Source organism: Myotis myotis, unplaced genomic scaffold, assembly GCF_014108235.1.
Source record: "Myotis myotis isolate mMyoMyo1 unplaced genomic scaffold, mMyoMyo1.p scaffold_m19_p_13, whole genome shotgun sequence".
In the NCBI taxonomy this organism is placed as follows: domain Eukaryota; kingdom Metazoa; phylum Chordata; class Mammalia; order Chiroptera; family Vespertilionidae; genus Myotis; species Myotis myotis.
The window spans coordinates 48725727-49010245 of record NW_023416317.1 but is presented as its reverse complement, the minus strand read 5'-3'; the positions used below and the strand labels follow the sequence as shown (position 1 = coordinate 49010245).

Here is a 284519-nt window from a genome sequence, read left to right as displayed (position 1 = left end):
CAGTTATGTATTAGATTGAACCATAAGAAATTGCCAGTAATTGACCAGTTTTGACCAATAAAAATGATAATTTCATTTAGTTCAACCTAAATCAATGTTTTAGTTGATTTATTAAGATTTATTAAGATTTCATACTCTAATCTAGTACAATTTATGTAGGTTTGGCTATAAATTCAGATGTAAGCTAAGCAATCAAGAAATTTGGCTTTTAACTACAAAGAAACTTGCTTTTTAAAGCAGTTACTACATTCTGAATCTGCATTTGTCAAATGTCTCTCAGATGCCTGTTGTGGACCAGGCATTGTATTAGCCACTTAGGGACACAGAATGAACTGACAAGGCCCTGCATTGTGGGAGCCTGCAGTCTCCTGGGGAAGCGAAGTCCAGGCAATCACAAAACAAGGAGCACTTGCTGCCGTGGCAATTTGTGCCAAGTGTAGCGGGGTCCTGAGGAAGGTGGGTCTCGTTCTGTCTGCGGGAGTCAGGGATGGCTTTACAAAGATAACTTTTGAGTTGAGATTGAATGATGAATAGACCTTAGTGGTCAGGTGACAATGGGAGAGGGGGGTTCTGGGCAGAGATGGTGACAGTATTAGGCTAAACTGAAAAAGAAGCTGTCACATCTGGGGATGCGGAAGGAATATTTTGTCAGCTAATCAAGAGTCATTCAGGCTAACATAGGGAATCACAAAAGTGATAATGGCATCACCTGTGCTTTAAATGTTTTAGCTTCACGTGAAATTTTACATTGACTGGTCAGTTTTTTTATGTAGGACCATAGGCTTTTCTTTGTTTTTGGTTCCTTGGTTCCTAATTGTCTTCTCTGGACAAATTACATCCATTACACTTCCCAGTTTGAATCTCTAAAGATTCTGACACAGAGCAATCTGTTTGCAGAATCCTATAGGTTTTCGCTGTGCCACTCCCACTTCTAATTCAGCAGCAACTTTGTTTCAGCAGTTTGCCTTTTATCAAGTTAAATTCCAAACCATTCAGCTCTATAGAAACAGCAGCTTGTTTTTAAATCACATTTCATTGATTTACAAAATATTTCGTTAAACTGTGTAATGATGAATAACAAGTACAACTGGCCCAGACCAAAGTGAAACACACACCTGAATCTCGGGAAGTGTACCATCCACCTGGTTATAACTAAGCACAAGAGCCACTCCCTGCAACTCTCAGCTGGTGGTCGTGGGTGGGGTGGGAGTGGCGTGTCAGTTGGTGTGTTTTATAAAGAGAATGGAGAGAATTGATTAATCTACTGAGTTGTTGAAGGAGCTTCTTATGTATTTATAATTTGAACATCAGAATGGCCAGAGATGAGATCAGAGAGTTAAGTAGGGGCTGCCAGATCCCAGGCCTGGTGAGGCCACGCGAAACTTTGGCTTTTTAGATGACAGAGAGCCAGCGAAGACTTCCCAGCAGACAGGAGACCTGACCTACCTGTCCTGTTAGAGAATTGCTGGCAGCGTGTGGAGGGACCAGTGGGAGGGGCAAGGCCACGACTTGACTTGATTAGTTAGGCTGGAGTCAAGTGCTGCTGAGGTGGTGGGAGTAGGGATGTAGAAGAGGGCAGATTTGGAAGAAGACTGGACTAAATTGACGAAATACATGAGCAAGAAAGATCCTGAGAGGACTCCCAGGTTTCTGGGCCAGCAGCACTGGCTTGAGGCAGTGAGGCAGGAAACCCAGAAGAGGAGGGCCCTATTTGAGGGGAAGGGTTTTGTTTGGAGCCTGTCAAAGCCACTGGGTGGAAACATTGGTTGTCATATTTTTCTTTCTGTAGAAACTCACCTTGCCAAGAGATGCTTTATTAATTGTAAAACTTCTCTCTTAGGCAGATCAGCGGTTTGTATGGAATTGTCACCTTCTGAGAGAACTTTCTGCGCAGCCAGAGGTAATGTACACTAAATAAAACCTGCTTATTTGTTACAGTCCAAGTTTTAATTGCATACATAGTAAAATGGCTCCCTGATCACCAAAGATTTGGGTAAATAATTCTGATTTAACTCTGTTTATGACTATTAAACTTGGGTCAGGTCTGCCATCTCAGGTTGTATCTCCTGTAGGAGCCTTAAGTAAAAATACACTGTTTTTATAAGTAAGAGAGAGATAATGGGTTTTAGTGGACGAATAATGGAGAAATGAGGGGCCAGAGCCAAGACCCAGGCAAGTGGAGAGCTCTGCATTTGTCTTCCTGTGGGGATGTGATTCCATAGGCGTCACCTTCCTCTGTCCTTAGTTTATACAAATGAAGTACAAACAATGAGGACCAACCAGTAGGCATAATATAGTGAATCTGGTTAAACAGATTTGCCTAATGGCTTTTTTTTTTGTCATGTGCTTTTCTTTTTGGGGACAAAGTAGTTTGAGCTGCAGACAGCCAGTGTGGGCACATCTTTTCCCTAGAGGAGTGGAGTCGTTGGAGACAAAGACTGAAAAGGAGGGAGGAAAATGTTCTGCAACTGCAGTGGTTTCATTAGTGTTCTAAAATCTGAGTAGTCAAGCCCAAACAATTATAGCACATTCTTGAATTTTCTAATTGAAAAGATAATGTTACATGAGAGAAGTTTCTTTATTAAGTTACCCATAAGATTACTACCTTGTTATACTTGTATGTTACCTCCTCATGTGTGAATACATTTTATATAGTGCTGTTTGTTTACTTTTAAACTATATTTAGTCCTAAATGTAATGTATGTCTTCATTTCAGGTCCATCGGTTTGCTCTTCCAGTAATACACGGCTGTATCCTTACATGATACTCTAGTTTTCTAGCAGTCTTTGTTTGAATACTGTTACAAGGCAGATTTAGTGACAGCCTCAAATATTGCATGAGGAGAGTCTCAAATATTGCAGAATCAAAAGCAATTTATCATTCTATAATTATCTAATTGTAAGTTTACTTTAACTAATCTTTATCATGGAGATTATAATAAAAATAGGGAAGGAACATGAGCTGGCTGTTGAAGGACAAGCACTGTATGCTGATGAGTGCCTAGAATCAGGACGGTGCCCTGCAGAGATGGAGGTGATCTTCCTGTCTAGGCGATTTTAGAATAGTTTATTCATGAGGAAATAATGTTGTCACAGGCTTAATGTGAAGCTTTAAATTAATGTAGTTTCTTGATTAGAGGTATAGTCACATGTTTTGCATACATACAGAGAGATCAACAAGATCCAAGGTCCCAAGGCAGGTGCATGCCTGGAGCAGAGAGAGTGGTGGAGTGATTAGAGAAGTAGCTGTGCCGAGATTATGCAGGGCCAAATAGGCCATGCCTTTTAGTTCAGCCGTGATGAGAAACTGTTGGGATCTAAATAGAGGGTGGGCATGAGAAGATAAAGGAGAGCAAGGGAGGATGCAAGGAATGATTAGGAGGCAGCCTCAGTAATTCAGGTGAGGGGCACCGTTGCCTAAGACTTAGAGGATAGCAGTTATGGTGGTGAAAATGGGCAGGTTCTAGATATATTTTGCAGGTAGAGCTAACGGGATTTTCTGACAATTTGTACATGGGATATGGAAGAGAGGTGGTTTCTGAAAATTTACTCTTTTGACCAGAGTACAAGCCATCCACTGAGGTGGGGAAGAGCCTAGAGGTGGGAGGGGGGCTGAAGAGTATTCAGGGTTCCATTCGGACATGTGAAGCTTGAGATTTCTATAGACATCCAGGTAGATTTAGTCATACCAAACTCCTCTCTTTCATACACGTGATTTCTCTGTATGTTATATTTACTTAATGTAGTTAAGTTATTACTATGCACTCGTGTTCTATTAATGGAAAGTACTTTGATTGGATTCTCATCTCGAGGAGGAGTTGCTTCAGAGCTGGCGTGCGCTATTACGTGAGAGGTAGGAATAATTTTGTCCAGTATGCTGCAGTTCTGGGTTATATCTGTCACTACTGAATGTGACATTACTGTAATCTTTTGTATTTTATTTGTTTTCATTATCATTTGAAAGCCTCAATAGATACTTATCTGCTGCTTCATTATACGAATTAGTTAGGTCTTCTGTGCCTTACTCCAGCCACTGTATTATGTTGCAAACGTTAAGAGACCCTATACACTGCTTCTTCCTGCTCTAAGAGGCACCGATCATGTTATTTGCTGGATGTGTGACAGCAAGCTGAACTCTGTAGTTTCAGTAACCTGAAATCATAGCAGAAAGTATTTTCTCTTATTATTCTTGGTTTCTTTGCATGCATAAAGCTAGACATGTGACTTTATGCCTTCAACTTTAAAGATCTACATTTGTTTTCTAGGCTTTGTACTAGCAAATGCTAGTTTCCTTAAACCAAGCATTTAAAATCTGTATTAAAAGGTACTGTCATTATGAAAAGGAGTTTCTCTCTCTCTCTCTTTTTTTTTTTTTTTTGCCAGACTATCAGAGTAAAATCCTGTGGACCTTTAGATAAATCGTAGAAGTTTGGGGCCAGGGAGTTATTTGGTTACTCGCCCTTATTGTAGATCAGGGGTCCTCAAACTTTTTAAACAGGGGGTCAAGTTCACTGTCCCTCAGACCGTTGGAGGGCCGGACTATAGTTTAAAAAAAAAAAACTATGAACAAATTCCTATGCACACTGCACATATCTTATTTTGAAGTAAAAAAACAAAACGGGAACAAATACAATATTTGTATTTGCATGTGGCCCGCGGGCCGTAGTTTGAGGACCCCTGTTGTAGATAATACAGCAGAGGAAGAGAGACACTGAGTGAGGTGGTTAAGATCACAGAACCTTCCACCCTCTCAAAATCAATGGAAAAAACATCCTCGGGTGAGGATTAACCAAAAAAACAAACAACAAAACACCCTGGGATTTATGGACAAACGTTCAGGAGTCCTTGAGAATTTGTAATTTTTTTCCTTTACAATATATCTCAAGTTTGAGAAACACTGTTTTTGAGGAATCATAGGATTGTATATGTATAAACAGTTGATATATTAATATTAAATAACAACCAACTTTATTTGTTAACAGGTCCTTAATACTCCCCTTTAAGCCTGTTTAAAATGAGCATCTATTAGCTTTCTGGTCATGTGTTAATGCGTTTGTTTTTATAAGTACTTTTCCACTAATTTGAACTGATTTAATTCTCTCTAAGTTAAACTGAACTAGTGAGTTTCTGGTGTGTTTCTTATGTGATAAACATAGTTAATTTAATTTTTTTCAATTTAGGGATTGATTCTGAAGGCCACGCAGCTAACTTTGTAGAAACAGAACAAATTGTTCACTACAATGGAAGCAAAGCTTCATTTGTCCAGGCAAGTTAACATGTCTTTGGGCAGCCAGCCAGGTGAGCTGGCCTTTCTGCTTGGGTCATAATTCTGTCACGTTATTGAAATTTCTCTCTGCTCTCCTCCTTTTAAAAGTAATATCTTTGTCTACAATGTGGAATAAGTTCACCCAAAACAAGGGTATTCCATTAACCTGACACTCAGCTTTCTGGCATTTCCTCCCTTGAATTAGGTCCCTAAAGGAGAGGGGTAGGAATAGGAGGTGCCGGGGTTATGGAAAGGAGCCACCTTTCAGCCTAATTCTTCAGACTTATTCAGGGCAGGGATGATGGGACAGCGGACTCTACCTGCGCTGACTTCATTGTGAGATAATCTCCGTTTCTCGTTGCCTCCCTAAGGAGTTGTGGAGCACTTGCTGCTCCAGAGCATTAGTAGCTAAACATATACGTTCATAGACATACTCATTTCCAGTTTTATTATAATGCCAGATTATATAACAGACATAACATTAATTTCTACTCAGATAAATTGATTTATTTTAGAATTTAGGGAAACACTAAACTGTACTACACTAGCAACGTGCATATAAAATCAGAAGCAGAAAAGGGCCTTTCAAATGTATTCCCACAATACATGAACTTTAGATTAGGAGCAGGCATACATGGACTTCTTTCATAGTTGGTAGGTTGTATATATATTTTTCCTTTGTGGTCATTGATATGTATATACCCCTGACAATATGTAAGGTGAGAAAAACAAGTTTACGTGTATGTTTGATATTGTTTGTTTTTTTCACATTTCTCTTTTTTTTTTTTAGACTCGAGGATCAATACCAGTTTTCTGGTCTCAAAGACCAAACCTCAAGTACAAACCACGACCGCAGATCAACAAAGTAGCAAATCATGTGTGTATCTTCCATGGTTTCCTTTCTGGCTAAAAATAGCCTATTGGCATTGTAATTTACATATAGAGCATGTATTTTTTCCTCGTAAGGCAGAATAGAGTATTTAGTGTGTTCTATTTGATACTGTGCTCCGAGTTAAAGTAGCAATATTTCATCTTGGAGTAGAATGGCTTATAATTGCTATTTACTAGTTGGTATTTAGAATATCTAAAAGACATTTTTCTATAGAGGATATTTAAGGAGATACTTTACATCATCTTATAAGTATTCTTACAGTGTCCTCTGGTAAAGTGAATAACTCTTCTTTTCTTCTCTAGATGGATGGTTTCCAAAGGCATTTTGATTCACAATTAATTATTTATGGAAAACAAGTCATAATCAATCTGGTATGTTTCTTACTTGTTTCTAGGGGAGCAGAACAAACTTTTTTTTTTAACCTGACATAAAATTCATCATTATCATTTTTAATTGTGCAGTTTAGTGACATTAAGAATGTTGTGCAGCCATCACTACTGACCATTTCCAACTTTTCTTCATACCAAACAGAAACTCAGTATCCATTAAACTTAGCTTCCTATTATCTGTCTCCCCTCAGCCCCAAGTAACTCTGATCTGCTTTCCGTATCTATAAATTTACCTGTTCAAATACTTGCTCCTTTGTGTCTTGCTTATTTCACCTTGCATAAATTTGTTAAGGTCCATTCATGTCACAGCATGTATCAATATTTCATTCCTTTTTAAGACTGAATAATATTCCATTATATGTGTGTACCACAGTTTGTTTATCCATTTATTCATTGATGGACATTGGATTGTTTTGAACAGAGGTGTAAGAATCCCTGCTCTCCATTCCTTTAGCTATATACGTAGGAGTGGCTTTTTGGTGATTGGACTTTTTCTTGGTTGCTATAAACCTTTGTTTTTCAGAGCTCCTAAGAAGCTGGTTGACAGCTTCTGGTTTTCTCTGTTTTTGTAAGGGAACAAGAGCTTGGAGCTTCCTGGTCCTGCATTTTGCTGATGTCACTCTCTCCTTTTATTTTTTTAAAATTTATATTTTTATTTATTGATTTGAGAGAGAGGGAAGAAAGGAGAGAGAAAAAAACATTGATTTGTTGTCCCACTTATTTATGCATTCATTGGTTGGTTCTTGTATGTGTCCTGACCGGGATCAAACCTGCAACTTTGGGACAATGCTCTAGCCAACTAAGCTAGCTGGCCAGGTCATCACTCTCTCCTTTCAAATAAACTTAAAGCAACTTAAAGCTATAGTGTTTTTAAATTTTTTACAGGTTAACCAGAAGGGCTCCGAGAAGCCACTTGAACAGGCATTTGCAACAATGGTGTCCTCCTTGGGAAATGGAATGATCAGGTACCTCAATATAAATTTGTTACAGGTCTTTTCGGATTAGATGTATACTTGCACACATACACAAGTATATAGATCCCACATCCTATGCTATATAATAAAAGCCTAATATGCTAAGTGTCTGACCATTCAACCAGTCACTATGACGTGCACTGACCACCAGGGGGCAGATGATCCGACCAGTAGGTTAGCTTGCTGCTGGGGTCCGGCTGATTGGGACTGGGCAAGACGGGCTGGACACGTCCTGGAGCCCTCCCACAGTCCCTCCCCGGCCCCAGTCGTGCACTGGTGGGGTCCCTTGGCCTGGCCTGCACCTTCTCGCAATCCGGGACCCCTCAGGGGATGTCGAAAGCCAGTTCTGGCCTGATCCCCTCAGGCCAGGCTGAGGGACCCTACCAGTGCACAAATCTGTGCACCGGGCCTCTAGTATTATATATTTCATAGACATATGTTTTAACTTGTTGGTTTTTTAATACTAGATCAAAGCATGATTTTGTTGGCTTGAAATTTTCTGGCATAATTTCTATTGCAGAATAACTTCTTAGCAGTTGAGTTTAATTTGAACTTTGCAAAAATTTAGTCCCTGATTAAAATCCCCTTCTAGAGGCTTTGCATCACTGTGGTCACTGGGCCACGAATTACATTTCCTTGTGATAGCTTCGTGTGGTCTCTGTGGTCGCAGCCCCCTCATGAGCTGGAGCACTTTACTCTGGCATGGTGGCCTTGTCTAGAGCAGCAGCTTGGCCTCTCCTGTAAGTCACCAGGCAGCAGTTGCAAACCCTGTGTAGCCTTGTCAACAGAGGGCAATTCTAAGATCAGCAGTTATCTGTGGAGAGGTGCGAGGTAATGAGTCAGCCCATTTGGAGCTTTCTGTGGCAGGAACTGGGGTGGAGGAGGGGCTGTGCTTTGGTAGGAAGGAGTCACAGACACGGGGAAAACTTTCCAAAGAAATAGTACTGGGTTATTTGGGGTTCAGCAGTAGACTAATATACTTAAAATTATCATATTTTCTATTTTATGTAATATTTTATATTATCAAAATAAAACTATGTAACTCCTTCTTAGAAGATATAAATGTACCAGTGAACTACTTAAATTCTTTGAACAAGTCTAGAGCTATTCCTTCTGGTCAGAGCACTCCAAAAATAACTGTCACAGTGTCACTTTTATTGGAGCTGTCACTGAAAATGCTTCCCTTACTCCCGTCTTCCCAGTGCCAAACCTCTCAGTTGGTTAACCTCTATTTTCATACTTATTTCTAGTTTTGTTTCTAACTTCTCACCTGCAATAATGGAAGTGATAGGAGACCCTTTTTTGACCTTCTTAGAACAAGCCCACAGTCTGGTGATGCCCCGTCAGTTTCTAGGAGCCAAAGGTGTCACCCGAGAGCAGACACCTCCTCTGAACTGAACTCTGTAGACGAGTGCAGTGTCCTTCTAGTCCTACCCTGTGACTCGGCTTGAGCCTGAGAGGGAAGTTAGGCAGAAATGGGACACGTGAGGATCTTCATGTGTCTGTAGTGCTCAGGTCCTCTGTCCACTCTTCCCCCCTTAACCTTCAGGAATTGGTTCATAATTTTCCCCTCTCAAGGGGCATTTTTCAGCTCATAGTAGGCTGCCTTCACTGATAAATGTGTTTTAACATTGAAAAGATGTGTGTCTCTTAAGTATCTGATAACTGAACACAGCCCATCATAGATTGACAAACAGGAAAATTCTACCGTGTGTGTGATGCATAGATATTGGCAAAAGGAAATTTCTTGTTAGTATGGTCAGCAACTAACCAGAGTGGGGGCCATTCTGCCTCTGTTCTTCCCTAGTACACACCATCTAACCATTTTGAACATTTTAATCACTTTGAAAAACAATACAGTGGGACCCTGTCCTTTGCACACGGGGGTAAAGTATAAACATGTGACAGACACTCAGTTGGAGAGGGCTCCTTTATACTGCACGCCTGGTTGCTGCACCTGAGCTCACTCCTGCACTGAGCTAGGCTGCTCTGTTCTCAGTCTGAGGGCCTCTAGGAGAGCATGTGAAGGCAGGAGTGGGTGCATTTTCCCTCTAGGTTACGAACGAGAGGAGGTGGGTGTGTGCACAGTGTAAACCTGGAGGGAAGGGGGCCTGCTGTCCCAGGATAGCTGTGTGCTGTAATATAGAGAGGATAGTCAGCTAGGACGGTATTGTTGTTAGAGGGAAAGTGAGTAACCTTTGGTCAGTTTTGAATATCTTTTGTTTTGGTAGATATATTGCCTTTGACTTCCATAAGGAATGTAAAAATATGAGATGGGATCGACTAAGTATTTTATTGGATCGGGTAGCAGAAATGCAGGATGAATTAAGGTAAGCTATTTATTTCCCTATGGTGGTCGTGGAAAGAGGTCTGTGTATATATTAACCATATTTATTCATTGTCTAGCAGACTTACAAATACATTTCCCTGGGTTGACAGCACTTGTCCATACTATTATTTTTAGAGTTTTCTTTTGTTTCTGTTTTTGTTTTTTAACATATTTTTTATTGATTTAAGAGAAGAAGGGAAGGGGAGAGATAGAAATATCAATGATAAGAGAGAATCATTGATAGGCTGCCTTCTGCACTCCCCACACTTGAGGATCGAGCCTGCAACCTGGGCATGTGCCATGACCAGGAATCGAACCGTGACCTCCTGGTTCATAGGTTGACATTCAACCACTGAGCCATGCCGGCTGGACTAGATTTTTTTATATTGAAAAGATGAGACATTATAATTTAGAAATATTTTTAAATTCTTAAAAATGACCCATAACAGGGTATTTTTGTGTTTTTATGAATTATCTTTCACACATTAATAATTTTTTGCATAATTGAAGTTAACTTACACTGTTTAATATTCAGTTGTTTTCACTAAACATTGTCACAGATTTGTGTCATTAGCTTTTCTAGTCCTTGTGAGGCTTGTGTTTAACGGCATTCTGTGTTCCCTTGTGTCATGATACAGTTTCAGTTAAATGCTTTCCTTGGTTAAGTATTTGTTTTCTTTTCTCTTCCTGCCATGAAAGGTTGTGTTGCAGTGAATCACTCTGGGTACATACGTTACTTCTGTTAAATTATTTCCTAAAATAAATTCTTGAGAGTAGAAATTAGTGGATCAAAGGGTCTGAATGTCCTCATAGCATTTTTGTGTGCGTTTACCACGTTATTTACTGTGTTGTTCACAGGTTTACTGTACTTTGTGCATACGTCAGTCTTATTTTAAAGCTAGAAGAAGGAATGGAAACCATCCTGTCAATTGTCTGCCTTAATTAGTATTATCTAGTATTCATCACATGCTGTTCATGCAGTCTGCCAGGCACTTTGACTTCTGTGTGCATTGTGCATTATCATTCACACCTTCAAGCAGCCCAGCGTGGTGCTGTCACTTCCATTTTGTAGATGTAAAAATGTAGGCTTGGAGAGATTAGGTTAATCATGTAAAGTCACACAGCTAGTTAAGTTGCCTAAGGAGTAAGGCTAGCAAATCAGTTGCTTGCTGTCAGAGTTCATGCTCTTTGCCTCCATGTGTGTTTGTCGAATTTTCGAGTGCAGAGCATTCTCTGAGGAGATTGTTAACACTGCAGGAGACTCAGGAACTGGAGACCAGGTTGGCTCCAGTGCAGACATCTGGTGGGTAAGGGGAGAAAAGGAGACTGATTCTTCAAATACATGTTATAAAATTTTTATTATTTGTTTTAAGAAAGGATTTAAAAATGTTTTTAATGCGTAACATCCAACCCTTGCTTCAGAAATTCTTAATTTACCTCAAGGCCAGCCACCTTCACTTTGAACAAACAGGGAATTCTGACATGGATAGTACAGGGACCGTGTTTCAAGACATCCTGACACATGGGACGGAGGTGGGATGATTATGTCAGGTGAAGCCTCCTCTGGCCTTAGGGAAGCATGGTTGATGCCATGGCAACCTTTACAATCTCAAGCTGAGCTTCTTCACATCTCTTAGGTCAGTGGTTGACTCTGTGGCCCCTTGAGTGTGGCTCTTCCACAAAATACCATGTGCGGGCACGCATGTACAGTGTGATCGAAACTTCGTGGCCCATGCGCAGAAGTCTGTATTTTGTGGAAGAGCCACACTCAAGGGGCCAAAGAGCCGCATGTGGCTCACGAGCCGCAGTTTGCCGACCACTATTTAGGTGAAATGACCTGTGATGTTACAGTTGTTGTTTGGGTGGGGAGTTCACTTGCCTCAGCACTTCAAACGTCTTTTTGGTCTGTGGTAACCAAGTATCCCTGGATCGTGCATTTCCTGTCTGACATTTCAATTTACTGGTTTTAATAATGTTACTGATCGGAGTCCTGTGTTATAAGAGGTATGTCCTTGGTAGATTTAACTGACTTTTATGAGAGTGTTTATACAAATATGTTTTAGTTATTTTCTAGTGGACTCTACTGGCAAGGTGGTGACGAATCAGGAGGGCGTGTTCCGCAGCAACTGCATGGACTGTCTGGATAGAACCAACGTGATCCAGAGTCTGTTAGCTCGGCGCTCGCTTCAGGCCCAGCTGCAGGTGCAGTCCCTCCCTCCCTCCCTCCCTGTCTTACTTCCTTCCTTTTCTTTCTTTCCTTCCTTTCCTTTCCTTTCTTTTCTTTCTTTGTCTATTGACTTCAGAGATGAAGGGAGAAGGAGAAACGTCAATGATGAGAGAATCATTGATCGGCTGCCTCCTGCACGCCCCCTACTTATGATGAAGCCTGAAACTTGGGCATGTGCCTTTGACCGGAGTTGAACCTGGGACCCTTCAGTCCACAGGCCAAGGCTCTATCCACTGAGCCAAACCAGCTAGGGCAGTGGTCGGCAAACTCATTAGTCAACAGAGCCAAATATTAACAGTACAACGATTGAAATTTCTTTTGAGAGCCAAATTTTTTAAACTTAAACTATATAGGTAGGTACATTGTTATTAACTTAATTAGGGTACTCCTAAGGCTTAGGTAGAGCCACACTCAAGGGGCCAAAGAGCTGCATGTGGCTCGTGAGCCGCAGTTTGCCGACCACGGAGCTAGGGCATTCTCTTCTTTTATTAAACAGTATAGCAAAAAATTAAAGAAACTTCATCTTTAAAAATCAGTAACAAAAAACATTCATGTTGCCCTCACCTTAACCCAGCTTATGTTGTTTTTGTGTCTTGCCATCTGTGGCTGTGCATTTTCCGTGGTCGGTATGTGCATGTGCAAGTTTCAGTCTTGCACTTTCCTGTAGCATCATATATGTCATAATTTTTATGGGTTGCATTCAGTTATACCAAGTCATTTAGGTTGCTACATTGTTGGCTTATAAATAACACTGTAGAGAGGATATATGCATGTATCATTGTTACTTTATTTCCTTTGGGTTAATTCCTGGAAGTTCAATTATTGGGTTAAAGGGAATTATATATATATATATATATATATATATATATATATATATATATATATACACACACACACACACACACACACACACACACACATATACACACACACACACACATATATACACACACACACACACACACACACACACATTTTTTCACAAGGGTCATGCCATTTTGGATCACTTACACGGACATCAGTAAGTGATCCATTTCATGGAACTCTTGCCAGCATTAGATATTTTCACTTAAAACTTTTTTTCTATTTTAATAGTGCACAGTAGTACCTCCAGGTTGTTTTCATTTGCATCTCTTACTACTGGCCAAGGATATTGACTCCCAGGTAAAAAGCTCTGACACAGCTTTGCTTCATCATTGAGATCATGCTGTTTTGGAAAATAGATGTGAATATTTTCTTCTATTTATGTTTGGACTTAAAAATATGTACATCTGCCCTAACCGGTTTTGCTCAGTGGATAGATAGAGCGTCGGCCTGCGGACTCAAGGGTCCCAGGTTCGATTCCGGTCAAGGGCATGTACCTTGGTTGCGGGCACATCCCCAGTAGGGAGTGTGCAGGAGGCAGCTGATCGATGTTTCTCTATCCCTCTCCCTTCCTCTCTGTAAAAAATCAATAAAATATATTTTTAAAAAATATGTAGCATCCAACTTTCTAGATCACATTGGCATTTGTTATGAGAGGCAAACAAAAATGCATCCCAAATGGTTTCCTGCTGAAATAATTGGGAAGCATTCAACTTTGTTCACAGAGGTTTTGTGGCACCCAGGGAGGAACTGTAGCAGTAGAGTACCTCCCCCGGGATGAATTGTCCCCGAACCCTAAAGTAGCGTGTGCCCAGGGCGTGGACTCCCTATTGGAGGTTCTCCAGTTTCCTGTTGAATTGGGTGCTTGTCAGTCTGTTGGGTTGACTTCAGAGTGTGTTTTTCAATAGCGGCAACATTAGGAATGGTGTTTTCCAAGGCTGATGAACAAAACTCTACTTTAACCAGGTTCTGTAAGCTACAGTGAACTGTTCTAGTGCTGAATATGGTGGTATAAACCTGACCGATTTTAGACACTCGGGGCAGGAACCTCTCTGGCGTCATCAGTGCCGGCTGGGGTGGGGACGCCAGGGGTGCCTCTGTCCATTTCCAGTGAGGGCAGAGCTGCTACCCCGCTGAGGTCACTGAGGTCACCACACCTGTGCTGTGTCTGGGGTAGACACAGAGAAGACGGTGGTTCCGAGAGGGTTGAGGGTCCACGACCAAGCCCAACGCAGGGCTTTCTAACCAGTGGCCAGTGAACCCAAAGGGGAGCCACGGGTGCCCAGGAATCCTGAAATGATATGTGAAGGGCTGCACGGGTATGCAGTTTGTGGGCAGGTAGAATTCATCCATTTCTTGCTGGTTAGGGGGTAAGTTTGGGGTGAGGAAGCCTGGGGATGGTGAATTGTGGGGAAGGCAGAGGGGTAAAGGCAGTGGAAGGAGGAAGCGATGGCAGGAATCTCACAGGAGCTTTCACTTTCTCCTTTTCCTTTCCCTCCACTCCTCCCCCAAGTACTGACAGCCCTGCCTGTTCCCTTGGTGCTGGGGCGGCGGGGGAGCCCTCAGAGAGGCTTTGCCCCTGGCTGGGCAGAGGGCCTGGGTCCACTGGGACCTCAACAAGGAAAGCACCTCCTGCCTGCAGCCGGAACCAGGAACCACGAACCACGTGAAGCGATTTGAGGATGGTCTGCTTTTTCTTGTCCTTTTTTTTAAATTAATCCTCACCTGAAGATATTTTTCCATTGATTTTAAGAGATAGTGGAAGGGAGAGGGAGAGACAGAAACATGATTGGTTGCCTCCTGTATGCACCCCGACAAGGGCCAGGGAACCTGCAACCAAGGTACGTGCCCTTGACCGGAATTGAACCTGGGACCCCTCAGTCTGCAGGCCGACACTCTTACCTACTGAGCCAAACCAGCTAGGGCAGCACGGTCTGCTTTTTCTTTTAAATCCTGGGTGCTGAAATCTAGTAGATGTAAACATGGGGGTCCTTCTCATTTCAGAGACTAGGTGTTTTGCATGTGGGACAAAAGCTTGAAGAACAAGATGAATTTGAGAAGATTTACAAAAATGGTAGGTGTTTAATAGAGGCAAAGTTACTCAAATTTTGAAATAAATTAATATTTTAGATTTAGAACTCTGGTTGTCATTTTCATCATCAGCTGCTTTTTACTTTTTTCACAGCCTGGGCTGACAACGCAAATGCTTGTGCCAAACAGTATGCGGGAACTGGTGCCTTGAAGACCGACTTTACCAGGCAAGCCATGCTTTTTAAATAACATTCGATACGGCGTTCACAGGTCTGGGCCCCCTGGACACTGGCCAGCTTTCCGACAGCAGCAGTAAGAGCAAACAGCAGCGCCCGGGCCCCATTAGCCCAGTCAGGTCGGGGGAGGCCCAGGCTTGCTCGTGGGCTCTTCGCCTCCCTGGGTGATTCACATGCACAGCGAGGACTGAGAACAGCAGCTCTTCAGTTCTCAGATGTACTGGGCCCCCGAGTCCCTGGTTAGTTAGGGCCTGAGATTCTGCACCTCTAGGCAAGCACCTGGTTTCTGACGCTGCTCCTGGGACCACACGGATAGCGAGAGGTGGGACCACTGAATTTGTTACTGATGTGGGTGGGCCTTTTCCGCTGTGTGGATTCCCTGGGAGCAAAATAGGATTTCTTAGCCTTTCTGCTGTTTCGTACCCCTTAACCTGGACTTTGTGTTTCTCCTCTTATTTCTGGTCTTTGCAAAGGGAACTGAATGCTTTTTCTCTTTGTGCTACTTTGGTGGTGTTTTAGAAAGAGAATACATATTTCTTGGACCCCACTACTGGTCATTTATGAGGTAGCTCCTTTATAGGTTCAAGGTTGATTTTAAAAATTGTTGTAACTCCCTTATCTCCGTAACACACACTTACTGGTCACTTTTTCTCACACTGTAAAACTGGGGGGATTTAATATGCAAATACAGTGGGGCCTTGACTTACAAGTTTAATTCGTTCCGAGTCCGAGCTCGTTAAGGAGCTTGTTAACTCAAATTACTCTATCAACTCAATGCAAAAAATCGGCCGAGAGACAGCTGGTATCTCAAAACTCGTTAGTCGGGACACTCATAAGTCAAGGTCCCACTGTATGTAACTCAAAATTGACCTCTTTCAACCAGAACTGGGAAGAGAACTCAGCTGGGACTTGTAAAGGACGGCTGGAACTCACTGATTCGGTATTACAAGAACAACTTTTCTGATGGATTCAGACAAGTGAGTTTGTATTTGATGCTCATTATTGGTCATTGGTGGCTGCACCTTTGCACTGTTCCTCAGTAATGTGTGCACACCTGACTTGGGAGTTAATGGTTTTCTTCTGTCTGTTCTAGGACGCCATAGACTTGTTTCTGGGGAACTACTCGGTGGACGAATTAGAATCTCATAGTCCTCTAAGTGTTGCACGGGATTTGAAATTTCTGGCGGTAAGAAACCTTTATTTTTTCAAGTTGTTAAAAGCATTGTATCTGAGGGTATAGATGGTGCCAACTCCCCTTGATTTAAAACATTTATGATTTCTACATGGAATACAAATGCTCCGGTTTCCCCTAGGAGTGTACTGGGAGAGGAGTAAAGAAACTTCGGAGCATTTTTCTTTCAGATGTCACTCCGTCTTGCACATCCTTTTAATGCAAGAACCATAGCAAGGGGAACGTAAAAGGCTTTTCATTTCAGGAAGACTCCACGCCCCTTACGTGCAGGGATTGTTGGAGGCAACCTTGTGTCTCAGAAGGCAAAGTACAGGCATATACCTCAGAGATACTGCGGTATCAGTTCCAGATACCGCAATGCAGCGGGTATCGCCACGCAGTGAGTCACGGGAACTATTGGTTTCCCAGTGCATGTAAAAGCTTGCACTGTGCTGTAGTCTGAAGTGGGCAATAGCATTATTTCTTAAAAAAAGCAATGTACATATCTTAATTAAAAAAAAAACAGTTATTGCTAAAAAATGCTAACCATCACCTGAGCCTGTAAGAAAATGGCCTTGGCGGGCTCGCTTGACACAGGGTTGCCACAAACCTTCAATTTGTTAAAAAAAAAAGACAAAGCGCAGTAAGAAGTACAATAAAACAAGGTGTGCTTATACGGTTCCGGTACTTCTCTCCTTTTTGACTTGTTTTACCAGACTTGCAGGAGCCACTCTGGGGTCCCATTCCAGTGGGCAGAGTCCTGGAAGGAAGGGGGCCTGGTGTCCTTGGCTCGCATCTGGGCAGCTGCCCTCCATGTGGTACTTGATTCGGAGCAAAGTCATGCTTCTCACGTTTGATTACTTAACCATCTAAAGGTCTAGGCAGCTGTGACTAACCCCTAAGTGGTGATGTTTTTTGAAAAAAGATACTTGTATATTAGATAGCGGATGAGGTTTATTCTCTTTCAGGGAAAGCAAACTGATTATGCAACTACTAGGGAGCATTCTTACTGATGTTTTCTCTCTGTTCTCTCTCCCAGTTGCCTATTATCATGGTCGTGGCCTTTTCAATGTGCATTATCTGCCTCCTTATGGCTGGTAAGTCTGCTCCTATTTCACCATCTTACACTCGTTTAGAATGTTGAACTTTCCTTGTATAGCATCTTGAGTTTTAGAATCTACTCAACACTTGATGTTCCCCAAAGAAATTCAGTGAGTAGAATGAACAGATAAGATTAGTCCTTAGATGTGACCAGAGGAAAAAATATACTCGGTGGCTTCATAAATGTTTTTTTCCTGTTATCATCTGCTTTCTAGAGATAAGCTAACTACTCTTAATATTTTGATGTTTTAATCTTTATAAGTGTGATTTTTTTTTTCTAAAAGTGAAATACATTTTTTAAAAACCTGTTTTTTCCACTGTTTTTTCCATGTTATTTTTAAAGACTCCAAAGTATTCCATTTATGGATTTATAGTTTATTTAACCAATCACCTATTGGACAAATGTTGTTAGTAGGTTAATATAGTACTTATTAAATTTTAATAGATTGAGAGCAAAATTGCCTATGGACTGAGCTGCAAGGTCTTCACTGGTTTTCTTTTTTTCTCTCAATATTTTCTTGTTACTAAGTTACTAAGCACCTAAGACTCACGTGCCTCCATTAAGTACTCTGCAGTCTCTGGCGCCTGCCTGGGCTGTATTGTGCTCTTGTACTGAGGTCAGCCTCCAGTCTCCACCCCCTCCCTGCATTCCTTGGGCTAACATTTCTCAGCCTGGACCCTATTCAGATGCCGCCCCCATGTGCCCTCCAAAAACACACACAGTGTTCCCTGGTTCTCCCACCAGACGCCCTTTCCTCCTCTGATTTCCATAGCACTCGTAAGCCGCCCCCCTTTTAACTTCCTAAGCACCTAGGATTTCTTTTTTGCGTGTGCCTCTCAGTGGTAAGGATCTGCACACCCCTCTCTCACTGGATCAGCACCTTCCTGAGTGCATAGATGGTCTCTCTCCTTGGTTACTGCCTGCACCCGGGGTGTAGGAAGTCCCGCTCAGTTTGCTGAACGAAGGACTCCTGTTTCACCCCCACCACACAGATTCTGCCCGCTCCTGGAAGGGAGCCAGTCCCTCTCATCTGCATCCCCTCGGTGGTCAGCATTGCAGCAGCCACTGTGGGGAAGGAGGCGGCCTGTGGTTGCTCTAACACAGGGCTGGCTTAGCAAATTTTTTCTGTCAAGAGTCAGATAATCAATAGTTTACACTTTGCAAACTACCTGTGATCTCTGTTGTGCACTGTTTTTTACCACTCTAATAAGGTAAAAAGCCTTCTTAGCTCATAGTGTAATAACAGGCCAGGGCTGGAGGGCATAGGGATCGCCGTGTGGCACAAATGGTCCTATGTCAGGTGTGGGCAGAAGGAAGGGGACAGAGCCAGCCAGCATGTGCTTCCTGGTCCCTCAGGCCTGCAGGCTGTTTACTCCCAAATCCTCTGACTGCTTTCTTCACAACACCGCCCAATGCCATTTCCTGGGAGTCCCCCCACTGTTGAGTTAGTTGTGCTATTTTTATTTTTTTTATTGTGGACTTACATTTCCCTGTAGAGCCCCCTCTGGAGAGGCAGGAGAGCCAGGGGTGGGCATGGCCTGAGTACCTGGACAGCTGTCTGGGGAACGGTGGGGGCAGGCAGGCAGGGGGCTTGTGAGGAGCCCCCTTTCTCCTTTGTCCAGGAAGAATTTTGAGACTCAAGAGCTGGGAAGATAAGCAATCACACAGACTTTGTTATGTTTTTAAGTAGAAAGAGACTGAATGCTGTGGATGGTAACATCTCATGTCAGTTGCTTGCTATGAAATAATGAGCCTTGTGGTGTTTATATACAGTAGTGTCTGATTTCCAGGACCCCCATGCAGCATGCTTTCCCACAGCCCTCAGGAGTGGGTCCCCACCTTGCTTTCCTCTCCACCAAGGCCAGTGTGATCACACGGACAGGGTACACAAGGTCCACTCCTCAGGGACTGCAGCAAAGTCCAGCTCGCCTGGCCTGCTGCTGACCTTCGTGAGCTGCAGAGCTGAGAAGTGCCCTCAGCAGTGGTTACATGTATGTTATTCAAATAGGCTACCAAGCCCGGCCAGAGCTTGAGAACTGCTGGCCTAAAGCTCAAGCGAGAGGTTCTGTATTTTGTAAACTTTTAATGTCCAAGATGTGCTGAACGACTGAATATTGGCTCTGGTCTCAGTAAATGACTTTTACTTATCAACTCTTTGTTTTTTTTTGTATCAACAGGTGACACTTGGACAGAAACACTGGCCTATGTGCTCTTCTGGGGAGTCGCAAGCGTTGGAACATTTTTTATTATCCTTTACAACGGCAAAGATTTTGTCGATGCTCCCAGATTGGTCCAGAAAGAAAAGATAGACTGAGTGTGTGTCTGTGGAAAGCGGCTTGGCCTGCAAGACTCCATCCTGCAGAACTGGAGTCTTTACTGACCCGCTTTCCACAGGAGCCGAGGTCTTAGGAAGCCTTTACCCCGAGCACATCTGTCTGTGCGGGGCGCTGACTGACCATTGGTGATCTGCCTGGTGATCTCTACTGTCGGACGCTGTGTTTATAATCTGAAGCTGTTCTGTAATTCAAACATAACCTGAATTCAGCTCACAGAGGGAAGGAATCTGTCCATTGTCAGTTTAATCAACTATTGGAGAATAAGTAATATATATCAAAAATCTAGCTTTCATTGTGTAAAACAGTCCATTGTTCATCTAGCTCAGTTTCATTATCGTCACTATGGAAGCATTACTGTTGGCAAGCATACTTTCCTACACACCTTCGGACTCTTCTTAAAAGTTTAATGGACGCTAACTGCTCTGCTTATAAAGTGTAAGTCTTCTCCATTCATCAAGGAGCTTGACAACACAGCCATGACTTCGCGGTGGGAAGAGAAGGGGCCGTGTTCCTGGGAGTCTCTGTGGGGCTGCCTTAGCTCAGCTTCTTCAAGTGTGATGGAAAGTTCAGGTATGCTATACTTTTTTTAAAGGGTATAAATGAAATCAAAGATTGTAAAGTCTCTCTCTTATGCTAATGGTCCAAAGTCACCTGTTTTTAGGACTGCCCTTGGCTGCTCAGCTGCTTCCTCTGGACCCGTTAAGGCAGCGTGGGCCTCTGAGAGGCTCTTGTCCGGGGTCGGTGGTGTGGGAGGTACCGCTGGGATGCTCCCCCTGTAAAGCTGCTGTTAGCCATCAATAGTGTGTGTAAGATGTAGTGCTTCCAGGTAGCACAGTTCTTCAAATCAAGGACCAACTTCAGCTCTGAATTTATGTATAAAAACAAACCTGAAAACCATGCTTTAGAGGCTGTGCAGAGGTCTAAGTCAGACTGTATATTCAAACTGTAATTATGAGGTTTAAATGGTAGGAAAGTATGTGAGGTAGTACAATTGCCACTGTCTTAAAACAGCTCAGTTAAATATGCAGCCATGTGTGTGATGCTGAAAACATGTGTTCTTTCAGTAGTAATCTTGTTCTCCTCAAATATCTCTAAAAGCGCCTTTTCAACATCACCTTTTATAAACAATAAGTTACTGCTTTTAGAAACTAAAGAAACAGCTGGCAAACCTTCTGTAGTGTAAAATCAGTCATTAAAACTCACAATAGGGAAAGTAATTAGAATACCTATTCTTAACATGTAAATAAGCAGAATTTGTTCCAAAGATGAAATGTTGAAACTTAGTTCATGTCTGCTTTAACCTATTACTCAAATGCTACTGGGTGTTTCACGTTGAGAGCTCATTTCAACTACAGCACAAATGGAGCTGACGCTGGTGCGGCTGCTTTGCGATGAATGGACTAATTAATGGTGGGCCGATCGTAAGGTTCTACACTGCAGAACCCTGCAATGATTTCACTTCCAAATTCACGTACTGTACATCCTGAGTGAAAATAAAATGTCATATTTTCTAACTACTGTCGGTGTCGTTCCTGCACTTGTCTTGAAAGGATTGTTCTTTTTTATTACATGTTTAAAATCTTGCAAAGCAATGCAGGTCATTACATAAAAATTAGACAATGTAAGGGAACCAGAAACCCTACTTTCTAGTTATGATCACTTAAACTGTGTTCATCCTTCTAATTATTTCCTAGTTACAGATAAAACCGGGGGAATATTTAGTGAAGTATAATGTCCATACAAAGAAGTCCTCTGTCCCCACTCCAGATTGCAGTTTACTTTAAAAAATAATACAGGTCCCAATTGAGAAGTGGGATACAGTGGGGCCTTGACTTATGAGTTTAATTTGTTCCGAGACTGAGCTCGTTAACTCAAATTACTCTATCAACTCAATGCAAAATATCGGCCGAGACAGCTGGTATCTCAAAAAACTCGTTAGTCGGGACACTAATAAGTCAAGGCCCCACTGTATTGCTTTTTAGAAAATGTTCTCTCAGGCCACAGGGTCAGTGAGAGTCAGGGGATGCTGACTGAACACCTTGGTGCCAAGGAGGCCCTCGAACGCACAAGGGAGTGAGATGGTTCCTGGGCAATGGCCTCTGGGATATACAGCCCCCGTGAACCATGTGAAACTGCCATGGACGCGTCCTGCCCCTCCCTGTGTGGCTCTGCAGTGGCTGTCCCTGCTTCCTTTGCTGTCTTCCTGCAGAGGGGCTTCAGGAATTCTCTGCCACCATGCCCTCCCATGTCCTTCCCTTCCCTGCCTGGTGATCTGTGCCTTTCCAGGGCATTTTATGAGAGATTTAGTGTATTATCTAGGTCCTCTATTTGTGCTCTCTTTCCTTCTAGCTCCAACATGAAAGCTTTGTCCCATTCAGGGTTTAGTGACAGGGTGGGAGTCGTGGGGGCATAATCCCCAGTGTCACTTGATGCAGATTCATCAGTCCTGATGGCACAGGACTTACTTTTTGTGTGGGGGTCAGAGAAGGAGAAATGAAGGGTGTGTATGGCAGGGAGGGGGCTGGGGGAGTGGCTTAAACAGGTGAGGGTTTGGAGTTTCTTCCCGCTTGCCTAACAGCCCTGATGCCAGAAGAAATTGAGTTCTCTCAATACAAATAAATTATGATAAACACTTAAAATACTAGGTTTCTTGCCACGAAGGCCTCTCCAACGTGGCAGCTTGGTTCACCCAAGCCAGCAAGATGGAAGTCACAGTCTTTTATAACCTCATCTCAGAGATGTCCATCATTCTCACCACCTTCTCTGCACGGTGCTCGATCCAGCTCACCCAAGGGGGGAGGGGTCCAGGGGGCATGAATGCCAGCAGGTGGGGGTCTCTGGGCACCATCTTAGATGTCTGCTACCACAACCAGTAAGGGGAGTCTTTAAAACCTCAGCCAGTAAATGACAAAAGACCTATAGACATACCAGTACTTGTTTAGGGCTTTATGATGACAAATGCTAAAAACCAAATACTTCCCACCTGATTCCTTGGGGGAACCAAGATGATGGCGTAGGTAAATGCCAGTACTCGCCATCTCCCACAACCACATCAAAATTACAACTAAAACAGAACAACTGCCATTCAGAACCACCTGAAATCTGGCTGAATGGAAGTCCTACAACTAGAGAAGAAAGTGTATCAAGACTTACAGGAATGGCGGAGGCACAAGACAGGCTCCAAAACCCACGTGCGCTGTGTTTTGTAACCGGGAGGGATATCTCAGCTGCAGAGGCCTTCCCTGAGAAGCAGGGGGTCCCAGTCCCACACCAGACCCCCAGCACAGGGTTCCAGAGCTGAGAATAGCCCCCGTAGCTCCGGAAGGGATTGTGGCTCAGTGACACAGGCTGCTGGAGTTCCCAGGTGTTCCTGTTAAAGGGCCAGCCATGGACTTACATGGTGCCGCTTCCTCTGAGCTCCAGCGCCAGGGACCCAGGGACACACAGGGAGGACCTGGATTGTCTGGCATCAGGGCAGGAATTTGGGGGGGTGGCTTTCTCCCAAATGGGGGTGCTCACAGGGGTCATTTTTCCTGTGCTGGGACCTCCTCCGGCACAGGGTTGACTGGCAGCCATATCTGTTTCCATCAGCATAGCCAACACTGTTCACTCTGCCCCATCCAATTTGCAGCCCCACCCAAGCTGTTTGCAGCAGCTTTTCCATATGAACGGCCTGTCCTGGCTCAGGCTTCAGACTTTTCTAAAATCTCTCAATAAGCAGCAGCAGCCTCAAACCTATCAATAAGCAGCCCAAAACCTGGTACTAGCACCGCCTGTTTTGCTTCACAGCTGGGCCTCGCCTGGGCGCTTCCAAACTCAATACAAATAGAAGGCATGTTTAATATCTCTGTGGTTCCTGCCGCCACCCAGGCAGTGGCGGACTGCGCCTCCCATGAGGCCCCAGAGGCAGTACACCCGGTGGACAGCTTGAGACCACACCAGATTACAACTCTACACATCCACAGTGACACACTCAAAGGCAGACTCAGTGAGCACCGAAGCCCCACCGAAGCAAGTCCTGCTCCATAGGGGTGTCTCCTGCACAGCAGCTCTCCCACTGTAGTCGCAGCTGGTCCTCACAGCCAACTGGCCTGGATGTCAACTCCTCCCAGTGACACCCGCAGCAATCAAGGCTCAACTAGAAGACTGTGCACACAGCCCACACAGGGGCGCACCTAGAGGGCCCAGCTCAGGCGACTGGGGAGGCTGAGCCAGTGGGCCCTGCAGGACACCTGCTATACAAGGCCACTCGACCAATTCCAGGAGACGTGGCTGCTCTATTTAATACACAGAAACAGACACAGGGAAGCAGCCAAAATGCGGCGACAAACAGGTCACAAACGAAAGAAATGCAAGCCAACTACTGGATACACAGTTCAAAACATGAAATGTTGAAGGGTATTCTTTAAGAGAAAGAGGAAGAGAACAGTAAAATGGCAATAAATACATATCTATCAACAACTGAATCTAAAAATAAATGAACAAGAAATCTAATGAACACAATAAACTGATGAATAAAATAAAATCAAAGGCATGGAAACATGGAACAGACTGACGAATCTCACAGGGAAGGGGTGGGGGGGTGGGAAGAGATTAACCAAAGGTCATATATGCATTACCTATGGACACAGACAATAGGGTGGTGAAGGCCTGGGGTGGGGAGGGAACTGGGCGAGGGGAGCAATGGAGGGGCAGAGGGGGGAGAGGGACATCTATGATACTCTCAACAATAAAGTTTTTTTTGTGTGTGTGTTTTTTAAGAACTAAGACAGGGTTCTTATGTTTCTAGTATAAATAGAAAGCTTTGCGGCATTGGTGATCTGGCCATATCACCATGGTTACCATGAAGTATACAGGAACGGAATGTCCCTCTTTCTCTCCAGCTTATTGCAGAGGGGGCGAACAATTGTCAAAATGACCGCTTTTGTAAAGTACCTAGAAAACAGTCAACAAAGAGCTTTTTGAGAGAATCTTATTATTGGCTCAAGAGAATTAATGAGAGAGAGTCTGCTCTTCATGAAGTTTGCAGAAACCAAAGTAAAAAAGTGAACTGAAACTCAAGACAGCTTTGCTGGGAGCCCATTATTCTATAAACAATGGGAGTTCATTGATTTGACTTCCTTGAGCAAAATTATTCCGTGGAAGTGACATTTCCATACAATTGGAAATGCTCAAAAATACTTTCAAACTTTTAAAGGTCATTTTGATGTAAATATTCCTAAATGTAGGATACAGTTTCCTTTTTTTTTTTTTTTTAATTGATTTCAGAGAAAGAGAGAAACATCAGTGGGGCTATCTCTTGCACGTGGTGATGGAGCCCACAACTTGGGCAATATACCCTGACTGGGAATCAAATTGGCGACCTCCTGGTGTGTGTGTGTATGTATATATATATGTATATATATATATACACACACACACACACACGCACGCACACATTTTTTTTTTTTGGCGCCGACCACAACCTACGCAGGTGCCAGGACCATTTTCTGTCTTTCTTTTAATATATTTTTCTAATTGATTTCAAAAAGGAAGAGTGAGATAGAAACATCCATGATGAGAGAGAATCATTGACCGGCTGCCTCCTGCAAGTCCCCCACTGGGGATCGAGCCCACAACCCGGGCACGTGCCCTTGACCGGAATCGAACCTGGGACCTTTCAGTTCCCAGGCTGACGCTCTATCCACTGAGCCATACCGGCTAGGGCTCCTCCTTTCTTAAATGAATGCTGGTTCTCAGGTTTGGCTGGTTCCGGGACGTGGCCTGGGCATCGGGGTTTTAAATGCTCCCAGGTGGTTCGGATAGGCAGCCAGGTGGAGAGCACTGAAATAGTTACTGTGAATGAAGTGATGGTCTAGGTCTCCACGCCCCTGGGGGCCGATGTGGGGCCGAAACCCCCTGGTGGTGCCTGACCCCGGAAGGCGGCCTGTATTCCCTGTAAGACAGGCCTGGGGGCTGCGGGCGGGGCGGGGCGGGGCTGAGGACAGACCTGCGCTGTGTATTCGCCATCATCGGGTGCGCTCACTCTTCACACCTGATATCCGAGGTTTCTCAACACTAAAAACCCCTGATGAGAAATCAGCGGGCTGACTACGCGGGGTAAATAAACGCTGGTGCCTCCATTTTAAAGGCAAGGGGTCTTTTTATAACCGGCCATCGGGTGAGGCCGGAAGTGCCGATAAGCGGGCAGCTCAAGACAGAGGAAGCCGTCCTAAGGCCCCAGGAGAGCGAGCGGCATGAAACGAATTAAGAAACAAACAGCCCTAACCCGTTTGGTGTGGCTCAGTGGATAGAGCCTCGGCCTGCGGACTCAGGGGTCCCAGGTTCGATTCTGGTCCAGGGCATGTGCCTGGGTTGCGAGCACATCCCCAGTGGGGGGTGCGCAGGAGGCAGCTGATCGATGTTTCTAACTCTCTATCCCTCTCCCTTCCTCTCTGTAAAGAATCAATAAAATATATTTAAAAAAACCAAACATCTCCACCTGAGGTCCCAAGCGAGTGCTTAAGTCTTAAAGGCGTCTGCACAAACCGACCCGGGGACCACCCTGAACCCCAGGACTTAGGGACGCACAGGCCCGAGGGCAGGAAGGGACCGCACCCTCGAGGAACCCCCTCCCGCAGTGAAAACACGACAGGAGACCAGGCCGGTGGTGGACGAAAGCTCTATCATAAATACAGTGGTTCCGGTTACAAGACGCTCTGCTGGAGTATGTACACTTTAGAAAACGTATGTACAGATAAATAATTTAAATGGACCGTCAGTACTGCTCCTGGCCTTTCCTACAGAGAGGCGCCCGCCGGGCCCCGATGTAGCAGGAAGTCGATGGGAAAGCTGGCACTCCCTCCCTGGCCGGGGCTCCGCGGACCCCGCACATAACCCCCGAAGGCGGCCAACTGGGGCAGTTTCTGTGGGGGGGCAGGGCTGGACCTACTGTGAGCGACTCCACAGAGAGGACAGCGCCCCCCCCCCCCCTCCGGGTCGCAAAGGCCTTCCCTCCGGCCACTCACCCTGCGGGCGAAGGAGCAGCGGGACGCATCCTCGCTCTGCAGAGAGGACTCGGGCTGCACGGGCCCTCGCCGCCACTTAAAAGAGCCCGCTCTCAAACGATGGCCCCTCTAATATTTTGGAATCTCGTTAGAAAAAAAAAATGGCTTAAATTTTATTCCATAAAAATGGTAGTCAAAAGTCAGCTCACAGTGTGCGCTAATTCTAGGCCTTTCCTAGAATCAAGGAGGCCGCTGGCCTCGCGCCTGGCCCTGAACACCTGCCCCTGTGGCGACAGGGAGACAGCCGCGGCCTCCCTCGGGGCAGAGGGCAGAGGGGCGCTCGGTGCCCGAGGGGCCTTCCTCCTCCACACCTTCTAGGTCTTTCTAGGCGCCGCCGGAAGACGACGCGCTCAGGGCTTCCGGCGTAAATACTTGCAAAGCGGCCGCGGAGGCTCCACCTGGAACTAATAGCGTGAAAGTGGGCGGCGGCCTCGGGAGCCGGTCCTCAGGCCACGGGCGCTGGGTCTCCCCGCCCGAGGCGGCGCAAGACGTAAGTCCCCAGGGCCACCAGGGGGATGCACATGGTGGAGGAGGCCACGAGCAGCCCGATGACGGCCAGCGCGTACGCGGGGTAGTCCTTGGTCACCAGCTGGCCCTGAAGGGAGAAGCGGAGCTCAGCCCAGAGCACCCGCCCACGTGGAACCCGCCCACGTGGAACCCGCCCACGTGGAACCCGCCCACGTGGAACCCGCCCACGTGGAACCCGCCCACGTGGAACCCGCCCACGTGGAACCCTTCCCGAGCACGCGCGAGGCCCTCGGACCCCGCCCTCCCGCTCGCCCCGCCCTCCCGCTCGCCCCGCCCTCCCGCTCTCCCGCTCGCCCCGCCCCGCTCGCCCCGCCGCCCCGCCCCCGCTCGCCCCGCCGCCCCGCCCCCCCCGCCGCCCCGCCGCCCCGCTCGCCCCGCCGCCCCGCTCGCCCCGCCCCCCCGCTCGCCCCGCCTCCCCGCTCGCCCCGCCCTCCGGCTCCCCCGGTGGCTCACTAGCAAGGGTGCTGGGCAGACTAACTCGCCTCGTCCTCTTTCTCTTCCCTGTACTTCATGGCCTGCATAGCCATTGTTTGGAGCTTCCGCTAAGGAGTAACCCCCTCTAGGGCCTAAAGGCTAATCACCGATTGGCTGGTGTGACTCAGTGTTAGCATCCGTGGGTCGCGGGGTTGATCCCAGGTGTGGGGCGTACAGGAGGCAGCCAATCGATGATTCTCTCTGATCATTGATGTTTCTATCTCTCTCTCCCTCTCCCTTCCTCTCTGAAATCAATAAAAATATATATTTAAAATAAAAAGAATAACTGCACGTGATTATGTTTGAGATGCCGGGCAGGGCAGCTGGACGTGGGGGTTGGCCCTTAGCCCAGCACAGTCCAGTAGAACTTTCTGGGCTGATAGAAATGAGCCATGTCCGACACCAGACACAAGGGGTTGCTGAGCACTTGAAGTGGGGCCAGTGAGGCTGTGTGCTGAGCTTTGAGGTACGTTTAGCACTGAAACCACAGCTTTGATGTTGCCCTGTTGTGACCAACGACCTGCCCACGCCATGGCAGGAACTCCTTGGTTTCAGAAAACTAAGGCCTGTGCTCTCCAGGCAGCTTGGGGCCCCGGGAGGGCAGGTACCTGGGAGGCGTCCCACGCTTGGTACTGCAGGGTCCCCGTGAGGATGTAGTCGCTCAGGTAGAAGAGCAGGAGGCTGATGATGAGCAGCGGGCTCACGCCAGCCCACATGATCTTCCAGTACCAGCTCAGAGTGCGGCCAGTCATGGCCTGAAGGTCACTTTCAAATCTGCTTGGAAAACGGGAAAGTCTGGATTAGCCACGATGTTGGAGCGAGGGGGAGCCCAGCTTGCCCATCCCTGTTCGCTTGGGGAGATTCTGTTCTGGGTCCACGGAGATATGAACACAAACATGGGGCCTCCCTCCCTGATTCCTTCTGGGGATGGAATGGGGAGAAGGGCTGAGGCTGACAGAGCGGGGTGCAAAGCGATCACCCCCAGATCAGTGGACGTCAGGAGACATCTTTCTGATGCCAACCTTCAGATGGAGGCTGCTGGCATAGACCAGAGGGCAGCTCCCACCAATGGTGGGATCAGAGAGCCTGGGACAGGGGTCCAACCAGTCTCAATGCCAGGGGACCCCCAGGGCAACTCCTGGCTTGGGGGTCTGCCAGCGACTCTACTCCCCATTACAAACACCCCAGAGGGGACTCTCTTTTGTCCCCTGAAACCACAGCAGGTTTTCTGGGGCAGATGGAGAGCCAGACTTGGGACTCAAGGGTGATGGCCCGGCGGTTGGAGCTGCCCAGGTGTGGTTGCCCGAAGACCACTACTGTGTTCAATCATGTCTGCAGACTGTCTTTCTTTCCTTTTCTTTAAATGGACTCTTTTGCCTAAGTTTAGCAATAGCATAACAGCATCCATTCTTTTGTGGGTTTGATAGGATAATCGTATATTTTTAACATGCACACAAATACGTATGAAAAGGATCTTCGGCACTTTGGGAAATGCTGACCCAGTCCAAGGGCTTTAAAACCGCTCCGCACGACGGGAGAGGCAGCCTTGAAGGAGGGGTGGGGTTGGGGTGGAGTGAAACTGTCACCAGGTGCAACCACAGCCACTGCCTCACTTCCACCCCTGGCCTGTCTTAAGTTCCCCCATGAGCTTCTAGCTGCCTCTGTGTGGCCGCTGACCTAGCCAGACCTTAGGCTCTAGGCCACGAAGACTCATGTGCATAATGTGAACACTGGGATTTTCAAGACCATACAAGGCAGAAAGTGTGGGGTTCTCTTGTTCCCTTACCTCCCCAACCCTCCACTTTCCTGTATAGAGAAACGTGGGAAGAGCTGCAGAAAGGCCGCATGGCACTGTTGCAAAGTGGCCACTAGATGGCGCCGTCCCCCGTCCAAGCAGAAAGACTGCCCTCTGCTGGTCATCCTCATATCTGGCTGCTTACGAAATCCCCAGGGCACCTTTGGTTTCTCCCTCCATCTGGCCATTTACCAACACCCGCTTTGGATGGACTTGTACCCCTCTCCAGCGCCTCCAGTGGGCTCTAGGTTCTGTTCCTCTGGGCATTTCCTAGATGACCAATATGTTCCAGTTTACCCAGGACTTCCCTGGGTTTAGCACTGAAAAAGCCCCAACGTCCCAGGAAACCCTTCTTTCTCGGGAAAACGGGGTGAGTCTAACACTAAAGTCCTCACAGTGTTACTAGCTCTGGGGGAGGAGTATGGGCCGATAAAAAGGCATTCCTTGACCACAAAAGTTTGGAAATACTGCAAATTACAACCCCCTCTTTGAGATTCACAATTATCTTCAAGGGTCTGAGAAATCCTACAGCAAAGAAATCTGGCTCTAATTTATGTCCTGGAGTTATTTGATCGTGGAAATCCCTCAGAATGGCTTCCAAGGGGCACAGTGGGGGACACGGCACCAGGGGCCTGGCTCCTAGACGGTCCCAGCTGGTCCCCTGACCCACCTCCAGATCAGTTTGGAAGATGATAAAAGACTGGGGTGGGGAAGACTTGGTACAGCCCTTCTGAGCAGGCTCTCATTCGAGCAGCAGTTCCCAAACGTAATGGGCCTCTACCCCCTGGATGTGCCACAATGTGGATTTGACTCAGGGGTTTGGGGGCCTGAGACCTGCATTCTTTTAAAAATATATATTTGTATTGCTTTCGGAGAGGAAGGGCGAGGGAGGGAGAGAAACCTTAATGATGAGAGTCGCTGATCGGCACCTCCTGCATGCCCCTAACCGAGCCCGCAACCCAGGCATGTGCCCTTGACCTGAATCGAACCTGGGACCCTTCAGCCCACAAGCTGACGCTCTATCCACTGAGCCAAACCAGCTAGGGCGAGATCCTGCATTCTAACAAGCTCCCTGATGCTGCCGCTCTGGGACCAGACTCACCTGCAGCTAGAGCCCCACCTGGACCCACCTAATCAGCACCCTGGGGATGAAGGGGGAGGGGAGGATGTGAGAACCAGTCCCCAGGGGCTCCAGTGCACGCCCAGGTCTGAAAACTGCTCTAGACCCGTGGCTCTCAGCCCGGTCACACGTCCCAGCATCAGGGCTGCGCTGTGCCAGGGTTGAGAACCATACATCCTGAATCTGCCAGACTTTAAGGTCTGGGTTATCAACTGGACTTTGGTCAGCAAGCTTGAAAAATGCTGGTTTCAGCCTTAGCTGGTTTGGCTCTGTGGATAGAGCGTCAGCCTGCGGACTGAAAGGTCCTGGGTTTGAGTCCAGTCAAGGGCACATGCCCGGGTTGCATGCTCGATCCCCAGTAGGGGGCATACAGGAGGCAGCTGATCAATGATTCTCTCTCATCATTGATGCTTCTATCTCTTCCTCTCCCTTCCTCTCTGAAATCAATAAAAATATATGTATAAAAAAATGCTGGTGTCGGCCAAGGGTCAGAACAGCCAGTGCCTGGAGGCAGGATTGCCTGCTCCTGGAGCCGTTGGGGTTCAGCAGGGTCAATGGGGCCAATATCTATAATAATAAAAGCATAATATGCTAATTAGACCAGACGCCCTTCGGGACAAAGCCGGGGCTGGGAGGGAAGCCCGGGTCCCAGGTGCCAGAGGGAAGCCGGTGCTGGCAGCTGGGGAAAGGAAGGCCTACTCTTGCACGAATTTCATGCATCGGGCCTCTAGTCCTTTAATAAAAAGTAAAAGCACAGGAAATAGGCAAGATAAAGGTTGAAGGCCAGCTGAGGGGGAAGTGAGGCAGAGAATTAGCTGAGATCTGGGGGAAGATTAAAGCCCTGAAAGATGCCAAGCTTAAAGGAGAACGCGCGATGCCCGCCGAGAGAGGGGTGTTCCCGTGGGTGAGCTTGCCCAGCAGTTGGTGGGGCGGGTCTCACCTCCTCAGCCCGTACACGTAGCACACGGCGATCGTCTCCACCAGCACGATGAGCAGCAGGGACAGGGTGGCCGCGTAGTCGTTGAAGATGTCGAACCAGTAGTTGCCGGCCTCCAAGGTGAACACCAAGCCCACAGCGCAGTTGAGGAGGCACACCAGACCTGGGCCAAGACACGGCTCACCTGCCTGCACCCACACCTGCCCCAGCAGGGCCGTGGGCGCCCGGGGGACTCGGCTGATGGGCTCATCCATGTGGGTTGGTCTCTCTGAGTGTGTGTGTGTGTGTGTGTGTGTGTGTGTGTGTGTGTGTGTTTGGGAGTGGAGGAAGGTGTCCCAAGGAGTGTCAGCGGGCAGCATCAATGGTAATTCACAAAGCTGTCCTGCAGGGGGCACCAGCTCAATGGAAAAGAGAAGGTTGTAGCATCCCTAGGGGATCTGGCCCAGGCTGTGAATTGGGGCTGGAGATGTGAGCTGCGGGCGACCCTCTGGGGACTTCCTAGGGAGGAGTCATGTCTGACCAGAGGGGTGCGGGCAGAAGGGAAGAGTCGAATGTTTACACAGCTCCCACCGCGGCCCAGGCACTTGCCACGCATTGAGCACTTAAGCCTCCAAGGCAGGAATCAAGGAGCCCCTTTTACAGATGGGGAAGCCAATGACCCTCTGCCTCCAGAATCTGGGTTCTTGTCCGGGTCTCCTTCGGCTGCCTCTCTTGGGCTCCCCACCAAGTACTGGCCTAAGCTCCCTCCTGCCCTTCCTCTGCTACCCGACATCGTACCAGTCACCGAGCCCTGCCTGAGGGGTCCCGCAGGAGAGGGGGTTTGTATGGCCAGCAGCTAACAGCACGCTGATGCAGCTGCAGGTGTGAGGCGGCTGCTCAATGTGGAGGGCACTGACCAAGGGTGGGCAGTACTTCAAAGACCTGGGCTGGGAGAAGGGACGTTGTGTGCCGGGAGCCGGTCCATCCTTGCTGTTTCAAGGGACCTGGCATATATGGCATACTGTTCTTAATATGTTTGCTCACCTTCTTGGCACTATGTGTTTTAACCAAGGTCATCTCTCTGAGAAAGGTTGTTTCCCCAGGTAGGGATTTTCCCCTGAAGTTAGGGAGGGAATAAAACCCCTTAACTAAGTGCCAGGCAGGTAATTAATCACTTTAACTACGAACAATCATGCTTAAGCTACATAATCTTTACTCCCTGGAATGGAGATAAGAAACGCCCTAACCTTTGGAATAGAGATTGATAGGATTGGAATCAACTGGTATAAATACAGATGTAACAAGACAACAGGAGACAGAACCTACACAGAACCTACACAGAACCTAGAGACAGAAGAACTTTGCTGGAGAGAACATGGCAAAAGATCCTGGGCAGAAACTGGAGACAGAACCTAGACACAGAACCTACACACAGAAGAACTTCGCTGGAGAGAATATGGCAAAAGATCCTGGGCAGAAACTGGCCACAGAACCTAGAGACAGAACCTAGTGAGAGAACCTGGCTACAGAACCTGGATAGAACATGGCAAGAGAACCTGACTAGAACCTGGTGACTGAACCTGGCTGGAGAACCTGGACAGAACCTGGCTGGAGAACCTAGCAAGGGAACATGGCTACAGAACCTGGCTGGAGAACCGAACCAGAACTTCGCTGGAGATCCTGACCAGAACTCGGCTAGAGATCCTGGCTAGGCTGCTGATCAACTGAACGCTGTCTCTGTGTCATTCCTTCTTCGCCAACTCCGTCCACACCTTTGGGGACCCCTGGACCTGCTGGGGTTGGACCCCAGCAGTTGTGGATGGTGTCACCAAGGGAAGGGGTGGGTGCACAGGGCTGGAGTGGAGCAGAGGGGAGGCGGAGTGACTGGGAGGTTAGGTTCTTCCCTAAAACCCTGCTGTCCACTGAGGGCAGAATGGTAGAGAGATGGGTGTCTGCTCTTACAATGGCTTATCACACGGGCAGGAGAGGGACAGCCGATCGCTAATTGTCACCGTGTGGGTGGGCCTCCTAGAGTTTGGGTGTAGACCGCACACAGAGCACATACGTGTGATTTCATGTACACGGAGCCCAACAAAGGGGGAAACAAACATAAAACGGTGGCAGTGAGACCAGAGGGGACTTGACTTGGGTCGGTGGTGGTTACTTGGGCGGATACATACGCCAAGTTCACTGAGTTTGTGCTTAAGGAATGTACACGCCGCAGCGGTTATGCCTCAATTAAACAAGGACAAAAGCGGCGTCTCTCCTGGCCTGGGAGCTCTGGGTGCCAGGCTGGGGAGCTTGGCCTTTTCCCCAAGTCGGGGTGGCCACTTCCCGTCCCCCTGGGGTGGAGAGCCAGACGCATGGGGTGATTGACACGTGCCAGGTCCCGACTGCCCAGGGGGAGGAGAAGGTGAAGGCAGGACTCCTGTGAGGTCGCTGGTCCCCACATCCTCCCTCCCCGAGTCCCGCCTCCTCCCCGCCCACCGCTCACCGGAGATGGCCTCCTTGGGCAGGTGGCGGGAAATGGCCTTGCTGTCGGTCAGGGGCGTGAGGATGGCGGCCGTGTTGCCCAGCATGCTCCCGATCCCCAGCATCAGCAGCATGAAGAAGTACAGCACCGACCACAGCTGGGACACCTCCATGTTCTTTATGGCCTCGGTGTAGACGATGAAAGCCAGGCCGGTGCCCTGGACGGCCTGCCCCCGGGGACAAGACCCCAGTCACACACCGAGGGACGCATGGCTCCCCGGACACCCCCGACGCTAAGCTGTGGGGGACCTCGGAGCTGGCTCTCCCACCTGCAGGCCAGCGCCCCGTCTGAGCCCCTAATGACAAGTGTTTACAACGGTTCTTTCAGGTGGTGGACACGTGGGTGCCGGTTATAGGATTCTTCGTACTTTCTGCCTTTTCAACATTTAAAAGGAAGAGGAAACAAGGGCACGGAGCACCCAAAGGAACCAGTGTCCCCGGGCAGCAGCCGGGGGGAGGGTGGCCCGTCCTCCCTTCTCCCGGAAGAGGCGGAGGGAGAAGAATTCCGTCCCTGAGACCTTGCCAGCGCCTTACCGTGTCCAGCTCCGACTCCAAGCTGCAGTTTTTAATCAGTGGGAACACCTTGCTGTATTGGTCGGGGTAGGTAGACGCCAGGTAGCCCTTCACCTGCTCCAGGTTGCTGGCTGTCAAAAAGCCATCTTCCAGGTCGAAAGAATTGGTCAGCAGCAGAATCACCCTGCGGGCAGAGCATGAGAATGACCCCCGCGAACAGAAAGGCCGCTGTCGCCAGCCTGCTGGGGGCTCGGGCCCACGCTGTCCCCCCGCCCGCCTCCTCTTTTCTGATTATGTAAGGTCCTCGCCAGAGGAATCTACTGATTGCCAACCTTTAATTTATTTAAAAAATATACTTTTATTGATTTCAGAGAGGAAGGGAGAGGGAGCGAGAGAGAAACGTCAACGATGAGAGAAAAATCATTGATCGGCTGCCTCCTGCACGCCCCACACTGGGGATCGAGCCCACAATCCGGGAATCGAACCCTGACCTCCTGGTTCATAGGTGGACGCTCAACCACTAAGCCACGCCGGCCGGGCAATTGCTGACCTTTTAAAGGGCAAGGTATTTAGAGGGGCTCTGAAGAAGCCTCGAGTAGGAACAGTGGTGACAAGAGGGACCAAGCGCACAGCGGGCTCTGTGACCGCTGTCCGGCTCTGTCCGGCCGAGCGTCTGTGATGGGAAATGTCCCAGGTCCGTGCCGTCCACTGTGGCCCCCAGGAGCCACATGTGGCCCCGAGGAATTGATTTAAATCCGTGGTTCTCAACCTTCTGGCCCTTTAAACACAGTTCCTCATGTTGTGACCCAACCATAACATTATTTTCGTTGCTACTTCGTAACTGTAATGTTGCTACTGTTATGAATCGTCATGTAAATCTCTGATATGCTGGATGGTCTTAGGCGACCCCTGTGAAAGGGTCGTTCGACCGCCAAAGGGGTCACGACCCACAGGTTGAGAACCGCTGATTTAAATCAAAATCTACGTTTAAGGAAGCGTTAAATTGACATTTAACCTTGTCAGGAGCCCCTCGCAGCTAGTGACACGCTGTTGGACAGGGTGCCTGCGGGTGTTTCTCGAATTTGGGAAAGATCACAGAGAGCAGCTTCTGGAATCTCCACGGCTCAGCCATGGAGCTCTCGGCTGCTTCTGGGGCCGAAGAAATGAAGGCTGTGGATGCCCTGCGTGCTGAGGGCTCTGAGTACATGGTGCCCCTCCCTTCGGGCACACGCTGAGTCGGCACAGGCCTCCAGCTGCTGCTGCCCGTGGGCAGAGCCTGCATTCGACACTGGATCGAGGACTGCAAGGCGGGTGCCCTGTGCCCCACACCCCTGGGTGCCTGGCATCCGCCTCTCCCCAGTGCCCCTTCCGCTTGAGTTTTGGAGACTCGCCTGCCCCTTGCGACCCTGCTCCCCGACAGCCCGGCTTACTTGTTCAAGCAGCTCTCGTAGTTGAAGGTGGCCTTGAAGCCGTAGATGGAGAAGGTGACGACGCTGGCGAATATGGAGGTGGAGCTGTTGATGAGGGACACGATGATGGCGTGCTTCTGGCAGTTGTTGGAGGGCTCGTTGTAGCTGGCGAAGGCGATCAGGCTGCCGAACCCCAGGCCGAGCGAGAAGAAGATCTGGGTGGCTGCGTTGATCCAGGCCTTGGGGTTGGCCAGCTGCTCCAGCTGGAAGCCAGCAGGGACAGGGTTGTGAGCCCAGGGGGGTGGGGGGACCCCAACCTCTCGGGCAGGGGAGGGAGGGCGGCCCTGGAGGACCCTGCCTGGCACATCCTTAGCAGATGAAACATCCCTCCTGCGTGTCCCCACAGCTCCTTCCCCGGGGGAGGTGTGCAGTGGGAAGTGTGGGGTGAAATCACTTCAAAAGGAACCAGGCCCCCGATGCCTGAGCTGGGCACTGCACGGGCCTGGGTCTCCCGAGATGGAGGTGGCGGGGCCTGGTGGTGAGGCCGAGGTCTGGGTTGAACCCCGGTGATGTGGCGGCAGGGGGGCTCTTGGAGGGGGCTGCCACCACAGCCATTTGTTCCCAGGGGCCATTCTTTGCTAAATGAAGAACCTGTCCTGTCCCCAAGGCAACCGTGACAAAGACTGGCTGTGGGGAGCCTGGGGAGGGACCCCGAAACCCCTGCCGAGAGTGGATTTGCCCCGAAGGGAAACCGAGATGATGCTCAGGGCAGATAACTTAGTCCACAGGCTGGAAGGCGGGGCTGGGGTGAGACTGGGGCCAGGAGGCCAGACATGGGGCAGCCGTAGGTGGGAGGCAGTGAGGACGAGGATGGGAGTGGACAGAAGACGCAATGCCCAGAAGTCACAGGGCTTGGGGACTGCTTGGCTGAGGGTGACTCAGCACCCGCAGGTCATCCATCCCCACCCAAGGCCTGGGGGCTCCCACCAGCCTCCTGGGTTCAGGACAGCTTTCTCCACCCTCCCTCTTGCCCTCTCCGCCCTCTGGAAGGGGCAGGAAGATGGGGCACCTCAGGCTGTCCCTCCGGCTCGTACCTTGGGGGTGAACATGTACAGCAGCCCGTTGGTGGCCCCGTGGAGCGTGAGGCCCCTGATCAGGTAGATGATGAGCACACAGTAGGGCATCGACGCGGTGAAATACACCACCTGCGGGCACCAGAGGGCAGAGTCAGGCTCCGGGAGATGTGGCCAGACCCTCAGCAGGCCCTTTGCCTACAGCAGACCCTCCGTCCCAGGAAACACCATGCTGTCTGGGCTCAGGCTGCGGACAGCAGGGAAGGCATGGGGTCTCGTCAGGTCCTGCGTCTGGGCTGGGAGACGGGTGGTGGGGCGTGGTCGCCAGGCCCGTAAGTGCCAGGAAATCCCTGGTTCCACAGAGAAGAGGAACGCAGAGCAGAGGCCGGCCCTCCACCTCCCTTCAACCTGGCCTCGTTCTGGGAAGGATCGGGGCCGCCCTCAAGCACATCCACCACAGGAACGTGTGTGCATTTTAACACCCCAGCACTCAGGCTGCCCCTCGCTGATCACCAGAACCTTCGGGGTGGACTGAGACAGCGGAGGGGCCAAAGCTCTCAGGCGGTGCCCATGGGAGGCCTGAGAGCAGGGCAGGTGTCTCTGGGAAATCTTCAACCATCTAAGGTTTTAAAGGAGGGAAAACTCCCTGTCTGGTTGCTTGGTGCTACTGGGCAGTGTGGCTGGCCCAGAAATGCCTGTCTTTTTCGGGGCGGGAAAGGCCTGGTTTTGAGATTGAGGGCTGACCTCTGACCACCTTTATATTTACCTGGCAAGTGGCTTGTGCCAGCGCACCGCCCGCCCGCCTCCCCCAGCCAGCTCTGCCCCTCGCTGGCAGGAGGCAGTCTGCCGTCCCCCCCACCCCAGCCCCGCCACCTTGCCCCCACCTTGCCGGTGGACTCGGTGCCCCGCAGGATGCACAGGTAGACTACGAGCCAGGCCAGGAGGAGGCAGAGCGCGGGCTCCCACTGCAGGCTGCCGCTGTCCTGGATGGATGGCGAGATGTTGAGGGTCTTCCGGTACCAGAAGTACTTGGTGGAGGAGGCCTGCTCACACTCCGCGTCGTAGCCTGTGTGGTTGGCGTTCAGTGGGCAGACGGACCACGGCAGGGGGTCCTGGGGTCAACACAGCATCACACAGAGAGGTGAGGGCTGAGGCCGAAGGTCAGGGGGGAGGATGGGAGGTGGCCCTCACACCAGGCTTTTGGAGGAGAAGAAAGCTGGTCCCCAAGGGCAGGTGGTGGGAGCCCTGAAGGCAGCCAGGGAGTCAGAGGGTTTGTCGAGGGCACAGATGAGGTAGGGAGTAGGGGGAGGCAGGGAGGGGGTGCACGCGGGGCTCCACACACTTTACAGTCCTAACTCTACCGTGGGTCAGAGAGACTGAATACACAAGCGGACAAGGGCCAGACTCCCTATGACAACAGAACTCTGCCCCGCAGCCCAGCTGGTGTGGCTCAGTGGTTGAGCATCAACCTATGAACCAGGAGGTCATGGTTCCATTCCCGGTCAGGGCACATGCCCGGGTTTCAAGCTCAATCCCCAGAAGGGGGGCGCGCAGGAGGCAGCTGATCAGTGATTCTCTCTCATCATTGATGTTTCTATCTCTTCCTCTCCCCTTTCCCCTCCTCTCTGAGATCAATAAAAATATATTTAAAAAGAAAAAAAAAGAACTCTGACCCTCAATCTCCGGCCTGTCCCGGTGGCCACCTGCCCTGCGCCCTGGCCCCGCCCCACGCCCCGGCCCCTCTCACCTGGAAGGAGTGGAAGAGGTACCAGAAGGCCCAGGCGTTGATGACATTGTAGTACATGGACAGGAAGAAGGACACCACCACGCTGGCGACGCCTGTGGGAAGCAGAGGGCGCTGAGGGGCCGTCCCCGCCCGCCAGCAGCCCTGGCCCCCCCTCCACGCCCCCTCTACCCCCGTGCGCCCAGGATACCCCTGCAGTTACTGGGCTGGCAGAACGTCCGCAGCAGGTGTGTGGGGCTCCCCGTGACCAGGGTCTGCGGGCACTGCTAAGGGTTAGCCTCGTCCCGCTTCTCTCTCCCGGCTCCTGGGACAGGAGGAGTGGCATTTCTTGGAGCCCTGAGTGCCAGCTGCTGTGCTAAGAACTGTATGTGCCGTGGGCGTCATTATCCCCTCACAGAGGAGAAAACCGGGCACAGAGCTCGCCTGAGACCCGGGCTGGGAAGAGGCAGACATTGTGGTTGCCCCCTCCTGGCTCACCTGAGTCAGGTCACCTGGGCCAATCCCCGCCCTGGGGTGGCAGGGAGCAGGGGTGTGAGGAGGTGTGTGGGGTGCAGGGGTCCCGGGGTGGGAGTGGGAGAGGACAGCAGAGCAGGGGATGGCTGACAACCAGCGGTGTCTGCAGGCGCCGCCCGTGCGCGCCTCTGCCCAGCCCAGCCCCTGGCTCCGGGACATCTCAGGAGTTTGAAACTGGCCGTGGTGTTGTGTTCACACCACACGCAGCAGCCTTCCCGCACCCCACCTGAGAGCCGGTGGTTAAACATTCACCAGCCCCCGTTGGGCACAAACATCTGGCCTCTTTTCTAGAAGCAGCAGATGACGCCTCGGAGAAGCCCTCTGGGATTGCTCGCCTGGGCGGACTGTCAAACCACACACCTCCGTGCTAAACATTAACAGCCACGCACGGTGGGAGGCAGTTCGGGTTTGAAGATGACTCGTGAGGGCACTGGGCACATGTCTCCTGCGCCAGAGAGAGTCACGGACAAGTTTACGCCCTCCTTGCCCCTGGGATGTCACTCTGGCATCCTGTCTGGGGCGGGATCATTGGCAGAACAGAGCGTGGGCATCGCTGGTCAAAGTTCCTCCTGCTGGCAGAGGCAGCCCAGGAGCGGGAGGGTGTGAAGGCAGGTTAACCATCTCCCCAGGGTGCCCAGGACCCGGGCTCAGGGCGGACAGGCAGTCGGGCAGCAGGCGCGCCCAGCTTCCGTCCACCCGAGATGCTGATGACAGCCCTACAGCCTCTCAGTGGTGGGAAGAAGATGCAATGGGCTGATGTGTGCGCATATGCTCTACAGGCCAGCACCTGGCACACGCAGTGCTCGCTGAGAGCAGGTGCCATTCAGGGCCAGCAGGGGGCAGTGCCAGGTGGTTGTTAGTAGGACACTGAGGCACAGCCCCAGCGGGCGGCTGTTTCCTCTTTACAGACTAGCAACCTGCGGTCCAGAGAAGCAATGCGGTCTCAGGTCCCCACCTGTGCCTCCTCCCTTCCTCACTCCTGGGGACGGGGAGCCAGCCCTGCTCAGCCATGTTCTGTGGCAGTCAGTCCCTCCTGGGCCGTCTGTCCATCCCCATCAAGGGCTCTCTCTTGGGCCTTGTGCTTACCCTTTGCTCCCACCCCCACCGGGGCTGCCCAGGACACAGGGAGGGGGTCTCCCGGTGGGGGAGGCTTGAGAGCATCACCTACCAACACCGCTCAGGTAGGGGCTGATGGTCCTCCAGGCGCCGATGCTGCCCTGGCGCATGCGCTGTCCAACCGCCAGTTCCAGGTACAGGAGCGGCATCCCCTCCACAACGAGCATGATGAGGTAGGGCACCAGGAAGCTCCCTGTGGCGTGCAGGGCCAACAGCCAGGTCACCAATGGGCTGTACTCCGCAACCACCCGACCTCCCTGCCAACAACCAACCTCCCTCCCTCCCTCCCTCCTCCCTCCCTCCCTCCTTCCTTCCTCCCTCCCTTCCTTCCCTCCCTCTCTCTCCCCCTCCCTCCCTCCCTCCCTCCCTCCCTCCTTCCTCCTTCCCATTCTCCCTTCCTTCCTTCCTTCCTTCCTCCTTCCCTCCCTCCCTCCCTCCCTCCCTCCCTCCCTCCCTCCCTCCCTCCCTCCTTCCTTCCTCCCTCCCTTCCTTCCCTCCCTCTCTCTCCCCCTCCCTCCCTCCCTCCCTCCCTCCCTCCTTCCTTCCTCCCTCCCTTCCTTCCCTCCCTCTCTCTCCCCCTCCCTCCCTCCCTCTCTCCCTCCCTCCTTCCTCCTTCCCATTCTCCCTCCCATCTCTCCACTTGCCCATTCATCCTTCTGTCTTTCCACTCATCCTCCACCTTCTGCCTTCACACTCTTCCACCTGTCATTCCTCTCATCTATCCATCATCCATCATCCATCATCCATCCATCCATCCATCCATCTCTCTTCAGCCATCTATCCTTGGATGATGACACCCAGCCATGCCCGTGAAAATCTTTGTGGCATATACGGATCCTTCCACATTATTTTACCAAGAATGTTGGAACTCTGGGTCTGTGAGACAGTTCACAGCAGGGAGGGTGCGACACAAACATTGGTTTTCCTACCTGCCTCTCTAATCCATATGGTTTATCTAAAGATTCTTTAAAAATCACAACAAAGGCTCCAACTCATGTGTTTGCTAGTGGGTTTTTTCTCTCGCCTTGGTGGTGAGAGCTCAGTGTAGCGCTCTGGCGCCCTGGGAGATCTGAACTCGTCGTCATTAAAGTAGCTGGGCTGACGTTGTAGCTCATAGTAACACTGATTGGAATTATTTTACTCACTCGTCTTTAAGGTGAAAATGTAGTTTCATCAGTTTGATTATATTTCAAATGAGGAATGCAAGTGGTCTTTAAGAAAAGTGTATGTTTTTTACGGGGGTTGGGTTATTTTGTGTGTTTTTTTTTAGGTTTGTTTTTGTGTGTGTGTGTGTTCTCATCTGAAAGAAGATAAAATGTTTGAAATCCAAGTATGATGTGGGAGGCAGTCAGACCTGAGCAGAACAAGGACGATGGGCCAGGTGCAGAGGCCACAGGGTGGAACGCCCCGGGTGCCTAGCAATGGGTGAAACTGGGAACACAGGAATCTCGCCCACAGGGTGAACTTTCCTTCCCTAGCATATCGCTGGCTGGCACGGTTTCGACCTCCTGACCTTTCCTCCCCAGAGATAACATCTAGGCCTCGGTTGTATTTCAGCTCCAGGCCCGGAGGCCCAGCTGCAATGATGAAGGACTCCCTCCCCCTGAGCTGACCAGTCAGCGGAGACCCGGAGACCCAAGGACACACTTGGAAAGCTGATGAGTATTCTATTGAGGTCCACCTCTGGGACCTCCCCTAAAATCTCCACCCTTAAAGGCGCTTAGGATGGAGGACCGAGCGCTCTCCCACTCCTCACCTCCCTGCCTCCCCACCTCCCCGCCTTTGCCTTCCTCTCTCCTAAGCTCAAGGACCCTTTTGCTTCTGTAATTTGTTTCCTGAGCCCATGTCTTCTACCTTTCACTTCTTCTACCTCTGTGACCTTCTACATAAACTTTCTCTTAGAGTTTGAGTCTTGCCTCTGAATTCTTTCCTAGCCAGAACTCAAGTACTGAGGTTGCTGAGCCCAGGTCCGGTCTGACCCCGAGGGCCTCACACCTGGTGCCATTCTTGCCACCAGCACAGGGACAATAGTTCTTACTGCTACGAGGTGTAATAGGTATTACTCACGAATTTGATAGGTTCCCAATTTTCATGTAGTGCTGGCTCCACTTCCAGTGAGAGTACAAATACGTTGTAGCACCAAGCGGCTAAATCGCCTAATCATGTGTTTGTGTAAAAAGAGACTTGCCAAGATCTGTTTGACTGCTGAATCTCCAACATCCAGACTCTTAAGGAGAACACCTCTTAAGGGGCCTGCAAACTACGCATGATGAACGTTCTTGTGTTGCATTAAGGAATGGCCATTGGCTCACTCACCGTATCTATGGTACGGTGGCTATAAATACAGTCACTTACAAACAATAAAATCCCCATTCCATCCTCCACTGTGGTGACTAATGGTTAGTCAGGGCCGGCCACACAGAGTTGCTAAATATTTTGCACATCATCCCCGAGTCCTCCCACCCAGCTGCCCACCTTCACATATGGCTTTCGGCGTTTTGCAGCCCCGATGTGCCCGCCAGGAAGGATGTGCGGAACAATTGTTTCACTTTCTCCAGGCCAGACCTGGAGCTGGGTGTGGGGTGGATAGGAGATTAGCCGCCCTGCTCCCTGCCCTGGAGGGATCACCTGGACAGAGGAAGGTCAGCTGCCTCTTCTTGGTCCAGCTCACAAGCTAGTCCTCCAGCCTCACATCTTCAGAGATAAGGCAGGGGCTTGTGGTGTCTGTGTGGGGAGGCCTGGGGGTCCCCAATAGACAGAGCCTAGGCTACCACCTCCTTTTAGAGAGCACCTCTATATGTGTGTTTTATACCGTGGCCTTCAGCCTAAAATTTCATCTTTAAAAAATGTTTTATTGATTCTAGAGAGAGAGGAAGGGAGAAGGATAGGTAGAAACATCCATCGGCTGCCTCCTGCACGCCCCACACTGGAGATCGAGCCTGCAACCTGGGCATGTGCCCTGACCAGGAATCGAACTGGTGACCTCTTGGTTCACGGGTCAACGCTCAGCCACTGAGGCATACCAGCTGGGCCTAAAATTTCATTTTAATGAAACTGACTAATACTAAATTTTACACCCACTGATTCCCAAGGAGCCATCTGTAGACAAGCATCCTTGGTGATAGTGGGAGCCAGCGAACGGAGCCACAGATGCCCCCCCTCTGCCCCACACGTGGACAGCGGCAGGCAGCCTGTGTGTGGGGGTCACCACATCAGACACCATCCCCCTTCCAGGCAGATGCCTGACCCACTGCTTCTCCTGTTGGTCCCGCCCCTCCTTCTCCGCAGCCCTTCGGCCATGGCCATTCCTCCCCCAGGTCCATGGCTGTGAACCTGAGAAAAAGGTCCAGTGGGAAAGAGGGCAGGATCTGAATAATAAAAACCCTGACGCTACAGTGCAGGGATTAAGGTCTGGTTACAGAGGAACAGGCTCTGAAAGTTCAAGGTAAACAACGAAATTCACACATGCTTACATAAGCAGCTAACACAAAAACGCCGCCACTGCGGGTGTGTGCTGCCCTATAACCCCCGGGGTCTCCCAGGCCCTCTCCCAACACACCATGCACCTCTGCGTCACCCGTTAGTAGCTGCAACATTCCACTAGGAAAATGGGTCCAGAATTCATTCCATCGGTCCTTGGGCACTTGGTCTGTGGCTAGGTTTCTGCCATCCCAATCCCAGCTGTGGCGCAGAGCCTGGCCCACGTGTGTGGTTATTTCCTTGGGTATAAATCCCAGAGGAGGTGGCAGTGAACGCGACCAGGCAGAGCCCAGTGGCTCTCTCACTGCAGAGAGGAGGAGCGCAGGGCCCGCACCGTGAGGCCTCGGGGTTCTCCTGTTCCTCTGGGGCCTAGAACAAACCCTGCCCTCTCACTTCTGGGCCCTGAAGACACGCCGGCTGCTCCCCTCCTGCCCTGCAGAAAGGCATCTCAGCACCGTCCTAGGCTTCTCTCGCCAGCAAGGAGTCCACCAGGGGCCCACCCAGGGCATCCTGAGAATAAGGTGGTGTTGACACACCTGCCTGGAGCAATATCCAGACTCTCTGTGGTTACAAGTAAAGCTCAGGGTGTTAAACAGTCACAGCAAGGTGCAGGAAAGCTTGTCCCTGCGACAGGGCCAGTCCGATGGCCCTCTGCCCGATAATGGAGCATGGGGCTCCATTATACTGCCCCACAAATATCCAAACACACAACTAGAACAATATGCAGAGAAAACGAACTTCAATATCTCAGACTGTATACCCAAAAACCCACCCCTCAAAATGCATCATCTATATGTATAAAAGCCTGATAGGCAAAGTGTCCCCTCGGGAGTTCAACTGAAAGACCGGAAGTTGGATTGCTCACTATGACATGCACTGACCACCGGGGAAGGCGTGGAACGAAGGAAGGCCCTGGCCAGCAGCTGGAAGGACCGGATCGGCCCTGATTGCTGTCCAGCCCTAGGGACCCTACCTGTGCACGAATTTCATGCACAGGGCCTCTAGTGGGCCTATATGTATAACTCAAGACTTTTAAAAATTTCTAGAAGAAAACACGCGAGAAAATCTTTCTGATCTAGAGATGACACCAAAAGCATTACCTGTGAAAGAAAATATTGACAAACGGGACGTCCTTTTAATTCTCCGTGAAAGACAGCGTTAGGAGAATAAAAAGACAAGCCACAGACTAGGAGAAAATGTTTACAAAACACATATCTGATAAAGACTTTGTATCTAGAACATATAAGGGACTCTCAAAACTCAATAATGAGAGAAAAAAGGAACCCTGTACAAAACAAAATTGAGCAGACATTTTACCAAAGAAAATGTATCAATGGCAAATTAGCACGTGAAAAGATGCTCAACATCAGCGTTCACTAAGACGATGCAAATTCAAACCCCAGTGAGATGCCACTGCACACGCGTTAGAACGGCTCAACTCGAAGATGCTGGGGGCCCCTTCCCGTGCTGGACGGGATGCTGTCGGATTCACGAGCCACTTAGTAAAGCCAATACCAAGTGCCCGGGAGGGTTTGAGAGCTCCCATAGTTGCCGGGGAAATGGAAAAAGCTGCGGCCTCTCTGGGAAGCAGCTTGGCAGTCTCTTGTAACTTAGCATACACTTACTACAGGACCCCACAATGCCAGTCCTGGTGTTAACTCTAGAGAAATGAACACTCACCTTCACACAAACCCCTATACACGATGTTGATAGCAGCTCTAGTCACAGTTGTGGGAAACTGGAAACAACCTAATTACCCTTCTATGGGTGAACGGGTGATACAGGCCGCACATCCACACATGGGAGACTTAACTACTCAGCGACGAAAAGGAACACGCTACTGCCGCTCCCAACAGCCCGGGAGCATCTCAGAGAAGCATTATGCCTTCAGCGGTTCTCAACCTGTGGGTCGCGACCCTTTGGGGAGTCAAACGACCCTTTCACAGGGGTCGCCTGAGACCATCGGAAAACACATATATAATTACATATTGTTTTTGTGATGAATCACTATGCTTTAATTCTGTTCAATTTGTAACCATGAAATTGGAGGTCACCACAACATGAGGAACTGTATTAAAGGGTCGCGGCACGAGGAAGGTTGAGAACCACTGTGCTAAGTGACAGCCGCCAGAATCCAGGCTACGCACCGTGGGATTCCATGTCTATGACAAGCTGGAGAAAGCAACCCTGTGGGGACAGAAAACAGATCTGAGGTTTCGAGGGAGCAGGGAGTGGGGTGGGATTAACTGTAAAGGGCACAACTGTGGCGACGGTAACACAACCACTGCATCTGTCAGCACTCGCAGAGCTGGACACCAGAAAACCCCGACATTTTCTGCATATAAATATATGTCAATAAAAGAGAAATTGGTTTGCAGTCCGTTTGAAAACGAGTCCATTAACCCACCCTTTTCTCATGGGACTGTTCCCCAGGCTCCCGCATGTGAAAGTCCGGACGCGGGCTCTGCTCCAGGGGACTCTGGCGTCAGGGAGAGGCGGACAGAGGCCTGAGAAGGCGCCTTTGCTCCCACGTGTCCTGGGGGCACATGTCGTGGTAGATTCCACGCAGCCACATTCTGTGCAGTTGCTCCCGCGAGGAGTGGAGTCCACATCCCACACGTGAATCTGGCTGGCCTTGGACCTGCCTTATCGAATGGGATGTGGGGAGAAGGAGCCTTCATTCTCTTGGAACTTGGCCTGAGACCACCTTGTTAGGCAACCCGAGGAAGACCGAGGGCCCGCGAACTTGGTACCAACTTCCGACGTGTGAGGGGCCCAACTAGACCAGCAGAGAAACATGCAGCCCACCCAAGAACCATGAGAAATAACTAATTGTGATTTTAGCCACTATTTTTTTAACACGTTGAGCACCCAGTCAGCAGTGACTGACACTATACTTTCCGTCCGGAAGACAAAACAGGCTGGGTGCTTAATGTGTTAAAAAAATATTTTTTTTAAATTGATTTCAGAGAGGAAGGAAGAGAGGGAGAAACATCAATGATGAGAGAGAAGCATTGATTGGTTGCCTCCTGCACACCTCCTACTGGGGATTGAGCTGTCAACCCTGGCATGTGCCCTGACCGGAATCAAACCGTGACCTCCTGATTTATAGGTCGACGCTCAACCACTGGGCCACACAAGCTGGGCTTTTTTCCTTCTTCTTAATACTTCAGCGTGTATTTCCTACAAACAAGGACATTCTCTCACATAATCCCAGGCAATCAGCAAAATAAAAAAATTAACACTGAGCCCTGGCCGGGTAGATCAGTTGTTAGAGCATCGTCCTGATATGTCAAGGTTGCGGGCTCCATCTCTGGTCAGGGCACATACAAGAAGCAATCAATAAATACATAGATAAGTGGAATAACAAATCGATGTCTCTAACTGCCTGTCTCTAAAATCAATAAAAAAAAGTTAACGCTGATAGAGGACTATTATTTTATCTACAAACCTTTGAACTTTGACTTTCCTTTGTGTCCCCACCCTCAGAAAGGGAGAAACAGAAGAATTGTGTAGATAATGTCTAAAACTTGGTCTCTGAGAGCCAAGGAGACACTGTTTATAGAACAGCATCAGGCAATGATGAAGAAAAGACAATTCAAGAAGAAACAAGATTACATGAAGATGAAAAATATGAATACAGCCTTGAGCAATGATCCTGCAGCCCAGAGGAAAAGGGCGGAGAAGTGGAAATGAGAAGAGGAGAGCTGAGGCACGGACAGCAAGCCCAAGGATTTTCCATCGGGAACGAGGGCCGGGGAGACAGAAAGTGCCTACGCAGCAGCTGGAACACATGCACGCCCCACAGGACTTCTCCCCGTGTGTGTCACTGGCGGGCTCACTAGTCCCAGGTAAAGTGATGAAAACATATTTAACACCGAGACATAGAGCTCACACATTTTTGAGGTAAAAATTGCACATAAGGGGGCCTAATAAATGGTGATGGATTTGTATTTTTCTATTTTCTAAATGTTATACCATGGAGATGTATTACATCTGTAACTCCAAAACACAGAAATTTGTTATTCTAGAGCATGTTGCCACTTCTTTTCCTAATTGTCACACACAGTACCTTATCTGTTTGCTAAACCCAAGAATCTCACTAGAAGAGAAATTCCTTCTGTATGAAACTGATCTCCGCAAGCCCTTGTATCTTGCTCTACCTCTTTGAGACCCACGAAGAGACAAATCGGAGTCTACCACTCTCAGGGCAAAGTTTCCGCAGGCTTCCAAACACCTCCTCTACCTGTACTTACACACCTTTGTTCTCTACAAAGCCTACCTGGTGTGGCTCAGTTCCGGGCTGGTGCTGGCTTGTAGGGCTGTGGCTCCAGTGGTGTGCCGGGGCCGGCTCACCCTGGCTCACAAGAGCTGGCCGTGCCCATCTCTTCCCAACCCCGCATCCCAGATGTGACTCTGCTAGTCTGAAACCAGCCATGGTGGGAGCATTTACACCATGGTAATTGGCAAATGCTACAAACTAGGTCCTGCGCTACCAAAGCCAGTTGTCCAACATCTACCAGCCCCCCGACTGCTTGGTTCCCAGCAGCTAGTGCCTGGGAGAGTGGCTTCCTCTAAAGTGTGGTCCGTGGGCCAGCAGCTCTGATGGGCACCGCCTGGGAGCTTGTCGGAAATGCAGAATCCTGCCCGCCTGCGGATACCTGAGACGGAATCTCTGGGCGTGGGGTCCAGCAGTTTACCAAGATCCTACACACTGGAGAGAGCAGCAGGGGCTTTGCGGGGAGGGGACATCCAGGCTTAGAGTGTCGTTGCCCTACTGCACGGTCAGGTAGCCTCTGATTCCCTCTCTTTATGGTTCAAATAGCCCACAGAGAAAATTCAGGAGAAAAAAAAATCCGATTTCCACCAGCCGCACAACCATTCTCATTGCCCCAAGTTTCTCCGCGGCTGGAGCGCGTGGTTCTAGAACCACCAGCCGCCGGCGCACCTTTCTCTGCACCTTGGTGTGCAGCCCATTTGCATCTCGATTGCTTCCTGAACAACTTAGACTTTGACATGATCGCCCAGACCTGCCAGCTTTTTCCAGAAGAGATTGTGTGTGGTTCCTACAGCTGCACGCCCTCCCCCGCCGCCCGGGGCCAGCCTGCTGTACCGAGGTGGTTGGGACCTGGCGTGCAGTCTGCGGAATTAACATTCCTCTGGCTGGGTCCGGCCAGCAGAGCGGGGAGGAAACCAGCCGCCCTGGTCGTGGACAGAGCCCCGTGGAAGGGGCACAAACCCCTAATCGGTTTTATTCTGGGAAGTATGTGGCACAGCGCGGCCCTGCAGCTGATCAACAAGCTCTTTGTTGACCGGGGGTGGGAGGTCACAGCTCTGTTTGGAAGGAAGTTACTTACACTCGGAGCCTTTTATGGGTGATCTGGGTGATTGGTTTACCCTTTAGCTTTAGGTAAAGGATGGATCTGTAAGCTGCCTGGGTTTGGGGGGACATAAATCACTTATTAATTAATAGGCGACACGATTGTCAGCAAAAGGCTCAGAAAACCACCAGCCTCAGACCCTGCGCTTTTCATAATGAACCTGGCTCATTCACCCAACAAGTATTTATTGGCGCCTCCTCTGACACCGCCCCCCCGCCCCCCCCCCCCCCCCCCCCCTCCACCTCACAGAGACGGGCCAGTAGGAGACAGAGAAACTCTAGAACAGTGGTTCTCAACCTTGGCTGCACATTAGAATCACCTGGGAATTTTTTTAAAATCCTGATTTCTGGGCCTCATCCTCCAGAAATTCTGTTTCTTTGTTATGGGGTGAGACCACAACATTAGTAACAAAGAAACAGAATTTCCGGAGGATGAGGCCCAGAAATTAGGATTTTAAAAAGATTCCCAGGTGATTCTAATGTGCAGCCAAGGTTGAGAACCACTGCTATAGACACTTAAGCCTGAGAGGGTGCCATTCACGCAACCAACATCCGTCCATCCCCCAACCCGGCCATCCTTCCATCCTTCCATCCTTTCTCCAGGTCCATCCCTTCGTCAACCATCATCCATCCATCTTTCTAGCTACCTACCAACGTAATATACTCTGTCCCAGCCACAAGTTTCTTTCCTTTTCCCAAGTCCTCAAGGTCTTGTGGTTTTCCCAGCAGCACCTTAGATCTATTCTACTTCAGCGTTATTGTGTCCACCTGTAGACTACCCAGGTGATGGTGTTGTTAGAGACAAGGAATGGAATAGTCATGTGACAGCAAGGCTCACCTGGCCGAAGTTTGGGAAAGGATAAAGGTAGCGGGGGTAGGTGTGCTGACACAGAATGACGGGGAAATCGCATCCTGACAAATAATTATTTCAAAAGGCAGTTATGGCACTATTACGGCATATGGCCACACACACCCTTCACATAATTAGGATGTATTTATGCCCTTAACATTAAAAAAAAAAGAGTCAGAATTAAGAATGCACTATTAAAAAAAAAAAAAAACCCTTGCCGTAACCGGTTTGGCTCAGTGGATAGAGCGTTGGCCTGCGGACTGAAAGGTCCCAGGTTCGATTCCAGTCAAGGGCACGTACCTTGGTTGCGGGCACATCCCCAGTAGGAGGTGTGCAGGAGGCAGCTGATCAATGTTTCTCTCTCATCGATGTTTCTAACTCTCTATCCCTCTCTCTTCCTCTCTGTAAAAAATCAATAAAATATATATTTAAAAAAAAGAACCTTCTGTGGATTAACCTTTTTGTTGAGGTTTTGTTTTTGTGAGTGGTGGGGGCAAGAGAGGGGGAGCACTGTTTTAGGTCTTAGTCTTCTTAAGTGGGTTAAATTTTGTAAATACTTTGGCCTGACATCTTTCATTGTCCTTTATGGTGAAAAAAAAAATCCATGCAGATTATAGAAGACATTACACACACACACACACACACACACACACACACACACCCTATAAGGTAAGCCAACACCACCCACAGGTAACTAACTACTGTGAACATGCTGGTATATTTTTTCATTCTCTTTTCTCTGCATATTTTAAGTTGAGATCATTCATTTTATTCAGCCTTGACTCTGACTTCCCTCCCTCCGTCTAATGCATGAAATGAGAAGATGCATAACAGTTTCTGGAACGCTGGCTTAATGGCTGTGAGCAGCACCCTGCATGGATGGTCCACGTTTCCCGAGCCAGGGGCCCGTTCAGTGCAGGGCTTGGGAGTGTCCAGTGTTTTGCTTTTATTGAGAGATGGAGACGCTCCTGTATCATCCACCTTCTGGCAGGACTCTCATATTTCCTTTAGGTAGAATTTTAGAAATGGAACAACTAAGAGAAACATTTTCAAAAACGCTGAACTTCAATCCCTACCGCCAACGTTGCCTTCCAAAAGGCCCTTGGCCTTCGCGAGGTTCCAGACCATGGCACAGGTGTCCCGGCTCTCTGGACGTTAAGAGAATGCGGTGTATGGTGCTGTCTACCTAGTGAGTATGCTGCGATGCTTCAGAGAAAAAATTGTAGAAAGGAAGGAAGGAAGGAAGGAAGGAAGGAAGGAAGGAAGGAAGGAAGGAAGGGAGGGAGGGAGGGAGGGAGGGAATGATTTGCCTTCCTGGCCTCTGTGATTCCAAACCAAACCAATCCTTTTATAAAAAATCTGAAGAAATAGCTCAAGATCCTCTATCCTGCATTTCTAATCACGCTGCAGGAACATAAGTTTCGGAGCTAGAGTGTAAGAGTTTCTGTTGAACAAGGCAATTTCCTGCTCCCTTTTGACACTCAGAATTCAGACTATTGCCACTTCTCAAAATAGTGTCCCTCATTCTCCTAGCCTGGCCAGCAAGGGTACGGTAGGGGGCTTGGCCGCCCCTGGAATGGGGCTGGGGTTGCAGAGGGCGTGGGGGGCGCCTTGGCTGCCCCTGAGTCCCCTTCCCAGCTCTGCAAATCGGGGCAATCACACCAACACTCTCCGAGCCTCGGATGGAACAGGGGGCCAGTCTCAGCGCGCACCTCCAGGTGTGGGGACTCAGTGCCGCTCTGCGCCGGGAGCGCCGGCGACCGTCCCGCGGGGTCCGGGCGCCCCGAGGCGCACTCACCTCCGCCGTACATCTGGCACAGGTAGGGGAAGCGCCACACGTTGCCCAGGCCCACGGCGTACGAGATGCAGGCGAACACGAACTGCAGCGGGTTGGCCCACAGCGGCCGCGCTTTCTCCATGGTCGCGGGTCTGCGCGCTGGCCTCCCGCTCCGGCGCCTGCTCGGCTGTTTAGGTGTCCGGCCGCCAGGCGCGCGTCCCGCCCCGGCCTGGGGGTGGCCCCGCGGCCCCGTCGCACGCCCGCCCGCCTTTTAATTGCTAATCTCATTAACGGCGCGCCCGTCGGAGGGGCGAGGCTGGTAAATGGATGACGGCCGGCCCCACCCCGCCTGGCCGCCGCGGCCGGGAAGGCGCCGGAGATTGCGCCGCCCCGTCCCTGGGGCTGGACGTGGGGCGGGCGGGGAGCCTTGGAGCTCCTTAGAGTGGTCAACACCTCCCTGGCACTTACTGAGTGCCTACTGTGTGCTTTGTCTGGGCACAGGGCTGTCACCCTTCCTGCAGCTGACATTCTGGTAGAGCAGTGGTTCTCAACCTTCCTAATGCCGCGACCCTTTAATACAGTTGCTCATGTTGTGGTGACCCCAACCATAAAATTATTTTCGTTGCTACTTCATAACTGTAATTTTGCTACTGTTATGAATCATAATGTAAATATCTGATATGCAGGATGTATTTTCATTGTTACAAATTGAACATAAAAGCATAGTGATTAATCACAAAAACAATAGGTAATTATATATGTGTTTTCCGATGGTCTTAGGCGACCCCTGTGAAAGGGTCATTCGACCCCCAAAAGGGTGGCGACCCACAGGTTGAGAACCGCTGTGGTAGAGGGACGCACTTAAGAACTGACCTGAATAAAATGTCCCATTCCTCATTTTTGACACACAGAACGGACAATTTCATTGTAGTCCACATATAACATGGTTAGATGCAAGGAAGACAATTGAGGCAAAGCAAGGGTTACGTTAGCCGTTACCACGCTGGGCTGGTATGGTCAGGGAGGGCTTCCCAGAGGAGGAGACATGAAGGAATTGAGGGACCTCCGCTCCCTTCCAGAGGAAGAGCTGTACAGGCAGCCCCATTTCTGTCTATCCACTCAACAGACCAGCCCTATGTACCTACTGTGTGCAGGGCCTGGGGCAGGGGTGGGCAAACTTTTTGACTCGAGGGCCACAATGGGTTCTTAAACGGGACGGGAGGGCCGGAACAAAAGCATGGATGGAGTGTTTGTGTGAACTAATATAAATTCAAAGTAAACATCATTACATAAAAGGGTACGGTCTTTTTTTTTTTTTTTTTAGTTTTATTCATTTCAAACGGGCAGTAGTTTGCCCACGGCTGGCCTGGGGTGTGGCTCTGTAGTGTCCTGTGCAGCCCCAAACTGGGTTTTGAACGACTGCCATGGGGGACGCTGCTTCTCCGCCAGCCTAAGGGCCAGAGAGTCTGATCACTAGGCTCGGGGTGGGGCCGCAGAAACCTCCCATTTCCACCGGTCTTGCTAGGTGACTGTGTGCAAGGTGGTCACCAGACTGGCTGAGCCCAGTAGCTTGTAGAAATGCAGGGGTTCTCTGGCTTCCAGTCCCAGCTGTGCCACTGACTTCACTGCGTTCTGTTTCCTCGTCTGCGATGGGAACAGACATTTCCCCCACCTCCCAAGGGCTCGTGTGAGAATGAATTGATAACTTAGCTGACTACCTGGTCCATAGTAAGTGCCCAGTAAAGAGGCCACATGATACATCCCCAGCGGGCTGAAGGAACGCATGTGTAACACACGAAATAAGCTAATATGACGACACATGTTGAACAGTGCCTGGTACACAGCAAGAGCTAAGAATATGCTTGATGAGCAAATACATACATGGGTACAATGAAAAAGAAGTGAAAAGCCAAGTTGCTAGTGGAACTCTTACTTGAAGCCAAAATGATATCACCACTTTGGGACAGTCCCCAGTTGGACTTCCCCTGGAGTTCCTGCTTGGCTGGTGGCAGAGGAGAGAGGAGGGTGTGGTGAGGGAGGTAGAGGCTCCTTGGCACATTACCTGTCCTCGAACTTTCTACCTCCAAAATGCAAAGCAGGAAAATCCAGCAAAGCGGAAAAACCAGCAATCCAGCTGGATAATCCAGCAAAGCAAAAAATCCGGCAATCCAGCAGGAAAAATTATTTTTTACTTTAAAATTTGGAATCTAGACAGTTTTTCCTATCACCGGTTTCCTTCCCGAAGGAGCCCGCCATCCTGGCTTTTGCTGCTGCTCTGAGTTGTACATACATGGACTCAGATACGTGCTCTTCCGTGCCTGGCTTCCTGTGGGGGGCCCATTCATGCCTTGGGGTGAGTTGTAGGTTGTTCCTCCTCACGGCTGCATAGTGCTCCGTGTGAATGCACTGGTCGAGGACTCCTGGACCTGTGTGTGGTCTCCAGGCTGGGGCTGTCCTGAATGAAGCGGTAATGGCATTCTAGTACGTGTCGTCGGGTCCACGCAGGCGCTTGCGGCTGGGCACTTCTGGGCCACAGGGTGGGTGGGTGTCAGCTGGAGTGGATATGGCCCAACCGTTTCTAGAGAGGTTGCACCAGTTCGCACTCCCCTGAGTTTCGGTTGCTTTGCATCCTCACTGAAGTTTGTCATTGTGTCTAAAGCTCTACACAGGCTCATGGGTGTGTCACGATCACACCCTGTGGCTTTGAATGTGAACTTCCCTGATGCTAACAAGGCTGCACACCTCTCCGCAGGCTAACTGGGTCATTTGGATGTCGTCTTTCAGGAAGTGTCTGTTCAAGCCTCTTGCCTGTTTTTAATGGGCTTGTCTGTCTTTTTCTTTTTCTTTTTAAATATATTTTATTGATTTTTTACAGAGAGGAAGGACAGAGAGTCAGAAACATCGATGAGAGAGAAACATCGATCAGCTGCCTTCTGCACACTCCCTACTGGGGATGTGCCCGCAACCAAGGTACATGCCCTTGACCGGAATTGAACCTGGGACCCTTGGGTCTGCAGGCCAATGCTCTATCCACTGAGCCAAACCGGCTAGGGCTTGTCTGTCTTTTTCTACCGACAGTTCTTTCCATATTCTGGAAACACGAGCTCTTTGTCAGTTTCATGAATGGCACACTTCTTCTCTCAGCCTGTGAGTTGCCTTTTTATTGTCAGTGGTGTCTTCTGATAAACAGATGTTCTTAATTTGAACGAAGTCCAATTTACCAATCATTTCCTCTAGTGTTCTCCGTTAGTTAAAAAATAGAAAAGTCCTGGTGAAGAAATTTCTCCAAGATCATGAAGATAGTCCTGAGAGTTTAAATTTGTGGCAGTCTGCCTCAGCAGTCTGTAGATAGGACTGCCTGTGTGTGTGTGTGTGTGTGTGTATTTTATTGATTTGAGAGAGAGAGAGAGAGAGAGAGAGAGAGAGAGAGAGAGAGAGAGAGAGAGAGAGAGAAACATCAATGATGAAAGAGAATCATTGATCGGCTGCCTCCTGCATGCCCCCCTACTGGGGATCGACCCAGGAATGTGTCCTTGACTGGAATTGCACCCAGGACCCTTCAGTCTGCAGGCTGACGCTCTATCCACTGAGCCAAACCAGCTAGGGTGATAGGCTGCCCTTGCAGTGTTGCCGCCTTTGTAATGTTGTTGCCTTTACATTACAAAGGCACAAAGGCACTAGACAAGGCATGTTGCTGCCTCCAGCTATCTGCTTGGTGTTCTTATTCTCACAAATGAGTTTTCCCTTGAGAGTACCTGGCTACAAGGTGCCTTTGTGGAACTGGGCACCTTGGAGAGATGCCACCCACAGTTGTCTGTCACCTGGAACAGGAGGCTGCTAGGACTATGTTGGTTTGACACAGGCAAGGCCCCTCTTCAATTCCCTACCCCAGTCAGGATGAGGCCAGCCCCTCCCTCCATCCATATGGCCAGACTCTCTGGAGCCTGTCCAGGGTATGCAGCCCTCAGTGGGGGCAGAGGCAGCACAGAGAGACGTCCCCAGATAGCCCCATAAACAGGGCTAAGTCCTCAGAGGCTCCCCACACCTTCCTGAAACCCACCCGATAGCTCTAATCTGACCAGACCAGCTGTGCTGCTGCGGCTGCTAGAAGTGCAAAGAACAGGCCTGGGAAGGGTGAGTGCACTTTCACCAGGAGCCGGCAGAGCAGGGCGTGGAGATTAGTGGTGGTGGCTGGAAAGTGTTTAAGGACCAGCTCTCTGTAGCCGCAGCTCTGATGTGCAGCATCTGCCAATTTCTGTGGTGTAAATACTCCCCTGGTGGCCAGCTCCAAGCTACCAACGTGGTTCCCCTGAATGTGGAGTTGGGGAGAGGCAGGCAGGGGCACACCACTATATTCAATTCCCACGACACATATACAATGGCCATCCATCACCTCAAGCGCATACATGATCGTGTTGTAAGTAATTAGGAAGTGGTGGGTATGGAGCATTTATAACCTGTTTTTTTTTTTTTTTCATAATGGTCATGTTTAACAACCAGCTCACGAGTCCCTGTTGGGTATAGCTGGGAAGCCGGGGGAGTGGCAGAGCCATCACTCAGGACACAGTTCCCGGAAGGATGCCAAGAGTTATCTGATTTTCAGATAAGGGTGGAGAAAGAGGGGACGGCCATGACTCAGTCCGTGTGGCTCAGCTGCCCAGGTGTGGTCATGGCCTGATGCCAGCTTGCCAAGTTTTCACCTGACTAATCACGGCCACGAAGCTTTCAATAGCAGCCCTGGTGAGCGCTGCGGCTTACCCCCCCTCAGGGGCTCCCAGTTCCCAGCGAGATCAAGTCCAAAGTCCTCAGCCAGGTCTGTAAAGCCGTGAGGAATTTGACCCTTGCTCACCTACCTTCTAGGAGTAGCTAGACTTTTCATCTTCGGGAAAACGTGCATTTCAATACGTGTGGGTCGTTCCCTCAGCCAGAAACGCCTGTTCTTCCTGCCCCCGGTGAAACGCACCCTTTTTAAGGAGCCCACACCCTCCTGGCAGCCGATGCCCCCGAGCCCGGGCGCACGTGTTTCTGTGTCGGTGCTGCCCTGTCACCCACGGTGCACGGCGTGCCCCTCTGGGTTGTGCTGGCAGCGAGCCTTCTGCATCCTCCCCCTCGTGCGGGCTCGTGGTGGAGTCTCACTAGACGGTAGTTGATGAGTGAAGAGCCTGTTGCGGAGACCCGCTCAGCAAAGGGCAACGTGCAGATCTCCGGGAGGAGGATCCGCGGGGGAAACGCTGGGGCTGCTGGGAGGACTGCCCAGCCCAGGACCTTAACAAACAGAACCAGAACCCCCAGCTGAGCGAACACCGTTGTTCTGGAGGAGGCCTGGGCTCGTGCTGGCCCACGTGGTCGCCGCTGGCCACATGGGACTGCTCTGCCTCAGTTAAAATGAAATAAAATGAAAACTCCAGGACCTCAGTCACACCTGCCACTTTTCACCAGCTCGGTGGCCCATGTGTGCATGGCTGCGGAGCTAGACGGCGCGGACCTAGAACATTCCGTCATGCAGGACAATCCGACTCAGTGGGCATTCCTGCACGGGCTTCACCTCTCTGAGCCTGGACTGTGGGCGGCTGCTTGGACGAGGCAGTGAATGCTGTCTCTCCCCCCCGCCCCCCCCATCCTCCCTGTCCCAGGTCCCAGGAAGAGGAAAGATGGGAGCTTCCTTCTCTCTGCTCTTCGCTGCCCATAGCCACTCCTTGAAGCCACTCCAGCTGCACCACGGGAAACCCCAACACCCTCTTCTGCACCCCAGTCCCCACCCTCCTGCAGCCTTTCTCTTCTCCTGGGACCTGTGTCTGGCCCTCCTGTGTCCTCAGTGCCTCCCTCTGGCCTGGACCTCAGGGTTGGTCGTTTCCACATATTTCCCTCCTACCCACCTCTGTCCCCAATGCTTTCACTGTTTCTCAGCCTGCACCACCCAAACTTGAGGATCACCAGGCTCCCACACTGCGGGTAAGGCTTCTGAAGAGCCTCCCAGAGCTGTGGGTGGGTCTGCTGCAAACCCGGGTCATGAGGCCTCAGCAGGGCCCCGGTACTGCTCGTCCTTCGAGACCATGCCTGGTTGAGGCCCCGTGGCCCTGGCCCAGGTTTCTAGCGCTGCTCCGTGTGCCTCAAAGCTCTTTCCATCCCCTCATCCCACTGATGACTTAACAAAGATCCCGAGGCGCCCCTGCCAGCCTTCCTGGGCGAGGGCCTGCTCCCTCCTGGGGCCCTGGCGTCTCTCCCACCTCATCCCCACTCTTCCTGCATGTGTGTGGTCCACATCCCTGCCTCCATCCCTCATCACTCTGTTCGCTCCTTCATCTCTTCTAAGGGAGTCATGTGGTCTCTAGACCTCAGTGAGGACGAATGCAATCTGTCCAGGAACCGCCACACTGACAGTCCATCCTTGCTGTCCAGTGAGGTTTTACCATCTAAGCATGTGTCCCTGAACACTACCCTTTAGTTTTATCTGTGTTTGATCTTTATATTGTGGAACAATGTAGTGGTTATTCTTTGGTGTCTAACATTTCTTGCCTCACATCATGTGGGGTTTTTTTTTGTTTTTTTAAGTTTCATTCAAGTTGGTTTATGTACCTATAGTTGATTTTTTTTCTTCTACTGTATCTCCTATAAGGGTACAACCACAGATCATTTATCAGTTTTTCTAATGATGGACACTGGGATTATTTATGAGTTCAGGCGATTATGAAGAATGCTGCTAGGGACATTCTGGTACATGTGTCCTGGTGCACATATGCAAGCATTTCTATGGTTAGAATTGCTGGAACATAGTGTGTGTGTATTTTCAACTTTGCTAGAGGATCCCTAAAGTGGTTATAACAATGCATGTATATGTATTAATATTCCCACAGCAGCCTGAGAGTTCTAATTACTTAATATTGCATAGCCTGATGAAAGCAAAAAAAAAAAAAAAGCTGTTAAAAATTCAAAACAAAAAGCAAATAGTAAGATAGGGAAAATAAGTTCAATATATCAGTAATTACAGCAAATATAAATGGATTAAATAGACCAGGTGAAAGGCAGAGACTATAAGACTGGAATAAAAAAATTCATCCAGTTACATGTCATTTATTAGAGACATATCAAACATAAGATCACAGAAAAACTTATAGTAAAATGATGAGAAGGATGTACCAGGAAAACGTTATCTAAAAGAAAGCCAAAAGGAGCTGTATAATACCAGACAAAATAGACTTTAAACTAAAAGTGTTATTAGTGATGAAAATGAATATTATCTATCAGTAGAAAGAATATTCTCAAAGTTGAATACAACTAATAAAATAGCTTCAAAAGACAAGGAGCAAATACTGATAGGACTAGACGAAGAAATGGACACATTTGCCATCATGATGATCTCTGTACTCCTATATCCATTATTGATAGACAAAAGCAGAGAATAAAAGAACAAGAAATAAAAATAATATAGATTGTTACAATAAGAACCAAATGGAACTTCTAGAAATGAAAAATTCAATAACTGAAATTAAAAGTTCAGTGGATGGGTTTAAAGCTGGATTAGACACAACTGAGGAGAGATTCAATGAACTCAAAGATATGCCAGAAGAAATGTTTCTGGAACATCGCAGAGAGCAATAAAGAGACAAAAATATGAACAAGCAAAGGTATATACATAAGATACGTAGGGCAATAAGGTCTCCTATATGCTTACCTAGAATTCTAGAAGAGAGGAAGTGGGACAAGTACTAAGAGCTCAGCATTTCCCACCACAGATTCATGCAGCCCAATGAATCCTAAGTAGGATTTAAAGAGAGGAAAGAAATATACCTCGAGATACGTCATCATCATCATCGTGACGCTCCAGAACATCATGGTGAGCCCTCAATCCACGTCCAAGTTCTCACTGCAGAGGAGAGTTTAATTTGTGGGATTTTGAGACAATAAGGTAGAACTCGAATCTTGGACAGGTAGAACAGCAGGTAACTTAGGGAGAAGCGTGTACACACGCAACTGGGATGGACGGCAGATTGAAATAAACTCTCAAAACACAACCACTGAGCCACCTGGCCCAGGAGAGCAGGTAAGGCCAGTTTCCCCTGAATTGGGTGGAGGGCTGGGGGGGAATCTGGGAATATTCCCCAAGGCCCCAGGGCAGGCACACCCAACGGTGGGAGGGGTGACCTCCCTGTGACCTGCCCGGCAGCACCAGATCTCACAGGAGCAGATAAGAGCTGACCAGCTGCTCCAGGCAGGACCGAAACAGCCCAGCCACACCCAGGGAGAGGCCGCCAGGGGAGAGGAGCCGGCTCCGGGTGCGAGTGGTTGGGAGCCTGCAGAGGCTCCTGAGCTGGGGACAGATGGGAGTAAGGGTGCTGCCACCTAGCAGAGGGTGCCCAGAACGGGGGAGGAAGGCCAGCCGAGGGCGAGTGCCCGGCTCTGCAGGGTCCTGGGGACAAGAGGGGCAGAACCATGTTGGGCAGAGGCATCTTAAGAAACACGTCCCACCCAGGCTGGTGCGGCTCAGTGGATAGAGCACTGGCCTGCAGCCCAAAGGGTCCTGAGTTCGATTCTGGTCAAGGGCACATACCTCGGTTGCAGGCTCTTCCCCAGCCTGGGCCCTGGTCGGGGTGCGTGCAGGAGGCAACCCATCGATGGATTTCTCTCACATCGATATTTCTCTCACATTGTCTTTCCCTCTCTCTTCCATTCTAAGAGCAATATGAGTTGAAATGTTCTAAGTTGGTGAGTAACTGCAGACTTTGTGAAAGTATGCCAAGTAAAAATGTCCAGGAACTGTCCCCCGATTTTTGTTGTTGTTTTTTTTAAATCCTCACTGAGGATGTGCTTTTTATTTTAGAGAGAGGGTAAGGACGAGAGAGAGAGAAACACTGACCAGTTGCCTTCCATACTTGCCCCAATGGGAGATTGAACCTTTTGGTGCATGTGTCAACGCGCCAACCATCTGACTCACTTGGCCAGGGCGCCCAATGCTTTTGATAGCTCTCCAGGGTCCAATCAGGGTTCCTGCATTGCATTTGGTTATGAAGAGAGGTGTTTTTAGGATAGTTTCCCCCCTTTTCACTTTTCCACCTTATTAACTTGCTGAAGAGATTAGGCTAATTGTTTAAATCGCAGAATGTCTAACATTTAGAATCTGTCTGATTATTTCATACAGGGTCATTTAACACTGTCTTTCCTCCTCTAACTTGCAGAGAATGTACTCAATTTAGTTTTTATATGGAGTATATACGTATAACATTGTAACATTGCACATTCACTTAGGCAATGAACAGTGTTGCTGATGGACTTGGGGGAAAAAGAATGTATAACCTTTCAGAATTTACATCTTACATTTGCAAAATGGAGACAGTATCCCAAGCGATTCAGACTATGTGGCAAATCGAACAGGAGGCAGAGAGGCCCCCAGGATGGCGTGGAACTACTGGCCAGGCCCACAGGCAAGGTGGCTGCACAGAATGGGGGCTGGTGCCCTGCTGGCTCGGACTGTTTCTGGCTCTGCTGTGAGATTATTAGAAACCAGATGGGACACAGATGACTCTAATGGCAGCTGTAAAAGTGAGAGAAAAGAAAACGAGAAGTCTAAGGCTTGAAAGCAAGATGATTTAACCTAAAATAACGTAGGCAAATGCTTAAATACGTTTGCATTGATGTATTCACCAGTACACATGCGTAACGACTCAGGGCTCCCTGAGACTTGGAGTGGCATTAAAGAAAAGAAAACAGACTGTGTTCTTTTGTTCATACGCCCGCTTCCGAAGGACAACTGTTTCCACAGAGCAAAGTGAAAGGATTTTCTGGAAACTGACACTTGTGTTGTCCAAAGGCACTAACTTGGGTAAACACCACCAGGAGGGCATCGCTCAGAAGGGCCCGAATGGAACACACAGGCATTTTTTTTCCAGGTCAGAGAGAACAGATGCAGAAATGAGCTGACCTGGAAAACACTGTGGCCTCTCCCCACGACCACTCAGCTGATCCCCTGCCTTAGGCAGACGCAGCCGCGTGCTTGAAAACCCTGGGCCGAGAGCAGCCACGAACCCTTCCGCACTTCTTGTTGGTGTTGGCTGAATTTATTTCTTCCCCTCACATGTTTTTGCTGGGAACAAGCAATTGAGACCAACTAGAAGGCGAAACCTGGTGGAGAACAGACGGAGCACTTTGAAAATATTTTCCAGGGTCAGCGTGTCCCTGGGGCCTCGTGGTCTCAATCAGCGACCCCCCAGGACGCTCCCCGTGTCCGGCTGTGCTGTTCTGAGTTGTTCTTTCCTTTCACAATGGGAGAGGAGCCCTAGGAATCCCACTCTGCCAGGAAACACACGGCTTCATTGCACAAGCTCAACACTTCAAATTAGATTGGACTTCTTCCATCTCTCGGTGCTGAACATGAGGTCCATGGACGAGCAGGGACCCACTAGGGAGCTGGCGAGGATGCGGATTCCCAGGCCCTCCCAGGCCCCTAGAGTCAGAACCTGGTTTTAACAAGACCCCCAGGGGTCTGCGGACACGCTGAAGTGTCGGGCTCGCTGGGCTCTCCATCCTGGCTGCACGTCAGGGTCAACCCAGCTGTTAAAACACGGATGCGGGGGCCTGGAGAACCACGTGTCTGCCAGTCTCTTGAAAGTTTGAGACGTTGCATGGCGGCTGGCGAGGCCACCTTTTCCCAGGAGAGGAAGGTCCCTGCCACCAGCACTCTGCATGTGTTTTATTAACGTCCACAGAGTGCCCCCCCCCCCCGCCATCCCATTGTCCCCAAAGCCCCAGTGAACGGTCCACTTCTGCTTTGCCACCTTTTCAATTTCTTCTCTAAAAATACAGTGAGCCCATAGAAAAGAATCTTCAAGGTCGTTTTGATGTATATGCAACACAAACTGCTTCTCATGACCTTGAGGAGCCCAGAGCCTGTCCCCTGCTTGCCCAGGTGCCACGCTGCCCGGGAAGAGCTCGAGAGCTCAGAGCGACTCTGCCAGGCTGATGCCCGCCGGGTCACCTCATGCTGCTGAAAGGGCGCTTCCGACTTCGCGGTGCCCATTTCTACACCTGCAGCCACCTCGAGCTACAGTGTCATGATCTGCCATGCATGTGTTCAGTACTTTCCAGGGCACGGCATACAGCAAATACACGTGTGTGCAGCGTGACAAACGGTTACAATGTTGGTGCCCACGCAGCCACCACCCAAGTGAAGACGCCAAGTATCTTCACCCTGTCCTTTCCGTGTCTTCACACTGCCCCAACCCAGAGCTCACCATGCCCCTAACTTCTATGCTGGCTGTTTCTTTATGGTATTTTTTTTTTAAGTTCAAATGTTGTTGTTGTTTTTGTGGGTGCATAGTTCTCCCCTTTTCTTTATGTTTCAGTTTAGCTTCTACATCCCTCTTCGTAGCCCCACTTTTCCCTCCGAGAGTCCAGAGTTGTGCCCTCCCTCCTCCCCGGAAAAAGGAAGTCTGTTTTCAAACCTTCTCTGTGGCACCCAGGGTCCCTGCTGCTGTCACAGCCACAGCCAGCTCCCTCCCTACCTAACCCCACGGCTACCCCTTTGTTTATGGCTTTACTCTCTGTCCACACACCTTGAAAAACATAGCTTGCTTTTGCACCTTCTACAGGCAGAATCATAATGTCTGTCTTTTTTGCATTTTACTTTTAATGTCCAACTTGTGGAACAGGTCCACAGTGTGTGTAGCTGTAAAAATGTAATGCATTTTGGCTGCTGTGGACAGCCAATTTGATTGGCAGTCAATTTAGACCCTGGAGCAGGTCTAAAGACATATTTTTGAGTCCAAAAATATATGGCAAAAATGTACAGTCTAAGGAAGCAGAAAACATAAAATCAAGGCGACAGACAGCAGAGTCCTGAGAGCCTGACTGAGGATGCGCACCACACAGCACCGTGTACAGCCCACGCTGTAGACAGCGGCCCAGCGTCTCCCTGCCACAGCCAGTCCCCGGGCACCAATGGGCGGCCTCGGTCATGCAAGGAAACCTGGCTGCGTTAACGGCCGCTGTGCTGGGGATGCGGGTAGTTGCTCATTATCCTCACCACTCACCCTCCCGGTCTTTCCTTGAAGACTTGAAGAGGGCTTGACTCTGATAACGCATTGTTTTCACTTACGAAGCCAAGTCAACGCTGGTTAAAGAATGCGAAGGTTGCATTGAATATTAATCAGTTATTGATTCAGAAACACTATTGGTGGTGTTCAGCGGCTTTACAAGGAAGGAAAATTCCAGACCAATCACTCACAGGAATATTGAGGCGAAAATCGTAAATAATGTAACAGCTAATAGAACCCAGCAGGATATAAAAGGACAGTAGGTCATGGGGAGGGAAGGGGGCAGGACTAGGCAGATCCAACGAATGGCTCTCGAACCCGTGGGCAGTTCGGAAGGTAAGACACACTTCAGGACAGCCCCACACTGGGGGAAGGGCCGGGCTTTCCACTCCCCCACGGACTCTGAAGGGGAGTGTAAACTGGGGCCAGCGACCCTTCAGTAGCTGGGGCCACAGTCCTTTATTCCTGAAGTTGGATTACCAAGCACAGAGCAGCAGCCAAGGCTGCTGGGTCCAATGGTAACGATACAAGGGATCACTTCTAAATTCAGGCAGTTGATTACTTAGGCAGACAATCAAAGGCCGAGAGTAAGCCACCGGTGCCAGCTCCCTGGTCCTCCCCTCACACACCAGAAAGGACAGCACAGAAACACCAGGGGCGGGTGACGGCAGCATGAGCGTGGGAGGCCACGCTGCCAAGGGGCCGCGTCTAGACTGCACCCCGCAGCTTTACATCCCGCAGGTCTGTCTGAGCTCACCGGACTTCACCAGAAGCCTCCCGGGAAGACAAGCAGGCGGGTGGGAGATGGCCTCGGAGCAGGTCCCCCCGGGCCTCCCCGCCTCAAAATCACAAGGCATTCTGCCAAGACAGAGGAGCTGTGGGTCCGCTCTTGCCTGCACGTGACAGGGTGACTCCAGCACCCACCAACAATGACCCAGTGGAGTACGTTTCAGCACCTGAGGACAGTTTAACATTAGAAAATTAAGTGTTGTGACTCACAACATTAACAGAAAAAAAGAAAAATGATATCATTATCTCCATAGATACAGAGAAGGCATTTAGCAAAATTCAACACCCATTCGCAATTTTTATAAATGCTCACAGCAAACTGAGAATGGAAAAGCACCTCCTTAATCTAATACAGAAAGTTGCAAACATTATCCTTTATTGGATAATAGTGAGGCAAGGATGCCTTCTCTTACCACTTCTGTTTAGGACTGCACTAGAGGTCATAGCCAGTGCAATAAGGCAAGAGAAATAAATCATTTTCCCGGAAACTGCCTAACATTCTCTTACAAATCAATCTAAAATAGAGCTGCCAAGATGCCACAAAGTCTCTGCACTTCACTCACACAGGAGGAGTTTCTAAGCCTTCACTGAGGATGCACAGAATTCTAATAAGCTACTCTTTCCCAAGCCCATTAGAAATGGCAACAGAGATTGGCACATTGATCAAAACCAGAGTGTTAGCTGCCAGTCCGATAGGAAAGGACACGGGTGGATGTGTGCAAACCATAAAAATCAGACGCAACAGCTCAAAAAACACAGTGCTTGCAAACCACGTATTATAGGGGCAAAAATCTCTCCACACCTCAGTAGCTCTGGGGCCACTGCAATACAGGTCACTGTTACAGGTGTCACTTGTAATAGTGTAGGAGCAACTTGGAGTCATCAGGAAAAGATAAAATCATGCTTATGACTCACCACTTAAGACAGGAAATTATGTCCCATAGTAAAGATTTTTCTAATGGTTGATTTTAAAGTTTTGATCATTTATATGGAGAGACCTTAGTACTAGAAAATCAACTCATAGGTAATATCTAATTTTGGTCAACCTATCAAGGTTTTTCATGGCTTCACCTGTGCTTGCGCAGGGAGCAGACGTTCAGTTTCACACACATTTGGATTGAGCACCCACGACAGGCCTGAGTCACTAAGACGGGGTCTGGTCTGGGTGCTCAGTCCAGGGATACTCGTTTTCAGGGCTGTAACTACGTAAAGGCAGCTGCGGCCTGGCTATCTGAGCACAGGGGGCTGAAAAGGCTCAACAGGGTTTGTGATTTCTTCGAGCGTGAGTTCATCCTTTGGTTAGTATGGCCAGCATGTCAGAATGTCCACTGCATTTACTCTCCTGTCTTCCCAGTTCACCGTGGAACCACATGCTCACCCCAGCCTGCAGGTGGCCAGTAGGAGGCTCTTGGTGTCTCTGCCCCTGGGGGCCTCTCTTGGCCGGAGCTTGCACTTGCGCAGCCAGGCACAGGAAGTGCCGGAGGTAACATCACCCTGATAAATGAGGAGTTGGACCATGCTCTAGCCTCCTCACTCCGGAGAGGGACTAAGGGTGGCGGTCCACAGTGTCATCTACTGTACTGACTTCCTTCCCTGCCTGTCTCCTGCCCCCATACACTCATAGTGCTTCCTGGAACACCCCAAATAATAAACTACTTGAACCAAAATCCTTGTCTCAGAGCCTGCTTTTAGAGGAGCCCAGTTAAAAGAGGTGATGCCAGAAGTGGCCCAAGAAAGCAGGCCCTCAGAATGAGACGCGGGATGCAGCCAGACGACAGCAGGACCTCGCTGCTGGTGGTAAGCCCGATGGTGAGAACTCTCACCTGGGATGGACTGGGATGAAGGAAGAGAGGGGCAGGTTCTGACTAGCCAACTGTCCCCTCAGGAGATGCTGTGACAACTCGAATGCCACATGGCGACATTTAAAGAGACCCCTACCACCTAACTGCAGAGAATAGAACCTGCTGAGAATCAGGCCCAGATGGGATCATTAGGGATCATTACAAAGGGGACAAAATTCACACCCCTAGAAAGTCTCCTTTAAGCGAGGGCTCTGGGAAGGAACGAGACTCAGACATGAGTGAGCCCATTTGGGCAGATACCCTCAAGAACCTTGACACCCCAAGTTCCCCTGAACCCTTGGGTCTAGCAGGTGGCTCTGACCCTGTGCTAGAGAAGGGCAGTCTCCCCCATCTGGCAATCATTCAAAGGCCTCTCTTGGGAGAAAAGACTGAAAGGATAACCTTTGTCTTCCCCAAGATCTGCCCACTTCCACTTGTTCCTCCTAAACCATGACATGGGTGAGCAGCAGCACGGCCTGTATGGAGGAGCGGTGCCCTGCTGGGGAGGCCATGAGTCACTCCCAGGAGAGCTGCAGCCCTGGCTAGCTCACACGGGCTGGCGGGAACGGGCAAGCACGTGTGGGCGTGGATCGTGAGGATGTCGGCCCAGTGGGAGCGAGAACAGGTGGTGGCTGGGTTCACTGATGTGGGGGTTCTCTTCTGCTTTAGGATTTGGCACGTGGCAAGGACACATGAGGCCGGTTCCAAGACACTGCTCAATGATGGCATCCCCCAAATGAGGCGGGTTCCACAACCGCCTTGCAGAGCACTGAGGGTCAGAAGGCCCGAGGGGTGGTGTGCTAGAATGGCTAGGACAGGAGGACCCAGCACGGGCAGGGGATACTCCCTTCACCGAAACACTAAGGGAGGTCACATCAGCTTTGCGGAGCTCAGTGGTGGCCGTCCCGTTGTTCAGAGCAGACAATAGGAGATGCTGGGACATAACTGTGTGTGTAATTTGAAACTTATGAACTGTTTATTTCTGGAATTTTCCATTTAATATTTTCTGACTGAGGTTGACTGCCGGTAACGGAAACCATGGAAAGTGAAACCGTGGATAAGGGGGACTATTGTCCATTTATGTGGAGCCCAGACACTTTCTCAGCTGTGGAAGGACAGGGTGCACCTGGCCTCTCCATCAGTTTTCTTGGTAAGCTGGGCTGCAAAAAAGTCCGAACCTCCGTCGATAAACACAGCATGGAGGTGACCGCAGAAGTTACTAGTAAATTCTCTCGTTCACTGTTAATTTTCCTTATAATCGGTGAAAATGTTGCCTATAATAGGTGGTATTTACATTTCCAATTAATTCATATATTTCTTGATGATCAAATAGAGAAAATGAATTAGGTTTCATTTTAAAAAATAAGGTTTATTTGTAATGTCTTCAATAACTCTGTATCTGTATTTACCCTGGGAATGCACAGGTAGGGAGATTGCTCGCTTTAACATTTGCTAAAAGGGGGTTCTCCTCAGAGGATTGCAAAGGTTGAGACCCTTCTTCCCGCTAAACATCTCTTTACGGCGAGGGACTCAGTGCACGTGAGCCAAGGCCCGGGAGCACTCCGCAGAGACGGGTTTGGGACAACGGCCAGAGCCAGGCTGTCCTTAGGCAACTGAAAACAGGAACTCCAATTTAAACAGCCGGAGCAAAGTCTAAACACTAGAAAGGTAAAGAGGGAATACAACAAACTTCTCCAAAATACATGCCTGAGGTGAGAACAGCTGGTGTTCACGCTCCGGCAGCTTCCGGATGAGACCTTCAGCTTTTAATCTTCGGGTTCATATCTGGAAAGAGATACCTATTAACTTAAGAGCATAACATCATGATGCCCTCTTGTTGTCACTGTTACCAGATGAGCTGACGTGAAACATCTCCAGTGACTACAGCAGTGACACCGCATTTCTCACTTTAAGTCTACCAGCCCTGAGGCCCTGAACCTTACTGTCCCCTATACCTGGGCTCCTGAGCATTAAAGAGAAAAAACCAACATGATATAGAAAAATGTTAGCTACATGCAAACAAGTGGTTAGAATAAGATGGAACTTGCAGACATTGTAGAAAATAGATCTACCTTTCATCTAGCGCCAATATTCCACCTTTGTGTGGAAATTACCTAAAAATCGGTATGGCTGAGGCAGAGTCAGGCATGTGGGGACTGGGAGGGGCTTCCTGCAGCAGGCAGAACGGACCGGCTAACTGCTAAGATGCCTTCAGACTCAAGCCTCTGTATCTGACAGTTAGATCCGTGATGGCAGAGTAGAAATTCAGTCATTATCTACATTCAGATCCACACCACTAGCTGGTATAGCTAAGCGAGTAAAGGGTTAACGAGCCCAGATTCACCTCCTAGCTGTTCCCCTGGAACCCTGATAAGGATAATGTCAGCTGAGTTTGCAGACAAAACTGCTGATGACAAAAGTGGCCCTGATTAGTAGACTCCATCTGGACCAGGACTGTGAGCAAACTCCAAGTATGTGGTGGGCGCGGCCACGACTTGAGACCTCCCTCTGCACGGCGAGTTCCTGTAACTGCACTGTCCCTACTGGGGTCTCTGTGAGCATGGACTTCTCAGCCATGCTGGCCATGGCATCCATCTGCGTGAATCTCATTCTCCTGCACCTAAATTGTCACCTGAGGGCACAGTACGACCAGGTCTTGGATGCTGCAAGGACACCGTGAAGGAGAAATGCCCCATGCTGCCCTGCCAGCTGGCTGTTTCCCACCCGAGATCCTGCTACCTGAATCCACTGCCAAGAGTAGCCTAGAGCAGTCGTGGGCTGGACCTAAAAGCCCGGGTGGGCATTACAGACAAGGCCAGGCCAAAGCTCCTCTGCTGTCTCAGATGCAGGCTTCGGACTAAATGGTAGAGCAGTGCCCACCGGCCTGACCTCTCTGGACACAAGCTTAGGTTTAATGAAGAACAGACATCGACCCAGCAGAGAGAAAAACCCGAGGCAGATGGGCACGACGTACTTTGCCAGTCTTTTCCTCAGGTCTTTGATTTGGTCATTCTTCTTGGTTAGAATCTCTTTCATGTTCCGGTAGGCTGCTGTTTGCTGGAATTTCTTCTCTAATTCCTGCACAGTGAAAAATGCCAGCTCACTACTAAGAAGTAGTTAAGGAAGGAATGAACAAATCTGATGAAAGTGTATATTTTTTGCTCTAATTTTACCAACATTCTGCTTATATTATTTTCGGATTTCTTTAAAAAACATACTCATATAAAATTAAGAGTATCCAAACTTTAAAAATATTCTTTCAAATGACAAGCCAACAAAACAGTAATGTCTCTCCAAACATAATGTTAGCAAATCACTCAAGCATGCTATGCCCTAGACCAGGGGTCCTCAAACTACGGCCCGCAGGCCACATGCAAATACAAATATTGTATTTGTTCCCATTTTGTTTTTTTACTTCAAAATAAGATATGTGCAGTGTGTATAGGAATTTGTTCATAGTTTTTTTTTTAAACTATAGTCCGGCCCTCCAACGGTCTGCGGGACAGTGAACGGGCCCCCTGTTTAAAAAGTTTGAGGACCCCTGCCCTAGACATGGGAAAGGTATTTGAAACAGTAAAGTAATTTCAGGCGAAACAAGCACGATCTTTTTCCAAATCCCAAAGTAGAGTCGTATTTCAGGATTTTTAAATTACTTAAATTTTTGCTCCCAAATTCTTACAAATTAAAGGTATAGAATCCTTAAAAAAAAGTCACCCATCCCTCTGACAGGCTGTAGGAGTGACTGGCAGGAAGGGCAAGTGGAATATTCGACCACATGACAGAAGGAGTGGAGATTTTTATTATCACAGATATTTTAGGGCCAAAGATGGAAGAATTTCAGTGCCCAGAAATGATAATCTTTAGAACACATACTGGTCAGCACCTGGAGGAAAATGTGAATGTGCAGCTAGCTGTCCAGCGCTCGCCCAATACTTTCCCTCTACGGCACCCACCACCCATGGACATTCACAGACAAATCGGACCTTTTCAGCCATGCTCAGCTGCTCCTGAACCCTGAGCAGGTCGTGCTTGGCCGTCGCTAGACTCTTCTCCAGACACTTCTGGTTTTCTGTCTTGTCGCTGAGTGTCTTCTGAAACTCACTCTTTAAAGCGGCAACTGTGTTTTCCAAGTCACTCAAGTCTTGGGCCTTTATAAAATCCTATGAAAATACACATGTGAGCGTAAGTTCATGCTGACGCCCTAAACAGTGATTCACCTTCACAGGAGGTGAAGGCAGGTGGTGTGCAGGTGCAAGCCAGTCTCCCTCCCCAGCCGGTACCCTGGCTCCCAGTGCTGCCAGCCCCCGCTCCCTCGTTCACCCTCAGCCCTCAGTGCACGGTGTCCTGCACATGGCAGAGAGCAGGCTCACTGACTTCCAAACACGTAAAATATGACCTATGAACTGCAGGGATTCCGAAGAGGAGCAGGACAGAGGTGAGATTCTACATGTGACAGGGTTGTGTGCCTCAGTGCTGGGATGGCAAACAGGTTTTATTTTGAAGTTTAAAAAATCCTGGTGAAGAAGTTTAAATGATACACATGGAAAAATAATAAAATTATTTATGACCCGCCTGTGTGGCTCAGTGGATTGAGCATCAACCCATGAATCAAGAGGTCACTAGTTCGATTCCCAGTCAGGGCATATGCCTGGGTTGCAGGCTCAATCCACAGTGTGGGGCATGCAGGAGGTAGCCAGTCAATGATTCATTGATGTTTCTATCTCTCTCTCCCTCTCCCTTCCTCTCTGAAATCAACAAAAATATATATTTAAAGCTATATATATATATATACATATATATATATATCTTGTATGCTAACAAGCTCTCGGGACACGTGAGCTGTGTATGTGTCTTTGGCCCTGGAGGGCAGAGTGATGGGTGCCATTTTCACTGGCTTTTCCTGGACCAGGAGGTCCCCGTGCAGCACAACAGCAGTGGGGGAGTGAGGGTGATGGTGGGGAAGGAACAGTAATGAGGACTTAATGTTCAGTTCATCACTCTGTTCAGCCAACGTAAGAGAGCTGCCTTAGTTCACCTTCTGGTTGCCCTGGTCCAGCCGTAAGTCACGCAGCGCCCTCTCCAGCTCTGACTTCTCACCCAGCGCGTTCATAGCCTGCAGTCAAGTTTGAACACAACACGGTCAGGATGAGCCTGTGAGTAACTCCCAGGGTTCGTTAGCGTGATTCTCAGGTACCTGCATTTCGATGGTCTTCAGCCTGGACTTCAATTTCTCATTCTCTTCTTGAAGCCTTAAAATTTCCTTTGTGAGTAAATTAAAGTTGTGTTATTTCAGCCAAAGAATTTTTAATAGTTGACATTACTTGTTTCATTTTAAAATAGATAATAAAAACCTGCAGGCCCTGGTTATGAGTAACATCCCATTTTCCCCAGCGCATTGGCCGCGGCACCTGGAGTCTCTGTTGATTGACTCTGAGACTCCTAGCTGCTTCTCTCACGTCTCAGACTTTCTCAGCCTCCCACTCAGCCTTTGCCTAGACCCTCCCTGCCATCTCTCACCTACCTGATCCTGCGACTCCCTTCTATTCTCGGCCTACCCTGCACCACTGCGCCAGAGTGCTGCCAGCCCCATTCTGCCAGCCTCCGCCGTGCTTCCCACCACGCCCTTCTCTTCCCTCTGACCATAACCTGTCTTTCCTCTTCAGCCTGCCTGCCCCAAGTCTGTCCTCCTCTGACACTCACCCCTGCGTCTTTGCTGCCGCCCGGTGGCACCTGTGGCAACAACTAGCATTTCCCTCTCTCTGCTTCCAGAATCCCCGTTCCCCCTTCCCACGAGACTGGGAGGTGTATGAGGGTAAAAGGCCAGGTATTGGACTGCTTTTTGTCGAACAAGATCTAGCATAATGTTGACAATACAGGAATCATGAAAAATATTTATTTGTATATTGGTAATTAATTTTTATAAACCTCTCAGTACTAGTAAAATTCCCTTTATTGTTAGCACAGATTATAAATTTCAAATGCCCATCAATAAATGATGTCCAAAATGCCATGCTCTTCACTCCCCCATGAGCAAGTGCAACGAGCGCGGCTCAGTGGGGATGTACAGCACAGCGCAGGAACACGTTCACTGGTACTGGAATAACCGTGAGGCCAGGCGAGCAGTAGAATTGTCGGGGGAATCACTCTGTATAGTACATAAATGTCTAACCACTATGCTGTACCCCTGAAACTAATATAAGATTATATTGAATGTCAACTGTAATTGAAAAACTTTTTTTTTTTAAAGAGCTGCTTCAGACTTGCTAGAGAAAGTAAGTATGTCCGCTTCTGGCCCACTGGTACCATTAAGTAAAACAACAACAGACTAATTCTCTGTGGACCAAACCCTGACCCAGCCTCCTCCTCCTCAGGGTCTCCACTCTAGAGCTGTGCAGGCAAGGAGAGGATGGAGAGGAGGATCTGCGCCCCCCAAATGATGGCAACATTACCTTGTTCAGGAGCTCTGCTGTTCCTCCCTCGTTAAGTGGAGCAAGTTTTGGCTTTATGACGTCTATGATGGGCTGAAATGAAATACAGGAGCCGAACTGAAACCAGCACGGAATGTATCGTGTGATCATGGAGCGCTTGCACTTTCTAAATGGAGATGCTGTGTAGGCACATCCACGGGGAAGTCAGCTCCTTGGGCGAGGGGAATCGCGTGGGTTTGGTTCCCAGGGCCCAATACAAATGGGAGACAAACATGAAACCCATCCTCCCATATCTTTTGTAAAAAATACAGATGGAAGGAAAGGAGGGAAGGTGCTTAAAGCCAGAGCAGGTACAAACCCTGGCATCTCACGATTGGGATTGAAAATGACCCTTTCATTTAACCTGTGGGAGCGGAAACAGATTTCTGCATGAACCCAGATGCTGGGAAAAACTGTAATACTGATGAGGACTTAGGCAACTACACTGCAGATGAAGAATTACTTGGCACTGTAGCAATGTGTACAAAAAACAAAAGAATCCATTCCCTCTGACCCAGAAATGTCTTAGGCAGAAATGTGTTCCACAGGAATACCTGGGAAACTGTTTGTATGTGTATATTCACGGGTTCCTCTCAGCAGCATTTTGGGGGATTTTATGGGGCAACAAGTAGTCATTGCAAATGACGAGGATTAAAAAGAGAAGTATGCCCTAACCGGTTTGGCTCAGTGGATAGAGTGTCAGCCTGCGGACTCGAGGGTCCCAGGTTCGATTCCGGTCAAGGGCATGTACTTTGGCTGCGGGCACATCCCCAGTAGGGAGGGTGCAGGAGGCAGCTGATCAATGTTCTCTCTCATCGACGTTTCTAACTCTCTATCTCTCTCCCTTCCTCTCTGTAAAAAAACCAATTTATGTATGTGTATGTATGTGTGTGTGTGTGTATATATATATATATATATATATATATATATATATATATTTTTTTTTTTTTTTAAAGAGAGAAGTAGCTCCTGTTAGTATGATCTCCACATGACAGACGAGGAAAACGAGGCTCAGCCATTTCAGGTAAATTGCTCAAGGTCACGCAGCTCTAGCGTGACAGAGCCAGGATGTGTGCACAGGTGGGCGGACATGCCTGTGCTCTGCATCATGGGAGCGGAGAGTTTATATGGCAGGAGTCAGGTGGACGGCAGGGAGTGTGTGTGTTGTGTGAGAGATAGTGGACACAAACAGGCTTTCACAGTTATTTACAAAACTTTTCTTCTTTTGCCTGAAAGTCTGAGACAGTTTTTCAATCCTGCTCTTAAATAGAAAGTTTTACCTTGAGGGCTCTCACTTTCACCTCTGAGTTCCCGGAGTAACTTGGGGACTTTAAATACTGGCTATTAAGGCACAGACTTAAAATGACCAAAAATTACCTTTTTAGTGGAAGATGTAAATTCTGCCTTTTCAAATTCTGCAACTTGTTCTAGTAATTCCCTAGATGATAAAAAGAAAATATGAAAAACATTTATTTAAAATGAATTTATAATAAAATCACACACACAAGAATACAATCGCCGGAGCCAATCTCCCACGTGCTGGGAAAAGAGAGCCAGAGGCACGCCTCCCCACGTCAGGGTAACATCTAGTTACCAACGGTCACCGTCCAAGCACAAGGCCTCAGCCCTGAGTCAGCCACAGCACCTAGGACTTGCCACCCACTGAGTGTGCCCTGTTAACCGCTAGAACTACAACGTTAGACAAATACGTCTGAAATTTGCAGGCAACTCTATTTCTGCGGTGCTATCGGGAGCTTATCCTATAATATGCATCATTAGCTCGTAGATGTTCAAGAAAGACAAACTGATTTTCATAGAGGAACCTCACAAAGATGGGGTTACAGTAGTGCGAGCCACCTGGAAAAGTCGATACAGTCCCAGAGAGACAGTGGTTCGGGCGAGCCGCCTGCCTGCTTCCTCTCCTTTGTAAAGGGGAGTGAGCGCCGATGACGCTGCGAACGCCTCGGCCGGAAGCAGTCACTGCCCGTCCAAGCCCCTTCCCAGCCAGCTTCTCGCTTACTCGCCAGTAGCCTACTCATGGTTTCCTCCCCTACCGCAGGCCCTACCGTGTGGTCCACACTCTCCACGTGGCCTACCAGCTGCAGCTGTGCTTAGGTCACAGCCCCAGGGTCAGAGGTCAGTCTTTCCTGATTTCTGCATGACTTCTTAGGATGTTTCAAGCTTGCCGATTTTTAAAAAATTAATGAGCTCTTTGATGATGTTTGGATTATAAACATTTTTTTACATTTCCTATTTAAAAGATAGGTCTAGTTGACCTATCTCTAAAGGTTTATTGTAATGCTGATCAGGCTACCAAATATACTGTAAGGCATAGTTAGCAACAGCCTAAAAGGCAATTTCATACGTTTCTAATGCCCAGGAACAGTAGCAGCAGAGAATTTTGAAGAGGACGTCAAGTGACACCCAAGACCCATGCTTTGCCACTGCCCAGCCTGAATTTTCTTGCGCACCTGCCCCAAGAAGACATTCACTAACTTTTAAGAACATGCTTGGGCTGCTATTGTCATAATTGCAGGTATAAATTTTATTACCTGTTTTCAAGCTCAGAGATATCTGTTTGCAGCTTGAGGTACCACTTCTCAGCTTGCGAGAAAAGCTGCCGCAGGAGTAACACGTTGGTGTAAGCCGTGTTGATGAGCTCCGACTCCACCTCGCTGTGAACCACAGCCTGCAAGCCGCTCAGAACCTCGGAGACTTCATCTATGGTGAAGGTCTCGTCCACCAGCCTGCAATGCAACAACCCAAACTTCCGCATGAACAACAAAAACCATTTACACAATAAAAGAAACCTGCACTGTGACATGGAGGGGATGACAGGTTATTGTGACAATCTCTCTGGGAGCCTTCCCCTTTATTAATAAAGCAGATTAAAAATAACTTAAGCTGCATTAAATTTTGATGTCTATTTAAGCGATTAAATTGTGGCTCATTCTTCAAATATGGCCATCCTTTAATACAAGTACATGCTCGGAGACATTCCCCCAAATTATTTACTTTTTTCTTTAATTTTTCAGTTTAAAAATCTTTTTATTCTTCACTGAAATTCATCTTGTCAGTTAGTAATTTCAAAAGTCACCTGGAAGAAGTAATTTCTTATAAGTATTCTCTCTCTACCACAACCAGCACAGCTACAGAGCGGATGACGAGTCCTGAGTAGGGCCGACAGGGGATTGAGAAAAAGAAAGAGACAGACACAGAGACAGTAGGGAAAGCTGGGACCGGGTGGGACAGCTGCCCTCTGATGGAGAGACAGTGACCCAGAACTGGTGCAGCGTGTTTATTATATACACTGTTTATTATACAGCATGATTCTAGGAAGTTTTACTAGAGTTTAAAGCAAAGGGAATTATGTGAAATCATGGTTAAGGATCAAGCGGCAATTCTTCATTCTTGTGGCTTCTTTGTAATTGTCACTCCTGGCTGAGCCCGGATAATTGCGTTCGTTCCTTGCGCCTAGCTGAACTTAAATAATGAAACCCACCTCCTGGTGCTTGAGTTAAGGGTCAGGCTGACAACACACCTGCATCTGGCACAGTGTGTTTCCAGGACGTGGTTCTGCCAACGTCACTGGACTCAGTCGACAATCAGCTCATGTGCCTTCCCAGGTGCTCTCTACAATTTCTCTTTTCTTTCTATTATTTACCTAGCATTTCAATAATTGTAGGAACTATTCACATGGTAGTAAATGCCTATGAGAAAATCAATGATAATTATATGTTGCTTCTCCTACCATTCTTGAGACTTGAAAATAAAAACAAAAAAAAAATCTAACTTCTCTCAGTTAAAACTCCATGGACCACTGACTACTCCATAAAAGTGAACATCATCATCTTCATCAACAATAGCATTAAAAATCTGCCCTAACCCGTTTGGCTCAGTGGATAGCATATCGGCCTGTGGACTGAAGGGTCCCAGGTTCGATTCCGGTCCAGGGCATGCACCTTGGTTGCGGGCATATCCCCAGTGGGGAGTGTACAGGAGGCAGCTGAATCTATGTTTCTCTCTCATTGATGTTTCTAACTCTCTTTCCCTCTCCCTTCCTCTCTGTTAAAATTCAATAAAATACATTTTAAAAAAATTCATCTCCCACAGACAGTGTCTGAGATAGAAGGGAATTTTGGGGCCAACGTCTTCAATCCCCTCACTCTGCAGATGGAAACACAGACGCAGGAGGCAGAGGTGACATGCCCATGGTCCCACTGCAACCCCTTATGCGTGCAGGTTTGAGAACAGACTGCTCCCACCACGATTTAATTTGAGTCTCACACACCCATGTGGCTATGTAGCTGCTCTCAGTGGTAACGGACCACGATAATCCCGGCAGTGGCTTGCATGGCCTCCGCCACAGCCTCCCCACATGGGCTGCCAGAAGGACCCGTGTTCCCACCGGGATACCTGCTCTCCTTGAGGTCTTGGAAGCAGGAATCTACAGTTTTGAGTCTCAAGCCTCTTTTTGAACGAGCAAAACGCATATAATTAATAACTTCATTTTGATGGTGCTCATTTAGGCCCAACTCTGCCTGCAAGAGAGAGAAGTAATTTGTTAGTCTTGAAACTGTAACAAAGGAACCAACAATGAAAACACAGGCCATCTTGTGGTGGAGACGCCAGATGGCCATTAAATCCTGTTCCCTTTTTCCCAGGTGCATGGCTGTCCAACCAGGGGACACTTCCCAGCCCTCCTTGCAGTCAGGGGTGACCACACGCCTACTTATCAGTAATGGATGTCAGAAGAGAAGAGGGCTACTTCCAAAGCCTGGGCCTGAAGATGGGGGTGTGGGGGGGAGGGCTTTGCCACACCCCATTTCTCTGACCCTTGGAGGAGGCGGTGATGACCCTGAACCTGCAGACAGCAACCATGTCCTGGGGCAGTGATGGCGAACCTATGACACGCGTGTCAGAGGTGACACATAAACTCATTTTTTTGGTTGACTTTTCTTTGTTAAACGGCATTTAAATATATAAAATAAATATCAAAAATATAAATTTTTGTTTTACTATGGTTACAAATATCAAAAAATTTCTCTATGTGACACGGCACCAGAGTTAAGTTAGGGTTTTTCAAAATGCTGGCACGCCGAGCTCAAAAGGTTCGCCATCACTGCCCTAGCGGCTGGGGGAGCAGCAAGATGAAAGGGGCCTGTACCTTTAAATGACTCCATGGAGCAGCACTGACCCACTCACCTGAGATGAGCAGAGATGGCTGTTAAGTGAGAGACGGAACTAGCCTCTGTATTCTCTAAGCCATTGTTTTCTAGATTTCTATTACAGCAACTCAACTTTACTTCCTCTAATACAGCTTTATGCATTAGATTTGGTTTTGACATAGCCATTAGCTGGTCTTGATTTTAAACCAGATGACAGCTTGACAACTATGAGCTTAAGATTACTGAAATGCCTTTTCATTTTACAGCTACACTGTTTTCACATACAGGAAAACGGGGCCTCTTTTCAACAGGTCAAAACGAAAAGAAATGTCACCCAAGTTCCCTCGGCTGTAAAATGGGAGGCTTGGACTCTTAAAGTCATTCTCACATCAGAAAGCTGGATTCAACCGCGTTCTCCCTCCTCGGCTCCTCGACACATAATTGTTTATGCTGTCAAAGGGTGTGTGCGCGCGTAAAAACTTGGAGTTTCTGGAAGCGAGTGAGAATCCTGCCGGCAGCGAGCCCCGGCAGCTCTCCTCGCCGTCCGCCCGCGCGGTGGGACCTGGAGAGGAGCAACGCACGCCACGCGGCAGAGCGAGGCCGCCTGGCGGGGCGTCTTCAGCCAGGACCAGCCCGGACGGGCTACGGCTGAGGCACCTGCGCCCCGCACCCGGCGCGGCCTCCCCTCCTCAAGGAGGCCCAGAAGCGGGCTCAAACCCGCCGCAGGCCACGCCATCACTGCGGGGCCCCGCTCCGCGTCTCCGGCCCCGGCCACTGCCCACTCCCGGCGCGGTGCCGGCGGGCCGCTACTCACCATGGCGGCGGCCGGAGTGAGCGGCCTGGAGGAGCGGGAGAGGCCAGGCGCAGCCCCGCCAAACCGGGACCACCAAGGAGGTTGGACCGCAGCGGCTGCGGAGGGCGGGCGGGCTGTTTAGAAGCCTCTGGTTGCTAATGGCAACGGAGGCACGTGACCCCGGAGTTAGAAACTTTTAGTGGTTTTTTAAGATCACGTGACAGGAAGTGCCCTGTGACTGTCCGGCCTCCGCATGCGCATTGGTTCCCAGAGACGGAAGTCCCACCTTTTCGTGCCACGCTGTTTGCGGGCCGGCCGCTGTTACCAAGGTAACAGGAGGGGCGGGGCTGCTTGGGGCCTCCATGCTCGAGCCTGGAATCTGATGCTGCGCAGGGCTGGTCCCTTACGGCTCTCAGCCTGGCGACCCCGAGGGCCGTGGCCACCCGACGGACTCTCGACCTTTCTACGGTTTCCCGGGGCGTCGTCGGGCGCCCCCTCCCCCCAGACTTTCTCTTCTCTCCAGGAGTTCCTACTTGGCTGAGATGGGCCGACAGCACCAGCGGGTGCCAGGCTCCTGCACCTTAGAGCTTTGAACGACCCTCTCCACCCCGCCCACTTTTTCTTTTATATTCCTGGTTTTAAAAAATATCTCGAATAAAACACGCTTTTTCCTTAAATAAAAACACACACAATGCTAACGAAGCTGTTGAAAGAGCAGCGAATTTCAGACGATTATGCCTAAAATCACCCGGCAAGCTTGTTGAAAGAAGGCTTCCGTGGCCTCACCCCCAGCCAGTCTAAGGCATCGTGTGGCCGGGGTCCTTTCCGACACCCCAGGGGCGACCCGGCCCCCTCTTCAACTAACGCGGTCCTAGGAGAGCAAACATACCGCAGATACCGCGAGGTTGGGGCTGGGCGGGTGAAAGCCATTGAGTGGGCACTGGCCGCTGAGGAGGCATTTCTGTGGGCTCTGAAGGCAGAACTGTGAGCCAGGTGCAGTCTCTGGGGAGGCAATGAGTAAGCTAGGAAGTGAGCTCAACACACGGACAGAATAAGGAGCACAGAGAGGGGAGCTTTCTGAGATCCGGGGGCCTGAAACTGGAGGAGAGGTGCTTGGCATTAGCCCTGACTCGTGAATAGATACAGTAACGTAGGTAATGCTTTTTGGGTTATGTTGATGTTGGCCACTCCACAGTGCAGCTTAAAATGGATCACAACGGGGACCTAAAAGTCTAGAAAGGATTTTAGAGATCTGGTTCCCCCTGTTTACCTCATGGAAGAAGGGACCCAGAGCCAAAGTCACATGTCCAAGACCTCAGAGGGTTGGGTGGGGACATCTGAGGTTTGAGTTTGGGATGAAACTAATATAAATATGTTTTCAAGAGCAAAACCAGAAAGCAGATGTGAACTATTCTGGGACGGTGGGTGTTAATTATATTCTGGTATCAAGAATTTCATTTTTCTTTTCATTTCCTGCCCGACTTCACTTTGGCCTCCCAGTGGCTTCTGGGCAGAATCTCTGGCTCCCTGCAAGGTCCAAAAGGGTAGGTTCTGAAGCCCCCCCACTCCATCAGGACCCCTCCCAGCTCAGAGAAATGTCTGCCCTACCATGCACTTCTCTTCTCACATTTCTGTTCAGTGAGTGAGTGCTGAATTTGGTAATAATAGTTGCCATTATTTAGTGCCTATTATGGGCTAGATATAGTCCATTCCAATAGTTGATCCTCACTGTCTTCTGTTCTTTCTAACTATAATAGATATTCATTGAATTCACATAGAAGGTGACTTGAATAGAAGGTCACAGGTGTGGATCCAAGGCAAAGAAAGAATTTCATAAACACTTTTATGACATTTAAGAAAATAGAGTTGTTTGTCAAAAAAAGAGTAGTTTGTATTCAAAGGAAACTTTTTTTTTTTAAATATATCTTATTGATTTTTTTTACAGAGAGGAAGGGAGAGAGATAGAGAGTTAGAAACATCGATGGGAGAGAAACATCGATCAGCCGCCTCCTGCACATCTCCCACTGGGGATGTGCCCGCAACCCAGGTACATGCCCTTGCCCGGAATCGAACCTGGGACCCCTCAGTCCGCAGGCCGACGCTCTATCCACTGAGCCAAACCGGTTTCGGCCAAAGGAAACTTAAGTGTATTTTCTTAACATGCAAACTCCTGTGCTTGCTAAGTGTTGTTAATGTAGGGGGACTAAAGCAGTGGCCACATATTTTATTTGTGAGTATATTCATGGCTTGGGAATTTTGTAAGTTGTTCTACAAAGCAGCTCATTGTTTTTATTTAAAATCCTATTTTAACCTAAAATCTTCTGTACCAAGGATGTCATATCACTTTTAGCCAATCTATCCAGCTGAGTGGAGGGTTGTTACATAAGCTGTCTAAATAGTGTCAGCAAATATGAACACGTATTTTGGTCTTCAACTGATGAATTTGGCTCATGAAAAGGCTGAACTTGTGCTTTGGGTTGTTTACTAGCTTGGGTTGATCACTAAAGCAAACACTTCGAGCTGTGAGGCAGAACATTCCCACCCTACTTTAAGAGTGAGCTTCTTAGTCTCATTCTGTTTTTTTAAGTTGTTGTGACAATTTTTAAAAGTGTGTGTGTGAGAGAGAGTTCTGAAGGATTGGATGGGAGGCATACAAACCAGACCATAAATACCTCCTAGTATAGTACAACATAAATAAAATGAAGATCAACTCTTTTTAGATTCTTACTAAATGAGGCTCTTGGGAGTTTATAAATGGCCAGAAACTGGTGGTACCATTGGGACCACCAATTTCAAGGTGCTTACAAGCTAGACTAGGCAAAGGAGGAGTGGGAAGGTGACCATGGTCTTCTAGGCTGGGTTGACAATCACCCATTCAGCCACTATTTATAGAGCCCCCTTTGTGTGCAAGGTTCTGTGGCCATGGTAGTGGGAATCTAAGGGGAGCAGTGGAGGGATTCACGAAGCTGTAGGTCCCCCTACTCTATAGATCTTTGGGTGAGATTGGGGGAACTAAGGTGAGGCTTTACCTTAGTAAAAAAGAGGAAATCATTTAAAAATATTTTTATTGATTTCAGAGAGGAAGGGAGAGGGAGAGAGGTAGAAACATTAACAATGAGAGAAAGAATCACTGATCGGCTGCCTACTGCATGCTCTACACCGGGGATCAAGCCTGCAACCTGGGTATGTGTCCTGACTGGGAATCGAACCATGACCTCCTGGTTCATAGGTCGACACTCAACCACTGAGCCATGCTGGCCGGGCCAGAAAATCATTTCCTAAACAAGTAATAGAGGTGGTATGCAGAAAAGGCAAAAATCTTGAAGGTCATATGGGAAAGAGGAAGGTTTGAGAAACACTAAATTGGTAGTAGGTGGGAAATGTTTAGAGGGAAATCGTTTGGGGGATTATCTTGAAGAAGGCAGAGCTTTTGGAATATGGCATCCTGCATGTCATGGATCCTGGCCATCTTCTCCGACCCTGCCCAGCTACATCTGAGAACGTATCCAAGACTTTCAAGAAGGGAAGAGCCCAGGATCGAAAGAGCCTGTACAGGAGCTAGGGCATTTGAGTGGGTCTTTAGTGTAAGAGGTTATTTTCAGTTCTTCCGCCGTTTGCTCCTTCAGTAGTTGGTTTCGAACTGCTCTAGTGGCCGGCAGAGTATTGGAGGGTGCTGACAAATTAGATTAGTAAAATCACTATTACAGGCATTAAAGAAGGTCAGGCAAGGAAGTGGTTCACCATAAAACACTCCAACTCCCTTTAAGAGTGTGTGGATGAAGCTAATGTCTTAGCCAAAATGATAGATTAGTTTCACTGATAACTCTCCACACATTCAAAAACCCCAGAGGAAACAAACAACAAAATCATCAAAAAAGGTAAGCCTACCTAAAAACAAGTCAGGCATTGGTTGTGAGGAATACCTTCTTGTGAAGTACAAGAAAAATTTGCTGTGAATATGGTGACGTGCGCCAAATCCTCATCCGTCACCCTATTGTACACAGATATGTTTGAGTTAGACCAACAAGCTCAGTTCTTGTGTTCAGCGATTTGCTCATGGAACACTGGACACATGAAAGACATTATAGGGAAGGGGACAGTGAGCAAGGTGGAATTTGTCCCCTTCACCCATGGCCTTATAAACAAGTCAAGGGGGAAAGCAGGCTTGCAAAACCCTCTCAAAGCAGCAATAAGTGGCATGCATCAGAGAAGGGCATGGTCACCTCTGTTGAAAGTGAAGGGAGGTTCAGAAGGCAGTGGGATTTGGGCTCGGCTTTAAGAGGGGGTGCGGCATAGTTGTAGGTGGGCGTGAGGATTGTGAGGGAGAGAAGGTTGTCCTGAGTAAGGAGCCAGACTTTGCATCGGGTGAGGCAGCAGAAGCATCCAGAGATGTAGATTTCTATTTGTCATATTTCAAATTGCAGAAAGAGATACATAATATTGGAGAGCCTGTACTAGGTCTTACTTAGGGAGGTCGGCACTCCCAGATGCGACCTTCGCTAAATGTTTACGGGACCACTGTCAGTGTACGGGTGCTCATCAATCGCATTCATCGTAGAAGGTGAAAAACACTTCAGTTTTCTCAGGAAGTGTTGCCTACAAAGGTCGGATGCTTTGGAAGGTCTGAATGGCCCCGTGCAAGCTGTGTTCAAGAATGGACGTTTTCTCAATGAGATGGGTAAATGCAATGAAGGACATGCCATTCTTGGTTTATGCATGGTTGTCCTTCCCATGACTGCATTTCAAGCTCCTTGAAGGAAGGAATCTTTATTATATGATCAACCTGAAGCCTCCTGCAAGGACGGCTCCCAGGCAAGCACTGAGGAAGATAATAAGCTCAAAGATGATAGGAACAAGGTCCCTGCTCCAGGCTCCTGTGTGATAGGAGAGACAGACCTATGAGAAGGTCATGCCCGCATTATGTGGTCATCTTTTGGGAAACCAGGTAAGGGGCACTCAGCTCAATCTAAGGCTCCAAGGCAAGCACTGAGGAAGATCCCTGAGTGGAATCTTTTGGGGCTGGAGACAGTTAGCTTGGGGAAGCAAGGTAGAAAGGGCAGAGAGCATAAACCTGAAACGGCCTGACTTGTGAGTTCCCTAACAAACCCCAAGAGTTTAAATATTAGGGTAGCATCTAGTTTTAGGAGTTAATGTTGCCAACATATCACTGCTTTGCTAAAAATATCGGTGAATAAGTCATGAGTAGAAAAACCTCTGACTCTTCACTCTTTCAGGCACACCCGAGGTTTGCGGCATCGGATTCCACCCCGTCTTGCCATCCCCGTGAGGACCCACCCGGCCCCGCTCTGTCCTGGCTCTGCCTGCGGCTGTCTAGCCACCTTTAGCTCTGTTTCCCTGTAGCACCTGCTCCGCTGCCCACACCTCACCATAGTCCGCAGTGGCCATGGCAGCGCCGACATCTGGAACTCAGGAAAGACCTCTCTGGTCATCACCAGCTACCTGCGCACCCCACCAACTCCTTCACTCTCCTTCAGCCTTGCCCCTGACCTGACTGTCACCGAACTGTGGTCTTTTGGACCTTCTGTGTCCCTCTGCTCGATCAGCCCTTCTCCCCGGCTCACCTCTCATGCTCCCAAGTGCAGACCTCCACATCATCACTCAACCATGAGAAGTGTCTGTTCTCACCAGGTGACTCTGTTACACCATCAACTCGATCCATTCCAGCCATAAATCCATCCAGCTGCCCACTTTTCGGGTCTTGCTGCCAAACCAGAAAAGTCACATAACTGACTGTATTGGCTTTATAAAAATGTTGGGACTACCCCCCCACCCCCCGCCCCAACTTCCTCTGGGCTTTCCAGCTGCTTAGACCTTCTGGGTCAGTTGCTGCTCCACCTCCCCTAAGTGGCTGTCTCCTAAAGTGGTCCTAGTCCTCACAGACCCATCCCCTTCCTCCTCTTCAAACCCAACAGATGACCCCTCTTCTGCTTTTCTAGAAAAGTAAGCTCCCCGATAGCCCTGCATTTCTGCTCAACGTGAGCCACCAACAGGCCAAGAAATACTTAAAGATGATTTCCACTCCGTATTGCCTTGGGCATGAGCAAAAAGACATTCTTCAAAACTTTGGTAGAAGGACAGAGCAGTATGGCTTTTTTTTTTTTTTTTTTTTTGGAGCAAACTAAAAATTAGTATCAAAACTGAAAATGCACACACCCTTTGACCCAGTGATTTGCCTTCACTTCTAAGAATTTATTTAACAAAAAACAAGGGCACCGAGATGTGTGCAGAGATGCTCACTGAGGTTTTGATACGGTAAAAATCTTGAGATCGGTTAAATGTTCCTGCTTTGGGGGAACGCTAACTAAATTATGCTGCCAGGAAGTGGAATTTTCAGCAGCTGTCAGAAAGAACAAGGAAGAATTCATGTGCACGGACATGGAAAGATGTGTAATACAATGAAAAGTCAAGTTGGAGAATAGGAGTCGTAGTAAGATCCCAGCTAGTTAGTTACTAATGCACATACGATAAATTGGGGAAGGCAGAGCAATAAACTCCTTAGCCCCAAATCTGGGCTGGGATAAGAGAAGGTGATAGATGTCGGGGGGGGGGTGGTGGTGGTGGTGGTGGTTGATCTCTACTTTATATATGCTTGTAATTTGAATTTCATTATTGAAGGGACTTTACTTTTATTTAATGATGTAAAGAGAAAATAAAAGCCGATACAAAAGCACCTTTGGTTTCATTTGCCATTGTTTGATGTGCTCACCACAATGAAGGCACCTTCCTCCTAATGGTCAGGCCTCATTTCTGTTTTCTTTAAAGAAGAAATGAGGCAGAAACTGCAGGTCACCAAGAAAGCTGGATGCCCTGTCTTTGTTTTTCTTTCTTTTTAAAATCCTCACCAAGGATATGTTTTCATTTATTTGAGAGAGGAAAGGAGGGAGGGAGGAAGAGAGAGAGAGACATTGATGTGAGAAACATTGACTGGTTGCCTCCCATGCACAAGCCTACAGGGGATTGAACTAGCAATGTAGGTGTATGCCCTGATCGGGAATAGAACCTGCAACCTTTTTCTGTGTGTGTAAGAGGATAATACTCCAACCAACTGAGCCACTGACCAGGGCTCTTTATTTGCTTTAGCTCCTATATCTTCAATCTCTTCCTCTTTCTTTGATCCCTCTTCGGGTTAAAATCATGTCAAGTCTCCCCCAGATTTAAAATGTAACAAAACAATGACAAACATTAACCCCAAACTGACATGTCCTTTGCCCAAACTTTTCCCTTCTCTCTTTTTGCTAAACTCCTTGAGAGAATACTCTCTCTTGACAGTTCACACGTCACCTGTCAGTCACCCTGAAATCTGGCTGTTTTCTTCTCCTCTCTACTGAAACATACTCCTCGAAAGCCACCAGATGGCCTGATGGGTGCCAAATCCAGTGCCTCATCTCAGTCAGCATTGCAGCATTCCGCAGCAAGGACCTCCTCTTTCCTCCTTCCCTTGGTGTTTGCTGCTCTGCCCTGTCCTTTCTGCTCCTCACTCTCCAGGGCTGGCTCTGCTTCTGCTCACCTCTGAAAGTTGATGTCCCTTGAAAGTCCCTGCTCAGCTGCTCTGTCTTGGCACTGTCCCCTCCTTGTCTGTGCGACTCCATTCATTCCCAGGGTTGCATCTGTCATGTCTGAGGATGGCCATCAAATCTGCACCTTCAAGCCATGCTTCTCACTTGCACACCCAACTCCTATGTAGCTTACGGGTTTTCTCCAATGGGGTGTCCCAAAGGCTACCGGAATTCAGTGCACCCGGAGATCCCCCCAGTCTGTCTTGGCCCCATTGCATCACCAATCATTTTCTCACCATCCACCCATGAGACGATTCAGGGGCATCTATGAGTTTTCCTTTCCTTCCTGCTGCTCCCAGCGTATCTGTGATGATATCTCCTGAAATGATTTTCCAAATCGCCAATCCCCTCTTCTTCATTCTGATAGCTACTCCCCTGGTCCCATTCCTCTTAACTGGAATACTAACAAAAAAGCAATACAATAACCAAATATAATTCTGATAGGTCTACAGCACTCATCAATTAAGAACTTCCTCCTACTGGAATTTAGATCAGCTTCATGGAAAACATGCATGAGGTTGGGTGAGTGGGGTACAAAATGATGCATATTCTCCTCCTTCCCCATGAAATGAGAGTTTAAAATAAAAATTTAATCGGATCTTGGAAAGTGAAAGTGATGGTTCTCGCATGCCTGACATGGACTGAGGAATATATTAGTTACACCAACCTAGAAGTTAATCACTTCAACAAAATTGCCCAATGGGCTAAGAATCATACTTAAATATTTAAATTAAAAAATAATTTTAAACCTCCTAGAAATTTTATTGGGCAAATAAAGACCGCTGTGTTTGGTTTTTATTTCTAATGTATAAAAAACAGTGTTTTGTAATTTTTCAAATCAGTTAACCATATGTTCATTTTGTCAAAGAAGTGCTGGTTTTAATGCCTTTTAATTTTGCTTTTTTTCTTGTGAAATGGATTAAATCAATGGGATATATATGTGTATGTGTGTGTGTGTGTGTGTGTATGTATGTGTATATATATATATATATATATATATTTATATATATATTTTAAAGCCTTTCACACACTTGATTTTTAGGAGGAAAAAAAACTGGCTAATTTACATCCATTCCCAAGAACAGTGAATAAAGACATGAATAGTAGATGAAAAATCAATGCTACTGTATTTTTCTCTTTTAACAACTGTCAGAATATGGTGTCAAGAAAGAAACACCAACTGACTCACAACAAAATCATCTTGTGCTGATCTTCTTTACTCGGAAAGATTCCGTGCGTCCTTAGAAGTACAAGGACTTTAGCCCAAATATGATGACCCCTTCGACATTTCCTCCAAGGGCAAGGGAGACGCCGGAGCACAGCACCTCTGGTAAACATGGTGACAGAGAAGCGTTCAAAGTGACGGGTGAACTAACACACTCACCTACGTTTTCACCTAGTGCCACGGAGATGAGCTATTAACGTCCCTAAAATCTTTTCTATTCTTTGTTGAACTTAAAAACCACAAGCTGTATTTTGCAAACTATACTTATATGCTACATATCCTATAAAAACAAAAAGTAGAATAAAAAGACAACCTTAATTTAACAAAAGAGAGAGATCTTGAGAGAATGAGAAGCTGCAGACAGGACTGCTGTGAAAGTGCCTTTGTTTGATCCAAATAAAAAGGGTAGTGAACTTGGCTAAGTCTGGACTACTATTTTATCTCATTGTCTTTCCCCAAAGAGCGAATAGTTTTCCTGTAATGTCATCATTAAAACAATAATTCTACGAATTGTTGATCTGACCCCTGAGGCCGCAAAATTTGTGATGGGATGTTTACTATAGAAATTGGTGTTTGTTCACTCCAAGTTGTAGGCTGTGGTTGTTGGGGGAGGTTTGTTTACTTTCTCATCCTTGCGAGGAATCCACTGACTGAACTCAGAACAAGCATGTCAAACTCATGGCCAGTGGGCCGCATGCTTTGTTTATTTGGCCCTTGTTGGCCTTTGAGTTTGACATGCTTGCTCTAAGATGCTCTCTGAGAAAAAGGCATTTGGGGGTATTGCTCCTTGAAAAAGTTATTTACAGCTGAAAGAAAACGGCTCTAACAGTTGAATTTTAAAACAAAGTGCAGGAAGTCGCTTTCCTGGAGTGAGAGTGGGTGTGTGAGTGGGTAATACAGCTCATGGGGCAGACATGGGAACTGATTTCTTCCCGAATTTTTACTTTATTTAAATTTATTGGGGTGACATTGGTTAATAAAATTAACCTGTATTTTAAAAAAAAATTTGCTATGCTGAGCCCGTCTAGTGTGGCTCAGTTGTTGAGTGTTGACCTATGAACCAGAAGGTCAGGGTTCAATTCCCAGTCGGGGCACATGACTGGGGTTGTGGGCTCAATCCCCAGTAAGGGGTGTGCAGGAGGCAGCCAATCAATGATTCTCTATCATCATTGATTACTTCTCTCTCTCTCTCCATCTCCCTTCCTTTCTGCATTCAATCAAATATATATTTAAACAAAAAAGAAATTATGCCAAGAGAATGTAAGAAGAGTGTGTGTCCATGAGCGTATGTGCGTGTGTGTGCATATACATGTGTGTGTTGTGTATGGCTGTGTCAACGTGTGTATAAACGTATGGGGATGCATGTAGGGTGCACATGTGTGTGCATATATATGCATAGTGCAGGAGTGTGTGTGTGTGTGTGTGTATGTGTGTGTTAGTGGGGAAGAACAGAAATGAACAAGAAAGGGCTTGGGAATCCTAAGCTAATTAAATGCTGGATGGCATTTATCACGAGCTTATCTTAATAAACGCGTTCTGTAGGTGATGAAAAGGAGCAAAAGGGAATAACCGAATTCTCTAACACTAGAATTGTGGGAGATTTTCTTTGCCTGAAATGAATCTTTCCTTATTTTAGATTTTGTTCCAATGCTTAGGCCGGATGCAAATGTTTCAGCAAGAGGCCACCACGGGACTTTCAGAGCAGGTGGAACAGACAAGTCATTTTGAAATTGGATCACAAGGGGCCGGAGGGAGCTCCCTGGGGGCTTGGGAGTGGAGGTGCAGGCTGTGTCCTCTCCTGGTCTCATAGCCCCGGCCCAACCAGGAAACGCGGCTCACGGGGTTTCCGTAATAAACACGGAGTAGTGGAGCCAGTTATGGTCTGTGAGCCAGTTACGTACCCCTCGCCCCGTAATTAAAAGTCGCTCTTTTTTTCCGTGAGGAGGAGAGATGCTCAGCTTCGGTTTCCCAGCTGATTCTGGTCCAGTTCATGGCCCACATTTTCCTGCTTGACTCTCATTTGGGCATATTTCTTTGGGATTATTTTTAGAGAAAAGATAAGAAAACACGCACAAGGTCCAAGCACACCGGCCTTGTAGGAACAAACGAGTTTAGTCCTGAGAGGCATCATTTCTGGGAAACCAGAGACACCGGGAGTGGCACTTATCCAAATCTCAGTCACCCCCTGTGGGCATCCTAGTTCTGTTGAAAGAATGCAAAGAAGCAAAACAACAACAACGAAAAACACCCCTCCGAGGGCAAAAGTTCAAGGGAGGGTTTATTTTTAATGGTAAAAGGAAAGATGGATGGTGAGTCAAATCGAGAACGCTGATTAAAACTCGAAAGCTCAGAATGCCCAGAAGTGCTGTTTGATTGGCTGCATGTGTGTTTTTTCCGAGCCAGAAGCTATCAAACACATCTGCCTTGTTCCTAAAAGGTTTTTCTAACTGGCTGCTCATCTTAGATGAGAACCATTTACTACATACAACTTCAATGTGTGCAGGGGGGAGGGGGGGAGAAGGGAGGGGTGTTTAAAAAAGGTCTCATGAGTAGGTTGTCCCTGCTGATGAATGAATGATATCTGCAAAGGTGTGTGTGTCTGTGTGTGTCTGTGTGTGTGTGTGTGTGTGGTGTATGGTGTGTTGTCATGCTGCTTATTTGCAGATACAAGGGGCAAAATTACAGATGAGACCCTAGGTGAGACCATAGCCTGGCCCTATGGGCATGTTATTACAAACTCAGGCACAATTGACTTGAGGTCTAACCCTTCTCTTAGGGCAGTGATGGCAAACCTTTTGAGCTCGGTGTGTCAGCATTTTGAAATACCCTAACTTAACTCTGGTGCCATGTCACATACAGAAATTTTTTGATATTTGCAACCATAGTAAGACAAAGACTTATATTTTTGATATTTATTTTATATATTTAAATGCCATTTAACAAAGAAAAATCAACCAAAAAAATGAGTTTGCGTGTCACCTCTGACACGCGTGTCATAGGTTCGCCATCACTGTCTTAGGAGGTTTCACCAGTTACATCTCTCCAGGTAACTAATGGGAAGACTTCCCTGAAAGGGAAATCTATTTATTGAAGCTAAAAGCCACGAGGGGCATTCATATCATTTATTACAAACTTGACTTGGAGATAACCGTGGTCCCAAGCAGCCACGTGGCTTGCCTAAGTCACTGTCAAAGCGTTTATTCCCTGCCTGGTGGTTATTATCATTATTATCGATGTGGAGGTCATTTTTCCTGAGCAAATAAAAATTACACAGGGTGGGGCAAAAGGAGATGTACAGTTGTGAGTATGAGAAGCACAGGTTAATCCTTGTATTGTTATTAATTAGTTATTATATTATTTTCCATACGAACAACTGTGAAACTACTTTTGCCCCACCCTGTATATGGCCAGCTATGGACTTTTGCAAATCAAGTTCATTTCCTTGTTCATGAAATGTATTTTGGGTCTGATAGGTCTGTCGGACACCAGCCGAGGCTCTGGGGTCACTGCTCTTGGGAGGTCAAGTGAGCCGTAAAGCTGAGCGATTGGTTGTGAACGTCGCTCTTCCTTGGGAGAAACTTGCAGAGTAATTGTAGCCTCTGCATCCTCCACTGGGAACCGGTACAGATGTGTGGAGCAGCCTGGAAGCAAGTCCCATAGATGTAACTTCAAAGAAATACAGGGGAGCCCTAGCCAGTTTGGTTCAGTGGATAGAGTGTCAGCCTATGGACTGAAGGGTCCTGAGTTTGATTCTGGTCAAGGGCACATGCCCAGGTTGTGGGCTCGATCCCCAATAGGAGGTATGCAGGAGGCGGCCAATCAATGATTCTCTCTCATCGTTGATGTTTCTATCTCTCTCTCCCTTTCCCTTCCTCTCTGCAATCAATAAAAAAAAATACAGGGGAGAGAGCAACAAGTTAAATGACACCACAGGTAAGCAAGGGGGCCCTGTGAGGCCCAGTGGCTGAAATAAGGAGATTTCACGAAGAAAAGACTAGAGGCTACACTAAGACACCAATGGGACGTTAACAACCGGTCGCAATGCATGGTCTGGGTGTGGTTCCTGGTTTGGACAAATCAGCTACAAAACATTTTGAGGGAATTTGAATAGATGCAGATATTAGATTATTAATTTTTGCAGTGGTAGCATTATTGCTTGCTATGTAGGAAAGTATTCTTACTTTTTAGAAATACATCTTGAGGTATGTAGGGGGTTATGTCATGATCTCTAGTTTACTCTTCACGGATGACACACAGTGGGACAGTGCATATGAAATAGACTGAAGTTCAGGTTCCCCTATGGAATGGATGAGCACACACAGACTTTTTAGCAGCCACACATATCAGAGACAACCACACCAGCAAGTATTATGTAACTGTAAGTTGCTATCACATAATGAGTACAAATTTTGTACAACATCATCTAAAGATTGATGTCTTGCTGGTGAGTAAAATGAAAAAGGATAGCATTAAATGTTCAGTTCAAAATAATGAGGAAGGCATTATCCTAAGAAGATAAGTAAAACAATTTATGAAAACCTGGGAATTGACTTAATTTCAGCATGTTCACAATTAAAGATTTTTTTCAACACATTCACATTTTATTTATGTTGAAATAAACTATACAAAATTGGCCTTCTTCACCAAAAATAACAATATTTTTTGTATTACTCCTAATCACAATTAATGATTTTGATAACTTTTCTTCCCTCAGTGCTACTCAAACTCTTCCTCTACTAGTAAAAATCAATCAGCCATGGGAAATGGTTAAATTATGGTATGTCCATATCTGAAATATTGTGAAATCATTAGCCATTAAGATTTGGATTTAACTTTTGGATTAAATATTTAATAACATGAAAACTGGTTTATGACAGAGCATCCAACTATATCACCGTATAGTCCTAATTTTATGTAAGTGAAAATGACTGAGCTCCAGGTACTTGCTGAGGGACCATTTGATGCCGTCTATGTTAAAGAGGAGAGTAGGTTCTCACCACATTGGGAAAATGTGGTAAATTTCTGACACGATAAAGAGAAACCTAATTTTACTCATCTGCAAAACTGAGAGTTGAAGAGGTGAAGCCCTTTTGCCCTTCTCAGGATGACTCATCTCAAGTGAGCCTCCTCACCACCAAGTACAGCACCGGGCGGTTCTACTGGCACAAACACAGAGGAGCCCACACCAAGGGTCCGAGCCTAAACCTTTGGTCCTCCAGCATTTTCATGGAACGTTCTCTCACTCTCAGGGAGGGCGGCCCACCTGTGTGCAACCAGCAGGCCAGGATCAACCTGAGAAACGCAGTCCTTCCTCCCCGGCAGCCTGTCCTCAGTCATGAGGAGGAAAAGGAACTTCACCAAGTGTCACATTGATTTAAAATTTTGAAGAGACCTGCCTCTTTCATGGGATGGGCAAGTAAAATTCTAACCACGGTGAAAAACACATTTCCCCGATGACTGGAGTAGGTACTCAGCAACAGTTCACAAGACTGTGGTAGAGCCTGGAGCATTGGCAAGGAAAGACCCCCAGGCCTCACTGTGCAGAGAGTGAAGCCAGAGCAATGGGTATCCTAGAACCACACTTATATCCATGTACATGTACGCACATGAACACACACACACACACAAGCAAAACACATGCAAACACACAAGACATGCACATGAAAACATGTATACACATGCAAATATGTACATGCACATGCATGCGTGCACATGCAAACGTGCACACACATATACACACACAGCCATGCACATGCAAAGAAAAAGCTCTGGATAAACATGCACCAAACTTTTAATAACAACAACAACAACAACAACAATAATAACATGAACGAGAAAAGAAACAGAATAAAAGGGAACTTAAACTTCTCATACTCTCTATATTTCTGAAATTTTCTTTTTACGGTAGCAGAGCTTCACTTAATTCTTACATAATTTTTAAAAAGAAGGAACGGTGAACTCATCCACTCTTGGTAGAAATATAAAAATGGTACAGTCACTTGAAAACAGTTTGGCAGTTCCTCAAAAATTAAACATAGAGTTCCCAGGTGACCCAGCCATTTCACTCCAAGGTGGAAAAGAAACTTCCAGTTTCTGGCTGTGACAAATGCTGCTGCCATAAACATTCATGCCTTCATGCATACATGCATGTCACAGCCCGAAACTGGAAGCAGTCACAATATCCCTTCCCAGGGAATCGACAACGGACTGTGTGAGAAAGCTGCACAACTGAACACTAGTCAACAGTACTGTTAGCATGGGCAGTTAGTCTTTAATAATAAAAGTGTAATATGCTAATTAGACCAGATGCACAGACGACCTTCCGGACGAAGCCGGGGCTGTGAGGGCCAAAACTCTTGCATGAATTTCGTGTATCGGGACTCTAGTTAGGCCATAATGAAAGAGAAGAGAGCCAGACATCTAATTAAGCCTAATTAACTAGAAGCTACAGGGGACATCCACATCCTGGGCCAAGGGACATTAATCCCAGAGCAGGCAGGAAAGACTGGCTTTCCAATCCCCCCAGAAAACAGATTGGCAGGGGTGGGGGTGGGGGGTGTGGGGGGGGAGAGGGATAAACAACGAGGGGGAAAATCCTCTGCAGGGCCCATGTGCAGTAGAAGCCGAGACGGTGCAGAGGGAGGTCCTTGTGCTAAGCACGTGCCCGTAGATGCCAGAACTTTGAGGCATGCGCAGTAGAAGCCAAAATAGTGCCCAGAAAGGGAGGAGTGTAGCCTGAGAAAACCTGGGAAGTGGATCAGCTAGGAAAAGGGCACAGAACCCCGGAAGACCCAGGAAACGGATGGGTTAGGGGGAGGGCCCAGCACAGGCTGGGAAAAATCAGGAAGGAGGTTGGCTAGTTTAAAAGACAGTCTGCTTGTTCCTGAAACCAAGGAAATATATGGAGGATTGGCAAGGACCTGGGGGCAGCCGCTATGAGAGCCTTCCCGCTCTCTACATCCCCGAGGGCATATTATTTCTTTTCACCCCAACAAATCTTGCACCTATACTTCTCCCAAGCGTGTGCCCCTGACATTCTTTTCTCTTGACACCGCAAGAACCCATTTTCTCCCACAACAATAAGGAACAATTATTGATACACACATTAGCTTGGGTAAATCTCAAAATAATGATGCTAAGTGAAAGAAGCCAGACAAAAAAGAGCACATACTATACATTTCCATTTGGATAAAATTCTAGAAATGCAAACTAAACTACAGTGACCAGAAACAGATGGGTGGTTGAATGGGGAGTAGGGATGGGGAGAGAGGGAGGGATGGCCGAAGGGCACAAGGAAGCCTTTGGGGGTGATGGATGTGCTCACTGCTTCATTGTGGTGGTGTTCTCAGGGGCGGATACTATATCAACATTTCTCCAACTGTACACTGTCAACAGCTTCAGTTTATTGTGTGACAATCATATCTCAATGAATCTTTTAAAATACATGCTTAATATAGACCATTTGGAAATTGGATAAGAATGAAGACGAAAAAATAAATAGCATCCACACTTCCTTGAGAAGACAACTGCTAACATTTTGAGACCTTTTTCTTCTGTTAAATTTTCACACCCATCAGGCTGTAAGTCCTACAAGGGCAAGTCGACCTGATGCATCAGTGTAGTCCTAGCACTAAGCTGGAAAAGCAAGCTTTCGATAACCATTGAGAATAAATAAATGAATGTGGAAATACCCTAATTTCTTCACGTCCTATTATATCAGAACTTTTTCATGTCATTCAAAATTCTTCGAAAATATATATATATGTCTATACACCTTTTCACTGTGTGGATACACAGTATCTGATTTTAGACTTGGGTTAACAGTTTTTCAATATAATCAATAGTGCTGTGATATTCAGCTTTGTGGATACATCCTTGATTATATCATGGGGAATTCCAAAGATCAAATTAAACAGGTTAATAATTTAATTTTACATTGTGCAGATAAGAATAACATAGTTAAATTTTCCATATATAAAAGTCATTTGTTAATTAACTTCTCTCCCCTTGAGTTTCCTCTTTTGTAAAATGAAATAATAGTGTCCACCTCTCAAGGAGGGTGTGATGATAAAAGGAGATGGTGCACATGCAGAGCTTATGACAAGGCTGGGCAGAAAGAAAATTGTGATGATGGGCACTTTGGGGGCCATATTTATGCCAGAAATATCCATGTTTCCAGGTAAATTCCCTCAACTCAAAAAGTTGTTCTTGGGATCTGTCAGTCTGAACACACCTCTCAGCCTGGCTTAAAGAATCTTTGGAATGGGTTGGAATGAAATAATAAGATCTGCAAGTTTCCTCATCACTGTTTAGCACCTCTTTAGAAAACTCATCTCAGCCAGAGATAAATATTGGCCTCAATGGAACAGATTCCAAGTTCTGGCCCTGGATAGCTCCAGGGATCTGAAGAATTCAGGGGATAAATTTTCTTTTGAGTGGACTTGCCCCAGCTCTCTGCTGAATTTCAGGGTTAAGTAACTTGGTTGAAACAACTAGCTTCGTAGAGTTGCGGTAGCAAACCATAAATCATTCTAGGTCCCCGAAGAAGCTCTGTAAACCATAGGAAGCCAGATGACTCTCAACAGAGCTGCTTGTTTGAACTGTTTTGGAGGGGATTTCTAGCCAAATCCTGGTTCTCAAGTCTCAGCATTTAGCAGCAACATTCAGTGAGTCACACACACACACACACACACACACACACACACAACTTTTGTTCATTCAGCTTAACAAAGAAAAGATGAACAGATATATGTATAGAACATACATATATATTCAGAGTGTCTGCAACTATATCTTTATTTAAATAATAACCACCCCCTTCTATACCTAAGGAAACCGAGATTGGTGACTTGCTCAACCCTCCACTTAGTAGGTGGTGAGAGGGACAAATCCAGCTCCCTCTAAATCCAAAGCAAGCATGTGATTTATATACTATAAAGTAATCATATCAGCCAGCATTTTCCCTGCACACGAACGAGCGTTTACAAGGTCCTTCAGGCCCTGACAATCCTTCTCTGTTCAGGTGGCTACTGCAAGGCAGGCCTTCTCCCCACGTCTCCCAACTCTGCTACCTGAGGGGCGATTCTGGCCCAGCTGCATGGGCGTCGCCCAGAAGCTTGTTAGAAATGCAGACTCTCGGGCTCCATCCAGACCTGCCAGAATCTGTATTTCAACACAATTCCCAGGGGATTTGTTGTCTGATTAAAGTTTGAAAGGATTCTGTCAGCCATCAAACGTACACATCATGGCCAGAGCAGAGATACACAGAGTCATTAGGAAGAAACAGAGAGAGTCCCCCGCCCCCAGGCCAGCAGGTCTGCACTGAACAGGCTCAGACAGGGAGGAACAGACAAAGGATCGTCATGGAGGCCTCCACTGACAGGCAATCCCAGCATTGCTCATGGACGGAGGGTTCTGGCTCAAGGCCATTGGCAAGGTCAGTCCTGCTGTGTGAGGGATGCATCAGTCACCCAAGCCTGCTGACCCTGCACGTTTGTCCCAGGAGACCCTTAGGAGGCAGACCGTAACCCGTTTTTATGCTTCAAGACTCATGAGGATATTCCTAGAGGACAGGACAAAGACGGAGCATATCTTCCTAATTTTGAAGGCAATACAGCCAACTCTGAGCCCATAATTGCTTGTATCACTGAGGAACCCTTGTCTGTGGAAGGTGCTGGAAGCGGTGTGGATAATGTCTGCAGATGGCTTGGCATGGCGTTGGCAAAGAATGAAAGTCCAAAGGAAGCTCTGATTTTTGTGTCCTACCACCCCCCGTCTCATTGGAATAAAAATAATTAAGTATGTCTGATCCAGGAAGGGGAAGTCACCCCGGAATCTGGGAGAATCCAAAATGACATTTACATCATCTTCTGACCTCTTGTCTAAAACCATTTACTCTAGGCCAGTGGTTCTCAACCTTCCTAATGCCACGACCCTTTAATACAGTTCCTCATGTTGTGGTGACCCCCAACCATAAAATTACCTTCGTTGCTACTTCATAACTGTAATGTTGCTACTGTTATGAATCATCATGTAAATATCTGATATGCAGGATGTATGTTCATTGTTACAAATTGAACATAATTAAAGCATAGTGATTAATCACAAAAACAATATGTAATTATATATGTGTTTTCCGATGGTCTTAGGCGACCCTTGTGAAAGGGTCGTTTGATCCTCAAAGGGATCGCGACCCACAGGTTGGCGACCCACAGGTTGAGAACCGCTGCTCTAGGCCTGTACTTGGCTTCTTCAGTGAGTCCGCCCATGGAGAGAGTGATTATGCCAACAAAAGTCCTCGAGTCCCCATGACATCTGCTCTTACATTTTCCTTCAAATCTCCATGTCTTTCCATTATACAGCACCGCCTCAGTAAGTGGGGGTATGGATTTGAAAGTTGTAATAAAGACGTTCCTGAGATGACTTCTAGGCCTGTCACCATCTCCCCGGTGCCTGCTCTGAAGCTCAGGCTGGTGGGAGGGACAGGGCAGCATGTTACAAGGCCACATGGGGAGCCGTGTGGTTTGGGGTCAGGAAGCCTGGCGCCTGGCTGCCGGGCTACACCCACAGACCCAGGCACCACCACTAAGCCAGGTGTCTCTTGGTTTTTGGCAGCTCTGAAATTATGAGTTGACAATCAGGTGGCACGGAAGCCTGGAAACAAAGTTATCAGTCAATCAGATGGCCCGCTTGGATGTGGTTTAGACATCCTGAAAGTGAGCACACTGTGGCACAGGCTGGAAATGCTATGCCCGGGATGAGTGATGGTGTGTGTGCGTGCGTGCGTGTGTGTGTGTGTGTGTGTGTGTGTGTGTGTGTTGTTGAACAGAGAACCTATCTTTGTTCTTAACTATCAGATGAACAATGAGCGATTTTGACAAATGGGATGATTTTATAATAACTTTCTAATGAGAAATAATCATATATTTGCCCAAGCACAAAGTCTACTTAACACTGAAGACAAGTTACAGCATTTTTGTACTTTTTAACAGGTAGAAAAAAACACTTAGAACCCTAAAATGTTTAATTATGCAATTTACTCCTGAATACACTCTCATGGTAGAATAGTCAGTGATTACAGACCATGTTAAACTCCCCCTTGTCCACCTCCCACCCACCCCCAAATTCTTCTTGGAGGTAAGCAGTGTGACCACCTGGGTATGATTCCTTCCGAAGTCTTTTCTCTGCAATTATAAATGTGAATAGTTTCCTAGACATATAGAGAATGTCATCTTGGTGTTTCGTTTTGTTTCCACCAGAAATACCACTCTATTGAACATATCTACAATGTGCTTTGTTCATTCAGAAACATACCCAGCAGATCTTTCAATGTTAGTCCATATAGGCCCACCTCGCTCTTTTTAGCTGCTGCACAGTATCCCCTAGAATGGATGTACCATCCTTTATGAAGTCACTGTCTTATGGATGGGCACGTGGGTTGTTTTCCATTTTCACCACAACCATCTTGTGAGCTTGCATGAATTTTCTCCAAAGGGGACACCATTGTGGGATTGCTGAGACACAGGGACACAATCCTGCCATCATCCCCCCCCAATGTGGCTGAACCAACGTGCACACACTCAGGACTGGAGGAGCACCTCGTTCCCACCCCAGTGCTCAGTAGTCAGCTCACAAAGATTTGCCTATTTGCCGGGTGCAAATGTTTTTTAAAACACATTCCATTGATTTCGGAGAGGAAGGGAGAGGGAGAGAGAGAGAGAAACATCAATGATGAGAGAATTATTGATTGGCTGCCTCCTGCATCCCCACCCCCACTGGGGATCGAGCCTGCAACCCAGGCATATGCCCTGACCGGGACGTGAACTGTGACCCCTTGGTTCATAGGTCAACGCTCAACCACTGAGCCATGCCAGTGGTTTCTCTCACCTCTTCTGGGAATGACTGCCTCTTCACCTTTTCATATATTTTAAAGTCGGGGTTATTTGTCTTTTTCTTTTGAGTTTGTAGGAACAGAATTTGTTTTCTAAGAGAAATTGCAAAATAGTAACAGCTTTCTTTATTTCAGAAAGTCACGAAAACATCTGCTTGCATAGAGACCAAAAAAAAAGCCTGCGGTATATGTGTGTGCATCTTTTTTCCATAGCGTGACTTTAACACCCACACACCCTTAGAAAACGGAGTGAAGCCCCTAAGATTGCAACAGCAAAGAAGAAAGACCAAGAACAGGCTAGTAACAAGAGAGGCCCATTCCAGCCAAGCTCGGAATCGCAGCTTCCTGGCCCAGGGAAGGCTGCGTGAGCCACCCAGGGCCAGCTGTTCCTGGTGGGAATCTTCTCTGCAGCGGGAGCTTAGGATTTGGGCCCTGGCTTGTCAGTTGATCATCTAAGGAAGTGATGTAAGTCTGTGGCCCTCGTCTGGGGTTATCTGAGGGGCTCATCGCAGTGACAGACAGAGGAGCAAGCAGGTGGCAGCAAGGAGTGGCAGGCCCAGGCTCACCGACTCACCCTCAACCGCAGGGGAGCTTATCTGCATGGGCATCTTCCTGGCTGACAGCTGAAGTCTGGGGGCTCGAGGGAACGGGCACGAAGTGGGTGCAGCGGGGCTACAGGGGCAGGGGCAGGAGACCCAAGCTCTCTGCAGTTCGTTCTCATGTATGCGGATGAGGCCAGGGAGCAGATACAAGCATAGACTCCAAAGGTGGGGCACGGCGTGGAGTAAGGAGCTGTGACATGATCCTTTTCACCCTGTTTTATTGTCTCATTAAAAAAGATTCCATAGACTCAACATCACTAATTGTCAGAGAAGTGGAAATTAAAACCACAATGAGATATCATCTCACACCTGCCAGATGGCTATCAATAAAGCAATAAACAGCAAGTGCTGGCGAGGATGTGGAGAAAAAGGAACCCTCGTGCACTGCTGGTGGGAATGCAGACTGGTGCAGCCGCTGTGGGAAACAGTGTGGAGTTTTCTCCAAAAATTAAACATGAAACTGCCTCATGACCTAATGATTCCACTTCAGGGAATGTGTAAGAAGAAACCCCAAACATCAATCAGAAAGTATATATGTACCCCTATGTTCATTGAAACATTATTTATAATAGCCAAGATCTGGAAGCAGCCCAAGTGCCCATTGGTAGATGAGTGGTTAAAAGAAGCTGTGGTGGCCCGGGCAGTGTGTGTCAGTGGTTGAATGTCAGCCTATGAACCAGGAAGTCACAGTTCAATTCCCGGTTGTGGGCTCCATCTCCAGTGTAGGGCGTGCAGGAGGCAGCCAATCAATGATTCTCTCATCATTAATGTTTCTATCTCTCTCTCCCTTCATCTCTGAAATCAATACAAATATATGCTTAAAAACTGTGGTACATTTACAAAATGGAATACTGCTCAGCCATTAAAAAGAAGGAGATCTTACCCTTTGAGACAGCACGGATAGACCCGAAGAGTATTATGCTAATTGAAATAAGCCAGTCAGAGAAAGACACGCACCATATGATTTCACTCATATGTGAACAAAATAAACTAACAAAGAAAATAGAAACAGACTCATAAAAATTAAATCAAATTAAATGAAAAGATTCTATAAAGAGAGGCTCCAGCCATTTTTTGAGAACAGGCTCAAAAAATGCTTTTTTTGTGAAAAGCATCTAGGCAACAATAAAAAATAAATTAAAAAGATAAAGTGGCTAGGAAGCTGGAGTTATCACAGAGGAGGTGCTACTGGGAGCCCAGGGGAGGTCTGTGACAAACAGACCCAGGAGGGAACGGCTGGTGTGGCAGCAGCAGGACCTGGGGGCTTGTTCAAGTGCAGACTCCTGGGCAGCCCGGTTCTGATTCTGTGGCCCTGCAGCACCCACACTGTAACCAGCACGCAGGGCTGCTGGTGGCCCAGGAAACACACTTAGAACCTCTGGGCTCAGATAAGTCCCAGTAAAACCTGGGCCCGGGGAGAAAACAAAACAGATGCTGTGAGGTTGTGTAGACGGTTTGTAGCTGTGGTCTCCTCTCAGCTGCTGGGGAGGAGGCGGAAAAAACTCAGACATGCCCTCATGGCAAAGTCTGCAGGTGGCAGATGAGGGGTCACGTCTGCCCGAGGAGCTTCTAGAGGCAGGGGAGGCTGAAGTCCCGGCTGGCACCCGCTGCGGGGCTGCGGTGTCTTTAGAAAGATCGCCCTGGTCAAAGCCAGGGCCAGGGCCAGGATGAGCTTCAACTGATGAAGAATACATATTAGAAAGAAACCACATCCTCCCCAGGTATTTATTTTTTTAACCATTGAAAATTGGTAAAATTAAAGTAATAAATAACATGCACTTGGCTAAATCAAGGTCAAATAATTCTCTGACGGATGAAGACAAAACCCTCCTTATCATTGTTATTTCCCCCCCAGTCCCAGTCCTATTCCCAAAACCAACTTCTCAAACTATACTGAGTACCCAAGTCCCCTGGATCTTGAAAAATGCAGATTTGACTCAGTGAGTCTGGGGCAGGGCCTGACTCTGCAGTTTTTACAAGCTCCCAGGGGATGTGAGGTGGCAGATGAGGGGTCCCGTCTGCCCGTCTGCCCAAGGAGCTTCTAGAGCAGGGGTGGGCAAACTTTTTGACTCGAGGGCCACAATGGGTTCTTAAACTGGACTGGAGGGCTGGAACAAAAGCATGGATGAGTGTTTGTGTGAACTAATATAAATTCAAAGTAAACATCATTACATAAAAGGGTACGGTCTTTTTTTTCAATAGTTTTATTCATTTCAAACGGGCCGGATCCGGCCCACGGGCCGTAGTTTGCCCACGGCTGTTCTAGAGGCAGGGGAGGCTGAAGTCCTGGCTGGTACCTGCTGCAGGGCTGCGGTGTCTTTAAAAAGATCGCAACTTACAGAATCATGAGCTAAATAATAATCATTGTGTTAATCCACTAAACTGTGGACTGGTTTGTTATGCAGCAATAGCCAACTGGTATCCCTCGCTTACTTCCTTTAGAGAACATCTCCAGAAATTCAGTTAGCTGCTCAAAGACTCAGCTGCCTTATCTTTAAAAAGGACACACTCTCTGTCTTACAGAGTCATTATGGGATTTAAATGAGGTGGTGTTTGTAAAGCTCCTGGCACAAACTAGGTGCTCAGGACATTTCTCTCCTTTCCTTTCCTTTCCTTTCCTTTCCTTTCCTTTCCTTTCCTTTCCTTTCCTTTCCTTTCCTTTCCTTTCCTTTCCTTTCCTTTCCTTTTCTTTTCTCTTCCCCTGGAGAAAGCTGGGAATCCAGTCAAGAGGAAGCCTGCACTGTTCTTCCCCAGGAGCAGGAGCGGAAACCCTGGGAAATCTCCGAGTGGCTTTGGAAGCATTAAGAAAAAAGCTTTTTATGCAGCTGAAGAAAGGAAGCATCTCTCACCCTTTGAGACAGCATGGAGGGACCTGGAGAGTATTACGCTAAGCGAAATAAGCCAGTCAGAGAAAGACAAGTATCATGTGATCTCACTTATATGTGGAATCTAATGAACAAAATAAACTGCAGAACAAAACAGATCCAGAGACATTGAAACATGCAACAGACGGACGCATTTCAGAAGGGGAAGAACGGGAAGAGACTAAACAAGGAATTATATGCATCGCCCATGGACAAACATTAGTGGGGGAAGGCCTGGGGAGGGGCCGGGAGTGCGGTAGAAGGGGTCAACAGGGGGAAAGGGGACATTTGTAATACTTGGAACAATAAAGTTTTAAAACAATCAAATTATATTAAATTAAAAAGAAAAAAGGTTGTTAGAAAGGGGAATCCAGGGTGCGACCTTGAGGCAAGCCTGCTAATTGGGTTGAATTTAAGTGCTCTTCCTACCCTGGCCATTTATTGAATTTCTCTGTAGTGCCTAGAAATAAAATCTTTTTAAAAAATATATATTTTATTGATTTTTACAGAGAGGGAGGGAGAGGGATAGAGAGCTAGAAACATTGATGAGAGAGAAACATCGATCAGCTGCCTCCTGCACACCCCCCACTGGGGATGTGCCCGCAACCAAGGTACATGCCCTTGACTGGAATCGAACCCAGGACCCTTCAGTCTGCAAGCCGACACTCCATCCACTGAGCCAAACTGGTCAGGGCTAGAAATAAAATCTTTAAATAACAACAGGATCAGTATGGCTGCTCTGGCACCTCCTGAACATCACCGTCTTAGATAGCAATCCCGATAGCACCCTGGGGCGTAATTACTGACACCCTGCTTTACAGAAGAGGAACGAGGCTCTGGGACAAGGCCATCCTACAAGCACGTGCAGACGGGGCAGGCCCCAGGTGTGACCATGACAGCGCGATGACACCTTCCAGAGAGAGTACCGCTCACTGGGCCTGTGCTGAGGTCCAGGCCTTGACTCAGCTCTTCCCCACTTTAGCCCTGTTGCCCTCACGGCAACCCTTGGAGGGGCACTGACCCCACAGACAGGAAAGGAAGGCTCTTACCTAGGGTCCCACAGTACGTGGCAGTCATCCCAGCACTGTTCGCCCGAGTACGGACCTTTCGACTCTCTTCCTTGGCCATTCCCGGGGGTGGGTGGGATGGGGGGAAGTTCAGGAAATCGGGTAGATAGCAGGGGCCTTAAAACAGAAAGAGAAATGAGCTAAGTCTTTGAGGCCAACAGAAAGCAAGGGCGGGTCATTTCTGGGGTGCTGGCAAGAATGGGGAGAGGAAGGGGAACTGTCCCCCACCCTTGCTCAGAGGCTCCCCTCCCCTCCTCCCCCCAATACAAGACACCGCAGGTGGGAGCCGAGACAGCAGGTGACCCTCCTACATGATCTCGGATGTAGGGGGAGAAGCTTCATCAGGGCTTGTCAGAGCGAGAAACTACCGGGGTCCAACTCCTACAGCTGGAGACGTATTGACTCTGTCTGGGCCGTAGGACTGTCTGGGAAGGCTGCTGCATGACCTTTGTTGGTGTATTTTTTTTAAACGTGGTTAATATTGAAAAATGAGCAGTCGCTTCTCAGGTGGAGCCCTGTGAGGACTCTGAGGCCTGGGCTGGGGTCTGAATTCGGGTTCCCCATCCAGCAGGTAGCAGCTCAGGTGTGTGGCGAGAGGAGGCAGCAGAGCCCCGGGCCAGCTGCTGCCCATCAGGAAGGCTCCTCTGAGCTCCACGTAGGGGCCTGACCTTTGATGTGGTGGTTCTGATGTGGCCATTTTGAAACGGGACGTTTTGACACAGCTATATTAATGCCGTGGAAAATTTCTGACTTTTAAATGCCAGCCATTGAACTTTCAGCGTTTGAAAAAAGTTATCAACTATCAGCGTCACCAGGGGGTCAGAGACAGGGTGAGGGTCAAAATCCCGGGCGCAACTGGGGGCGGGATGAGGCTCTGGGATGGGGGTCCATTTGTAATTTGCGTTTCTTCTAGGAAAAGAAGAGTTAAAAACGGAATGGTCTGATTTTTAGGTTCACAAAACTCCCCCTAGTTAAACACCCTTCTGGCAATCAAGACAGTGTGGTGTTGGTGAAAAACACAGGCAACTAGATCAATGACACAGAATAGAGAGCCCAGAAATAGACCCCCATGAATATAGTCAGCTGATCTCTGACAAAGGAGCAAAGGCAATTCAATGGAGCACCGACAGTCTCTTCAACAAATGGTGCTGGAACCACTGGCCATCCACATGCGGAGAGTGAATCTCCACACAGACCTCACACCTCCTCCGAAAATCAACTCAAGTGGATCACAGATCTCAATGTAAAGTGCAAAACTAGAAAACGTTTAGAAGATAGCATGGGGATAAACCTGAGTAGCCCTGGGTGTGGCGATGGCTTTTAGATACAACTCAAAAGGCACAATCCATCAGAAAGAATTGAGAAGCTGGACTTCATTAAAGTGAAAAACATCTGCTCTGTCAGGAGGACGAGAAAATAAGCCACAGGCTGGGCGAAAATATTTGCAGATGATACATCTGATGAAGGACTCTTCTCCAAGATATACAAAGAACTCTTAAAACTCATCAATAAGAAAATAAACAACCTGAATTTAAAATGGGCCGAAGATCTGAACAGACGCCTCACCAGAAAAGATACACAGATGGCACATAAGTATATGAACGTATGCTCCATGTCATATGTCATCAGGGAAATGCAAGTTAAAATAATGAGATGCCACTACGCACCTATTAGAATGGCCAACATCCAGGACACGACGGCATCAAACACCCCCATTCATTGCTGGTGGGGATTCTAAATGGTACGGCCATCGTGGAAGACAGTTGGGTAGTTTCTTACAAAACAAACTTCCTCTTACCCTATGATCCAGCAAGCATGCTCCTTGGAATTCTCCTGAACGTGTTCAAACTGTATGCCCACACAAAAACCTGCCCATAGATGTTTACAGCAGCTTTATTCACAATTGCCCAAACTTGGACGCAACCAAGATGTCCTTCAGCAGGTGAATGGATACGTAGAAAGTGGTCCATCCAGACAATGGAATATTACTCAGTGATAAAAAGAAACGAGCTATCAAGTCATGAGTAGACGTGGAGGAACCTTAAGTGCATATTACTAAGTGAAAGAGGCCAAGCTGAAAAGGCTACATACTGCATGATTCCAGCTATAAGACATTCTGGAAAAGGCAAAATGATGGAGGCGGTAAAAAGATCAGTGGTTGCGGGGGGCTGGGGGAGAGGAATGAAGAAGCAGAGGATTTCTAAAGCCGTGGGACTACTCCGTGCGATACTCTCAGGGTGGATACGTCATCAGACCTTTGTCCAAACCCCAAGAACCTACAACACCAAGCTGCAGGGGTCCCACCCCAGCAGGTCCAGGGGTCCCCAAAGGTGTGGACGGAGTCGGCGAAGAAGGAATGACACGGAGACAACGTTCAGTTGATCAGCAGCCTAGCCAGGATCTCTAGCCAGGATCTCCAGCCAAGTTCTGGTCTGGATCTCCAGCGAAGTTCTGCTTAGGATCTCCATGTTCTCCAGTCAGGTTCTGTAGCCATGTTCCCTCGCTAGGTTCTCCAGCCAGGTTCTGTGTCCATGTTCTCCAGCCAGGTTCAGTCACCAGGTTCTAGTCAGGTTCTCTTGCCAATTTCTGTAGTCAGGTTCAGTCCAGGATCTTTTGCCATGTTCTCTCGCTAGGTTCTGTCTCTAGGTTCTGAGGCCAGTTTCTGTCCAGGATCTTTTGCCATGTTCTCTCCAGCGAAGTTCTTCTGTCTCTAGAGAATGTTCTGTGTAGGTTCTGTGCCTCCTGGTTCTGTCTTCTTAGTTCTGTGTTCTAAGTTCTGTGTTCTAAGTTCTGTCTCTTGCTGTCTTATTACGTCTGTATTTATACCAGTTGATTCAATCCTATCACTCTCTATTACAAAGGTTAGGGCGTTTCTTATCTCCATTCCAGGGAGTAAAGATTATGTAGCTTAAGCATGATTGTTCATAGTTAAAGTGATTAATTACCCGCCTGGCACTTAGTTAAGAGGTTTTATTCCCTCCCTAACTTCAGGGGAAAATCCATACTTGGGGGAAACAACCTTTCTCAGAGACCTTGGTTAAAACACATAGTACCAAGAAGGTGAGCAAACATTTTAAGGACAGTATGCCATATATACCAGGTCCTTTGAAACAGCAAGGATGGACCGGCTCCCGGCACCAAGCGTGAGCCCTCGGGTGAACTGTGGACGCTGGGTGGTTATGACGACAGTGGAGGTTCATCAGTGGTAACAGATGAATCACTCTGGTGGGGATGCCTGCGTGTGGGAACTCTGTACCTTCTGCTCAAATTTGCTGTGAACCCAAAACTGCTTTTAAAAAAACGCAAAACTTATTTTTTAAAAAGCCATCAGCACATCTCATGGTCTGGTTGTCACCAGCGCTGCAAAAGTTACCTGCCGTCAGCGGGGTGCCCTCCCTCAGCCTGGGTGTCAGAGAGGGAGGGACATGGGTGTTCGGACTCACACCCACGCCTCCCTACAGTCAGAGAGGGAGCAGGGACAGTGGCCGGCAGGCGCGGGGTCTGGCTCCTGCGGGCCGAGCTCAGGGATCCGCCAGCTGCTCTGGCAGGTGGGCCTCACGCCGAGAGCCTGCAGAGAAACCACGCGAGCTCTTGCTGTTTTCCTTGAAGTCTCCCACGCAGCAGCCCGTGAGCTGTGAGACGTGGAGGTCGGGTCATGTCACTGTCTGTGTAAACCTCTTACGTTTATGTAAACCTCACGCCTGGCATCAGATCAAAACGACGACCCTGGCCTCTAGTCCCCGCACGAGGGGGCCCACCGTTTCTCTGGCTGCCCCCCAGCCCTCTCTGTCCCTAGCATATGGTCTTGACATCCCGGGGCACGGCCAACTCTTCCTGCCACTGGCCCCCTCTGCTGGGAATGGTCTCCCCAGTCTTCACCTTTATGGGGACTTCTTCTTCAATGTCATCTCTTTAGCGAGCCCTCCCGAAGCCACACTGTCATCTCTCTGCTCCAATTCTGTCATTTAGTTTAATATGATCTGTCTCGTTTACTGCTTCACCACTGTCTCTTAGATCAGAGCAGGCACAGAGTAGGAATGTGACATGGAGATGCTGAGTGAAGGACTCAGCTGAGCTCTTCCAGTGAGCAAGTGTGTCCAGGCAGAAGGGCTGAGCTTTATCGCTAAGAGTTGGGGCACATGAGATAAATCCTGCAACTGGTCTCACGTTTCACCTGCTGCAGGCACAGACCACGGAGGAAGTGGGGAGGACATTCATCTCCCTTATAAATAGCTCAGGTTCTGCAAGAGCTTGGAGGCTGCAAGATGAACTCTTGACCTCCCTCTGAGCTCCAGATATGTCCACTCCAATCCCTGGACCACATCACATCCAATGCTAAGTGCGTCACTGTCGGCTCAAACCAACTTTTCCTCTCACGACCCCTCTCTGTGAAGGCACCCAAGTCTCTCCGGAGCCGCCAAGTGACCTTGCGCTCCCCTTTCCTGTCGTATGTCAGCTCTTGTGGCCCCCATCCCTTTCATTCCCGCTGCTGCAGGGTGGGGACCGCCACTCATTCATTCATTCTCTCTCTCTCTGCCTCTGACAACTGCCTCCTATCCGGCCTCCTCGCTTTCAATGGCTAGTCATGGCCACTGAATCTGGCAAAAGATAAGGGAGGGGCTCCCCTTCAAGCCCCTCTGCCCCTGGCGAGAGGAGAGTGGCCCCCAAGCCCCAGAGGTCTAGGCTTGTATCACAGACAGAGCCGTCCCAAGGTGCCGGCTTAGGGAGAGATATCAGCTGCTGGAAGGTGGTCCGTCCAGACCTGAACTGTCCACCATGGTGGCCACTAGCCATAGGTAGCTGTTTACATTTAAGTTTAAGCCAATTTTAATTTGTTAAAAATTTAAAAATATTTTTATTGATTTCAGAGGGGAAGGCGGAGAAAGGGAGGGAGAGGGAGAGAGAGAGAGAGAGAGAGAGAGAGAGAGAGAGAGAGAGAGACATCAATCGCTGCTGGGCTGCAACCATGGCCAAGCCCCCAGGGTCCCCAGCCTCATGGGACCAGTGGGCAGAAGGAGAGTCCTTACAGATTTATCCCTCGGACGTTTGCCATTGGGGCCCTGGCCACTGCCCCCCTCAGACTCTCCCCACCGGGCTCCTGTGAACCCCTTGCAGACACTCTGGACTCCCCAGGTTCAGGTAAGGCCTTAGTCCATGAAGAATAGACACCTCACATCATCACTCTCCCAGGATGTGTGGGAGCCTCAGAAGGAGGACAGACCCGAGCCTGGTTTAAACGTGGAGGCCCTGGAAACGGAGGGCGGCAGGCAAACCGTGTTAGGCGCTCAGAACGTGGGAATGCTGGAGCGTGAGCCCCGCACCCGGCCCCGCGACCCCGGCCCTGCCCTCGGGAACTCCCCTTCGCCGGGTGAGAATGCAGAGTAATGCCCATTGCAAAGGGGAACCTGCAACCTCTCAGAACCGCCCAGCCCTGGATTCTACCTGCGAAGAGAGAAACGCAGCCAAGAAAACAAAAGAATGGGGCTTTCCCTCCGGGGAACGAACCTAAACCCACGACAGCTACCACAACCACATCGGTCCCAGGCTCCGAGAAATGAGTGGGTCCTCTCTCCCGCTTCCCGGCAGCCTCGTGCCCCCCACCCCCAACCAGGCTCCTCTCTGCACCCCCCTCCCCGGGGAGGGGACCTGGGAGTTCTAAGGCAGCTCTTCCAGGCCCGGAGGCTACCTAATGGGACCCCAGGGTTCCCTATGGTGCCTTTAATCCTTTTCTCCCCCACTGCCTGCCCCACTTCCCTTCCTCCCACCCTCTCACCCAGGCAGCAGGTGGGCAAGCAGTGGGATGCCCTTACCTGGGGAAGAAACAGCCTGGGCCCCGAGAAGGTGGAAAGCCCAGCATCTTCCTGCACCACAGGGGCAGGGCGTGCCAGCCTAGCCTCCCGAAAGCCTTCCCGCCCCGTCAGACCCAGGGAGAAGCCGGTTCACGGCTCTCCACGCAAAGACAGCGGGAGAGGCAGTTAGCAGCGCATTGTCCTCCCTCTGCTGCCCCTTCCTTCTCTGTCACAGTGGCCAGTGAAGAGGGAGGCGCGAGGGGCTGCTTCCCAGCCATGCACCCTTTCGACAGGACGCTCAGGGAACTCAGGGCTCCATGGAGGCGGCGGCTGCATCAACCACTGCTTTCATTCTTACTGCGCCCGTTGGAGGGCTGAGTGTTGGCCCTTCCTATGTAGGTAATCAATCCAACTGCATCTCACCCTTTGTTTTCTTTTCTGTCCAGATGGATGGTGACTTGAGGGGCCCTGTGTCTGGGAGGCCCACTCTGCTGGAGGGCACCGCCGGGTCCACAGGGTGGGGGGGCACTGACCAGGGGAACTGTCTCCACGGGACTGTGGTTGTGATTGTCCTCAGAGCAAGTCTGAAAGACTCTATCATAATCACAGCAGGGGACCCACTTGGGGCTTTCCTCTGAGCCCAGCGGGGGTGCAATTGTGTCGCGATCCAAGGCCGCCATCGACGTGGCTGGGGAGACTCCCGCTGCGAGCCTCGTTAGAAACATAACATTTTGGCCCGGCTGGCGGCTGGCGTGGCTCAGTGGTTGAGCATCAACTTACGAACCAGGAGGTCACAGTTCGATTCCCGGTCAGGGCACATGCCCGGGTTGCAGGCTCCATCCCAATGTAGGCGGCAGCCGATCAATGATTCTCTCTCATCATGGATGTGTCTATCTCTCTCCCCCTCTCCTTTCCTCTCTGAAATCAATAAAAATATATTTTAAAAAACACATTTTGTAAGTTTAGGCTTTTTCCAAAATTTCATCTAAACACCCATAATGAATAAAATGAAACATATGATCAGTGTTAATGTATCTGATGTATAGTGGCCACGTCCAAATAAAATCTTGCTCTAGGTGACCCCGAGTTTACGGTGCTTGCGGTCCCCCAGCATTCCCTGTGTGCCTAGGTCTGTGCCACATGTTGGCTAACGTAGTGCCATTCGATAGGATGCCAGAGAGGACGGGCACGCTGTCCCTGGCTCCGTGCGGCTATCTCACACCTGCCGTGTGGCTCGTGTGACTAAGGAACTAGTTACATTTGAATTAATTTTATTTTTATTTTTTTTTATTTATTTTTTAATATATTTTATTGATCTTTCACAGAGAGGAAGGGAGAGAGATAGAGAGTTAGAAACATCAATGAGAGACATCGATCAGCTGCCTCCTGCACACCTCCCACTGGGGATGTGCCCGCAACCCAGGTACATGCCCTTGACCGGAATCGAACCTGGGACCTTTCAGTCCGCAGGCCGACGCTCTATCCACTGAGCCAAACCGGTTTCAGCACATTTGAATTAATTTTAAATTAAAGAGGCACATGGGGCTACCAGTCACTGTATCGGATTGCACGGCTCAATGGGTTTAGGTCAAGGCCAAAGGGTCCCAAGGTGATGGACAGCTCTGGGGCGACGATCCCCCAGGCCTGCTCAGACACCAGCACCTGAAGAGACCTGACAGATGCACCTTCACCAGCTGACGGTCCGGCCCTCACTGGGACTCTCCACTTCCCTTTTCCTGTCAGCAGCCGCACCGTCCAGGAAAAAAACTCTATTCTTGCATGATCAGCCTGTACATGTGTGTTCAGAGATGGTTTTAGCTTAGCCCAGCTTCCCCTGGCTTTTCATTTCTGGTTGCAAACCATCAACGCTGCGAATTGCTGAAAGCTGCAGCTGGTGACACCCCACTCCCCACCCTCTGGGCCCACCCCACCAGTGACAGCACCGACAGGGGTGGCCTGGCTTCCTCTGTGCTGTTTTCACCGGGTCGCTGCCTGCTCAGAAGGCTTGCCTCTCGTCCCAGGCAGACAGCAAGCCAGCCCCTCCCAGGCACAGCTGGCGGCCCCTTCTCCCCGAGCTTCTCTCGCGTGCTGCCCTTCAAGGTGAGTACCCCGCTACCTCCTCCTCCACGTCCCTGGGCCACCTGTGCCCTCAGCTGTGTGCAGTCACAATAGCTTCTAAGACCCAGGCTTTTGTGTACGTGTTCAGTGGTCATGAGTACCAGGCTTCCAGGGTGAGCGGTGACATGCCCAGGAGGTGATGGGTCAAATAGATTGTAGCCCATCCAGACAACGAAATACTCAGCAGCCACCCAATCGGATGTTGTGGCTCCATGTTAAATTGGCATTAAAAGTGGCCCATGAGGGACTGTTCACTAGAAAGCAAGACAGAGCATTGTGTGTGCAGTCGGATTTCCTCACCATTAAGAGTGTGTGTGTGTGTGTGTGTGTGTGTGCAGGGAATCATCTAACAGGAGGAGGTGTCTGGGAAAGTTAACAGCGGCTAAACTAGACAAGAGGCGTTTGTGTTTTCATTTCTTTCATGATGCGTGCTTGCGTTGGGGGGATTTTCCTGGTACGGTGTGAAAAGACTCCTTTCTAATCAGAAATCAGCCAAGCTGCTTTCTTTTAAATGACTCATCAATGAATACTGTTTTGCCTTTCAAACATACCCCTCTTGAGTTCTTAATCAGCTGCTGCTCCCGCCACTGGCAGGGCAGGTGAGCTGTGCTGAGTGCCGGCCTGGGGTGGGGTGAGCCAGCAGTCCCCATGCCCATCTCCTGCAGATGGAACAAACCAGAGCTAATGGAAGCCTCTTTCTTCCATGATTTGCCTGTCTACTCAGGAGCCCCGTTCACAGGCTCCCACTGGGAGCCCTTGGGGGCCAGGTCAGTGCCTATGGGGACCTGGGGGGTGGGCCTGACCCTGTAGCAAACTGGACAAAGATCAAAGGAAGGGCCCACATTCCTGACTCATGTAAGTGTCCAATTTGCTGGTTTACTACTGTGAGCCATGAAGTCTATGGATGGGGGGCGTTACTGCGCCCACAGCTGCTCCCTGCTCACTTTAATCTTGGTTACGTGAGGACAGTAGAGAACAGAAAGAAAAACTGATTCCAGGCTAACTTGTCTAAGAGGCATGTTCCACTTTTGGAGACTCAGCAGGTCTCTCGCTTTCCTCTGCCTCCAAGGAAGATGCGAGGGGCACACATCTCATGCTTTCTGGCTTTCATGCCTTTGTTGATATGCTTCTTTGCCCTGGAGCAATGTTCTCTTCCTTCATTGTATGTGTCTCTGTGATCTCCAGGCTCCAAGGGCCAGCAAAAATACCACCTCCTCAGTGAAGCCCTCCTGGATTTCTCCCAGCGTTGGAGAATGTGACTTCTTTCTCCTAATTCCCAAAAGCGTTTCATAGCATTCACCATTGTTGGTATTTGTGGCCATGAGCTGTGAGGACACAGGTCATGTCTGATACACTGTTTAAGCTAAGCAAGTGAATCAGGCATCAAGGCACACTTGGTAAGTGAGCTGTGGGATGAAGACCGTCCCCTTGTTCTCACAGAGCTCTCTGCATTCTGCAAAAAGCATTCATGCACGGCATTGCTCTTGACCCTCCCAACAAGCCCTCGGAGAAGGTTGGCTATCATCTCCCTTTTTATAAATACATGTTTTTATTGATTTCAGAGAGGAAGGGAGAGGGAGAGATAGAGCAAGAAACATCCATCATGAGAGAGAATCATTGATTGACTGCCTCCTGCATGTTCCCTCCTGGGGATCGAGCCTGTAGCCCGGGCATGTGCCCTGACCAGGAATCGAACCCTGAACTCCTGGTTCATAAGTCGATGCTCAACCACTGAGCCACACTGGCCGGGGTCACCTCCCTTTTACAGACGAGGAAACCCAGGCTCAGTGAGGATCTGTCACCCCTTGCCAGGGTCCACAGGCAGAAAGGGATGCCCAGGGCCAGATGGGGTCTTTCACTTCTGGCCCATGGTGCTCCCCCCGCCTCAGCTCACTGTGCTGCAAAACTCAGGCGGGCTTTCCAGTTTAGGTGCAGAGCCCGGGACGGGGCGACTCTGAGCAGCAGGGGCAGAGATGTGGGGCATCACTGAGTCAGGCACCAGGGCACTCCCAACAGTCTCTGTACCTTTTGTCACATGTGGGGTTTCCCCGCTCTGTTTTTCCCTCCTTCTCAGGGGCAAGAAGAAAATGACAGCGCGCCCTGCGGCTTCGCAGTTTACAAATAAAATACTCAAGTATTCTGACTAAGACAGAGGGGAATGGAGAGCAAGGCCGCCGGGGGTGTCTAGGTCTGGGGAGGAAAATGGTTCGTTTTTGCTCTTTGGCTCTCTCCAAATTTTCTATGAGCCAGAAACACCCTTGTCACGGAAGAGAGATAACCCTTATAAAAAGCCAGCGCAGGGTTTCAAAGACGCAGAGCAGTTTGGAGAACTGAATGGGAGACAGACGTGCGCTCCACGAGCGGCCCCGGCCAGCTGGGCGGCTCGAGTTCCTCCTCCGGACGAGCTTTGCAAACAGGTCCAGGAAGCAGAAGAGCAATGGGGCCTTTTTTTTTTTTTTTTTTTTTTTTTAAGTACAGCTGACAGGTTATTTTTATGCTAGCTCGTCAAACTTCATGCACAAAGTAAAGGAAAAAATGAAAGTCTCACTTTGCACTGGCCCTCATTGTTCAAGCTCCTGCCAGGCAATGTTTCAGTGCGAATCAGCTGTGAGGTGTGTCACCTTTTATGTAGATTTTAAAAGGTCACACAACGCAGCCTTCTACACCAGACATTTTCACCTAATGATCTTGCTGAGCTCTTTGTATGACTGTGAGGTCTATTCTATTCTATTTACTGGCTCCGGGTGGTTTATTGAACAGATGCATTGGAATATGACCAGTTTCTGCATAGTTAGGTTTTTTCTAGCTTTTTGTTTTGTTTTGTTTTTTGTCCTGGGGGGGAATGCTGGCACATGGCCCTGTGCATGGTTCTGTGTTCTTTTGAGATAATACCAGTAGGTGTGTTCCCAGCAGATGAGCTGCTGAGTCAGAGCCGTTGTGCTTTGTAATTTGGACAGATACGGCTTCACCCTCCAAAAAGATCACCTAAACTTACGCTCCCCACAGCCGCTTGGAGGCCCGTCCCCGACCTCTCACCAACACCATTCTCAGCGATCCCTGTGTGCACCCCGAATCCAGCGGTAACCAACCATAACCACGGTCCAACGACAATCAAAGACAGGTAGCTATTCACCCAGCCGGTGTACCAGCCATTCGCCTCCACTCTGTAGCAAGGGTTCATATTTTACTCATCCTTCCACTACGCTTGAAGGGCGTCGGGACTGTTACAAGTAAAGCTGCTGCGAACACTGGTGCTTTAGTGTTTGTGTGGATAGTCTTTCTTGCATTTTTCTTAGGCAAACACTCAGGAGTGGGATGGCGAAGCGCACGGAGAGTGTAGGCATGTTTCATTTTTTAAGAAACTGGCAAATGCTTTTCCAAAGCGGTTGTCTCACACGGTATGCACTGAAAACCACTGGCTTTCAGAAAAGCAGGACGAGTCACGGTGCTGTGTTATGAAAAGGAAACCAGCAGGTTAGGGTGGGATCGATGACGATGACGGAGAAGGGTTCCTTCTAGAGCTTGGGTGTGGCGCTGGACACCACAGAGTGGGAGGACCCGCCCGCTCAGGCCCAGGCCCTGCCCTGAGGGAGTCCAGATGTGGGTCCCTCGGTCCTACAGGCATGTGGCTTTCACAGAGATGCAAATACCTGGAAACAGCAGCGGAGCCGGCCTGCGGTCAGCCAGGGCCTGTACATGAGGTCACTACCTCTTCTTTGGTAAACAAACCTAGGACTTACTTTTCGTGCAGGAGTCAGGATCCAGGGAAAACAGGGCCCTTTACCCTTCTCTGAGCTGGTAAGCCAGCGTGCAGGCAGGTGCTGGGGCGCTGGGCCCTCTGGGAGAGGGACTCCGATGCGGGCAGATGCCACCCACCTTTCATGTTCTTGCCACCTGGTTACCCAGAGGCCTTGCCCCTGCCCCTGCGGAGTTTGGGCCCGAGCATTCCCAAGTCACCCACGGTCCTGGGGTCGTCAGGCTGATAACATGGGGAAGAGGGGATTCAGGTAAACAGACTCTGACAGAGAAGCTGAGCCAAGAGAAGCCAGGCTGACGGACAGGACGCTGGAATGGGAAGGCGCCAGGGCCCTCAGAGGAAGGCTTCGCTCACGTCTACGTGAACAATCAAGATGATTCTGGAATGTAGACTATCTGACTGACATCGGCACGGCGTGCACCCCAACCTTGCTTGCGATCTTTTTCATGAGGAAAACAGATTTAACATTGAACCTCCACCATTAGGTGTGTATCACTGCTCCTTGACAAGCCTCTTCTTTATCTTTGCCCTCTCTTTCTAGAAGCGAGCTTGCTGCTGACGCACCATGACACCCCTAGAATTCACAGTGAGTATAGCTCCTGAAATGCACTCCTGTCTTGCCCTTTCTGGGGGTGTGGGAAAGAATCCAGGGTGGGGGAGGGATTTCTCTGGGAGGGTTCCCTGGGTAAGATCCCCGCTGAGCAGCGCCCCATAGAGGCAGTCGATGCGCAGTGCAGAGGGCTTTACACATGTGGAGAACCAGAAGCCCTTTGGGGTATGCTGTGAAGACAGAGGAAAATGCAATTTTAGATTTTTGCTCCCTCCCACCCTCCATCCCTTTCTCAAGGGCTCATGGCTCAGGGTTCTGATCACCAGCCCAATCTCCACTTCCCTTAGCAGGGGTTCTGGACTGACTCTGGGCCAGGAACCCACCCAAACTATAAGGAGGGGTGTTATGTGGGCATGCATGTGTGTACATGTGTCTGAACAGTGTGTGCAATATGTGTATATGTGCATGTGTGCAAGAGGGCAGGCATGTTTGTGCATATGTGAGTGTGCATGTGCAAATCTATGCATGAATTGCATGTGTTTGCATGTGTATGTGTGCTTGTGAGGGACTGCATCATGGGAGTCTGCCCTGTACACTGCACAGGGCCCTGTACTTAGAGGTGCCACTTGTGTGATTTAATGCTCTACTGTTTTGAAAAATTTTTTTTAAATGTATTTTATTGATTTTTTACAGAGAGCAAGGGAGAGGAAGAGGGATACAGAGTTAGAAACATCGATGAGAGAGAAACATTGATTCAGCTGCCTCTTGCACGCCCCCCACTGGGGATGTGCCTGCAATCCAGGTACATGCCCTTGACCGGAATTGAACCTGGGACCCTTCAGTCCGCAGGCCGACGCTCTATTCGCTGAGCCAAACTGGTTAGGGCCTGAAATTCTTAACAAATTTTGAATAAGGGACCCTAAAAATGGTACAACCTGTCTTGGGGCTTGTGTATGTGCATGTGTGTGAGAGTGTGTGAATGTGTGTGCATGCACGTGTGTACATGTGTGCTCATATGTGTGGGTACGGTTGGTGCTGCTGGAGCAGAGGACCCATAGCTCTCAGAAGTCTCAGAGGGATCTGGACCCAGAAAAGTTGAAGAGCCTCTGAGGACCTTTTTGGGGAGGACAGAACAGAGAGGAGAAGGGGCAGTCAGCATCATTCGCAGAGTGTGATAACAGTTTGTGCCCATCAGTGGTCCCGAGGGGCATTGCCCCATGAGAGACCTGTCACGTGTCCTGCAATTGCTCACCCCTTGTGTGTGCCCTCCATGAACGGTGAGTTCCAGGAGAGAGGAACCATGCTGACTTATCCACCTCTGTATCTTCAGCACATACAGAGTATCTGACATACCATAGGTGCTCAACAAACATTTGTTGAATAAATAAATGTTATGATCCAAGCAGATGCTCTCAGAATCCCTGTTTTCTGCATGTATATTTCTTTTGTCTTATCAAAGGCTTTGGGGCTTGGAAGGGTCAAGCGGTCCATGCCTCTGCCATCAGAGCCTCCAAAAGAGTGTCCTTGACCTAATGCCGTCTTGCGTCCTCTTGCAGAGTCCTGTCCCTAATCTGTCTGATGACTTCAGCTATGACTCCACGTCTTCCATGGATGACTATGAGAACTTAAACTGGTTGGAATTTTTCTGTAAGAAAAACAACGTCAGGGAGTTTGCGAGCCACTTCCTCCCGCCCTTGTACTGGCTGGTGTTCATCGTGGGCACCGTGGGCAACAGTCTGGTCATCCTCGTCTACTGGTACTGCACCAGGGTGAAGACCATGACGGACATGTTCCTGCTGAATCTGGCCATCGCCGACCTTCTCTTTCTGGCCACTCTTCCCTTCTGGGCCATCGCCGCTGCCGACCAGTGGAAATTCCAGACCTTCATGTGCAAAGCGGTCAACAGCATGTACAAGATGAACTTCTACAGCTGTGGGCTGCTGATCATGTGCATCAGCGTGGACAGGTATATCGCCATTGCCCAGGCCACGCGAGCGCAGACCTGGAGGCAGAAAAGGCTTCTCTACAGCAAAATGGTTTGCATTGTCGTCTGGGTAATGGCGGCCGCTCTCTGCATCCCAGAAATCCTGTACAGCCAACTCAAGAGGGATTCTAACATCACCGTCTGCACCATGGTGTACCCTCGTGATGAGAGTACCAAGTCGAAGTCGGTCGTCTTGACCCTGAAGGTGATCCTGGGGTTCTTCCTTCCCTTTGTGGTCATGGCTTGCTGCTACACCATCATCATTCACACTCTGACCCAAGCCAAGAAGTCTTCCAAGCACAAGGCCCTGAAGGTGACCATCACCGTCCTTACTGTCTTTGTCTTATCTCAGTTCCCCTACAACTGCATCCTGTTGGTGCAGACCATCGACGCCTACGCCCGGTTCATCTCAAGCTGTGCTGTTTCCATCAACCTTGACATCTGCTTCCAGGTCACGCAAACCATTGCCTTCTTCCACAGCTGCCTGAACCCAGTCCTCTACGTGTTTGTGGGCGAGAGATTCCGCCGGGATCTTGTGAAGACCCTGAAGAACCTGGGCTGCATCAGCCAGGCTCAGTGGGCCTCCTTTGCCAGAAGAGAGGGTAGCTTGAAGATGTCCTCGGTGCTCCTGGAGACAACTTCAGGGGCTCTCTCCTTGTGAGGGACCGTCTCGCAGGGGTGGATGGTCCCTTTGGAAGTGATAATAAATACAGACACAGCTTCCCCACTGATGGGACCAAAGGGACACCACAGAAGAAAGAGGAAGTGAGAGAGAGACAACTCAGAAAGGAATAATTGGAATATTATTAGTTTGAGTAAGAATTCGCCAAGCCAGATTTTTTCAAAACTGCCTAGCCATCCTGGGGCAGCATCCGGGGCTGCTGACTCCTGGCTGCCATGCCTGCGATTTTCAGAGAACTGATGGACAGCATGCAGGCTCCCCCGGCCCCCCCTGGCCCGAGCACTCATGCATCTGACCTTGGGAGGCATCTGAGATTCTCAGAGCACCGGAGTTGCCATGGTTTCAGTTCTGTAGCCACCCCTTCCAAAGCAGACACCGAAGCGTTGGCCACTGCACAAGATTTCACGGAAACTTCCATCTTTGAGGAGTTTCTGCCCTGGTTTTGAGGCTGATGCCTATGCCTAGGTCTTAATCTAGAATCTTTCCAGACAACCTCAGATCCAGTCCCCCCGGGTCTCCTTGATCTGCTCTGGGCCAGGGAGGGTCCTTGGGCCTGTTTGGAAACGATCTGCAGGACTGGCCACTGGGCCCCTGGGCGACTGACCATCCCAGCAAGTCATCTGGGTTCAGTTGGCTTCCAACCCGTTTCTGTGTCCTGCCAGAGGCCCTGCGATTCCACACCTGCCTCAGGGCTGATGTGGCGAGGAGTCGGCTTGCCCACTGGGGTCATGGAAACGATCTCCTCAGACCGTGCAGGGAGGACCAGCCCCGGGTCCCCTGTGGGCTCGCTCAGCTCAGTGGCTTTTGTGAGGGTCCACTTGGCTCCCTGTAAATGGGCTGGTCCACCGGCCCTCTCATTGCTGAGGCTGCTGGGAGGGCATCGGCCTCCATGCTTCTCCTTGCTTAGTGTATACAGCTATCACGTTTAAAGCTTTCAACTTAAACATTCGACTGGAAAAAAGTAATATCTTTTTTTTTGCGTCTTTCTTTTAGCTGTTTGGCAATTTGATCACATTTGAAAATATTTCATATATTAGAAAAATGCTTTAAAAATTTTTTTAAATTTAGTTTTCAATTACAGTTGTTATACAATGTTATGTTAGTTTTAGGTAAACTAGAAATAGTTTTTGATGTACATTTTAAAATATCTATTACTGGTCATTTTCTTCACTCTGTCCTGATATTTTAAATATGTACAATTACAGAGAAAAGAGCCATATGAGGAGTGTGGTGAGGAAGAGACTGGGATAAGGAAAAAGAATCTCCGAAAGACCTGGACACCATGTTGGCCGACCCATTTCTCTCTCCTCTGGTCAAACTTACTTCCCAGGTTTGCCCAGTTAGTCCAGGGAACTGCCAAGGACTGTCAGAGCAGCTTTGCCTGACCCGGCAGCTTCGCAGGTGTCTAGAGGACACCTGTCTCTGTGTGCCGGGACTTACCGTGGTTTCAAGGCCAGGCCATCCCTTCCAAAGGGGACACTGAAGCCTGGATGGACCCTGCCACATCCTCCTTCACCTCCTGCCGCTTCTAAACGACGGGTCAGTGGGAAAGTGCGCAGAAAACAGGCAGCAACGAGGGAGCACAGGGGGTCCTACAAAGGCCTCGCTAACCCATCCCATGAGGGGCAGTTGATGGAATAACCATTGGCCTCAGACCAGCACATCAACAAGGGCTCCAGTCCCACAAGCTCTGCTCACAGTCAAGGGGAGGGTGACTGCTGCAAGGTCAGTCTATGGGCAGAGCCATCGGCATGGCCACCATTCCCGGGAGACCCAGATGTCGTTGGAGGAACTTGGAAGAATAAGGAACAAGCATGGGCCGAACCTAAATAACAGTGCGCAGGTGGGCGAGAACACAACTCTTCCGTCCTGGGTCCTCTCGATACTGTGGTTCTGGTGTGACGTGTCATGGGCCCCGTGGAGCTGAGGATGGGGGATGGAGGATGGGAGGAGGGTGAGCCAGGATGGAGGTCACTGAATCGCCTCTCAGTCTAGGTCAGCGGTTCTCAACCTGTGGGTCGTGACCCCTTTGGCTGTCCAACGACCCTTTCACAGGGGTCGCCTAAGACCGTCCTGCATATCAGATATTTACATTACGATTCATAACAGTAGCAACATTACAGTTATGAAGTAGCAACGAAAATAATTTTATGGTTGGGTCACAACATGAGGAACTCTATTTAAAAAGCCAGAAGGTTGAGAACCGCTGGTCTAGAGTCTATAGTGTGATGGTGACCCGGTAGGAGTCTAGAGGTAAATAGGACGTTGGCCAGTGTAGGCTGGTTGGCAAAACAGTGCCAGCAGGCCCACCGTCCCCTCTGATTTTGAAGAAAAGAGATGTGGGAACAGCACAAGGACCACGAACTCTGAGTTGCGCCCTAACACACGTCATCACGCCCAGTTCCAAGGGCTTCCTTTGGGATCCCACTGTCACCATGGACTGTCCGGACCTAACAGCTACACTGCAGGATGGAAGACATGCTGTGACTCTTATGCTTTAAGATTCGTTGTTGGCAAATTGCCTTCGTTTTTAAGTGGTTGCATAAGTAGGACCATTTCGCACTCAAATTAAACGAGGTTTCAGGAACAGACTCATCTTAAGATAAAAAGTTGGAAGAGTCCACACGGGGAAATCCAGGAGGAAGTTGTGATCATCCAACATTTCCAGAAAACACACTGTGTGAGTGCTTTTTGAAATAAAGGGGGATTATAGTATATCATTACATTTTACTAGAACTCTGTGCATCAGAAAAATGAATAAAGTGAATAAAGTGTGATGTTTCCATTACCAAACATGGCTTTTCAACCACAAAGTTTAAAAAAAACACCTAATTTTAAGTTGACCTATCACAACATGTATAGTCAAGTGGAAGTCATTGTTTTGAAGTAGTCAGTTTGAAATCTGGTCTTTTGAAATTGTCGTTCAGGCCTACAGAATACTCATGCATTCATTCAACAAGCATTCATCTATGTACCATGAACCTTTCTACTCACTGAGGTTATAGTGGGAATACAAGATCCTTGCATCCCAGCAACAGGGAGAGGCCACGTGCCACGTGGACTCCGCTTTGGGAGAATGCTCTGGAAGGCTCTGTCGGGTGAGAGCCCGTGGCTGAGAATCACAAGGCTGGCCTTTGTATGGCTTACCAACTGGTTTGCAGACAGTTCCCGGGACAGGCAACTCACATGGCAGCCTCCTTGGGTGAGCCCTTGGACAAGCAGCTTTGTGTGTGTTTCTGATCGGGTGTATGTGCCTTGTATGTAGTAGACACAATATGTTGAACTAATAAATTGGTTAAAATGTAAAATTAGTCATTTGTCCAATTTGTACTGCAGGTACCGGAAATCAGCTGCCAGGAAACTTTGGAAAAGTAAAGTTGGACACCCTGGAGCAATGGCTTATTGTGTCCTTTGGGTAGTAACGCCATCCCCTTCCCTACAGGCAGCGAGAGGAGCGGGGGGTCCAGGGAGGGCTGGCTAGAGTGGGCTGGAGTGGCTCAGACTGCCGCCGGCCCCCTCCTGAGAAAGGTGTGTGTGTATGATCTCTTGCATTGGCCCACGGTGGCTGATACAAACAGTCCTGCGTGAGGAAGCAAGCAGCCCCGTGAGCGCCTGCCGCTCTGACCTGGTCACCCTTCCCAGGAGGCCTTTGCCATGGCAGGGTGGTGCTGACACGTGGTCTTCCCATGATGGGCTTACGTACACAGCGATGGCGGCCATGGAGGACGAGACCTTTGGACACTTCCGGTAACTGATTCAATAAATGAAAAGCTGTCACGTGTTCTGTGTCTGCAATCTTTGAGTGGGTGTGCTTGCTTTCCCAAATCTGAGTTGGCCTCAGATGTTGGAGCTTAACATGGAAAGTAGGTCAGAGTCTGGGCAAAGGCATCTTCTGCCCCACCCTGGCCTTGTAATTCCTGGTTTATAGAGGACTTTTAAAAAATCATCTCATAATCTATGCTCCAGTGAAATGAGAATGGTTTAGAGCAGTGGTCGGCAAACTCATTCGTCAACAGAGCCAAATATCAACAGTACAACGATTGAAATTTCTTTTTTTTTTTTTTTTTTTTTTGCTTAAAGTATTACAAAGGGTATTACATATGTGTCCATTTTATTGAAATTTCTTTTGAGAGCCAAACTTTTTAAACTTAAACTATATAGGTAGGTACATTGTTATTAACTTAATTAGGGTACTCCTAAGCTGGCCTTTGCTAAAAACGTCCTCAATCTGATTGAGGTACGTTCGCTGAGGTCGACCCCTTCCAACTCTCCCATCCGCACTTGTCTTGTAGCCAGTCTCACTCAACTCGTGCACGAATCGTGTGTGCCTCCCCCGTGCTGTGTATCCTGAGGCCCCCGCCTGCGCTGACCAACACCCCCCACTTCTTCTAACGCCACTTCTTCAAAATAGACTCGCCCAGGCTGAAAACCGACTTCTGTGCATGGGCCACGAAGTCTCAATCACACTGTACATGCGCGCCCGCACGTGGTATTTTGTGGAAGAGCCACACTCAAGGGGCCAAAGAGCCGCAGGTGGCTCTCGAGCCGCAGTTTGCCGACCACTGGTTTAGAGAAACCACGCCCACAGCCATCTCAGCATGAGCAGCGGGAATAGCATCTTCTCTAAATAGCTCAGACATTCCCATCAACTCATACCCTTTGGTACCAAACTCACATTTCTTCCTCTGATTCTTAAATTTTGGACATGAAGGGAACTAGTTTGGATTTGGGGAAGGGATTTGTTTCCATTTACAAGCGATCTGCCAGTTAGCAACATGCCCGTTGAATATAAATACAAGCCATAAAAAAAATGTGGGTGTAAAAAGATTTACCTGTAGAATATTTTCATACGAGGGGATTCGTTTAGAAATGCCTTCCTCTCCGAGAATGAACTTTCAATCACTGCATCTGGCTGGGCCACCACATTGAGGGAGAAGTCCCGGTTCCAAGATTTAAGGGTCGCTGTTGGAGTTAAATTAAGAAATAGATCCATTAGCTCATCTTACCCCCTTTCCTCAAGTCTTAACCAAAGTGGTGACACAGCGGCATCCTCAAGGACCTTCTCGAAGTGGCTCCCAGATCAGCTCTGCCTCCATCACCGGGCAGACTTGTGAATGAGCCAGCTCAGATGGACCAGAGTTGACTGGGTGGTGCCCATGAATCTGCATTTTAACAGGCCACCAGGGAACCCAAATAAGAAAGTCTTTGGTACTTGCTTTACATTTACTGACACTAAATGAACAGCTTGACTCTGGAGCAAAGCGAAGCCCTGGGTCAACCTTGGGGTTTTTCTGATGTCTGAACCCTTGGCGACCCAGGAGGCTCTGGGCCTGATTCGAGATGGGTCCTGGTTCCCCATCCTCCCTCTTCCACAGCCAGGGCAAGAGAACATGCAACCGTTCAGTGGGCGTCCTTGCCGGTGGCCAGGGCTGTCTTTACAAAGGCTTCTGGTTTCACGCGTGGACCCCGTCTCCTGTGCCAAGGCCTCTTGGGAAGCAGGATGGGGCCTGCACTCCCCAGTGCCTTTCTGTGGATGCACGCAAGGCCTCGAAGGCAGCCGGAGTCAGAGGAACAGGCCGATTGCCTCTTCCCCGCCTGCTGTCACTGCCTTTGGTGTCTGTTTGGTAAACGGTCCAGGTCTCCATTCCACTAACATGCTGCCTCCACTGGACGGGGTAGCTGGCTCTGGCCACACCAACGCTGCCCCTTCCCCACCGCTCTTATCCTCCGATGAGCAAGGTGACTTCTGCTAACCTGCCTGCAGTCCAGCCCTGCCGGAGGCCTCGGGGAAGGCCCTTCCTGCTTTTCCCTCTCCTCACCCCTTCTGTGCTCGCTCATCCTTAGAGCCTCCCCCCCCCCAGCCCCCCAACACACACACACACACACCCTCCAGGGAGAAGACAGTGCGGCCCCACTGACCTGACAGACAGCTTTAGGCTCCCAGGAATGGGCTCCTTCTTTCGTGGCTCAGTTGGGCTCCTTGGGAGCAGAAAGCTGGGGAGGGCCTCCTGGACCCACCTTTTCTCGGGTGAGTCCACGGAGCCACGGGCCCAAAGCCAGACGTGGTCAGGAGACGCACGCACCTCAGGTCTCGTGTGGCCTGTCTCACGTCGCTCCCTTTTTAGCCAAGAAAACCATTCATTCCAGCCTCCAGTTGGGGCTGCGAGCTCGGAGATAACCTCAGTGCACACGGGCCAGAGGTGTGAGGAAACCGCACCGGTTTCGGTCCTCCCACGGGCTCGGCGGCGGGGAGGGAGGAGGCACACATCAGAGGCCGAGGTTGGCCATCGCGCTTCTGCCGGCTTTACCATCTCCCCCCAGGAGCCCGCGGCGTGGGAAAAGCAAAAGGCTGACCTTTCTTTCAACCCTCACCCCCTCTGAAGGGCTTTCAGAGCAGCTGTGCCCTCCCCCTGCCTTTTCATGGCTTCAGCTTCAACTGCTCCCTCAAAAAAGTCCGTTTTCTCCTCTGGGGCGGCCGGTTTCACGATCTATCTGGCTTTTCAGATGTGTGGGTGGCGAGCTCTTCTCGCCAGATTTTTCCCACGCATCTTCAAACCGAGAGGGCTGACCCTGCTGAGTGTCCTTCTGAGTCACCTGGGGGTCGCCACATCCCCCAGCACCAAGGGGCGCACGTGGCCTGAGGAGGCGTGGTCCCTCCACGTGCCACGGAGCTGGTGGCACTGAGCTGGCCAGGAGCCTGGGAGCAAGCATGGGCCTTGGAAAACCTGGGGCAGACCGAGGGCGTCCTGGGCTGCTTGGTGCTTTAGCGGGTGGGGGAGGTGCGACGGGAATTCTGACATGAAGGCCCTCAGATTCCAGCCCCCACCCCGCAAAGCCACCAAGCCTCTGGAGGGACTGTTCCATCTACAGAGGCCCCTCCTCTGTGCTGTTTCGGGTGCTAGGATGAACCAATCTTCCATTACTTCAGGCCGGTCGCTGGACAGAGTGAGGCTTGGATTGAGGACATAACAAGAGGGAGGACAGGGGGAGGGGCCACTGATTGCTCACCTCACCTGCACCCTCTCCAAACCTCTCATAGGCCAAGGGAGTTCCAGGAGCTTCTGTCCCTCACCAAGTTTGCCAACGGCATTGCTGAGGGCTTACAGCTGACCAAGGCATAGGGACCGACCAGTGTCCCTAAGGATTCAGTAACTGGATCACCCTGGCAGTGCTCAATGCTGTGAGAGTGAGGTGGGGATGAATGGAGCCAGGGAGCACACAGATGCAGAAAGTTCCTCCCAAATAGCTGAATAAAGGGAAGGCCACGGGAGAATGGGGAGGGTTGCAGGGAAGGGGGCTGGGAGGTGTTCTATGAGGCACAGGGAGACCAAGGGAAGGAGCTCTAGCATCCCCAGGTGTGGAGTGTAAGGTGTGGACAGCCCAGCCTGACCTCAATCTGACTGGTCCAGGAGTGACGGGGACACCGCCCCGGGCCTGACCCACTAGAGCCGTGTAAGCTGGGAGCCCGCACTCCTCCCTCTGCCAGCTGCCCGGCCTGTACCACTGGTGGACCAATTGTGGTTTTAAGCCATCCATGACCTCCCCACCCCACTCTTCTGGTAAATCAGACGTTCGCCCTTTGCTCACAGCGCTGTACCCTGGAAGGGCTGGGACATGTGAGCCGAGGGCAGCTTGCCTGGTGGAGGGTGCTGGGCTGGAATGGGGATTGGCCCAGGCAGGTCTCAACACCCGCCCGAGTGGGCTGGGAAGTATCCAGAGATCAGGCCGTGCTGGACTTCTCAGAACCAATCTTCCAGCAAGGCAGCTTAACCTGACTCTGGTCTGGGTAACTTCACTGTGTGCCTTACGTCCCAATGGAATTAAAGATGACACCATCCTCAATGTCATAGTGTTTATTTAAATCCTGAGGTTAAAAATACACTTCCAAACGGTGCAGCAGAAGCTGTAAAGAAATGTTTGGGGATACAAAAGGTTCTCACCCCCACTGTGCAGGTGGGGTGTTGGCATTTGATGTGCTTCTGGATAATTCTTTGGCAGGTAAGAATGAACCGGGTGCCCAGGCCCACTATCCCATAAGGCCAGGAGGACTGAGGGTTAGTCGATTTAAGTGCAATTCGCTCAGAAGCCGTGCACCGGAGGCCTGGGTGTTGCTCTGGCCACCAGGCAAGAGCGTCTCTGGATAACCAGGTTCTATGGAAGCTTTTTTATCAAAATGCTTCCCGATATTTAAAGATATGGTTCATTATTTTTAAAGTGATTAAGAGGGAAAGGGCTTTATTCAGTCTTTCCCATTTCCTTGAAAGAATCACAATGAAATGAGAAAAACTTACCCAAAGTTCCACTAAAAAGCGCCTTTTGGGAGTTTTGTAAGATGGACAGCTGACAGCAGCGGCTGTGAAGGGCGATCTTCAGCTCTGAGCACCACAAAGGGCTTCTCTGCTATAATTCTCAACCCCCGCCCAAGGATGGGGCTCTCACAGGGAGTTATCAACACAGACTTAAGAAATGACAGTCTTGAGAGTGTAGCAGTGGACATCTAATCGGTACCATAAGCCACAGACTGAGGTTTCATCCTCAGCCGGGGGACTTCCTTTCATGAGTGAAATGGCTTCACCGCGTTACGTTGGTGACAACGAACATGTTTGGAGAAACCATCCCCTTCGTTTTTGAGTTACAGTATGAAGCTTCTTTCCACTTCAACCCCATGGGGTTTTCCCATTCCAGGTTCCTGCTGGAGAATTTGTCTGCTCCTGGTCCGGTCGACCTGAGTGCGGTTGTCTCTGTAGAGGCCACACTTTACCCAAACCTGCTTCCCGACAGAGGCCCTGTGCTCAGGGTGCTGGATTAGTGGTGGCTTCTGAGGCCGTAGTGAACAAGCCAACCAGCATCAATATTAAAAAATAAGTGACTTACTCAGAGCTGGGCCAGCTGTTTTTCCTTTTTAATTACCTGGGACCCCGAAGTGTTTCCTCCTTGTTGATTTCCAGTGCCATTTTGTCTACTGGCTGGGCTACCACCTTCGCTAGGTCTTCATTGTCATTTGCATTTTAAAAGTACCCCAACCCCAAAGCCTCAGTAAAGCTGGGACCCTGCTTAGAATAATAAAGCTGTTGCCACACCTCAGGAGGCCAAGGTGGTCTCCGGCTGCAGAGTGCACAGCAAACCCGAACTCACATGCAAAGTAACGGACAGGAGTGCATCCAACACAAAAAATACGCTACTGGGGCCGGCCATGACTGGGGATTGGACAGTCCTCCCACCACCAAAGGCCCTTTTGCAACTGCAGTCACCACTCCAGGGGTGCTCACCATGAGGGGTCCCTGCTCCCCAGGAGTGGCTCTGGGTTGACAGGCAAGTGGTCTTAAAGCTGCAGCAGGACCTCTTGAATAGAATGTCCCAGGCCTTTCACAGGAACCGTCAGCTACTCACTAGATGCTAGTTCCCGGGATCCTGCGAAAGCTAAGCTCTCACCAGATCCCAGACTGCCCTGCGTTCTCCATTAACTGTTAGTTTCTTTCACGTGAGCAGCTACTTTCTATTACGCTTTCCTGGAAGGGGGGGAGGGGATGGACTCACAGGCAGAACAACGAGCTCTGAAACCTTCAGTCTCGGGCTGTGGCGCACCTGAGGACAAGCACATGCTGTGAGGTCTCCGGCCCTGCCGTGTGGTTCTGGTGCAGGGCGCCATCAGGCCCTTGGCCGTAGATGCTAGAGCTCTGGTGGCTCCAAGGAGAGCACAGGCCCAGCTTTTCTCCTGAAGGTTGTTCACCATTCCCCACGCCCCACTTAAACGAACCCAAGTGCCCGGTCTCCTGCTTGAACGAGGGGTCTGAGCCCATTGCAGAAGCAATTTCCTCCAACCCCTGCCCCAGGAGTGCTCTGCTGGGGCACAGTGGGATCGGTGCTGCTCTTAGTGGGGGGCCCTGACCCAGCCTCAAGCTCTCAGAACCCATCAGGCCAGGCTCATGGATGACAGAGGGCTGCTGGGGCCCAGCGCTCTCTCCCTCAGCCCCGGTCAGCATGGGCTGCCTCGTCAGATGTTCTGTTCAGCAGGAAGGACCGAGGCCCTGGCTACAGGTGGCTGGCTCCTCTGAACAGGCACAGAGGCCATCAAAGGTGAGCTTCTGTGGTGGGCGAAGCAAAGGGCCAGAGACCAGGAAAAGGAAACATCTGCCCCAGGGGAGGTGGCTCCTGGGCATCAGGTTCCAGCTGAGCAGCAGGAAGTGGGCAAGTGGTGCCAGGGAATCGGGACCAAATGGTGAACAGAGCAGATTCATGAGTCGTGCATGTTTACACGTGAGTTACCTAAGACTTAAGGAGCCCCCGTTTTTGAAAGTGGTTCTCATCCTGATTATGATCATTAGTAAATGTATCTGCATGCGAGGCAGCTCCTATTTGTATAAATGAAGGCCAGCAGCCGAGAAGTGGGACCTGCAGGCCAAGCACGAGCCTGCTTTCTCATCACACATTGGTGTTAATCGGTCTTGGGCTTTCACCGTCTGTATCGGGTGGCTTCTGCAGGCCCCTGAGTGTGTTGGGTTCTGTTCCCTGGATTACTTTCAGTTCTGATTCTTAGGGGAGATCTGAGAGGCCTGGGTGATGAAGGGCTTTGCTCGCGGACAGAATTGCCCAGCAGAAGGCCCAGGAGGAAGGGGCAGTTGGAGGGGCCGCTGGAATTGCTGAGTGTGGGAGCAACGCCAAGCTGACAGGAACATGGCCGGAGGAGGCTGGTTGAGGTCTCGTGAGGGTCCCTGGCACCCTGACTCTCAAGATGACCCTGGGGCCCAAGGCCTCACTGGGTCCGGCAAGGGCATCTGGCTCATGGTCTCTCAGGATGCCGGGCCAGGCTGGCAGAGCAGGGCAACTCTTCCCATGGGCAGAGGTAGGTACCACCTCTGGCCTATGAAACTCCCCAGGAGGCTTGGAGCCAACTGTGCTCAGGAGTGGTGAGCCTTCCGGCAGTGCCCCTTCGGGGGCGAGGCAGCGAGGGAAAGGCTGTGTGAGCCCACGGGAGCTGAGCTGTGGGCTGAGCGCACGCTGCCTGGACCATGCAGCCAGGAGAGCAGCCAGGGTGTTGTCGAATTGCATAGTTGATCAGCTTTGGAGTGGCTGGGCTGTTTTTGTTGTTTTTGTTGTAGTGTTTTATGTGGCAGGTGAGAGAGTAGTGTTTCCTGTGGGTGAAGTGAAACTGCTGAAATCCAGGTGCGGAGGCTACAGGAAATCACTCCCATCGTAGATCACGGGCCGGTCGACCGTCAAGTGGTAAAATACTTTTTTGGAGACAAACCTGAGGAAACAGAGATGGACATGGAGGGTGTTACCCTGAGAGCCGAGAGGCCGAGGCTGCAGAGGCCTGGAGGGTGAGGGTGCCGGTTGGCACAGGGGACCTCTGCTCAGAGGCCTGGGCTGCACCCAATTTCCTGTCTGGCCAGCTGAGCTCTGTTTCTGCAAAGAATCAGGGGCCCTGGGACATCCCCATGAACATCACCATGGACTTTCAGAGTGCTCTACCCAGTTATTCTGCTGAAAACCCAAGTGGATTGGGAAGGGGGCCCAGGTGGGGGGATTTGGGCACCACACAGAAGAGACGTGGCTGCGTGCTGATCAGGCAGGTCTCCTAAGAGGCAGCCCCAATTAAGGGCTTATGCTGGAGCCAGAAGACATCAAAGGGATAAGTGGCCATAACCGTAGCTCCCCTGTCTCATGTCTCCACGAGCCCTGGCTTATGAGCGATGCTCATCCAATGCTGGTCCTCTCCCACGTCCTTCCTTGGCTGCCCTTCAAGCCGTATCTCCCTACATTGCCATCTCACCCCCCAACTCCTCCACTCCTGGACCTAGACCTGCTGCTTTGATACAGGGCTTCCCAGAGGAAGCACACGAAGCCCCTGCTCCCTGACAAGCAGGCCAGGGACTTCGCCTCACAGTTCTATCCTGTTTATCCCTAGTTTTAGCCGTCATTCTTTTATTCCTCTCTCTTTCAACAATCTGTCACTTCACCCACCCACCCACTGAATCCTTCCACTGTATTTACTGAGCCTTTCTGTGGCCTGGACATGGGGAACCTGGACATCGGAGAGGCAGGAGAGCAAGCCGGTTGAGTCCGGCCGGAGTCTGGAGCTGGCCAGCTGTATTCAAGTCTGGCTCCATCACTATCTGTGTGACTTGGGAATGTCACTCCTTTACCCCTGGTCCTCAGCCTTTAGCAGTAACATTAAGGAGAGAGATGGTCCCTATTACCTGGGGATGCTGTGGGGCAGAAGTGAGTCCGTAAGTGTGGGGGTGCTGAGAACATACCCGACATGTAGTATGGCTGTAAGTATCAGCTTGTGTGTTTATAAAACTGGCAACACATTGGAACACTGTAGTATAGGAGTCTAAAATCAAAGAACTCTTAATAATAAAAGAATGATAATTAATTAATCTATTTTCAATGTCCACCTCTGTTCTTGAGACCAGGTGGCAGGTCGGTGGTCCGGATGCTGATGCATGAGGAGGCCCCTACCTGGAGAAGGAGTTGTCGAAGATGAGCATGTAGATGCCTGGTGTGCGGACCTTGAGCTGGCCCTGGATGTTCTCCTTGTGGGAATTGCATCGGGTGATGGGAATGAGGACCTGGGAGAAAAAGCAGGTAAGGAAAACCATCAGAGGCTGAAAGGGCCCCATAGACCCTCTGGGAAGACCCTTTATTTGGGGCAGGAAACTGAGTGCCCTGTCTGAGGTCAGAGCTGAGCTGGGCTGGGATCAGCCCCTAGGAGTAGTGGGGTGCCTTCCACACGCCATGGTTTGGTGATAACTTGTCGCAGGGGTAGGTATGAGTTTCATCCAGATCATGAACTGGTCAACACCCCAAAGGAGTAGACCCCAGCCCCCTCTGACCATGGCCAGTGCCGGAACGCCCACCATCTGCAGAAACAGCCCCTTTCTGGCTTTAGGAAGCTGGGGCTCATTCTAGGTAATATCCGTCTGCCTGGCTGTTTCCTGTTGGCCCCAGTTTGACACAAAGCAGCAGTTTTCAAGAGACTGGACATAGGCAATGAAGGTCAGGGATCTCTGAGAGAACAAGACGAGCCTTAGCTCACTGCTAAGGAAACAACCACCAGACAGGACAAACAGAAAACAAACAGGAAGATGTATAGGCAAACCTAATCTCATCAATAATCACATTAAATGTAAATAGTCTAAACATCCAAATTAAAAGGCAGAGATGATCAGGTTGGATAAAAGCAAGACCCAACCCCATCACACCTATAAGAAATGCTATTTAAATGTAAATATACAAATAAGTTAAAAGTACAAGGATGTAAAAAGATGTACCATGCTACACTAGTCAAAAGAAAGCTGGATTGACTATATTAATATCAAAGTGAATATTATATCAAAGAATAAGACCAGGACATAATCCTACCCATTTATGCTCCTGATGACAGAGCTTCAAAACACATGAAGCAAAAAAAAAAAAAAAAAAAGGTATAATTACAAGGAGAAATAAAATAAATTCACAATTATAGTTGGATATTTCAATATCTCTCAATAATGGAGGGTTGAGGGTTCGATCCCTGGTCGGGGCCTGTATGGAAGGCAACCGATCAATGTTTCTCTCTCTCAATGATGTCTCTCCTTTCCCCTCTCTCTAAAAATTAATAAAAAATGCAAACTTAAAAAAAAGAAAGGAAATAGAAGACTTGCACAACACTATCAACAATTTGACCTAATTGGTAATTATAGAACACGCCACCCAACAGCAGAATACACATTCTTTCCAAGTGCACTTGGAACATTCACCAGGTATTCTATTAGGCTGTAAAAAACAACTTACATCTAAACGGATTCAAGTTAGACAAAGTGTGTTTTCTGACAATGGGATTAAATAAAAAAATGAATAGATCTCTGCAAAATCCCCAAATACTTGGAAACTACATCACACACTTCTAAATAACACGAGTAAAAGAGAAATCAAAAGGGAGACCCCGAAGACATGGGAGAGAGTGCCTGGGTGTGTTCCTGACACCACACACAGTACATTCGCTCTGGCTGGAGGCTGCTGGTGGTGAGGGAGTAGAATGGGCCCAAGACAAGCCTGGAGGGGACAGAGATACATGAGGACCTACTATGTGTGGGCTCTGAGGCAGCTACTTCTGCACATTATCTCGTTAAGTTTCATTCATGTTCGATAATATTCTAATTCCACTGGGGTCTGAGGTCCCCGGGGAGCTAAGTGGTTGGGGTGGTTAGGTCATGGATGGGGTCCATGACTTAAAACTTCTGAGCCTGGCCTGAGACCTCCTGCAAGCACGGTAGGAAGGAGCTGCTGGGCAGAAAGCCTGCCCTTTCTACAGGGTCACCTGTGCGCCCTGCATCTCCTACCTACAGTCACAGCCTTGCCGACAAAGCAACAACCAAGGGCTCGCTAAGGCAGGTCCTCTAAAGAGGATACATTTAAAATAAGACTCTTCATTACTTTAAATAAATACACCAAGACGTCTAGGGGAGAGTCATAACTGCTCTGGTATCAGAGCTCATGCAGTTGAGGTGACGGGACGACAATGGCATAAACCGGAGACAGGGCTCCGCGGTGATGTCTGCGGACACCTCCTTGGCCTCCATGCCTGAGTGGCCATGCCCTGATGTAGGTGATGTGTCTGTAAAACAGTCCACGTTGGTTTAACTGATCTTTCTATGGGCTCTGGTGTCATGGGGTCCTGGTTTAAAGCGAGGTTCTATGCTAAATGGAAAAAGCCAGTTAAAAAGGCCACCTACTGTCTGATTCCATTCACATGAAATGTCCAGCATAGGCAAGTCCATAGTGAGAGTGAGCTGGTGGCTGCTGGGTAGAGGTTAGAGGGGACTGCTAGTGGGTCCATATTTTGGGGGGATGTGATGAAAATGATATGAGAGTAGACAGTGGTGGTAGTTGCAAAACTCGGTGAATAAACTTAAAAACAAAACAAAACCCCAATGACTTGTACATATTAAATAGTGAGTGATATCTCCATAAAGCTATTTGAAAAGTAAGACGTTAGCCTGACTGGCATGGCTCAGTGGTTGAGCATCGACCTATGAACCAGGAGATCACGGTTCGATTCCGTCAGGACACATGCCCGGATTGCAGGCTCAATCCCCAGTGTGTGTGTGTGTGGGGTGGTGTAGGAAGCAGGCGATCAATGTTTCTCTCTCATCATTGATGTTTCTATCTCTCCTTCTCCCTTCCTCTCTGAAATCAATAAAAATATATATTTTTTTAAAAAGTAAGAATTTAAAGGTCCTGTTCCCAGTCCCGGTTCCTCCCCTGACTCCCTCTGTGGCCCTAGGTGGTCATCGAGCTTCTCTGGCCAAGCCTGGGTCCTCACAAGGGTAGCCTCGAGTTCCTGGTGTACTGTTTCTTTAACAAGTGCCTTCCCAAATTCAGACTCTAAGCTCGGTGTCCAGGCATGGAGGAAGTCACCCTGGAGAAGGTGTGGCAAGGTGGGGGGGTGTCTCTGACCGGTGCCACCAGAGACAGGGCCGGCCTTCTGCTGTGCTGCTCCTGCCTGGACACTTCTTCTCTAACCCATGGCCCCATATGCTTCCTTGGTTTGGCCCAGGGTCTCCTGCCCCAATCCCTGGCCCCCAGGCTGGGTTAGGTGACCACAGTGCCCACTCCCTCTGATTATGACACTCACCCCGTGAATCATGGCTGCCTTTTCACTAGGGGCTCTGGTTCTATTGTGAGCTCTTCAAGGGCAGATCCCACGGGCCCCAGAGCCCAGTACAGAGCAGAAGCTCAATAAATGGTTGTGAACAGATTGCAAGCATGAGCATACTTCCTGTGTCTGCACCTCCACAGTCACACTGCGCCCGTTGTTTCTTGTAAGACCCAGGCTGTCAGGGGGCCACACAGGGGGGTACCTAGGACAGATGCTGAGGACGTGTGCCAGACCTTCCTCAGGGTGACATCTGTTTGTTTGGGGACCTCAGGCAGAAATAATCACCTCCACCTACAGCTGGCTGGGGACAGTGGGCCTGTGAAGGCAGAGGAGCAACAGAGCACCCAGCTCACTCCCCCCATAGATGGGCTTCTTCTGCCCCCTGGCGTCCACTGTGGGAAAGACAATGGTGGTCATAACCCAGGAAGGCACCTGGAAGCCAGAGAGGAGGCGTGATTCCTGGTATGAACCACACAGGTGTGGCAGGTGAGTGACTGGGAAGGGGAGAGACCCAGGGCTCAGGCACATGTGGGCAGATGGAATGGCAAAGGTCTGGACATCTGATTTAGTCACCTCCTCCCTCCCGGCCACAAACACCCACAGTATTAATCTGGGTGGTTGCAGTGCTAGGCGCTTGGTGGGCCTGGGGACCGGGAGGGTGAACAGCAAAGGTGCTGGTATAAGCTCTTGGCTGTGCGGCAGGGTCAGGGCAGAGCTGGTAAGTGCATTGGTATCACTGCTGCTCAAACAACCACACAGGCAAGTCACTACGCATCTCAGCTTGCTTATCTGCAAACCGGATGAAGACCTGCCCCACAGAGCGAGACTCCACCCTCCGGGTGCCCAGTCGGCAGGTGACCCTGGGTCCACTCTCAGACCACAGGCTCCAGGACCTCCGGGCTGGGGCATCACCACCTCTCAGGAAGGAAGTGCCCCAAAGCCAGGTAGGTGGCATGGCTGTCAGCCCCCAAAATGATGAGAGGGCAGAGCAGTGTTCAGATAAGAATGAACGAGGCTGCCTTCAGCTCAGGGGCCTTCCCACCCCTACCCCGAGCCCCCCAGGGCACCCCAAATTGCTCTTCTCTATCCTGTTTCTTGCAATTTTGGAAAATGGAGATTTGGCAACCACATTAAGGCCTGGGATTCACCCCCAGCTCCCGTCCAGCGTGGCTGACTGTCCTCACCATTCCCGCCACTCAGTGATTCGAACGGAACTGGGGTTTTTACCCAAACCAGCTCTCATCCATTGTCCTCTGCACCCTGTCCCCACAGAGGTACAGGCATGGATTCTGACCCTCTTCCTCACCCCACATTCAATCACCACCACGGGTCCTGTTCACCTGCTTGTGTTCCAAATTCCACCCCACCCTCTGCACTCTGACTTCCTCCCCTTGATCCAGCCCCGTGGCCCTCAACCTGGCCGCTCACTGCAATCACTAGGGATGTCTGTGCCCAAGCCATACGAGGACCTCACTTCGTGGTCTGGGGAGTGGCACTGGCGGAGGGTTTAAAGACGCTCCCCAGGTGTTTCTAACGTGAGGCCCAGACCACCGTCAATATTGCAAGCTTAGGCTGTCTCAGGAGCGTATGAACTGGTATCTGGCGTGAAGATTTCAAGCCCAACCAACCCAAGTGACAGTGGCTGTTTTTGTGGTGAGATGTTGAACACCCAAAGCTAATGACCAGAAGCAGGGATCTCGGGAGATGGTGATCTCTCACAGTGATACTTCTTGCTCTGTACGACTCTGTTAAAAAATAATCCTTACATTGAGCCCTCCGTCTGCATTCCTCAATGTTTCACCTACTGATCTATCTGAAGGTCAGACTGAAGCTATCTGACAAAGGAGTGACCTTCAGACATTTGAAGACCGCTCTCCTGAGCTTCAGGTCTCTCCTTCCCCAAGCTGGACAAGCCCAGACGCCGTGCCTGCTCTGTGATGCAGCCAGAGGGCTCTCCCACCCTGGTTTCTCTCCGTGTCCCTCTCACAGCTGGGGCCCTGAACATTTCAAGAAAGGCCTGCCCAGCAGAAGGCAGGACGGCCGTGGCCCTGCTGTAGGGAGGGCCTGGCCAGGCGTCCTGATGTGAGCCCGCGCCCGCTGACAGGGAGCTGGCCTCCTTACCTTGCACTGATCCAGCGGAGTGTCCTCTGCCTCCCTGAAGACCACGCTGAAGGAGATACTCTTGGGGTCGGAGGAGAAGACCCAGCTGATGGTGAGGCCGGTCTCGGCCACAGTGATGGAGATGAAGCTGTAGGTACTGGACCTCACAAACAGCTCCCTGTTACCCTCCCCAAAGCTGGCAATCTCATCCACTGTGAAGGGCAATTTTACCCTAAAAAAACAAAGGCAGAGAGGGACCTGATCAACATGGGTAAACTGATTTAATGGTAATAAACTCCTTCAGCATTTTCTTGTCTGGGAAGCTATTTATTTTTCCTTCAATGTTAAATGATAACCTTGCTGGGTAACATAGTCTTGGTTGAAGATCCTTGATTTTTATCACTTTGACTATTTCATACCAATTCCTTCTGGCTTGAAATGTTTCTGTTGAGAAATCAACTGACAATCCTATGGGAGCTCCCTTGTAGGTAACTAACTGCCTTTCTCTTGCAGCTTTTAATATTCTCTTTGTCTCTAATCTTTGCCATTTTAATTATGATGTGTCTTGGTGTGGGCCTCTTTGGATTCATCTTGTTTGGGACTCTCTACGCTTCCTGGACTTATGTTTCGTTTACCTTCTCCAGATCAGGGAAGTTTTCACTTATTATTTTTTCAATTAGGTTTCTCAAACCCTTGTTCTTTCACTTTTCCTTCAGGTACCCCTATGATGCAATGTTATTATTTAAATTCTTTTCTTTTTGCTGCACTGATTGGATATTTTCTGCTACCTTGTCTTCCAAATTGCTGATTCAAATCTTTACTTCATCTAACTGACTGATTCTTTCTTTCTTTTTAAAAAATATATTTTATTGATTTTTTACAGAGAGGAAGGGAAAGGGATAGAGAGTTAGAAACATCGATGGGAGAGAAACATCGATCAGCTGCCTCCTGCACACCTCCCACTGGGGATGTGCCTGCAACCAAGATACATGCCCTTACTGGAATCGAACCTGGGACCCATCAGTCTGCAGGCCGATGCTCTATCCACTGAGCCAAACCGGTTAGGGCTGACTGTTTATTTCTTATACTATGTTCCTCATTTCACATTTTTGTATTAATCATTTCTCACTGGTCCTTTTTTATGGTTTCTATGTCCTTTCTCATGCTGTTGAAGTTCTCACTAAGTTTCTTGAACACCTTTTTTTTAAAAAACAAATTCACATTTTATTTACATCGAAATAAACTGTACAAAATTGACTTTCTTCACCAAAAATAATAGCAATATTTTCTGTGTTATTCCTAGATAAACGACAAAACACATTTTTTGTAGGTTTTCTAGGTTTTGCTTATAAATCAAGACAAGGCAGTAGATACAGTCATGGAAAAAGACAAGATAAAACAGACCAATCTGTTGTCAGTACCCATGGCCTCTGATCCTGCCTTGACCATGAAACAGAAGTGTTTGACATATACTTACTAAAAAGCTTATGAAGATATAGGCTCAACAAAGGAATGTATACAGCAACACCCAGATGTAGAACAATGGCAGATTCTTCCTTCAATGTTTAACAGTAACTTGTTCCTTTAAGATCATTGAATAAAGACAAAATCTACACTGAAATCCTTGTTTGGCAAGCTCACGTTTCTTTCACTATCTGGCAATTCCCTTAACTGTCCATTACAGATTTCTAATAGCATTCTTAAAACTCCTGCTATTCAAAGATTAGTCATGCGCTTCATCGTAAAGTTTTATGAAACACATTCCTCCCACACCTCCTCAAAATTTATTTCTTCAAAGAACCGATAATAAATGTTACGTCTAAAATGACATTAGCAGAGATCACGTAGAAGTGCAGCGTGGCCCTTTCAACGCCACCCTCTGGACGACAGTTAGTTCTCCAAGCATGAGCGTTCACACGGGCCATTTAAACCGTCAGATCACCAATGGCTAATGCACTCAAGATATCCAGTGATTAAGTGGCCTACATATACCTTATAGCTTTTCTATGTTTTCGAATTTCTTAGATTTTTTTCAATATCCAATATAAGAGAAAACCTATTTCAATAGCCCCTCAGGTATTTTTGATAGTTTTGGAATTATCTGTAGGAAGCTCTGACTTAGTTGTATAGAATTTGATATATATGTCCACCATTAAATCCAAATCATGTTTTATATCAAAGTTTATGTTAAGCAAAGCTAAGTAACTGGACCTTTGGTCTGTCAAAGGGTTCCTCAGGTGCGCTTTGAGACGCTTTCGCCCATTTTCATAGCGTTCATTCTCAACCTTCATCATAGGGAGAATACACGGGACCTTCAGCAGTGCATAAACACTAGGGAAAACCTTGATGTCTGGCAGGTGGAGGGCTTCATAAATGGTGGGTGGAGGCTCTCTATCTTCTCCTCTGTGTTTTCACTTGATTCTCCCACAATGCAGCTCAGCTGAGAGTGTATCAGGACTGGGTAAGTTGTGTCTGGACACGTCAGCATGGTGCTCCTCCGATGTATTGAATTTGAGCTGTCCCATGACAGAGGGGATCAGAGATGAGCATTTAAGAGCTCTGAGGTGCTGTTCTGAGACTATATCTTTCAGTTCCTGGATACTGTGCTCCACTGTGGGAACACTTGGAGCTTCTTTCTAGTAACCCTCAGAGGTCAGCTGAGACTCTGGGTTCCCTTGCCGAGCTCCGTGGAATTTCCCAGGGAGCTTCATCTGGACATCAGGTTTGGTTGCCAAGTTGGTGGCTTCCTCAAACCAAAATTCACGATAAACTTCACTATTTCCCATCACTTCATTTAGCGAATGCAGCACCGCAGTCAAGCTACTGGCTGCAAAGAAGACATCAGAAGTCTGCCCCTGGAGATTTTCCCCAAAGGCTCTTATAAAAGATAGAACATTAAGAATGACAATGGTAACAACGAAATCAAAATCTGTTACTGCACTACAGAGTACAAATGCTCAGCCCGCTATAGTTACTCCATCTAATATTTGTATCATGATTTATACCATCTAAACATAAAACAAGTGCTTGTAGGAGGTCCACTAAAATTGCAAAAGCATCGTGCCTGCCTGTCCACTGAGAATGGCAAATTTCTTTCAGTTCTTTACCCTTTCTTCATTGTTCTGAAAGAGGAGAGAAATTACACTGTCAAGCTCTAAAAGCAGTTGTGGTGATCGATGGAAAAAAGAACTTCCTCAATTGTTCCTAACAGACACTCCCATAACAGGCACCATTTTGCCAACCACATATTTAAGGCACAGGAAGAGCAGAGTGTGTAGACAGCCTGGGGATATTTCTCCAAAGGTCTAGAAGCAACAACTTTCATCTTGGCAAGAAAATCCACTGGACACAATGTAAGCCTGGCCACGACGACATTCCATGTTGAACCCCCACTTCTCAGTTATCGTGGTGTGAAATTTCATAGCCAAAATTTCAGTATCAGCTTCATAAGGCAGGAAACCCACAAATTCTTCTCTCAGGATATGAGTTTCATCAACAAACCTCACCAACACGGGCAAGGGCACTTCCCCTGCTATGTCCACTACGTCATCAATGGTAATCGAAAAGAAGTGCGAGTCTCTCCCTTCCCCGAGTGTTTCTTCCCGCACGCAGCTCTCACAGACCTCTAGCACCTGCTGCTGCTGTGCTTTTGAACAGAACAGCGTGTGGACTGCTGTTGTCTCAAAGCGCTTTCTCAGAACCTCTTCCCCAGAACTTATCCGGCACTCCAACAGTGCCTGGAAGTTATCAGGAGTAAAGAGACCTTCTGGGATTTCATCAGCTTCATGTCCATAGAGGTATGTTTTGTTTTCCCGTAAGAATCAAAATCTCAAATAAAGATTTTAAGTATTCTTAGTTTTCCTTCTCTTCAAGGGTTAAAAGGTAAAATGTCTTCATCCTGTTCTCCACCCTCTTCTGCACTGGAGTTCTGAGCATTGCTGTTGTAGATTTCTTTATGTTTTTGTTCCTGTTCAGAAGTTTTGTCAACATCATGGGTTTTAAAAGCTCCAACAAAATGAATGTAGTGCCTCAAACCTGGCACCCTGTTTCAAGCCACTCTACTTCTACACACAATATCCTTCCCTCTTTTTTTGCCAGAGTCCATGCCTCCTCATTATTTTTCTGTTTCAGTGTCCTGATTTCATCTTCACTCAATTCTTGTATTTGTTTTCTGTGTCTACTATGTGGATTGTTCAAATGACTGGTAAGATCAAATATTGTTGGTATTGCATTGTCTTGAAGAACTGTCCTGTAAGGACTAGTTCCACAGATCACAGAAGTCTCAAAGTGTCTGGCACATCATCCATAATGTTTATTTAGTTGTTCAGGTGTTTTATCTTCTAAGTCTGCTCTCCTACGATTTCCCACCCACTTCTGGCATCTGGCCGGATCCCTCGGGAACCTGAAGAAGGCCAAATCAGACTACATGCTCTTCAGTGTGCAGTTGGGGGCCGTGCAGAAGCTCGGCATTATCGCCCGCCCACGGGCCGGCCCAGCGCTCCCCTCTCTGCCTCTTCCGGGAACGGGAGCCTGGCCAGCTGGCTGGGCAAGACAGGTGCCTCTTGAGCATCTTTATAACCATTGTTTTGTACTCTGTATCTGGTAGGTTGTTTGCTTCCATTTCATTTGGGGTTTTTTTTTCCTGGATATTTCTCCTGTCCTTTCATTTGGGGCATGTTTCTATGTCTCCCCATTTTGGCTACCTCTTAGTGTTCGTCTCCGTGTATTAGGTAGATCTGCTATGTCTCCCAGTCTTCATAGGGTGTCTTACGTAGTAGGTGTGACCCAGTGGCACCGTCTCCTTGACCACTGGAGCTGGGTGCTCCAGGAAATGTCCCTGTGTGAGTTATAGGAGCCCTCCTATTGTAACTGAGTCTTAATTCTGATTTGCCTGTTCAAGTGTGGGGCTGACCCTCAGGCTGGCTAACTGAGGACTGACCCTGACCACAGTGTATGAGCTGCTGTGTCCAGGAGTTGACCACAAAGCAGAATTTGCCTCAGCAGGGTCTGGTGCCCCTTGGGAAGGTAACTGGATCCTGCTCTGGAGTTGTTTGATGCTTGCCACTAGCTGGTTCTGGTGGCTCATGGGAGGGACTCTGGTGCCGGTCAATGTCAGATGCTGCCTGTGACTGGCCCTAGGCAACCTGTTTGGAGTTTTAAAACAACCCACAGCTTGTGGCTGCTTCCACAGTCTCTGCGAGTGTGTAGGACCAAGTTGTGCACCAAGGCTAGCATTCAGTAGCACTGAGCCTGGGGGCAGGTCAGTAAAAGGTACAAGGCACGCTGAGATTTGCCTCTGCCTTCTGGCTGCCTGTTAGGCTCAGTCACTGAGAGAGCCTCCGGCAGTACTTGGGTTGAATGATGTAGGTTCTTAGTGAGTCACCAGGGAGGAGGGGTGAGTGGTGTTTATCACCGATACAGGCTCAAACTCAGGGTCAGTGCTGGATCTGAGGCCACTCACTAAAGTCCCGGGGTATACTAAGGCTAGCCGCCAGCTGCTGGGTGCCTGCAGACCTTCGTGGTGGAGCAGGGTTTCAGGGAGTCGTCAGGGGGAGGCAGCAGAGTTTATCAGGCACAAACAGACTAAGACTTGGCTGTGTGAAGGGCTCTGCACTGCTTGGGCGTGTGAGGGGAAAAACTGACACCATCTTAGAGCCACATAACCCTGTCTGTCCCAGATTCTGCCTCTCCTGTGAAAGGGAGGCAATGGTCAGTCTTGGGGGAAGGTAAGGGGTGTGGCCCCCACCCCAGAGCCACACAACTCAGTCACTAACACTCCCTGAACCTGTCTGGACCTCTATACTCGGGGCCCAAGCAGCTGACTCCTCTGCAGGACGTGATCTGTGCTGTGTCGGACAATAGGGAGCCTGGAGGGTGGGGCTCTTGGCATTTCCCCCAGGCTGATGCTGGACGGAGCAGAGTGCTCCACCCAAGAAAGATAGCATCTACAATATAAGAGAGAAACTTAGGGCAAGGACCCTGGTGGCCATTCCTTCAGCTCTCTCCCTGGAGCCACAAACCCCAGTCTCTCCTCACAGAACTCTAGTCCCTCCGCCCTCCCTCCTTTGGAGCCCTGGGTGAGTATTTGCCAACAGATTTTGTGCTGGATCTTAAAGGGGGCACCTAGTTTCCAGCAGGAAACCAAGGAGGACAGAATCCCGATTTTCACAGCCAGATGCTATGTGGTGCCTCCTTCCCGGCTCTGGTCCTCTGGGTTGGGGAGCCGGGGGTAGGGTTGAGACTGCTCGCCTCAGGGGTGGAAACGAAAACTAAAGCTCAGAGAGGTTAGGTAACTTGTCCAAGACGGAGCAGCAAGTGGGGAGCAGAGCTGGGTGGGCTTTGAGGTCCCTGAGATCGTATGAGCTGCTGGCTGAGCTGAGTGTGGGCTGGGCAGGATGACTGGTGACTATTACACTGTATTATTTGTCAAAGGCCAAGCATTACACACTCTAAAGAGGGTCTTACTGTATATGAATTATACCTAAAAAAGCACAACCTCCAGTGCCCAGTCAGCCTGTGGGTGCTTTCCAGCTCCGGCACTGGGAAGTCAGTTCCTCTGCCGTGAACCCACTGCTGTGGGAGGCCCCGCTTGGGGATGGGCACTTACATCAGCTCCCCGGACTTCAGCAAGCAGATTTCCGTGTCCTGCCCCAGGGCCATGTCTTCAGGGTCCTCAGGGGTTAGTGAGCTCGATGCAGTGTCCCTGAAATGTGATGAGAGTACAGCCATTTAGCTATCAGCACACAGGGGCCCACAGCCTGAGGCCCACAGCTGGAGTCATGTAGCCAATATCAGACCCCATGGAAACCCTTCAATCCGGAGGTCGTGAGACAGGCCCGCATACCCTGTGGGCAGAGGGCACTGGGTGGGAGAGGACAATAGGGCTGCAGTGCTCTCCCTAATGTCTTCCCCGCGGGTGTGGGGACAGGACGACCATACACACATGGACCACCCCCCATCCCACGCCAGCTGAGTTACAGAGAGGCTCTGACCTCTTGGCTTCCTTTGGGCAGCCTGCTCGCCACCAGAGCTCCTACTGCCTGACCTTGCTCCTGTCTGCCTACTGCTGGAGTGCTGAGGCCGTGGGATGAGGGAATCTGCTCTCGGGGCGCAACTACGTGGGGGTGTGTGAAAGCTGGCACTGGGGGCTCCCAGGGGTGTCTAGATCACCAGACACCCACGAACGCCCAGGTGCCTGGCTGGGGCTGTCTCTGCACCACTCACACTAGCCCATGACCAGCGGGACAGTCAGCCTCCCACTGGAGCCCACTGTGGCTCAGGGCAGAAGTAGCATAGCTCGGGGTGGGGTGTTGGGAATCACTTCAAGGCAGTTCCGGTCTTGGCTTTGCCACTAACTGCGTGACTCTGGCTAAGCCCTTTCGCCCGCTGCCACCAAAGCAAGCCTTGTCATTTGCCGTTCCGCTTCCCCCAGGCCCTGCCCCACCTCTGCCCTCCTCCCTTCTTGTTGCTCTTCTAACCATGGCTTCCAGATCCCCCACCTCTGACCCTGGGACAAACAGAATCACAGAATGTCCCTGCAAGAAGCAGCTCAAGAGACAGGGGTCCAGGGGAGAAGAGATGGGCCCAAGGCCGACCTCATTTCATTTGCTTTTATCCTTGTCCAAAGTGGAAACACCGTAAACGAGAAAGATCTATAACATAAGATGAAACAAACTCTGAAAACTACAGCGGGTTCTCTCCATCTTCCTACATTTAGGACAAAAGATGTCCTTACCTATTGTTCCCTCTCTTTCTGTGTCTCCCCTCTCTCTGACCATCATGACGACAGACAACCCCCAGCAACCTGCAAGGAGATGATTCCCAGAGTAGGTGCCTCAGACCCTCACTGGTCCTGCCTGAGGCCCCGCGAGAGGGAGCTGGGGTGGGGGTGGGGGTGGGGGAGGGGTGGGGGAGAGAATGCCTGGGTGGGCGATGAAGTTGGGAAGGTAGTGAGTAGTTTTCAATAGATTTTCAAACTGTGGGTCATGACCCACGTAATAGGTTGTGAGTAAGTTATGGCCAACATTAGGAAAACAGACTGGAAATGACCAATGCATGTGGGGAGGGTTCAGTATCGTTTTATGAGGCTCTTGTTCTGATTTGGAGTCTACACATGTCCACACCCAGGTGGTCAGGTAACATGTACTCTCACTGTGGGATGTAGTAGAAAATGTCCAAGCAGCTGTGTTAGAAGATGCCCAAGGATTAAAAAATGTGAGAATGACAGGGAACAAAAGCACAGCCACCAGGGGGCAGCCTATTCCCTCCCAGACCCATTTCTTTCTGTTGTCATTGACGTGCTTTTCTAAGAAAAGGAGCAAGACAAACTCACTGCCCACAAGCGACCTTCCTCCCGCCAGGCTGCAGCCCTGGGAGCTTAACGCTAGCCACAGCAGCCTCGTGGGGAAGACGACATGCCACACTTCCCTGAGCCTACAGCCAGTCCAGCTGGACCTGTCTTCACGCACAGGCATCTACGTCAACTTGCTCCACCCCGAGGCGCTCATCTCGACATCCCTGGGCACGTGCCCTGCACACAGACTGTGCCCAGTAAGTGTCCAGGTTAGGTGCCTCAGGCTAAGGCAGTTTTCTGTCTCAAATGCCCCCAAGGGAGGACACGACCAATTTACTTATTTATTTTTAAATATATTTTTATTAATTTCAGAGGAAGGGAGGGAGAGGTAGAAACATCAATGATCAGAATCATTGGTTGGCTGCCTCCTACATGCCCCACACTAGGATCAAGCCTGCAACCTGGGAATATGCCTTGATCGGGAATCGAAGTATGACCTCCTGGTTCATAGATCAACACTCAACCCCTGAGCCATGCCAGCCGGGCAAGGCTCCAAGTTAGAACCAAGTAAGAAGAAAGTGGCGATCACAGACGAGGTGGATGCTGAAAAGTCCCCGGCAATGCAGTTCAGGGGTTCATGTGGCCTGGAGGAGGGATCCTGGGTGGGGTCCTCCAGCTTGGTTTCTGCAGTCTCTAGTATTTTCCTCCCACAGATCAAAATGCCTTGGCTCTTTTTTACTGAATTGCTGTATGTCAATTTTGCAGACCTCTGGATAGGATAGCAGATGGCCCGCTTGTTTGGATGGGCTGGGCAGGAAAGGATGCCTGCAAGGCCCCTATGGCCCAAGGGTCTGGCTGACCATCTTCCTCAGGGGCTCCATCTACGGCTCTGGCCGAGCCCAGCAGTTAGGAGTGGTGCTCTGACCAATGAGAGTCCTGCAGTCCCCCAGGGCAGCCTGCATCTGTGAGCAGGGCCCTGTGAGCGGCAGAGGTCTTTGGTTTACAATTGCACTGTCCAACAGATAGCCACTGGCTATGGCTATGGCAACTCAAATTCACCAAATTATTTTAAAGCTACAAAATGTGACTCTTTAGTTGCACTAGCCACACAGCAGGCGCTGAGCAGCCACACGGGCTAGCGGCCACCGTGCGGGACAGCACAGATCCAGGACGTGCCCGTCACTGCAGGAGACTCTAGTGAACAGCCCAGTTTGCAAGGTTGGGGTGAGTCATTTTGTGGATTGGGGTATTTTATTTTACGATTAAAGTAAATTCCTAGTAGTTGTTGTTTTAGTCACTGATTTCCTTTTGCCTAAAAACCAAGTGAAGAAGAACAGTTCGGGTATTTTGATTTCTGATTACTTGGTAACTATGGTCTGCCACAAGAGACAAACCTGCAGGCCCAGTCTCACAACCAACACCTGGGGGCGACGCTGAGCAGGCCACACCCAACTCCCTCCCACACCTCCCTAGCCCTTTGGTGCCCTTTGGTTAGGCTACCGTTGTTAGGATCTTTTAACTTACCCTCCACAGCCCTGTCACCCACCAAAGTCTTGCAGGCAGCCTCTTCTGCCAGCAGCTATGACAGCCTCAGCCTGGGTCACGACATCCTAACTAGAGTTCTGGCCCGAGAGTGCCAGGTGCTGAGGAAGAGCGGGCAGGTCAGCGCAGCATGACTTCCCCGATGAGTGTGCGGCAGGCGGCTGCCATGCCCTTCCGGTTCTCCCCTCACCTGCTTAGAAACTGTTGCAGTACGCCAGTGGGAAGCCAAGGCATATGACTGGCTACTTCCCCTTAAGCAGCTTAGTTTTGTTTCCAAGAAAAGGAATGCCCTTGAAACAAGCAGCACTGCAAACAGGCAGATCACAAAAGGCACGTGTGGGGGGCAGCAGGCCGAGACCTGGTGTGCCCCACGGGGCACAAGTGATTACTAAGCGAGAAGAACATGGCCGAGTATGTGCGAGACAAGGCTCAGGCCCTTCCAGCTCCAGCTGTTGAACTCGTCCTAAATGACATGGCTGGCTTATCCCATGTCAGACCCACATTCACCTAGAAGCCATCTGGTTCATTGGCCTGGCAGTGACGGAGCTGGGTTTGTAGCCTGGAAATGCCAGTTACTAGCTGTGTGCACATGGGACTAATTCAACTACGGCCCTGGGTGTTCTCATCTATTAAATGGGGTAACAGTTCTGCAGGGTTGAGAATCCGTGGCTATCACATTGGAGCTGCACGCATACACAGAACGAGACCAGAGCATGCACTCTGCATTGGTCCAGACCCAAACTATTCCAAAGAGATGCATGACTAGTGAATGAAAGAATTTTAAGATTCGAATGCCATCGGTTTACAAAGAAAAGCCCTCTCAGGTCCCAGCGGGCGAGTCGGTCACCAGCCCGGGGGCAGAGGGGTCTCAGTGACGGAGCCACAGCTTCCTATCTTTGACCCCAAATTACATGGGTGCAGACTGGTCATGTGGATTCTGATCTGCAAGATGGGTTGGGCCTCTTCCAATCAGCAACCGAGGGTTCTTCAAAACTACTCAGCGGAAACATGGGCCACGTCACAGAGAGGCAGAGGTAGAGCCTACTGCTGAGCACAGCTCATCTCTGGAACAAACTGAAAAGGCATCTTGGTGGGTGAGTCATTTGTCTTCCTCTCTATAGGTAAGAGCCAGGGCTCTCAGATTCCTGCCTGGAGCAGCCGCCCTGAAATGCCCAGGCTTTAGCGCGCAGCTGCTCCAGGTTCCGATCCCATCTCTGCTGCTTGCTGCCGAGGGTTAGAGAAATGACTTTGGGTCCTGGGCACTGGACGTGCTTGGAAGCGAATGGTCGTGGGGAGCAACAGCAGAGTCAGACCCTCCCGGGAGATGAGGAGACTCACTGTCTATGTCTGTTCACTGAATAGCCTTTGTTTTTGTTTCCTTTGCATTTAGTAAGCCAGGCTCCTCTCTTGGAATATGGTTCACCACTATAGAACTTTTGGAAAATATAAGGGAAATAAGTCTGCACCAACCAGAGCGAACTGCTGATAAAATCTGGTCATTTTTCTGTTTTTAAAAAAATATAGTCAAAACCCTATAGCTTATCGTCGATTCTTAGGCCAGGGTGGTGAGGTATGTGGGAGAGTGTCAAAGGGCTCACGGACCCCAGGAGTGCAAGTGTGTGTACATATTTCTGAGGAAAAGGTCTGCGGCCTCGATGAGATTCTCAAAGGGGTTTATGATCAAAGGTTAAGAACCATGATCAACTCTATAACCCTGTCACCTACTCACTGCAATAGTAACAGCCAATACTAAGTCTGTGCTTATACTCTTCTGAGCAATTCAAATGCGTTACCGTTTTAAAAATATTAAAAGCACTAAACATTAGTTATATTCTATTTTGTCTGAATTATAATTAGCTATTTTTTTTATTATTAGACATTTACACTATTTCCAAAGTTGCATATATTACCTTTTTTATTTTCAGAAATAAACATAGAACTTTGGTTATGGAAGTAAATGGTTTTCACATTTCTAGAAGGGAAAGTAATTTTTTAAGGTTTTGAGAAAATCCGATTTATTGATTTCAGAGAGGGAATTAGAAACATCAACGATGAGAGAGCATCACTGGTTGGTTGCCTACTGCACCCCCCCCACCGGGGATTGAGGACGCAACCCAGGCATGTGCCCTGACTGGGAATCGAACCATGACCTCCTGGTTCATAGGTCAGTGCTCAACCACTGAGACACCGCGGCCGGACGAGGAGCAGGGACTTTTTGTTGCGTAGTCTCACCCAAAGGCAAGGCCCTTCCTTGCAGTGAAGGGTGCTTTGTCCCCAGAAAAGACTGAGGGGACAGCACCAGGGCTGATGCCACTTCCAGTCAGAAGTCTTCGAGGAGATAAGAAAGGAGAGATGAGGCCTCCTTGTTTGTGCCCTTGTCTGGCCGGCTGATGTATTTTTTTTTTTTGACGGTGGTTATTTTGACTTTGCTAATCCAAATACCTGCCTCCTTTCAACTATGAAATTGCAATAAAGAATACCTGTGTTTTCATTTAAAAAACCGCAACACAAAAAACCCATCTTCTTGAGGTACTGGCAAGGTATAGCCCTGGGTCCCTGGAAATGAGCCACTGTGTGTGGAGAATCTGCAGGCCAGTGGCCTGGCACTCCAAACTCGAAGCTGCTGCAGGCAGGTGCCCATGCCCACGCCATGGGTCACATCACCTCTGTGATGTCCTGCCTGTGGTCCTTGGCAGGGTCACAGGGCAAAGAGAAGGGTCAAAGGGAAGTGTGGGCCTTGAAGGGCAGGGAGCCCCAGGCAAAAGAGGCAGCTATTTGCACTTAGCTACAAGCCTACTGCAAGGCCTGCCACCGGCCTCTGGCCACCCACCCAGCTGGCCATTTCAACCAGGGCTCCCATTTGTTAAAGGAGACCCTTCAGCCTAAACTGCTAGTCATAAAAGCTAAAGCCATGTTCTCTTCTAAGGAAACCTACCTCTTAAGAGATGCCTAAAGGTCAAAGTATCTTCAGGAAATGAGGCTCTGAGGGGCACACTGTCACTGGGACAGGCGATAAAGGGGAAAGATGAGGCTGGGGTGTGAGAACTCCCAAATCCCTGGTCAGGGGCCGGCTCAGCCCAAGTGCTGGGCAGCCACGTGCATTTCTCTGCCTGGTTTTTCTATCAGTCGTCCTTTAAAATCTATGTAGTTGAGAGCAAAAGGCAGGAGGGATGGGCCATCCCCCAGACACCTCCTGGGGGAAATGTGCCTTGGCTTTCATGAGTAGTTCAGGGGTCCAATGTAACAGCAGGTGGGGCACAGGATGGGCGGGCACATGCTGTGAGGCCTGGGCAGGTGTAGCAGGCCCTGCTGTGCTGCTCTACCAAAGAGCACCGACCCCATGTCACCACAGGTGCCCTTTGAGGCCGAAGTGAGCACAGGTTTTCTGGGATGCGCATGGTCTCCCAGGCAGGTGAGTCCTGAGAACTGTAAGGCTCATGAAGAATTCCCTGTCCCACTGGAGCATTTTCCCCACTGAACTGGCCATCTCGTGTACTAGACTGTGCAGGGCGGAGCTGGGCAAGGGGGCAGTGGGAAGACGGGTGTGGGGTGTGGGCTCTCAGCCCAAACATGACTCCTGTGTTTTGACTCACAGGTGTTCATCAGAACAGACACTATGGAGGATGACGACTATTTTGCAAGCATGTTCAACGTGTCCAACGCCAACAAGCAGGAGCACAATAACTTCCTGGAGTTCAAGAAGCTCTTTCTGCCCTGCATGTACGTGGCCGTGTTCCTCTGTGGCCTGGTGGGGAACTCGCTGGTGCTGGTCATCTACATCTTCTACCAGAAGCTGAAGAGCCTGACGGACATGTTCCTGGTGAACCTGCCCCTGGCTGACCTGGTGTTTGTCTGCACCCTGCCCTTCTGGGCCTACGCAGGCATGCATGAATGGGTCTTCGGCAAGGTGATGTGCCAAATCCTGCTAGGCGTCTATACTTTCAACTTGTACACGTCCATGCTCATCCTCGTCTGCATCACCGTGGACCGCTTCATGGCGGTGGTCCGGGCCACAAAGGCCTATAACCAGAAAGCGAAGCGGATGAGCTGGGGCAAGGCCATCTGCGGGTCCATCTGGGTGGTCTCCCTGCTGTTGGCCTTGCCACAGATCATCTATGGTGATGTCCATAAGTACGACAAGTGGGTCTGTGATCACAACGAGACGATTTCCACTGTGGTTCTCGCCACCCAGATGACTCTGGGGTTCTTCCTGCCACTGCTCACCATGATTGTCTGCTACTCGGTCATAATCAAGACGCTGCTTCATGCCCGAGGCTTCCAGAACCACAAGTCTCTCAAGATCATCTTCCTGGTGGTAGCTGTGTTCCTGCTGACCCAGACGCCCTTCACTCTTGTGAAGCTCATAGGCAGCACGAGCTGGGTGTACCACACCATGACCAGCTACCACTATGCCATCGTCGTGACGGAGGCCATTGCCTACCTGCGGGCCTGCCTCAACCCTGTGCTCTACGCTTTTGTTGGCCTGAAGTTTCGGAAGAACTTCTGGAAACTTGTGAAAGACATTGGCTGCCTCCCTTACGTGGGAGCCTGGAGCCAGCCGAAGTCTTCGGAGGACACTTCCAAGACGTGCTCCGCCTCCCAGCAAGTGGAGGGAACCAGCATGTTCCAGCTGTAGGCCGTGGGGCTCAGAGAAGCTGCCCAGGAACTTGCAGGAGCACAGAATGCCGTGTCTTCCGGCGGCGACGGGGAAGGCTTTGTTTATAGCTTGTGCATTTTTGCGGAGAAGTGACCCAACGCTGCAGCTGGTGTGCAATGCTTCTTCTCAGGCGTGAACACACCTGTTCTCTCCTTGAACACCAGGCCTAAAGCTCACCGGGGAAGCCAGAAACTTTAAGGGGTTTCCTTCCTCCATCTCCGAGAATTCTGACACCAGCGGGAATGGTGTGACTCTAAAACCCCAGATTCTCCTTCACTGAGACTGAGAATGAAGGTTGAAGAGGTACCATGACCACAGAGCTGCTGATAGCAGGTGACATTGAGCTCCCAAGTTCAGGAGATTCTTCCGGTTTCTGGGAGGCAGGGATGAGAGCAGCCATGAGAACAGGTGCTGACCCTTTCCTTTGGGCTCCTCACCAAGGAGGTCAGGTTCTGCCTCACTTTTGGGTTAACTTTTATGCTCTTGTTCTGTGATTAATCCTGGAAGGACTTGCACCAGGGAATATGAACAGGCCAAAACAACTGAGTCGGCTGAGAATCCCAGAGGTCCACAGAATGCTAGAAACTGTGCATAGCCAAGTTTAAGATCACCATGAATCTAAGAAGTGTTCTGAAAAGGAGTCTATGCTGGGTCTGCTCATTTTAAAATTGAATTATCTGCCTGGCCGATGTGGTTCAGTGATTAAGCATTGACCCATGAACCAGGAGGTCTCGGTTTGATTCCAGGTTGGGGCATATGTCTGGGTTGTGGGCTTGGTCCCCAGTAGGGGGTGTGCGGGAGGCAGTCGATCAATGATTCTATCTCATCATTGATGTTTCAACCTCTTTCCCCCTCTCGCTTCCTCTCTGAAGTCAATAAAAAAATTTTTTTAAAAACCAACAACACAAATATCCTATGCCTTTCACACACATGCGCTCAAATCCTTTATGTATATGTAATTCTCTCTTCCACACATATGTCAAACAGCATATGATTTTCATGACTAAGAAACAAAACTTTTAAAAGTCTCCAAACTACTTTTACCCCTTGGGCACTTTCCACTTTAATGTGGCATGCCTGGGATAGGTCAAGAGCTTATTTGTGGGCCCAGGGCACAAGAAGGAAGTTAAGATTACAAACTCTCAGGGCACTGCTCTACCAAGGACGTGGAATATACCAGTGAAAACCACCCAGCTCCTTGGCCGTGGTTTCCAACCTCCTGCCCACCATGTGAGGCGTATTTGTTTAATCTCCATAATGTGGTCACGGAATGAGGCAGAGTTTTAAATGTCAGACACTGTGCGTGTTGTGTCTACTAGATCCTAACTCTCTGCTCAATAGGCTTAAAGTTGCCTCTTTGGTTCATGAGTCACAAGTCACTCGCCGAAATGAGGACGACAGCTGACATCAGCTGTTATGCAGGCAGAATTATGGGCTGAACAGTGCGGTTTTGAGGTTTAGATAGACCAGACCTGGATCCAGCTCTGCCCGTCACTACGTGGTAATCTCTTCACCTTTGTTTTGGTGAGACATGGACTGTACCACGGCCGACCTCCCAGGGCTGGCTGCGGACTGGAGACCTGCGTACAGAACACTGGGCACAGTTCGCATTCACGGGCAGGAGGGCTCCCAAACGGCAGAAGTGACTGCTCTTTGTCCCGAGAACCAGCAATACTACTGAGCCGCAAGGAAGGATGAAACACTGCCATTTGCGACAGCGTGGATGGATCCTGAGAGTCACATGCTAAGCAAAATCAATCAGATGGAAAAGGGCAAGAATTATGTTCTCACTCACTGTGAAGGACATTAACACAGAAGGCAGCAAATGAACAAACAAAAGAAACAAATAAAAAGTTCATTGACACAGGCAATAGTATGGTGGTTGCCAGAGAGAAGAGGGGTGGGGGGAGGTTGAAGAGGGTCAGGGGGGTCAAATATATGGTGACAGAGGAGGGTAGACTTAGGGTAATGAGCACACAATACAATATACAGATGATGTTTCAAGTGTACACTCGAAACCTATGTAATCCCATTAACAATGTCACCCCGGTAAATTGAAAAGACAAAAACTAGCAACACAAGATGGAAGCTGCTGTGTTGGCGAGGCTTGGGAGGGTTTGCTTTGCGCCTTCAGAGAGGCGTGGCATGCCACACACACTGCCAGTGGCACAGGGTCCGCGTGACCCCGTGCCAGTGGCACAGGGTCCGCGTGACCCCACCTGCTGTTTCATCACCGTGCCCAATGCATCCATGAGTGACTTTCCTATACTCGGGCCTCACGACCACTGCGTCCGTCCCAAACAACACGATCTGCTCTTTTCCTGGGGACAAGGCCGACATTTACCTTCTTTAAATTGGCTTCAATGGGGCATTGCCGTCATCTCCCTGTGTGCCTCCACCTCGTGTTGAGCACCTCTGACAGCGAGGCCACTAGCCCCCGACTTTCCTGACAGTGTCCCCGCACAAGCGGCGAGGCCCTGCAGCATCTCCACAGGCTTCTGTGGGGGGAAGCGGTGGTGAGGGGACAGCAGGGCCCTGGGTCACTCAAACACCGGCTCAGTGGCAGCCCCACCTCTTGTGTCCCTGGGAAAGTCACTCAGACCCCCAGGCCCACGTCACCACCCACACCCCTGGCTAGCGACAGTGAGGCCCGGTCAGTGCACTCCGAGGGCCAAGCTGGGGGCTGCCTGGCCACAGCAGCACAAGGGCCACTGTTGGGACCACTGGCTTCTCCCCGACCAGGCACCGCCAGTCCGTACCCCACCCCTGGCCCTTCCACAGCTTAGCAAACCCACCCACCTGTCCCCAGGAACCGCACAGCAGCTGAGTCCTTCACCTTCCTGCCTCGTCACTCCCTGGTCCTACACTCTCTGGGCCCTTATCTGAGACACCTGGGAGTAGGGATGACTTTCCACGTCCTCCCCTGGGTACACGCCATTCGTTACTGGCCACAGACACTGGCACAGCCCACGGAGGCCACAGGGCTTTTGCGTCTTGATTTCATTCCATCCACACAACAGCCCGGTAGTCGAAGTTCCCACCTTCAGACCTGCTCTTTTCCGCCCCTTATTCTCACGCACACCAGCACGTCATAAAGGCCTTGGAGATGAGGGAGGGTGTGTGTGGGGGAGGGGTTGGTGAAGGGGCAGGGAAAGGAACAGAGGGAGGACGGGGAGCAGGGGAGCAGGCTGGGTGTGGGCACTCTGCCTGGGGTGTGGCCTCAGGGTCTGAAGGTAAAGAAGTGCTCCTCGCCGACCATGTTTGCAACACTTGGTAAAGACCACAGATGGCCGCCCTGTCCTGTGTGAACACAGGGTGACCTGATGCAGGGGAACCTGGAAGCAGCCCGGGTGACCTCCGTGAGCGCGCTGGCTGGGGAAAGGGTGCTGCGGGAGGGAAACCTGAAGCTGCCCCCACTAGAGGGGTGGAGGCAGAGCAAAGGACACGCGGCCCAGGAGTGGTCAGGACGTGCACTCCAGCCTTCTCCTCTAAGGGCTCCAAAGGCAGCACCCCTTCCATGGGCCCGGTCTGTGGTTCCTGGGAACTGCCAACACCGTTTGCAGGCGAGGAAACTAATTCAGAGACTAATACCCCCCAAGGCTCACACAGCAGAACGAGGGCTAGGACCCCAGTGAGGAGCCTTTCTCCTCCCCCCAAAGTTGGTGAGGTTTTATGCAGCTTCACTTACCCGAAGGCAGAGCTGTTGGTTAACCCAAGCACACTGTGACGTTCTAACCTTAATCAGCATCACCATATCCTGTCCTCATTTTGTTGCTGAGATACCAGGCATCAAGTCTCCCGGTTGGCGACAAACCCACCACAGCTCCCCAAAGCACACGCCCACAAAGCATCAGCTCTACAGCATTACCAGCCATGATGCTGTGTGGGTGAGCTTGAGCTCAGTATCATCTGGGCATCTGGAGTGGTTTACGTTGGAGAAGACAAGGGGGCCGCTAGGTGCCAGGAAATGGGCACACAGCAGATATGCCAGCTCAGCCCTACACATCACAACGCAGGCCAGCCTCCCAGAAGCGCTGGCAGCTTCCTTCCCTGGGACACTTCCTGATTCCCGTGACTGACACGCACATATCTGTCACTCAGAACATCTTCCGTTTTTGTTCCTGCTGAGAAAGGGGAAGGGGAAGGGCCAGGGAGAGAAGGCTGCAGGGGGCTCACTTTCTCATGCAGCTGCAGCCGAGGCTGCCCTCCCAGGCCCGAAGCTCGGTCCTGCTCACCTGACCATCACCTGGCTGGGAGGCGAGGCGCCGTCAGTGAAGAGGGGCCAGGTGAGGACGGCAGACAGCGACTTAGCGCTAATGGGACGGAGCACGCCCTGGGGACTACTGGGCTGTGAGGGTGGGGGGGAACGCACAGGCTGCTGCAGTCCGGGAAGAATTCTGGGGTTCCAGGAGGAAAAGGCCCAAAGCCACAGAAGCGACATGAGCAGGGGCTCTCTTGGTTGGGTGATCAGGATGGCTTTAACCATGAGGCCACACCATGGTATGTGCAGTCACTCTTTAGTAAAAGAACACTGGATACGGAGGTACCCTGACGCCTAAAATCTCCTGTTGAGATTCCCATGATGATTAAATGCATCCCCTCCAGTGCAGCAGAAATCCTGGGTGACAGCGACCTCTCAAGTCGGGAGGAAGAGAGGAACAGAGAGGTCAATACGAGTTGGCAAGATCAAGACTCATGCTGTGGTCCTAAACCGCCGGATTTCAGAAAGTGACTGCATTTGGACCAGGGGACCTCATCCAACCTGAGTGGTATCCTGTGCGAGGAGGAGGCAGGACACACCAAGGCGATGTGCAGACACCACGCAAGGAGGCACGGTCATGGTCTGCAAGCCAAGGAGAAAGGTCCCAGAAGAAACCAAACTGCCACCTCCTTGACCTGGACTTCCAGTCTACAGAACAGTGAGAAACTCATCTCTGGTGTGTCAGCACCGAGTCTGGGTGTTTTGTTATGGCAGCCTGAGCAGGTTACTGTAGCTGCCTACACCCAGGAAGGCCTTAATGCTGAAATCCGGGACCACTGACCTTCCCGGGACGTCTCTGACAAGGTCAACAGTGACCATCCCAAGCCCTGAACTCCCTGAGGGCCACTGCTCCCCAGCACTGTGCCGAGGCCCCTTCCCTTCAGCAAGGACAGCGATCCTCCAGAGTCCAGTGGTTCTCAACCTTCCTAATGCCGCGACCCTTTAATACAGTTCCTCATGTTGTGGTGACCCCCAACCATAAAATTATTTTTGTTGCTACTTCGTAACTGTAATGTTGCTACTGTTATGAATTGTAATGTAAATATCTGATACGCAGGATGTATTTTCATTGTTCGCGACCCACAGGTTGAGAACCGCTGCTCCAGACTTTCCTGGTCCTTTGATAAGCAAGTGCAAGGGCCAGGCATTGAACGAGCACTCGGGAAATGGCGGTGACCTCTACTCACTGTTCGGCCACGCTGGGGTCAAGAGAGTCGGCCTCGGTGGGCGTTTCAGGCAGGGAGGAGCCCGACTCCTGTATCTGGCACAGCTCCTCGTCCGTGATGATGTCGAACACAGTGTCGTCTGGTGACCTGAAGTCTGGGTTTGCACCTGGACCGAAGAGGCAGACCAGGAGAGAGGAGAAACACACACGGTCACGCACAGGATGGGAGGGAGCCTCGGGGATGTGAGGGGTGCGGCCACGCAGGACAGGCCACCGGGACACACAGTGGGGAATCACCCAACGATAGCTCCTCTGCCCAGATGTGCGAGGAGTGGCTGTTGGGACGTGGCTACTGGGAAGAGCCAGAAAAGCAGAGTGGGGATTCCAGAGGAAACTAGACGCACAACTTAATTTCTCTCCAGCCCTTCAGTCAGGGGCTTGGAGAGGTTTCGCGCTCTTACACGGCCTCTGAAGCCCCTGGTTTAGAAGGGAAACCATGTAGCAAAACCTTATCAGAAAAGACCCGAACGGAAAAGTTAAGGCACTTCTGTGCTGCCGAGTCCTCGCTCTGTGAGATAGGGCCTTTCCACGCCTCTTTGAATTCTGTCTGGCCTGCATTTTCATCCCAATCCATGGGGGTGGGGGTGGGGGCCTCCCTCTGCTCAAGGACTTGTAGCGGCCACTGTGGTCCTGACCAGGGGACTGGTGCTGGGCTTTGCGGGCCACTTGGCAGCAAAGATGCCCTGTGCGTGCTCCTGTGCCCGACCCCACCCACAAGCACCCTCTTGCATATGTCATGGAAAATGTGACGGCAGATCCGAGGTGAAAGAAAGAAGAAATGAGAATGACAGGGAGGGAGGGAGGGGGGGAGGCAGAGAGACGAGAGGAGACAGGAAATATCAGAAATCAAAACAAGTGACCTCAGTGCCCTGGCACAGGGCCACCCTCTGTGGTCGCCAGAACACTCACCACTGAGTCAGAGCAAAAAGAAGGTTCCTCTTCCTACGAGCAACCAGTTTCCCATCTGGCCCTCCACATGGCTACCGGGACGGGCCCTCCACATGGCTACCGGGACGGGCCCTCCACATGGCTACCGGGACGGGCCCTCCACATGGCTCCTGGGACGGGCCCTCCACATGGCTCCTGGGATGGGCCCTCCACATGGCTCCTGGGACGGGCCCTCCACATGGCTACTGGGACGGGCCCTCCACATGGCTACTGGGACGGGCCCTCCACATGGCTACTGGGATGGGCCCTCCACATGGCTCCTGGGACGGGCCCTCCACATGGCTCCTGGGACGGGCCCTCCACATGGCTCCTGGGACGGGCCCTCCACATGGCTACTGGGACGGGCCCTCCACATGGCTCCTGGGACGGTCCCTCCACATGGCTACTGGGACGGGCCCTCCACATGGCTACTGGGATGGGCCCTCCACATGGCTCCTGGGACGGGCCCTCCACATGGCTACTGGGACGGGCCCTCCACATGGCTACTGGGATGGGCCCTCCACATGGCTACTGGGACGGGCCCTCCACATGGCTCCTGGGACGGGCCCTCCACATGGCTACTGGGACGGGCCCTCCACATGGCTACCGGGACGGTCCCTCCACATGGCTCCTGGGACGGGCCGTGCTTTAGAAGGAACGTTCTGTTCTTCCTCTTGCCCGAAGTCTACATAATAAAAGGGCTGAGGAACGGCTGAAAAGGGGGCCAGGGGTTGGTTTCTTTGTACAGACCCAGACACAAAGGAGCATCAGGGACCCAAAGTGATGTCCACTGAGAGAAATAAAACAAGACAGTAATGAATGGAGAGCTGTACTATGTTCACGGATTGGAAGACTAGACTGATTTCTGACAAAGATGCAAAGGCAGTTCTACAGGAAGAGAATACACTTTCCAACCAATGGTAGTGAAACAATGAGACAACCATGTGCAAAAAAAAATGAATCTCTACCGAGAGTTTGCACCATATCCATAAATGAGCTCCAAACAGGTCAGAGACCCACACGTGCCACCTCAAACTGTACAACTTCTAGGAAAACTTGAAAAAATCTTTGAGTCTTTGGGTTAACCAAAGATACATATGATACACAAAATAAAGAAATTTGATCCATGAGAAAAAAAAATGGATAGACTGGCCTTCATCAAAATTATAAACTTGTGCTGTTTGAAAGAAAGTGAAACGACAGGCTGTAGACTGGGAGAAAATACTTGTAAAACACATATCTGTAAATAACTTGTATCCAGCACATATAAAGGACTCTCAAAATTCAAGAACTTAAAGGTTTCAAATGAGCAAAAGATGCGAAGAAATACTAAAGCTGTGCCAAGCACCCCCCGCCCCCCGAGCGGTTCTTTGTGCCCACTGTGGGTGATGAGGCTGCCAACCTGCTCGAGGATCCAGTTAAACAAAAGACACTGGAGGCCCTGGATCCAGGCAGAGGCCAAGGAGCCCACAGGGAGCAGCCCAGCGGGCAGCGCTGCCTGAGCAGAGATGAGACTCCCTCGGCCCTGGCCATGCCGGCTCTGCCTCCCGGGACACCCGCAGGCCAGCCCCCGAGAGCAGCCTGAGCTGGCCAGGTGGGCCGTGCTGGGAGCAGGAGCAGCAAATCCCGCTTCCTTTTATTTCACCGAGTGAAAGGACATGAAGAACACCTCCTCCCTGGCCGCTGAGAGACCATGAGCCCCAGGAAGGCGTGCAGGAGGCGGTCATTTCCAGACACATTTCCTCTCCTGGCCTTCAGTCACTCTGGGGGAGAGGGTGGGACGGCGGGGCCCAGGCTGCAGGAGACAGCAGCGTCGCTCATGTGTGGGGTACGGTTACTGGTAGCATGTGAGCTAACAGGGACACAGGCCTCACGTTCACGATGCTGAAGCACACTGGCAGAAAGGTATTCCCTTTTCAAATCTTGTTCAATCCCAAGTGCATCATAAAGAAAGTCTCAAATTGGTGGACTACACTTTTCTACCTCTCTAGTGCCCAGGTTTGGAAAACACTGAACTGAGCTGTGGCAGCTAACTAGCCAAGACAGGGCAGCGGTGTGGGGATGGCACCTGGGGAACACCGAGGGCGGCAGCAGGTGTCTGACCTTGGCCTCCGGCGGCCTGCAGCCCAGCCGGGGCTGGCGACAGAGTGGGACTGGGCTGGCTCTGGCTGGTGCCGGAGCTGGTGCTGTCCGGGGAGCCGGGGCTGAACTTCTGGAAGCAGGCTCGGCAGCAGCGCTCCTTTCGGCCCCCAGGCTTTGTCGCCACGTAGTTGTTGCAGCAGTAGTAACAGAAGATGCGACCGCATATCCTGGGGACCAAGCAAGCAGGGGCTGTGAGGACGGTGCTGTGGGCCTCGTGCCGTCTGCTCAGCACCAGAGAGGGGCTCTGGGTTGGGTTCTAGATGCCACATGGCTCTCCTCACACCTGGCTCTGCCCCCCACTTTAGAATGTGGCCATAAGGCCCATCTGATAAGATTCCAAAAAAGCCATCCTGGTAGGATTAGTGGGAGAATGTTTTGTTTCCTAAGGTTGTAGGAGGCTGGGGGATAAAGTGTGCAGTCAAGACCACCTTCCCTGACACCGGATCCGGGTGTGGCCGAGGCCCTGAGAGAAAGACCCCAGGCCTGTGCGATGTCCCCTCTGCCACCACTGGAGACCCGCTTTTGTCTGCCCTTCTTTGGGCCCCAGGGGTCTTTGCTCTGTGCTCCTCCAGGGAAGCTTTAGCCCCACGGGCCTGGGTTCCAGTAATACCCTTCCCCTCTGGTCCCTCAGGCTGAGGGAGGGTCAGGGCTGCTGGTCTGGGTGCTCCACATCCCCTCGGGTCCCCTAACTCCACTCACACATCTGTATGCAAGGCTCTTTCCCTTCAGGATCCCTGGGGGTCCTGCGATTACCCTGCCTAAGACACCCTCCTCGCCCAGGTCCCTTACAACCAAAAGCACTGTGGTCCTGGTGGGCCCAGCCTCAGGCTGGCCCGTCGGCTGCCTGCCCTGTTCCGGGCCCTGCCAGGGGCGGTGCTGGCCAGCGTGCGGCCTGCTAACCTGCAGCGGTGCCGCCGCACCATCCAGCTGAACTCGCGCTTGCAGTCAAAGCAGTGGTTCACCTCCGAGTCCCCGAATCGCTCCTCAGCGCTGAGCTTCTGCTGGAATTCCAGGGCATCGGACTTCTGCCAGAGCGCATCCTTGTCCCTGGGACAGAGCCACGTCAGGAAAAAGAAGGAATCCATGAAAACAATACAATTATCCTGGATTCATTTTTAAAAACTGACTCCAAATTCCCCAAAACACAGAAGGAAACTTCACCTGTACCCTGGAAGCACACCCTCTCAAGGTCTCCTGTCACCCCAGACTCCAAAGGCCCCTTCAATGTGCAGGCCCTTCACCGGCACCACACACGTCAAGGCACAGAGGTGACCTGGGACGTGCAGAAAAGGCTCTGGCACCTGCAGAGCGGCCGGCACGGGCAAGGGTGACACAGCTCAGGCGTCTAGATGACAGTGCACGAGTCCACCGAGAGCTGAAGCTACAGCGTGCTGTCGTGGTTGCCCGACAGTGTGCTGTGAGCCAAGAACCACAAGCACACTGCCCTCTCACATCTCCAATGTGCTCGGGGCCTTTATGCGTTTATGGCTCATGGTTCAAGTAGCATCTAATCCAGCTAATCCAGCCGTGGGCAAACTACGGCCCGGCCCGTTTGAAATGAATAAAACTAAAAAAAAAAAGACCGTACCCTTTTATATAATGATGTTTACATTGAATTTATATTAGTTCACACAAACACTCCATCCATGCTTTTGTTCCGGCCCTCCGGTCCAGTTTAAGAACCCATTGTGGCCCTCGAGTCAAAAAGTTTGCCCACCCCTGAATCACTGCAGGGGATCAAAGCTTTCCCAGCCTGAATGGTGTCCATCACCCCGTGTTTCCCCGAGGGACAGCAGTCACCCCAGGAAGTAAGTCTGAAAGAAGCGGGGGCTTTTGAGAAAGGCCTGGCAGTATCTGAATGTGCCCAACACACCAGGGAAGACGTGTACAGAGACATCCTTACTGCTGCCATTGGTCACTTTCGGGGCTCCCGGATTCTGACATGGGACAGTTTAATTCTTTCCCGGATGGAATCCCAGTCACCATCCTAAGGCCTAACATGGCCCAGCAGCACCTCAGCCCTGATGACCAACACCAGAGCCACCTCAGCCCTGAGGGAAACAGGCTCCACCCAGCCAGGGACCTCACAGCAACCCCAGACCAACCCCCTAACCCCAAAGCCAGAACATGGAATCGACTGGCTTTCCCAGCACACAAGACATTGTCAGGACCAGCATTTCTCCCGGCTGCTCCACAACTTGTCCTCTCTGTCCCAGGAGGCCAGGCACCCACACCCTGGGAATGTGGGAATGCCGCGGACCTGGGCTTCCTCCTCACCCATCGGGGGAAGCTTTCTGTGCTCAGAGGTCTCAGGTCTGCTCATTGATGACATGTGGGTGACGTTTTTAAACGTCCACCTTAGTTATAATTTAATATCACCATTTTGCAAGCCCAAATAAATGATTAGGTCTAGCATTGCTTATCAATGGCCGCTAACGTTCAAAGAAAGGGCTATCAGATCGATGTGGCCCTTGCACGCCTCAGAACTCTAAGCCAATTCCATGCAGCGTCCTGGCCACAAGTGTGAACCTGAGTCTGAGCAAGCCTCTAGCAGAGCAGAGATTCTGGCTCTGGCTCTGGCTCGCTGATGCCTGGAACCCACTCCCACTGGGTCTGGGTGAGGCCTGGACGTAAGTATTTTATTTTTTTTAATGGCTCTCCAGTGATGCTAATGGGCAGTCAGAGCCGAGAAGCACTGCTCTGACCACCAATTTATAGGAAATACAAAGGCTGGGGGAACACGTTAGATGACCTCATGGGGATGCAAGGACCAGATCAATGACCTGGCTTTCTCAAAAATAAATTGCAAAGAAAAAAAAAGTTAAGAGAGATGGTGGGGATACCCACAGACTAAAGAGATCTAAGAAAATATCGCTATGCAATGCATGGATCTAATTTAGGAAAATTATAAGGCAATTGAAAAAATTTGTGAAGCCGAAATCCACTCTCACTAGGTTGCCATGGGCCTGAGCAGAACCTGTACGTGAGTGTCTGTGTGTGTGTGTGTGTGTGTGTGTGTGTGTGTGGCAGATGGGGAGGGGGCGCAGTTCCACGAAGAGTTCTGTTACGAACAGTTGCATGTCTTTAAAGAAACACCAACACTCACCTGAGCAGCTCTATCAGCCGTTCCTCCAGGTTCTTCTTGGTCCTAGTCAGGTCATCCAGGTCCGCCAGCATCTTCTGGTCATTCTTCTCCCGGCTTCTAGCCTCCTGGCAGAGTTTGCCGCAATACTCCTGGATTTTTGCCGTGGCTCTTTCAAGTTCCTTCTGGGTCCTGGTGGAGGAGTGGTATGTTCCCTGACTCCCCACTCCTTCCCGCTTCCCCTGGGCCTCTAATAGGGTCCCACGGCCCTCCCAGCCACCCCCCACAGTGAAGGAGCCCCTCGGCACTGCCTGCTCACAGGTGGGGCACCCCCTGGCCTCGAGGACTCCCCTCACACACCCAAACTCTTCACACCAAACACAAGGGGCATTCTGGAAGAGCAGGTAACCTTAGGCACTCGAGCACCCCAGGATGAGTTGAAATGAGGTTTTAAGAGGAGCCCTAGGACAAGACTCAGGGATTAGTGCTGGGGAGGGGGGAGTATTTGCAAGAGGAAAAGGAATCAGGACAGAAAGGACAGAGGGGCACAGCTTCCTGGAGGTGACCACATGGAGGAGGACAGTCTTCATGTGTCTTTGCAACTCTACACAGACATGGCGCCGGGCACACAGCAGGTGCTCCACGGGCACGGCCCGATGTGCTACCTGACAGCCCAGCAGGGCATGCTGGCTGAGCCGCTGTCGGCCAGCCCTTGCCCACCCCACCTTCAGCCTGGCTATCCCCTAAGGCAGTGGTTTGCCAAGGATGCTCTCTAAACCCCAAGGCCCCCAAGATGTTTGTACAAGCTCCAGTAGACAGAGGGCTCTGCAGAGACGAACTAATTTGCATCTCATCCAGCCTTTTCACCTCCAGCACAATGTCGTCAGGAGGCTGTTCACTAGACCCTGTCCTCCTAAATGAGTACACACAGACCAGCACAGCCTGCTCGCACAGTGGATAACAAAAAATCCTCTCCTGTCACATGGAAAATGCAACTTGGAGCAGCTAAAACAATGGTGTGAGATCTCACAACCAACCACTATTACTGCGTTAAAAACAACAACCCATGACAGAGAAACCAAGATGGCGGCATAGGTTAATGCCGGAGATCACTGCCTCAAACAACCACTTCAGAGATATAACTAAAGGACAGAACGGACATCACGCAGAACCACGGGAAGGCTGGCTGAGTGGAAATTCTACAACTAGGAGGAAAGAGAATATCATACCCAGACTCAGAGGAGGCGCAGTGCTGAAGTGAAATACTCAGGTGCGGAGTGTGCGCCGGAGCGGGCTGGCGGCGGAGGGCGCGGTTGTTGTTTTCAATCGGGAGGGAGTTTCAGACTCTGAGCTCCAGATCCGGGCGAGTCTCTGGGGACCGAGACTCAAACGGGAGAAACGGGACTGTCTGGCTTCGGTCGGAACTCGAAGGCAGCTTTCTCTCCGAGGTTTGCAGCCATTGCTGGGGCTCTGAGAGGCAGAGCCCCTGGGGAAGGAACTGAGAGTCGCCATAACTGCTTGTTCCGCCCGCCCTGTAGATCCCCGGGGACCCGCCCCGCCCAAGCCCTGCACAGAACCATTTGCCGGATAGCCTCAGGCAAACGCTAGATTAGCACCGCCCTAGAGATCCAGCACAGAAGCCCTCCCACTACAGACACAGCAGACTCTCATAGCCAGTTAGCCTGGAGGTCAAATCACCCCGGTATTGCCGACATCAATCAAGGCTTAAAGGCAACAAGACTGCGGACAAAGACCACTAGGGGGTGCACCAAGAAAGCATAAAAAATGCGGAGACAAAGAAACAGGACAAAACTGTCAATGGAGGATATTGAGTTCAGAACCACACTTTTAAGGTCTCTTAAGAACTGTCTAGAAGCTGCCGATAAACTTAGTAAGGCCCTCGAAAAGACTGGTGAGACCGCCGATAAATGTAGTGAGATCCTCAAGAAATCTAATGAGACCCTCGATGTTGTGATAAAGAACCAACTAGAAATTAAGCATACACTGACTGAAATAAAGAATATTATACAGACACCCAACAGCAGACCAGAGGAGCGCAAGAATCAAGTCAAAGATTCGAAATGCGAAGAAGCAAAAAACACCCAACTGGAAAAGCAAAATGAAAAAAGAATCCGAAAATATGAAGATAGTGTAAGGAGCCTCTGGGACAGCTTCAAGCGCACCAACATCAGAATTATAGGGGTGCCAGAGGATGAGAGAGAGCAAGATATTGAAAACCTATTTAAAGAAATAATGACAGAAAACTTCCCCCACCTGGTGAAAGAAATAGACCTACAGGTCCAGGAAGCGCAGAGAACCCCAAACAAAAGGAATCCAAAGAGGACCACACCAAGACACATCATAATTAAAATGCCAAGAGCAAAAGACAAAGAGAGAATCTTAAAAGCAGCAAGAGAAAGAAACCCAGTTACCTACAAGGGAATACCCATACGACTGTCAGCTGATTTCTCAACAGAAACTTTGCAGGCCAGAAGGGAATGGCAAGAAATATTCAAAGTGATGAATACCAAGAACCTACAACCAAGATTACTTTATCCAGCAAAGCTATCATTCAGAACGGAAGGTCAGATAAAGAGCTTCACAGATAAGGAAAAGCTAAAGGAGTTCATCACCACCAAACCAGTATTATATGAAATGCTGAAAGGTATCCTTTAAGAAGAGGAAGAAGAAAAAAAAAGGTAAAGATACAAATTATGAACAACAAATATGCACCTATCAACAAGTGAATCTAAGAATCAAGTGAATAAATAATATGGTGATCATAATAGAATCAGGGACATAGAAAGGGAATGGACTGACTATTCTTGGGGGGGAAAGGGGTGTGGGAGATGCGGGAAGAGACTGGACAAAAATCGTGCACCTATGGAAGAGGACAGTGGGTGGGGAGTGAGGGCGGAGGGTGGGGCGGGAGCTGGGAGGAGGGGAGTTATGGGGGGAAAAAAAAGAGGAACAAATGTAATAATCTGAACAATAAAGATTTAATTAAAAATAAATAAATAAATAAAAAAATAAAAATAAAAATTGGAAAAAAACACACAAAAAAACAACAACAACCCATCACCAACGCAGGAGTTCTATTTACACGGCCAGGTGAGCGTGACCTAACGGAGCCACGAGTCAGGTGGGAAGGAATGCATGTCCAGCCACTGAACACCCAACATGCGCTGTGTCTCCCGCTGGTGGGCCCAGCCTCCGAGGAGGAGGGGAGACGGGGTGAGTAGAAAAGTAAAACCCTCGGCACAATTCGGGTGCCTGCCTTGGGGGGTGGAGCAGGGCACACGTGCAATTCGGTCCCTGCATCTCCTCCTGCTACACCTGTTTTCATCAGCCCCTAGCAGGACGAGCTGGGCCCCATCGCCAGGCGGTGGGCTTGTGCTCTAGGCGGTCCCTAAGCCTGAAGACGAGGAGGCTCGGGGAGGCACAGGGGGCAGGCGCAGGGGCGGGCCACACATAGGCCCCAACTGTAAGGTTAAAAAACCCTGAGGAAAGGGTGAGAGCGTGATGTGCTCTGCACAGACACAGCACCAGAGTGGCTGTGGGAACACAAGCCGGCCAGGGTCCCTGGCACACTCGCTCACTGTCGGGACGAGCTTGGGAAATGAGGGAGAGCTCGAGGCACCTCCATAGTGGGGAAACACACACACGCGCACAAACACCAGTGCCCCCCAGTAAAACAGAACACGTGTCTGTCCGGATATTGCTGAGAAAACAGACCTCTGGAGCCCAAAGTGTCTGGGTTCCAATCCTACCATCGCTTACACCCTGTCTGACCTGGGAGGGCAAATGAACTCTTCTGAGCCTCATGTTTCCCATCTATAAAATGGGAATAAATAATACCACCCTCATTGGACTGTTGGGAGGATTAAGTGGGCAACTAGATGCGAAGTATTTAAGGCGGTGCCTGTTCCATTTCAGGCATTATTTAAGCGTCTGCTGCTTTTATTGCCATTATTACATCCCAACTTTTACTTCCTGTTAGTTTTTCCAAAACACGACGCTACCGGACTGAAACACGCCTGCCAGGGGTAAGGAAGTGGAATTGGAAGGGCCTGCCGTCCACAGGGCTGTGAGGGGCGATGGCCAGGCTCTCGGTGGCCTGCTTCCGGCACAAGCACTTTCTGCTCTGTGGCTTTTCTTGAAAAAGGACTTCAGTTTTACGAAGTCCTGACTTTCTAAATGACTGCACCCAACACCTCTTCCCTGAAGACTGCCACTGGGCGCGTGGGAGGGCCGCATCACTAACCTGTCCAAGTTCTCGCGCAGGGCGGCCCCCTCCTTGTCCTTCTTCAGCACGGCGGCCTGGCACTCCGAGAGGCGGCTGCTGGTGCGGCTCAGCTTCTCTCCCAGGTCTGCCTGGGTGGCCTGGCACAGGACGGCAGGGCGGAGACTCAGGCGCAGAAGCACGTGTCAGACGCCATGCGGCGACGGCTGTGCTCTCACCACCTGGCTGGTCCCTTCCAACTGGAGGGACTTTTGTTCGCTTGTTTTAACGTGAGGCCAAGAACCTTTGTTTTACGTCTGTGGCGTGTGACACACTCCGATTTGTAATGATGTCCCTTAAGCATCAATGGCAACTGGTTGTGGTGGTTGGAGGGGAGGCAGGGGTCAGGATCTCCAGGGTGGGGCTAGGGGTGGGCGGCAGGGAGCGGGATTCAGTGAAAAAGGTCACTGCCCTGAAGACTGTGGTTTTAGTGCCACCCCTGTCCCTGCTCAGTTCAGACTGACTCAGGGCACATCTGCAGGGATGACTAGAGGACAACTTCCTTGCCAGAGGCTGCGTGAAAAACACATCTGGCAGCTCCAGCCAGGTGTCCGGGGAGTGGAAGGGACCATGACACAAACTCGGGGTGTCTGCAAAAGTGGACTGATGACCCCTTCACCTTGGGAATGGGAAGTCCTATGGGGAGCCCCTCAATGGTCCAGTGAGAACCAAACCAGATCCCCTCGCCCCTGATGGGTCCTCATTCTGAGAGAGGAAATGACCAGGTAGAGGCCACCACATCGGTCTCCCTTCCCAGGTGCCAGCCTCTGATCAGGGCTCCCAGAGGGGCACTCCCAGCCAGGCCTACCTCCAGCTTGTCCACAGCCTCCTTGGCGGCCCGCAGCTGCTGGCCCCGTACCTCAAGCTGGCCCCGGAGGCTCCTGCACTCTTCGCTGGCAGTCTGGAGAGGACGAGAAAGGGATCAAAGACGTGGGGTCTTTGCTCTGAGACTCCTCAGCCACATTCCCCAAACGGGTAAAAACAAGCTACCTCCCTCTTTTCCCCCAAACTCAATAGGCGTCAGGCTTCATTGGTAATAAAACTCTTTTAAGTTTACTGAAAGACTTAGCTTGGTCTCCCAACTTGGAATTTCATTTCTGCAAGGGAAATGTGGCCTCTGGGCCCCATGGAGCTGCATGGGATGGGGCAATAGGAGGCACATCTGTGCAAACAAATGCCATTTATCACGGGGCCCTTGGAATAGATGAGAACAGTCATCCCTGTCCTCACTTTTAACTCTTTTTCTTTGTGCAGCATCAAAGGCACGTGGTTAACTGCTGTTCTCATCTATTCCAAGGCCCTGTGATAACTGAGTCAGTTCCCTCCAACTGCACCTGCTGGCAGAATGGCACCTGAGGGGACAGACACAGGCCTCGAGGCAGCCAGGACTACTGGTCACAGAGGCTACAGCAGGGGTCTCAAACTCACATCCCCGAATGGGCTGGGTAACTGCATAAAGGATTGCAAGGAAAATACCAGAGGATGCAGGCCCCCTTTAATGTGGGCAGTGCCCACCCAGCTCCTGCTGACCGCTGCCACACCGAGGAGGAGGGCATAGGCTTTAAGATCGCTCAAGATTCCAGCCCAGCCAGCATGGCTCAGTGGTTGAGCGTCGACTTATGAATCAGGAGGTCACATGCCAGGGTTGCAGGCTCGATTCCCAGTAGGGGGCATGCAGAAGGCTGCGGATCAATGATTCTCTCTCATCATTGATGTTTCTCTCTCTCTCCTCTCCCTTCCTCTCTAAAATCAATAAAATATATATATATATATATACATATATATATATATATATATATATATATATATATATATATATATATAAAAGGAATCGCTCAAGATTTTGAAAGAAGTGCCCAAACTGAATGTGTAAACATCCCGCTCTTTGGATGTTGACTATTAATTTAAAAAAAATTCTCTGGGCCAAACTTGTGAGCCATGGCCTTGAGTTTAGATTTCTGGGCTAAGGCATCATTCCCCAATGTTGGACCCCTAGCATGTTCCTACAGAGAGGATGCTGTGAGCTATGATGGCGGGACGGGACTATGTACACCTGGGCCCTCATGTGCCCGTGGCTGAAGGTGCGTCCTATCCCCTCATGAACCCACCAGGTCCTGCCGCAGGAGACAGGTGCAGCCCCTGGCCAAGGCTAGGATTACCTTAAGTTTACTCTGATAGTCCATGATCTCGGTGCTCAGCTGGAACTTGAGGGTGTCAAGCTCCTGGTGTGCAGTCTCCTGAAGGCCCTGGGCCCGCTGCTCGGCCTGGGTCAGCTGGGCCTGCAGGCCAGGCAGTGAGTTAGCTGCCTCCTCGGCCGCCTTCAGCTTCTCCTTCAAGCTCTCCTTCTCTCGCTGCAGCCCCGCCACCTGGTGTTCCAAGCCCTCGCGCTCCTTGGCGGCTGCCTCTTTGGCGTCCCGGAGCTCCTGCACGGTGCAGGCCAACACGCCCTCCATCCGCTTCCTCTCCGCGGTCAGTGCGCAGACCTGGATGCCGAGCTCGGCAGTGTCCGTGTTGGCCCGGTGCAGCTGCTCCTGCAGCTCGGCATGCTCCAGCTGGGCTTCCTGGGAGCTGCACTTGGCCTGGGACAGCTCCTCCTGCAGGGCCTGGAGTTCCTCCATCCTCAGATGGGCCTCCTGGGCCCGCTCCTCCTGCAGGGCCCCTTCCTGCTCTGAGCACTGCAGCAGCTCCTGGACATGGGCCCTGTTGAGGGCCTCGTTCTGCTCCTTCAGTTGCTGCATAAGGGCCTTGTGCTCCTGCAGAGCCGCCTCAGTCACGCTCAGCTGGCTCTGCACCTTCTCTCGGTCACCCAGGGCTGCCTGGAGCTTGGCCTTGAGGTCTACCACCTCAGCCTGCACTCGCTGAGCCTCCCCCTGATGGACCTCCAGCTGCGCCTGAGATAGGGCCAGCTGGGCAGCTAGCTCCTGGGATGCATTTTCTTGAGGTGGGCTGAGCCCCTGTTGGCCTTTTTCTGCTCTGAGGGTCTCGATCAGCTGGGTCTGCTGCTGGCACTGGCTCTCTAAAGCCCTGAGCTCCCCTTCCCGGGCCTCTGCCAGCTCTCGGCACTGCTCCATCTGCTCCCGCAGCTGCTGGCACTTGGCTTCCTTGCTCTGCAGGGCAGCCTCCTTCTCGGCCATGCGGGCCCTCATGGTCTCCTTGGCCTTCACAACAGCCAGGAGGCTGGCCTCCATCTGGTCACCCATGTGCCGGATGCTGGCTTGCTTGGACTCCAGGGAGGCCAGGGAGCCCTGGATGGCTGCCTCCCGCTGCTGCAGGGCCTGGTAATCCGCCTGCAGGGCACGCAGCTTGTCCTCCAGGCGCTGGTTACGGGCCATCACGCTCTGCAGCTCCTTCTCCAGCTCCATGTTGGCCTGCCGCAGCTCCTCCTCCCGGCTGCTCCCCTGAACTGTAGTACCATCCATCGGTCCCTCCTGCAGGGCGGAATCCTGGGGGGCCAGCACCTCACAGCTCTCCGCTGCCACAGGCTGGCCGGGGCCTGGCTGCGCAGCCAGCCGCTCCAGCGTCCCCACCTTCTCACTGAGGCGGTCTCTGTCCTGGATGAGCTCCTTCCTCTGCTCCTCCAGGTCGCTCACACGCTGGCTCACCTGTGCCAGCTGGGTCTCCAGGAGCCGCAGCTGCCGTGTCAGGGACCTGGCCTCGCGCTGCAGCAGCTCCTTCTCCTCACGCTGCTGCCGCTCGACCTGTCTCACCTCTGCCAGCTCTTCCTCCATGGTGCTCATGTGGGCCAGCGACTCCTGCAGCCGGCGCCGGAGCTGGGTGGCCTCCTTCCTCTTCGCGGACAGCTCTTCCTGCAGCGAGGCCATCTCCCTGACGACGCGCTCCAGGCCGGCACGGGACTCCTCCTTCAGCTGCAGCTCCCTGGCCAGCTGCTCCAGCTGCGTGCTCTGCTGCCTGTTGAGCTCCTGGACCTTGGTGCTCTCCTGTTCTAGGGCGTGAAGCTTCTCCCCCAGCTGCTGGATCGTCAGGGCCGAGGCACTGGGGTCGAGCTCTGGCTGCCCCTTTGTGTCCAGTGCCACATCTGACTTCTGCTCAGCCATGCCCGGACCTGGGACATTAGCCGAAAGCTCGTCCTTCCTGCCCAGCGCGTTCCGTGTGGCCTCGAGCTCCTGTGCCAGGCGCTGCAGCATGGGCTCCAGCCGCTGCAGGGCCAAGTGGGAATCCCCCTCCTTCTCCACGGGGCCTGGCTCCAGGGCCTGCAGGCACTTCTGCAGCTCCTGCACGGTGCTCTGTGTGGCCTGGGTGACCTCCCACTGCTTCTGCAGCTCAGCCGTCATGCGCGTTAGGCGGACGTTGTCCTCGGCTGCAGCGCGGGCCCGCTCCCTCTCCACCTGGAGCTGCTCCCCCTGTGAGGTGACGGCTGCTCGCAGCTCCTGGTTCTCTCGGTCCAGCTGCTGAATGCGCTCCTGCAGCTGCTTCTCCCGCACCTCCAGCTGGTCCAGCTCCACCCGCATCTCATCGAAGCCCTCCAGGGCCTCGTTGTTCAAGGGGCTGTTCAGGTCAAGGCTGGAGGCCATTTCCTGAGTCTGGGGGTGGGGGGAAGGGAAAAGGGGGGGGGAAACAACAAAAACATGGCTTTGGGATGAAGCTACACGGCTATTTGGAAAAGCTTTAGAGTTTAATGAGAACAGAAGTAACAATATAGCAATTATATAACCTAAGCTTAGTCCATCCAGCTATTCGAAGGACGAGAACCCTTAGCTCTCAGCACCTGCCAGCAGCACACCCTGAACATCCAGGGCCACACACGTGAGAGCCCCGCGACTCAGAACTTGCTTCCCACTCAGCCTCCTGTGCATTAGTAACATAAAAATGTTACTAACTTAACTTACATAAACTACTGTCCACCACGCACTATGCCCACAACTCCTGGGGTGATTAGACCACAAAACAGGGTGAAATCCATTTTCTAATCTTAATGCTGCTTATGTTGCGTCCCTTTATTTTGTTTTGTTGATTACTTTCAGCAGCCTTTCCCACAAAACTATATACAACTCTGACACATTCACATTTCTACCAAAACTAACCCTATCCACCAGCACTTATTTAGCATTTGCTGTGTCAAGCCCTTATGCACAGTCCACGTGCTCCCGCACCCACCCCCACAACCATCCACTCAGCTACGGTGATTTTTCGATCCCCTTCGTATGGGTGAGAGAGCTGACGCTTCCAGAGGGTCAGGCATCTTCCTGGGACACAGCTGGTAGGTGACAGTTGGGATTTGACTCAGCCGCTTTTAACCAGAATGTTAACCTGCTTCTTTTCAAATACCTTAAAACTTTTAAAAGAATTTACCTTTTAAGAGGCCTAAGCTCTATTTGGTCATAAAAACCTGGACTCTAGAAAATATTGGGTGTAACTGAGGGTTCGTTGCTCTGGCCGGAACAAAGGTGTCTGAGAACATCACCCTGAGGTGCGAAGGGCAAGGACACACCCTGGCTGACACTACGGCGGGGAAACCCCAGCCTCTCCGGCATTACCTGCAGGTAGCTGCTCACCAAGCTGCTCATGCTGGAGCTCCGGCTGGGGGGTTTCCACAGGTAGGCAGAGGAGCCGGGGGCCAGTGTCCTCCTGCGGGGCATAGAACAGACACACCTGTATCACAGCAGGAAGCACGCACGCACTCACACATGCACACACGCACGCACGTGTGGAAACCAGGTGTGTTGGGGGGGACTCCGCTGTTAAAGTTTAAACATGATGGCTTTCCTCCCTGTGCCAAACAACACCTAAGTGAGCATAGTATTTCCCAATTTTTGGTTTAAACTTTCCTTGACTGTTGGTGCCTGCCTCAGTCTGTCTGCTAGTGAGGAACAAGGAGCAGTCAACGTGGTCCATAAGGTCACACTGTGCTTAGGGGCTCATGGTCACGGCTCACAGACCTGCTTCGAGTCAGGTGGCTGTCCTGGGGAGTTAGGTGCAAGGCCCTGCCTCTGCAGCCCACCAGCCATGTGACTTTGGGCAAGTCCCCCCACTTTAAGCCCATGTCCTCAGCCTCACCCTCCTGGTGCGTTGTCAGGATTCAGCGGGATGACGTGTTGAGCACCATCTTGGTGTAAAAAGTGAAAACATGGCAACCTTCCCAGCAACCCTTCCATGGATGGGCTGTAGCTTCCACTCCCTCTTCCTGCCTGGAAGGCCTCCTTAACCCCCAGGGACACGAACGGGAAAAAGCCCACCTGCTCCTCCCCAGACTGGCACACATCCCTTAACATTAAAAAACCCTGGCTTTTGTATATGCATTTCCTCTCATGCCACCTGGCCAATTAGGTCAGCTTAAGGTTGGAGCCTTCAGATGTTTAGTGAGTCACAGTTCAACAAAGTCTGTACAATTAACAGGCATAAGAGTGGCGAAGCTTTGTGTATTTACTGAGCACACAAAAGTCCTTTGAGTAGACTGGTGGCAATTTTCAAAATTTCAAACATCCCCGCCCCGCCCCCCGTCTTTTAAACCAAGCAATTCTTTACAATACCTGGCAAACGTCGGCCAGGCGGCGTCCAAGTCATAGCCCCTGGACACCAAGTCAAACTGAACGTCAGTGAGCTCGTAGAGCTGGCCCACAATGTCAGAGCTCAGCCTCGGCTTCAGAAAGGGGCTTCGGGCGTAGTACCAGTCGCTGCAGGGAAACATACAAGGTGTGCTTACAAGAAATGCAGGAAAGGAAAGAGTGGATTGAGTCCTCTCAGCATGGCGCTGCCCCATCCAATTCTAACACAGGCTATTAAAGCGAACAGACAGACAGACACACGCCGCCGCCCCCCCCACCCCCCCCCGCGTGATTTTCATTGCAGCTCCTAACTCCCCTATAAACCTGCTCTTCACAGAAATTTGAGATGAACTAGATACTTATACAGTTATTATTTCTGTTAGTTCTATTTCCCAAAAAGGATATGAGAAACCTTAAATCTCAATTACTTGCCCAGAAAGGGTAGTTGTAGGGGACAGAACACTTTCTTTTTGTCTCATCTGCGATTCCTCCTGGAGAATTCATTACAGGACTTTAACCTCACCGCTAATTTCTGTCCTGACACCAATTTAAAAGACAAAGAACAAAAGATCTGCACTGTGTGGTGTCCGCTGTTCACTTCCTGGAGCAGGAAGAATTTAAAAGGACACACTGCTGAGTTTAAAGAGCTACTTGGCTGATGCCCGTGAACTTGGCTTGCTAAACACTGGAAGCCAAGCTGTTCTCACCAAAGACTAGAACTAAACAGCCTGCAAATCAAATGTGTGAAGATTCTCTCACCTCACATGCATTCACAAAGCCCCTCACATGTCACTGTGTGAGAAATACACCTTTAGGCAAATCCATCTTAAAGGTGACAAAATGAAACAAAGTATGTTCTCCCAACAGTTCTATTTTTTTTTTTAAATTCAGCAATGATTTCTTTGATTACCTGGGGGCATGCTCCCTAGGGAGAGGGAGGCAGAGCTGAAAGAGGGGTCCTGGTCTGACACACTCACTCCACTTGCTTTACACACTCAACCCCTCCCCCACCCCAGGGGTCATCACTAGTGGCACAAAGGTTCCGACACCGGTGCCCATCATGACCTCCAGGGTGCCCAGACATGCTTGGCAGGTGGTTACCTCAGTGAGGCCCAGGCTCAGTGGGGCTCAAAACCTCACAGGTGATTCTGCAGACAGGCCAGGGTGACCAGGGGGTGTGTCCTCTCATTAGTGCCTGCCAAGGCCATGCCACCCCCAGGGAAAACTGCTTGTCAATCTGGACCCAGGCTCCTGCTCTAGGACTCAGACTCAGCACGGGGAGTGCTCCTTGCCCCCCACGTGAGGATGAGATGCGGGAGGGCTCTGCTTGTACCACAAGGGCAGACACTGCAGCCGCAGGTGTCATTACATTCACCGGGCACTTGGGTTCACCTGTGAATGGACCAGGGTCAACCCAGAGCTGTCGGCATTTACCTGGTCACTTTGGTGTTCATGAAGCACTGCTGCAGGGTGTCTGCCAGCCTCTGGTGCACCAATGAGTAGCGGATAAATGCTCTTCCTTTCCCCAGAGATGTTCGGAGCTGGAAAAACATGACATGGGGATGCAGAGCTGTTAGCCTAAGTAATAATGGCGCATGTCTGTGAGCACCCATAGATGGCCTGCATAAAACAGAAACAGCACAGACAACGCCACCCAGTTCTACCCTGTACACTGGCTTCACTCATGTTCCTCAAAGGACACAAACATCTGATAACATCACCCCCCAGAGCGAGGCCTGAAGTGGGTCACCTTCTTCTGGGCCTCCATCCAAGAATAACCTGTGGAATAACCTATAGGCAGATTCAGAAAGATGTGTTCACGAGGCTCCGAACAACTGTGGGTTCCACTGGGGTGCCACTGCCCCTCCTCTACTCCATCAGAGTCTCTGGGTTTGGAGTCAGAAAAGCACTGGATGATTTAATTTGGAATATTCAGAATGAAACCTGGAGGCCGAAAACGGACTTCTCACACCAGAAGTGAGCCTGAGCGAGAGCTGGTCAGCGTGGCTAGTCTGGGCTGTTTGGCGGAAGAGGCCTACAGGGCTTGGCTGGAGCCCTTGTGGAGGAGGAGAGAGGAGGGCAAAGGGCAGGGTTGGGTAAGGGGACTTTTAAGAAGTTCTAATGACTGTATAACTGCCTCCTCTGCACCCTCATGAAACCAGCAGTGAAGTGCACGCATCGTCGACACTTTCCTGGTGGGTTTCTTTGCAGCTACACCAACTCACTGCATTTAGTCAGCAGGTGTTGGGGTGGGGGGGTGGGGGAGGTGCGGAGAGCAGGGGTGCGTCTAGGTGGCCCAGCTACGCGGGGGTCATGAAAAAGGAGCACAGTTCTATTTCAGGGTGGAGGAGCTGGATGGAGGGCCTGGGTACGGGAATGTCTTCGAAACCTCTCCCCACCATAACAAAACATGGTTTCTAAAGGTTTCTGGAAGCTTGCTGTGGAGAGGGAGAGTGCTGGTCAGACTCTGCCAGCTGGGGACACACAGCAGCCAAGATGGACGAGACCTAGGGGACAGCCACAGAAGACACGTGAGACCAGTTGCAAATCCGGATTCATACCGCCGATGGTTCGGCTCCAGAAGACCAGGCACCGTTTAGCTCAGAGCTATCCGACTTCTCACGGTTCACTTAAGGAGATGATACCACAACATGAATTCATTTTAAAAAATAAAAAGGTGTGAAACCTCAATAATCACAAAGGCTGCAAGACATTTTTCCATGTCAGCTTTGTGGGTTTGGGGTAAAGTCAGGATGCCTGGAGGGAGGTGGGTGGCAGCGTGGCCTGTCTACAGTCGGTTGGCCGTGATAGATGCCCAGGGGGAATCTTGATGACATCACTATGTCCAAGCACTTCTGCCACTGATGAGTGAAGTGAGAACAAAGTGTCCAGTGGTGACGGCTAGGGAACTCGGGCAGCGAGAACAGCTGAGCCGGGTGCGGTGAAGCGAAGCGTGTCTGTCACATAAACACCGCCCCCACCAGCCCCATGGAACCGAGCCAACCTCACAGGACAGCCGTGTCTGTGAGCTCCCAGGGAGCGGCTGGTCTTTAGGAGCAAAACGGCTACTGTCACAGCATTTGGGACATTTACCTTTTTAATGGAAAACACGTGAGTCTTGTTTTTTTTTAAATATATTTTATTGATTTTTCACAGAGAGGAAGGGAGAGAGACAGAGAGCTAGAAACATCGATGAGAGAGAAACACCGATCAGCTGCCTCCTGCACATCTCCTACCGGGGATGTGCCCACAACCAAGGTACATGCCCTTGACCGGAATCGAACCTGGGACCCTTCAGTCCGCAGGCCGACGCTCTATCCACTGAGCCAAACCGGTTTCGGCGTGAGTCTTGTTTTTAACCAGGCCCATTAATGGAATGTATTTTATATACAGAAAGGGAGCTATTTATTTTAAGGTCTTTTTAAACATCCCTTAGGGAAGAGAACAGTGGTTCCCTTGTATTACAAATGAAAATACTGCCCAGCCATTTTATTTTCTACGTTTTAAGATCCTGAGTCCACTTTTATGGCTTAATTCCTGAAATTTATTAGCAATCAATCAGACTATATGCAGTCTATCAGGAAGCGATACAGCAGCAGCGAGGACAGGAAGTCTGCAAGGTACATGAGAGCTGATTCCGCTTTACGCAGGCCATGTGCCAGGAGCCTGACAACCAAACTGAAGGCAGGTTCTGCTTCTGCCCTTCGTGGGGAGATGCACAGAGCCCAACGTGAGCCCATCCTGAACCTCTAGAAGTGGCGGGTCAGAGCCCTCGACTGCTTTAGTCCACATGGCTGCCTCCGCCCAAAGGGGCCAGAGGGGCCCAGCAATGCTCTTGCTCATGAACTTTTACCTTCTGGCTTACTGGCCGGGATGACACTTGATAGTTGATTAAAGTCAACCCAAGTACCAGCAGCCCATCCTGCCAGTGACATCCCAAGCTCAGTGGTGCCCAGAGAGCAGAGTCCTCAACAGATGAGAGGACTGCACCCTCTGGGCCGGGGGGCCTATGTCAGCCACCAGAAACCCAACAATGTTTGCACGAGCAGGGAACGCTCCTGCTTCTAGAAGACAGTTTCCTGGCCTCGAAAGGTTGGACTGCAGTTGTGAGTAAAGAATAAGAACCAGCTAAAGAGCAGATGGAGGCATTTCATAACCCTGGGCCGTGAGGACTAAACTAAACGTACTTCCAGACTTGAGCTGTTGGAGGTCAGCGGTCGCAGGCTGCAGTTGCTGTGAGGAGAGGGCGATGGAGTGCAAGGGAACTCCTCAGCGTATGGAGAGGAGGGCAACACTGAGCACCCCCTCCAGATTTGGGGTGTAGCAAGCATGCTCTACATCACAGACCCAGTGGCCCACCAGGCAAGATCTCAGAAGACCCGTCTGCGCTACATGGACATGAAAGACACTGGCAGAACAAACTCCTCAAGTCGGGATCTTTCATGATCTCAGATGTCAGAGGTGCAGCTGGTGGAAAACGCCCAGCCCTCATGCCAGCGTATCTGTCATTCTCTATAAGAAGAAACCAGCTGGCTCCAGCGCTGGAAAGGAGTTCTCCTGGGAGCACCTGACTCTGCGGTCTCTGCAGGAGGCCAGCCAAGGAGCACGGTACTGCCTTTAAAGTATCCTTAAACTTACAGACAAGACACTGAAAAGATGAAATGTCCAAATCCTCTAGGCCTCCTGCTCTAAATCCAGGGGGTCACTTGCTCCCTAATATGTAAAGTTCTTACTCTCAGATGGACTAGGCATTTGAGAGAAAAAGAGATTCCTCAGGAGTGGGATACTTGGGAGAGACAGAGAGATTGTTCTGGAGTTTTGCAAAACGGAGGAGCCACGGCATTCTGCTCTAGGGGCTCAGCACTTAAGGTGGGAAGCTGCTTAGCACACCAGCACTTAATGTCTCTTAAGATCCCACATCACTCTCTTCATTTCAAATCTAAGGTTTCTGGAAAACCTGCAGGCAAACAGCCCAGCAAACATGAAGAATTTATCTAAGAAACTGACTTTCAGCAGGTGCTGTACACCTCCGGGGGCCCATGGGCCGACCACAGTGTGAACAGCCCGCTGTGCGTGTGGGCTGCGGTCTAGTAACAGGCCCGCTGGGTGAAGGCTCATGTGGGCGGCTTCCCTGCATCGACAGTGGGCACTGAGTGTACCTGGGCTAATGTGTTAACTTCGCCACCCGTAACACCACTTCCTCACTTGACTGTCTGCAGCAGAGTTCTCTGTAAAGAGACGCTGAAGACCGGTGACAGGAAGACGTGGGGTCCTTGGCTGCTCTGCTTACCTCCGAAATAGACTTGACGAATCGGATCCCATCGTTGGCGCCCTTCACCTTGGCCAGGCAGGCACAGAAGTAATCCCAGTAGTCCTTCTTGTTGCCCAGGAGGGTGGCCTTCTCCTTCTGATCGAACTGGGTAGGGAAAGGGACAGAGAGAGGCAGTCCAGACCCACTGCTGTTCATCTCATTAAATGATCACTAACAATAGTTTCTTGGTTGCCTGGCACTGGGCAAGGCCCTTTACGGGCATTATTTCTATTTACTGTCAAATGAAGGTGCTTTAATCCAATTTACAGATCTGAGGCTGGGAGAGGTTAAGTAACTAGTTCAAGGTCATACAACTATTAAGATTCAGGAATAGAAACCCCTGTCCCCCCTCCCCCCAAAAAAGAAATTATCTCTTGAAGAGATCTCTATGCATAGAGTTGGGTGGGAGACCACCCAAGTTTGCTAGTAACAACCTTGATAAAGATATATAACAACTTATGACAAAGGAATACAAGTGAAAAGTCTTAAGGGCAACATGAAGTGTGTTAACTATGTCTCAATTTAGGAAAATGAGTTAGTGGGATTTATCCCGTTACATCAATGTTTAATACATATAGAATAAATTCAAGTAAGTGTCAGCTATGAATCATTTCAAATCCAAAACCAAAACTGGCTACATGAGAAAAAGAAGTCCATAAATATCTTCACAAAGTAAAACAGAGAACAGGTTGAAAGGGCACGGGGCAGGAGTCTTCAACAGGCTGGGGCACCCCTCCAGCGGGCTCTCATCCTGTATACCTTGGTGGGATGTGAAGTTGAAAACTAATGGTGCTCAAAATGTATAGGTGTATCTTCCTATAACACAACACTTTACAGCATTTTTTTTCTGACTATAGAAGACATGCAGATATGTTAGGAAATCTGGATTTTAAAAAATAGAAAAGATGTGCTAGCTGGTTTGGCTCAGTGGATAGAGTGTTGGCCTGCAGACTGACGGGTCCCGGGTTCGATTCTGGTCAAGGGCACATGCCTGGGTTTGGGCTTGAGCCCCGGTAGTGGGCATGCAGGAGGCAGCCAATCAATGATTCTCTCTCATCATTGATGTTTCTGTCTCTCTCCCTCTCCCTTTCTCTGTGAAATCAATAAAAATAAAAAATATTTTTTAAAAATAGAAAAGATTATAATGCCTAAGATTAACTTCTATTAACATATCGGTCCATTTCCTTCCTGTTGTAGTTGACGTACTTTTCTGCATCTGCAGAGTTCTCTGGTCTGTGCACTTGAACCAGCGGACACAAGCATTAGGCTGCAAGTGTGTGAAAGAAAACTCCCTGGGCTGACTCAGAGTGGGGACCAAGCGTCCATTTCCAGCCTGCTCCTGGGTGAGCTGGTGCTGCTGGCCTACGGACCATAATGCTTTGGGCAGGAAGGCTCTCGCACAGTCAGAGGCCCACATGCTCCTGCAAAATGTGACTGGTGTGTGCACATGTGCATGTCTGTTTGGGAAGAGATTCCATAGCTTTCACCTGATTTTCAAAAGGGGACGTGACTCCCCCAAATTAAGATCCTGCTATACAGAAACCTTCTTACCTGCTTAAGTTGGCCTAAGTCTCTAAAGAATGTTCTGGGTTCCCAAATCCTCCTAAGGTAGCGGTTCTCAACCTGTGGGTCGTGACACCTTTGGGGGTCGAACGACCCTTTCACAGGGGTCGCCTAAGACCATCGGAAAACACATATATAATTACATATTTTTTTGTGATTAATCACTATGCTTTAATTATGTTCAATTTGTAACAATGAAATTGGGGGTCACCACAACAGGAGGAACTGTATTAAAGGGTCGCGGCATTAGGAAGGTTGAGAACCACTGTCCTAAGGGGCAACTTGCCGAATCCCCAGAGGATGGCATTTGGAGGCCAAGTCACGATGGGGACTGCTCTGACCTTCGGTCTAACCAGGATGGCCTAATGGCTCCACTGAGCTTCCTGGACCACATCCTTAAAGCTGACAAGTCACCCATCAGGGAAACAAGACAACAGAGCAGAAATCAACACGTTACAGAGTCACTTACTTGAAGGAGGTACTCAAGTTTGTAAGAAAACTTATGCAAGCTGGTGCTGTCATCGGTGATGGGTTCCCCTCCTTCCTTAAATTCTTTGCTTAGTTCTGTGACAGCATCTTTAAGACAACAAACAGGAACACGTAACCAGGTGGAGGCCAACCACTAGGAGACAAGCAGGATAACCGGGAAGCAGGAGGCGGCAGTGGTCAGATGATGGCAAAGCACCTCGCAATCGTGAAGTGCTGTGTCCACCCCCAGGGACGTAAGGCCAAGTCAGAAGGCGCTAAGGTGTCCCGAGAGCCCACAGGCACTTTGCAACAGCTCCCTGGGTGGGCATTTTCCCCAGGCCATCCCTGCAGGCCCTCCATGCAGGCCTCATACTGCTTGGTCAACAAATGTTTGCTGTGTGGATGGATCATTGAGCAGTCCCCTAACACTGGCTGCCAGAAAGCCTTATCCTTCGTTCTGGTCATGTTTCTTCACTCTCCCTTCACTATCACCTCACCGCTCAGTACAGGGAAGTCCAGGCTTCAAGAAGACCCAGAATGTACAAATAGTCATGTCTCAATCGCAAGAATGACAACAGTACCTGCTTCTGTTAATGAGGCCCAGCTAGGGGCCAGGCCTTTGCAAGTCTTTCTCCTTTAATGTAGCCGTGTGAGTCAGGAAGTGCCTTACTTCAACAAATCTAAGATGCAATTAATTTTAAGATGATCCCAACATCAGAGCTGTTTAAACATGAAAAAGAGTAAGGACAATGTAGAATTTTACAGACGAGGAGCTGGCAGAGAGGTCAGATCACTGCTGTGCACTGAGCGATTGGGGGGGGGGGGGCGGGATGGCAGGGGCCTTCCTCTGCACCCTCAGGCTGAGTTCCTGCGCCTGGCGATGCCTAAGAGCAGCAGGCCCACAACCGGAGCTCGGAGTTCCGGAGTTCGTCCAGGATAGGCTACCTGCCCACTGCCAGCAGGCGAGACAGCAAAACAAGAAAGACTGGTATCTGGTCTTCCTGCTCAGAGAGGAGAATATTCTTTCCCATCTCCATCAGAGAGAGCCCAGAGATGCGTGCTTCAGCCAGGAAAACAGACACAAACAAACACACACACACACACAGAAACCAGACCCGGACCTGGAAAGGAGTATTTGATTTTTGTTTACAAAGTGCCCTGACAGTGCCCAGAGAGGAGGGCCCTTGGGGTCTCCCAGCCATACAGGATGGACAGCTGAGCCCCGAATATTTCAATATAATGTGTCCTGAGGACTCCAATCAACGTCCCCCACCCCTCCCCGTGTGAACACAGATGAAAGGGCTGAACTTCAACCGCAAAAGCAAAAGCAGTCACAGCTCCCTCCACACCAAACCCGCATGCCTGGCGGCCTGACCGTACCTTGCAAATCACGGATGATCCTCTGGAGCTGGCCATCCGTGCTGGGGGAAGCCATGGCGACTGGCTACAGGCCGCGGTCTCGGCTGTGCCCTCCTGCCTGGGTCCCGTCAGCAGAAGTCAGATTCCATGGTGGCCCCTGCAGGGGGAGGAAGCACCAGTCAGACAAAATGTACAAACAGCAGAGGGATGCTGCTCTGAGCACAAAGTTGCCCCATCTGGGCATCTTCCTGCAATGGGGAGGGCTTGACCTTTCTGTGTGGGCCTTGCTCTGTGGGCATCCCCTAGTTGGCTTCTGAAACACTTATATTCAGACACAATGACCTGTTTGGGGCCTTAAAAAACACACACACACAAAATACAAGACGTAGCCAGTTTGGCTCAGTGGATAGAGCGTCGGCCTGCAGACCAAAGGGTCCTGAGTTCAATTCCGGTCAAGGGCACGTGCCTTGGTGGCAGGCTCCTCCCTGGCCTGCTCTAGTCAGTGCTCCTGTGGGAGTCAACCATCGATGTATTTCTCTCACAGCGATGTTTCTCTCTGTCTTTCTCTCTATCTTCCACTCTCCCATAAAAAAAAAAAAATCAATGGGAAAAAAACAAAATAACAAACAAAACAAAAAACATCAGCCAAATAGCCTGGCCTAGCCTCTCCTAATCTGCCCTCTTAGACAGCACGGCTTCACTTTCCACCTTTAAAAATGCCTCCCAGTGGCTCCCTCACACCCCGAAACCAAGGCCAGAACTAGTCCAACCCACCCAGCCCACTGGCCTGCCAGGCCTCTGTCGTCGGCTACCCCTAGCCCCTAGCTCCCAGCATCCTCCCCGCCTTGCTTTCTCCGAGGGCGGCTCTGCAACCAGTGGGCGACAGGACACGTACCCTCAGGGCTTCTGAACCAAGGAAGCCTGGCTTGCCTCACAGGGAGAGGTCTGCAGCCCCAATGCCCAGAGTCCGGCTCTGCCTGGATGGGCAGACACTGCCGGGCCTTTCCCCAGGGGCCTGCGCAGCCCTCAAGGGACACTTCTATTTTAAGCTCAGTTACTGTCCTCTTGCGGCTGGTGAGTCCTGAGTTACCAGCCCTACTGGGCAGCTGCTGAAGTGATTTAAGGACACTGTAGTGGCTGAACCCACCAATGATGAGATCTGAGCAGCACTGGAAAGAGGCCTGGGCATGCATTTGGACACTCCTGTGTCCTTCCTTCAGAACCTCTAGCTCTTTCCTTAATGTCCCATGCAAAGGTGGAGTGTTTGCTGGCACAGCAGTTGGCAAGACTAGAGGTGCCCATAGTAGCAGCCACGCTAAACGATGCAGGGCCCTGTCAGGCGCTTTACACACGTGATCATTTTAATTCCCACAACTGCCCGAGCAGGGTAGATAATGCACAACGGAGAAACTGGCATTCAGGGAAGTCATGGAACTTGTCTAAGACCACGGGCCAGCAAGGAGTGGAAATGGGGTTTGAACAACCCTGGTCAGTCTGATTGCAAACTGGACTTTCAGCTGAGCCACTGTCACTACAGCGAATGACCAACCAGTCGCACTGGCTTCTAGGAACCACCCTGAACTCCAGCCACTTCCCAAATAATGTGCTGCTACCCCGAGTGTTTCTAACGCGTGCTGGCCCTCACTCTCCCGCCATCACCGTCCCCTCATTGCTCCAGGAGTCAAGGCAAGAAGATCCTGGAATAGAAATGATCCCAACCTGCGCTCCTACAAATATTTACGTAAGCATGCCAGTGTCAGCCTGAGTGGGGAGGGCCTGTCACAGGGCGGGTATGCCAGGCCTATTTTTAACTAACAAGCTAGGGCAGCTGTGACTCAGGGAAAACAAGGCCCAGAGAGGGCTTCTCTGGCCTAGGAGGAACGAGACAGGCGCATACTTACACACTCCCAGTAACTCATGACACGGAGCCCCAGAGAGTCGGGGGAAACAGAGAGAACCTGCCAAAGCCCCCCCAGCAAGTGCTGGCACCCTGCCCATCGCGGACACCAAACTGAGGGTGGGAGCGGTTACAAAAGGCCAGACCACCCAGCCCCATCTGTCCAGGTCGCCTGCTGAACAGAGCCTGAGCAGGGAGCAGCCAGGGCCTGAAGAGAGCCGGCGCCCAGGCTGGGCCACACCTCTGCAGGGGCCCTGCTGCCCAGGCAGACACTTCGGACCCCCTGGCGAGGCAGTGCCCAGCTGCCCTGGCCCCACGCTCTGTCACGGGCCTACTATGTGTGGGCTGGGGACACAGAGGCAGGCAAGGCACAGGCCAGCCCTGGACGGGCTTGGCTGGGCACCGAGGAGACAGACAGAAAAACATACAGATATTAGGAGAGGACAGAAGAGGTCCATGCAGACATCTGGGTAAAATGTTATGCGTACTCGGCAGTGAAAAGGCATGAACCACAGATACACGTAACAAGTGCTTTATGCTGAGTGAACGAAGCCAGACTGAAAAGGCTATATGCTTTCCGATCCACGTGCATGCTCTTGCAAAGGCAAAACACTGGGGAGACACCAGATCAGTGGTTGCCAGGGGCTGGGGTGAAGGGAGGCTTTGACTATGAGAGCATGCAGAAATTTGGGGGGCAATTCTGTTCTACCTCGACTGTGGTGGTGGTCACCTGACTGTAAATACCCGACAAGCACGAGCTGCGGTGGGACCCGGGGAAGGGAAGGTTCCTTCTGCATGGGGGAGGGGGAGGGGGACACTGTGATGGCACCCGCGTCGGGCCAGGCCTGAAAATGAACAGGTCTTCAGAGAGACACAAGGTGGAAAGGGTGCCAGGGAGGCGGGTCCGGGAAGCCTGTTTCTCTACCGACGTCCCTCTTTTGTGAATGCTGTCAACACAGAGCCTTGCAGCTTCTGGGAGGACTAATCTCGGAGGAAGATGACTAATACCCCAAGAGTCCTCAAAGGAAGCCTCCTGGGCCTGTGTGTTTATTCAAAGTTGAGGCAAGACTGGCACACCTGGGAGAGGGCGGAGCTTGGAAGGGCATGAAAACAGCAGGCGGAGTAAAGCTGGCAGGCTCAGGCCAGGACAATGCAGGAACCATACAACCAGCTGCATATCCTAGAAACCAGCCCTCTCTGGAGTCTGGCATGAGGGAAACAACGTCTGCAGACCAAACTGTCACCTTGGCATGACGAGCCTGAACACAGACAGAGACAGAGACTTGCTCCTTCAAGACCTCTTGGCGCTTTGGGGAAGCTGCCCTTGTGTGGGCCCGAGCCCAGGAGGCCTTCCCTGCCCGACCCAGCAGTGTGCTCAGCGGAAGCCAAGTTCCCGGGTCACGGGGTGAGCTGTGCCAGCTGCCAACAACCTGAGCTGCTTTTCCAAATAGCCTGCGTCACCACCAAGCTGGTGAGCCCTAAGAACCGGCTGCTGGGCCTGTAGGTCGCGGCGGGCTTCCCACCAAGGCTGCGGGTCACCACCTCACACGGTTTCGGGAAGTCAGAGCTTCCTTGGAAGACATGACATGGTCACCATAGGGATGCTGGCTCCATGGACTTAGCATTTTGCCCTCCCTCTTCCTTAGTCTGAGGTCATTAACCAATGAAAGACACAGAAAGGGGCAAGGGCACTGCCTCTCTCCAAACCACGGTCAACTTCCTGTGTCTCTAGATAACTTTGGCCTTTGGTTGAGGGATGAAGCTTTTTATCTTTTTTTTTTTTAACTCACACCACTTCTGACACCAAATGTGTAGCTTTTTCCCACAGCAGGAACCAGTTCCGACAACAACTGCGTGTCCCACAATTCAATTCACTTCTGACACTAACTACTTAGGAAGACATTGGATTCTCTTGCCAACAACTGAAAATTATGTTTTTCATCTGTTTCTTCTAGCTTCTTCCATATGTTATCGATTTTTTCATCTGTTTCTTCTAGCTTCTTCCATATGTTATCGATTTTTTCATCTGTTTCTTCTTGCTTCTTGCTGAGGTTGTCGATTTTTTCCTCCATCCGGTTTATGCACTCTAGGACCCTTATTCTGAATTCTTTTTCTGTCATGTTGCATGCCTCTGTATTACTTAGCTGCTTTTCTGGAGAGTCCTCCTTCTCTTTCCTTTGGGGGTTTCTTTGTCTACCCATGTTTGATCTCACTGACATATCTAGACGTTGAGTCGTTCAGTGGCTGCTCCCTTGGTGGCAGTGACTCCTTGGTCTGCGGTTCCTCTTCGGGCGGTTGCGGTAGCAGCTGCTCTTCAGTTGGCAGCAACTCCTCTGGTGGGTGCTGTTCACAGCTGTGGTGGCTCTTCTGGCTGGTGGGGTGAGGTTTCACGTACAGCTGCTGTTCCTCAGCAGAGGGTGTGGTGCTCAGGAGGTTGCTGTTGCTTGGATCTGCTGTGTTGATTTAAAGGCACAAAATACAACACAACAAGGCACCACGTACCAGGCACTATACACAAATATATTCACGATATTAATAACCCCAAATAAAGGTGACCACCTGAATTAAGAGAATTAGGGGATAAGGAAGAAGGAAGAGAAAAAGAGAAAAGAGAAAAAAGAAAAGAAAATTAGGGACCAAAAAAAGGAGTGCAAAAATGAAAGTGGGAAAAAGGAGGGGGGAAAGTAAAAGCGAGAAAAGAAAGGAAAAGAAAAAAAAAGAGCGAAAAGAGAGAATGAAGTGGAAGAGGGGAAGAGACTTTTTATATGAGGAGAATGCTCCTATAGAACAGCCATTAATCCCAACAAATTCCAGCAACAGCTCCCTGGAGATAAATGCAAACTAGAAACAACCAATAATATAACAATGAAAATAGAATGGAGAACACTAATCCCAAAATAAAATAAAGAGAAAATAAAATGGCACTTTAAAAAAAATGGTAAAATGGTAGCAGTAATAATACTGGTTAAAAATAAGAAGGTAGTAATTAAAAGGGTAAAATCAGGTGATGGAAAAAAGAAGAAAAAAAAAAAAGAAGAGGAAAAGAAAAAAAAAAGAAAAAAAAAAAGAAAAAAAATTGGTTTCTTAGTTAAAAGGTGAAAAAAGAAAAAAAAAAATATTGCAGTAGTGAAGGTCCTTCGGTTCTTCTATTCTTCAGTGTGGCTCGCCTTAGACCTGCCCGGTATTCAGGAGAGTGTTGAGTTTCCCTGCGATACACTGTTCCTCTGTGTTGTAAACCACAGTCCTTATTTTAAAGCAAGCCGCATTTGTTTCCCAGACTGCCTTATTTTGTGTTTAGCAAAGAGTCAGTTTGTGGGTCAGCCTCTGGGTGGCAGTGTTCTGGGGTTGGCCTCTGAGGCTACAGGGCCTCTCTGTCCAGTGGAAGTTCACTGCCCAGAGCTGGCTGCGTAAGAGTTACCAGTGCTGTGTTGTTGCTGGGATTGAAAATCCCTCTATAGGCCAGACCCTGTTAACTCCCAGGGACTGATCAGGTTATTTTAATCCTTGATCTCCTACAGGGTGGAATCTGGGTGTGGCTGTGCTCCTTGCCTGGGGGCTGGGGGGAGGAGTCTCACTCTCCGGAGAGAATGGCTGCCTCAGACGTGGGCTCAGGGGTGTCTCAGCACTCAATTCGCTGCCACCTCTCCCGGCCCCCCTTCTCTCCTCAGTCTCTCCCCAGATTCCACTCCTCCGCACACTCTCCCTCTCTTCAGCACAGGTGAGTGTCTGTATCCGAAATGTCCCATGAACAGGATTCAGTGAAAACAAACAAACAAACGCCGGCCGCGGAAACGGGGAAGGCTTGGTTTCTGTAAGCTTCTTCTCTTACCGGGACTGCATGGTCTGATCAGCTCTTCAGGCTGCCCCCTTTAGGCTCAGTCCTCTGTGATCACAGACCGAGCTCTCAATTCCCCCGGCAGCGCCAGGAATCCCGCGGTTCTGAAAATTATGTTTAAGCTTAGCCAGAATGCCTGAAAACATCCAATCTTCTGAAAGAGGAAAGGGGACTATATGCACTTTTAAAAATTATTTTAGAGGTAAATGACCTTCCCCCACCTTGAAAATTCCTTCTATTCCTGCCCAGAAGTCCTAAATGCTTAAACAACAGACACAGCCCTTTAGTCCCAAATCAAGATACAAAGACTGACTCACAGAAACTTATTTATTCTATGGTGCAAATGACTAATATTCATGTTGCCCAGAAATGGGTTCTGGCAGGGGCAATACAGTGTGTGAGTAGCTACATCAGGAAAGAAGAATTGGAAGGGTCTGAGGAGGAAAAAAAAAAAAAAAAGAGAAGGGGAGGAGGAGGTTTGGGGCATGAAAGGCAACCATGCCTTGCTCTCAAAATCTGTCCTACTTGTTCAATAACCAGTATTGATAATAACACAGTAACTGAGAACTGACCCTGAGAGGACACCGTCCGGTGGGGCTCCTCCCACTCTCAAACACGGTGGAACACACCAGTTGTAAATTCCACCCAGACCAAGAAAGGATGTTAACCCGTTCAGATCAGCCAAAGCAGCAAGCCTTTCTGGAAGAACCCACTGCCTTGGCCTGGCTCAGCCGCCTACGGAAAGGGGGGCACTGGGCAGGTACCTGCGGCTGGGAAGGCCCACGGCGCTGCTGGCTCGGCGCTGAATCGGCTGTCGGCAGTCAGGCTGCCCTCACCAGCTTCAAGGTGCCTGGGCGAGTGCTCAGCAGTTTGTCAGAGGCCAGCTCAGAGCAGACATTTCAGCTCACGTGAGCAAAGGCTCCTGAGGCAACCCCACCCCTTCGACTGTAATTAAAATGTTGAGCCACTGTATGCCTGGGTCATCTTTCCCAAGCACACCTTCTGGCTTGCAATCATCTCCTTTTCTTAAAGGGAATGAAGACTTCAGACTTTGTCATCCCTTCTTGAACCTTCTCTTGCCCACCCACCCACCAACAATTTCAGGTTTCTTGGTCACTTGTCCTGGAAGACACACAAATCTGGCCGCAATTCCTGCCCACTGACCCAGGAGAGCAGGGTGAAGAGGAACCTGTGGATGGGGGGTGTGCTTCTGGGCCTGGGGGAAGCTGTCTTTTTTTTTTTTTTTCCAAGAAGGTGGGCAGCTGCTCCCAGGAAGGGCTACCCATCAGCACTACCCATCAGTACTGGTAATTGGGGCTGCAGTGCCATCGAAAGCCAGAGAAAGCAGGGAGGCCACAATGGCATGTGCGTGTGAAAATGTGGGCAGTTTCCGGGACAGCTGCACAAACAAGCGAGAACAAGCAGGTGCACCTACCCCTGACAGCACAAACCCCAAGCAGGTGGGAACACAGCAGTGCCCCAAATTGTACCCTGGGAGCCAGGCCGGCCAATGTTGAATTGCGGACAGAATCTCTGGCAGGATGTGCTATGCCACTAAACATGGCCTTGAGGAAGACAGCAGGTGACCCATATGTGCTAACAAACCTCCTGCCAGCCAACGGGGTTTGCTGGGCACCACTTCTAAGAGGCAGGCCTGGTCCAGGAGATGGGCTACAGCTGTGAACAGGCTGGTGGAGTCCCAGACCTTCAAGGAACTCATGCTCCAGGGCGGAGAAGCAGATAGCATGACCACGCCTCCTGCACAAGCTTATAGACTAAGAGATCACTTGAGGCCTGAGAAGCACTGTGATGAAAACAGGTGAACCCATTGGCAAACTCTACTTTGCTCCCGATTCTAAGCCCCCACTGCATGGGGACTCGCCTGCAGTACCCGTCCAGTACTTTCTTGTTTAATCGGTCTTTCCCACTTGTCTGTAAGCTCCATCGCTATTCATTATTTATTCATCATTTCCCAGGCACATAGCACAGTTCTGACTATGCTGGTGGGCCCTCAATAAATTACTTGTTGAATGAATGAATGAATGAATGAATGAATGAATACAAACCAAACCACTGACTCTTGCTCCACAAACCAAATTAAACTTTAGGCATAGAAATGTACTAGAAATGCAGCAACATGTAAATAATGATAATTATCCTGCAGTGGTGAGTAACATAGGTAAATCTGCCCCCAAAAAACTATTTCTCTGATTTTTCAATTTGCCTTTATTGAGCATAAGAATACTTTTATGTTGACTAAAATAATGCATTTCAAAAGTCAAGTTGTAAATGCAGACATTATATCATCATTATTGTGGCAATACCATAGGTATTACTCTGAGAATGAGTGGAATTATGTAATTTAGGGATTGGATGGATTAAGTGTGTCTACAGGAGAGTGTGTACCACAGCTCTGACCCGGAGGCAGCCTTACCCAGAAGCCTCCTTTCCCTCACCCAGGACAATAATAACCACGGCCACTACCACCACCTCCCCATTCACCCAGCCTTCCCCACGGCCCTCTGCTTCCTCCACTCCTGGAAGTTTAGATCTGGAACCATCAACAGGAACACTACAGGGGTGGGTGTGGGAAGTATTGATGGATCTGAGTTAGGTTGTGCTCCTTGGGTGACAAGAGCAGCAATGTGGTTACGGAGGTGGGGTATGGGGTGGGGCTATGCTGGCACATAAGAGGGGCAAGCAAGAACTAGGATTGTGGGAGTTGTGGCAATGGGCAAGAAAACGGTCTTCTCTTTTATCAGTTGTAGCCGAGTATTGCCAATCTGGATGCTCTTTGAATTTGGAATCAGACTGGTCATGTGAAATTTCCGTTATCTATCATGCGATGAATAATGCAATCAAGATCACACCACGATTGGGTGAGAACCATGGTATGTTTCGCTCACCAAACTATTCTCAGGCAATTTTAGCAAATCTGTTTGTCCTGGGGACATTATTTGACCTCCTCCTACCTTGTGTGTGGTGGTTTTTAGATTTGTTTTCTTGGTACAATGTGGGGAGGTGATCCTCTACCTTCCTTCAAGAGTTGGGGAAAGAGAAGAACAGATACTCTCAGTGGCTAACTTTGGCTGAGGCTCCTACTAAGAGCTGCACCTCCCTGACCAAGGCTGCAGGTTCAGCTTGGGGAAATTCCTGCCAGCTCTGTGTTAAATGGACACCACCTGTGGTTCAGCTGTCCATCCATCCGGGCCCTCTTACAGGGGCTCTCTTGCCCTACCTACCCTTCTGCATACTAGTGACTTGCTTAGAATGCTTTTTCTGCTTCCGTTGTGTGTTTGTTTTTTTAATTGCAAGTTTGTCCCTACGAGTTTTCTGCCTCAGGCTGAAGGTGCACTACCTACATCTTCCCATGGTTTGATCAAACCTGCCCCTGGGTCCCCGAACCAGCCGCAGGGCCACAATGCTGTAACCAGACCTCAGGCTCTCCTTAAGTCAGTCCTCAGAACTACACTGACGTACACACCTGGTCCCTGAAAACAGGACCTGGCCCAGCTATAAACAGCTGCTCGGTGTCTTTCTAATGCCGCCCAGAACTGCATGAACAGGAAGGACCACTGGTGGTCACTACAACCACCAGGCCGAGTGGCTTCAACGCGAGGAAGAGGGGACCATGCCTCCTGCACAACTCGGCACATCTCTGCCACCTTCATCTTCTAAAGCCACGGAGCCCACGTGCTCTGAGGGTGAACCTCTTACTATGGGGACAGCACAGTGACACGTCTAAAAACAGCAAGGAGATAAACAGACAGCCGTGGAAACATTTCAACAGCCACTCTACTCGTGTATTTAGTTCCTCAAACAGAGGCTCTTATGCCAATCAAGAGCTTAAAAACAAAACAAAACCAAACAAACCTGGCACTGAGATTACAAATAGAGAACACTGTTTATCTCTTGAGCAAGACAATGACATTCAGCCACTAGGTGAGCAGATGTTGACAAGGCCAAACTCCACTCATCTCTGCTCACAGGCGGCTTCTGCCTCGTTAGTCTCCACTCATCTCTGCTCACAGGCGGCTTCTGCCTCGTTAGTCTCCACTCATCTCTGCTCACAGGCGGCTTCTGCCTAGTTAGTCTCCACTCATCTCTGCTCACAGGCGGCTTCTGCCTAGTTAGTCTCCACTCATCTCTGCTCACAGGCGGCTTCTGCCTAGTTAGTCTCCACTCATCTCTGCTCACAGGCGGCTTCTGCCTAGTTAGTCTCCACTCATCTCTGCTCACAGGCGGCTTCTGCCTAGTTAGTCTCCACTCATCTCTGCTCACAGGCAGCGTCTGCCTAGTTATGATACCAGTTCATGAGCCTTACCTGCTCTGCCGACTGGGGCTGCTTCGGTGAATGAGGCACCAAACTCTGAGTTCCTAGCAGTGATTTTCACCAGGAGACCACAGCTAGACAACACCCTTCCTCTGCCTCCAGTTTAAAGGCATTCTGGTCTTGACTCACCCAAGTTGTCCTTGGATTCACCAGAAAACCCATCAGCCGAGAGGGAAGAGGAGGACCGCCAGGAGTGGAGGGCAGCTGTGCGTTCTGGTGGCAGCAGCCCACGGCCTCGGTGACCAACACGGGTCAACGTCACCAGCTGCCCCGGCCTGGCGGTTGAAGGTTAAGCAGTTAACCGCTCCACGTGGGCCTCTTTGGGATACAGATCACGTCAGGCCAGTTAATTTTAAGAAACAGCAGAGGTGCCAGAAGCCCAAAATACCTAGAAGCTACGCTTTGTAAAAGCCATTTACATTTGTAAGGGCAATCTCCATTTGTAAGGATGTTTCCCCCTCAGGGGACCAGGCCTGCTTTTGCCTGCACTGGAGAAGGCAGGAGCTTAAATCTGCATAACAGCCTCACCCTGGACCCTCCCAGAAAGGACCCTCCACCCCCAACATCTGCTTTTGTCTTTAGCTGCAGGTGGTACTGAAGGTGTTGGCTTCCACCATTTTGGTGCGTTACACAGTTCTCCCTGGGTCTCTCCCTTGGATACATGTGATTAACCCTTAATTTGTTTTTCTCCTGCTAATTTGCCTCGTGTCAATTTGACTACTAGTCCCATCAGAAGAACCTTGAAGGGCAGAGGATAATTTTTCCTCCCCGATATCTGCTCTAAATGGTTCTTCTCATCACAAACATCTGTGGGTGCCAACCCTGCCCCCAAAGGACCAGGCTAACAGCGTGGCTCCGGTGCCCACACCGGTGCCCTGAAACCAGCCACAAGGAGCAAAGACCATCCAAGGAGCCGCTGGAGGACTGACTCCAACGCACAAAAATCACCGACGTCAAATATTGGTCCTAGAATCGAACAGGTGGGTCTGCGTTCACCAGACAAGTCTTTCGAAGAGTCTGTGCGTTGAACTATTTTCCTAACCAAATCCTGGAAACAATTAAAAAACGAACCGAGGCAGAAAACCCGGTTCCTAAAACAGGAATCATTTAATCAAAGAAGGCCACACAGCCCAGCCCGGAGACAATGAACTCTGCTTTCCGGGGTGAAGATAGTAACGGCCCACAACCGGTACGGGGCATTCAATCCTTTCTAAGCAGTTCTTGTCACCGAAGGGGGAGAAGGCGGCCCACTCCCCCCGGGCCCACTTCAGGTGGGAGCCCCCGAAAGCAGGAAACCTCAGCCGGCAGCGCTCCCCCGGCTGCACCCCCAGCATCCGCACGAGGCAGATGGCAGGGAAGTTAAGCTTGCGACCGAGACCGAAAGGCCCGCGGCGGCGGCAGGAGGGCAGTGAGCAGATTAAGGCCTGATCCTCTGCCCTCGGAGCCCCTGACCCATTTCTCTGTCGGAAAAGGAAGCGGCTGCGGTCAGACGCGGGCGCAGAGGGGCAGAGAGGCGGTTTCACTACGTGCTCTAATTTTTTTTATTTTTCCCCTGGGGAGGGCAGCCAATGGCAACTGTGAAGAGTGACAAAAGGCATCAGAAGAGGCACGAACAGGGAGCCACGTGGTTAATGTGTCAACCACACATGATTTCTTATAACAACAACATTCAGCACCCCCTCTACGTCCCCCAGCCGAGGTTCTGCTCAAGTGCGGAGCAGCCACACCGGAGCCAACGCACAAACCCACCGGTGTTTCAGCAAGGAGGGCCGGGGCCAACCTGAGAGCCTGTGTCTGGGCACAAGGGGCAGTGGGTAGAGGGCCAAGGGCCGTGATCTGAGGATGGATGTCTCGGGATGAACAAACCAACCTCTTACGGGAGGAGGGGAGAGACCAGAGCATCCGTGGAGCAGCGGAAAGTGAAGGGTCTGGGCAGTCCTGGCCCAGCTGAGCCAGGAACTGGCTTCTTCAGGTCAGTGCCTTGGACCATGCGAGCAGAAGGCTGGGGACCTCTCCCCGCTGCGCCTAAAACACCCCAGGCTTGTTCTGAGACCCCCACCGGGAGGTTCCTCTGCGGCCCCTCGGCCGTTGGAGGTCTTGGAGCTGGCGTTGGGGGGTCTTTCTAACTGGTCACCAGGGATAGCCTGGGCTCCCTCGCCAGTTTCACCCGCTGTGGACACTTCCCAGGCCCGCTGGGCAGGGTATCGGTGTCTGCGGGACACCCTGGAGGGGTGGGAACGGAAAGGGCAACAGGTGCCTTGAAGTTTTCCGCTCCGGGACTGAGAGCAACCTGGGCGCCCCCAGGGTCCGGCCGGCCCCCCGGTGGCACTTACGCGCTAGTGGGTCCACCGCTGGGCAGAACCGAAACTTTCTGGGGCCAAGCGGAAGACTGCGGGTGCGCGGCGGAGACGGCCATGATACGCAGAGCCCGCCACAAGCGGGTGCGGACTACAACTCCCGGCATGCACCACAAGCCCGAGGCCTACAACGCCCATCGGACCCCAGCGACAGATGGGCTCAGACTACAACTCCCAGCATGCTCCGCAGAGCCGAGGTTGACAACGCCTACTGGTTCTCCCTTGCATCTGGCTGTGGGTTAATCTTTCAGTCTCCGAGGACACACACACCATGGTTTGGGGAAAGCAGCCCCGTCCGTGTGTGGCTTTTGAGAGTTTGAAATGTGGCTAGTTTGAGTTATTGTACATGTGTTGTAAGTGCAGAATACACTTGAGTTCCAAAGACTTAGTGTGAAAAAGAAATTCCGAGCAGAAAGCAGTATCATTCCTTCTGGTTGGTCCTTGTTCAGACACAGTTAGATTAAGAGATACGAAAAAGCCCTGGACTTGGAGACAGAGACGTGGGTGTTAGGCCAGAGGAGAGATAGGGACAAAAAACTGAGCCAGGGAACACTCAAGACAGACTTGGCCTCGGGCAATTTTGCCTAAGACCTAAATGGAGCCAATTTTCCACCATCCTGATTCACACAGGACTTGTTTCACACTTTATCTCCAACCCTTCTTCTGTGTCCCTCCCTTCACCCCAAACCCTAACCCAGTTCCCCCCATAAGCAGAGAACTTTTAGGAATCTCATGTAATGATCTTGGGTAGAGATTTATTTGTGCATATGATACAATGATTCTGTTTTTATTAGATGATTACAATAGTAACTCATATTAGTCTGGGCTGAATGATTTACAAAGCAAGTACTTTACACACATAACCTCATGTGCACCTCCATTGTGTGCATAGAATCTTTGTGTTGTTGACATACAGTTTTACAAATGAGGACACTGAGGCTCTGAGGGATCCAAGGTCACAGTGAGTAAAGAGCTTGGATTTGGGGTTTGAGTCCAGGGCTCAAATCCCAAGAGACTTCTCAGCCAGTTTACTTTGGGGGTCTTTTCTACTGGGCTTTCCATGCTTGTGGGTTTCTTTGTCCCACCAGAGGCAGCTTTCACAAATGAAAGCCATAGGAATTCAACAAACCAGGTGATGCCTGGGCTGGTGGGCTCTGGAGAAGAACCCATGGGAAGCCTATGAATGGTACCTAGAGTTGACTGGAAGGTGGATGTAATATAAGCAAGTGTCAGAAGAGGAAATGGAAGTAGAAAAAAACACACAAAAAAACAACAAAAAGAGAGTCTCCTTATCCACTTGGTCAACCAACCACAAATATTGTGGGGCACCAAGGCAGTTTCTAGTTATGCAACACAGATTGTGCTGTTGAGGAAGTTCCACTCTGGCTAGGGTTATCTGAGGTCTGGGGCTGCCCTGGGCTTGGAGGTACGTTCCTATTTGGAGATCAGCAAGGTTCCTCTCCTCTTGATTTTTGTTTGAGGGAGTGTGGAGGTGGAAATGCTGTGAAGAAGATCTTCCTTGGGTACCGCTGGGGATTTTATATGTTTCTGGTGTGGCAGTTCTGCAGCCCTGTGACCAGGGCATCATATTTCAACTATTAGGGGAGGGATAGGCTCACAAGAGCCCGGTTGAGGTTGAACAGTAGTTTTAGTGGGTGGAGGGAGAAGAAAGCAGGAGGTTGTAGCTGATGAAGGGTGTGGTCAGAGAATGTAGAGTACAGTCCCTGGCCTTACCCACACTCCCTTTCTGATAGGGTGTCCCTCTACCTTCCAGTTTTGACCTTTCTGTCTCTATGCCTCTTTCCTTGCATTCCCAAGGAACTGGACTAGGAGAAGACTCTTGGATAAAGATCACTTTCAGAGCTAGTCTATTGGGAGTGCCAAAACATCACTAGAAATGTAGAGATGGACATGATTGTATTTCATGAACTCTCCTAGGGATATGGCTGTAATTGTTGAAAGAAATACTTAGATATGCATCTTGGGATTTGAAGGAATGGGATGGGGTAAGGAGACAGTGGATCAAGCCTCTCAAAGGCCATGCTCTCTGGTGATACAAGACCCCTTAAGCCTGCCTTCTAAGAAGAGTGGGCTCAAAACCCATGGAGCTTTGGTTTGGCCAAGTGGGTGTGTAATCTGGAATCCTCTGTTTTTCTGCTCCCTGGCCTCAGCCTGCCATCTAAATAAAAGTTGGACAAAAGTTAAGTAATCCCAGTTTAAGGGGATGCCAAATTGTCCTGATAGAAGCCCACAGGCTTAGCTCAGACCCCCCCAAACCATTTCATCATCTCTTTCCTTAGGTGGTGAGCTATTTCTTCCACAGATGGTGGGTGATGGCCCACCTATTGGTTAGCTAGTCCCTTCACTGGTGCACCACTCAACCTTCTCCAGCAGGTGTTACTGACCAATTCTTAAAATTAGACCTTCACTCTTCCCTAGCAAGGTCAATGCCCTCCAAGGATGGCCACCCAATGGCAACTAGAGTATTGAAATAATAGCTGGAACTGAAGGGGAAAATGCTTTATAAGCTCTCCAGGCTCCAGCTGAGGGCTGTATTAGTAACTACTTTATTCAATAAACATATATTGAGGGCCACAGTGACTCTGCAAAGTCTTCCTCAATGAACTGTGGAAGATTCTGGAATTCCCATTTTCAAGGAGTTGCACCCAATGTTTCTAAGTAGGGTACATGTCAGAATCAGCTGGGGAGCTTTTCTAAAGGCCCTAGTCCAGAGCTGAATTAGGTTCACAGACTGGGACCAGGTCTGGATGGTATGGGAAAATTTAGAGGGTGGTCCTTGGATGTGAAGCTACGGGACCATGGAAGAGGCAAGCATGCGCACCATGAACTAAAAGGCAGGGAACTGAGCCAGGGAACACTCCAGACAGACTTGGCCTCGGACAATTTTGCCTAAGGCCTAAATGGAGCCAATTTTCCACCATCCTGATTCACACAGGACTTGTTTCACACTTTATCTCCAACCCTGAGATAAAGGTACCAACAAGGTACCTAGAAGATTAAGCATATAGTCATTGCCACCTAGAAGATTAAGCAATGTACTCTGAGTGTAGACTAGGAAAGAAAGGTTAATATTGATAAGGAAGTAGCTTGGGGCAAGGAAGGTAGAAAGTGCCCCATGGCACACATCCCCAAAAATCAATTAGAAGAATAATGACAGCTGTCACGCTTTGCTCCCACTTCGTACACAATGACAGAGCACCAGGGTCCATGCTTGGCAGGGTGCAGGACCAGGTGCCTGCCTTCAGCCAGTTTGCCGTCTGATGGGGCAGGGAGATAAGACATGCATGTGCAGCCCTAACCAGTTTGGCTCAGTGGATAAAGCAACAGCCTGCGGACACAAGGGTCCCAGGTTTGATTCCGGTCAAGGGCATGTACCTTGGTTGCAGGCACATACCAGTAGGGAGTGTGAAGGAGGCAGCCGATCGGTGTTTCTCATCGATGTTCTAACTCTCTATCCCTCTCCCTTCTTCTCTATAAAAAATCAATGAAATATATTTTTTTAAAAAAGACATGCATGTGCATAACTATGACATGTGGTGGAAAGTGACAAATAATATCTTTCAGGGACAAGCAAAGTGCCACAACAACCAGAGAGTGCTCTCCTGATTTAAAGATGGGGGAGGGCTTCCTGAAGAAGATGGCCTTTCAGCTGGGGCTTGTAGATTAGGGAGCAGAAGGACAAGTGTCCCTGGCCCAGCATGGGACAGCATGGCAGAGGCCAAGAGGAAACTGGGTCTTTTGTGGTTGGATGCCACGCTGGTGGCATGGGGGCTTAGGATGGAATAGAATGCACAAGTTAGCTAGCAGTGGATTTCAGGGGCCTTGAAGGACTTGCTAAGGTGTGTGGGCTTTATTTGTAGGTAATAAGGAGCTGCCTAAGGGTTTTGCGCAGCTCGGTTTCAATGCAGAGGATGCTGGTGGGGAAAGAGATGAGCAACAGGAAGATGCTGAGGAAGTGAGGCCATTGGGGATGAATCCATGAGCATGCAATGGCGAGAACAACTCTGAGAGGCACTGGGAAGGCAGAATCAATAGAACTTGGCTGTGGGAGTGGAAGGAAAGGAAACGCATGGCTTGAAAATGACTCAGGTTTGGAGGGTGAGCAACCAGGGGGAAGCTGGTGCTGTCAACCAAGCAGGAGAACATTCCAGGTGGAACATGATGAGTCTGAAGTGTCAGATCAATAGCTACAGGGAGAGAATGAGATATTGGAGGAATCTTCACCTTGGCTGCCTTCACCAAGATGGATGCAAGCCTGGGCCTTCAGAGCTGGACGTTGGTACCTTGTTCATCTTGATATCCTCCAAGTACTTGCTTCATGCAGACGGCAGCACTTATTGCATTCATTCTTTTTTTTCAATAAAAGATCTATGGACTACATATGCTAGAAATTGAAATTATGATACAGAACACATCTCCAGTCTAGTTGTAGGTTTTTAGAATTCAGATTTCGTCTGACTATGCTTATTTGAGGATGTGGGTACTTTTGTCCTCATCCAGTCGTCACTGAGGAATGCTCTCTAAAATTAGCTGGGATAACCGTACAGTCAGGAATGGGAGAGACTGTCTTGCCAGCAGCCTACATTTGCACAATTATCACACATGAGTTTCAGCCCCTCCTCAAGTCTTGAAGGATGCTCCTTTCTGGGAATCCTCTTATGTTTTAGAACCTTCTGAACTAAGTAATAATAACAAACCCATGTCTAAATGAATGAATAAGTGAAGGAATGAATAACAAACTCAGAATCCAAGAAGTGTTTTTCTTGATGGCAACATAAAACTTCCAGGCAGGGAGCCCCTTTTCTGCAATAGGACCTCCTGGTATAAGGTATTTCTTTCACCTCCCACCCCTGCAGCCGTAGCGTCCCCAGTGTTGTGCCTTCTGCAATGCTCTTTCTTGTACCACTTCTCTTTGCTTCCCCTCCATCTCTTCTGTCCATCTCAACCTGCAGCGCCAAACTCCCTTTCAATAGAAGGAGGCGCCCTCAGAGTGGAAAGCACCTGGAGAGTGAGGTACCGGGGAAAGGCTGGGCGCCTGTGACCGGCAGAGCCTGGAGTGCCGGAGCAGACTTTTGAGGTGTCTGCGGAACTTGACCCCGACAAAGACATAGAGCACTGGGTTGAAGCAGCAGTGGGAGAAGGCAAAATCACGGCAGATGAGCAAGGCATAATCCAGCTGCCAGTAGGCCTTGCAGCTCTGAATGATCTTAAGTTTCAACAGTGTTTGCAGGAACAGGATGAGGTTGTAGGGAGCCCAGCTGATGAAGTGTGCCAGCACAATGGTGAGGATGAGCCTGACTGTCCGGTGGTGCCGTTTGGACCGCGAGCGGAACAGGGTCCTGAGAATCTCCACGTAGCAGAACAGGATAATCGTCATGGAGAGCAGGAAGAAGACAACGTGCTGGTAGACCGAGGCCAGGTACCACTTGAGTTCTGAATAATCACATTTCGAAGGTTCTGATGAATATTCTGGAGGATCAAACACTTTGTGGAAGACGGCATCAGGGATGGAGGACAGGATGCTGACGGCCCACACAGCTGTGGTCATCAACACGCGGCATTGGAGGGTGTAGACCCTCAGGGACGAGAGGGGGCTCACCACAGACAGGTAGCGATGGATGGTCATGATGGTCAGGAAGAAGATGCTGCTGGAGAGGCTGATGGAGAAGATCATGTTGGAGAGCTTGCAGAAGAAGTCTCCCAGCACCCAGCCCCAGTGGTACACCAAGGCCCACAGAGGCAACAGGAAGGAGAACACCAGGTCTGAGAGGCACAGGTTGAGGATGAAGACATTGGTGAGGGACTCCAGGCTCTCATACTTCACCAGGACCCACAACACCAGACTGTTGCCCACCAGGCTGAGGAAGAACACCAGGCAGTACAGGATGGTGGTGTTGAAGGTCGCAAAGGTGAAGGTCTGAGTCTCACACAAAAGGCTCTGCGAATCATAATCATAAGGGGTGGTGGACTCTGGGATGCCTGAGGGCTCCATCTAGACACTGAGAATATCTGAAACAAATAACAATAAGATACCTAGAAAAACCTCGGTAACTTGGAAGTACAACATACTTCTAAAGACTCTATGAGTCAAAGAACAAATCACAAGGCAAATTGTAAAATATTTTGAACTGAATAATAATTAATAATGGAAATAGCACATATCAAAATTCATGAGATGTAACTAAAGCAGTGCTTAGAGAAAATTTTATAGCTTTAAATGCTTTAATTAGAAAAAAGAAAGGTTTAAAAATCAATGATCTAAAATCGGTGGCTCAGAAACTGGAAAGAAAACAAATTAAACACAAAGTAAGTAGAAGGAAGGAAATAATAAAGATAAAGATATAAAGAAATATAAAATAAAAGAGAGAAAATGTACAAAACAAAATCTGGTTGTTTGAAAAATATTTGTAAAGGTAATAAAACTCTAGCTCGATTGAGTGAAAACAGAGAACAGAAACTGTCAACAGCAGGTATGAAAGAATGGTGATTGGTACAGATCTTACAGACTTTAAATGAATAACAAAGAAATATATTAATTTTATCTTAAATTCAACAGCTTAAATGAAATGGGGAAAAAACTTTAAAAAATTCAACTTATTAAAACAGACATGAAATGATATGGCAAATTGAAATGTCCTGCATTTATTATAGAAATTTAGTTAACTATATAAAAAAATTTTCCCACAAAGAAAACTCTAGATGACTTTTCTAGTGAATTCTGTGAAACTTTATGGAAGAAATGATATGAATCTTATAAAAACTATCTGAAATATAAGATGGAATACTTCCCAAGCCATTTTATGAGGCCAGCACAATCCTGATACCAAAACCAGACAAAAATATTGCAACCCCCGCCACCCAAAATGACAAACCAAACTTCCTCATGAACATAGAAGCAAAGCCCTTGACCTAATATTAGCAAATCAAATCCAACAATATATTTAAAAGGGATAATATACCATGACCAGGTGGTCTTTATCCAAGAAATATAAGATTGGTTCAATATTTGAAAAATTAATCTGCCCAACTGCCATGGCTCAGGGTTGAGTGTCGACCTATGAACCAGGAGGTCACTGTTCAATTCTGAAGGTCAGGGCACATGCCCGGGTTGTGGACTCGATCCCCATTGCGGGGCATGCAGGAAGCAGCCGGTCAATGATTCTCTCTCATTATTGATTTTTCTATCTCTCTCTGCCTCTCTCTTCCTCTCTGAAATCAATAACGATCGATTTAAAAAAGAATTGTTCTTTTAAAAAATAATCCATATAATTCACCATATTAACCAGAATAATGACAAAACTATATGATCCTTTTTGATAAAAGCAGGAAAGCATCTGACACAACTCAATACCCATTCATGACATAAACTCTCAGCAAATTAAAAATAAAGGGGATATTGGGCATCTACAAAAACCACTCCACTTTTCTGTTGGTTATTCATTCATTTGCTCAAAAATTGAGAGGTACTCCTAGTCTGGGCCCGGAAGGCCTTAGGAATATGAAGGAGAATGTTGCCAGACCCTAAACCACTCTGAGTTACATTCTAGTTTGGTTCCCCTTTGCCTGTCATTGCTCTCCCTCCCCATCTCCTTGGCCTCCTCAACCCTAGTAAACTTATCTTTCTGGTCCGCAATATATTTAGGATTGAGAAACACAGTTCTAAATTATCTAAATACCAATAACAACCATACCTTACATAAAAACTTATAACAAATTAATCCCCTCTACTTTCTTTAGCATAAGGAAAAGTGTTATATATGACAGTTCTACTCCAAGCACCACGCACTGACCCATGGAATCAGCCTCTGGAGGGAGGGCTCAGGAATCTGCACATTTATCAGCTCATCAGGTGGTTCTGCTGGCCACCAAAGTCTAAGAATTCCTGTTAAAATTAGAGGAGAACATAAGTTTAAAAGGAACTCACCTATAGCTACACCTCTTTCCATGCGTCTCAGGCAGAAATGGTGCTTCTCATGAGAAACCAAAAGTAGGTTGAAGGAAGGTGGGAGATGGAGTCTTCACTAATCCCTCCTCCTCCCACCACCAGGCTTCCTACCTGGAATCTATCAAGGGTAGGTTCAGGTAATTTTGGAGTTAGAAGGGATATTAAAAGATAATGTATTTTTTAAGTTGTATTTTTATTTTATCAAAAATTGTATTTGATTAATGTACCGGTTATAAATAATTATGATTATTTGAAATTAAGATAAAATTCATGTAACGTAAAATTCACTATTTTATATATTTATTTTAAATGTATTTTTATTGATTTCAGAGAGGAAGTGAGAGAGAGAGGAATATAGAAACAAGTGATGAGAGAATCATTGTTTGGCTGCCTCCTGCAGGCCCCCTACTGGGGATCGAGCCTGTAACCCAGGCATGTGCCCGGGAATGGAACCATGACCTCCTGGTTCATAGGCTAATGCTCAACCACTGAGCAACACTGACCAGGCAAAAATTTATGATTTTAAATTGTGGAATTCAGAAGTTTTTAGAATATTCACAATGTACAATCACCATTACTATCCAATTTCAGAACATCTCCATCACCACCCCCCACGAAAGAAATGCCATGCTTGTTAGTAATCAATCCCACTCCCCACCTCTCTCCATCCCCTGGCAACCACTAATTTACTTTCTGTCTCCATGGTTCTGTCAATTCTGGACATTTCATGTAAATGGAATCATACAATATGTGATCTCTTGTGTCTGGCTTCTTTCACTTAGCACATTTTGAAGATTCATCCATATTGTGGCATGTCAGTACTTCCTTTTTAAGATTAAATAACTGATTAAGTAATGGTTGCATAATCCCATTGTATGGTTAAACCACATTTCATTTATCCATTCATCAGTTGATGGACAGTTGGGTTGTTTGACTTTTTGGCTATTATGAATAATGGTGCTCTGAACATTCATGTACACATTTTATTTGGACATATATTTTTAATTCTCTTGGGTTGTGAACTTTCCGGATTGTATGGTAACTTTATGTTTAACTCTTTGAGGAATTGCCAAACTGTTTTTCACAAAGCTGCACCATTTTACTTTCCTACCAATGTTGTATGAGTGTTTCAATTTCTCCACATCTTTACCGACACTTGTTAGTTTCCTTCCTTTAAAAAATTGATAGGGTATGAAATGATGACTCATTATGATTTATGCTTACATTTCTTTAATGAATAACAATGTTGAGTACCTTTCCACGTCATTTGGAAATTTACTTTATTGGGTATTTTTTGGGGGAAGTATCTATTCAGAACATTTGCCTTTCTAAAATTTGGGTTATTTGGCTTTTTATTCTTAAAAGCGTTATTTATATACTAGAAGCCTAGTGCACAAAGTTCGTGCACAGCTAGGGTCCCTAGCGGCTGCTGGTCGGGGCCTCCCTTCATTCCATGCCACCCCCTGTTGGTAAGCGCACGTCATAGTGAGTGATCAAACTCATGGGTAGTCAAACTCCCAAGGGGACACGTTGTATATTAGGCTTTTATATATATAGATTCTGGACACCGGTCTCTTATCAGATATGTGATATGCAAATAACTTTATCCATCCTGTGGTTTCCTTTTTAATTATTTGCTGGTGTCCTTTCACACACAAAAGTTTTTAACTTTGATAAAGGTACATTTATAAGTTGTTTTTGTTTCTTGTGGCTTTGGTGTCATAGTTAAAAAACCACTGTCTAATCCAAAGTCACAAAGATTTGTACCTGTTTCCTGCCCAAAGTTTTTCAGTTTTAGCTCTGAACTCTTAATTATATTCCATTATTGTCTTAGGCCAGCATTCCACTGTTTTGATGACTGTAACTTCGTAGTAAGTTTTGAAATCAGGAAGTATGTGGCCTCCAACTGTATTCTTCTGTTTAAGATTGTAAATAGATAAATGGAGTGTGATTGCAAGTGGTTTCAACAAGGGTGCCATGACTACTCCGTGGGAGAATATTAGCCTCTTTAGCAAATGTTGCAGAGACAACCAGATACAAAGGAATAAATTTGGACTCCTACTTCATGTGAGATACAAAAATTAACTCAAAATGGATTAAGGGCCCAATTGTTAAGAACTAAAACTATAAAACTATTGTGGGTCAAAGGACACTATCAATAAATGGAAAATTAATTTTAATAGGGATTGCATTGAACTTGTAGATCAATTTGGGGAGTATTGCTATCTTAGCAATATTGAGTTTTTCAATCCATGAACACTGCATTTACTTAGGTATTCTTTAACTTTTTCCCATGGTGTTTTGTGGTTTTTGATATACAGATTTCATGCATTCTTGCTTAAATTTATTCCTAAGTATTTAATTCTATGCTGTTGTAAATGAAATTGTTTCCTTACTTTTATTTTCAGATTGTTCATTAGTAGAGTATAAAGATACAACTGATTGTTATATATTGATCTTATATTCTTCATCTTTTACTAGCTTTAATAGTGTGTGTGTGTTTTAGTTTTTTGTTTGTTTTGTTTTTATAAATCTAGGCTTTCCTGTAAAATCATGCCATCATCATAGTGAGATGGTTTTACTTCTTCCTTTCCAGAGTCAGTATATACATTTTAAAACAGGAAGTTCTAAAACATTGGTCAGGCTGCACAGAGGTGGGGCTGAGTTCCAGCCTCATGTGGACTCAACATGCAAAAGGAGAAGTCCAGTCCTGGGTATAGCACAGTGTGGACAGCGACCTGGTTACCACTGTTAAGGTCTGGACCTGTCTGTGGGAAAGTAGGATCCAGGGCAGAGAACAGCGTCAGAGGTCTTTGGCATCAGCATCAGAGTGGAGTCCTTGGCAGGAATGAATTGCTATTAATACATGAACTTCTGACTGTAGGTCTCCACGGTCTCATGATCTAATGGGACCAAGCCCAGCAATACGGATGGCTCTGTTTGAGCCTCAGCCCCATGGACATGAGACCAGGCATAGGCCTATTCACATCAAAGGTCTTGCAGCGTTGGGAGCCCTTGGGGAGCGCATCCTGGCTCCAGTGAGCAGTACGTTCACAGGGAACATATGCAACCATGGCAGTGATAAGGGGCAGCCTTGGGTAGCCGTGCAGGCCAAGGATACCATGAAGGGATGGAAAGGAAGAATACTGCAGCCTTGTTGATGACAACACATGAGACCATGTCAGGTACCTGATCATGCACTGAATAGGCTTTAGGAGATGAGGGTCAGGAAGACTAGTGCTGAGGTCCTGTCATGGGGGGTATGTATTTGCGAGGGCCAATGTAATCTGGATTTTGAAGTCAGTGTGACCTATTTAAGTGTTAGGCTGGAGAGCGTGGGGCCTTCTATTAATGTCAGAGTCTAAGGCAGAGTTAGATCTACAGGAGGACATGAAATAGCATTAGCTTCAAGAGTTACAGAAATTTGTGACCCTATGAAGGTCACTGCAGGTCACTGTACATTATTCTTATTGCACCAGTAATACAGTCACAGGAGTCAATGTGAATCATTGATCAAAATCAAAGATACATATTGAGAAACAACTCCAGATTGATAGTAAGTAAGAAAGCAAGTAAGACAATAGACAGGTTAGAGGGGAGGGCTCTGCATACAGGAGAGGACTGAAGGCCAGCAGGTCAAAGTGGAGGCAGAGCTGGAGTTGGAAAATCACTGTGCAGCCATCATAGTGAAGGTTGGTTCAAGCAAGAGCCATCAATGGACACTAGGTCTAAGGGTGAGGAATTTTACTGACAAGCAGGATATTTTCATGATCTTAAAGTGTCTCCACACAGGCTACTTATTAAACAATAGTAATTATATAGCAGAGAAATTGGACAACATCTTGACAAAATGATCAAAATTAACATCCTCAACGAGGGTGCAGGTGGACATCACGTGCCTCCAGATGTGATGTCCTGAGAAGGACACAATATCACTATTCTAGCCAGGGAGGCATAACCCAAATCCAAAGATGACAACTCATCAAACTCAACATGTGAAATGCTCTATTAAGAAAGGGGGAAGCTTGCCTGCCTGGTGTTGCTCGGTGGTTGAGCGCCAACCTATGAACCAGAGGTCACCGTTCAATTCCCCGTCAGGGCACATGCCCGGTTGCAGGCTCAATCCCCAGTGGGGGGTGTGGAGGAGCCAGAGGATAGATGATTCTGTCTCATCATCGATGTTTCTAACTCTCTCTCCCTCTTCCTTCCTCTCAGAAATTAATATAAAAAGAAAAAGAAAGAGGGGAGCTCTATTCCTCAAAAATGTCCCTGTGAGGAAGGCTGAGAAATGATTCCAGATTAAAGGAGGTAAGGAGACATGACAGCCAGATGCAGGATATGACCCCAGGTTGGATCTTGCCTGGAGGGGAAAACTTGTTATAAAGAACATGATGGGATAAACTGACTGAGCCGAATACCCAGAAGTAGATTAGACACAAATGTTAATGTCAACACAGAATTTACTGACATTGATAACTGCACTGTGGTTATGTAATGTGTCATCCCTATTCTCAGGAATTACACACTGAAATATTTAGGGATGAAGAGCCATGGGCTATGCAATTTATTTTTAAGTAATTCAGAGAGAGAGAGAGAGAGAGAGAGAGAGAGAGAGAGAGAGAGAGAGAGAGAGAGAGAGAGAGAGAGAGAGAGAGAATATGCCTGCAAGCACACAGGAAAATGCTGTGGGGCAAAATGTTAGCAACAGTCAGTGACAGTGGCAATAGTGTGAGTTCTGTATGTGCTGTTCTTAGTCTTTCTCTGTTTGAAATTCTTTTCAAATTGATAGTTTAAAAGCTAAAAACAAACAAAAAGTAGATGGTGCAAAACCTTACTCTCCTGTCCTCCTTCAAACCACTTTGATTAATTTCTTGTGTTTCCTTCCCAAGTTCCTCTTTGCAAATACAATCGGGTTATTTTTGCATGAAGTCATGATCTAGAGCAGTGGTTCTCAACCTTCCTAATGCCGCGACCCTTTAATACAGTTCCTCATGTTGTGGTGACCCCCAATTTCATTGTTACAAATTGGACATAATTAAAGCATAGTGATTAATCACAAAAACAATATGTAATTGTATATGTGTTTTCGATGGTCTTAGGCGACCCCAAAGGGGTTGCGACCCACAGGTTGAGAACCGCTGATCTAGAGAGTCTCCGCCTCCTCAAAGAGTCACCCAAATGGCCTTGCTTTCTCATTTGTTTCCTGCAGAAGTCTTTATTGTTAGTATAATACTCCGAACTTCCCCCTCTAGCCAAGTAGTCCGTTTGTTCATTGGCGGAATCTGTAGCAGGTAAGACATCTGGACCTTGGAGTGGGAGCTAGAGAGCTTCTCCTAAGTTGTATCCCTAGGTGCCCTCTGAAGTGGGTTCAGGCTGGTAAGGAGTGAACAGAGGTCACTCCTAGAAGCCCCTCTGGAAGCCCTGATTCCATAACTTCAAAAGCCCAAGGCTGTTGGGATCCTTGCCTGTCTAGCAGGAGGATCTGCACAGACAAGCATGGCTTTCGGGAGCCTCCATCTCTCTGCCAACCTCTGACTTGATTAGGCCTCATGGCAACACTTCAGTAAGGAGGGCACTACCCATATTTGAACTTTATGGATGAGGCAGCAGAGCTGCCCAGAGGTAAGTCACTGGGCCACAGTCAAATAGCAAGAAAGTGCAGTTATCAACATCAGTAAATTCTGTGTGAATGTTAACACTGGTGTCTAATCTACTCATGGGTATTCCTGCTTAGTCAGTTGATTCAATCATGTTCTTTATCATAGCATTTCCCCCCCAGTCAAGATCCAATCTAGGATCAAATTCTGCATCTTTTTGTGATGTGGCTGAGTGGGATTCAGCTCAGCTTGCCTGACTCCGAGGACTCAGGTTTCTTGGGGATGGCTTGGTTCAAGCTGTTTTCCAAGATTGGGTGTAGGGTTGGGGTTGGGGTGTTAAACAGTATCTGACCCCTTAGGCTGGGGTGGAATGTCCCCCTCCATCTGTCTTCTTACCGATCTTAGAAACGCCTGGAGGAGGTTCAGTCCTCATTATATGTGTCAGACTAGCATTTCAAGATTTCATTTCAACACTGATTTCTTTCCACACAAAGATTTTGACCCACATGATCAATGAAGGGCTATTTGGTGACAGCTTTAACTTGAAGAGACGATATAACCATTCTGGAAAACAATTTGATCGAGTCTTCAAAATTTAAACACACACCTATGTGATCCAGCCATCCCGCTCCTATGTATTTACTCAAGAATACAAAAACCAGCTCCAGCCGGTATGGCTCAGTGGTTGCACGTCAACCCATGAACCAAGAGGTCACTGGTTCAATTCCTGGTCAGGGCACATGCCTGGGTTGGGGGTTCAGTCCCCAGTAGGGGGTGTGCAGGAGGCAGCTGATCGATGTTTCTCTCTCTGTGTCCCTCTCCCTTCCTCTCTCTCATATCAATAAAGACATATTTTTTAAAAAGGAAATAAAATTAATGTCCATACAAAATTTTGTTCAAAATAGCAGCTATTTCTGCTATTCATGGCAGCTATATCTATAATAGCGCAAATACTTGAAGCAGTCCAGGGGTCCATCATCAGGTGAATGGGTACATAAACTGTGGAATACCCATACAGTGGCATACTCTTAGCAATAAAAAGGAACCGACTATTAACACGTGCTACAACACAGATGAATTTCAAAATGATGCTGAGCGAAGGAAGTGAGAAAGAGGATACACTGGGTGATTGCATTTATAGAACGTTGTAAAAAATGCAAACTAATCTGCAGTGACAGAAATCAGATCCGTGGTTGCCTGGGTTGAGGGTGGAGAGAGGCTTTGACTACAACGGGGCATGATGAAACTTCTGTGGGTGATAAAAAAGTCATCTTGTTGTGATGGGCAATAGAGATAGGGAAAATATTGCCAATGTGTGCTCTTAATCAAATACCTACAAAGGCAAGGTTCTGGGTGACCATCCATGTATTTGATACTTTGAGATGCTTTAGTCAATCTAAGGTGTGTCATGACATTGGCTGGTGGCTCTCCATTGTCCTAGAGAAAGTGAGCAAAGAAGATTAGCTCAGGGCTTCAGATTGTCAGCTCAAGTTTTGCATGAGTGACATGAAAACTTCTAGATCTGTCCTTAAAGAAATCTATCTCCTGTGGCCCGCAGACTGAGATTTCTGAAAACCAAACCACCTCTCGACCTGCAGTGGCCAAATCATAATGCAAACCAAATCCACAGCCTCGCAGGGTATCTTCTGTTAAAGTGAGGGCATTCACTGGGGAAAAAGAGATCCTGAAAATTGGGACGGGGACATATGGGAAGATCCAAGGAAGCTGGGGATATAGAACCCCTTCGTTGCCAAGAGAAGCAGCCCTTCCACCTCTGTATGACCCACCAAGCCATCACCGAATGGAGGTGTTATAAAGGGTGTCCCAAAATTCACGCAAGAAGTAATTTTGATAGAAAACACAGGTTTATAGTTAAAAATTGTAAATTTTTTATTGATTCATAAAGCATATAGTATAGGGTTATGTATGGAATAGCATATCAGGTAAATGGCCTCCACAGCTTTGCTGGCACATACGCACTCTTTTGTTGAAATTTTCCATGACCGTTTTTTGCATAAATGTGGCTGAATTTCGATGAGGCTCATTTTCATCTTGATGGCTTTGTTAATCGACAAAATTGTCACATTTGGGGTTCAGAAAATCCACGAGTGATTGTTGAGAAACAAGTGCATCCACAACGTGTCACTGTTTGGTGTGGATTTTGGGCTGGAAGCATCATCGGACCATTCTTCTTTGAAAATGTGGCTGCTCAGGCAATAACAAAAGAGTGTGTATGTGCCAGCAAAGCCGTGGAGGCCATTTACCCGATATGCTATTCCATACATAACCCTATACTGTATACTTTATGAATCAATAAAAATTTACAATTTTTAATTATAAATCTGTCTTTTCTATCAAAATTACTTCTTGCATGAATTTTGGGACACCCATTACATGAGACAGGACCAAGCAGGCCCTGAAAGCACAAGTAAGTTACGTGAGGAAGTGACCCAAATGCCCACGGCCCCTACTCTTGCTACACTGCCTTCTTACTCCCAGCCACACACCTATGACCTCACGAGGAATTCCCTATGTCCAGTTGAATGAGGAGGAGAAAAACTCATGTCTGGTTTATAGATGGTTCTGCGTGATCTGCAGACACCGCCCAAAGGTGGTCCACTGGAGAGGCACACTGCAGCTTCTTGCTGGACATCCCTGAAGGACAGCGGTGAGGGGAAAGCCTCCCAACGGGCAGAACTTGGAGCACTGCCCCTGCTTGTTCATTTGCTTGGGAAGAGCACTGGGTACCCACGCTCTCAGTCATGTTATTTCTAGACGGTGTCTGGGTTCAGTCCCACCGATCTCAGCCTGTGCACATCAAATCTGCTAGTTGATTTCGGAGGGGAAATCTTAGTTCCCTGATTCCCAGTTTTGAGTATAAAGAGAAAAGAGAAAAGGACTCTCACTTTTACTTCTATATAACAGGCAGCTTGCATTTCCTGTTTCTAGCAAAAAAGAGGAAAGGGTGCCTGGCCACTTTTTACTTTCACTTGACCAAGGTCCAACTACACATGACCACTGTAGCCGTCCAGATTTATTTTTTTGGTTTGACTTTATTGAAGTACTAGAGGCCTGGTGCACAAAAATTTATGCACTTGGGGCGGGGGGGGGGGGGGGGTCCCCTCCACCCGGCCTGTGTTCTCTCACAGTCTGGGACCCCTCGGAGGATGTCCACCTGCTGGCTTAGGCCTGCTCCCTGGGGGATCAGGCCCAAGCTGGCAATCAGACATCCCTCTGGCAGCCGGCAGCCCTCGGGGGATGTCCACTTACCAGCAGGGAGCAGACCTAAGCTGCAGTTGGACATCCTTAGTGCTGCTGGGGAGGCGGGAGAGGCTCCCGCCACCACTGCTGTGCTGGCAGCTGGCAGCCTGGCTTGTGGCTGAGCACAGTTCCCCTGTGGGACACATTGACCACCAGGGGACAGTTCCTGCATTGAGCATCTGCCCCCTGATGGTCAGTGTGTGTCATAGTGACCAGTCATTCCCAGTCGTTCTGCTGTTAGGGTCAGTTTGCATATTTACCCTTTTATTATATAGGATAGAGGCCTGGTGCATGGGTGGCCAGCTGGTTTGCCCTGAAGGGTGTCCTGGATCAGGGTGGGGGTCCCGCTGGGGTGCCTGGCCAGCCTGGGTGAGGGGCTGATGGCTGTTTGCAGGCTGGTCACACCTCCTTCAGGGTGGGGGTCCCCACTGGGGTGCCTGGCCAGTCTGGGTGAGGGGCTGAGGGCCGTTTTCAGGCTGGCCAAGCCTCCCAGCGATGGAAGCTCCCAGCCTCTCCTGTCTTTCTTTCTTTCTTTTTTATTCTGGGACTTATTTACCTTCTATAATTGAAACTTTGTTGCCTTTTGCGGAGGCTGCAGCTGGCTGCGGGAAGCTTGGCTTCTTCCATCACTGGAGCAACCAAGCCTCCTGCTCGCTCCAGCTCTGTGGCCACGGCTGGCTGAAAGCAGGTATTTAGCTTCTGTAATTGAAACTTTGTTGCTTTGAGTGGAGCTCAGAGCCGCTGCGGTAGGCGGGAAGCTTGGCTTCCTCCATCATTGGGGCAACCAAGCCTCCTGCTCGCTCCAGCTTCGTGGCTGCCGGCCGCCATCTTGGTTGGGTTAATTTGCATATAGCCACTCTGATTGGCTGGTGGGCATGGCTTAAGGTGTAGCAAAGGTACAGTCAATTTGCATGTTTGTCTTTTATTAGTGTAGATGTATTAGGCAGGGTTGTACCAGAAAAAGAGCATCAGTAGGATGAAAAAGCAATCTCTCTCTCTCTCTCTCTCTCCATAGCTATAATAATAAAAGAGCATAATATGCTAATTAGACTGGACGACCTTCTGGATGAAGCCCAGGTCCTGGGTGCCAGAGGGAAGCTGGTGCCGGCAGCCGGGGGAAGGCAGGCCTACTCTTGCAGAAATTTTGTGCATTGGGCCTCTAGTACACACACACACACACACACATACACACACACACACACACACACACACATATATATATGTCCCAAAAAATGTATGCACGCTTTACAGCTGATAGCTCAATTGATGTTTCTTTCTTTTCAGATTTTACCCATTTGAATTAATAATTATTCAAAGTGTGTATATATTTTTTGGGACACCCTGTATATATACACCTACATACATATATATGATATTTAGATATATTTATAAATATGTATATATATATATACACACACACACTGTCAAATCATATATTTATATGTAATATAAATTATAAATATATATAGTTACTATATACATATATATTTATAGATACATTTATAATAACAAGTATACACACAGTTACAATAACAAAGTCATACTTGTTCCTACATGATACCACTATCTTGGGTACAACTGAGAATGTACTAAGCCTTTCCCTAGACAGGTTTCAAAGTTCTTGGGTGATACTCTTTTCCTGGATATCTGGTAACTTGAATACATAATGTACAGTTATTTGTTATTACTATATCTTATGTTAGAGCGGTGATGGCGAACCTATGACACGCGTGTCAGAGGTGACACACAAACTCATTTTTTGGTTGATTTTTCTTTGTTAAATGGCATTTGAATATATAAAATAAATATCAAAAATATAAATCTTTGTTTTACTATGGTTGCAAATATCAAAAACTTTCTATATGTGACACGGCACCAGAGTTAAGTTAGGGTTTTTCAAAATGCTGACACGCTGAGCTCAAAAGGTTCGCCATCACTGTGTTAGAGGGTAAGAGGAGGAAGACAAATTTATTTGCTTTAATACATACGTATATAGACATATTCATGACAAAATAAGGAAGAGATACTTACAAACAGTTCTGGTTCGCATTTCTGCATCTGGCCACATAGTCATAGCTGGTATTGACGGCTACCTTCTTTCACTACCCATTCCATACTCTCGTTGCCCTCCGCAAGTACCTTAGGTGGTCATGGTTCTTTGACTGATCCAACCCTTCATTCCTAAAACCTGGACCATTAGCATTTCAGCACATAGGACTAAGAGACACCCCAAGGAGTCACCCATGTTCCAGACATATTCTTTCTTACGTCTACTGTGTAGTAGCAGGTCAGTTACATGCCAGCCTGTGCAGTGAATCCCTCCTTTGCCTGTTGATTTAGAGGTAAGAGGACCCAAAATGTCTGGATGGCAGCCTCAACTTCTAGTTCAGTGGAATCATTGTTGTGTCTTTGGAACCAAGACCTCCAGACAAGCAGAGCGTAGGGCCGTGGTCGGCAAACTGCGGCTCGCCAGCCACATGCGGCTCTTTGGTCCCTTGAGTGTGGCTCTTCCTAAGCCTTAGGAGCACCCTAATTAATAACAATGTACCTACCTATATAGTTTAAGTTTAAAAAATTTGGCTCTCAAAAGAAATTTCAATCGTTGTACTGTTGATATTTGGCTCTGTTGACTAATGAGTTTGCCGACCACTGGCGTAGGGGAATTCTGGTTCGGGCAGGAATGAAAGGGATCTACTACCTGCCAAACACAGTCACTGGCTAGAACAGCAGGGAGTGTGGGGGGAGTGGCATGCAGCCTCAGAGTGCACTGGAGGCAGCTGGGGCCATGGGTCAGGGTGTGGAGAAGGCAAGGAGCACTGGTGAAGCGCCCCCGACCTAGCAGAGTGGGCAGGGGAAAGCCACTGCAGGGGCTGGTGAGACCTACAGCTCGGAGGAGGCTGCTTGACCTGGGACCTGGCCTTTGGCTGAGGAACAAGTCACTTCCAACCCTAGCCCAGCGGAAAGGGACCCAGAGGAATACATGCTCCCTCTTTCTCCTCCCTACTCCACTCCATCCAACTCTTGCTGGTACCTTCCCCTGGTCCAGCAAGGAAGTGAGAGAGCCTGTTGATACAGCCCATTCATGGGAGCATGGGGCAGGGTGGAGAAGGTAAGACACCAGTTCCGAGCTATGGGTGATCCATCCCCATCCTGCCCCATTCAGTGCATGCTTCCCTTGCCGACCGCATTCCGCCACCCACTGTCCCCTCTGCCTGAAGGCTCTCCGGCCACCCTCCCCTAGTTCATTCCTCCTCCTCCGGGGCTTAACCTTCCGCCTCCTGAACAGGTCAGGCTCTTGTGTTGATTGTGTTCTTTTGCACCCTGTCATTCTTCAAAGCATGGCTCTGCTTATGACAACATTTTCATTCAATAATGATGTATGGAGCAATCATAATGCCAGCGGCCAACATGTGGTGAGCACTGATGCCAGACACTGTGACTATTTGTTAGACGGTTGTCTAGAGCACCGTCTCCGTGAGGGCAGGGACCACGTTGTGTCTTGTACTTTGCTCTCACTCTTTCCAGTGTTAGGGACAGTGCCTGGCACACAGTAGGAGCTCAGCAAATGTGGGGTTAAAAAGTCCCCACAATGAGCCTAGCAAGTATTTTCTAGCTCTCTTCTTGGGTGGGAGAATAAATATGAGCGTGAAGTTTTAACTGTTAATCCCACTCTTCTTGAATGTGAGCCGGTCTTAGCGACTAGCTTGACCAATAGAACCCAGTGCAGGGACATTCTGGGACTTCTAGGTCATGAGAAGTCCACAGCCTTCGGCTGGACCTCTTGGGACATTCTGGTTGGGAGCCCTGAACCACCAGGTTGTTTTTTTGTTTGTTTGTTTTGTTTTTGTATTTTGTTGTTGTTGTTAATCCTCATTCGAGGATATTTTTTCATTGATTTTTAAGGGGGTGGAAGAGAGGGGGAGACAGAGAGAGATACATTGATTGGTTGCCTCCTGAACTGCCCCTACCTGGCTGGGGGTGGGCGTGCCCTTGACCCGAATCGAACCTATGACCCTTCACTGTAGGCTGATGCTCTACCTACTGAGCCAAACTGGCTGAGGCTGAACCACCACTTTTGAAGTCCACTGTCATGTGGCTGCTGTGCTGGTAAGACCACATGGGAGCGTCTGGGCCAGCTCACCAGTCTCCTCTGCCAAAAGCCATCCACCAGCTCAGTAGCACCAAGGGACCGCCATTGATACAACACACACACACACACACACACTCACAACTGAGTCCCGCTCAAGTTCTTGAGTCACAAAATTATGAGAAATGATGAAATGGTGCTCATTTTAAGCTGCTATTTGGGGCTTTAGGAAACAACAGAACATGTAAGATTGCTTAGGGGGAAATCCCAGGCTATTTTCCATCCTGCCTGCTGCCATCCCACACTCTCAGATAAACATCACCACCCGGAGTTTTGTGAACTCTCCAGCAACTTGCCTTTGATGTGGCTTGAAGGCAGGTGCCCCCTCTATTCAGCTTCCATTTGCCGCACAGCCGGGAAATCCCCCAAGTGACAGCTGAGTCGCTCTGGGCCACCTGCCAAGTCTTCACATGGCACCCCTTCGACCTAAGTGGCAGCAAACTCACTGACTCGGGTAGAGGCCCTTTCCTTAGAAGCATGCTCTGGTCCCTGGACCATGTTGGAGGGTATGCACAACGGGAGCTGGGGAAACACGGGTGGGCGGCTGGCTGGGGCTGCCCCTGGACACACCACCTCGCTTCCCAGGTTGCAATCAGAGCAAAGCGCCTCTGGAACCATCGGGGTGTCAGAGGGCAACCACGGCTTGCAGTTAGAGGACTGGCCCCCGGTGGGTGTACTCCCAAAGTGTGGAGAATTCTGGATGTTTCTGGTAGCACTAATGACTAAACAGACACCCGAGAAGCTTGGGGCCTCTGGGCCTGCCCCGGGGCCTCTGAAAGGGTCCTTGGGGATGTCCCTGGGGCTCAGGGCATGTGCCAGCTCCTCATGAGTAGGGGGAGGAGGTCCTCTTCTCACTCCCCTATTGCTTGGGCGGGTGGCAGCGTGGGGGTAGGGGTGGAGGGGAGGTGACAGCATTCCTGGCAGAACAAGAGTTTGGGGAAGAGGGAGGATGTGTTTGTGATTTAGCGAGACAAGCACAGGAAGGCGGGGCCTTGAAGAGCCTTGGACTCCCCTATGCTCCTGGGCACGGCCATCCTTTCTCAGCAGGAAGCTGGTGTGGACACAGTGCTGTCTGGGGCTCATGATGAACGAGGTTTCCCAGGCCCTACCCGACCCAGGCCGGCCTCTGCCTTTGTAACAAGTGTCTAGGCGGCTCAGGAGGAGGAAGCCAAGCAGTGAACTTAAACACCAGGGGCGCTGGAACTAGGCTGCTAGGGTTTCAACTTGGACTTCAGGATTCAGTGCCCATGTAGTTTTGGTGCCTCAGTTTCCCTAGATGAATTGCAGAGGATTACGGCACCCACCACACTGACTGTGCCATGTCAGGCCTGGCATTATTTTAGGTGCAGAGGGCTCGAGAAGGACTAAATCGGGTTCCTTGCCTCTAAGATGCTCAAGGCTCACAGGTGTGGAAATGGGCGATCGGGATGCAGGGTGGTAAGTGCGATGTGAGCGGCTGGCTCTGAGCACACCAGCCTTGGAGAGCAAGGAAGGCCTCCTAGAGGAGGTGATGTCAAAGAAAGTTCTGAAGGACGAGTAGGAGTCATCCAGGGCTGAACGCCAGGTGCCGGGGAACACACGCAGTAGTGACATTCTGGGCCGCCCGCTGAGTCAGAGCGGATGAGGTGTGTAGCGTGAGAGGCAGGACTGTCAGGGTTTGAGGCTGGAAAGATGCGCAGCCTCTTTGGGTTGAACTGGGTGCCCGATGCCTTCGGTTCTGGCCAGCTCATCTCACACACGGCACATCCTTACCACGAAGGCCACCTGGTGTGCCGATCAACAGCACTCACCCTGGACCAGCCAGCCAGCACTCTGTCTTGGTACAAGAAGCCACAGAGGCCCGACTCCCCGCCCACGGAAACACGTGACCACTCCCAGTGAGAGGAGTGTTATGTAATTGTGGGTTCATGCTTCCAAAGCATCTCATGGAGATTCAGGGAAATCTTCCAGGGGCCCCAAGCTTTCGGGTATCTGTTTAGTCATTAGTGGTACTAGAAACGTCCAGAATTCTCCACACTTTGGGAGCACTGGAAGTTTTCACTTCCAGGGAAAACTGACATGGGCTAACTCTTGGAAGGTGAGTAGAAATGAACAGGAAGACAAAAGAAGGAAGGACGTGAGGTGGAGAAGATCAGCCAATGTGAGAATCAGGGCTGGTTCGAAGGACTCCAATTATGGCTCAAAAGGAGAGGACTGGTGAGACACGAGGAGAGGGAGGCAAAGGCCTTTGGGTTAAACTAAGGAGTTTGAAATTCATGCTGAATGAGACCTAGTGAGGGTCTCAGTAGAGGAATAGGGTGATCAGTGGATTCACTGGGATACTCTTGGCTGTAAGGGACAGAGCACATGGCTACAACAGCTTAGGTAGTGGGAGGCTGCTGATTTCCCTTAGGAAGAAAATGCCAGGGCTGGTGCAGCAACTCGGCAATGTCACCAAGAGTCAGGGCCCTTTCTGTCTCTTACCCCAGCCACAGCCTTTCTGTGGCTTCACTCCTCAGGATGGCAAGAAGGCTGCTATGGCTCCAGCCAACATGGCTTCTACAACATCCAGAATAGAAGTGAAGAGGCATCTGTCTCAACGAGTGTCTCTCGTCTGGGGGAATTTTTGGTTATTACAACTGGGGAGACGCTCATGACATCTAGCTGGTAGAGGCCAAGGATGGAGTCAAACAGGACAAACTTGCATGAAAGAAAATTGCCAACGTGGCAATGGTGCCGAGGTTGCAAAGCCCTGGCCTAAACTGATTGGGTGCCCTTAGCTTAAGCGGGGAAGGTGGGGTTCCCTCCCTTACTCTACAATTGGAGCTGAGAGTCCAAAGATCCCCCTCTCTGGCTTGGCTTCTGCGTGACCCTAGACACTGCCAGATATGTAAATAAAGCCCCACTTGGTATGGTTTAAGTGTAAGAAATGAAACCATAAAACCAGGCAGGCAGAAATAGTTACCAGATGGATAGGGAAAGGCCTTATAAAGATACTTATATGTTTCTATATGCTACCCATAAATAGACTACATCCATGCTCCTCAGCACATGCCATTAGAGAAGGGAATTATCATCTGTCCGACATTGAATTGCTGATAGACCTTTCTTTCTATGTGATACAGGACAACCTGTCTTTCTATGTGATACATCTTTAGTTCCTGAAATTTCCATTCCACTGTTGTGTTAAATGGAGTGCCCTTCATTTTTTTCAAATTTTCAAAGCAGAATGGGTAGATTGATTTTGCTATGATGGGGGCAGTGATGAGGGAGGAGGGGAGGACATTGGCTTAGAGGTGAGTGTTGCTAACCTACAAGAAATACAGCTTGTGTATGGTCACCCCCAAATCTGATATTTCCGCCAGAGGTTTCTGGTTTGGCTTAAGTTTTTTAGAGATGCATTGCTGACTTGGTATTTTTATTCTTCCCTTTCCTGTTTCTTGGGTGTTATTTTTTTTTTGTTTTTTGAAAATGAGAGTTTGAGCTCTGCTGGTTAAGTGTGGTATAAGAATGCCGTGTGTGTGTGTGTGTGTGTGTGTGTGTGTGTGTGTGTGTGTATGTGTGCATGAATGTATGTGTGGTTTTATATATGTTTCCATATCAACAAAGTTAGCTCACCAAGTTCCAGGCTCCTTCAATAACAAAAGATGTGGTTCTCTTTGTAACCCATCATCACTATAAAATTATCAGCTGGGAAAACATAAAATAAAATAAAATAAAATAAAATAAAATAAAATAGTAAACCAAGTTACTGTGCCTGAAAATCTTCACCAAGTGAGTTATTGGAAACTAGATAGCATACTTTTAAATAATCCAAGGATCAAGGAAGTCTCTAGGGGAGTAAAAAATACATTGAATAAAATAAAAATACAACACATCACACGTTGTGGGAAACTGTTAAAGCAGTGCTGAGAGGGAAATTTATAGCACTAGATGCCTACATTATGTCTCACATAAATATCTACTTTAAAAACATAGAAAATAAAGCAAAATAAATCCAAGTTAAGTAGAAAGAAGGAAAAATAAAGATAAGAGCAGAAATGATAAAATTGAAAACAAAAACCAACAGTGAAATGAGATAAAAAAAAATTTATGCTGGTTGAAAAGATCAATAAAAGTGATAACCCTCTAGAAGAATGACAAAAAAGAGAAAGACACAAATGACTGATACCAGGAATGAAGTAGAAGATAGCACTACGGACTCTGCAGCCACCAATAAATAATAATCAAATCCTACGAACAGCCCTACAGCTTAGGGAAGTGGACTAATTCTTCAACAAACACAGACTACCACAACTCACCAATTTGAAATAACTTGATTAGCCTGACAACTATTACGGAAACTGATGTCATAATTTAAAACTCTCAAGAAAGAAGTCTCCAGATTCAGATAATTTGACTAGAGAATTCTTCCAAATGTTTAAAGAAGAGAGAACACTTCCCAACTCATGTTGTGAGACTGGTATCAACCTGATACCAAAACTAGACAAAGAAAGTACAAAAATAAATATAACTACAGACTACTACCCCTCACACATGTACATGAATAAAATTCTTAACAAAATATTAGCAAGTAGCATATGGGGTTTATTCCAGAGATTGACTTCAAGTCAATGGTGTAATCCACTATATTGAAAGGCTAAAGAAGAAAAATCACATGATCATATCAATTGATATAGAAAAAAACCCTTGACAAAATTCAACAGCCATTTATGATAAAACTCTCAGAAAAAACAGGGATGGGAAAGCTTCCTCAACTTGATAAAGAATATCTATTTAAAAACCTATAGCTAACCTCATATTAAAGGTGAAAGATTGAGTGTTTCCCCATAAGACTGAGAACAAGGCTAGGATGTCAGCTATCAATACTCTTATTCAATCTAGTGCTGGAAGTCCTAGACAGCTTAATAAGGGGGCGGGGGAGGGAGGAATACTTATTTGAAAGGAAGAAATAAAACTGTCCCTGTTCAGAGATGACAAGATGGTCTACATAGAAAATACCAGAGAATATTAAAAAAAACAACAACAAAAAAAAACTGAAACGATTCCTAGAATAATAAGCAAAGCTGCAGATACGAGAGCAACATGTAAAAAAATCAATTGTATTTCTATGCAGTAGCAATAGAAGTGTGGAAAGCAAAATTAACGTACAATTAATGTATAACATTTCTCTCAAGAAAGAAACACTTATGCATAAATCACCAAGATGTGTACAAAACAGGTACAGTGGGGCCTTGACTTACGAATGTCCCGACTAATGAGTTTTTTGAGATACCAGCTGTCTCTCTGCAGATTTTTTTGCATTGAGTTAGTAGAGTAATTTGAGTTAACGAGCTCCTTAACGAGTTCCTTAACGAGCTCGGTCTCGGAACTATTTAAACTCGTAAGTCAAGGCCCCACTGTATGCTGAAACTACAAAATGCAGATAAAGCAAAGGACATCTACATAAATGGAGAGACATACCATTTTCATGGGTTGGAAGATTCATCAGAGTCAACATACAAGAGACATCCTTGCCTTGTTCTGGGTTGTCCTCTAAAAAAAAACAGAACATACGCTGTATGATCCCACAATTGCACTGTTAGGCATTTATGACCAAGAAATAAAAATTCATGTTTTCACAAAAAACTATACATGTTTATAGAAAGTTTATTCTTAATAGCCCCAACCTGGAAACAACCAAAATGTCTCTTAATAGATGAATGGCTAAATTCCATATCATGGACTACTACTCAGGGGTTTTATGATTAGTAAAAAAAAAAAAAAAAAAAAGGCACTCTCAAAAGGTCACGTACTGTGCAATGTCATTTACATAACACTCTTGAAATGACAAAGCCATAGACATGGAAAGCAGGCATAGTTGCCAGGGGTTAGAGATGGTGGGGACAGATGTGACTACAGAGGTAGCGAGAGGCAAGTCATGGAATAGTTGTGAATTCAAGTCTGGAAGGCTCGGGTGTATGCAAATTAAAGCTGTCAGATGTCATTTTTTAACCCATGTGTTGGGCAAAAATTAGAAAGTCAGATTGTTAGGATGAACAGCTCCTAATCTCTCCTACTTGGACATGTTTTCTGAAATATGTTTTGTTAGAAGCCTTTTCCCATAGCTCGGGGCAGACAGCTGGCGCCTTCAGAAGCAAGATAAGATGAATCCCCCTTCGCCTGACTGACCTGTGACCTCTCCTCCCTTAATTCCCTTGCCCCACTCGTGCCCTCCCCTCCATTCCCTCCGCTTGACTGTCTGGCGCTGCCGAAACCTGACCCTATGTTGCATGCTTCCGCCCTAGATAAGAGAACCCAACCATCCCCTCGGGGCTGACACCCACACACTGGTCTCAGCCTACTGTGAGAGAGGAGAGCGCAATAACATTTCTTAAAAGTCTCATAACATCTCTCCGCCTGGCTGCTTTCTGGGGACCTACCACAGAGAATGTCAAGGGCTGACAAGGATGGGGAAAGGGAGGCCCTGGGAGGCGAGCTTGTGGGAGTGTGAATTGGTGTAGTGTCCTGAAGACAAGTTGGGACAAGTTAAGGCTGCACGTTCCCTCTGATTGGGCAGCTCCACTCTGAGGCTGCGCACCCAGAGGAACGTGGCTAAGGTCATCAGGAGACAGCGGGAAGATGCTCAGGGCAGCGTAGTTGGTGGCAAAATCTGGAGTGTCTGTTAGTAGGAAACGGACACATAAAATGTTGATACGTGGACACGCAGGAAGACAAAGCAGAAGTCAGAAGTACATTTACTACAGATGCAAGAGGTCTAGCTCAAAAAAACATCATGCTGCCCTGGCTGGTTTGGCTCAGTGGCTAGAGCATCGGCCTGCAGACTGAAAGGTACCGGGTTTGATTCCGGTCAAGGGCACATGCCTGGTTGCAGGCTCGATTCCCAGTAGGCGGCCGAAAAATGTTTCTCTTTCATCATTGATGTTTCTCTCTCTCTCTCTTCTCTCTCTCTCTCTCTCTCTCTCTCTCTCTCCATCTCTCCCTTCCTCTCTGAAATCAATAAAAATATATTTAAAAACAACTTCATGCTGCATAAAAAAAAGCATCCCAAATGATATTTGATGGCACAGTGTCACTTACATAAACTAAATGCACGCACACTGGAGTTTTCAAGAACATACATACGTATTCCTCTTGGCACAGGCCACCAATGATTGCAGCAGGCCATGGTGAGGAGAACATTCCATTCAATTCCGTGCAAAAATGTTCCAGGCATGATACTGGGGATTGATTGGTCAGGTTTGGGAACCAGACCAACCTCTTCCGAATGGGTGGCTTTCAATCTGGGCTCCACACTAACTCACTCGGGAAGTTTAAAAACACTGATGTCTTGGTCCCACAGCGGGAGGTTTCAGTTTGATTGACCTGGAGGGCAGGCCTGCCCTGCCAGGATTTTCCCCTCCTCCCCAACCCCCCCACCTCCTTCTCACCCAATGATTCCAGGTACAGCAAGATTGAGCACCACTGCCCAGGGCTCAGATTTTTATGCTCCAGGGAATCCTGTCATTTAGGCAAATTCTGATGACATTTGAGCCTCAGGGTCCTCAGCTTTGAAATGGGAGACAAAGGCCTTGCAGACTTGAATGGCGGAGATGGGATGTTGGTCATTGACTGCCGCTTAGAGGTGGCTCCACGAACCGAAGCCATTGTTATTATTATTTTTTAAATGAGAAGATCATTGAATTCATCAAAGTTAAAAGAGAGAACTGTGAATCCGGATACACCCACATTTTCCCTGGGGAAAGAGGGAACCCTAACACAAGGGCTGAACCTCCGTGGTCCTGAGTCCCCACCAGGTCAGGAAGCTGGCTGTGTTGGCAGTTTCCATTTGAAGGCGCCAGAGAGATACGCTGTGGGCCACTGCCCTCTATTGAAACAATATTGCCATTTCCAAGTAGAGAACAGACTTGTCATATGATTGCACTTGAATGTCAACTCACTGGGGACGAGGCTGGCTCCTTCGTGGTCCTTCTAAAGAAATCCCTGTAATTATAATAGGCAAGCCATGGCACTTTCTTATCTCCATTCTAAGCATTTGACATACGCTATTAGGAAAGAAAGAATCTATTGTCACAAACACAACTCATCACACTGCAGGCACAAGGGGCAGGAACTATTATTGCCTCCATTGTATAGATGAGGACGCTGAGGCCTGGGAGGTAAGTTATCCGAAGTCACACAGCCAGCAAGCAGCGAACCTGGCTCCAGAGTCTATTCCTAACACCTCCGCTATTTTGCCTCTTGAATGCCTCTGGCTTCTTTGCCTTGATGGTTCTGCAGCCTGGATTATTGTCCAAATAGGTTTTCCCTGCTCAACACACCCTTGTCCGTGCCCCATCTCCCGGGACACATTCCCTCTCTTCCCAGCAGTGAGTCTGCATCAGTTCTCGCTCCCAAATCCCTCGGGAGTTTGGCCGTGACCTACGTCTCTGATTGGCCCGTGCTCTCCCCAGATGCCCTCACAGGTGCCCGCATTATACTTGATCATTAAATCAAGGAACTGAGACCTTGACTCGATGTCATGAAAACCCATGATGCTGGAGGAAACCAAATGAGTTCATGGCCTCTCTGATACGCTCCTTCCCCTGCTTTTACTCTCTGGCTGGACTGAGCCACCTGCACCCCCTCCTCCCCCACCCCCCCCCGCCCCCCCCCACACACATCAGTCTTCTCTGTGCTTTCAGGTGTTTTACTTATTTAAATCCTTTGGTCTCTCCTGCACTTTCCGTTTTGTCCACCAGGGAGAGACTTCTGCTCTTACTTAAAGCCTTGATTGCCTTCTCTGCACAGGTCAGTTATTGAGCACAGGAAGTGTGGCTAGTCAGAATTGAGTTGTGCTTAAGCACAAATTATACACCAAATATTGAAAAATTAGTACAAAGCATGGAATATAAAATATCTTAATAAACGCAATAAATTGGTTATATGTTGAAAGATACTATTAATATTAATTCTACCTATTTGTTTTTAGATTTTTAAAAATGTGGCCACTAAAAATTTTTTAAATTGTATGTGTGACTCACTTTATATTTCTATTGGACAGCACTGGTTTAGAGGCTCCCTCCCAATGCCAAACTCTAAGGTAGGTCTGCAGAACCCTAGGTAACCCAGGGAACCCAGTCTGAATATCATTTGCTTGACCTGACTCATGAAGAAATCGAGGTCCAGATCAGCCAACAACTTTTCCAAGGTTATCCAAGTGATGAATCTTGAGTTTAGATTAGAACCCAGGTGTCCTATACCTGGTTTTTTCCTCCTCTATTATGGAAGTCCTTAAATGCCACATAAGGTCATAGGCATAAGACCCTCCGCTGGGCTGTCAAGGTCCTTTATCAAGAAATGTCACCGCCTCAGGTCTCTCCCTGTTCCCTTCCACAGGTCTGCACAGCCAAGGAGCTGCTCCCCGCCGCATCCTATACCCATCCCGTGAGCATTTCTCCGCTTCCTGCTGCCAATCCCAGCCCCTGCTTTAGGCCTCTATCTGTTGCTCCCTCCACAGTGCCAACAGCTGGACTTGAGACTCTGAAGACAAGCAAGAACTGCTTACCCTTTGTCTTAAACCACCCTCTTGATGTGCCCAAACCCAGGGGGTTGGGGGTGGGGGGAGCATAGTGGCTCTTGCTGGAATAAGTCCCATTTAGCTGGGAGGATGAAGAAACAGCCAGATAGACTTGCCTCAGGCGGACCGCATCACCAACCCGCACTGTCACCACGGAGAGCTCACGTAGGCCACAGGCACAGCCTGCGGCAGGGTGACCGGTGATCATGTGGACAGTGATTCACATGGGAACTGAAAGCACCCCTCACTGGGGTGACTTCTCTAAAGAGGACACAGGAGTCAGCAGTGAGGGCACTGGAGACCAGGCCAGACTCTGAGTTGGGGATCTTAGGCCCTAGCTCCCCCACACACACACACCTGTGCCACAGCCCAGCAGGATTGCAGCATCGCGGCTCAGCAATTGTATCCTTAGTGGTCAGGGCCGAGGCCCAGAACACGTGTGTGGGGGTCTGTCCAGGTGAGAAGGTCGGGATGCTGGCTTGTTTCTCCTCGTCATGGAGGCCCCATGCAAATGGCAGCCAAGGGTCTCAGCCGCTCTCCCTAGCCCTGGATTCCTGGGGAGGAGCTGGTGGGTCTGGGGCCTGAGTGTGGCAGGGTTGCTTGGGCCGTCATTGCTCCATGCCTACAGCCTCACCTCTCCCTCTTCTGGGGCTAAATTAGAGAACTGCTGAGTCATGAACTAACAGAACCTGTCTGTATGAGTCAGCAGTCACAAGATGAGGATGCTCTTCCCAGTTCCTGCTGTGTCACTTTGGGCTAGTCACTGTATGTCTCTGAGCCTCAGCTTCTCAATTGTAATTACTTATTACTCTTTCTAAAATTCCTTTAAAAATAAGTAGTTTAGCCTGGCCGGCTTGGCTCAGAGGTTGAGCATCAACCTATGAACCAGGAGATCATAGTTAGATTCCTGGTCAGGGCACATGCCTGGGTTGTGGGCTCAATCCCCAGTGGGGGGCGTGCAGGAGGCAGCTGAATAATGATTTTCTCTCATCATTGATGTTTCTAGCTCTCTCTCCCTCTCTTTTCCTCTCTGAAATCAAATATATATAAAACTTAGTTTAAATAATAAACATTTATTACCTTAAACAGTTTTCTTGGGTCAGGCATTTAGGAGCAACTCAGTTGTGTGGTTTTGGCTCATGATCTTTCATGAGATGAGGTCAAGGTGTCTGCTGGGGCCCCAGTCATCTGAAGGCTGGACTGGGGCTGGAGGGTCTGCTTCCTGACAGCTCACTCACAAGGCTATTTGCAGGAGTCTCTCCATGGGGCTGGTTGAGGGTCCTCCTGACATGGTAGCTGGCCTTTCCAAGAGTAAGCAATCTGAGAGAGCAAGACAGAAGCCACACTCGATAATACCATAGCCTCCAAAGTTAAACTATCCCATTTGTTACCCAACTCAACCTGTTGAAGGATGTGAATACCAGGAGGTACAAACTATTGGGAGCCATCTCGAAGGCTGGCTACCACGATAGTGTTAATAACATCTGCTCTGCCCACCTCACAGAGCCATCGTAAGTTTTGATTGTATAACTTCAAGAAAAACCATTAATCAAAGGTGCAACTGCTAAGAGTCAAGGCAGAAGCTGCTAAAAACAGCTGTACTAGGGGCTGCTGGGGCGGGATCCTGAGACCATCAGAGGAGCACAGGAGGGCCAACGAGGAAACTTGGTAGCTCAGAGGCCTCCAGTCAGCCCTCTTTGCTGTCCCCATGTGAAGGTACAATGTGGAGAGGATTAGGAAGTTGGCCCATTACATACGGGTGCTCACTGAAGGGAGGTTTTGCTCATCCATTAGTGTTCTCTCTCCAAGAAAAACAGGTGGGCAAGGCCAGGAATTCCAGGAGGAGGACTGAACAAAGATGGGGCTTGAATTGTGCCCTAGCCCTTAGTTCTGACATTCAACTGAGTTCATTCGCCCTTCACAAACTCCAAAGGGCTGCCTAAATGAGAAGGTCATTGTTATGACCTCCTGGCAAGACTCCCCCAGGTCATTCCTCAAAGAATCTCTCCTCCTGATTTCGTAAGTAGCCACACAAAAAAAGAATCAAAATATTTTCAATGCTTTGCAACTATCAGAAACAACTTCTCGAAGTTATCTAAATCTTTCCTGGTTCACTTATGCCCACTCCACTCTAAGGATATTCTGGTTACCACTGATGCATAACAAGTCACTCCGAAACGTAAGGGTGAAGGATGGCAATCATCTTTTTTTTTTTATATATATAAAATGTATTTTATTGATTTTTACAGAGAGGAAGGGAGAGGGATAGAGAGTTAGAAACATCGATGAGAGAGAAACGTCGATCAGCTGCCTCCTGCACAACCTCCACTGGGGATCGAGCCTGCAACCAAGGTACATGCCCTTGACCGGAATCAAACCTGGGACCCTTCAGTTGAGGACCAACACTCTCTCCACTGAGCCAAACCGGCTAGGGCAGCAATCCTCTTCTTTTGCTCTTGATATTCTGGGTTAGGAATTCTGGACGGGCTTAGCGGGACTATCCACCTGTGGGATGTCTCATGGAGCTGCAATATGATGTCAGCTGAGGGTTCAGTCAACTGAAGGTCAGCCTGGGCTAGAGGTCCAAGGTGGTGCACACTTACTGTGGGCAGCTGATGCTGGCGCTGGGCTGGAAGCTCAGCTGAGCTGTCCACATGAACGCCTTCCCACGGCCTCTCCAGCAAGGCCGTCTCAGAGTAGCTGGGTTTCTTATATGGCGCTGGATTCTCCTGCAGCTGGTGTGCTGAGAGAACCAACTGGAGCCTGCACGGCCTTTTCAGTGTCACTTCTCCCATAGTTTAATAGGTATAAGCTACTGTGGCCCGCTGGGTCCAGGCGAGTCATCAGGCTGGCGCAGATGCCAGGGACTGAGAATCAGACTCCGTCTCCTGATGGCGGAGTGGCAAGGTTCCACTGCCGATGGGCGCGTGGGATGGAGAAGTTGCTGGGGTCTTCTCTGGAAAGTACCATCTTCCACAAACGACTAGAATCATTTCCCACACTCGAAGGCCCGCATTGAGTAATCCGTGAACATCTCATTGCATAGAGTCCAAGACCCCTTAAAGATTCTCTAGATCAGTGATGGTGAACCTTTTGAGCTCGGCGTGCCAGCATTTTGAAAAACCCTAACTTAACTCTGGTGCCGTGTCACATACAGAAATTTTTTGATATTTGCAACCATAGTAAAACAAAGAGTTATATTTTTGATATTTGTTTTATATATTTAAATGCCATTTAACAAAGAAAAATCAACCAAAAAATGAGTTCGCGTGTCACCTCTGACACGCGTGTCATAGGTTCGCCATCACTGCTCTAGATTAATCTTTTTGTTATAAGATGAAAAATAGGCGGCCTCGAGAGCGGAAGTGGCTTCCCCCAACTCACACAGCTGGTCAGAGGATCAGCAGGAAGAACCCAAATCAGCCACCCACCTGCACTTCATCCTGCCCTCGGTATCGTTCCCTTCCTTCTTCCTAACAGAAGAATGATTTTGTGCAGGTGTCTACCCTGCCCACATGGTTCATAGCCCCAAAGGGAGCCGACCCTGCAATGTCACTCTGTCCACACCCAAGGCCAGCATGGCAGGATGAAGCCTACAGATGAAGCCACCGTCCCATGATAGGCAGAGTAAAAAAAAAAGTCAGCAAAAAGTGGAGTTGGAGCCACTGTATTGGTCAGCTGTAGGCCTGTTCTACTGTCTTTTCATTTGTGAGTCAATGATTTCCTCGTTAAAGCCACTTTTAGTTCAGCTTCACTTTTAGTTTAGTTCAGGTTACTTGCAGCTGCATGCCTCCTGATTAAAACACTCCTTCTGCCTGGCCAGAGTGGCTAATGGTTGAGCATCAACCTACAAACCAGGAGGTCACGGTTCGATTCTTGGTCTGGGCACATGCCTGGGTTTCGGGCTCGATCCCCAGGGTGGGGCGTGCAGGAGGCAGCTGATCAATGATTCTCTCTCACCATTGATGTTTCTATTTCTCTCTCCCTCTCCCTTCCTCTCTGAAATCAATAAAAAAGAAAAAGAAAAAAGAAAAACCTTCTGTTTCTGGCATTAGCCCTGACCTTAGGAAGGAGCCTTCAAAGAGATTTAGCTCAACATACCAGGCCTAAGCCTCAGGAATGGCCTGTGTGCCCTGACCTGACGTGGTTTTTGGTAACTGGGATTTTCTCTCACTCTCCGTCCCTAACCTCTACCTGTCATGGGCTCAGTCCCTCCAGAACCTGCTCTTATTGCTCCTGTTATCCTCAGTTTCTGCTCAGAGCTGGAGTCCTCTGCTCTTCCCAAATCTCACTCTAGTGGCTGCAGCCTTATAACCAACCTACTGTTGTCCCAGGTGCCCTTCTACCCACACTCTCCATCTTCCTGAATTTGGAAGGCTCTGTTGTTGGGGTCCTCTTTCTTGAGTTCTGAGTTCTGCATCTCTTGGTGTATGGCTGGCCGGACCCCAGCACCGGATGCACACCTGGTTTCCGTGTGTTGTACCGTGCAGATGCCAGACACTCTGCCCCTGCAGCTGGATAGGACCTCCTCTCGCCCCTGCAGCTGGGCAGATGAAGCCTGCTCCTCCCTTTGTGTCTCTTCCAGGACATCTCCTTATAGATCTTCCTGTTGGACACCTTGGGGGGAAATGCTTGGTTTGGGAGGTACAACATCCCATAGTCACACCTTCAATATCTACACCTTCGCAGAACAGAGTCATTCACGTTTCACAGTGCAGAAGGCTCATTTGTATGCTGTTCACGTTTTATCATATTTCTCCCCTGCTGGTTGGGGAGTGAGGTCACATGCGATTGTGAAAGCAAAATAAGTAGTCCCTGACTCCAATAAGATTTGGGATGAAGTACTAGGTGTGTATAAATAAATATGCAGAAAGCCATCTACATCAGTTCTCACTAAGATATGTTCATCTTCGCTTGAGGTCTCTGTTTTCATCCTCACCACCTCTCTGTGGCCCCAAACGATTTCCTTGCACTTGAAAGGATTTCCTGGTTACTAACAAATATCAGTATTTGTGGCAGAATTCATTCTGAGACTTGCTCTTCAGGTGACCTGGAGTGAGGTTAAGGGGCATTGGGCAGGGAGGGAGCAGGTGGTAGGTGACTTTCAAGTCCTTTAACTAGTGGCAGTTGTTGGTATTAACCAGCAGGAACGGTGTGGTTACTCATGACTAAATAGGGAGTAGGAGGTACACATGCATTAATGAGCAGTGGGGAATTTGCTAAAGATTTCAGGGGTTTTGGGGGAAGGGCCAGTTAACCTCACACATATGTGTTCAGCAGGTTTGTTGAGATCTTCCTCTGGGCTGTGGGCGCAACTCTCTTCTCTTCCTTGCCTTTTTGACCTCGACACCAGCCCTCCCCCTCCTCCTCCCTCCTTTGCCTTCCAGAAAAGCCCCTTCCTTCTGCAGAAAATGTAGGAGGCACTCAAAGTCGAGGCTGGAAACTCCCTCTCCACCCTTTGAAAAGTAGACTTCTCAAAGAAACGTTCATGCCAGTAGCTACAGAGATGTTTCTCCACAGTCTTTGCAATGATCTTTAACATGGTGGTCAGTGCAGAGAAAGATTCATAACTCAAAGCTGTCGCTAGAGTGAGGCATCAGGAGTTCCAATCTCTTTGCTTTTCCTTGGGATAGTCCGGGTGGCCCTGGATGGGTAGAGAGCTGCCAGCCTTGGCCTGGTTTCAGTTCTGCAGCCCCCTTCCCCCCCCACCCCCCATCCAACATTAAGCTCCCTTCAAGTTCCCCTCCGCCAGGTCTCTAAGAGGGCTGTGACACACTCTGAGGCCCACATTCAAGGTCATCCTTGGGTCCCAAGGTCATCCTCCATATCTGGCTACTGGGCCTTTGCCTCATTTCTTGGGTTGCCTCCTCTCTGTCTCATGGACACCTGTTCATTTCTCAGTCTCACTCTGAGTAGGTCCTGCCTTGTACCCAACAGCTTTTCCCCATCTTTGGGGGTTGGACTCCTGCCCCAGTTGGAACCCTAAGACCTAATGCATGACAGATCTTTCTGAGGAAAACTGATGAGCCCCTCGGCTTGCAAAGGCACCTTCTACTCCCCACTTTGGTCACATAGAACCCTGGGGTTCCTTTTGGTTACTATCAGCAGCCACCACTAGTTACAGGAGTAAGGGCAAGCTTCTCCCTGCAGCCTGCTCCAGGTCCCCAGACAAGCAAGTCTCATGCTGAGTTCTTCCCCAAACAGATGTTTATCAGCAAGTAGGCGCAAACCAATCAGTCCGCCTTGCGTGCTTGATAAAGTCCAAACACTCTTCTGTAGGGAGCTTTGTGCATGAAAGAAAGTTTCACTGGGGGCAAATGTGACAAGACTCTCATAGTGGGATTGGCGCACCATCCAATCAGTCACAGGCTGGCCCATATTCTCTGGAATCAGCAGCTGGATATAGGCCATGGGCAGCATTCCTAAGAGGGAAGGAGGAAGGCTCACTAGAGTCTAATACCCTGTTTCTATGTATTGGGAGTTTCTCCATGTTTCACCAATGAAAGCCCATTCCTCCATGCATTATGCTAATTAACAGGACCTCTGGTATTGATCAGAGATAAAGACAGCTGAAGCACTTGTGGGAGTACCTCTGGGCTATGGCCTTCTTCTTTGCAAAATTTTATTAAGCCCAGTCAGCGTGGCTCAATGGTTGAGTGTAGACCTCTGAACCAGGAGGTGGAGGTTCGATTCCCAGTCAGGGCACATGCCTGGGTTGTGGGCTCAGGCCCACAGGGCTTGCAGGAGGTAGCTGATCAATGATTCTCTCTCATCATTGATGTTTCTACCTCCATCTTCCTCTCCCTTCCTCTTTGAAATCAATAAAAATATTAAAAAAATAAAATGTTATTAAATTTATTGGGGTGACAATGGTTAATAAGATTATATAGGTTCAAATGTACAATTCTATGATACATCATCTGTATATTGCATTGTGTGCCTACCACCTAAAGTCAACTCTCCTTCTGTCACCATATATGTGACCCATTTTCCCTCTTCTACTCTACCCCTCTTACTCTCGGGTAATCACCATACTGTTGTCTGTGTATGTAAGTTTTTGTTTGTTTGTTCATTTGTTGCTTTTATATCCCACATGTGAGTGAGATCATATGGTTCTTGACTTTTCCTGTCTGATTTATTTTGCTTAGCATGATATTCTCAAGATCCATCCATGTTGTTGCAAAAGGCAATATTTTATCTTTCCTATGGCTGAGTAGTATTCTGTTATATATATCCAAACATCTATTGAAGGACACTTTGGTTATTTCCATGTTTTGGCTACTATGAATAATGCTAAAATGAACATAGGGGTACATATATCTCTATGAATAAATGTTTTCAAAATTTGGGGGTGGACATCCAGAAGAGGTATTGCCTCACAAATGGCCTTCTGATTAAATTCTAATGACCACCATTGGAGTTGCCATAGTTAGGGTGACAGGAGTCCTCTAGGGTGTGGATTAAAAGGAGTGACTCACCCTTAGATAGCACTTTCAGTGTTGAAGAATTTCAAAGTCAATGGTACACATCACAGTACCAGAACACCCCAATCTCTATATTAATAGTAATAAAGAGCATTTCTTTGGCTTACAAGACATTATTTCATTTCATGGTTTTCAGCCCCTTACAAAAACATACCCTGAATTATTTCTAGGCACCCCAGGCATCTCTCACAGATTCCCCATTAGTGCCCCTCACTAGCTCAGCACAGCTCCCACTTCATCCTTTTTGCCCTCAGCTCCCTTAGCAATGGGCATTTGTTGCTGGGCAGGCCTCCAGCAGCACTCCTCATTTGGGGGGCAAGCTGCTTCTTCCCAGTCCAACCATCAGTGACCTGCTTGGGCCAATCAGAGTAGCCACATCCTTTTGGTCAAAGTGATTGTCCAGGAATAGGCAAGTGGCTTGCAAAGCCAATTAAGAGACTTGCTGGAGGCATTTTTTTCAACCCAGAGTTGATGAGGACACTCTCTCTCCTCGCTAGTATTTAGGTCCAAAGCTGCATGCACTCATGGCTTTTGCCATGGGGGGGAAAGCTACATTGTGAGAATGAATTCAAAATGCAAAAAAAATCAGAGACATAAGTTGTCATGGACTGAATGGTTATATCCCATACCCCTCCCTCACCAAATTCAGATGTTGAAGTCCTAACCCCAATGTGACTGTATTAGGAGGTGGGGCCTTTGGGAGGTAGTTAGGTTTGGATGAGGTCAAGAGGCTGGGGCCCCCATGATGGGATTAGCACACTTCTAGGAAGAGGAAGAGACACCAGAGCTCACGCTCTCTTCCCATGTGCACTCACACAGAGAGGAGACCAGGAGAGGACACAGCAAGAAGGTGGCCTTCTACAAGCCAGGCAGCTGGCTCTCCCCACACACTAACATGCTAGTTTCTTCATCTTAGGCTTCCTGGCCTCCAGAGCTGTGAGAAAGAAATGCCTGCTGTTTAAGCCACCAAGTCTGTGGTATTTTTGATAGCAGCCCAACCTGGGGAAGAAGTCTGGATAACAGCTGAATCTCTGAATCTGGCCGTCCCTGGGTCCAGCTGTACCGCTGTACTTTGCGCGGTTTGTTTATGCAGCCCACAGATTCCCCTTTTCGCTCATGCTGGTGAGAGTTAAGTATCTGCTTAATTTTTTCACCATCAACAGTAGTCAGTAGTTGCTGAACAGGACCAAACTTTCACTCTTTGTGGGAACCCTGTGCTGCTGGAGCCCCCGATGCTTGCTGATATGGACCATGGTCACCCATTGTGTCCTCTCCATGCTGCCCAGTGTGTCTGAATCCAAACCCAAGGACCTTCCAGGCCCAAACAGAGACCTCAGAATTCCAGTGCAGTTGGCCTGTGGCCAGCCTGTCTGGCAGACACCCACGCTTGGGGCTGCGGGTTGCCTATGACCTCTGGACTTGCCCACTGCCAGATCAGGCATATTGCAAATCAATTAAGGCCTGAGAAGTGACTTGGGTGTCTTATTTTTGAAAGTTATATTGTCAGGCAAGGTATCATACTGGCCATCCTCTTCAGGAACTATTTCTGCCTTCTGAGAAGGACTTCTGCCCTCAGGACCTGAGACTAATCCTGTCCCCCTTGGCGCTAGCTGGGGCCCAGGTCCTGACCGCACTCTCCTTTCCCACCTGTCCTCAGGCCCTAGTGCAGGGGTCCTCAAAATTTTAAACAGGGGGCCAGTTCACTGTCCCTCAGACCGTTGGAGGGCCGGACTATAGTTAAAAAAAAAAGCTGTGAACAAATTCCTGTGCACACTGCACATATCTTATTTTGAAGTAAAAAAACAAAACGGGAACAAATACAATATTTGTATTTGCATGTGGCCCACGGGCCGTAGTTTGAGGGCCCCTGCCCTAGTGTGTGCACTGTGGCTAACTGCTCAGTGGTCTCCACAAAGACCTCACACATTCGGGGCCTCAGTGAGGCCTGTGTGTCAGGTGTTCAGTGTCCGTTTATATACCCAGCTTCCCATCTCATTTATTGATGTATTTCTACGCTGACTTACCCGGAACTTGTGGTCTTGGCAAACAGGACCCTCTTGATTTCTATCAGCACCTTCCACACAGAGGAAGCCAGATAGCATCGTGTACGTGTACCGATGGCTTGTTTTCATCTCTGATCAAGAAGCTGAAGCAGCAGATTCTCATGCAGTTTTCTCCTTTGCCTGAGGACAGATGATGAAGCACCTAGGGTTTAGTTATCTCATCTGGAGAATGGGACCATTGTTGAAACACTGTTCAAACCTCACCTACAACAGGACTGTCCTGGACCTGCAGCAAAGACTTCTGAGTGTCTCGCGCTCCTTAAGAGAAGGGAGTTTTCCAAGAGGACCCCTTGTGGGAGAGCAGGGAGCAGGAGTGGGAGCTGCCTGGTGTCACAGGTGGTTTGGGGTGCATCCATGTTCTTGAATTCTTTCATGAGCCTCATGGCTGTGACTCTTTCGGCCTGTCACCCTCCATCTCCTCTTACTCTCAATAAGTAATCATGTCTAGTTTCTCCGGCCCCAGACTCCAGACGGAGCTGGTCCGACCAGCCAAAACTGGACATGCCACCTCCTATTCATTCTCTTTCAAAATAATAGAACTTCCAATTTTTAGCGAGGCACAGATACAGGGTGGGGCAAAAGTAGTTTTATGGTTGTTTGTATGGAAAATAATACAATAATTAATAAATAATAAATTCTGTGTTTTGTGTACTCACAACTGTAACCCTATTTTATATGAACCCTGATTTTTAACTAGGCACATAGCTGACTAGTATAGGACTAACATTTCCCAGCCTTCCTTGCACCTGGGTGAGGCCATATGCTCATGTTTTGGTCAATGGGATGCGAGTGCAAGTTATCTGTGCAACTTCCAGGTTTAAAGGGGAGGGGCATGTCCTCCAGGGTCCTTTTTCCTTTCCTACGTACTGGAATGCAGATGATGCAAGCCATCTTGGACAGTGAAGATGAGGACAAAACTATAGAGTTGGGAGAGCAACAAGATAGAAAGTGCCTGGGTCCCTGACACCTTTGCTGAATAGAGCTGCCAGACTAGCAAAGACTTCCCCAAGAGAAAAAAGTAAACACAGATTTGTTTTAACCATGTTATTGGGGTTTGACCATGGCAGCTGAGCCACTGTTACCTTTAGGAAAACACGAGTCAGCAGCAACTGGAAAGCCTATGGTTGGACTCCTTTGGCCCAATCAGTGACCACCTTAGCACAGAGAATACCTGTGGGAAGGGCAGTTTCAGCCAGGAAGGGACACATATTACTACAGCAGGGCAGGCATCAAAACCAGAAACTCGCACAGCATTAACTGTACACATCGCAAGATGTCACAGATCATTTTCACTAGATGAACAGAAAAGGATGTCAACTGTGTTTGTCTGAATCTGTGGAGTTCCTAGATAACAAGCAGAATGAATAACACCAGGTTGGAAATTCCAAGCTCAGTGGTGTTGAGAGGTGGGGACATCATCAATGGGAGTTTGAGGCATCCTTAATCTGACTCAGTGGCAACCATGACTGCCTCTTTCTATCCTGTAACTTCATGTTAAATTCCCTGGTGAGGGACTCTGATTGGCTCAATTAATGTTACCATCTTAGTTTTCTCAGTTCCCTTTGCATCAGACCATGTCATAAGCCACTAGCAATCTATAGTAGGGTGTCCACTCCTGGTCCCCTCTGTGGTCACCCCTGTCCAAAAGTTATCCCAGAACTGCTTTCCCTAGGTAGGTGGATAGGTGGGTTGGGGGCTGCATGCTAGGCAGTTTCAGTCAAGGGGGCATTGGACATAGAAAAAAATACCTAAAGCGTTAAGGAATTGGCTGCAGCCACTTCTGATGATTCTGGCAGGTTTTAGCACTGGAGGTTCTAGTCAAAGCATGAGAAGGGACCCCAGAAGGGGTAAGATCAGGTGCTAGTGGCATGAGCCAAAAGCGAGGCTCCAGGCTTTGCCTGGAGCACTTCCGGGTATGGAGGGAAAGTGGGAAGAGTCCAGCTGGAACATGGCAGAAAGGACTTGTGGTCCAAGGAGACTAAAAGAGGCTGTCAGGCCCATGGGGGTATAAAGTAGAACTTAAGCATCAGAAGCAAGACCAAAGACAGTTTTCAAATGTGGGACACAAGGTCTGCCCATGGTCTTTTACTTTTCTGCCTGACTCTAGCAGATTTCAGACCACTCCGCTGGATTCATCTTCTCTGTTGCCCTGCTGTCAGCATGTTTTCATTTATTCTCACTGGCTCCTACCCATGGCTCATAGTCACCCAGACAATGCACAGTGGGGCCCAGCTTCTTCTTCCCCAGAGTAATTTCTGGAAAAGAGGGGCCACCAAGGTTGTATTCCTCTAAAGTTTCAAAATGATGGAAAGATGGGTGGGATGAAGAGATGCGCAGACATCCTAATTGCCCATCAGCCCCCATTCTCCCCTCCTATGAAGGTTAGGAGTGGCTAAGGGACAAAGCAGAAGGACCGCATACCTTCTTTCAGAGGAGCTGGTTTGGTTAGTAGCAACTCTTCTGCAGGTTTGCAGCATGGCTGGGTGGGCTGGGTCTCCACGATCCTTCTTGGACTCCTAGGTGAGCTTAAGGATGGAAGCCACGTGCTGAAGAGGGAAGAACAGAGAGCTCAGAGTTGGAGCCTCTGATGCTGCTATGGTGCCCTAGAGCTGGAGGGTCAGCCTCCGGGGGCTCTGTACCTAAGTGAGGAATGAGCTTGTGCCTTGTGGAAGCCCTCACTTCTCTGTGCTTTGTGGTCCAGCAACACAGGCACCCCTAGGAGCTTGTGAGGAATGCTGAACTTCAGGGCCTGCCCCGGACCTTTTGAATCAGAATCTGTACTTCAACAAGGTTCACAGATGATTCACAAGCACATGATGATTTGAAGAGCATTGATTTAAGCCATCATCACAATCATCATGATCATCATTTCTATTTTTTGCAGCCGAATCTAGTTCTTGCCAATAGAGAAGATGAACCCCATTTGGTGTTACCAAGGAAGTGGGGCTGAAGAATGGACTGCTGAGAAGGTCGCTGTTGGGTCCTCCCACTTCTCTCACCCCCCACTCCCAGGAAAAGCATGCATGACTTTCTAGAGAACCCTCATGTCCCCAAGTCATACCATGAGGGGCTCGGGGAACCTTGACCTAGGTTCTTGAAAATTAAGGTTCCTGCCAGCTGCAATTGCCTCTACTCCTTCCCCTTCTGTCTCTAGACCCAAGAGTGTCAAAGGGTAGATGATGGTGTTTAGCCCACAGGAGGTAGGTGAAGGGGCCCGCAGTCATTCTGAAACTGTAAGGTATAAAATAGGCCATCCTTCCCGGAAGCTTTGCCTTCTGTTTTTAAACACAGGCGTTTCTTAGGCTTTGTTTCTAGGGCTGGCTAACTCAGACTCAGTTGCCTAGAGGGGTCACACTCTCTAGTACAAAACTCTGGGCAGGATCCCTTCCAGAACATCCATATCTGCCCCTGATGGTCAGGGGAGGGGTGAGAAAGAAGTTTACTGAGGATGTCTCCTAAGGATGATCTTCTGGAAAACGGTTCTTGACATGCTACCGACTGAATTCATTGGTGGCAGCCTGTATATCAGCCTGCTGGAGTCCCTTGAAAACAGTCAACTCTAGCGAGGCAACGGAAAGTAATGGCTAAGAATACGAGTCTGGGCTTCAAAAGGATCTTGTTTCAAATCCCAATTCTGCCCTTTGCTACCTATGACCTTGAGCAAGTTTCTAACTTCTCTAAGCCTCCTCTGCAAGCTCCTGGTAGCCCAGTCCTGCGGAAGTGCCCTGAGTTTCCTCATCTGTACATGGGAGGAATAATAAGAATAACAACAACAACAACAACCATCTTTCTTGTGGACTTAGGCACTTGACCTTGTGTACAGTTAAATCCTCAGTTTTTGATGTGGGGAGGTGTGTGGACATCACAGGTCTTGTAAACCAGCATCTCTCAAACTTTATTGCCCAAACGTGTCACCTGGAGATTTTGGTAAAAAGCCATGTCTAATTAGGCAGGTCTGTTTGGGGCCTAAACTTCTGTACATGTGAAAGCTTCCTGGGATGCCGCTGCTCTGGAGACCACTTCCTATGGCAAGAGTATAGAATCTACCACCGACCTGTGGATATTCCTTAGATACTGCCCCTCAGTGTTCAAAACATGACCCGACAATTTCAGACACTGTATTACAACGAGCAAATGAATTGCCATCTGTTACTTGATCTCACCACAAACTTTCTGTTTTCATTTCTGTTTTGTTGCTGTTGTAAATAACCTCCTAGAGGCAGAACTTCAATGTGGATGAAATGCCAAGACTTAGAGAGATGGTGAACCCCACAGGCAGCGGGATCTGGTTCTAGCCGGGTCTTGGTGGTGTGTGATTTCCTGTGTTTATTAGTAAAAAAATACCTCCCGGATTGATGTGGCAGTTTTATTGTGGTTATGGCTTTCAACACACTTACTGCTTTTTTTTTTTTTTTTTTTTGTAAAACAGCAACAGCCCCAATGATGACAGGTTTCTTCGAGGGCTTGGGGCGGACCTGGGGTACATCCTTGGTCCTCACTGGGGCATATCCTTTGGCCTTTTTCTGAGCGCACACCAGGGCAAATAATCTATGTGGACCTTGTACTTGTTGTTGGAGCAAACAACTGCAATTCTGTTAGAAAAACATGAAGTTTGCAGCCCCTCCCAGCTTCAACTTCCAAGAGGAAATAACCCCTCAACAACAGAAAAGAGGACCCAGTTGTTTTGTAGTCAAGATTGCCTGGGTCACTGATCTCAATGGCAATGCTCACAGTTGCTGGAAATTCAGAGATTCATACATTCTTGGAGCTGAACTTGGCCTGAGAAATTCTAAAGGCAACTCCTCAGTGTTTCAGGGGTGGAAACCGAGACCAGAGGAGCTAAGTGACTTAGCCAAGATCACACAGCTGGCCTGGCCTTTATGACCATTGTAGAATCCTCCCACAGATATTTTAGATGCATTTCTTTGCCTCGTCATCCCCATTTTCTACAACTTCTATGATGTGATAAAAATAATGCATTAATTATTTCTCTCTTTTCTTTATGAATTTTTCCATTATGGCAATAACAAATACCATATTACATGCAGTATCATTAGAAAACAGAGGGAAAAAAACACCTACTCTATCTTTTTGACCTGATGCATATCTGCTACTTTAAAATCCTTTGGTATTTTTCTTATTTTGCTTTTTAATTATTAAAATATAGTTGCCTGGAAATAAACATTAAAAACACATAGGACACCATAAAAGTAAGTCTTCTTTTCCATTCTTTTCGTAGTTTCCTCCTAATAGGTTTCTTCATTTGATTGTTTCTGTTTCTATTTCTTCTGGTATTTATCTTGATAGTGCTAAGTAGCATACTGCACCTACATCTTCAATTATCAGCTCCAAGTACTATCGAAGAACTTTTAGCTGCAATAGGTGAGAAACTTATTCACTTACAGATCCCCTTCTCCCACCTGCAAATCATGGATAGCTGTGTATTTTTATTTCTTCTGATGGTTAACCTTATGATTTTACAGAATATTCAATTTCTGTTTATTGACCCACTAATTGTTGGTGGTAACTCTTGGTTCCCCTCTATGTAAGGTGGAAAATTAATACCCCTTTTCTTCTGTCCACTGTTTCTCTCCCATCTACTCCTCACCCTCTCTCAGCTGTACCACCTCTGTAATGTTGCCAAGGCTTCCAGCACATGCCTTCTGTTTAGTAAATTTGTTCTCCATGTTCTGTCAGTTAAGTCTGATCATTTAAAGCCAACGAACAGGCTGTATTTAAAGTACAGATATTGTAAATATTAGTCTCTACAGAAGCAGGTATTATGTTGGGATCTGTAGGGGGGAGTGTTCCAATGTCAAGGCCAAGTGGGTCTTCTTTTCTTAGGCTCCATCGACTGTACAAAATCATACGTTTTGGTTGGTTTTATATTTGGGCCATGATTGTGTGTGTGTGTGTGTGTGTGTGTGTGTGTGTGTGTGTGTTCATAACATCATTTTCTGGAATTTTTAGTTGATTGACAAAGAAGCATGTATCTTCTTTATAATATTACAAATACCTTCCAGCTCTTGAATTATATCATTTATTTGTTCCAAATATACAGACCTTTGGGTAGGCCAACTGCACATTATACTGGAGTTTCATTAAATTGCATTTCGAGGCTGGTTTAATTGGTTTTAATTCTCATATTCTTTTCTTGCTTGGGTAGTACATCATCAAGTAATTTTATTTCCAGAAACTGTATGGGAATCCAAGTTCCTGCATGACATCGTTTCACAAGGTATCAAATTCTAGGTACAAAATTATTTCTATGGACTTTGAAGGTAGTTGCTCCATTGTCTTCAAGCCTCGGTGTTGCTGATGAGAAGAATGACGGCGATGTCCCTCTTGGTCTCTAGTTGGTTATCTGTTTCTTGTCTCTCACTGAGTGTTTAGGATCTCTTTTTATTATCAGAACTCTGAAATTCCATGAGGTTGCTTCTATGAATTATTCTTTGTTTATTGTACCAGGTACTCGGGATCTTTCAGACTAATCCTTTTGTCTTTCTTCAGCCCTGGGAGAATCTTTTTCTAGTATTTCTTTGATAATGTTCTCTTCTCCATTTTCACTCCTCTTCTTTTTTGAAACTCCTATTACACATATGTTGGCCAACCTGAAGTGACACTTCCTGAATTTTTTTTCACAAATTACCCTCTTTTTGTCGTTTTCTTGGTTATAAAGTAATATATATTCATTGTAGATAATTTGGGAAATAATTAAATGATTCAAATATCCTCAAGTTTGTGGGAAAAATTATATTCTAATAATGTGATATGTTATAATATAATATTTTTGCCTTTTACCAGCCCATTAACCCCTATTTTCATAACAATATGAGTGTTTTCTCTTTTCCAAAATTTGCCATAGTTATTTCTGGGTGTTTACAAGGAAAAGTTAAGAGAGAAGTATATCTCTGGAAAACATAGATAGCATACACAGTGGTTTTATTGTTGTATTATTTATAATATTGAAAATTGGGGTCTGGCTGGTGTGGCTCAGTAGTTGAGCATCAACCCATGAACAAGAAGGTCACCAGTTCTAGTCCCAGTTGGGGCACATGCCTGGGTTGCGGGCTCGGTCCTCAGTGTGTGTGTGGGCGGGGGGGTGCAGGAAGTAGCTGATCAATGGGTGATTCTCTCTCATCATTGATGTTTCTCTCTCTCTCTCTCTCTCTCTCTCTCTCTCTCTCTCTCTCTCTCTCCCTTCCTCTCCCTGAAATCAATAAAAAAAAAAGAAAAATTGGGGAAAATATCTACCAATAAAGAAATAAGAAAATTATGGTATCATCTACAAATACTTTATAGTTCTTAAAAGTGATGTTTGTGGGCAATTTTTAATGATGTGAGATAATTTTTTGATGTCATAGTGAAAAAAGGAATATAAAACTGTATGTATCACATGATTTCAATAATGTAAAACACATATTCAAATTAATGAGTGTGACCAGTGAGGGAAGAGATAGCAAATAATGCTTATTTTCTTCTTTGTGCTTGTTGTGAGTTTGGTTTTATCCCTGACACGTTGATAGGAAGGGTTTCTATTCTAGAAATTGCTCCTCTCCACCTACTTCCTTAAAATTGGGGATTTAAGTCACACTTTGCACGTTCTGTCCACTCAGCTTCCAGTGCACTTCCGCCTGCTGCCCACCGCAGTGCCATCACTCGCTTCTGGGCCAGCCACTCAGAGATGTCAGGAATGAACATTCTAGTTCTGCTTTCGACAGCACTTTGCAAAGCAGTATATATTGTGACATTTGTTCCTTTGTTGGTTTGAGAGCCGCTGGAGTGTTTTTGCCTGTTTTAAAACAACAGAACTCTGGTGTTTATTGGATTTGTGGGGGGGAATATGACATCTGTTTCGACTTCCACCTAATACAATTAATATTAAAAAGCATAGACGACTCCATGCATTTCCCACTTTCAATGGAAAAAAAACAAAACCCTTTGCTTTGGCTTTGTTTTGTTGGCTCTGTTTGCTTTTAATAGCTCTTTGCACAAATGTATTAGCCTGAATGAGGTCTTGGTTTGACGTAGAGCCCAATACTATCTAGAGTAGTAATAGGTGGATGAGTAGGACACTGCTGAGCCTTCTATGACCTGGTAGGTCTTCCTCTGCCTCAAAATGTTCCGTCGTTCCTTGTCGATGGGCACCGTTGTCACACGCACTAGTGATTTTAAAACTGGTTCCATGTCAATAGAAAGGCACTTGACATACACATAAAAACCTTAAAAATGTGCAGAAGTTCCATTTATCCTTAAAAAAAAAAAAACCACACACACACAGTACACCATGATGGTCAATGCAGCGATACTTAGAGTAGTAACCTTGACCTTTATACGCTCAACTCCATGAGACTGTGAACAAATCAAGAACATGGTGGATGCTAATATAGTGCTTCCATGGGCCAGGCACTGTTTAAGTGCTTTAGATACATTTGTATTCACAACAAACCCATGAGGGATATCCCTCCTCTACAGATAAGGAAACTGAGGCTCAGAGAAGTTAACTGATTTGCTGAAGGTCACCGAGCCTTTCAACTCAGGCGGTCCAACTCCAGAGCCACACTTTTCATCACTGTGCTCTGCTGCCTCAAGTCAACCATGGTCCAGAAGCACCAAAAGGGTGTTGTAGAAGGCAGGGAAATACATTCAGTCTGGTTCATTCTTCTTGTTAAAAATTTTCTTCTTTGTGCTTTTTTTGGTTGTTCTGTAGTGACCACTTCTTGCTCCTGAAGTCAGAACATTTTAAAGTGTTGCAGTCATTCAGTGTTTCAGTTGGTATGAGGGTGCCACAGAAGAAGCCAACCCAGGCTCTGGGCTGGGAAGTGCTGGGAGGTGGGCAAGATCGGAGGCAGCTGGGGATGGAGGAACGCAGGCAGACTTCATGCAAGGGCTGTTCGCATGGGGCCTTGAAACCATACAAAATTCACAAGGACCTAGTGATGGTTCCTGAACACATGCTCTCTTTTTTTAATATATATCTCAGAGAGGGAGAGGGAGATAGAAACATCAATGATGAGAGAGAAACATTGATCGGCTGCCACCTTGCACACCCCCTACTGGGGATCAAGCCCCCAACCTGGGCATGTGCCCTTGGTCGGAATTGAACCCGGGATCCTTCAGTCCGCGGCAGGCGCTCTATCCACTGAACCAAACTGGCCAGGGCAGAACACATGCTCTTTTATTCAGTCATAGTGTCCCAGCCCTCTTGGAGTCTCTGAGTCTCTCAGCAGCTGAGTCAGCATCATTTTTCTTGGGGGAGAGGTTTCTGGGTACAACAGACTGAATTCCACAGTCACCGTGGGGGCTCCCCTGCTCTTCCAGAGATAAAGTTTCCTCCCCCTCAGGTCACTGTCGTCTCCATGACACCCATGATTTGAGGTGGGGGGATGGGGTACCAAGACCCCATTCAGGCTAATACATTTGTGCAAAGAGCTATTAAAAGCAAACAGAACCAACAAAATAAAGCCAAAGCAAAGTCAGACATCCCTCTTGCAATCCAGGACCGCTGGCTCCTGGCCGCTCACCTGCCTGCATGCCTGGGGGGATGGGGTACTTCAGAAGCAATTTTCTGGAAATTTTCTGTTGCGGGAAATGACTGCACTCCACGCAGAGGTGGGATGGCGTAGGTGTCAAAAGGGGGCCCCCCAAGGGGAGTCTGAGCCCACAGGAAGAGACCTCCCGGGGCCCATGCAGTGGCCCTTCTGAGATTAGACCTGAGATAAGGGTCGGTTTCACACATGGTCAGGCACTTCCTGTGCACTGAGCTGCCACAGGAGCATCTCAGCATCTGTGGACACCATGGCAACTGGAGGCAGTGTTCACAGAAATGACACCGACCTGCCTCTGCCACGCTCCTTGCTATACCATCAACTCAAAGCAAACCAGAGGCACCTGCCCCCTTCCCCCCGCCCCCCAGGAGAGCTGTTCCCATCTCCCAGGTCATGAACACACTGCCCTCCTCTTGGCCACTGTTCCTCAGTCACTTCCTTCTGCACGTTCCTAGGGTAGCCGGCTGGAGTCTCCCCCCAAACTGGGGAAGGGAGGCCCGTGCTTCCCAGGTCCTGGGGCCTTGCCCTCCCCCGCGTGAAGGGTAGATTAAAACCTGAACTTTCCTGGTGGCTAAAAGGGAAAGAGACCCTCCCCTGCCCCTTTGCAGAGCGTTTCTGTGAGAAACCAAGTGTTTGTGAACCCTTCCTGTGGCCCTTGGAGGTGCAGGTAAATAATTGTAAAGGCAAAATCGCCATGTTTATCATCAAGCAACGCCCCAGGGATCTAAGCAGGGCCCTGACATATGTAGGTGGGGTACCATGCTGCCGCCCCCTCCCCCTTGCAGAGTTGGGCCAGCAGACAGCAAGGGTCGTGATGGGTGTTCTAGCCACTTGGGCAGGAAGCTGGGTGAAGAGATTACATCAGCTCTCAGCTCTCACCTTGGTCGGTCCTTCAAAGACAGAGGTGACTCACTCACTACCCGTGTGTTATTTACATGAGGGGCTCTTTCCAGGATGCTGGCCAGTGTGGTGGGTCTGAAGGATGGGCAAATGAGTGGAGGCACCCAGAGAATTCTGTGCCCCCCACTCCCAGCCCCTCACTCGATCTCTGGTACTCCCTTTCTTTTTCATCTATGGGTACAAGCCAGGAAGGACCCAGGGCTGCTGCTCTCAGCTGAAAGGTTGCTTTCAGGCTTGTTGCTGCTCAGGGCTGCATTTGTGATCACGTCCTGGAGACACCGCAACACCCTCTGCTCACACTGTGATGGGCCATGAGCCACTTGGGTAACTCATGGTCTGACCCAAACTGTTCACGCTTGGCCTTGGAGGGGGCCACGGGGGCTGGTGTTTCGGGCACTTCCAGAGTCACACAAAAGGCAAAGGTTGGATTTTTGAGCCCCGGCTCGAAAAAGAAAAAGTGTAGGTCCCTCAGTCTGTGCTTAGACCCAGTCTCTTCCTACTCACTCTCTCTGAAGACAGGAAAGTTCAAGCCCCTCAATGTTCCTGCTTCTTTAGCAGGAGACCTCCAAGGTTCTGGTGATTGATTCGATAATCCTCCTGGAATGAGAAAAATTAAGATGAAGAAGCACTTATAATTTTATCATTTATTTATTTAAAAATATACTTTTTTATTGACTTCAGAGAGGAAGGGAGAAGGAGAGATAGAAACATCAATGATGAGAGAGAATCATTGATTGGCTGCCTCCTGCAGCCCCCTACTGGGGATCGAGCTAGCAACCCGGGCATGTGCCCTTGGCCAGAATTGAACCTGGAATCCTTTAGTCCTCAGGCCGATGCTCTATCCACTGGGCCAAACCAGCTAAGGCAGCACTTACAGTTTAAATAGACACAATTTATTGTACCATGTAATAAGATGTGTAATAAGAATTTCTGTGGATGGAATTCCTTTTCAAATGCAGGAGGTGGGCTTTACTATTTGAGTCTTGTAATACGCCTGTCTGAGGAGAAAGCGTCCAACTATAGTGAAATTATTGCTCTAATAATTCCCCCACTTTGGAAGTTCAGATTTTTACATAGATACTTTCTTCAGGGCTTTTATAAAAAAAATAATGTGCAGTATCCTGAAATCTTTATTTTAACTTTGTTTTATGATTATAAGAGTAATACATATATGGTGTCATTTTTCATGCAGAAGTTTTAATTCTTCTTTTTTTTTTAGAAGTTTTAATTCTTATGTATTCAGACTATCAATCTTTTCCTTTATGGTTTGTGCATTGTATACTTTATGGTCGATTGCACAGATGGCGCAATCTTTCCACTCCCTGCGTTCCTGCATCCGTGCAATGTCTGTACAGCTCCTCCAGGCAGGAGGTAGTACTATCGCTACCCTACTGGACTCTCAGTACCTGCTTTGGCCAAGGGAATGCAGTGGGAGTGAGGCTGTGGGAGCTCTGAGCTCAGAGGCCTGGAACTCTGCCAGCTGCCAGGTACATGAGCTCAAGCTAGCCTCCTGGACCATAGACATGTGGCCCAGACACCCTCTGACCCAGTCCCCAGCTAACCTGACAGCCGGCCACAGTTACACGAATGAGCCCAGCTAAGACCTAAAGGCCTGCCCCACTAAGCCCAGACTTAACTGCTCAACTGCAGAATTGTCAACAGGGAAAGCTGGTTGCTGCTTTAAGCCACTGAGTTTTGGGCTGGCTTGTTAGACGGGAATATTGAAACAGCACATGTTTTGCTAAAGAGGTCAGCAGTTGAGGTCTTCACCTTGAGATCAGACAGGCTCTTCTATATTCTCTTACCAACGTCTCTCCATTCCACTGTCTGGAATTAATTAATTAATCTGGAACTAATTAATTAATCTGGAATTATTTTTTTTTATTGTATGAGGTAGAGACCTAATGTATATCTGCTCATTTCTTTCTATTTTTTGAATGTTTGAAATAGTTCATAATAAATGAAAACCATTAGAAAGGAAATATAGAGTTACTAACAAAAACTTAGAGAACTACCTCAAAAATAAAAACAAACTTCACCCCCCAATCAATAAGACAACTCAGCAAGAACCACTTATAACTTGAAGTATTTCCTTCTAGGTTTTTTGGGTGAAATTGAAATCAAATTGTTTTCCATTTTTCTCACTTAGCACGGCATTGTACTTCCCTATATCATTCCAGTTCTCTAGAATAATTTGTAATAACCACATACAGTTAGTCACACAGGTTTACCATAATTGATTTAGCCACACACATACTGTTAGGCGGTTCAGCTCTCTCTCACTTTTCAGTATGAATGCTGGTAGAACATTGAATATTCTTGCATGCATTATGCCTGATTAGTTCTTTAGGGTCATATCTAGAAATGAAATTCCTGGGTCAAAAGATATGAACAATTTTAAGATCTAAAATATAGTTAGAGAAAGACACCCTCTAGAGAGGGAGCAAGTATTCACGCACCTCCGTCAGCTGTGAATGAGAGGTCCATCCATCCGCACACACATCCTCACGCTTTTGCTGAAATACATGAGTCAATTCAATCTCAGCTGATCCATTTAGTCAGAACGGGTCACATGCTGATGAGAATACAAAATGTGGAAGAAGCGCATACGAAGCAGAAAAGCCTGTAATGATTTATTGACACTGTAGCTGTAGTTCCTGAATGGTATATTATGTCGATTGAGTTTTGTAGGTGTTGAACCATAGCTGTATTCCAGGAATAAATCCCACTTGGTCATGGTATATACATACTCCTTTTAATATGCTCCTGAATTTGATTTATTCGTGTTTTGTTGAGGATTTTTGAATAAATACTCATAAGGAATATGGGTTTGTAGTTTTCTTGTCTCTTCATCTAGCTTTGGTATTCAGATAACGCTTGTTCAGAGATTGAATGAGTAATCAAAAATCTCTGAACCGAGAAAAGTCCTGGACCCTGTGGCTTAAGTGGTGAGTTTTATCAAACATATAAAGAAGAATTAACACCAATCCTTCTTAAACTCTTTTAAAAAATCAAAGAGGAAGGAACAGTTTCTACCTCACCTCTATGAGATAAGCATATCCCAATACCAAAGCCATCCAATCTGTGGTATTTTGTTACGGCAGCCCTAGCAGGGCTTTTTGCCTCCTTCCCTGTTGGTGTTTCCTGGTTGCTGGCTTCTTCAGCTCCAATTTTGGTATATATAAGGGAAGACGAAAACCCAGGTAACTCACCACTGTGTACTTCCTCTAGTCCTGTGATCTGTAATCAGTCTTTCTTCCTCTCTCCACCTTTCAGTCTTCCTATGTTTGTCTTATCTATAACGTCCTGGGTTTTTAGTTGTACTTAGAGAAGGGAACAGGAAAAGGATATTGACTCCATCTTCTCAGAAGTGGACGTCTCCTTAGGTGCTCGCTTTTTTGTTGCTGGAAGGACGGGGTCACTGGAGAGGTCGAAGGTGCAAAACAGTGAGGGGCCCGCTGATGGAAGCCGACATGAGGGCAAGGGGCAGGTTAACACCTGAAGGCCGAAGAGGGGAATCAGCCCTGGGCAGGGATAGGGTAAGAGCACATCCTAAACATGGAGCTAGGAATGGCAGAGGGTGCGGACAAATGAGAATGAGATAGAATGCCCAGCTTTACGCCAGTGGCTTCGTCTCCTCCATGAAGGAGGAGCTGAGTGGTGAATGATCACGGAAGAGGCGGGATGAGGGGCTGGAGAAGGAAGACGGAGGCTTGGACCAGCTGTCAGTGGTTTCAGAGAAACCTCCCCTTGCCCTTGCGTGAAGGGTTGGCCATCAGCAATGATGGCAATTGCTGTCGCTCACATTTACTGCAGTGTGCTGCATGCCCGCGCTGACCTTCCCCGCACTCCAGAGAGCCATGTGCTCTTGCTTCCCACTTGGTGGTGAGGAAGCCACGTCTTGCAGAGATGAAGTAACAAGCATTTCATGGCCTGAAGTGGCAGAGCCAGGACTTGACACTGGAGACCATGAGTCTGTGGAGTCTTCACCCCTGGGTGAATTTCTCTAGAAGGCTGAGCATCCATACAGAAGTGGAACTGCTAGATAGAGCCAGGCTTCCTTGAGGCAGAGGTGCCAGAAGGGCAGCGTGTAGAGTGTATTGGGACCAGATGGACTGAGGTAGTGACCATGTGTCTGGTTGAAGGAAGAATTAAGTCAAGACAGTATGAGGCCCTGACTGGTTTGTCTCAGTGGTTAGAGTGTTGGCTCACGGACTGAAGGGTCGTGGGTTCGATTCTGGTCAAGGGCACATACCTCGGTTGCAGGCTCCACCCTGAGGGAGGCAACCAATTGATGTATCTCTCTCACATCGATGTTTCTCTCTCTCTGCCTCTCAACCCCTCCCTTCCACTCCCTATAAAAATCAAAGGAAAAAATATCCTTGGTTGAGGATTAACAAAAACAAGACAAAACAAAAAGACAGCATGGGGCTGATAATAATTATCTATAATAATAAAAGCATAATATGCTAATTAGACTGGATAGCTGAATGACCTTTTGGACAAAGCTGGGGCTGCGAGGACTGAGCCCCTTGCACGAATTTCATGCATCGGGCCTCTAGTAATTATAATAATAATAAAAATAGCAGTCCAAGCTGCCAGAGGTCTTGACGGGGTGGAAAACAGGAGGGAGTGATATACTGAGGGAGGGTAAGAGGGGGGTGGGAACAATAGGATGTTGTGGTCAGAGGGGGAGATGCTAAGTTAAAGATTTCTTGGTAAGGCAGATTCTGGAGGTGACAAGGTTTGTAATGTGGGTGGCTGAAGGGTGGGGAGGACAAAGAATTTGAGGTCAAGAAACTCAAGGGCGGAAGGGTAGCGCACCTTTTTACACAGCTGGTCCCCGGGGGAGATGGAATTATTAGAGGGGATCAAGTTCACTGACACGTGCGAAAGCACTTGGTTCAAGCCATCACAATGGATGCAGGGACCACTGCAGTGAGAACAACAGTGGGAATTTATAACCCAGGAATGGGTGGGGGCAGTGCGTGGAAAATTACTACCAGGAAACACGCAGGGTGAGGGGGTTGTTCTGGCGAAAGCAAGGTACCAGGATTCTTGCTGAGGCTGGTGAGGGGGGTGGTGGAGCCTGAGAAACCCAGTCAGGAGCTAAGGGTGATCAGATATCAAGGATGGAAGCTCTTACTACAACCACTCTGCAGGGTTCTTGCTAAAAACCGAATTTTACAAAGAAGTGCCCTGATGTATGGGCCTAGGAGAATGTTCAGAAGCCTGATTCAAGTTTGATCAAGCAAAGAACCTTTGTTAAACAGACTTAGAATCCAAAAAAGGAGCTGTCAGACCAGGGGGTGAAGCCGGCGGGGATGCGGGAGGGGTGGAGGGGCACAGCAGATGTCATGATGCTCAAAGAGAGGAGTGTTATGAGCACGGCTTGGAAGTGAAATCAGAGTAAAAGGGTTCTGATACTGTTCCTCACATCTGCCTTATTCACCCCCAGAGTTCCGGGGGTACCTCCATGTGGTAAGCCTGGTGCTGGGGACATTGGAACTCCAAGGAAATGACAGTCAGTGGGGGAGGCAGACACGTGAGCCCATTTACAAAACAGTGGTAACATCTACTTGGAATCAGTGAGAGTGACTGGTCTGGTCTGAGGGAGCAGCTGGGGTGGCAAGAGCAAGAGGTGATGTTTAGGCCACGCCGAGGGACATTTAACAGGTGGCACTATGGATCCGTGGCAGGGAAAGGCTGAGCTGAGAGAGAGCCTGGTGTCTGCTGTGGGGAGCACAGGAACCACGCGTTGGGGTGAGAACAGGCAGGGGTCTCCCAAGCCACTGGAGGTCATGTCCCCACTTTATTCTGAGTGTCCTACATGGAGGGGAGTGACAGGGAACAATCAGATTTTAGAAAATGTGAAAAAGCAGAGGACATAAGCATAGCACAGCAGCTTCAAGTATATAAAATGCATTGCTAGCCCGGCCAGCGTGACTCAATGGTTGGGCGTCAACCTATGAAGCAGGAGGTCACGGTTTCATTCCTGGTCAGGGCACATGCCTAGGTTGTGGGCTCAATCTGCAATATGGGGCATGCAGGAGGCAGCTGATCAATGATTCTCTCTCATTATTGATGTTTCTATCTCTCTCTTCCTCTCTGAAATCAATAAAAATATAGTTAAAAAAACCCAAAATGCATCACTAGACCTGCACATGTCAAAATAAACAGGTTCAGAGAGGAAAGTCCTTGTTGGGAAGTTCCCTTTATGATGGCCAGCATATTGTTTTTGTAACAAAATGTGGTTAAAAAGAAAAGGGAACAAGCATGGGTTACCAGAATCACATTTTCCTGGCTGGAAAGAAGTCACAAGAAAACAACACAGAAGGAATATTTTACATTCCCTGTCTCTTCTCTCAGCCCCAGGGCGAGGCTGCTCAGTGGGACTTCCTGGTCTACCCCCAGAAGGATTAGGGACAAAGAGCAAATAGACTCTTTGTCCCTAATGGACTTTAATGGACTCTAATGGACTCTTAAGGCAGGCAGCAGGTGTGGCAGGAAGGAGATGGCTCTAAGCACCCCCAGCCCTCACACAGAAATCCACTTGCCTAAAGAGCAGGTGTGGACCAAGAAAGGCCGAGGGCTCTTCCAGGTGAAAATCCGCTGAAAACAGAGATGTGGCAGCTTGACGCAAAGCAGGATCCCAAGTTGGGAGATAGCTTGCCAAGGGCTGTTTCTGGGCAATTGGCAAAAATGTGACTATGGACCGTGCATCTGATGGATGTTAAGTTTCCTGATTTCCATCATTGTTCTGTGGCTACACAAAAGAATGTCCTTGTTCTTAGGAAATACACCCTGAAGTGTTTAGAAAGTATGCAGGCCATGAGATCTACCACTTCCTCCCCATTGTCCAGGAAAATAACGCGTATATTACACATGGAGGGGGAGGAGAATGATAGCACAAGGGGCGGGGGGCAAATATTAACACTGGGTGTATCTGGACCTTCCAGCCTTCTCGGCACCCAGCCAATGCCACGTGACCCGGAAGAACCCTTCAGCACCCACAGGATTATGCCAGATAATAAGTAGTATTGGTATTTTAAGACAGCAAGCTTTCGGTGTTTCTTTTGTTACTGTAGCAAATGACAACCATACCCTAAGCTGGTCACGTGAATGAGACAGGAAATATAAAGTCTAATGGATTAGATCATGTGATCATTGCTTAAGGCTTATCTGACTGAGTCTGGACCAGGTTATTCACCCCACAAGGACTCAGGACAACCCTGATCATTGTTCCCCTTGTTAGGATGAACTACCCCTAATCTCTCCTCCTTGGACGTGTTTCTGAAATATACATTGTTATAAGCCTTTTCCCATGGCTTGGGACAGACAGCTGGTGTCTGCAAGATAAGGACTCCTCTCTGCCTGACTGACCTGTGCACTCTCCTCCCTTGCCTCCCTTGACTGACTCGTGCCCTCCCCTTCATTCCTTCTGCTTGACCATCTGGCGCACCCACACCCTGACCCTGTGTTACATACTTCCACCCTACATAAGAGAACCTAACCATCCCCTTGGGGGCTGACACTGACACACTGTTCTCAGCCCGCTGTGAGAGAATGCAATACAATTTCTTAAACTCTCTCAGTGTCTTTCAGTGCAGACCTAACACCCCTGTCTACAGCTTCCTCTGCGATGTCAGTGCTGGGCCCAATGGCTTCCTGTTGTAAATGGAGGAACTGAGACCCGGGAGGGAAAATGACCTGCTCAGGCCACGGAGGACTGAACTAGACTGAGGACCAGGACTCCTCAAGTCCCCTCCTCATTTTCCTTGGTCATAATTAGAGACATGAGCTTTTATTGACTGATCCCCAGATGTCACACACTCTTTGTGCGGTATAAGTATCTCTGAACCCTCCCCAAGGCTCTACATCCTCTGTAGTGAATACTGAGGTCAATATCCACCTCCCAGGTGAGGAAACCAAGGTTGAGAGAAAATGAAGTGTTGCCCATGGTCACATAGCTAAGAAAAGTGGAGCTGGAACACATATATCATAATAAATAAATTAGTATTCCCACATTGGAGATACTTGCCCAGCACTTATTGACAGCAGCCTGTCATCAAAAGTTTAGAGACCTGACCAACCAGCATGGCTCAGTGGTTGAGTGTTGACCTATGAACCAGAAGTTAGGGTTTGATTCTCAGTAGGGGGCATGCAGGAGGCAGCTGATCAATAATTCTCTCTCATTATTGATGTTTCTCTCTCCCTCTCCCTCTCTCTGCCTCTCTGAAATCAATAAAAAAATAATTTTTTAAAAAAGTTTAGAGAACTTTGCTTTCCATCCTATCTTGCTGCTCCCCACCTGTGCAGGGACAGGGATGGCTCTGCCTAAGGATCTGAGCTGGGGATCCAAGCACCCCCTTCCTCCCTCAACTGCCTTGCATTCTGCCCACACTCACTTGGGTGCTGAGGGGTTCTTCCGGGTCACGTGGCATTGGCTGGGTGCCGAGAAGGCTGGAAGGTCCAGATACACCCAGTGTTAATATTTGCCCCCTGCCCCTTGTGCTATCATTCTCCTCCCCTTCCATGTCTAATATACGCGTTATTTTCCTGGACAATGGGGAGGAAGTGGTAGGTATCATATCTGCTTCCCTTCTTCATGAGTTGATCTCCCTGCAAGGTGCCTTCGAATTGCTGAAGTTCCTTCTCTCCTTCACTCCACGGGACCTAAAAACAGAGCAGATAACAACTTTAACGTCCTGCAAGTAGTTACAAGGCAGCTCAAGGAGTCTTGGTGTCCACTCTTCCTGATCTTCATCTCGATGGGCTGGTTCTACCCTCCCAGATCCCCTTCTTTCACAGAAGCCCTCTTCTTTTTGCTCTTTGTGCACATGCATGAGTACATGCCTGGATCCTCAGCTCTGTAACCACGGCTCCAAAGCCACAGTGCCCAAAGAACTTTGTACTACTCCTATCTCTACTGCATTGACCTTTAACTTCCTCAAGGGAGAGAAAGTGAATACAGCTCAAATTTTCAGTTTTCTTACAGAGCTGATTTTATGACAGTTGACACAATAACCTTTCATGAAGCATTTACAGCTTGTCAATTTTGAGAGGGAGAACATGGGTTATGACTGCAATGCAAAGGTGAACAGCAAAGATGAAGATTCCAATGGATCTTGATAAACTGGGCTGCCGAACTGAAACCAACAAGATGAGATTTCATAGGAAAGAAAGTAAATTCGTGCTCTCCTACTTAAAACATCAGTCATGCACAAGAACTAGATGGTAAGATCTGGGATGGAAACCAGTTCAGGGGAAACAACTACGTTGTGACCACGTCAAAAGTGGAAAAGACTTACCTTACAACTAGGACAATAAGAACCAACCCTGTGACACTTTTCTGGAAAATTGATTGCAAAGATCTGAATATCTCTGGACTTAGAAAACAAATGAAGTCTACTTCCCTTTCCCCACTCTCCCAATACTTGGGGAGAATCAAAAGAATACAATGGATAAATTACTTCTGGGTGAAAATAACAACCAGTTGGGGCATATATACAACGATGGCCACACATATAACTCAGTAGCTCCTTCATACTAAGTAGCTGGTCAAATGCTCTAGATGTGGGTGGTTAGAAGTGAGGTCTCAATTCTGATCCCGGTTTTCAGATGCTCCTCTGTTTTCAACATCTGTTGTTTAGTTCTTGGGTCTCAGGCTAGTTAGAGATTAGCTGGCCTGAACAAGGGAACACTTTCTTTGTAAATTCATAGAAGAAAGCAAGTTCCCAGTTACTAGAAGAATGCAAAAGGGGCTGGATGGCTTTCTGTTGGCCTATCACAGGGGGGTATTGCCACATCGAAACGACCATCTAAAGAGTTTTTCAACCTCCAAAAGGGTCAAATGTGGAACTAAAAGTCATGAGTGAGTTTTGATCCTAGTCTTGCAACATTCAATAGTTGTCAAGAAATTCTTGAAATAAAATTTCAAATATTAAAAATAATAGATGCCATGAGGACAGCTTGGGATCAAGTGTCTGGATAGAGAAGGAGTAAAGTGATGGATGGTGATTGGATGACCAGCTCCAGGAAGGATGGAAATTGTGACCAGGGTGTCTGTATTAGTTTCTTATTGTTGCTGTAACAAATCAACACAAATTTATTTTCTTGCAGTCGTGGAGGCCACAAGTCTAAAACGAATCTTATGAGGCTAAAATCAAGGTGTTGGCAGACCTTGTTCCTCCTGGTGGGTCCAGGGGAAAAATCTGTTTTTTGTCTTTTTCAATATCTTCTTGGCTGACATATTCCTTGACTTGTGACTCCCCTCACTCCAGTCTCTGCTTTTGTTGTTGCATTGCCTTTCCTTCTTCAGTAGCCAAATCTCCCTCTATCTTCCTCTTTCTTACTTGTGACTACAACTGTTTAGGTTGTATGAGTTCTTTGTGAGTATTGAATAAAAGTATTTTTATCAGATATGTGTTTTGCAAATATTTTCTCCTGGTCTATTTCCTGTCTTTTAATTTTCTTAATGTTATCTTTGGAAGTGCAAAAGTTTTGAATTTTGATGAAGTCCATTTTCTCACTTTTCCCCCATTTATGAACCATGCTCTTGGTATTGCATTTGGCAAATCTATGCCTCGCTCAAAGTCTGAAGATTTTCTTCTATGTCTTCTTTTAAATGTTTGTTTTGGCTCTTACATCTAAGTCTGACTTATGTTGAGTTAATCTTTGTGTGTAGTGTGAGGTGAGGGTCTAAGTTGATCTTTCCCATACACATACTATTTTATTATTAAACATTCTCTGTAATGTTAATATTGATAAGAGCTTAAAATTCCATTTCATGAATATACTACAAACAGTGGGGTCCTCATGTTTAACCACTGTCTCTCAAAATGAGCAAAAAAAACCCAGAAAAATGAACAAAGAAATAAAAACCCCAGCCCCGATTTGTAACATTGCCAATTTCCCTGGTGTAAATATGCTAACCATGTCCAGTTCCAAGTTACCAATGCTATATGACTTATTATGGCATTGGGAAAGAGATCACGCAATTGGTTCTTGTGGCTGCTACAAGCCGGCCGCAGAACATCATTATTGGATCTATTTGACCAATCCCCTGGGGTTTTCTGTTTTTTGTTTGCTTCTTTTTTGTTCCCCCTTTTATCTTCAATATATAAAAGGTGTCCAAGAAAGCAGGAAGCAGCAGTCCATTTTATTCGTTGCTTTAAATGAATGCCGGCCCTCCAGGAAGTGTCTAGTTCTCGCTCAGAACAGGCACAGCTGTGGGCAACATCCTTGCAGCCTTTCTGTTGTCACATTTAGTAATGCCATTCTATTTACTTTCAGGACAACCCCCAGCCTTGCTTCCTGGTGAAAATAAAGGAAACCTGAATTTTGACAAAACAGAAGTACGAAGCTGCTTGAACTTCTGCAATTTTGCAAAGACACATATTCAGAATCAAAGTTACCAGGGTGACTTCTCCTTTTTTTCTCCTTCTCGAGAACCAAGTAGTGAATTAAGGAAGGCCTGAAGGGCTCAGCAGTCATCCTGACCGACCCCAGTGATGTCAAGTGTGAATGGCCACAGCATCAGCTTCCTGAAGGTGTCTTGGGCATCACAGTAATACAAGGAAATCACTGAAGTGTGACTCTGTTTCAAAGAAAAGGCACTCAAACTTCCTTTTCAGAAAACGTTGTTAGAAGTAAAAATAAAATATGGGGGCCACTCTGGGGCAGCAGCTCCTCATAGGCAGTTAAGGTATTAAATCCCCGTTTGCAGCTCTGCGGCAATCCACCCAGTTTGCTCCACTGTTACCAGGCAGAAAGAGGCCCGGAGACCCAGGAGGAGTGAGCAGTAGGCGGTTCAGCAGTAGGAGTTGTGGGTACAGGAGGGTTCTGAGCAATTAGTACTACCTGACAAGGACTTTATCTCAAGTCTTTATAACTCCCACTATTTTAACTACACTTTTCTATTAATGTGAAAAGTGAAGTTCAGAGGGATGTTACCCAGGGTCTCCTGGCATGTAAATACCATCTTAGAAAGCCTGTGCTCAAAGTGTGAGTCATCTCCTGATAGAAAACTCAAACTCAATATATTTTTTAAATATATTTTTATTGATGTCAGAGAGGAAGGGAGAGGAAGAGAGATAGAAACATCAATGATGAGAGAGAATCATTGATCAGCTGCCTCTTGCACACCCCACACTAGAGATGGAGCTCACAACCCGGGCATGTGCCCTGACCAGGAATTGAACCGCGACCTCCTGGTTCATAGGTCGATGCTCAACCACTGAGCCATGCTGGCCAGTCTCAACTTCAATATTTGTTGGTGGCCTTTTGCTCTTGACCATCTGCCAGCTCATCCCTCCCACCCCGGGTGCCGCCTGGCTCCCCACGCACACTGTGGAAATCCTACCCAACATTTTGGTTCCCAGAGGTTGTCATGTTTCAGGGTTTCCACTGACACCAAACCCTCATTCTGAAATGCTCATCCAAAACTTGTCCTTTTCAGAAACAACTTCTCATCTTCTTTTCTCTGACTCTCTTTCCTCAACTTTCCCCCTTGCTCTTCCCTCCCCTCTTCCCTTTCTTTCTTCACTTCTTTTTTTTCACAAAGAATAGATTTTCTTATTATGTGTGTGTTTGTTTTTTATTTTTTTAAAAATATATATTTCATTGATTTTTCACAGAGAGGAAGGGAGAGGGACAGAGAGTCGGAAACATCGATGAGAGAAAAACACCGATCAGCTGCCTCTTCTTGCACACCCCCCCACCGGGGATGTGCCAGCAACCAAGGTACATGCCCTTGACCGGAATCGAACCTGGGACTCTTTAGACTGCAGGCCGACGCTCTATCCACTGAGCCAAACCAGTCAGGGCTGTTTGTTTTTTAAAGGATAGCACTGAAAGAGGGCACAGATGAAAATGAACACCACCCTTTCTGGTGGCTTTGTCCAGTGTCAGTCTAGTTAAACTGGACTAACATTTCCCAGAAGCCCTTGCTTGTAGGGGTCCATGTGAGTGTCCGCCAGGAGAGATCATTAGCGAGCCATCTGTAAGAGTGAAGCAACAATGTCGTGCTCTGATGATGCAAGCAGGTGCCGGGCCGTGGTGGCTTCCACGCACTGTGGTCCACCTGCTGGGCAGCACCTGGCCCCACAGCGACTGCAGGTCCCGCTGCTCCTGAGCCCTGGGCTGGGCGCCTGGCATCAGCATGGGTAAGGGCAGCTTCCCTGCAGGTCCCTATGCACACGCTTTGTCCTCATGAGGCCTAATTGTCCACGTGCATTGCGGTTAGTCCTGCCAGGTTGCACTTGGTCCTCGCCGTTGTCCACATCTAGCTTTTCTCCCTGACTGCCTGTGTGGCTGAGCCGCACAGATTCCCTCCCAGTCCTGGATGCCAGGCGACAGCCTGTACAGACTCGTGCCAGCTCCCACAACCACATACACTCCAGCTTCTAAGCAAGTCCTTAGTCCAGAGGAGCTCCAACAATTCTCAGTTCACAGAGTCCCTCCCATCTGAGTACTTTTCCCTCAGTGCCCCGAGGCCGAAAGAAACACCAAGCCGTTCCGCTTATTAAGTGGTTAGATCCAAACAACTTAAGTGCTTTTGTGTAGAGCTGTTTGAAAACACAAATGGAAAGAAAACATAATATTTGATTATATTTTTAATTAATCAGTGTCAGTGGGATATGCACACCTGTTGGGCACAGCCCCATTCTCGAATCTTGGAATCCCCTGGACACTGTCACCCTCAGTCCCTGCTCCCCACGGCTTTCTCTCAAACCACTGGAAACCGCTCTGCAAAGATATAGCAACTTTGAAAGGAATGTACTACAGTCTAATATTGAAACTGTAAAATACCTCAAACTCGTAGTTCCTGGGATGTCCAAGAACTGGTTCTCAAAGAGATATTTGTACCTTCATATTTATAGCAGCATTATTCACAATAGCTAAAACATGAAAGCAAGTCAAGTATCCATCAATGAATACGTGGATAAGCAAAATGTAGTATATATGTACCATGGAATATTATTCAGCCGTAAAAAGGGAGGCGATTCTGATGTAGGCTACAACATGGATGGAACTTGAGGACATTATGGTTAGTGAAATAGCCACTCAGAGAAAGACAAATACTGCGTGATCCCACGATTCCGTGAGGGCCTGGGGGTCGGGTGGGAAGTGAGAAGTTATTTTTTAATGGGTATGGACTTTCAGTTTTCCAAGATGAAAAGAATTCTGGAGCTGGATGGTGGTGATGGTTGCACATTATAAATGTATTTATACTACCACTTAACTGTGCACTTAAAAATGGTTAAGATGGTATATTTTATGTGTATCTTACCACAAAAAAAAAAAAACACAGAAAAAATAAAATAAAATAATACACATTAAAAACCCCAGAATGGGACTTCGGCTTTGGGTCATTCCATTTCCCCCATTCATCTGCTAACAGGTTATTTCCATCCCTTGGCTATTGTGGATAATTCGGTAATAAACAAGGGGACACAGATTTCTTTTTGAGATCATGATCCTTTGGATATATATCCGGAAGTGGGATTGCTGGGTCAAGAAAACCCTAGGGCAGTGTGACCTCCTTCTCCTCAGACAAAAGTTTGCTAAACCTTCGTGGTACCAGTTTCTTTGCACAAAGACAACCTGTAAACATAGCAGGTCCCCGCTCAGCCAGTGTTGCCCAGTGATTGAGCATCAATCACTTGAACCAGGAGGTCACAGTTCAATTCCCAGTCAGTGCCCAGGTTGCTGGCTCGATCCCCAGTGTGGGGCATGCAGGAGGCAGCCGATCAATGATTCTCTCTCATCATTGATGTTTCTATCCCTCGCTCCCTTTCCCTTCCTCTCTCTGAAATCAATAAAAACATTTAAAAAAACACATAGTAGGTCCCCACCTGAATGGGAGGGTGGCTTGGTAAGAGCATGTCTAAAACGAGAGAGGCCAGCCCAGTGGTGTCACTGTGTTGTAGGTGGGGTGCCCAGTCCCTTAGGATGCTTTCTGATTGGTGCATGCCTTCCTCCCCTTGGCTGTCCTGGCACCATAGGCTCCATGGCTGCCCCGCCCATCCCATCTGGGCTCTGTTGGTGTCCCTGTGTCTGTCCACCTCACTGAGCAGAAGGTTCTTCGAGAACAGACCTCCATCCTGTACCTGTGTCTCCCAGGGTTTGCTTTGACTGGAGCAGGTCCTCAGTTGCCACGTGGGATTGAATTGATTTGCGCAAGCAAAAATGGGGAAAATGGGCAAGTTCAAGTGTATCTGTTCCATAGAATTCAGTGCAGGCACCAAAACAAAGCTTTGAGATAATTTATTGACTTGGAAGAGCAATCGCACATACTACTACTTAAAAACAACAAGCAGAAAGGTGAGTACCGAAGTCCATCTTTGTTATAATCATAAACATGCGCCAGAGAAAAAACAAATGAAAAGAAAGTATACAAAAAAACGTGCAGTGGTTGCCTATAGGCAGTGGGATTTGTGGGTGATTTTGATGTCTGAGTTTTTCCCCCTTTGCATTTTAAAGCATTTCTAGAAACAATTTTTGTTATTGGAAAAGGATTTTTAAGGAAATACAAATCTTAGAAACAGAGCTATGATAAATGGGAGGTGCTTGGTGAACGGTGAAGTGTTAGAGACATTTAGGATAAATAAGTTTGAGTTTAGGGCCCTCTCAACCTCCTACATCAAGACAGAGTCCCCACCCCATGCTGCCTGTGGACAGTCTCCTGTCTTCCAGCCTCAACGCCATCAGCTCACACACTGGTCGTTTTTCTGATGATGGGCGCAAGGTGGGAGCCAGAGATCCAGAGGAAGAAAAGGAAGCCAGTCTCCTTTGGCCTGTTAGTAATTTCTGCCATAAAGCCATCGGAATCTCCTGCCCCAGCACCTGACTGACAGGGAAGGAAGATTCCAGAAATATTCAGAAAGAAAGGAATGGTCATGGGAATAATGACTCCCTCCCTTCTATGGCTGTTTCCACAAGTACACACATTACCCACATGGTCTGTGTGGAGACCACTGCCTGAACTGTTATTTGTGGATACAAAAATCATCGTTAAGGGAAGTTCCACTGCCAACATCAGTTTCCCAATCCTATTTCCCATTAGATCTCAAGTTCTTCCATCACAAGTTCTATGTTTCTCAGGGTTTCCAGGAGCCCAGACCCTGCAGTGGGGTGGGGGTTGCAGTGGAGGCAGCTGCTGGCTCCTGAATGGCTCCAGCCTCTGAGCCAGGTCAACGGTGGGAAATCACTATCTGCAAGTTCATTGGTGCTGGGGACAGAGGAGAGGGGATGCTCAGTGGCTTTGTTTACAAATGTGAATGTTCACAAATCTGAAACCCTGTTTGGGCCCACGCCCTGCACTGGCACCCTTTGTCTAGTCTTCTGGAATGTTCTCCAGTTCACTCATTCATTTCCAGGGAGAAGTTCATGGAGAAGACTCAAGCCCCAGAGGTGATTTAGTCTAGACCACCTCAACCCTAGGGACTGTCCGTCTTTCCACGCTGTGCCTATGGTCCAGGTTTGGCGGGGACAGCCCAGTTGCCTCCTCTCCACCAGCGGGCCTGCCAGGCCCCTCTTGCAGGGGCCTTAGTCAGAACCCATTAGAAAGCTCCTGCTCCGCGGTGGAGGGGGACATGGAGCTGGTCCTCTCCAGACTCTCGGTGCGGAGGAAGGGGAGCCATTTGGCCAGGGGCACGGCCAGGAGACTGTGGAACAGCTGGCGCAGGTACTTGCGGAACCTCTCACCCACAAAGACATAGATGATGGGGTTGATGCAGCAGTGCGTGTAGGCGATCACCTCCGTCACCTGGATGGCCAGGTCCAGCTGTTTGCTCTGCTTACACTCATCAACCAAAAAGACGCCTTGAAAAGCAGAAATAAGTATAGTCAGGTTGTAGGGGGTCCAAAAGAGAAAGAAGAGGATCATGATGACAAAAATCAGGCGGACGGCTCTGGACTTCTTCTCATTGGGACGTCTGAGCAGAATCTTTATAATTCCTGTGTAGCAGACGATCATGATCACCAGGGGCAGAATCAGCCCCAGGAAGTTCAGTTTCAGAGCCTGGAACTGTTGCCACTGTTTTAGGTGCTGGTGAGGGAAATGAAGGCTGCAGGTGTAATGACTGATCTCTTTCTGGATCTTAGAAAAGTAGAAGCCTGGGACGGCAGCCAGGATGGCCAGGACCCAGGTGATGAGGCTGGTGATGATACCAAAGGTGACAGTCCGGGCCCGCAGAGAGAACACGGCATGGACAATGGCCAGGTACCTGTCGATGGTCAGCAGGATCATGAAAAAGATCTCACTGTACAGGCCTATGTAGTAAAGCCCCGACAGCAACTTACATGTGCCTTCGCTGAACCTCCAGGTATCCTTCAGATTGTAGTCAACCCAGAAGGGCAGCGTGAAGAGGAAGAGCAGGTCAGACACGGCCAGGTTGAGAAGGTAGATGCTGGTCATGCTCTTGAGCCTCTTGTACTGCATGAGGACCAGGACCACCAGGATGTTGCCAACAAGGCCAATGACAAATACTAGGGAGTACAAGGGGGGCAGCAGCTGAGACCCAAAAGCCCTCACCTCTCCTTTTTGGCATGGGGTTGAGTCCCCATAGTCATATTCTGTGGTCACATCATCGAACTTTGGAGTGGTTGACGTTTCCATGCTGGCTTCTCCCCTGGGTCCAGGAAGATGGTTTCTGTATTTACTTTGCTGTCAAAGGCAGCAGGCTATGGACAACAAAGACAAGGCAGTGATTATATGTCCTCAACCACTTGACAACTCCTGTGCACCACGCCCTGGGACCCAACGTTGAGCAAGGGGGACCCAGGTCCTCTCTGCCCTCGTGGAAACTACAGTTTAATGGAGGGGAAAGGGCTAGTAAACAACTGAGTGCACAAGTCATGAATTCAATTACTTTGGCAATGAGCATTGTGAAGGAAGAGTCCGATGGATGGAGAACCCAGACAAAGGGAGACCTCCCCACATTCTTCATCACTAATGCTTCCCTCATGTTTCCTATGCACTTGGCATTGGACTTGGTGTTAAACAAGCCTGGAGGGGTACCATTATTGTTCCCCATTTTAGAAGCGATGTCACAGAATTCCCAAGTGGTTACGGCACATATCTGGTGAGAATGAGAGCTGGAGCTCCAACCCGGTGCCCATCCCTGAAACCACTGCCTCCAATCACAGAGCAATGACCTTGCACTTTGGAGTCCACAGACGGACATGGGAAAGAAAACAGTCCTGGCTGAGAGTCAAAAACTAACCAATGGGTCTTCATGGCTTTTGGGGCTAAAAAGTTTCTCAGCTGGAGTGACATAGGGTGTGGGGAGCATGTGAAGATGTGTAGACGTTTGATCTTTTTTGGTTGTCACAAAGACTAGGGATGCTCCTGTCATTTGTTAGGCAGGGCCAAGGATGTGCTACAGGGCAGAAATTATCCCACCCAAACCCCAGTAGTGCTGCCATAGTGAAATTCTAGGAAGCCAACCCCGTCTCTTCATAGAAGGCATCAGGGACACCAGGGTGAGCTCAGCCTGGCCCACATTACACGGCCCTGATGGGGCATAGGCAGGTCTACAGTAACTGTAGGCCTCCCGTGAGAGCTGTAAGGATTCAGAGGAAAGTTCAGGCTGGGGGGAGTGGGGCAACCTGGCCAGAGAAGAGGAGCTTCTGAGGAGGAAGAGCTCAGAACAGCCTCAAGCCAGGAGGTGTTACACAACAACCAGATGGACGCTGCAGTTCCGCTGAAATAAGCTTTTAAATATTTTTACCCAAGGTTGCCTTGAAACAAGCAAAAACAAACACAAACAAAACGATAGCTTGCTATTACAGGACTCCTCAACTCCGGCATTTTAACCCTCCTTTTCAATTCTTTCTGACCACTTACTGAAGGCACCTCCCCAAAGGGAGCATGGGCTTTGGTGTAACTGACCAGCTGTGTGACCCTGAAGAAGTTAATCTACCTCCCTGAGCCTCAGTTCCTCACCTGTAGTGTGGGAAAGTAACAGTTACCTTGAAGGGCTACTGTAAGGTAAAGTATGAGAAAAGCCACCCTGGCACTTACTAGGACCTTAGTAAGTATTAGGGGACTTCTTTCCCTGAGGCCTGTTGCCACCAGAAGTGTCCCAGGCTGCAATCCTATTCTGGCTGATGTCCTCCTACGCCCAGCCCCCCATCTCTATGTAGTAAATCTAGAAAGTTAATTCTGCTTGACAATGATAAACACAACAGCCCCTCTCATATGAACTGTGCTTTGAAATTTTCAATATGTTGCCGCCAATCTGAATTGCTTCGACTTAAACACTAGTCAATAAAGTAGGTGGCACCTATATTTGTTAGGTCTGATCAAATAATCGAATCGATATCCCCTCCCTGGGAAACTGACCTTTAGATCATTTCGAAACTGACATTTCCTTTCACTTAGACCACATTCCATGTGCTAAGACCAGTAACTTTCCCCTCCGGACTTGCCCAGGATCCGGACCTGCACAGAGAATTCCCTGCCAAAAAAGCCCGCCTAGAGTCCTTTAAGATCTCTGACTCCCCATCCCTAGGTGCTGATGCCATCTGGGGGCTCAGCCCATCTGGTTTATTAGATGAACTAATAAATTTATAATTATTTACCACTTTCGGCCTTGTGCATACCTCCTTCAGTGACCCTAACATTTGGTGCCAGGAGGATTCCCTGGGGAATGGGAGCCATTGCCCCGGCTTTGGTCACCCCAAGTTTGCTCCTCAGAGAGAGGTAGGCAGTGGCAGCTCGTCCTGGGCTTACTTCCAATTCTACTAGAGTGACATGATCATTGGACTCAATTAAGGGCCCTCCTTCCTTATGGTTCCTCCCAAACCAGACAATGAGGACACCAGATCGGGAACCTCTCCTTCTCATTGCTGACCCTCCACCCCACACCGGCTAATCTTCTCTAGGTGAGTGAATATTTTCCTCATCTCGAGTCTTCTGTCCACTTACTCTCACTGGCTTTGCAAAAGTCTCTCTTCTCGAAAGTCCTAGAGCTAGGCCAGAAGACTCCTTGGCCGTACAGCCTCAGGTCCTTCTAAACTGGGGATGCCCCATCTGGAGGGTCACCCTTGTTTCTCCTGGTGATTTGTATAGTGGTAGGGATGTCTGCCCTAAATAGTCACCTTTGGACTTATGGTCTGTCACTCACCCTTCCTCTCTCATGGGCCACACTAATTCTCCTTATCATGGGGAACACTCCCTCCGCATCCCCTAAAATGACCTCTCTTGGCTATCTCCTTAAAAATCTTGACCACCTTAAATTCACGGAGCAGATCAGGCCCAAGCACCTCATTTTCTTTTGTAACACAACCGCCTCATCGTCCCTTTGACAGAGAGCTTTGAAGGAAAAAAATTCAGTGCCAAAAAATCCTTGAGGAGGGAAATGTTAGAGAGCCCCCCAGAGCAAGGACGATGGGACAGGTACAGAAACTCACCAGGGCAGAAAGCTCTGGACAAAACTGGGAAAACAAGAACCTTGCCCCCAGGGTAACCTATCCTCCCCTTCCCTATCACTAGTCAGGCAGTTTGGACCCCTGACCTTTTCCTCCCTAAAAATAACATCTAAGCCTTCAGGCCCAGAAAAGCAGCAAAACCAGACAAGTGACACTGTGGCAGCCTCAGGATCAGCTTTCACCTCCCAAGTCACTCAACAGGTTTCCTCAGCCTTGGGTATCACATATAAACTCCACCCGGCATCCTAATCAAACACTGACTGTAATTAATGATCTGGCATGTGCTAGAGATTTTTTTTTTTCTACATTCCTTCTTAACAGGAGACAGAGTTCTACTCAAAACAGGGACAATCAACTGGACAGGAACCTGTACTCTAGTCTCTCTCTCACCCAACGAGACATAGCCCCTAATAATTAGTCTTACCTGTCCCAATAACCCATCATATCCAACACAAAAGGGCAGTGCAAATGATCGCTCTCCTCATAACCCATGGTATCTCAGCAGGTGCTGGAACTGGCATAGCGGGCTTAACCACTGCTCTATCATATTTTGAACTCCTGTCTCAGGACCTACAAGAAAGCCTAGATGACATTGCCAAAAATTTAGTTCAAATTCAGGATCAGATAGATTCACTAGCAGCTGTCACCTTCCAAAATCGGAGCGGACTACACCTCCTAACCACACCTCTTTCTTGAAGAAGAATGCTGTTTTTACGTCAATTAGTCTGGCCTAGTCAGGGATGCCATCCAAAAACTAACAGAAAGGGCCACAAAGATTAGAGGTCAGTCAACTTCATGGGACTACTGGCTAAAAAATATAAATTGGTATACCTGGCTACTTCCCTTCATAGGACCATTAACATTCCTATTGCTCATCCATGTTTTTGACCCCTGTATTCTGTACTATTTTTCATCTTTCCTTTAGGACCCCCTTTGAGCCTTCGCCAACCAGTCTCTCAGGGAATCATGCTGCGGCAACCCCTCACTCCAACCAAAAGGCATCTGTACAGTGTTCCAGCCGACTGCTATCAAAGTCCATCCCCTTTTGATCTCGATGTCCCCTCTCAGCGGAAAATAACTATGGAGGAAATGACATCTGTCCCTATTCCATAAAACAAAAAGGCTGGAATGTTAGGTCTGATAAAATAATCGAATTGATACTCTTCCCCCGGGAAACTGACCTTTAGATCATTTTGAAACTGACATTCCCTTTCGCTTAGACCACATTCTATTTGCTAAAACCAGTAACTTTCCCCTCCGGACTTGCCCAGGATCTGGACCCACCCAGAGAATTCCATGCTGAAAAAGCCCATCTAGAGTCCTTTAAAATCTCTGACTTCCCATCCCTGAGTCAGGGATGTTATCTGGGGGCTCAGACCATCTGGTTTCCAGATGACCTAATAAATTTACAATTTTTTTTACCACCTTCGGCCTCATGCATTCCTCCTTCGGTGACCCTAACAATATCAGAATCCCCATCTTCAATCTGGAATCTCTAGTGCTCTTCCTTCTACACTGCTCAATGAATGCTTCCTTCTTGCTTAGAAATTTACACTTCTGCAGTGACCATTGGAAATTAATGCAGATGGGGGGTGTTGGGCACCCCAGCTTGGGGGCTGTTATTTCCTGCCAAATCCATTCCTCTGGCTCACTCCTCCACCTTTGGACTTGCCCCTTGATTGAATAATTAGCCCTCTTTCTGGAGAAACCCAGGCCGGCAGTCACTAACAAAGCTGTGTCAACAATTTCTGATTTCTGCTGCCACTGCCAGTGCTGGCAGATCAGCTCAACAGTCAGCATTTCGGGGCCCAGTGGGTTTACAGCGGAAGCAACAAGCGCTTTGGAAGCACAAAGAGCAACTAGTGCAAGACTGACCCCATGAGCCCAGTTTTGGGGGGGAATTTTGGTCAAGGCGAAGGCACGTTGAGCCAGCATTGTCAGATACTATTTAAACAGAGTCATCTCCATACCCCCAACCTCCAACTCCCTGTTTTCCCAACTTGTGGGCACCATGTAGTAACTCCAGGACACACTGCTCCCTGAAAGGGTTAAAGAGAATAAAACGGGGCAGAAGAAACTTATTGTGCTTAGCAGATATCTTGCAAGAAGTTTGCAGCCTTGAGCACCGTATAGCTTAGATAACCAGAGGACACCTGGCAATGGGAGACTGAAGGACCGGACCCTTATGCCAACAGAAACTGCCTGCAGCCAGCAATAGCTGACAAAAGCCTTCCTTCAGTCAAGGCTGACTCCTTTTTTCGGATTCAGCCCACCTGCACCCAGACGCCTGAAATAAAAGTTCTTTTGATACATGATGGCTTCATGTCATAGGTGCTCGACCCCGGCCCACTCCAAACCTTTCACTCCCAAAGGGAGATGGGCTGGGGTGGGGCCTTGGAGGAGAAACCAAGGACCCTGTTGCCATCCAACCTACAGCCATGTCTTAGCTGTAAAAGTCTGCCCCAAGCTCATTACACAGTGGTCATTTCTGGCCCTGGAGCCAGGAACCTTTCAATGCCATTATCCTCCTACCTGGGAATTGATGAGTCTCTGAGCAGAGAAAGGGCAGTCTGCGAGGGTAAAGACACCAGGCCTGGTGGTGTGCAGCTGGCTTATCCTGGCTCACAAGAACCAACTGCTTGCATGTCCTCCCAACTCCACATTCAGCATTTAGTAGCTTGAAATCAACCGTAGTGGGAATATTTACACGTGGAAATTGGCAAGACTAGAAATCAAGGCTCTTTTCAGGAGAACCCATTATGAAATATTTAGCAGCACATCACCCCTCCCCCCACCTCCGCCCCCCAGTCTCAATAGCCAAGAGTTGTCCTGCTAGTCAGAGTGGGGACTAAAAAGTCAATGAGTGGCACACAGCCTGGTGGCAGGTTTTGCAAACTTCTGGGAACTTCTAACTCTGGAAATCTGAGACCCTCCAGATACGGAGGAACAGTTGAAGTAGATACCTCCAAGCAGCCTCCATGCCCCTCTATCTTCGGAACAAACTTCTGCTGCCTCTTTGTTAGTAAAACAGAATAGATGCATCCCAAGAAGTCATCTGGCCAACTCCCTGCCTTCAGGTGGGTGAAATTCTACCTCCTTCAAGCTCAGCCCACTGTCTGACTTTGAGGATCCCTGGTTCTAGTCTTCTTAAGAAGTTCGTTCACTACCAGAGCGTCCTTGCACCTACAGAGGCTTTTCTAATTCCTACCTCCCTCTTGCTACAATGACTTCATACAACATGTATGGCTTTCATTTACACGGGGGAAACTTGGCAAGTAATTTCTTCTTGAATAGCCTTCCACAGAAAGTGCCCCTTGTCCCTTAATACTGGGCTGACTTTTTAAATCAGTAGCCAACAACCTATCATTCAAGGAAGCTTCCCTTATTTAGCAAAAATGAAAACCTATTTTATGTATGAGTACCCAGTCTTATAAATCCACCCACTCTCGGTATGGCTACACAATTCACTGCCTTACAAATGCATCAACAGGCTACTCAGACATCTGCCTGGTCCTCGAAGAATCCCTCCCCCGCTCCTCTTTGTGGAGATAGATAAAGCAATGATCCCCTGCAACGTGAGCAGGACCACAGTCCTGCCCAGCTGCCTGCATGTATTCAAATCAGATTGCCCTACACAGAAACTGACAAGATAGAAAAGATAGGTGCCACTTACTCTGGCATCAAGGGATTTTGTCCACGAAGTCTTTGTTTCTAGAGCTTTTCAGAGTCTCTGTTTGCAAGGTTCAAGGTCCTGATAGAGTAGGAAGTCCTTAGCTTCCTATGTAATGATGGAGATAGGATTCTGGGGTGCTCAGGTGTTCAGAATAAGAAAGGGAAAATATTCTTCTTTTTGTAAAGTTGGGTGTCCATGAATGGCCACAATGCCCACCGGTGGCCAGTTCCTGGAGCTGAGTTCACTAAAAGGATTTTTTTTTTTGGTCACTTGACTGCACTTCTCCCTGGAGAGCTCTGTCTTAAAGGGATTGGGTAGGGTGGAGTGGGGTGGAGTTGAGTTGGGCGAAGGAGGGGCAATGAGGTGTTCCCAGAACTTGTGGAGCAATTGAGGCCTGAAAATGGAGGGATAGGCAGATGCAGGGCGTGGAGTTCCTGTGGTCAGTGAGTAGCCTCTTTTTTTAAAAAAATAAAGACTGTAAGTGGGAGGATTTAAACCGGAACACTGAGTCCTTTGTTCCTCAAAATGACCTGGCTACTAGAGAGGCAGCAGCTTCTCTTTGGTGTCCCCTACATTCTGCACTTCTGACTGCTCACTGTCCCTCTCTTCTCCCCAGTTTGCGCCCTCCCCCACCACCACCCTCAAAATCCCCCAGAGTTGATTTTACCTAGAGGAGCCTCCAGCCTGAAGTGAATACGGGTCTATAGGATAGAGTTTGGCCACCTCTTCTGAGTCCGGGCTCCTGTTTCTTGCAATGGTCCAACACAGGCCAAGTTCAAATCCCAGCTCTCCGCTTGAGACATGGGCAGATCACTAGCCTTTCTAAGTCTTGGTTCTCCCGCCATCAAATGAGAATATTGAATGCTGAGGCTCATAGGAGGATGCACGAGGTCTTCTTGTGTGAAAAATGCCAGGGGCACAAGGGAAAATGTCTGATAAGTGATGCTTATCACGATTCTCTCCACAGCTACCAATACCTGCTCTGTGCTGGAGTCTATCTCAGTTTCCATCTGCTTTTCTGTCCCCATTAGCCTTTCTCACAGTCCGCCCCAAAGTGCCATGCAGAAACATAAACCTGAACGTGCTTTGAAAATGCTCAGTTTTTCAAGGCTCAGTTTCCTCATCTGTAAAAATGAAGACTTTATTTTTCTTCCTATTTACTTTATTTCAAATTAATTTAAATTGGCTAATTAAAGTTTGTTTTTTTTTTTAAACTTTACTTGTCCTAGGTTATGGACAGTAAATGACATTAATTAAATTTTTGCAATTAGTTTTTGAGTAACTTTACATAAACTTTGTCGGGGAGGCAAAAACACAAACTGTTTAGCTTTCTATATGAGGCCTAATGTATTTAATTACAGTTTTCCAGGTGTTTGAAGGAAACCTCTATTTATTTCCTTCCAGAGTAATTTCCAGGCCACACTTAAAGAATTTCAATTAAAAAGAATCTTTGTTTTTCTTTTATACCAAGTAACAGATATGGTTGCTTTTTGAATGTTCTAAAAATGAAGATTTTAGATGAGGTGCCCCAGTGTCCCCTTCCTGGGAACATCCCATGAGACTGCTGGGTTGGGTTTCCCCTCTTTGACAGCCTGTCCACAGATAGATGGTGAAAGAGAGAGGTAAAAAGGTAACAGAGCCCTAACCGGTTTGGCTCAGTGGATAGAGCGTCGGCCTGCAGACTGAAGAGTACCAGGTTTGATTCCGGTCAAGGGCACGTACCTTGGTTGCGGGCATATCCCCAGTAGGGGGTGTGCAGGAGGCAGCTGATCAATGTTTTTCTCTCATCGATGTTTCTAACTCTCTATTCCCTCTCCCTTCCTCTCTGTTAAAAATCAATAAAATATTTCTTTTTTTTTAAAAAAAAGGCAACAGATTGACAATGATGGCTATCGGCCTGGAACTTGCCACCTTTGTGCAGAAAATAGGGTGTATGTGGAGGGGTGCATGTTAGTGATGGGCCTCTGAAATCAGACAGTCCTTTATTTACATCCTAGGCCAGTGATGGCGAACCTATGACACGCGTGTCAGAGGTGACACGCAAACTCATTTTTTTGGTTGATTTTTCTTTGTTAAATGGCATTTAAATATATAAAATAAATATCAAAAATATAAATCTTTGTTTTACTATGGTTGCAAATATCAAAAAATTTCTATATGTGACACAGCACCAGAGTTAAGTTAGGGTTTTTCAAAATGCTGACAAGCCGAGCTCAAAAGGTTCGCCATCACTGTCCTAGGCCTACCTTTTACTGACTGTGGGCATGCTAATTAAGCTCCTAAGTGTCTCATTCCTCTTCTGTGAAGCAAAGTTAACATGGATCGACTGGAATGCTCAGACACTGCTGGTGGAAGTCTGAATTGGTACAACCACTTGGAAAGCTGTCTAGTGGTAGGTCAAGTGATACCTATGCCTTTACCTACCCAGACACTTCACCAATGTGCGAGAGGCTGGCCCTGCTGGCTACAAAGATCCTTCCAATAACTTCCTGAGAGAAAGATTAGTGGAAGGAGCTGTTGGCTTGAGCCCAACCTTCCTGTCCCAGGGAGGCCCCAAGACCCTGCCCCCAGGAGCTGGGACAGGATGGGTCTAATTAAAGGAAGCTGTGCACTCGTCCCTGCTGCTCTGGCAATTACTTCCTCTCACACACTCAAGGCTGGGGTTGACCTGAGCTCTCCTGCAAGAAACTTCTGGCCCTTTCATAACTTCTGAAGGTTGTTTGTTTGTTTTTCACATGCTGCTATGTTCTAATCTGACTGCTGCTTGCTTTGTCCTGGCTGTTGTTTTGGTTGTTTCCTCCTGAAAGATTCCTGCTTTAGTTGATGTGACATTGAGAATCTGGAAGATCGGAGGGTAATAGTTTTGGGGTCAGGTTGCTCCATATAACTTAGTATACCTGTGAGCTGAGGAGCATGAGTAGCCTGAAAGCAGCACCAACAATAACTTGTCCATCTTGGGAAGGACCAGGACAGAACAAGCCCCTGTAGACCTCAGGGAAAACGGTTCGGGTCCTGCCTTCACATTTGGTCACAATGTCATCCTCATCTTCAGCTGAAGGACAGCAGGGACCTGTCCTTCTGACAGCTGTACAGTGCAGGTGGAAAAGAGCACCTGAGAAGTCGTCTCAGCTCTGCCCGTCACTCTCTTGGTGGCTTTTGCCAAGTCCTTGCTGAATCTCCATTTCCTCGTCTATCACACAAGGTAGCAAGAGCATCCCTGCCGACCTCCTGGGGCCGCTGTGGAGACCCCTGTCAAAATGAGAGAATGGGCCAGAGAGCAGTTTGCAACTGTGTCTTGATGGCCACGCAGGAGGCCAGCATCTCCCAGAGTTCTCCGAAGGAACCCCAGTTCTGAGGGATGTTAATGGGTGTTATTTGGAGAAGAACTTTTTTCAATGTTAAGAATAGGTTTGGGACGTTCTGGGTTAACAGAATATAAATCGGTTCTTCACTGCAGGACTTCTCAGAGACTTTTGTGTACTCTGAACCTCCGTGAGTGTTTTCCAAACAGTGTAGGAGAGAAGCATAATGCCATTGCTCGTAGAGGGTGTTGTGTGGCAGATTAGAGAACACAACAGTCCTTCCATTAAGGACACAGGCATCATCTTGATAGTTATCACATTAATGCTTGGATCATAAGAGACATCGTCTACAGTCTTTACAGATGGTTTAAAATTGTAATGGAGTCTGTATTGAAAAAAAGGAAGGGTAAAAACTGGGCTGAATTAAAAAAAAAGAAAGAGAGACAGCAAATACATTGGCTAGATTTGTTAGTTTAACCAGTGATAGCTAAAGAGGAGCCACAACCTGAAAGACACTGAGGCTCTTGATACCAAAAATGACCCAGGAGAAAGCTTCGGGCACGTGGGAAGAACCTAAGCGAGATCCTCGGAGTCACCTCACGGCCTGCCAGAGTCTACAAACTCCTGAGTCATATTCCTATCAGGAATCGTATGTGGTTGTGTTTATCCTCACGTGAAGTCACCCCCGTTTTAACTTTTTCTAAAGCTGAATTTCTGAATGAAATGGGCTCCCAAGACAGCCCCCCTTCTGGGAGACCCTCCTAACACCGTTCTTGTTCAAGGGGCTAGAAATCAGACCCTTGTAACCTCTCCACCCAGGGATGCCTCATATAACCCATGGCAAAGGCCAATTTTCTAATAACATAAAATAACTAAGAACTTCTTAGCTTCTCTTTTTCAGACCAGAAGCTTCCAGTTCCTCTACCTCTTCTCTGACAGGGGTTCTGCTGACACAGCTGGTTGAGTGCTGGCTGCTAAGCCCCCTCCAGTTGCAGCCCCAGGATGCCCAGATGCCCTCCTGGTAGAATGTCTGTCTTTTCTTCCTATCTTTTCTGCATCATTTGAAGCATATAGCACAGTCCAACCTACCTAGCAGCTGTTCATAAACACGTGGTGAATTTCATTGACTTGTCCACTTAGCCATTTCATCAAAAATGGCACCAAACATGGTCAGAGCTCTTCCCAGGAATGTAGGGTGAGCACCGGCTCTGTGCCCAGCACCGTGCTAAGTCCCCTGCACTCATCTGCACAGAAGCAGGCACTGGGCTCTGCCCTGTGAAGCTTATGCCATATGCTACTCTACCCACATCATGCTTGCTTAGCCCTTTTGCACATTTATCCAGTTGGCTCCATAGCACTCCTGTGATGTGGTTATTATTTCCAGTTTACAGGTGAGACTGCTGAGGTCCAGGTAGACTATATGATTAACCCAAGGTCATGCAGTTGTAGGTACTACAACTGAAACTCGAACTCCAGTTTTCTTGGGTTGTGAAACCTTGTGCTACAACCTGCCTCATTGAAATAGCCTATTGAGCTCTGCAGAACAATTAAGTTATCCTCTAGTCCAGTGGTCGGCAAACTGCGGCCCCTTGAGTGTGGCTCTTCCACAAAATACCACGTGCGGGCGCGCACGTACAGTGCAATTGAAACTTCGTGGCCACACTGAAGGGGCCAAAGAGCTGCATGTGGCTCGCGAGCCGCGGTTTGCCGACCACATCTCTAGTCAACATTCTTCCTGCACAGGGAAATTCCAATCTTGTTTCATTATCCTGCTTCTCCATGGGTTAAAGCAATAATTATTCGAGAATCATCACCCCTGCCCAGCTGGTGTGGCTCAGTGGTTGAGCATCAAGCTATGAACCAGGAAGTCACGGTTTGGTTCCCGGTTAGGGAGCATGTCTGGGTTGCAGGCTTGATCCCCAGTGTGGGGCATGCAGGAGGCAGCCGATCAAGGATTCCCTGTCATCATTGATGTTTCTCTCTCCCCCCCTCTCCCTTTCTCCTGAAATCAATACAAATATATTTTTTTTAAAAAAAGAATTATTACCCCTTCCTCAAAAATGAGCAATGCCAAGCAAATGCAGAACCCTTAAGAACCCTTTAGGAACTGTTCAACATCAGCAGCGTTCTTGTTACGGATTACTCAACTGAGTGTGCGATATTGATCATTGAAAACAAGAACTGCACCAAACTTGATATCTTTCTGAAAACTTGCAAAACCAGAGACAGTAGCCTGTTCAGAAAAGGAAGTTGGGTTGTTTCCCACCTTCCTAACTCAGAACAGATGGTACCGCCAGTTCATCAGTGGCGAGACCTAAGCTGTCACTGGACGCCTAAAGGACTTTGCTAAATTAGCAGGTACCACTTGTCTTCTTTTCATTTTCATTTGGGGGAGGATTTGCTAAATGCAAAAGAAGCCGTTTATTTAAAAGAGACTTCCAGGTAGACTGTCAGGTTTCTAGGAAAGAGGAGATGGAGCGAGGGGACTAGGTGGGTGGAAGCGATACCTCCCAGAAGTGCTCTTGAATGAGGGAGGCAGAGGGGAGGAAGATCCACCCCAGTTTAGTAAGTAGCATGGGGCCGAAGTGGGAGAGTGTGTTATAAAATATGTCCATTATCTTCTTGCTTTCTCCCATTTCCCTGTCTTTCTCCCACTCACAGCAAGATACGTTTGTCCCTCCCACTCATCCTAACTCAGCCTTTTATGCCTGTTCGGTCACTATGCCCATAACTGTGCCCGTGTTGCCTTCCCTAAGGCTTTCCTAAATTCTCAACTAATTGAGAAGCTGACTGACCACTCCACGAGGGTTACACTTACTAGTTTTGTGTTTATTGATACTGACTTGTAAGAAAACTTGTTTCACGTTTTCATTGAAAATCCACTCCGAGTCAGACTATTAGATGAATCAGTGGACTGATCTGGTGTCTTTTTGTCTGAATCTACAAGGTTGACGGCTTTGCCTGAACCCGTGTTAAAGGGTGGGTAGGGATAGAAATCTTTTCTAATCTAGGAAAACTTGGAGTGGCTGGAGATGGAAATTAAGTGTTATTTGATGAGTGTTTGGGGGGAGAAAGGCGGGAATATGGTGTCTTTAGCATATGGAAGCAATAGGAGTTGGAACACATTTGCAGCTCTTGTCAGAGGTGGTGATGATAACATTGAACCATGCAGGCTGAGTTACTTCTGCTGGGGAAAGAAAGCACTGTATGACTCAATAAGAGAAAAACAGATATAGCCAGTGGAATAAAAAGGGTAGAGGGCACAAACAGATAATTCATAGAAAAGGAAATACGCGTGACTAATAATTACAGTTTAAAAAGAAATTAAATAAATGTTACAACAATAACGACATCCCTGTGGCCATATAATTGGCAAAATAATTATGTACTTTTTAAACCTTCTCTGTATTGATGGATGCTTGCTGAGAAGGGTATCATCACCTACTAGTCCCAAGAGTAAATATATTGTTACACACTTTCTGGGAGCAAGTTGGCAAAATGCATCAAGAGCCTTAGCAATATGGACTGCAAGTAGAAATGGTGCTTTGGGAAATCTACGTTAAGGAAATAACAAAAAATGCAGGCAAATATGTTTATTGCAGCATTTTTTATAAAAGTGCACATTGGAAACAATCATTCATCAATAAGACAATGATTAAATAATCACAAATATCTATACAATATGTTGCAATCATTACAAATTATAGTTTCTAATAACTTTCAACCACATGGAACTAGATGCAGGATATAAAATTTAAACTATCAGAATAAAAAATAATTCACAAGGGTGATATCAATGACAACACACATGATACCTAGAAAAGAGACAGTGGTTCTCTCTCCGTGGCACAGGCGGGGGTGGAAGGACCAGGGGCCAGGAAGCTGAACCCTCTGATCATGCTGAACACCCCCAGCCACAGCCAGCACCTTGCTCCCTCTCCTCCCCAAGTGCCATTTCTGCAGGGTGGATGCCCCTGGCTCCTTCGCTCATCTTCACTGAGTAGGGTTTCCTCTTGACTACGTTTCATTTGGGCAACGTTTGCATTAAATGTCTTGCCTGGGATCTAGCACAGTGCTCTGGATACAATCTTGGACCACTTGAAAAACCCCATCACCTGCTAATCTGTAATTCTAGGTGACCATAAGGTTAGCTTGTGATGAGGTTTTTGAAAAAACTCCCTGCATGTAAACTTGGATCACATTAAGAGAAGTGTTGTATGCAAATCATGGAAAGTGACCATTTACACAGAATCCCAAATTGGTTAAAAGTAAGTCTCCAGTGTGGGTGGTTGTACATCAGCTCCAGCCAAGATCAAAAAGGAGAAGCAAGCCACTAACATTTCCAAGCAAAAATCAAATGCTTCATCTAGCATAGCCTCCACCTCAGGTTTCTTAGGTCTCCGCCGTGGTTTCAAGTTCTGATGAGTACTAATAAGCCCTTTGTCAAGTAATTTGCCTAGGGTTTCAACCCAATTACCTTAGGTATTTGCTAAGTCTTCCAGTGGTCACTGCTTCTAAGCACTAGCCTTCAGTTACAATTTAATTGTAAGGAAATATAGAAAAATTTCAAATTTTACAACTTTAAAAATGATCATCCACTTTCCTGCCACCACTATTTTTACTTTTTGTCCATTGCCTTTTATATGTACACATAGTTCCATGTTGTGATCTCAGTTTAGGCACCGTCCTTTCTCTCCATTTTTCATGAACATTTGTCTGTGTTTCTACCTGGTCTCAGAACTGCTTATAATGACTGCATAATAAATACTCTATTGTGTAAATGGACTACAGTTTGTTCAGAATATCCTTCATGTGTCCAACATTTAGACCATTTCCATTTCTTTGTCTCTTTCTATAATGAAAACGATGCCACAATGGACACCTTTGTTCACAATTGTGTTTTCCCTTTTAGGGTAAATTCCTAAGAGATGAACTACTAGGAATTTCTTTCAATCAAAGAAAGCTTGATGGTTCTTGTTATATATAAGATTTCTAAAACTTATTAAATGCTGACTTGGTGCTCCAGGTTTCTGGGAGCAACCTTTAGTGTCATCATTAAAATTTGTTTTTTTGTGATCATTAAAATGGCATTTAAACCTAAATATATTTTCTAAAGAAGTGCCTCCAAATACTAGATGATTATACTCAATTCAGCTTTGCAAAATTCATTAAAATTTAAACCTATGACTACAAGACGATGCTTGTCAACACGGAGAGGTGTTTGCTAAATATTCCACACTGAAAAGGGAGGCTGCCTATATATTGTTAGGATGAACTACCCCCAATCTCTTCTGCTCAGACGTGTTTCTGAAATATACATTGTTATAAGCCTTTTCTCATAGCTTGAGGAAGACAGCTGGCATCTGCAAGATAAGAGCTCCTCTCCACCTGACTGACCTGTGCACTCTCCTCCCTTCCCTCCCCTCCATCCTTCTGCTTGACCATCTGGCGCACCCACACCCTGACCCTATGTTGCATACTTCTACCCTACATAAGAGAACCTAACCATCCCCTTGGGGCTGACATCCACACACAATGGTTTATTGTGAGAGAATGCAATAATAACACGTCCCTTACTTGGCTCCTGTCCTTGCAGAACATTTTGGTGCCCAAACCACGGGCCTGTGGGAACCCCCACACCTGACTGCAGGCTTCTCCAGACCACACCACCCACTCAAATTTCTGATAAGCATCACTTCCCTTGACCCTCTGATTTGCCAGCTTTTGCCTCACCAAAGTCCTCACATGCGAGGCAAGAGGGTCCACTCTGCCAGGGCCAGATCCCTGGTGACCCTGTGTTAGTGGGACGCCCTAACATAGCAATCTTCGGCTTCTCTCTGGTTGGGACGCCTTCCCTTCAGGCTTCTCAACCTCCGGGATAAACTTCTTAGTCACCTATTCCCTTTTCCACCACACCAACCCATTATGGGGAACCAGCACCCCTTTGGATTGCCTCTTATGGGATCTTAACCTCAAAGCCAATATCAGGCCCAAAGGGCTCATTTTCTACTGCAACACGGCTTGGCCCCAACATGATAATGAGGTCTCTTCGCCTGCCTCCTGTGGGCAGGGACCTAACATATATATTTCTTTGGACCTGGCTGGACAGGAATGTGGGGAGGAGGCTCCTCTCCTTCTGCCTCCAGGAATCATGAGAAAAGAGACAATGGTCATGGGAAGAAGCCATCACACCTGTGGTTCCCCATCTTTCCCAGCCAGGCTTTGACCGGAGTTGTTGTGTGCGGAGGACTCTGATAAATTGGGGAGAACCCTAAGAGGGTGTCTCCCTGCAACTCACCTCTTTGCCCACATGGGATAGCAGTTAAGTAGGAGGTCAGGCGGCAAAAAAATCTAGTCTGCCCTCTTGAGAGTTCCTGGTTTGTATGAGGCCTGGGTGCCTGTCCATTCTGAAGGGGCACAGGACCTGAGCCAGGACCCTGGTGGGGTGTGGCATTGACAGAGGGGTCTCGGTTCCAGCCAGAGCTAAGGGAACACTTTCACCTGGAGGAGGTCACAGTGTCCAAGGAAGACCAAGAATCCATGGATCATGATGCCATTAGCTATAAACCATTGCAGCACATGCCAGCAAAAGGCTCAGGGTTGGGACGAGGCTGCCTCAACCCTGTATTTTAAAAATATATTTTTTATTGATTTCAGAGAGGGAGGGAGAGGGAGAGGGAGATAGAAACATCGATGGTGAGAGAGAATCATTGATCGGCTGCTTCCTGCACACCCCACACTGAGGACTGAGCCTACAAACCAGACATGTGGCCTGACTGGGAAATGAACTGTGACCTCCTGATTCATAGGTCGACGCTCATCCACTGAGCCATGTCAGCCGGGCACCACTGCCATTTTAGAAAGGACCAATGAGAGAAGACACGAAACTAAAATTATGAGCTGGCAACAACTTTAGGTTTTACTAATTTCTCTATATGTTGCCAGGCAAAGTTTAAACCACTCTGACTCCAATTTGTGAATTCTGTTTTTGGCTCCCCAGCGAGTGCAAAGCTGGTAACAGAGATCCGAATAGTTTTGGACATTACAGAGGCTTCATTTGCATTGCCCAGTGGAGCTGTATGAAGAGTAATTAGTGAACCAGCTCCAGCAGCATCATCTCATTTCGGGGGGGAAAGTGTATACCCATGTGTACACATCGCAGGGAGAAATGTTAATATTAGTGCTAAACTCAGCATGATGAGATTTGGGGTGCTTTTCAACTTTCATTTTTTGCTTTCCTTTATTGTTGATGTTTGTTTCTTTACTATTGTTGTCTTATTTTTCTGAAATGTAAAAAGCCGTTTTTAAAAGCCTAATTCAAACCTCCTATTTCAGATGTAAGTATTCATTTTCACTAGGACTGTGTAGACAGATGAAAAGCGCATCTAACTACATGAAGCCAGTTTTCCTATTTCTGACCCCCATGTGACTAGTAATTCTGGACTCTTGACTCTCTAGAAGCTGCTTGTGCGCTCCCCTATGTGTTGCACTCTAGCGCCCCCTAAAGGTTCCCCAATGTTAGCTCACCGATCATGTTGTTTTTATGGAAGTGACATGTGATTTAAAAGATATGTGATTTGTTTAAGTTGAACAAAACTTCAGGGAAAAAAATTTTAAATTGTCTTGTTTTTAGATCAGTCTGGGAGAGAAGGAAAGGAAATACAAAGAATGAATGCTGAATAGAGGTTACTACACCTTTGCTGTCTGGAGCGGGCAGCTCTACTCCTTTGACATTAAAGCAGAGAGGGACGCTCTCTGTGGTTGTAAATGCACAACACATAGAAGGATGTGGGGTTTTTCTCAGCTGCTGTGGATTATGCCATTAGGAATTAGACTGCTGATGAGATCAGATCAATCGGCCATTCCTCCGTGTTCCAGCTGGAAAACCTGCCTGTGTCACTGATGTACTGGGACAAAGCCATGCAAACAGGTCCACAGAGCCCCCATTTCCCTAATTTCATCTGCAATGGCTTCTCGTTGCCTTTCTTTCACTTCTGCTTCTTTCCCATGTTACAGCTGTTCTGAGTTTCACATGCGGTCTCATGTGCACTGTCTCATCTGGTCCTTACCACAACCTCAAGCAGTATCATGATCCTTATTTTGGAGATGAGCTAATGAGGCTCAGAGGTGAGGGCTTGTGCCAGGCCTGCAGCTGGTGAGAGGAAGGGTCAGGGTCGGCTGCTGTGCCTCCCACCCACACCCCTGGCAGGGCAGATCTTTGGGGGCTCAGTGCTCTGTCAGGGAGCAAAGACAAGTCCTGGCCATTGGCTCCAGTTGTTGCTTTTCTAGGACTTGCCTGGAGAAACACCCACTGACTTAAGCATTCATGTCTTTCCCCATCCTCTGCACGGAGAGGATTGAGTCATCAGAATTTCCTCTGAGGCAATAGTGCAGGGATTGACTGTCCTTCCTAGGGCTCCCTCCTTGTCTGGTTTTCCTCTTTCTCCGGTGAAGTCTGTAATTATAAGAAAAGCAGGCACTGACCCTGGGGATCCTGATCTTAAAAATATCAAATCTGATAAGGAATCCATCCCATTGGCCTACATGACAGGCTTGTCTCAGGATTATGAGGAGCAGAAAGGGGGTAAATTAACTTAGGTTAATACTGCTTATAGCTGTAATTGTTATAAAGTTAGTAATAAATCTAATAGCTACACCATCAAAAGTTAAACTTAAAAATCACTGCATTTGACTCTCGTGATGATAAAATTGGTCATAGATACTGAAGATCTAGTCTGAACTTAAAAATATATGTATATTTTTTTTAAAAATAGATTTTTATTGATTTCAGAGAGGAAGGGAGAGGGGAGAAAGACACATCAATGATGAGAGTCATTGATTGGATGCCTCCTGCACACACCCTGCTGGGAATTGAGCCCAAAACCTGGGCATATGCCTGGACTGGGAATAGAACTATGACCTCCTGGTTCATAGGTCAATGCTCAACCACTGAGCCACACCGGCTGGGCAAAAAAACATTTTTTTTAATCCTCACGCTAGGACACACTTTCATTGATTTTTAGAGAGAGAAGAAGGGAGAGCGAAACATCCATGTGAGAGAGAAACATCAATTGGTTTCCTCCTGTATGCACCTCAACAAGAGGAAACCTGCGTATGTGCCCTGTCTGGGAATCGAACCCATAACCTGAATGAGACGACACTCCAACCAACTGAGCCACACCAGCCAGGGCTAGCCTGAACTTTTGTATTCAGAGAGTTTGGGGTAAATAACTAAATTTCGTCAAATTTCAATTTCCCCATGAGCGATGGTGACCAGCACGTTATCATGAGGCCAGGGAGAGAGGTCATTTTTTGTAATAACAATAATCACTATTATTATTAAAAGCATTTAGTTTTTAAATAGGTAAGATGATTTTGAAAGTCATATATAAACCGTGAAACATAAAATGCAAACTATCTTAAAAGTGACAGTAATAGGAATAACGATGATATTATTGTTATTGTCATTGTTTTCCAGCCTGTGCTCTCCTGTTTTGTACTTCTTTCAAATGCTTTCAGAAATCAACATCCCCAGTCTTCACTGCTACCCACAGCCTTTCTGTCTCCTTTCTCATTGCGGTCATGCTGACTTTCCAATCTCCCATCTGGCACTGCTGACTCCTCCCTCATAGCAGCTCTGATGGACACACTGAAGTACCTCTGCACACACAGGTTGTTTGTCACATGTGGTTTTGTTGGGTAAGTAACAAACCAACTGGGATTCAGAAACAGTGGTCGTGCCTAATTGTGGGGTTGTTTCTGCTTCTTCTACCGCAGGGACCAGAGACATGGCAACCACAATAGTCTGGCCTGAGATGGAGGGAGAGACCACCTTCTATGAGTATGGGCTCTCCACACCATGTGTCAAAGCCAACGTCCAAATGCTGGGGACCCAGCTGCTGCCCCCACTCTACGCCCTGGTGTTCGGGGTCGGGCTGCTGGGCAACGTGATGGTGGTGGTGATCCTCACAAAGTACAGGCGCCTCTGCATTCTGACCAACATCTACCTGCTCAACCTGGCCATCTGCGACTTGCTCTTCCTCTTCACGCTGCCCTTCTGGATCCACTACCTGAAGTGGAATGAGTGGGTTTTTGGCCACTGTATGTGCAAGTTGCTCTCGGGGCTTTACTGCATCGGCTTGTACGGGGAGATCTTTTTCATCATCCTGCTGACCTTAGACAGGTACCTGGCCATCGTCCATGCCGTGTTTGCCCTGCGAACCCGGACTGTCACTATTGGCATCATAAGCAGTGTCATTACGTGGGCCCTGGCGGGGCTGGTGGCCCTCCCTGAATTTATCTTCCATAAGGCCCAGGAGCAGTCCGGAATGCTGTTCTGTAGTTCTCTGTACCCCGAGGACGAGGAGGACGCCTGGAAGCATTTCTATGCCGTGAGGATGAACCTCTTGAGCCTGGCTCTGCCCCTGCTCATTATGGTGGTCTGCTATTCGGGAATCATCAAAACGCTGATGAGATGCCCCAGCAGGAAAAAGCACAAGGCCATCCGGCTCATTTTCATCATCATGGTGGTCTTTTTCATTTTCTGGGCCCCCTACAACCTGGTGGTCCTTCTCTCCGCTTTTCAAGAGATCTTCTTTGACATCAGCTGCGTGCGGAGCAACCAGCTGGACGTGGCCTTGCAGGTGACGGAGGTGATCTCCTACACGCACTGCTGCGTCAACCCCGTCATCTACGCCTTCGTCGGGGAGAGGTTCCGGAAGCACCTGCGCCACTTCTTCCACAGGCAGGTGGTGGTGCGCCTGGGCAAATGCCACCTCTTCCTTCCCGGGGAGAAACTGGAAAGAACCAGCTCTGTGTCCCCGTCAACAGGGGAGCAGGAACTCTCTGCTGTATTTTAGGTCAGATGCAGGAAACTGCCTCAAGAAGATGCGCTGGGCACATGAAGCAAATGCATTGGAGCCAACGACATCAGTGCTTTGAACTTCCGGTGCAACACCGAAAAAGCTCTTGAAGACATTAAAAATATAGACACAATGGTTGTGGTATATCCATGCACCACGCAGTCATTACCAGAGGCCAATGGCTGGCCAATTTACTTACTGTCAACCCTGAAAAGCAGAGCTTTGCTTGTGAAGAGTTAACATACATTTTAACGCACGTGTTAGAGAGTTAGGATATGCAGCTACAAACAGGCAAAGCTTTGTATATTTTAAATCTTCACTTCAGCCAGCTACTGACATGAATGAAACGTATTTCACAAAATACAATAAATCCATTATGTTACTTCTTAAGGTGCCTAGCTCTTTCCTTGCTTGATAAAAAGGCTCTGTTTGTTTTTGTTTTGTTTTGTTTTTACAGTTTATGGCTATGTACTCTCAAGCAACATAATGGTATGCCACACCTGCTCTGACTATTCTTAATACTGAGTTGATTTTCTATTGGCATTTTCAGTATAGAGAATAAAGGGCCTGCTCATAGACACTTCTTAGCCCTCAAATGTACAGACACTGTACTCCTAAATGCCTGTCTCACTGTTCATTCAACCATTCAACCACTGTGTGTGAGGTGATATAGATAGGATGCACT

At 48.5% G+C, this 284519-nt stretch overlaps 9 protein-coding genes and 1 long non-coding RNA gene across 30 annotated transcripts in view; 5 read left to right on the top strand and 5 right to left on the bottom strand.

The window, feature by feature from the left end:
• SACM1L (SAC1 like phosphatidylinositide phosphatase) overlaps positions 1–21334 on the top strand; it is a 38007-nt gene extending 16673 nt beyond the window's left edge. For 2 of the 5 annotated variants that reach the window (XM_036333078.1, XM_036333080.1), the window contains 15 exons: positions 1841–1900; positions 2717–2750; positions 3751–3852; positions 5180–5265; positions 6056–6142; positions 6460–6528; positions 7432–7511; positions 9752–9850; positions 11913–12051; positions 14945–15014; positions 15126–15198; positions 16091–16184; positions 16301–16393; positions 17418–17475; positions 19658–21334. In XM_036333078.1, the coding sequence (XP_036188971.1) occupies positions 1841–1900; positions 2717–2750; positions 3751–3852; positions 5180–5265; positions 6056–6142; positions 6460–6528; positions 7432–7511; positions 9752–9850; positions 11913–12051; positions 14945–15014; positions 15126–15198; positions 16091–16184; positions 16301–16393; positions 17418–17475; positions 19658–19794 (1281 nt within the window). In that variant the 3' untranslated portion in view covers positions 19795–21334. The other 3 variants (XM_036333076.1, XM_036333079.1, XM_036333077.1) reach the window with 3 other exon arrangements.
• Positions 21335–26463: 5129 nt separating this feature from the next.
• Positions 26464–54712, bottom strand: SLC6A20 (solute carrier family 6 member 20). 4 transcript variants are annotated; one of them, XM_036333072.1, is made up of 11 exons: positions 52104–52224; positions 40648–40788; positions 38970–39061; positions 38107–38334; positions 37244–37354; positions 36171–36412; positions 34762–34924; positions 34190–34394; positions 31720–31879; positions 28473–28638; positions 26464–27457 (listed from the first exon to the last, which is right to left on the bottom strand). In XM_036333072.1, the coding sequence occupies exons 1-11, from the start codon at positions 52222–52224 to the stop codon at positions 27308–27310; spliced, it is 1779 nt and encodes a 592-aa protein (XP_036188965.1). In that variant the 3' UTR covers positions 26464–27307. The 4 variants fall into 4 exon arrangements, with proteins under 4 accessions (XP_036188965.1, XP_036188966.1, XP_036188964.1 ...); XM_036333073.1 differs by lacking the exons at positions 26464–27457; positions 52104–52224 and adding exons at positions 27886–28109; positions 54373–54712; XM_036333071.1 differs by lacking the exon at positions 26464–27457 and adding an exon at positions 27887–28109 and having other exon boundaries at positions 52104–52338.
• A 13374-nt stretch (positions 54713–68086) lies between these two features.
• LZTFL1 (leucine zipper transcription factor like 1) lies at positions 68087–79345 on the bottom strand. 2 transcript variants are annotated; one of them, XM_036333069.1, is made up of 10 exons: positions 79188–79345; positions 77622–77746; positions 75758–75952; positions 74583–74643; positions 73188–73259; positions 71933–71998; positions 71774–71851; positions 70722–70898; positions 69713–69816; positions 68087–68523 (listed from the first exon to the last, which is right to left on the bottom strand). In XM_036333069.1, exons 1-10 carry the CDS (start codon positions 79188–79190, stop codon positions 68505–68507), a joined length of 900 nt encoding a protein of 299 aa, XP_036188962.1. In that variant the 5' UTR covers positions 79191–79345; the 3' UTR covers positions 68087–68504. The 2 variants fall into 2 exon arrangements, with proteins under 2 accessions (XP_036188962.1, XP_036188963.1); XM_036333070.1 differs by lacking the exon at positions 79188–79345 and adding an exon at positions 78762–79025.
• A 37275-nt stretch (positions 79346–116620) lies between these two features.
• CCR9 (C-C motif chemokine receptor 9) lies at positions 116621–119329 on the top strand. Its single transcript, XM_036333814.1, has 2 exons — positions 116621–116641; positions 118162–119329. The coding sequence occupies exons 1-2, from the start codon at positions 116621–116623 to the stop codon at positions 119248–119250; spliced, it is 1110 nt and encodes a 369-aa protein (XP_036189707.1). The 3' UTR covers positions 119251–119329.
• A 7779-nt stretch (positions 119330–127108) lies between these two features.
• Positions 127109–195145, bottom strand: FYCO1 (FYVE and coiled-coil domain autophagy adaptor 1). Of its 6 annotated transcripts, none has more exons than XM_036333054.1 (18): positions 195031–195145; positions 182654–182789; positions 181275–181381; positions 179222–179347; positions 175366–175472; positions 173917–174060; positions 172924–173014; positions 169588–171969; positions 168237–168329; positions 167411–167529; positions 163171–163338; positions 160965–161111; positions 160026–160231; positions 156958–157102; positions 143625–143720; positions 137039–137249; positions 131737–131846; positions 127109–130519 (listed from the first exon to the last, which is right to left on the bottom strand). In XM_036333054.1, the coding sequence occupies exons 2-18, from the start codon at positions 182706–182708 to the stop codon at positions 130444–130446; spliced, it is 4383 nt and encodes a 1460-aa protein (XP_036188947.1). In that variant the 5' UTR covers positions 182709–182789; positions 195031–195145; the 3' UTR covers positions 127109–130443. The 6 variants fall into 6 exon arrangements, with proteins under 6 accessions (XP_036188947.1, XP_036188949.1, XP_036188950.1 ...); XM_036333056.1 differs by lacking the exon at positions 195031–195145 and adding an exon at positions 189129–189279; XM_036333057.1 differs by lacking the exon at positions 195031–195145 and adding an exon at positions 183528–183668.
• CXCR6 (C-X-C motif chemokine receptor 6) lies at positions 147838–152276 on the top strand. Of its 3 annotated transcripts, none has more exons than XM_036333066.1 (2): positions 147838–147946; positions 150448–152276. In XM_036333066.1, the coding sequence occupies exon 2, from the start codon at positions 150469–150471 to the stop codon at positions 151486–151488; it is 1020 nt and encodes a 339-aa protein (XP_036188959.1). In that variant the 5' UTR covers positions 147838–147946; positions 150448–150468; the 3' UTR covers positions 151489–152276. The 3 variants fall into 3 exon arrangements, with proteins under 3 accessions (XP_036188959.1, XP_036188961.1, XP_036188960.1); XM_036333068.1 differs by having other exon boundaries at positions 147863–147942; XM_036333067.1 differs by having other exon boundaries at positions 147886–147973.
• A 644-nt stretch (positions 195146–195789) lies between the features above and the next one.
• Positions 195790–248495, bottom strand: XCR1 (X-C motif chemokine receptor 1). 5 transcript variants are annotated; one of them, XM_036333061.1, is made up of 7 exons: positions 248018–248495; positions 246063–246155; positions 237532–237656; positions 235072–235230; positions 226644–226883; positions 221468–221539; positions 195790–201084 (listed from the first exon to the last, which is right to left on the bottom strand). In XM_036333061.1, the coding sequence occupies exon 7, from the start codon at positions 201065–201067 to the stop codon at positions 200042–200044; it is 1026 nt and encodes a 341-aa protein (XP_036188954.1). In that variant the 5' UTR covers positions 201068–201084; positions 221468–221539; positions 226644–226883; positions 235072–235230; positions 237532–237656; positions 246063–246155; positions 248018–248495; the 3' UTR covers positions 195790–200041. The 5 variants fall into 5 exon arrangements, 4 of the variants coding, with proteins under 4 accessions (XP_036188954.1, XP_036188955.1, XP_036188957.1 ...); XM_036333062.1 differs by lacking the exons at positions 235072–235230; positions 237532–237656; positions 246063–246155; positions 248018–248495 and having other exon boundaries at positions 226644–226971; XR_004971622.1 differs by lacking the exons at positions 195790–201084; positions 221468–221539; positions 226644–226883; positions 235072–235230; positions 237532–237656 and adding an exon at positions 242303–242902.
• Positions 248496–260812: 12317 nt separating this feature from the next.
• Positions 260813–269977, bottom strand: LOC118668300 (C-C chemokine receptor type 1-like). 2 transcript variants are annotated; one of them, XM_036333052.1, is made up of 2 exons: positions 269671–269977; positions 260813–263246 (listed from the first exon to the last, which is right to left on the bottom strand). In XM_036333052.1, the coding sequence occupies exon 2, from the start codon at positions 263179–263181 to the stop codon at positions 262114–262116; it is 1068 nt and encodes a 355-aa protein (XP_036188945.1). In that variant the 5' UTR covers positions 263182–263246; positions 269671–269977; the 3' UTR covers positions 260813–262113. The 2 variants fall into 2 exon arrangements, with proteins under 2 accessions (XP_036188945.1, XP_036188946.1); XM_036333053.1 differs by lacking the exon at positions 269671–269977 and adding an exon at positions 268530–269664.
• LOC118668301 lies at positions 265291–267421 on the top strand. The gene is made up of 2 exons (XR_004971621.1): positions 265291–265451; positions 266923–267421. It is a non-coding gene; the product is annotated as an uncharacterized LOC118668301 (long non-coding RNA).
• A 5223-nt stretch (positions 269978–275200) lies between the features above and the next one.
• Positions 275201–284239, top strand: LOC118668298 (C-C chemokine receptor type 3-like). The gene is made up of 2 exons (XM_036333051.1): positions 275201–275330; positions 282750–284239. The coding sequence occupies exon 2, from the start codon at positions 282761–282763 to the stop codon at positions 283829–283831; it is 1071 nt and encodes a 356-aa protein (XP_036188944.1). The 5' UTR covers positions 275201–275330; positions 282750–282760; the 3' UTR covers positions 283832–284239.
• Positions 284240–284519: the final 280 nt, after the last annotated feature.

Coding starts and splice junctions, on each gene's coding strand:
- SLC6A20 (XM_036333071.1), bottom strand. CDS start 52,224: ATGGAGAAAGCGCGGCCGCTGTGGGCCAACCCGCTGCAGTTCGTGTTC. Junction 38,335..38,969: donor ACCTCTTCCACTCCTTCCAG/GTGAGAGGGGCC, acceptor TGTTGACCCCAG/GACCCCCTGCCGTGGTCCGT. Junction 28,110..28,472: donor AAGCGTGGGACGCCTCCCAG/GTACCTGCCCTC, acceptor TATTGATTTCAG/AGAGGAAGGGAGAGGGAGAG.
- LZTFL1 (XM_036333069.1), bottom strand. Junction 74,644..75,757: donor ATCTCTGAGCTTGAAAACAG/GTAATAAAATTT, acceptor TTTATCATCTAG/GGAATTACTAGAACAAGTTG. Junction 69,817..70,721: donor AGCTGAGCATGGCTGAAAAG/GTCCGATTTGTC, acceptor TTCACTGTGCAG/GAATTAGAGAAGAAATTCCA.
- CCR9 (XM_036333814.1), top strand. CDS start 116,621: ATGACACCCCTAGAATTCACA. Junction 116,642..118,161: donor TGACACCCCTAGAATTCACA/GTGAGTATAGCT, acceptor GTCCTCTTGCAG/AGTCCTGTCCCTAATCTGTC.
- CXCR6 (XM_036333066.1), top strand. CDS start 150,469: ATGGAGGATGACGACTATTTTGCAAGCATGTTCAACGTGTCCAACGCC.
- FYCO1 (XM_036333054.1), bottom strand. CDS start 182,708: ATGGCTTCCCCCAGCACGGATGGCCAGCTCCAGAGGATCATCCGTGAT. Junction 179,348..181,274: donor AACTTGAGTACCTCCTTCAA/GTAAGTGACTCT, acceptor TTCCCTACCCAG/TTCGATCAGAAGGAGAAGGC. Junction 175,473..179,221: donor TCGTCAAGTCTATTTCGGAG/GTAAGCAGAGCA, acceptor ATGTTTTTCCAG/CTCCGAACATCTCTGGGGAA.
- XCR1 (XM_036333061.1), bottom strand. CDS start 201,067: ATGGAGCCCTCAGGCATCCCAGAGTCCACCACCCCTTATGATTATGAT.
- LOC118668300 (XM_036333052.1), bottom strand. CDS start 263,181: ATGGAAACGTCAACCACTCCAAAGTTCGATGATGTGACCACAGAATAT.
- LOC118668298 (XM_036333051.1), top strand. CDS start 282,761: ATGGCAACCACAATAGTCTGGCCTGAGATGGAGGGAGAGACCACCTTC.